This window comes from Ricinus communis, chromosome 8 (assembly GCF_019578655.1).
Source record: "Ricinus communis isolate WT05 ecotype wild-type chromosome 8, ASM1957865v1, whole genome shotgun sequence".
In the NCBI taxonomy this organism is placed as follows: Eukaryota; Viridiplantae; Streptophyta; class Magnoliopsida; order Malpighiales; family Euphorbiaceae; genus Ricinus; species Ricinus communis.
In genome coordinates, this window is record NC_063263.1 from 12,301,897 (window position 1) to 12,580,742 (window position 278,846).

Here is a 278,846-nt window from a genome sequence, read left to right on the forward strand (position 1 = left end):
TAGTTGAGCTTTGGTAGCTTTACCAACAATGATGCAGGAAGTTTTGCACCATTTTCAGCCAAAGGTAGGCTTTCCATCAGTTTCGATGAATAGGTTGAATTTTACACTACATAGTTTACTTTGAACAATAGGTGATGATCAAATCAGATCGAATTTAGACCAGATCAATCAAGCTTGGTCAATTTGGCAATCGCCTTTTCCAATAAGAATGAATCACCTTAGGTTCTGGATGGTCGTTCAAGACTTTAAGATTAATGTGGCATTATATTATGGTCCCTTCAAAACTCTTAAAACCGCTGAACCAAAGCTTATTGGTTATTAAGAACAAACCAGGTAGAATCCTCGCTGCTAACTTCCATTTCATACTGGTCTCTTTCATCCTTTAAATCATGTCTTAATAGCTGATACACTTGGTGGTCGTTATATATGCAATGCAACGATCAAGTCTCATTCGGCAGCTTGGAGTAAATTGAAAGCATTTATCTGATAGTAAAATATGGAAGCTCACATTCAAGATTTACATTGAAAATAACAACACTGTAGAATGCTGTGTATTTGTGTTTGGGGAATTTGGGGCAGGAACGCTGTTGAATTAAATTTTGCACAGACCATATGCAATAGAACTTGACAACTGAACAACAAGAATGAAAACAGAAATTACAACACCCCTCAAATCTCAAGGCAGTTTAAACTTTAGAAGCAGCATTCATCCAGCACACAACAGCAACAAAGTGCAGCCAAACTGCAAATACAAAATATAGAACCGTCAGTTTGATAGTTAGAAAAAACAGAATCAACAATCTATTCATCTATTCCAAGCATTTTTTAGATTTTTCCCTCAAGGACAGTCTAGTAGTTGAAGCTTTCAGTAAGGAGAAAGCAATGGAAGGGAAAGTCCATAGCCTTTAACATTATAATCCAGCAAATTAGAAAAATAACCTTATTCTGTTACTTTAGTAGTGCCTGCTGAGCATATAACTCGAATTCTAAATGTAGAACCAATATCTCTTAAAAAAGGGAGTTAACATCTTCAATGTTAGATGCTAAGAACTATGAGACTGAAAGAGTATAATGTTCACAGATTCAGGGAAGCTTGAAAACTAAATGCTTGTTAAATGAAAGAATATCTGGTAAGTGCCAAGTGCTAAGTGCTATTAAATCTATTAGTTCTAATAAGGATGTTATAAGTATGGGATTGCTTCTGCACTTAAATTCTGAGTGTTGCTATTCTCTCATCGACCATGCGCCCCACAATTTTGGTAAAACAAGCTGCACTTGTGCTCTGATTTATGCAAAGGGTCTTGACATTAATGATTCACCATAGTCAATCAAAGGACATGCTGCATTGTTCAACAGGCCTAGGCATTTGGGTTCCATAAATGACAAGATTAGAGCAAATTACTTCTCAATATTATTACTGAAAATCTAAGCCTGGTTTCAACAATTCAATCTCATTTTCCATTCCCGAATTTACAAGTTCTTTCCATTTTGTAGTATTATTATTTTCTGTATATCTCATATGCAAGCACACACATAACAAAGGTAAAAATATATCTTTAAGGAATTTGGAAAACAAAAATCTGACCTATTCACTGCAACATCCTAAAAAGCTATTTACTGAAGAACTAGTTGTCTAATCGCATGCATTGGTCATACCCATTGACTGCCATGTTCACATCTAGTACCAGTCCAGCATTGCCTAAATTACAAAAATATATTCAATATTCATAATCTCAAAGATTGAGACTGCACAGGGAGGAAGAAAACAATTAAAAAAAAACTAAGTTTCTAATCAAATGTTGTTAGTGCATCTTAGGCACATGGCACATATCTCAAAGTTCATGGAATTCTTATGTGACCCCATGCATATACAAGTTGCATTCAGAAAACTGCAGCAGGCATAATTTGCTGAAGTTAAGTCCCTATCATTGCTAACATGCTTGAATAGATTTCTAAGCACAAGAAAATAGTATAAATTGTTAAGTTACCCCACACATACATAAAGTTGCATTCAGAGAACTGCAGTAAACTGTAATTTTCATAAGGTACACAACTGAACATCACACTGAAAATCAATAGCCAAGAAACACGTTCATTTTCATAAGATTTAATGACAAATTCTACTTAGGCAGCTGGTCATGGCATAAGCAAATTGCTCAAACAAGAGTTACGAAGGGGTTAACTAGAGTTAGAAAGAGTAAAGTATACCTTAATTATCACAAAGGTAATCTACTTTTTTTATATAAATACGATCAAACACTCTAAACACAAAGCAATCAATCACTATGCAGCAATACACAAAAATCATTAATATAAAACCATAAAGTTGACGTACCATCCTTGGAAAAACGAGGTACAGCCACCAGTGTTGTCTTGGTAATGGTGGTGCTCATAGTGATATTGATGATGATATTGGGGCGGACCAGGACGAGGTGGAGGTGGTGGGTACCCTTCAGCGAAATAGCCTTGATACCCTTCGTATTGCTGACGTGGTCCAGGTGGTGGTGGGTAACCTGGAGGCGGGTATCCTTCATAAGGCTGTGGAGGCGGTGGTGGTGCCGATGGTGTATATCCTGGTGGTGGATATGATGGTGCGTACCCTAACATCAGAAAATTCAACAAATACCCAAATTAGATTTTGAAACCCAAAATTCAAAATTTATCCCAATAATAACTAAAACTTGGAAAAAGAAGTTTAGGGTTTTCACCTGGAGGAGGGTAATGCTCATGAGGAGGCTTCTGATAACTCATTTTCGTAAAGCTGAGATTGAGAAATTTCTTTCTTGCCTGTAGAGATGACAAGGGATGTTTCTTATTTGTTTTGGTGTTCCGATACTGTAGGAGAAGCCTCATGGCTAGGATGATAAAATTCGTCTCCTAGCCGTTGGATCTATCGAAACATTTCTTATAGCCGTTATCGAAGTTGCTAATGTGAGAGCTCACAGTAACTTGTAGTAGACCGCTTCCGTAAGAGCACTGCGCTTCCAGCGGATATAATATCCGTAAGGAATAAGGTTAAATATGCCCCCCTGAACTTTGCAATGAAACTCAATTTTGCCATTTTTGACTTGTTTGATCAATTTAGCTCAGAACTTTTTTTTTTCTCAAATTGCCCCATTTCATTGAGAGGGTAACCCACTCTCCATAAAAGACGGCGAGTTTCTTAAGAATAAAAAATTAATAATTCTAACTAATTCATTGAAAAATAAAAAATCTAGTATGTATCTAAAATCTATTTTAATTATTAAGTTGAATCATAAAATATTTTAGTTTTTTTGTTTATGTATTTAAATTTTTTAAAACTTTGAAATGGTCTTTTTAAGAAAAGTTGAAAAATTAATTTTTTATTTTATCCTTAAAATTAATTTTTTTTAAACTCTCCCATTTAAGAGCTAATTTGATTTAGAATAATAAAGTTTTGGACTAAAATTGCCTAAAAGGTCAGAAAAGGCCAGATTGAATCTGATCATAAAATTTGGGGCTAAACTGAACTTTATTCCTATTTGTAATAGAGTATTTCATTTTCATGGCCAGGCTGTGCAATTCGGCTCTGCCACATCATTGTGACTATTTCCCTATATCGCCACTCTTTTGCTGTTAGCGTTCCTTCAAAATGGATTGCAAAGTTGATGTTGTTTTTTGAAAAATCAAGAGGATTCTTAAAGGGTGTACTCACTAAATAGATATATCAAATCATTTAGTAAGATCAACACGAGCGATTTATAACTGATTTAATTGTTTTTTTTTTAAATAATATTTATTTTTATTAATATTTATTATAATAATTTAATTTAATTTAGTTTTATGATAATTGATTTTATGATTTATAATAAATAATTATTATTTTAAAATTATATTTAATAGTTAAATAGTTATGATATTTATAATTATGACATTTCATATTAAATAACCTTTTATTAAAATCTGTTAATCCCTAATTTTAATATAACTCTTATAAATATTTTTAATAATGAGTTAAATAAAATTAAATATAACATTTTTAATTATTATATAAGTTGCTGTTATTAATTTGTACCATTAAAAATAATATAATAGAATAAAATCTATTTAAAATTAAATCATATACCGTTGACAATTATTTAATATATTAACAATAATTACTAATAAAATTTTATTTAATAGTTTAATTTATTAGCTATTATATATCATCTATCAGCTATCAACTACTAACTGTATTGATCAACCGCATCAAACTATTATAAAACATAAATTCCTCTCTATTCTTATTTTTTTACTTATTTTTTTTTTACTCTTATCTTTTTTTTTAGTATACTCAATTACTTCTAATAGATAAAATATTTATAAATTTTTTTCAAACATTAAAATAATCAAAAAATATGACGCGCATCTAACAATGTAATATAATATATGCTAGTATATTTAGCTCAAAAAATCAATTTTTATTTTATGTTCTTTTAAACCACCAAAGTAGTAGGTTCAAAAGGTTTAGCATCTAATTTCAATATTTTTTTTACCATATTTATTAAAAATTTTACTAAAATTCTTGAATCCAATCAAAACAAATAAATTAAAGAAAATATTAGATTCGGTTATATGATTCCATAAAATACATCTTAAACACGGTACCATAACTTCCCATACCTCAAAAAAGTTTTATATCCAAAGAGTAAGAATATTAATCAAGTAAATGAAAGTCAAACACAAGCTTTATTGAATTTGCATTTTCAATCATCTCTCTCAACTGAATTTAAAGCTCACTAATTACAGTCCTTTTCTTCTTCTTTTTTTCTTTTCCTCTTTCTCTATATTGAATAAAATTTTCCCAGATTAATTTAGTACTGGTTCGTCTTGAGGGAAAGGGGTTGAATAAGTAAAGATACAACACGTTCCTTAGTATGGCGATTCTGAGCACCAAACCCATCTCCATTCTCATACATACAATGAGACATCCTCCCTAGATTCTTTGCTAATCTCATGAATGTTTGTGAGAAGACACTATTTCCAAAATGTTCTTCGTTTATCTTCTTCCATGTTTCCCTGATCAAAGATTCTATATGCTCCCGAGCTACTTCCTCTGAAACTCCGGTTTCATGCATGTAGCACTGCATCGCTTTAGGGACATCACCTCTCTTCGATTCATGCTGTTCAAACCAAAAGTCCTCCCCCCCCCCCAAAAAAAAAAAGAAATTTAATGAATTGAAAAAGTGAAAGATAAACAAAGCAGTGCCAAATTAAATGAAAATATAAAGATATATACCGAGGCAGTGCCCAGATCATCTGTGAGTCGTGAAATCGTGCCTGACAATCGGATGATATTAGGATAGTCTTTTAAGCAATCCATGCCCTCACTCGTAATTTCATTTGTGATGGTAAAATATGCATGCACTAATAGCAGTGGTCCAGCTATTGAAATCCAAGCATTCTCCAAGTATTCTTCCAGAGTTGGTGTATATCCACTGTAATACCACTTCGCTTCTAACAAATATGATTTACACAGATCTACCCACTGAAAATTTCCAGAATTGAAGGAATCTGTGAACAACTTATATAAATGTAATGCTTAAGAAAAAAATTTAGAAAACATTTACCGCCTTCTTTAGATAAGGAATGATGTGAAGGTCCTGATTCTTAAGAACATCCAAAGCCATTTCATTGATGGAGTTGTGCAAAGCAAGAAAACATAGTTTCATATAATCAGGAAGTTGATCCATGGCATTGATATCCCATCTGGAGAAAAGACATCACAGTTAAAGAAACACAGAATTGGTTTGTCAGAAAGGCTGGTGAAAAGTACGAAGTACACGAACAAACCTTTCAACAGCATCAGTAAGTAGCTGAAGCTCATCCAAGGTGCCATAGATATCATAAACATCATCAATTACTGTTATAAGTGAACCAACTCTTGCTAGTGTTCTTCTTGAATACCCAAATGGAAGCTCATACATCCCTCCAACTGTCCACAAGAAAATTTCCATTGGCCTGCTCCTCACGAAGCCCAATTTCTCACCTAGATTTGTGTTCTTCCACCAACTATATTTTATTGTACATGCATAAATATTAAATACTTATCAGATTTTAAAAATAAAAAGAATGTAAGAAGAAGAAGAAGAAGAAGAAATCAATCAAATTTGATATTTGCAGCCGCCCTCCAACAATATGGGCCCTTTATACTTAATGTGAGTGTATATATTTTTTCGGTAAAATACGTAAAATAATTTGGCAAATGGGATGATTTTATATATTTTTACCTGGTAGAATGTTTCAAATCCTCCTGATGAACAGCTTGAATCATGTTGAAATTCAATTTGGCAAGCTCAAGGAAAATAGGCCTCATATCTCGGCTTTTCTCATAGACATGAATAAACCAGTTGGCCTCCAACCATTGCATCCTCCAATCCAATGGAAGCTCCAGTGCATGGCTTACTATCATGGAAAAATACTCACCATTATTCTTACTTACATATTTCCTAAGATTATTAGTGGCAAACTCCCTTGCATCTTCCAGTATACTCTCTCCTTTTACTGAAAGAAATGAAGCTTCATACAGATTGAGCAGTCCCTTTATATCACCACAAAGGTTCGCCTTGAAGTTTCCTTGCTCATCCTTGAAACTATTGAAGACTTCTGCAGATATTACAAGACGAGTATTTTAGATTCAAATAATTTGTTGACAGATATGCATGCACACTGTGAACTGTAAAGACCAGATAGGTATATAACACAAATATGTTCATCCAAGTATTAACAGTTTCTTGTAATTACTTGGCTTTTTCTTTTTTTACCTTGATGTGCATTATAGCCTTGCTGTCTTAGGAGTCTAAATTCAAGTGCGGTGGAATACAGGTCCTTTCTCAGCTGCGAATTATTGCTAACATATATGATCTTCAGTATTGTTTCTATCTCATCCTCAAAATGGTAAGCTATTCCAAGTCTTTGCAAAGCATCAATCATTTCCAATTGATCCAATATATTGTTACTTGTTTGTGTAAGCATCAGTTTCACCATCTCCTTCAATTCCTCCATTCTCGTGGAGTATGGCTCTCCCTACATGATATTCAACACATCAATGATAGCTAAAGTAAATAAATAAATGCTATAATAATCAAAAGAGAAAGATAAACATTTTCTTCTATTAAATGTTGTGAAAAGAACAGGTTTAGTTCATTGCAGGCCGCAGCTTTTAATAGTTATAAGTGAATACGAACACTACAAGACAAGAGAGATACTTGTTAGGGATTTCAGGGTGCATTATAAAATGAATAAGCATGGAAAACTACTTGATTAGCGATAAGGGAAGAAAAAAAAAAAGAATAAGAAAGAAAAGCAGCAGAACAGAACGATTAATACCAGATATTGACTTGTCAAGGATTGAACAAACTTATAGTCGAAAGAAGAAGGCTTCCAGTTGCCAGATCTTCGGACAATGGTTTCATTAGGAACAATGGTGGCAGTCATGCATTGAACAAGACAGGGAAGGGAATGTGGGTTCTTGCTGCCTACTGATAACCCAAGCAAAGTGGCAGTACTTGTTCTAAGTTGCAGATTTCTGTTGGAAGTGCATAAAGGATACGAAGCCAACTGAGAAAGAGCCATTGACAATGAAAGAAATAAAATGGGAAGAGAAGCTAAGCAATTAAATTGTTCTGCGTTGAGCTGAGAACTTGATCCAAATGCAACCTCCATTGAACGTATTTATACATAGATAGATAGAGGGAACTCGCGCGCAATTTCTTATTCTATTATCATTATTGTTAGTATAATATAGTTTCTCTAACTAATGCCCCCACTGTCTCAATTCAGAAGTGAAGAAAATAAGAACACTATCCAACCTGTTACTAATTATAATTAAATTATTAGAAAATATAAAATTAAGGGACTATAGACGTAGTTTATCCAAAAAAAAAATAAAAATATAGTAATAAATTACATATTCTATTCGATACGAATAGGAGAAGACCCGACTCGATATTTTTAAAAAATAGAGAAATCAGAACTAAGTCAAGATGATACCGATTAACCCCTTCTTCTTGAGTTAAAAATCTTACCATTTTCTAATGAATATAATTAAGAGATATAAGTCGGAAGATAACTAAATCTTATCTTTAATTTAAACTTTAATTAAGTATAATATTTATTATAATAAGATGGAGGTGTAATTGAATTCAATGGACAAATTATGGGGCCTAACTCCACTCAAGATTTAATTCTACTCAATAAACTTTCATCTTTTTTTTTTTTTTTCCTTATTCTCAAAATAACACTCCAACTTAACTCAAACTTAATCATTAAGATACTTAAATAAATGAAAAATCCTCAAATTAAAACTAATATTTATAGATTCAAACTCGAATTGATATTTTTATCATATATATTTACTCTCTAACTGTTGGATAAAAATTGAATCACATTAACTTGGACAGGTATACATGATAACTTTTGTTTCTTCTTCTAATTCATTTGGAAACATAGATTTTCATTAAAAGAAAAAACCAAAACTTAAAAGTATTTTCATTTTACAGTTTGAAGATATTTTTAAATTTTATTAATTATTTAATCTCTATAAAGAATGAATAAGAAAAAAAGAAAGTGACTTGAGGAGTCAACAATTTGCTTTGCATGGAATTATAAGTGATTTTGTGTAGGATGCAGAGAGGTCCTGCGAGGCGGTTTCAACCCTTCATCAAACGTTCTTCGCGGTTTGAATAATCTGGAGAGGATATGGAATTTCAATAATTAAAGAAAATTATCAAAGAGAATGAAAAATGTGATAAGCGTTGTAGTGATCAGCCGGATCATGAAATTGTAAATCGTTTTAGAGTTTAGATTTAGTTTTACTATTTCAATCTAATTATGAACACTTAAATTATTAAATACCATGACTTCAGTTAAAAATAATTGTTCTAAAATACTTAAAAACTCTCTCTAACTCAATTAAGTATGTTAAGATTAAAATTTAACTTATTTTCATAATTAAGAAGTTAATCAAAACTCATTAAGCTCCTTAACAATTATTTTACATCTGAAGAGCTCGCCTACTCTCGTAGTCAAGTGATATAATTTTTATAAGTCTTAAGCTAATAAGTTTTTCTAACTCTCGTTGGTTAACTTACTCATAAACATGTAAATAAGCACAACTCATAATTAACTAAAGATCAAATAAGCATTGCTCCTATCCTAAACTCTAAAAGAAGTTTAGCCACATATAATTATGGCAATAAACATAAACATAACTAAAGAATTAAAGATAAAACTCTTGCAATTGTATGATTTTTCATTCGATTTTCGTTTAGGACTTGTTATCTCATCTGGCCAATCTTCTTAGAATGATTCTTTATGTCCCTTTATACAAGAAAGGTTTCAATAAAATTTATTTGCTCTTAAATCCCAAAATCTATTTTTGAATACAAAATCTTTTGTCTTATGAAACATGGCCTTAGCATGGCCATGCTTCCGAAATCTCTTCTTCTAATGGATGACACGGGTACTAGCATGTCCATATCACGACCATGTCACGACTATATCATTCTAATCCATGATGGTTTAGAATTTTTAAATAAAAATACCTACAAAAAAGAAAACACTAATAAATACTTAAACAAAACTCTTAATTAGATAAAATTGAACTAGAAATAATAAAAACTCTAAACTAAATTGTTCTAATTAAATTAATATTTTAATTAACTAATAATATTTATTTAGCCAAAATTCATTAAAAATTAACTCAAATATACGTAATAATTACATACATCAATAAAATACTCTAATAATTTAATTAAAATTTTAAAATTAAACTTTAAATATGTAATTACATTAAAAAAATTTAAATATTCCCAAAAATTTATTTCCAATATGCTTTAAATTAGTGAAACTAATTTTAAATATTATATAAGATAATAATAACTAAAGAAAATTATCATGATAAGCAAAGGAGTTATCAGAGCATCAGATTCCATTTCAAAGGCCGCTGGAACCAAGTTAGATAAGTTGTTCCTCATTTGCTGAAAGAGTCAAGAAACCATTAATGATATCTATCATTTTATGGGGAATTGATAATTCTAAACCCTTGGTATAAGAATAACACTAAATTTCTATTACCATTATTGAGTGGATGAACTAAGACTCTTACATATTTTATACCCTTTAAAAGATGTAAGAAACCAGCCTATTAGATTAATCTTTTTTCATAATTAATTAGATTATCTAAACTTTGAAAAAGCAAACCTTCATTCTCATGGCCAAAAAATGAGCATTATCAAACAATTCACCATTTCCTGCAAGACTATGAGCAAATGTTGCTACTTGGGTTAGAAAAAGTAGCTAGACAAGAGCCAAATTACCACCATAGCCAACTTTACCTAAACTCCTGCCAAATCTTATCGACATTTTCAGAAATTTATTTTAAACCCAACAAATAGAATTAAGCTTGAATCTAATTAATACCCAAATGACTAGAACTAGCTACTTGATTAGTTTGACTTTATTTTTTTATTTTAAATAATTGTATTTCTTATTCATTAGTGATGTACAATTTATAATAAATATATATTAATTAATTAATCTTGTAATTGTGGAGTTGTTTAATTATTAAGAAACCGACTTTCTCTTATTATTATCATATTTCAGGGTCCAATTTTACCATATTGTCAGATTGTTCATTTTAAAGATTACCATATTCTAGATATGATGATAAAGATTACCAGAATGGAATTGAATATCTTATGACCATATCAAATCAAATATGAATAGTATTAATAATTTTTGTAAACTTTTGTATTTGAAATCATGAGAAACTTCCTTTGATAATTGAATTATTTATTAGGGTTGTTTTTGAAGATGACACTTCTCCTTTTCCAGATGAAAATTATAAATCATTAATATCTTTTTATGGCTAAATATATATTTCAACATTTGAAAAATTTATCAACTTGGTTATTTTAACACTATAATTTTGATATAATTTAATAGACTCGTAAATTTATTTATCTTTATAATATTTTAATATATAATTTTATTTAATACATCCATGTGTCTACTCATAAGTATTTAGATGTTACAAAAAATAAAATTCAAGTATCTGTTAAATTAAATTAAAAATTAAACGTGTTTAAGTGTTAAAAAAATAGGATAAAATTATAAAACTGAAAGAATAATAAAAGAGAAAGTAACAAAATCGAAGACACATAATACATAAGATTTTATAGTGGTTTAATGGTAATTTTACCTAAATTAATTCACTCACTAAATTTCACTTGAGATTTTTTCAATAATCCTGTATAATTACAAATTTATAATCTAATCTTATCCATTTTTGGGCTTAACCCAATTATTTTATCAATGGCACACTTAAAACATTCTATACATGAATTCTAAAATTATGATATATAACTTTGAACTTTCTAAACTCTCATAAATGTATTGAAAGAAATACAATAAACTTTCAACAATATAATTTATGATTCAATCAAAGAATCTTACAAATAAAAAGGATTCTAAGAGAAACAAACTTTGAATTTTAACTTCATATATAAATCCTTATAAATTATCCACATTAACTTTGAAATTGGTGAGTTTGGGTTTATATTATTGTTCAATAATTGAGTATTAATTTCATTGATGAATTGGCATTGACTTCATTTAAGATATAATAACTTAACGATGTCTTTGCTGTTATCTTCCTTGACCATTTCACTATTTTCAATTGAAAATCAAGCCTTGTCAATGTATAGCACTGTTTGGTCAAATATGGAAGAAAAGAGAAAGAAATAATTTAAAGAGAAAAGAAATTATATAAATCAAAATTTTCTTTTCAATTATTTGGATGTATTATTGAAAAAAAAGGAAATTAAATATATTTTTTACTATTATATAATTAAATGAAGGTAGAGGTAGAAAGGTGTTATTGACCTGAACTCTATGCCCTTTTACAGTAAAAGCAGCACTTTGCTCCCTCTCACATAAATACTCTTCATACAGTCATAATACTAATAAATAGACATTAGGCTTATCCATTGAGTGGGCTGGGCAAAAAATCAAATCATGCCCAAACTAGTGGCCCAGGCTCGCTCAAACTGCATCATGCATGGAACCTGGGAATGTGTCCAAGTCTAGATCACGATGAATCGTACGGAAAACTATGTAGCTTCTGCAGTTGCCCAAATCTAGAAGAGCTGGACTGTAATGGGTGAGTGGTATTTCCAAGAAACATCGTAGACATGAGACACAAGCAAGCAAACCGAGTTCCTAAGAATTGTATGTTAAGAATGGTCAGCATGTTCTGCTTTCACATGCCTGCATCTTATTTCTTAACAACGAAGAGATCAGACCATACTCGCAGTCCACACGTTTTTAACAAAAATCAATTAATTAATTAATTACTTAACAGTCTAATATATATAAGCGATGCCGGTCCTTTCCAAATGTTCATCATCCATTTGTATCCGTAAAAGTAAAACAATCACCCTTTTCTTCTGATATCTTGATCAAAATGAACAGCACCACTAAGGATCAACCCAAGCAGCCTCTTTACCCCTCTATCTCCTCTCCCACAGTACAAGATGAAAACCCTTTTTACCAAGCAATGCCGCCGCCGCCGGCGTCCTCATCATCATTGCATCAAGAAGCAGAGCATCATCAATCCTCTGGAACATCATCGTCCTCCACTCAGCAGCCACCCAGCGATGAGAAATATTGGGGGACTCATGTAATGGGGATACCTGCTGTTCCTACATGCCATCCGGATAACAAGAAAGCCGCTTTGTTTGGTGGTAGCGGTGGTGATGGTGATGATGATCAAGCTCAGTACAGCCATCATCCCTACCTCCAATACAGCCCAGTTGATAAACCCAGTAGCAGCCCTGTGGAATCCATTCTCAATACGTTTAATACCTGGAGCAAGAAGACTGAGACCATGGCTCATAATATCTGGCACAACCGTAAGTTTCCACATATGTTGCTTTATATTTATGCAACTTGCTATTGTCTTGGTTTCTTTTGGTCAACTATCCTAAAACGCAGCTCAAATTGTTAACTAATTTCTCTTTGCATCTTTCTTATTACCCAAAAGAAAAAAAATAAAAGAAAAAGCTTCTTCTCATTTTGCTCAGTAATCCACATATTCTGAGATCTAAACATTGGGAAGTATATTTTCTTAACAAGTGAATCCTTCCTAAAAGGTAGATGATAATTCTGAATTTTTTTTTTGATTTGACATTTTAAAAATTCTTAAAAGTAATGGAATTACAAAAGCTTTAACTACGCAACTACTAAATCATTATTAACACGAATGTTTGTTTTTAACAGTCAGGACTAACTCATCAGTCTCGGAAGCTGCATGGGGAAAGATGAACCTCACAGCAAAAGCAATTACAGGAGGAGGATTCGAGTCTCTATACAAGCAGACATTTACAACCTATCCAAATGAGAAGCTGAAGAAGAGATTTGCATGCTATTTATCTACATCAACAGGACCAGTTTCAGGAACCCTTTATCTTTCTGATATTCATGCAGCATTTTGCAGCGATCGTCCCTTATCTTTCACAGCACCATCTGGCCAGTTAACTTGGAGCTACTACAAGATTATGATACCATTGAGCAAGATCGGTGCGATCAATCCTGTCGTCATGAGGGATAATGCATCAGAGAAATATATTCAGATTGTTACAGTAGATGGACATGATTTCTGGTTCATGGGTTTTGTTAATTATGAGAAAGCTTCTCTCCATCTAACTGAAAGTCTCTCAAATTTTGTATCTCCAGGAATAGCAGTTCACCCAGTCGTTACATAGCTTGAATGATATGCAGATTTTTATGATTTCTGGCATGGGGGATTAGTTAATTTGCATATTTGTTTCCAATCTTTTTCTGTTAATGTAGTAGCATATATCTTTGTACTTTGCACGCATGAGTTTATGTTAATAAAGTGCTCTATTTCTAGTTTTCCTTTGGGGAAAAATATTAATCACTAGTGAGATGGATGATACTTGAAATGTATACTTGCTTCCTTTAGCAAAAAGCAGACATGTAACTTTTAGTAAGTTAACCAAATAGAGCCCAAGTTCCACTTGTTTCCTCATTACCTGTCTTCTTACACTGTCTATACCAGATTTTTTAAAAATAGGTCCAACATTAGCATACATGGCTGTGATTATGAGATGTGGATAAAATCTGAAATGTGTAACTATATGCAAAAGGAAGAAATAATAGGAGATGACTACAGCAATCCAATATAAGTAATCTATGTGAATGATCAGTAAAATATTGGATATTTATGCATCATAAAATTTCCGACACATATAGGATTTTTGGCATCAGTACTGGGTCCTTGCTAGAAATTACAGTTTTAGCTTGTACTGTATCTCTGTAAATTTTACAATCATAATGTAGATGTTTCTATCCAAAACAGGTTCTCAAAATTCTCAAATTTAACAGTTTTTAGTAGTTAAAATAAGAATTTGGTCATGCCTCCCCAGTAGCATCATCATACTTTGCTACTTATTTCTTGATTCTGGTAGGTATCTTACCCGTAATATGAGCACTTATGTTACTGATGAGGGCACACTGTACCTCAATTTCAATGGTTAAATACAGGGAATTCTGCAGCAGGAAACTCTGCCATTTGGTTATTGTTATTCATCAACTGACAAATGATTGAAAACTGTGAATTTGAGACGAAAATTCCTTGCTCTTTTCGTCTTTGTATGGCTAATGCTCTCATAAGTCCTTGCCATGAGATCTCAGACTCTGCCAAGAAATCTTTTGCTCGAAGAACTCTTCCAAATCTGATTTGTTCTGTTGAGATATTTTGGTTACTGTATGGGAAAACTATGACGAAGATTTGATCTTCCTTCCTGTCCTTTATAGTATTGCACTTGGTAGATTACACTCAGTTGTGAATGACAAATATTGAATTAATGAATCCCCTGTACAGCCCTACCAATTTTCACAATGCTGAGCAATTCTTGTGAAAGCTGTTTATATTATATTATATTACATTATATTATTTATTTATTTATTCATACTTTATAAGATTAGAATGTAACGACAATGTCACAGAAGGAATTACTTGACAGAATAACGAATTGGGGAAACAAGAGTTCCTAATGAATTGTATATTGAAAATGGTCAACTAGTTTCGCTTTAACCAAATCAGTTAACCAGAATCTGATATATATAGGCAACAACGGTCTTTTTCATCCTATGAAATTCTAATATATTCATATCCATAAAACAAATCACAATTTCTTCTTCATTCTGATATCTTCATTAAGATGAACAGCACAACTCACCCTTTTACCTCCTCTTCCACAATAACAAATGAAAGCCCACCAAGCAGTGATGCTGCCGCCGCCGCCGTCATTATCACGGCTTCAAGAAACAGAAGATCATCAATATCATCATGATCCTCGTCTCAGCAGCCACCTGAGTGATGAGAAATATTGGGAGACTCAAGTAACGGGGATACTTGCTATTCCTGCAGGCCACCCAGATAACAAGAAGGCAGCTTTGTTTAGTGGTGGTAATGATCAAGCTCAGTACCACTATCAGCCCTACCTCCATGACAGCCCAGTTGATTAACCAAGTAGCAGGCGTATGGGATTCAATCCATATACCTTGAGCAAGAAGACTGAGACCATGGCTCTCATTATCTGTCACAACCGTAACATTCCACATTAAGTTGCTTCAAATTTCTGCAACTTACAATTATATTCCTTCTTTATATATATCTGGGTTAGTTTTTTTTTTTTTTCAACTGTACTAAAAGTATGCTCATGAATTGATCAATAATCATGCTTGTCATTTTCTTAATTAGATTACAGTTTCGAAGTCCAATTAATCATTACAAAATGTTTCTTTTTGTGAGCCCTTAAATGCTTTTGACCATTTTTTTTTTAATTTCATTTATTTCACATTATGGAACTATAAAGAATTTAACTCCTGGCCTTCTCAACTATGAAGCAGGCACTAGAGTACTAAACCAGTAACTCGGTGCCTCTGATCAAATCGAAACATTTACATAATATACTTACATTTGGATTAATATCTGACATGGTACAAATTATACCCATAATTTCTTCTCTCAGAGTTTCACAGAAAAAATTATCATTGGGTTGTTAAAATAATAACCTGAGCTTTTGTTTTAAACAGTCATTAGTGTCGGAAGCTATGGCCTCCTCCGACTAGGGTTCATAATTTATTTGTATTTGTTGGAGTGGATTCAATTAAGATTTTTAAAGATTTTGATAGAGTTTAAAAGTTAAAATATTTTGTATAAATAATGAAATTTTCAATATAAACTTTTAAAAGGTCTTTAAAAATTAGGAGGTATTCAATTACAATTTCTATAAAATATTTAAAAGTAAGTTATTATTTAAAAAGTCATTAACTTTTATAGGCATAAACTTTCATATATTTTTAATGCTTTTTATGCATTGTTATAAATTAAAATTCTCAAGATTTTTTTTTCACTTTTCATCAAGATTTCAATAAATATTTTATATAAAATTAAATAAATTAATAAAATTTATAATTAATAATTTTTATATTATTTTTATACTAATTTATATTATTTATTAATTTTGAAAAAACATGGCTAAAAAAATATATATTTTGTTAGCTATTTTGAAACATAATACTTTCTGATTAAAAACTTAAATTTTATATTCCAAAGTTATTTCTAGTGGTTAATTATCATATATTTTCTGCTATTTTTTAGTTATTTAAAGTTGAATTGTTTTTTGATAAAAATTCAAGTAAAAACTCAACAAATAGAGCCATCTAAACCGGATCAATAGATCCACCCAAGGAAGCAACGTTAAGTGAAAAAATCTGGAAAGATATACTATTGATCGAAGAGAACATTACAAGAGGTTAAGAAAAAGCAGTCCAAGGTCCAAATATGGGACATGAACGAACACATATACAGGAAAAACTGGAAATATGATCAGCAAAGATACAGCAAATTGCACTAAGAGGACCGAATTCAACTAAAAGCAAGTAGTTGCTACTTAATTAACGATTTTAAATGAATCCGTATTAAATGCAAATAATACTACTACTAATAGTATATGAATTTTAAAATTAAATTTTTAAATAAGAATAGAACGAGATTGAATAATTATATTTTAAATTTGAATACCCTTTAACGGTGGATATCCCATCTGTCGCCATTTTTCGATGCTTGTAAAACTTGACTAAAACATGGCTAGATTCACTTGTAACAAAGGGAATACTTTAGTTTAATTATCAAATCTACAAGTCAGATTCGGGATTGTTTCTTTTATCTGAGTGCCAATATCTATGTGCTGCATGTATATCTAATCCTTTTTGGTTCCCATGTATTAATAGAAAAGAAGAAGAAGCAAAATTGAATAATACAGCGGATTGAGAAGCGAGATTTTAAGTCAATGATATCCTGAAAAATCCCTTTGACATCAGCCACATTACAAATGCCTGAATTAACCATGCTGATGATTCCCTGGAGACAACATATTCTCCTTCCAGAATATGACACACTGGGAACTTTTGGAGCTGCTTTTCTACCCCAATTAATAAAACGACAAGTTCCTTTAGTCACTGCCAGTAAATTTATTTCTTTAATAAAATAATTTAAAGGCCAAATTATTATTAAATTTCACAATTTAGGATTTATGATTGAAGGAATAAAACAGTAGTAGGAACTGAAGTATTTTAAATAACGAAACTAAGGGGTTATTTGTATAGTTTTCTTAAACAAATAAAATCATGCATCAATTTCCTACCAAGTACTTATTTTGTACGTCGACTATGAGATTTTGTAATACTGTTTAAATGCATCTAAGCCATACAACAAATTATATCATAGACTTTAGTTTATCAGTCATCTAATATTTTTAGACCGTCCCATTAAGGGGTTATTGTCAATTTTTACACGTTTTCACATTTTTATATATCCCTTGTACGTGCCAAATTCTAGCATCTTGGTCTATCTTTTCAAGTATTAAGCACTAAATACACTAATTATTACCCAATCATAAATACTCACAGAATCCCTTCGCATCTGCAGCCCTACTTTTAAAACATTGCAAGTACACAATTGGATATTCTTATTAATTTACCTTTTCATGATTTAGGTATGTTTTGAAAACTCAAAATACAATATTGAATTCAGTAATAGTAATGTAATACAATAATCTAAACCTACAAATGGGCTTTGCATCGTTTAGTCTTCTAGTTTTTCAATCTTAAAAATACTGTGAGTTCTTAATTACACATTTACATATGGTTTAGATTGGATAATCACAACACAAGTGCTTCTTATTAATTAACTTTGCTTATGAAATCTCTTATGCTCTTGCTGTATAGGTCCTGTAAATATGTGTTGCAGCTGAAAAAGGAAAACGATACATGCACTCTACATTGGAAAATTACAATACTTTTTCATAGAATAAAAAAAATGTATCCATCATGCTATTGGAACAAACAAGTCAAAACCCATAAAAGCTTTGAGATATTGTTTTGTTTTAAGGCATTGACCTAGAACACTGTTTATATATATGAGTCAAATATATAATTTAAATTAGAGAATCTAGTTTCTAAATAGGATTACCTTTTTATAGATCACGCAATATGAAATTTTAAGTTGTGTGTTATTTAAATTGTGAATCACATTTTTTAAAACCGCAGAATCGCCTTTTTATAACAATTTCTTCCTTTCACATAAATATGAAATCTCGTTTTCGAATACAAACATTTCTTTTATTTTAAGTAAAGTCTATAAAGTAACTCCTCAGTCACAATAAATGCCAGCAACCAAGATTTGAAAGCATTCAGAAGTTCTGCAACAAACCGAATACGATATTGAACGAGAAGGTAGTGCTCAAATGTGAAAAGACAAAGCACTAAAAAAAGGTGTTCATGAATATTTTGGACAAAGAAAGATACTATTGTATAAAAAGAGCCTATTTAGAATTGAAAGAATTTTGTGATGAATACCCATCTCCATGTCGGTTTTACTGCTTAATATATATATATATGTATATATATTACACATATATTTTTTCTTTTTATCACTTGTCACTTTGGGTGTTTGTATATATATGGGGAGAGTCCAATAGCTTTTGGGTAGCTTCAAATTAGATGTAAGTTTTTCTTCCTCTTTCTTCGATATTGAATAATAAGAAACCTGTTATACGAAGAACAAAAAAAAAGAAGAAACTATTTATGGGATTTCTTCTTTAGATTTTAACTATTGCTGATAACATGTTTATTTAGTTATTTCATATATTAATTTTAATATTCGCCCATTGACAGTGCCCACTGCCATTATTTCTATGTAGATGGAGTTCTAAAAGAAGAAAATGACTTAGACTACTCCTAATTATTATAATAACAGTTGGATGAGTAACATAGTTTATATTTTAAAATTATATTACTTATCCAACAACATAATATAAATAGAGATAACTTCCAAATGCGAACAATTTTATATGAAACTCGAAATTTAGTCTCATAAAAGTATTGTATATAATCATAATATTATAAAATACATCTTTACTTTACCTCGCACGTAGTAGAAAGATCGTCCATTTTTCTCATGATATTTAAGGATCAAATTCCTATCATTTTCTTTTGTGTTGATTAATCTTGTTGTTTTGATTAAGTGAAAAAAGCCCTATGATTATAATCTTCTTTTAGTTCACATGTCTAGAAACTCCTTGATCATATTGATACAAAAAAAATTAAAGATTCTAATTATTAATATGAATTTTAATTATTATACTCAATCATTCAACAAAAAAAGTAAAAGCTCAACTCGGTTGAATCAAGTGGTGAGATATATATTAACAGATTCACTTAAATAAATGGCGGAAAGTAAAATTGTGATAATTATATAAACCTTTATATGTAATAAAATGTTGATGATATTATGTCTAACCGTTTGATTGATTTTAGCCAAAATATGAAGCGTTTTGGGTTAAGAGGGAGCCTTTTAGTCCAAATAGTAGGGTAGACTGATTCTAAATGTACACATAATACTTAATTACAGAGGGACAGTCCTCATTAATATGGCCTGCACATTTACATATCATTTAGCTAAATGCTTGCCTTAATAGCTAGCGAAGCAAAGCTGTATATTAAGGCAGACATGTCTGTTTACCAGATTTTATAAACAAAGAAGGTCTTCTTCATGCATGAACCGAGTAAATTTCTTTCGGTCGATTGTATGAAATCTTAAATCCAAATGTTAGAAATTGAATAACAAGGGATTATATAAATATTTGGAACACACTTTAACATATACAACATTGCACCCCGAACCAATATATATCTTTATACTATAAAGATAATCTCATCAGGATAATCTAGTTGACAGATGAGTGTGCTCCTATGTTATTAACCATTTTTTTTTTTTTTTTTGCGACTTGTAATAACAATATAACATTACACGACACTAGTGTCTATATATGTCCACCTGAAAGACAAACCCCAACACAGAACTTCTTTTAAAAAAAAAAAAAAAAAAAGAAAGCGGACAAGAAGAGCTAGCTTGAGAGCAGACATGGATTATCATTATTCTGATAGAGGATGGATGAATCAGCCGATATAATAGACTTGACAATTACAGATAGGGCAAAAAGAAACCATTTCAGGACAAAGGAAGTAGACGAGAGGGCCACAACAGGAAGCAGCTATAAGGAAGGGAGGGTCTTGATCGTATTGATTCTCAAGGGCAAAGGGGTAGTGGTAGCTGCAGTATCGGCCAGTGAGATCATGCCACATATTGCTAAAGTGAAATAGGCCGCCACCAAGATTAACTCTGCTCCTCAGATCAATCACCATTGATCCATTCATTAAGTTCTTGTAAAACAGCACTTCAGTCTGCAAAACCATAGATAAAAAGAAATCCCACAAAATGAATAAGATGAATATAAAAAAGATAGAGAGAGAGAGAGAGAGAGAGCAAACCCTAATATCAAAGCAGCGCTCCCATGGGTAAGGAACAGCAGTTTCTGGGGTGTTTCGAAGGAAAACCCATAAAGACTGAACCATTCTATTGCAGCAAAAATGATAAGAAGAAGAAGAAGAAGAAGAAGAAGAGAGAGTGAGAAATGAGGAGGAGGTGGGGCTTATTTATAGCTAAAATCTGAGGGGTTACTACATGTCTGGGTTTACACTAATCCGAGTTTGTTAGGCATTAAGTAACTTTGGGTAAAACTTTCTTTTTCTTTTTTCATTTTGTTTATTTATTTGAACAAAGCAACATAAATCAAATTTAAGTAGTACTAATATTATCTCCATTTTTTAAAGATTGTATCCTAATTAAAGCTTAACTAGTAAGCATAAATCTATATATCTTTGGTTAATTACACTCTTATTGAATGTTAGAACATTTTTTTCTTTTATAAGAGTACGTTAATCAAGGTCAAATAAAGATTAAGAAATTTGATTTTTTTGTGTAATTAACAACTTATACAATATATTAAATCTATTTTTATGGTACGAAATCATATTTTTTGTTTTCATTATTACTTTATTAAGAAAAATGGAAGGTTGGTAGGTCATTTTGCGTAACTGTAGATAACTTTTTTATTTATATGGTATGCTATATAACTCATAATATTATAATATTATATACATATATATGGTACTAACTGTCAGATTATTCATATATAATGACAAGATGAAAGAGTCTGTTTCTGCACGCAAAAAGCGGAAAAAAGTAACAATTCAAAAAAGAAAAAGAATATGAGGATTTTGTTAAAGCTAATAAGTTTGTCAAATCAGCCTTAACAAGGCAGGATTCAGCTCGGCAAACAAGAAGCTTACAACTGCCGAGGGCGATTTATTACAATCAAATTTTGTCAATGTTAACTGTCGTTAGATTAAACAAGAATTTAATAAATTTAATTATAAGAAAAACTACTTAAATAAGATTTTCTTGTATTTAAAAGAGAAACTTTTAATATAAAATGGAGAGAGTACGAAATAACACCTATGAATATATCGAGAACTAAAAAAAGGTCTCCAATTACTAAAATCCATGGCAAAGAGGATAATAACCTGTGCAATGTTTGTGATGGGAATTCATGCGTGGTCAATGCATGAACTGAAACCCTAACATCAAAGCCGACTGAAAAGGAATGCAGAGAGATAGATCCTCAAAGCATACCAGCCATTGATCAATATTTTTGTCAATTTTCTCCATTTCTCTTTGCCTCTTTCTTCTGTTTTCAGGATCGAATCCAAGGACAAAAATTATCGGTTGTAACTAATTGAAGTATCAAATTGAACAAGTTATAATATACCCACAAAAATAAGGTCAAATTTAGACAACCAAAAGTTGAGTTACTGTGTGTAAATTATGTCTAAAACAAGATTCTCCTTATAAATTACTTGCCATTTTTGTAGCTATTGTAACAAGGTATTAATATGGTATGCAGATATTCAAGGGAAAGAAAAAGAAATATTGTAGTTTTTATTTTTTGAGCCAACATTTCAGTTAATACGGATTATATATCAAACTTCTCGTTTTTAAACCTAAAAGTAGTCGAGAAATTTGATATGCAGACATTGTTGTTCATGCCTATTTAAATCAAAAGAATAAATTTAATATGTTTATAATGTTTTAGAAAAGAAAATATATATATATATATATATATATATATATATATATATATATATATATTTAAAATTTAACTTTTCTAGATTTCAATCTAATTGAACCAAATTAAATTGAAATCAAAATCAAAACTAGATTTAAGCTAAAATTTAACCAAGATTCAGTTAACTGTTAGTTAGTTGTACTATGAACGGACTAGTAATAATTCATATCCAACTAGGACCAAAAATCAAAGGTTTCAAGCCGGTTAATATCGGTCGAAGCAAGGGCTAGGTATACCAAACAGTGTTTTGCTAGTAATTAAAGAATTTTAATTATAGATAATAAAGAATTTTCAATATAATATAATAATTTGTCATATTATAAAAATAATAATAATGTAAAGTACTTTTAGTATCTTTCTTAATAAATTTTTTGAAGATTTTAAGATTTAGTTAATATAATAAATATTATTGATTGATTTATTAATTATATATTGAGTATAAAAATTATAAAATTATTAATGTATTTATATATTAAAATTAAAATTATTTATATTAATATTTAATTAAATTTTATAAGTATGTTAGTAAACAATAGAAATTTATTATTATTTTTAAAACTATATTAATTTTTTTATAACAAAAATCATATAATACATTCTTCCACAAAAATCTGTATTTATTATTTACTAAAATAAATAAAATTGATAAATATATATATTTATCAATTTTATTTTTTAAATTGAATTTAGAGGAAAGATTTAATAATATCATTTGATTGCATTAATAAGCTCCCATAGTAATTATTTCTACTAATTTTTTTTTTGAAACCTCACCATTTATTTTTATTATTAATATTTTTTGGTTTCCACATATATATATAGATTGAAGTAATTCCTTATTTTATTAGACAAATAAATTCTCCAAATATATCATAAACTTTTTTAATAGTCTCTATGATCCCAAGTTAGAATTCTTATTATTATTATTATTATTATTATTATTATTATTATTATTATTATTATTATTATTATTTCAACATATATAAATAAAAATACATATCCTATTTGGAAAGATAATAAGGCAGCTCAATAATTACCATGCTTATTATAATCTATGCTTTTTTAAGAAAATAACAATCATATTTTTGAATAATCATCAATTGTTTACCATATTCAAATATTTAAGATAACATTTAGTTCTTTTATATAAATATAAGGATTATTGTTCTTCATGGTATCCAGAAGTGTAAATAATTAGAGTAGTAATAGGCGCTTGCACAACTTATTAACTTTACTATTCTTTAAGTCATATTTAGTAATTGTTCCCCTCTTATTGTTAGGCACTATATCCTTCATCTTTTGGGCATCAAAACTATGATCTTAATGAAAAATAAATATGCATAATATCTTAATTATATTTTTACTTTTATTAAACTACAATTGAATTTGATTCTAATATTATTAATTCTACAATTTAAAATTAAATATTTTAGTATCAAATACTATTTTTATTTAACTTCCATGGAATATTTTTAGAAATAAATTACGGGAATATAGATGAATGTCAATGGCATTCAACATTTTTCTTTTCTTTTTTTTTCTTCTTATTCTTTTGCTGAATCAGTACTACAACATTATTTCTTACTTTTCTTAGTGAATTATTAGACCATTTTATTATCTTTTATAAGAGTAATTTAATCAAGGTCAAATAAAGATTGATATATAGTGTAATTAACAAATTTATATGCAAGATATTAGATTCATTTTCTGGATATGAAACTCTTTCTTTATTTCTAATTTTTGGTATTTGAATGAAAAACTTGGAAGGTTGGTAGGAATTTAGCATAAAGACAAACAATTATATGTATATAAATGCAACGTTGACTGCCATTATTCCCAATTTGCACAGGGGCATGCAAGTGAAGCAGCAAAGCCTCATGTGTGAAAAAACTTTAGTGTTGGGCAAAAAAAACAAAAAAAAAGTCATGCAATACGCCATCGTTTTCTTGAATGCTAATAATTCAATTTGCTAAAATCGATCAAACTACAAAGTAATTCAATTTGCTAAAATCACGTACAATATTAAATGATTAATTTAACCTGAAAGATGAAAGAATTTATTTCTACACGCAACACAAAAAGAAAAAAAAAAAAAACAGAAATAAACAAAAAGAATACGACGTACAAAGAAAAAAGAAAGAATATGAGGATTTTTTTCTTTTTCAGGACACTGAGTTTGTAAAATCAGCCAGAACAAGATTACAATTGTCACAGACAATTTATTACAATAGAATTCTTTCGACTGTGTATACAAAAATGACACCCACGGGTGTATAAGACGCCCAGACAAGAACCTCTGATTATTAAAAATCCACGGCGGCGGGAATAACTTTTGTGGTGGGAATTCAAGAATGGTCGTCATATCATAGAAATGGATTTGTGTTTTGTGATTGAATGACCAGTGTTGCACAGGTGTTATACTAAATTTAAGCCTTTTTCATTAAAAGGTGCCCCAGAAGTACTGATTACTTAACTTAAGCCTTTTCTTAGCAGAGTGGAAAAGAATATTGGTGTTGATATTCAAGTCTTTATACGGCATAAAAGAAATCACTTTTACATTATATTTTTTTAAAAGAAAACTTGTTTGATTCATTTTTTCGAGCGAGGAATAATTGTAAATAATTATTGTTTATGAGAATAAAGTAAAGTTATGCTAATTAAAGTCAGATTCATTAGCTGGTTAATTACGTAGAAACGAGCTTTTATTAAGGTTTTTTTGCGCTTTGTAGTTATTAACAAGAAAGTTATTAGCTATTCATAGCTTAATTAGTATTTGAATGCATGATTTTCTTTTCGTAGACATACATAAAGAGGGTCTCAAACTGTATAGCATATATATATATATACATATTGTTTTCATGTTTGTAAAAAATAAAATTCAGGAATAGAGGAGAAGCGCAAATTCGACTGCTTTCATTTATTTATTGTCGTCTGTCGTTACTACTTTTTATTTTTCATTGGAAAGGTGTAAACTATTGGCTTGTAAGATAGACACTCGTTGACGTTTTCATATTAAGACTCGGTCTTTACTTAAATCCCATTTAATTTTCTTGAACTTATTCGGGATAAAATGGTGACTTTATGTCAAAACTTGTAATTTTTGACATTTGCTTAAGAAGACACTTCGCCTTCTTTTGTTATTTAATTTAATATCATGGAGCTTATGCTAAAGCACTCGACTCTTTCAACGGGTCATGTAATTAACTTATAAATCAAGCATTTTTTCTTTCTTTCAGCAGCGTGAAAAATGATTTTCCCTGTTCTTAACAGTAGAAGATCAGGCCATACATAATCCAAAATGAAACTTGACGACGATGTCCAAGGCCAGAGACTAATACTGAAACCAAAAGAAATGGACAAAAGCAGTCGGTAATCTAAAAATGTACAAAGCCAAATATGACAAAAATTTAGTCTTTACCGTAAGCAATAGGAATCCGTTGATTCGGTATTGCACTTGCTCTTTCAACTACCATGTAAAGTAAAAAAAACTGTTGCGACTTCGAGCGGAAAAAAAAGGAACATTTAACTAGCAACTGCGTTAAGCTAACGCCTTTTCTTGCTTCCTTTTGCAGCACTGGACTTGGAGGGGGATGCAACCAAGTAAACGAACAAAACCACAATGGATATGACAGAAATTAGAGATCCATATTTTGCCAACAGCCTCTGCAAACAACAAAAATGAAACATAAGAACACGTGAGAAACAAAGAAAAGCACTTCATGTATCGTGATAAAAGTTTGATGTCTGGATAGTTTTCTGCTTTTATATCAGACTTTGGATCAGCCCGAGTTCCAGGATTCCTTATTAACAACTGACATAAATCAAAACTGAGAGAATGAAAAGAAGATTTCATACCTTAGCCTGCAAATATTTGGCCCAAGCACAAGGTAGTTCCATAGAACAAGACAGAAAAAGAGAAAAGCATCAGCCAACAGGAAAAAAGGCCAATCCAGCACACTTAGCAGATGTATGGCACTTGATAATTGAATGAGAAACTTACCCATTCAAACTTCTTTTCTGGAGGTCTCTCAGCAAGGACATCTAGAGGTAGTATGGGAGTTGAGAATGCCTCCTATATAAGCAACAATTATAAATTAAAAACTCAGTACCTAAAGTAGTATAACAGAGAAATATAGATATATAACTGCATGGATGTAAACCTGTAGAGCTGCCTTGGTTGGGATGCGGAAAGTAACGACTGCTGGAGAACCATAAAACAGGCCTTTCACTTTGCCCTCCAATTCAAAAGTGTGCGACAGGATACCACCGCTGTAAAATGTAGCATTGAAAATATTACACCAACCCAAAAAAATAAGCAGCAGCAGAAAAACTAATCAGAATTGCTGAAAATTAACACTCACACATCAAGTCTTTCCCATGACTGTGAAGTGTTGCCACTGATGACATCAAATATATCTTGAGGCCAGTGATCATCAAGAAGACTTACATCATATGCAGTCCTAAACAATATTAACAAAAAGAAAAATAAATAAATAAATAAAGAAACAAAAACACTGCATAGAAGTGTAATACAGTACATGCTCACCTTACACAAATAATATGAATAGGCTGAATACAAAAATTTACCCCTATGTTTAGTGGAAAAATTTCGGGCGGTGGCACGCTAAGCGTTTATTTGAATTCATCACAGATTCAACTTGTATTCTCAAGGTCAGTTTAAACACAACACTTTAAAGGGGCAAGTGTTTAAATGTTATGAAATATAATTGAAGTGTGTGAGGGGTTCAAACAAAGTTTAGGGTGCCGCTACACTATTTTCCATAAAGCACGGGCAAATTTATTTATTTGACTACATAAACTCATTAGCTGTCAGCAGTGAACATTTAAATGGAAATACAACAAATTAAATAGAGGTCGAAAAAGGCAAATACAACTTTGGTAATCTACTAAGATCACTACTTTACACCTTCTGGGATTCAAAGAAATCTCATCTAGCTTCTAGTCAACCAGGATCATTCAGTCAGCACCATCCCATTCTATGCAATAGAAGTATATTCTACATAGTTACATGATTGAAAGATACAAACACTGATCTGCAGACTAGAAGAAGACATAGAGGTTCTGACATGCTCATTAGAAGCTAATCATTACGTTCTATTAGCTTTAGTTTATCTTCTGCCATGAACCAACCTTGTTAACCAGAGTACTTTATGGCATACTCTAGCTTCATGTGCAACAGCCATAAAAAATTAGCCATAATATGGATCATTGATAAAATAACAGCTGTCCTGCATGCAATTTTTCTTTCGACAGACCAAACTTTGAACATGCCTACAATAGTACTTTGAAGTTTGAACCTAGTAGATTTTTGATGCCATCTTTCCCCATGATCCTTAGATGCACTGATTTGGCTCCTCAGAACAATCATTCAAATAGACACATCAAATGAAATAATAAAAATAATTTCACTTTCAATTGTAAAGACTGCCATAGTTAAGAAGAGCAAACTTGGGTGCATAAAATTGGGAGTCAGTTTTATGCAAGTGAAACACCTTTTAATCGTAAAGAGAAATCCATCAGAACAAAGAGATGCTTAAGCAAATAGAACGGGCCTCTTTACTACCAGCACAAAAGGCAAAACTTTTCATTCTCAGTTAAACTTCATAATGTTACAACATTTCTACTAATAATAAACATCCTCTCAAAAAATGAGCGTTAATTGTAAATACTGAATTAAGTCAACTTGTACAATAATTTATTTGAATATGGCGACCTTTGAATAATTTTACAATGATCTAAACCATTCAGTGTATAATAAACTCACTAGTCTCTGTGTATTTCAGTTTCTCAGCAATAAAGTGCAGTGTACAGGTAGATCCCACAAGATTCTTGCAATTAACTCCTCAATCTTCAAATTCCCCTTTTCTTATCATCTAGTACTAGTACTAGTGTTATTATTATATCTTTGAAGGGCTTGAAGCTCTACAAGCAGCATCATCAGATACTCCTATGCTTCACATACTCATCACGGAGCAACAGGTAACTTCTACCTCAATTTTGTTCCCTAAGCATGCAATATCTCTAGGAATCAAATCGAAACTAATCCACTGAAAGACATCCTTAGCCTATGTTAACTCCAAATCTGTTTTAAATTTATTTTGCATCAATCCAAGGCTCTCTAAAAACACGTAAAAAGTTTTAGCTTACATATGAACGGCTGAGTAATTATCATAATGCCAATTGGCTCCTACATTAATTTTTCTTCTCCTTAATTCTTTGCATACTCCAGTTGACTAAAACCTTAGGATTGCCTCGCAAGAATCAAATAAAAACTTACTCCAAACATAATCAGTTTATATATTTCATTCCTGAAAATCTAACAGCTTGACTAACATTTCCTCCAAGCTTACTCAGATCTAAACAAATCCTGAATTATTATTCAGGTTACAATAAAAAGAAAAGCACAAAAACGCAAGGCAATGGATTCAAATTCAATATTTCTATATTGCATAACAAATAATAAAGAAACATTTAAAAAAAAAAACACGAAATTCAATCAGATCTATAAAGAAAAAATAAAAATCAGATGATATAAGCTTTAGATCTGATTAAAAATAAAAGAAAAAAGAAACTCACGAAGATCCTTGGTTATAGATATCAATGGAGACAGAGACGCGTTCCGCACCAGATTTGAGGCGATTGAGAGTGGCCTTTTTGTGAGCGACAATGAAAGGAACATCAGAGCTAGCTGACGTTGATGAAATCAAGAAGAGAGCTACCAGTAGTAGGCAGGTTATCGTTTTTGCCATTTTGATATGATGAGCTGGTGGATTTCGCTTCAGATTTGTCGACCAAGTCGAGGAGAGGTGGTGGTGCGCTTCTAAAACAACGACTTACAAGTATAAACGACTAGGGTGCGTAAACGAAATTGTATTGTGTCTGTCAAATAACAGATTTTTCTTTTTCTTTTTTCTTTTTCTTTTAATTTTGCCACTCTAAGAAAGATATGATGTCGATACGGCGTCGTGTTTTTCCTTATGATGGCCTCATGGTTGGCATGGTCGCGCTAATGACAAAAATATTATCTGTTAGAAAAACATTTAAAAAATAATTAGAGAAATTCTTTAATAAATATTTTTGACATTTCATAAACCTACTAAAGTTTGAATTTCCGAATGTTCTTACTTTGCCTATACCTTCTTTTCAAGGTTTTGGATTTGTTTAGTATAATGGTTTTTTTATTTATAATCTTTTTTTTCCTCAATTTGTTACATCAGATGAATAAAAATAATATATGCTATTCTCTACTCAAGCATTGTTCAGATTTTATTATTTTTAAATATATTCTTATCTAACAAATAATTATATTTTATATAAATTAATTTCTAGTTATTATCATTGTCATATACAATTATTGATTCTCAAGAAGTACATTGATTTTAATTTTAATATTAATGATGAAAACATAATTATTATACTAATTAATGAATTACTAAAACAATTTCATCATATTCAATAATCATTAGAGGCTTTATAGTAATTCTTCGACAAATGTGGCTATCATTTTCCTATTCATATTTTTATAAATATATTATGCGTGTGTACATAATGTATAGTTAAAAAACATACTATTGACATCAATAATTTTTTATAATAAAATAAATTTATATAATTCGATTCGGCCAGCTTAAAATAAAAAAGTTAAATGTATTTTTATGTTTTAAATTTCTATTAATTACAACTTAATATTTTAACTTTTAATTTAATTTAACAGACATTTGAATTTCTCTTTCTTTTAATATTTAAAATCTTTTAACTTTTAATTAAACTTATATGTGAACATTATCTTTTGGTATTATATAAATACATTTGTGCAATAATGTGTACGTATTGAATAAAAACAAATAATAAAAAGTGTTAAAATATCACAAAAAATTAACTTCGGATTTGTTAAATTAACTCAAAAATTCAAATATTATACTGACCAAATGACCAAAGTTCAAGGCATAAATAGGCATTTAGCCAAAAATAAATAAATAAAATGATAATCATAACATAGCCAAACTTAAAAGCCCTTTGGCTACCGAGGGAGAATGAGTTCTATGTCATGTATAATTTAGCCTCGAAGGCGGATAAAGCTACTGCCAATTCTCTTATAGAACCAAATCAGATTTATTCAGATGAAGATCTTATTAGGGACCTCTTTGATCCTGTTGAGGCTGACTTAATCCTTAATATCCCACTAAGTCACAGGAGTATAGAAGACATTTGGTTCTAGTCTCGGATCCAAAGGGTAGCTACTCTGTTCATAGTGGTTATCATTGTCTAATTCAGACTCAACCTATTGTCCAAGAGTTAGGGGAAGGGTTTTGAAAGATGTTTCAAGCAATTAAAGCTCATCCAAAAGTGAAAGTAGTGGTTTGGAAAGCATATATGCATAGTATTCCAACTCTCTCCGATCTATACAACAAGCGAGTGAATGTGGTGAATATCTGCCCATTTTGTCAAGGTAGTAAGGAAACAAGCCTTCACTTATTTGTTGACTGTCCGATTGCTAGAGATTGTTGGTCTTGCTCGCTAGTCGGCTATTCAAGGTATGTCAGCTTCTCTTTATGTGCTTGCCTTTCAGATTTACTATTCAAATGCTCTAAGAAGGATCGTATTGTGGTGCTTGCAATCGTTTGGAATTTGTGAGCTAGTAAGAATGCTCTTATTTGGAAGGATCAACGCAAGTCCCCTAGTCATATTGTTGAAGGGGCTTTGATCTTTATTCATCAATGGTCCTAAGCCAGATTCATCCATAATAAGGAAATGGTGTGCCCTAAGCTTGATCTAGTACATCTTAGACTCGGCTTCCTATTAGGTAGCTTAAGTGCAATGTCGATGCAACTATTTTTCAACAGACTGGCTATAGAGGCTCGGGTTAGGTGATTCGTGATTAGGTAGGAACCTTCTTGTTTGCCTACGTTCCTAGGCCGATCCATCTCGATATTCAACCTCGACTTGCTGAAGGTATCAGCCTCAAAGAAGTTCTCAATTGGATTAAAAGGTCAAGACTATAATATTTTTGTAAAAGTGGAAACCAATTGCTCAAGTATTATGGAAGCTGTGAACCATTCCTCCTTTTATTTATCGCCTTTATGCATAGTTATTCAAGACTATAAGACTCTTTTGTCAGAGATTGATAATTGTAAAATCTCTCATGTTAGTAGATTAGCGAATCAAGTTGCCTATATATTGACAAAGGCAGCTGCTTCTTTGTCTGGTCCATAGAGTACCGTGTCCCCCCTTCTTTATTTATTGACGTTCTTTCTTTTGATAATCATCAATATCTTTCATTGAGTTAAAAAAAAAAACATATCCAAAGTTAAAAAAATCTTCGTCTGCATAAATATTAGGCCCATAATGCAGTATTCACAAATGTAGTGAGCAAAGCTTTAAATTCTATCTAGCAATTTTTTAAAAAATATCTAAAATTAACAAAAATACTATTTTTATTGTGATTTTTTTAAGAATATAATTTTAATTTAAAAAAAAAATATAGTTTGATTGTTTTTCAATTGTCAAAATACAATTAAATCCGTATTTTCAAAAAAAATTAAAAAAATATATTTTTAATATTTTAATATAATACAAAAATTAACACCTTAAATTTAATAAATAAAGTATAAATATTTTTAATATTTGTCCTCCCCTGTCCACATGTGGATCGAACCAACAGTTCGGCAGCAGCCTGAAGGCCCATAACTAACCTACAACCCTATTCGCTCTATAACCTATTAGGGCCACCGTCTCCTTAAGGAAAAAGAAAAAGAAAAAAACAATATTTTTATTATTTTTATAACTGCTTTTGAAATCCAAATTTTTAACTGAAAAAAGTAAACTAGATATTTTTAGAAAACGGTTTAAAATGTCCATAGCAATGTAAAACTATTTATAGAAATAAATTAAATCAAAATCTGTAAGAAAAATAAATAGTGAAATATATCGATTAATATTATAGTAAGAATTTCAATTCTAATGTAATTGATATTTGTAATATAAAAATGTCAAATAATATTTAATTAGTGTTTAATATAACTAATAATTAACAAAGATATTTTACCCTTAAAAAAATCAAAGATATTTTGATTATTATTTAGATTTATAGTATTATAGCGTAGTGTGGGTGTAAGCAACCCAGCAAAATAAGGTCAAAAACGACAACGACATAATAAGGTAAATATCTAGTGTGAATGACCGAAAGTGCACTTTATCGCCAGCTCAATACGAATCCATGTCAACATTTATTACATGTGGATCCCCAAGCCTGCCAACCCCTATCTCCTATATCATATCCTTTCTTTCTTTCTTTCTTTCTTTCTTCTTCTTCTTCTTCTTCTTCTGATTCTGATTTACATTTACGTCTTCGAATACGATCAATCATCTCTCTGCCCATGCTCTGCCTCCATGACTCACATGTCCTCTCTTCCCTTGCTGTAATTAGTTAGTTTTTTCTTTTAAATCTTCACCTCATATTAAACATTTCTGCTGGTTCGTACTTCCTACAAACTTGTAGTTCTTATTTTCTTCTCCAAATTCAAGAATTTTGCTGTTGTTGTTCTTGGGTTTGTGCATAATGGAGGAGTATTCAGATTCTGCACCAAGGAACAGTTTGTTTGTACGACTATGCGATTTTTGCAACTCTGAAGCTGCTATTTTGTATTGCAGAGCTGACTCTGCTAAGCTTTGTTTGTTCTGTGACCAACAAGTTCATTCTGCAAATGCTTTGTCTCTCAATCATTTCAGGTCACTTAACTGTGACAAGTGTGGTGCTGAACCAGCTTCAGTCCAGTGCTCAGTCATTAATGATAATAATAACAATGATCTTGTTCTTTGTCAAGATTGTGATTTTGACTGTTCTGTTTCGTTGTCCCTTCTTAAACGAGCTCATATTAATGGGTTCATGGGCTGTCCTAATGCAGTTGAGCTTGGTGAGATTCTAGGGTTTGATTTGAAAAAGACAAAGCTTTTTGCTAGTTCAGATTCTGGGTCTGATTTGTACGATCAAGAAATGGATAATATGCAAGACTTGCTGGTTCCAAGTGGGAATTCCTCTAGAAATTGTAGACAAGAAATGTATAAGCAATTATTAGAGTTGGGTAAGAGGGAGAGAGTGAAAGTGAATGGAGATGGAGATGGAGAAGAACTGAGGCCTGAGACACCGCCAAGTAGATGTGGGCAGCAAGGGAATTTGGTGAATCTTCAAATGGAGAACGGAAATGAGGAAGAGTTTCATCACCAAGAAAGGCCATTTGCTTCTATGCTTATGTTGCCAAATCTTGAAGATGTGAGAGAAAGTGACGGTGCTGCTGATGGAGTTCTTTTGTGGGACTGTAATCCTACATATCAGGCTGCACAGGTTTATACCAAAAAATTTCTTGATTTTGCAGTCTTTTGTTTGGCAATCAATTCTACATGGGATAAGTTTCATTTTTACCTCCTTTCTGTTAGTTATATTAGTACTTGTAAATTTAACCACTAGTTCCGTTAGATAAATCTGGTTCAAGTTGCATTTTGGATTCATACTGAGAGTGTATTGGACTTTGGACAGTCTAAAGATGCAACGATTTTGTTCAATTAAAGTATATTTAGTTAAATTTCATGTTTGGAAAGCTACACCCGCAACTGCTAGATTTCAGTTCTTTCAACCTAAAAAGACAAGGCATTTTGGATGAAACAAAACCATGCAAAGATAGGCATTATTTTAAAGAAGAGTTTAATTTGACTGTACTCTTGCATATGACTGCTTCCAAATAAGGCCATTAAGAAAGAGATTTTTTTTTCTTTCTTTTACCTGGCTTAACTGCCTAGTAGGTGTCATTCACGTCCTCGTGGAAGTTTATTGTCAATTGGTATTTGCAATAATGCAAATCTGTATGTAGACGATATGGAACTGTAAATGATTCAGCTGGGAGGCTTTTATGGGGCAAGTATGGACTAGGATTTGATGAATGCCTGAAAATTCACCCACCAAAAGCTTTTTGATTTGCCGGTTAAATATGCTTAATTGCTTATAATATCAGTTCCCTTTTCTTGGTACGTCATAAATCTTCAAATAGGGACAAAGGGTTTGGGGTTTAAATCCCAATCTCATACGCTATAAGCACTTGAACATAGGGCTAATAGCTCAGTGGCATCTTAATACCATCTACAATTAGTTCTCAACTTTATAACACCTCTTCTTCATGCATGTGTATCTGGCACCAACTCCTCATTCCCTACTTTGAATGCTGTCCTTGCACGTAAAATTCAATAACTGGATGTGAGAATTAAAATTACTAGGTTCAATCAATAAGCACATACATGGATTTATCTTTTTCAATAGAAAATTTGAACTGCTGTTGATGTTCTTTTCGGTCTTTTTAGGTATGGGATCTTGATCTTGGAAAAACAAGAGATTGTGCAGAACCTGGTGAGGAGGAGGCAAATTATGATGCAACTGATCCTGGTTTCACATTTAACAATCATCGCATAAGTAAAGATTCTGCCTTCAATATAATAAAAGTGTTGGATGATGTGCATTCCATGAGCTGCTCTACACCAAATGAGGATATGCTGCCAAGAAATGTAAGCCATTCTGTTGCTGCTAAACTCAGTCATTGCATGTCATACTGCCTTAGAACGGTAATAACATCCAAACTATTCTGGAACTGCTTGGGAAAGAATTAAAGTCCTTTCACTATATATAATGAGGAACACATACTTGTGAATCATGAAGAGAGGAATGGAATATAGAGAAGGCCTTGAAGGCAACTTTCTGCCTCCTTGAAAATTGAGGGATGGAGCTTCATTCTTCATGGATATAATGATGTTTACTTCCTGTTTCCTTGAAGATGAGGGAAATAATGATCCACTTGCAAGGCTATATATGTGAATGTCTTCCTTGTTATCAATTTCTTTTTCTACTTGTTGAAAATCAAGATAGATTCTGTTTGAGCAGTAACTGAGGAGCTAAGGTTTCCCGTGATAATGTCTATTTGTTATATCGGCAATAATATACTCATGTATTTTAGATTATTATCCTTCTTGTACTAATCATATCCTTATCGATTGCAGAGTTGCTCCAAACAACAAGTGTCACAGAGCACAATGGAAACAGGAGGAGGGAAAGACACTTTACTAGTAGAACAATCGTCAGACTCCCTACTAGCTGAGGCCAAATCAAACAATAGCCCCAGACATGTTGAGGTGGTGGAGAAGTCTCATCTAGCTTGGGTTGGAACTGATGATATGGAGACATCAAAGGCCGATGTGGAACTGTTTGCGCAGAACAGAGGCAATGCAATGTTACGCTACATGGAGAAGAAAAAAACTCGAAGGTATAACACCTTCTCACTGCCGAATTCTTTAATGTTTATATGTATTTATCTTAGTTTCTTTAGCATTACAAAATACAAATTTAGCAACTTCATGTTTACATTTGAATGATGTAATAATAACTATTATTAACAGATATGATAAGCACATCCGGTATGAATCAAGGAAGGCTAGAGCTGATACGAGGGAGCGAGTGAAAGGCCGCTTTGTGAAGGCAAGTGAAAATTGTTGATCATCATCATATGATATTAAGTTTCCCCTACTCACTGTGTATATAGGTTTTAGCTCTTGGCAACAGAACATGTTATGTTAACCGAGGATTAATTTCCTTGGATTACGTACATATATAATGTATCTAGTTTCTGTATTAAGAAACAAGTATCAGTATGATGGCATTTGGTTTCATGGTTCCAATGTTTCATGAATTCTATGGACAGCCTAAAGGAGGTGGTGCTAACAAAACTACTTATTAAGTCACCGGCATAGGAGGAGAAAGCTCACAGACCGTATTTACAGGGACAATTCATTAAATTGTACCTACAATGGTAGGTTAGCTCATTCTGTCATCCATATTACATTATAGAAGAAAAGCTAAACTATGTGAAAGCTTTAGCGTTATATGGATTTTCTAAGGAGGTTGCTCCTCTTACAACAACTATGCAATCTGAGTTGTCCATTTTTGGTGAGCTCGTGTGGGCCCATTGCGATGGACGGCTTAGATTGCAAAATTCGCAAGAAGAGCGAGCATTGGTGATCACTGAGTAGTAAGTAAAAAGCTCCCTATACTTCCCTAGCTTGTGGGATATTAAAGAAGAATGGAAAACAAGAAAAAAAGAAAAAAGAGAAAACGAAAAATTCCAATCAATGGGGTTATTGATTGAATGGAATAATTACTCTCGCGGTGCTATTTTTTAAAGATTTGATTTTTATTATAATTTAGTGTTTATAAATTTACATTACGAATATCCAAATACTTTTAACTGATTAATACTGACATTGATATATTTAAAATTCATATAATAATGATGCAAATGTAGTTTTTTTTTTTTTTGGTTTTTTTATAGCAATTTGGTTTGTTTTTTGATATTCGCTTTTGCCCTAATTGTTAATTTTTTGCAAGAAATTTTCTTTCTTCCATGCTATCAAACATGTTATGTACAATACAGATGACATAAACATCAACAACATAAGAGTGAGATTTAGCATAAGATACTTGTTTGTCCCTCATTACATTCGAAATAGCATTCCGAACAAGGAAAACTTTAACCAAAATCCAATTAAGAAAGCATAAGGTAACCCTAACTTCTACACCTCCGATGGTTACCCCACCAGCCAAAATCCCTCTCTAGTATCACTATCATATCATTACTGTAGCTACCACTACTACCACCATTTTAAATAACACCCAATATCCACAAAATTGCCTATGCCTACTCATTTTCCCCTTCTTCTATTTCTCTACCCATCAGCATCTGCAATTTTTTATCCTCCTCAAATGAATCAGATATTATTTGTTTTGCTCTATCACTAATTGGTCCACCAATCCATCGCACATAAATCTCGCTCGCATGATATCAATTTTCTAGTTCGATTATGATATACCTGTGAGATTCTCATAATGCATTTGATTCTCATAACCGTTAAATTCAACAAGGAAGAAAATGGAAATTAGATGAAGAAATAGAAGAAGGAAAATGAGTCAAAAATCCTAAATCTCTATTTCTTTAGATGAAGAATTAGGAGTGCTAATGTCTTTTTATTTCATAATCCAACTCAACTAGTTCTTTTAATTATTTTATTCCATGTTGGCATCTAATTTCAAGATAGTTGGACTTAAACTGCTAAAAATGCTGTAATATTTGCAATATATAGATTCATACACCAAATCGTGATACAAAAAACAGAGAAATCTCCATAAAAGTTTGACCTTAGGGATTTGACTAGAATGCATCTTTCACACTTATCTTCCAGATTTTGCAGTGTAAATGCAGGATGGAGAAAGAATAGATGTATTATCACCTACCCAAGTGAGTGAACTTTAATTCAAATGGAAGTTGAGTGTCATTCTTAGAGAGGCACATGCACCTAATCTAGTTGGAGACTGGTTTCTTAAAACATCCATACATAATCCTGATCCTGCATCTACACGTGCACACAGATCACAATTAAAGGATTAGGTTTAATATCCTAGTAAAATAAAAAATGACTTTTATAGTCCCTAAAGTTAGGCTAATAACCTTTTCATGTTTATCTATTCTAATTTGTTTCCTTTATAATAGTCGAACAGCAAGCAACAGGCGAGGAACCCATTATCTATGGCATAATGATCTCATCAATTCCGACTTGTCCATTTTTACAGATTTACCTTTATATGAAAGTTCAAGATGGCCAGACCTTGTCCAACTGTATAGTATGATTAATTCCCATAGCAGTAGTTTATTCAAGCTGTCATCACGATTTAGATTTCACACTCGAATTATCAATTAATTAGCAGGGAGGAAGTGGGGTTACTCTCTTGTCCAAAATGTTTCCAAATCCCAGAATAGATGACAGTTCAAGTGGTATAATTGTCTGAATTGGAGTAATGGAAGAACATGAATACTGAACTGATTGCCATGAACCAGGCTGTCTTGCGCATCCAGGAAGCTGGTAAATTCATATTATTATTTTCTTGGTACTATAATGCAGGCAGTAGGCTGGCAAAATTTATTACAAGCTTTGCGTGATTGGTGGCAGATCCATGGACAACCATTGCCTCTCGTCAATTTAAATATTATTTGACTCTTTTTAACTAGTAGCAGTAAGAAAAGTAATAAAAATATAACTTTATTATTATCAATGTGCTCCCGAATTTGAATTTTTTAAGTCGTATTTCATTCAAAGAATTTTAACTTATTGTACCTTCACCTTAATAAAATATTCTATATGTTTAGTTGAAATTTACAAAAAAAATAATATTTTATTTTAGAAAAATATTATAAAAAATAAAATAAAAATAATATAATTGAAAGATATTTTAATATTATATAATAAATTAAGAAATTAATATAAAATTCATTTAAAAATTTTATTTATTTTACAAGAATTTAGTTTGAATTTACAAATTATATAAAATTTTAAATTAATTTCACTTCATTCATGCTACCTAAATTTTAAATTTTATAAATAAATTCTATGAATTTAACCAATACAATATAAATAAAAATAAAAGAAAATTTTATTATTTACACGTGCCATTTACTAGTATTCCAGTCGTGAATAAAGTTTACGAGTTTAGTTCCCACCCGTTAACTTCTCGTTAAGAAATTCCCGAAGTATGAAAAAGTAGATCAACAACCACGCTGAGTAGTATTCTTGAATTATTGTTTTGAATTTTGATGCTTTTGCATATGCAGATGTTTTTGAATCAATAGAAACCAAGAAAATTTCATCTGTTGAAGTCAGGTATCTGTTTAGGTTTGGTGATGAGAATCAGTGAAATGGCACATGCAGTTCACACCCATGACTGTGGAAGTGCTTTGGTTTTGACTTATCAGTGAGTGGACCACAAACCTGAGGTTGCATGCAGTCCATCTCAGAATCAACATTCACTGTATTTCCAAGATGAGAGTGAAAGGGTTCAGCTGATTGAACACAAAATGGTTTAGCTGTGGTGAGTAATGGGGTTGACCGGTTGTCAACCGGAATATGTTTTGCCTTTTTACTTGAAATGTTTCTTTAGCTGCAAGAGAGGAGCAATGGCTTTCTTTAAGATCATTTGCGCCTATCTCGAGGTTAAATCTATAAATAATATTTCTGAGTACATGTCAAGCTTTGAATCTTGATGTGAATATTCTATTTTTCCCCTAATCAAGAATGAAGATCTTGTTCAACAATTGAATTTGCGTTAAATTGAGCAGTTACTGGTTAAAAATAAAATCATTCGGTCCAAGAATTTAAGCTGCTAGATTAGGTTTCGAAAATAATTTTGTTTCCTTAACACATTTTTGCATGCAATGACTTAAAACATGAATAAGTATAGACCCATTTTTCCTTATAAGTATTGTAATTAATGACATTCTAAGCAATGATTAGTTTATATCTCTATCTAATTTTTGCCATCTAAGAGCAATCTCATTTCCTTGAATCCACATACCACAGCCATGTGCTACTTTCTAAAATCAAAACCACAAGGAATAATAAAATAGTGCCAAAACAATGCATTAGTTATTTCTTAATTAGCGTTTGAGGTTAATGCTAAACTTTAACTAACCCATCATTATAAGAAATCTAACTTGGATTAAAGAAATGGTTTGGGGAAATTTTTCAAAGAAGACCTCCTTTAACTACGCAGAGACTTCTACTACTACTCCATGTGAGCCATGTCTCGGTCACTGAGCTTCCTGTTCTCAGATTCTTCTCTCTTTCTGATATTGAAATATTTCACTACTTTGTAAAATATGCAATCCTGGAAGCTTCATTTTCTATCTCACTTCTCCTCTCTTTTCTCTGCTGCTTCCTGTAAGTCTTGTCAGTTCTTTGCTTATATAATATTAAAACTGTTTATTAAAAACCATGAATCTTCTTTCTGTTGTTCTTTAATTGCAGCAAGTTTAATGGCTTCTAATCCTTTTCACTATTTAACTCATTCTAACCTCCCCATTAATGCTCCTATTATCTCCCATTATTTTATTTGAAATGTTTTTCTCTAGTTTCCGTTCTCTTTAATGCTTTTTATCTTCTACAGCTATATGTTGTCACTGATCACTGTATTAGTTCAACTGTTATCTTTAGAATGAAACTGATGAGTAGAGAGTTTACTTGATATATATTGTGTAGGATGTTAAGTTGGAGAGGAATTGCTGTAAAAAAGAATGGGGTGCACTGCTTCTATATATGCGGTTGGGAGGAGGAAGAAGAAGGCGTGTATACCAGAGGTAGTAGTGTATTATCCTTCAATGCGAGTACCAGCACAATCTGATCTCCAAAGAGCCCTTAAAGGGCTAATTCCTCAAGATCTTGTTGATAGATTGGCCTGCCTTCGCAATCAGATTACTTTGGTGGCAGAGGACACTGGTCTGGCCTCATAATCCTTAATGTTCATTGGTTCTTTTTCTTTCTTTCTTTGTTCTGTTAGCTCGATGATTCTATGTATAAATCTATGCTGATTTTGGTTATTGCAGATGGGTCTGCTATAACCGAATTAAGGCGAGCATTGGAGGAGTATTTGTCTCTTCTTATTGGACTCACTAAGAAAGGTAAAGAATAGGTTTACGAATTCATATTATAAGATGTTTATCTGGCTTTATCTATAATGGATTGTGTGTGTATCTTGTAGAGAATGGTCTTGAAGATTCTATAGAATTCAAGTGGAAAAATTTAGAAGATGGACAGCATGTAAGACTGTCAAAAGTGATTTTATTTTTGTTACTACTGCAATACCTTTAAATTATCCCAAACTGCTTGGTAATTGGAACTGAAATGTGACTGAGCAGGAAAGTTCTGTGGCAAACTCCTGGTTTGAATTACTTTCTGTTGTTCATATGATGGCAATCCTGACTTTATCAGAGGCCAACTCATCGATGATCCCCCAGGATCGTTCTGGTTCTGGGATAAGAACTTTATCTTCAGGTTTATTCTTACCCTTGACGCTATTAAGTGTCTCACCTTGAATTCTTTTATGGAGATGACTAAAAAGGCTTAGTTTGATGAACTCTTGGTTGATCATGACTGTACACTTACATGCCTCAGATTGTAAGAGAGATGCTGTTGATTTACTGCTTAAGGCAGCAGGGTACTTGGAATTATGTGTACGGGAAGTACTGGTTCGCATTCCACCAGATATGAAGTATGTAAAGAGCTTTAATTTCAGGGTTTTTTCTTGGCAATTTGATCATCGATGTTAACCTTTGTTGCTGACTGTGTTTCCTAGAAAAAGATTTTCAAAAGATTTGCAAGATGGTGTACTGGAGGCTATATCCATTCAAGCACTAGGCCAGGTATTTTTTACTCCACGACTTCAGTGATACTGATATGTCAATTGGGAATATACTGATACCCTAGAAAGCAAAATTCCAGGAAAATGGAGAATCTTACTGACCTTCTGTACTCTTTAACCCTCGTTTTAGAGTAGGAAACTGATGTTCTGAAAAAAATGCAGGGAACTGAAATTCAGCTTGGTTTAGCTGTTGAAAGTCAGAAAGCTACTTTATCTGTAAAGAGGAGGTTGGCATGTGAGCAGCTGATCTACTTCAGTCAGGTATGCAAATTTGAATTCCTCGCAATTGAGATTTGAACTTGAACTCCTAACGTTATACAATAATGTTCTGTTTCTCATTGTTTAATGTCCTTCCTGTATTCTTTGGCAGGCTTATCATTGCCTGTCAGGATGTGACATGAATAATGAAAATGGAAAGAAGCGTCTCTTGTTCATTAAGTGGAAGTTTCTCGAATCAAAGGTTCATCCATCAATCTCAAATATAAAACTCAAATTGCTGCAATTTCTAAATTTTGCAGCACTTAATTCTGGTTCCATATGGTATAATTAGGCAGCGGCTTACTACTACCATGGCCTGATCCTTGACAAGGGGAATGAACCCGCCTGTCACATTAGTGCTGTGTGTTGTTTCCTTGCTGCAGAAGGACTTCTGCAAGAGAGCAAGAAGGCCTGCTTAAGCTTTTGCCTTGCAGCTCCTGTTACCAGGTTTGCATTAACTTATCAACATTATTTTGTTAAGCAGGACATGCAGAATTGATTCGATTGTCATATCGTAAAGTTTACGTGTATACTAATTTGTTGAAACTTTTTTTTTTTCTGGAAAGATCTCCTCCACCATGGGGTGCCATGAAGCAGTTGCATCAGAAAATTCCTGAAGTTGTAGCAAGGAAATCTCAGATGTATGGTTACCTCTTAGAAGAAGAGAAGTAAGCGCAGCTTTTCTACTTCATCTCTTTTTTCCACAATCATGAACTTAGAAATTTAGAATGAAAATCCTATAATGATAATATGTTGCAGGGCTCTGCAAGCATTGCCTGACCTCCCAGATTTCCAACTGTCTTTAAGACCGGACGACTATGTATTGCCGGAAGTGGACGAGGCATGGGATAGAGAAAGGTGGCAAATCCAGAGCCAGTCTTTAAAGGAACACCTTAACGACAGTGAAGATGAGATTGAAACTGAATGACACCATTGTATTACGTCTTCTTTTGTGTAGTTGGATACAATATCCTTTCGTTTTCATTTCCTCTTTCTCTTGGTACTGTGAACTTCACCAGCTAATGCATATAATTATTACAGATAATTAACAAAAGATACTCATCCTGAATTTTCCTTTGTTAAAATGGTAATGTGATTTGAGGTGTGTACGTAATTATTAGTACTGAAATAAAAGTTAATTATAAGTTTAGGACTGGCAGTTGCACATTCTGGCAGTTTATTCTAGTTAATTGTCAACGGATTTTCAAAGCAAGGTAAACAAAGGCAATGCTTAAACTTTTTAGCCCTTCAACTTTACTATTTTTTTGCTATTGAGCCCTCCAAGTTTAACATTTTTCTTATTTTCTATTTTTTTTTTAATTTGAATAAAGGGTAAGCCTATTGCCACAGTATAAAATCCTAAAGCCATAATATTTTCCTTACCTAAAAAATTATTTACAAGTAAAGAAAGGTAAAAAAGACTGTGTCCCTAGCACTTTATGTTGCCAAATAGCATTTACCTTAGTAAATGACATAATAATTAAAATAGAAGAATGTATGTACTTTCCAATACATTATATGAATTCATCACAATTATCTTTTAATAATTGTATTACTTTAAGAATAATTTTTTGATTTTATATTAAAGTGGTCGTGAGGCAGGGCAGCACCAAAGTTCATATACTGTAATCAATTATTAATGGTGGACCATAATCACTTGATAGTAAGATTTTTATTTCCCTTCTTCATTATGGAAACGGTACTCAAAACGATAAAAGGAATAATATATAGTGAAAAGCATCACCAATTACTGGGTAAGTTCCAAATCATAGATGTCTATAATATTCTTGCCACTATCATCATCATTCATACTTGAAAACCATATCCAGTATCTCACAAGAATCACCTTACCTACTAATAATTTAACCTAAACAAGAAACACACACACATATATATAAATATATGAAATATAATGTCCTGAACTATATGGCATGAAACTGGTTTTGGGCCTTAAACTCGTCTGTCTGCTGTAGTTTGTAGTCTAGCTACCTGAACTTCCTGTTGTTGTTTTTTTCTTTCTCTGTGTCACTCATTCTGTCTAATAGCAGCAGTGCTGCTGCTGTGGTTGAGTTTATGGGCAGCCAGAGTAGTGAGTGCAACATAGCAGAAGAGAGCAAGGTAAGCTAGGACAATGGATACCAATGCTTGGTTACAAAATTTGCCCACAAAATCGCACACTGCTGTCCAAGTTATCTCCTTTTCTCCATAGCGACCCACGTATCCAATTGCTGTGGCTGCTGAACATCCAGATACCATCATTACCATCATCACCTGCAATACAGTTTTATGATATTCCTCCAATAATGTGTGCTGCTGCTGCTAAACCGGAAGCTAATCCAAACCAGTTAAATTAGAGGGATCACATACAAATTTTTCCCTAAACTTTGGATTTAGTTTTGTTTTAGTTTTGTTTTACTCACAGAAATGTTAATTAGCTTTATTTCAATCATTCAATTCTAATTGTGTTTTAATTTAGTCACTTATAAATAAAAAATTGACACGTCACCGTAAGAATTAATTAAAAAAGGAACTAAGAGAGATAAATACAACGTGTCAATTTTTTATTTATAAACATAACTAGATCATAATTAAAATTAAAATTAAATTATTAAAATAAATTTTTTTAATTAAATAATAACTATTTATTTCATTTATCTTTATCTTTAGATCGGAATTTGGTTTATGTGCATGCTATATTTTTATAAAAATTACTGAAAAATAAAATTGAATGACTCAATTATAAATTATGAGACTAACATGTTTAAACTATTATAATAATATTATTCTCGCACAATTTGAATGCATGTATTACATCCAGTTACTAAATATTCGACACATGTAAATTAGTAATATAAATATAAAATTCTTGAAGTTATTCTAAGCTTCTCAAGAAAGTGATGGAGAATTTATAGATAAATAATGGAAGAGAAATTAATGAAAATTTAAGGATTTTGGTTTGCTGGTGAGTCAGTTAGGAAATAATAAAAGATATTTGGCCGGTAGAGACTCGTTTTCAAGACATTGCAAGTTTGAGTTTAGTATTATTATTTTATTTCTGTCCGCACACTTTTGTTTGAAAGATAGAAAGTGCATTAATTTAACAATGATGTGTTGTTTTCTAATATAAAAATAAATTCTTTTGCCACGTGGAATGACAAGTGGACAAGATTTTCATGAAGTTTCCTTTTCAATAATATGATGTTAAAAGCTTAAAATTCAGAAATTTGTTAAGCTTTTAAATAATAATTCTATATTAAAAAAAAAAAAAAAACACCCCAAACCCACTAAGAAACACGACTGTAGAAAATAATAAAAAATAAAATTTGGAGATGGAGTAACCAATAATAAAAATACAGTTGGAAGGGGGACTCACTGACAAAAAATAAATTTAAATACATATATAGCAGGAGGCCAGGGCCACCACTCAATAAATTTTCACCAACAAGTGAGATGACAACTTCGAACCCTAAGGTTGCGCCCTGTTTGGTTTATCTCAATGAAGAGTCGATTAACAGAATTTTACCTTCTAAAAATACTATTATTATACCTACTAAAACTATTAGGTTCATTATCTAAATGGAAAGAGTCGAGCTACAAGAACTGCTATGGCGGCAACATATATTAGAGCCGAAAGAGGAGTATGTGATAACTATATATAGGAACCTAACTGTACCGAAAAATATTAGAAAAGCGAAATAAAATAAAAATACAAAAAATGCACTAGTTGACCCTTATACTCTTTTTAAGGCATCTCGACAAGATCTTTACCAAAAGTTAATAATTTATTTTATGGCAAATTAAGTTTTATTTTTTTGTTCTCTTCTGTTAAGTTGGTTGGTAAAAAGTTTATTTAATGAGAACGTAGTTAGGTGACAAAATTAATATTGTGCCTCATGCGAGTTTAATTAATGGAAAAGAGAGAAAACCTAATAGAAAACAAGCTAAGACTTACCATATCGTGCAGGAACAGATAATAATTCTTCTCAAGGATTGCTTCTGACCGACGGCTCATGAGGCAAACAAAGATTAGTGACAATACGGAGAAGCCACATACTACCGCATTTGCACCAACTAAGAACCTGCAATTATTAATTTAACTTAGCCCTTTCCCTTCAGATGAAACCACTGAAAACCATCGTACTAATAGTTCCATTTCATGGCCCAGTAGTACAATACCATCACCGTCAGGACCTCATAAGCGAAGAGAGTTTACCTGAAGGCGGAAGAGTAGCTGTAACGAGCGGCAGTGTCCATCCCGAAAACTATGACGTTTTGGTCGCTGGTAACCATGGCAGAGATAGAAGCAACTGCGAAAGCGATGGCTAGAATCCTGAAAATAACTTGAGCCATGAAGAATATTCTTTTGGGTTGACTTGGGTATGGGATGAACCCTAGAGATTTGACTTCGAAAGCACCGGCAGTGGTAGTAGCAATACTAGTGATCATTTCTTTAGCAGTTGTAGGGGCAGCAGCAGTAGTTGTTGTTGCTGCTGATGCTGCTGTTGCTACTGCTGCCATTGAAATATATAGAACCCTTTCTCTCTCTCTCTCTCTCTCTTTTCTTTTTTCCTGTTGAAGTATACAGAAAAGAATTGCAATATGGAAGGTGGAATTGCAGTATTGGATATGGAAGAATTTATGAAGAGAAATGGATGGAAGGCACTTGTCAAGAAACTAAGTAGAAAATCTGGCTTACTTATGTTGAGGACTCAGGAGAGGAGAGGACAGTAATAAAGAAGAAGGCCACCTAATTTACTCACACGTAGAAAATGGAATTAAATGATCCTTTCAGAGACCAAACCAGTGCCTGTCTTTTTAAACAGGATTGTCCTACCTCTTTTTCCTTTGTGTCTCAAATCCCAAAATTAGGCCATTTTCTGGTTACTTTCGTCAGCTCGAATCTAATATATTAAGGCCCAGTTTGGCTTCTCCCGAAACAAAATTACTAATCATGATTTTAGTTATACCTAAAATAAATATCTCAATTCAATTGATTAAGGTTGAAATTTGTTGAGAAATAAAGCTAATAATAAACAAACAATCAAGAAAAATAAAAACACAACAATTTAACGAGGTTCAGTCGGAAGCGATGAGCGGCTGTATTATTTAATTAATTCTCTAACTAAATTATAAATACAAAAGATATATATAACTCTTGGCACAACTATAAAAATATTTTGTATCGTACCTAACTACGAAACTTTCCCATTGGACAGATACTGTCGCTTAAACTGGTATATGAGTCATACCTAATAAAATTTTTGATAATTTAAGGATAAAAGTGACATCAGTTCAAGATCGCCATTAAGTAGAAAACTGAAAAAGGTAAAATTTCAATATCAGCACTAATTCTTATTCTTAAATAGAATCATTTTTTCACTTTCAAATTGATGCATATTCATTGTCAGCTGTTTGTTTGATGTTATTTTGAAAAATACTGCTCCCTATTTTTGGGAAAAGTAATTGCAAGAGAAAAAACACTGACTTGATTTTCTAACTAAGATTTTGGTTATGTGGTCAAGTGTATCTGTGGGTGGGAATGCTTTTTATAGAACCCTAATTAAGCCTCCTTTCCAATTGGCTACGTAAAATAAATAGCTTATATTAGAAATATTCCTAAATCCCACGCAATTTCCAACTTAATTTTGCTCAAATGAAAATGGAAATGCTAATACAACAGAAAGAAAGAGATCCACTTCGATTACCTAATTCAAAATTCATTCTAACGTCTTTTATGTGAACCTTTTTTTTTAATAAATTAAAAAGGAATAAAGTCCAATTTAGCCACTAATCTTATTGCTCAAATTTAATTTAGTTATTTTCTAAATTTTTGGATATTTTAACTTAAATTTTTACATATTTAACTCAAATTAGTCTTATTTTTTACAAAAATGAAAAAGTAGATAGAATGAAAAATAAAAAAGATATTAATTTCTTATAGTATGTTATTTAAATTAAAAAATATATATTGATATTTAAATAAAACATAATAAAAAGATAAATATTGCTACAATGTTTTTATTGTTTTTTTCTTAATAATGACAGTGAATGAAATAGTTATAGTAGTAGCGGCATCAAAGATAGTGGGGGTGAGAGCAGTTTCAACAAAAATAATAATGGTAATAGCTATTTATTTTTTAATTGTATTAAGATAATAAAATAATTTTTAAATAATAATATAATTTTTTTATTATTTTTTATTTTCAAGAGAGAATGGCTCTACTCGCTCATTGTTTTTTAAAATAGGGTTAATTTAAATCAAATATATAAATATTTGAACTAAAAAATTCATAAATTTTTTAAAAAAAAAAGATAAAATTGAGCTTGTATAATAAGATTAGTAGCCAAATTGCATAGGAAAAGAAATTGCGACAAAGAAAAAATTTATATTACAATTTTATTAATTAATTTTAAATAATAAATATATTTAATTTAAGGTGATTTGATGATAAACTTCCAGGATCATATTTTGCTGATATTTATATAAAAATGCTAAGTGTGTGTTTTTTTATCAATATTTATATATACTACCAAAAGAAAAAAGTAAAATAGTGACATATATTACAAACCTGTCGCAAAATACTGACGAACTAATAACAGCTTAGTGACTTTTTTTTTTTTTTAGTAAAAGGAAAAACTAATAAAAATATAGAGAAAATGTTCAAATTTGCTTAACCATCGGTACATATTGGTTCTTCAAATTTTTTTTATTTTTTATTAGCTAATTGTATATAATATCTCTTTAGAACGGAGTTGAAGAACATAAGAGACTTCCATTGACCCTAAATCTAACTCAACCTTTCAACAGCAAGATTCTAGTCAAAATTCTAAAACATACCCAGTATGTCCTCACTACTCAATACCACTCCACCGTCAACACCAGGCAAATTCAAACGGAAAAGTCTGCCGCCGCCGCTTATCTCCACCACCCTCAACACCGGTTTCTCCGCTTACAGAAACTCACTTTTTATTCCTTTCTTTTCCTTATTCTCTTCCTTTTCTTCTTCGTCCTCTCCCCATCTCCCCTTTCCTCTTCCAAGCCTCCTTTCTCTGGGCGTGAATTGGGTGACCCACTTTGGGAAAAAAAGTAGCTAAATCAGCTCGTCCTAAGTCACGCTCTGGCTTAACAGTCTTAGTCATTGGTGCTGCTGGTTCAGAGAATAAATGTCCCTCACGTGTTTGCTAAAGTGCTTGAGCTTCCCTTCAACTCAAACACTGACGTTTCTGTCGAAGAAACCCAAGATTCTTTCCTTTTTATCGCCGACAGTGCAAGCAGCGACGATGGTGAGGAAACCGCAGCCAACGACTTCCGGGCTCACGTGATCAAGATTCTACCGGGAGCGACAATTTTAGTACTAAAAGTTGCACACAGTGGTAATGTCGGTTCTTGCGAGGATGAGGAGGTTAATATAGACACGTGGCGATTCCGGCTTCCCTCGACTGCGTGTGCGGAGAGGACAAGTGCGATGTGTATTGGTGGGCAGTTGGTTGTTACAGTTCCTAAATGAATGGTTTTATGAACCTTGGGGAAGGCCTGACATGGCATATTTCTGTTTCACGAAGGACATTTTGAAGGGGAAGGAGATTGGTATCTTTCAAACAGCTGATGGAAGGAGTGTAGCAAGGGATTTTACTTACATTAGGATTAATTGAAATCAATTAGTTAATTTATGATTTCTTATTTTTTATAAAAAAGAAAGTGACTGAAGAAGAGGAGAGATAGTGACGAAGAGTTTACTATTTACCACAGTTGTATTTAACGGAAATTTCTTTTATTCTTCGACTCCATTCTAGAGAGAGCTTAGGAACTCGACGAAATATTGTTTTGCAACTAATTAAAAAAAAAAATTAGAGGCCAACATGTATCAGTGATTATAAATTAGAGGCAAATTTGAATTTTTTTTCAAAAATATATAACACTAAAAAATTCTGCGACGGCATAAATCCACCGAAAATGCATACTGAAGTTACTGATAAAATAATAATTGATGACGACTTTTGCCGTCACTAACTGTTACAACGACACTGCTTTCTTCTATGTACTTAACTAATTGCAGCTTGGAAGGCTCCTTTTATACAACCCTTTGTCAATTGCTTACATGCATGGCGATAGTGCAGCAAAATTTATAATTATTGTGCATTTCTTTTTTCTGTACGTTTTTATTTTATTTTTAATAATGAGACCAAATTCCATTAGCATCAGCTGTTTTTCACACTTCTTTTTCCTAACATATATTACAATTAATTTTCTACAAATGTGTTGTGGGTGCTAAGTAAATGTCAGCATATGCACTCTTGATCTTCCATCGCTTTTAATGAATGTTCTTATAAAATCAACTCCTTCATAAGTAAGGTTAACTAAGGACTTCATCCTAATTTTTTCAAATTTTATTTAAGCAAATAGGTTTCTTTTATTTCATATGTGATCCCTCTTTTATAGGCTATGCCCATAAAAGACTTTGACTTTGATTAAAATTAAAATAATTGAATAAAAATTAATTTTGAGTTTTGCATCGATACCGAAATTGAAATATGAAAGAAAAACCTGCAAAATTGATGGTGGAAAGTTCTAATTAGAATTAGTAATTTGTATTGTGTTATGTTGTGTTTAATCGTATTGTGTCGAAATTTATTTAATTAATTATGCTAAAAAATTAAAATTAAATACGATTATTAATTAGATTAAATGGATTGACCCGTATAATTCTTTTACTAAGTTTAATTGTTAAGAATATATTTTTTAAATAAAAACTAACTATAGTAATTTTAAAAAATAAATTTATTTAATTACAAAATAATTTAAATTTAAAAATATAATTATTTACATAAGTATAAAAAAGAATGTGTTCAAACATATTTATATATGTCTTTCATTTTGCAAAGTTGTCCATTTTGCAATACTTTTCTTTTTTCTCTTTTCTGCCATAGATAATAATGTCCCTTTTGCATTAAAACAAGGAAAAACCGTGCTCGCATCAACAGGCCAGCCGTAAAGTGACAATGACACGGGACCATACAATCCCATCACTCGCTAAAAGGCCCAATACACTGACACAATCAAATTTATATATAATCTTATAAAATAAAGAAATCGCACGATTTTAAATATATATATATATATATATATATATATATATATATATATATATATAAATAAAAATTATAAATTATAATAAAAAATATTTTAAAAATTTTAATTAATTATTATTATTTCAATCGACTATCATTATAATTTTATTAGTGTTTGATAATATTAATTTAGAACTTAAACTTTTAAATTTTATTATTTAAAAATTACAGTTTAAAAAATTATTAGTCTGAATAATAAAATTAAGAGATATTATATAAGGTAACATAATAAATAATAATTAATCAAAATAAAAATAATTAAATTTTTATAAAATTATTATTATTATTATTTCTTAAATAATAATTAATATCTCTTAAGAATATAATAATAAATGGATGAGATTTAACAAGGAAAAAAGTCAGTAAGATATTAATAGTATAATGCTCACCATGTTAGCCGGCCACTTAATTTTTATATTATCAACATATGATGTCAAATTTAAACGAAAAAAATGATGAGTTATTAAGTGAAATATGAATTGCATATAATTTATTTAGTATCTAAATTTAGAATTAATTATATTAAATTATTAAATTAATTTATTATTAATATATTAAGTTTTCGGATTAGAATATATATTTAAAAATATAATTTATTAATGAATAAAAATTATATATAAATATACATATTAAAATTAAAATATTATATATATGAAGTAAAATTTTACTGTTAAAGAAAAGGAACACATATTAAAGATTTTAAATTATAAAATTAATATATATATAAATTTTTAATATATATATATATAAATTTTTAAAAATATAATATTGGGTGATATAAATTACGAAAAAAAAATTAAAAAGAAAAAAAGAGTAGAAGTTTATGTTTGTAAAGATAAACTAATGAATTAAGAGTTTTGTTTAAGAAATTAATGGATTAAAATGACAGTAAATATTTTAGTAGTATACTGATACTTAATTATTCTAAAATGGTGATTAGTATTTAAGACAAACAGCCTTTTAAAATCCTTCAATACCGCCATCCTATATCCAGACAAAAAGACAGATCATCGCCCATCAATAAAAATACTTATCATGGCAGCGGCCACCGGAGCATGTTTTCCCGCAACCATATTTACATCGTCGCCGGTGGTCCGTTCATGCCTACCATCATCATCGTCTTCTTCTTCGTACGCAAAACAGAAAATGAATCGGCGATTTGCAGTTAGTACCGAGCAAATATCAACATCATCTACGGGGACGAGTAGTTTAGCTGAGAATGGGAGATTGGAGATGAAGAAGCAGTTAAAAGGAGAAGAAAGTGAAAGAGAGGAAATAGTAAAAGAGAAAATAAATCCGTATCTTCTGGAGTTAGCAGAACCGGAAATAGTGAAATATAGCAACGGCTGGAAGGATTTTTTTGAACAGTCTAAAGATTTTATTAGGTCGGAGGACGGTGGTGGTGGTGGTCCGCCACGGTGGTTTTCTCCGTTGGAGTGTGGTTCGCGATTGGAGAATTCTCCTCTGCTTCTTTATTTACCTGGTAATTTTTTTTTCGTTGAATTAAATTTCGTCATTAATTTAGTAAACTTTTAATATCTTATTGCATATTACTTTATTCAGTGCGAATAATTGGATATTGAAAGGAGAAAAGGTGGTAATCACCAATCAGTAATTGGAAAGTATAATGATATAATATCTTCCGGTTTGGCTTACTAGCTAGCGAACAAGCATCGGACCCAGCTCCTTGGTCCTCTCTCTTTATGCCTCCTGCTCTCAATTATTGGAGAAAATTACATTTTTACACCAATAATTTTTTATTATGTCAACACTTTACCTATTGTTTTAAAATCAAATTTAATCATTACAAAGTTTTGAGTCCGTCTAAGCTAAAGTCAGACCATTAGATTCTTTTAGATAATCAAGTAAATTAAAAATTCAATTTGATTCTTAAATTCAATATTAATTATCAAACATAAAAATATATTTTTATTATCAAGGTAAAATAACTTTTTGAATTTAATTTAATCTTAATATCTAACAAAATATAATTAAAATATACTTACCTGTTAAAATAGAAATTTTATTATTCAATTCATAATGATATTTTTATAATCTTAAAATATTTATAAATTCAATATATCTAATTTTCTGTTTTATTTTATAAAATATGAAAATCTCATATAATTATTAATTTATGATTTATGCTTTTCATTTTCTATTGATTTATTATATTTATTTTAATTTCTTAGAAAAGAATATTAGAAATGAATAAGCTTTTTTATTTTAGATATATGATTTTATTAATTTGAAATAGAATTGATATTAAAAATAATTATTGGCTGATATTTTCAAATACTATGATTAAATTGTGCTAAATGAAAATTAGAATAACTAAAAAATACTAAGGTAATATTTCTTTGTTAAAAACTAAAATTAGAAATTTTTCTGTAATTAGATAATAATATTTATCTATATTGAATTTGATAATTTCTATTAAATTTAAGGATCAAATTAGATTTTTTCTTATTATAAATCGTTTGACTGGATTGACCCATGGAATCAGAACTCAGCGGCCATTAAATTTAATTTTCAAAGAAGAAGTGTAAAAGTGTTAATATGATCAAACTCGGTGATGTAAATGTAATTTGCTCCAATTATTATTATCTTTAAATTTTTTCCTCTGTTTTAATTAATTCAATAATTGCAATGTGTTACCGAATTTATTGAAGAAAAAGAACTAAATATTCTATTAGAGCGCACTTTTTATATATGTTAAACCCTTTATTTTAAAGAGTTATATCATAAAATTATACTCCAATATACTTTTTATTTTTTAAATATAAAATAGAGAGTCAATTTGGCTCTTTAAAGAACCAAACTTCACTCTCTATTTTATATTTAATAAATGAACTACAAGTTTCTATGTATTTAATTTAATTGATATTTGTAATTTTTGTTTTTCTACGATAAAAACTAAAAGAAAAGGAAAGAAAAATTAAAATTATTAATACTTATAGCAATAAAAATAAGATAAAGAATAAAATTTAAAAAGTCTATTGGACTTAAATAAAATATTTTTCTCTTTATATTTCAATATTTCTTAATACTCTTTGTTATATAAATTATGCTCTTTAAAATAAGAGCATCGTTAGGATCCTCTTATAAAAGAAAGAAAAAAAAAATGAAGTAAACATTAAATATACATGTTTCCAAGGCATTTGACCACTAAAACAAAAACATATATTGTGCAGTGAACTTCTTTTGCAGATAATGGGTAATGATATTTGGGACTTGGGAGGATACTAAATAGTGCAACCAGCTAATCTGACCTACACTTTATGGTAGAAATGACTTTGGTTAATAACTAACTTTTAGACATTAGTTAGCTTTGACTTGGAAAAGTAAGAAATAGAGAAGATTTTATGTTACAGTTCCTGCATGCTTACTGACCTATTTTATTTGTTCAGAGGGGAAGGAATATCAATTATGGGTCTTATTTTTCACATAATTAACCAATAAATTTTATATGTCGTAAAGTATATAATTTCTATAAAACATTTTGTTTTGTTTTTCTCATTTTGTCTAAATATCAATACATAAAACTTTACTTTGAGCACAGGCTCTAGCTCGCTTAAGCTTGTTCCATATTTTAATAAGCTAAGTTTATATCTTGAGCATGTCATCAAGTCTAGCTGAAGCATGAAAGTAAAATCGTCTGAAATTTAGACTTTATAGACTTGAGTTGTAGTGTACTCAGCTCAGATGCACCACTATTCGTTAACTATATCAAATTCTGCACCATGTTGATTAAAATGTTTTCTCACAAAGACTCTGAATTTTGCAGGGATTGATGGTGTTGGGTTAGGACTTGTTACACAACATTATAGTCTTGGAAAGTAAGTACGCCCCCTAGTCTGTGTTATGTACGCAAATGAATAATGAGAGTATTCTTCTGGTTTATGTAAATCTTGTAATCCAGATTATATCATTGCCCAATGCTTGATGGCATTACGTCTGTCCAAGATTGATGGTTATGCGCTCTAATAGACATATATATGTTTCTTTTTTTTGTCTTCTTGAAACTAGGATTTTCGACATATGGTGCTTGCATTTGCCAGTCAAGGATAGAACACCATTTATAGGTTCTTTGCAATCTCCCTGTTACTCTTATCATTCTTTTCCTTTTCCCTTTTTCATATTAATTGTGATAAAGATGGATAATAAGATTCTAATATCTTTATGCTTTTCTTCTTTTCTCTTTCCCTATTATTTTATGTTTTCAGGCTTAGTGAAGCTGATTGAAGAAACAGTTAGATCAGAGAACAGCCGTTCACCTAATAGACCAATATATCTTGTTGGGGAATCTCTGGGAGCATGCCTAGCACTAGCTATTGCAGCTCGTAACCCTGATGTTGATCTTGCATTACTCTTGGCTAATCCAGGTGATAAATTACATCCTTATTAACCATCCATGAAAGTTGAACTTTCTGCATTGTCCCTATATTTATGGATTCTCTATGGACAGTTAAATACATATATAACCAAATTGCTTTGAATTGCTCTCATCTCTTATAGATAAAGGGAAAAATGCATAGGTTTATTCGACATCAACCTAAGATCTCAGCTAAAGGTCGTCATTGGTAATGCTTTATTGACTCCATCTAATTTTTAGTTGGTGCTTTTATCTCAGGAACGTCTTTTAATAAGTCGCAGTTGGAATCTCTAATACCTTTGTTGGATATTATACCGGATCAACTCCTGCTTGGTCTTCCTTATCTGCTGAATTTGATGACAGGTTCTTCTTTTCAATTATAGTTTCATATTCTGGTTTTGTTGGTTGCTTTTAGATAATTTCTTTGCATGGAGCTAAAAACATAGCATGTTAAGTCTGGTTGGATACTTGGGTTAATTCATGCACTACCCTCAACCTGCTTTCTTTTAGTGAGTATATAATATTGAGTGTCTAATGATTTTTGCTTAGAATAACATTTCAAATTTCTATAAGTCGTTCTATATGATGCAATAGGCTTCAGAGCCATGCTTTCACTTGCATAACATAACCTTGGGAAGCTGCAAGGTAAACATCTGATATAGCTTCCCATTAGTTCTTTTAAATATTAGATTGTCATTGAGCTTTTTATATCTTTGTCTAATTGCATATTCTGAGTTTACCTCCTTAGATGATCCTTGTGCTATTAATGACCATTGAGGCACAAGTTACTTGTTTCTTTCGTGATTGAGAGTGGGAGATTAGCCACGTGCCCCGATGATCATAGGCTTAACTGGAAGCAAGATGAGTAGTTTGATTTGCGCATTTTTTAAGCTTTAAACATGCTCCTTCATGCAAAAACCACTGGCCTTAAAACATGCACACATTGAGGACCATCTGCACTTCATACTGAAATAATTAGCAATACCAAGACCCAGGGTTGAACTTTAATATTTTGGTTTAAGAGACACCATATTGGAAAATCATCCAACTTAAAAGTTTAAGCTGCAAGACATCTCTAACAACTTTTAGGTGTCCATAACCAATATGCTTCTTTCTTTGAGAATTAGAGCTTGAGCTTGTATTTGAACTTTTTTGCTGCCAGTTTTGAAGTTGGAAGCAGAAGGGAATCTGGATGAACTTGCTAATGCTACTAGGAACTGATTATAGTAAACTTAATTATTTTGTATCTTTATTTTTCTAGTGAAATTGTAAGCACAGTACAAAAGATTACAATTAAGTGCTGTTTTATTTCTTCTTCCAATTGATTTCAGAAGTTGGTGCTACATGCATTTAGGTGATCCTTTGAAGGTGGTGATGGCTAATGTGACAAAGCCTGTTCCTCTACAACAGACAATTGGAGGGCTATCCCATGATGTCACTATACTGTCATCTTACCTCTCAGTAAGGCTTCACTATAAGATATGATTACAATGAGATAACAAAAAATTTAGTTTGCATGATTGGATAATTGAATATATTAGTTTACATGTGTTAAATTTTGGTGAAGTATATTCTGCTCAACCATAGAAGATATTTTCAGTCAACATGTCAGGAAATATGTCATCAGCAGTGCTTGTTCTGTCTTATTGTTAAAAGAGAAACATAGCAGTTCATCTTGAGTGATTATATCATCTCTAGTGTTTACTTTTTCATGTTGATGCTTACAAAATGTCATGTGTTCTCAGTCCTGAGAAAGAAGTTTATGGCTTATGTCTCAGGTTCTTGGTGATGTCTTACCTAGAGAAACACTTCTTTGGAAGTTACAGTTGCTTAAATCCGCCTCAGCATATGCAAATTCTCGCCTCCATGCTGTAAAGGCTCAAACTCTTATACTTTGCAGGTCCATCTCTTTGGCATGATCTATTACTCAAAAAGTATAAATCTTATTGTAATAGAATTTCTTTTGAGAAACTTGACTCAATACCGAAAGAGCAACTAAAGCAAAATATTTAAATAGCTCTTTTTAGTTATTTCTTAAAGAAGATCTTCATATATGAAATTGTTAATTTTTATATCTATATTTGTCAGAAAACAGATGTAGAAATAGTAGCAATTGTTGATGGGACTAAATTAGGTTATACTTCAATGCTAGGTAGATGTTTCAATCATGTCCCTCAACAGCATATGGCAGAAATAAAACATTGGCATTCTGGCATTTTAATGTGAATTACATTAATGGAAATACTACAAACATCTTCTTCTAGAATTCTTTCTTGCACTTCTCGAACTAGGTTTCTTTAATTTTTAAGTGTGAGTCTGTCAAAACTGATCAGGCCTGCATTCTTGTGTTGTATTTTTCAGTGGCAAAGATCAGCTGCTACCAAGTCAAGAGGAAGGTCAGAGACTTCATAATGCACTGCCTAACTCTCAGAATCGTTGGTTCCAGGATAGCAGCCATTTCCTCTTCTTGGTAGGATAAATAATCCCTCAATCCTTCCCTCTCTCTTCCCCTGCTCCCTATCATTTATATTCTTTAAAAAATTGTTAAAATTGTAGGTTTGAGTTCTCTTTTGATGTATGTTACAGTCATGAACATGTTGCAGGAAAATGAAGTTGATTTAGTGACTATCATAAAGGGTACTAGTTTCTATCGCCGAGGTGCACGCCACGACTATATTTCCGATTACATACAACCTTCCCCTCCTGAATTCAAAAGGATATATGATTCAAACAGGTATCCTATTTTGCTATCTTACAGATAGAAAATCTTATTTCTGTTACTAGGACCAGAACAAAGTTCTGGTACCTTGGCCACTTTTTCTGTAACATACATGGTATAGCAATAATTTGCTTATTTCTAATTCATCTCAAGCATAATACTTGGAAAATAAACTTCTTGCTAGAGATTTTTGTCATTACTTTAGCAGAAAAATAGTTACAACACATTTGAAAATTACTTTGGCCATGTTTAGGAGTTCCCCATAACAAACTGAGTTGTTATTTTGATTAATATCTTTTTCCAAATTGATGTTTAGGTTCATTGTGCATGCTACAAGCCCTGTGATGCTCTCAACTTTAGAAGATGGGAAGATAGTCAGGGGTCTTGCAGGAGTTCCTTCAGAAGGACCTGTCTTATATGTTGGCTATCACATGCTACTTGGATTTGAATTAACTCCAATGGTTACCCAATTTTTACTGGAAAGAAATATTCTTTTGAGAGGAATAGCACATCCATCCATGTTTAGGAGATTGAAAGAAGGGTTGCTTCCTTCTATGTCAGAGTTTGACACATTCAGAATAATGGGTGCAGTTCCTGTTTCAGGATCCATTTTCTACAAACTTCTATCCTCAAAGGCTCATGTGCTGTTGTACCCAGGAGGAGTGCGTGAAGCCTGTCATCGGAAGGTAATGCCTTAGTATTTTCTTGTTATTCTACACTAACAAAGTTCAATTTTCGTGTTGTTCTCGAGTGGGATTGTAGTTCTAGTGATTACAAGTCTGTAATATAATGAGAAATCACTTTCCCAGTACCCTACTTGCCTTACAGAAGAAAACTGCTTAAAGGAATAAGTAAAAAGTGACAAGATGTGCAGTTTCTTATCCCATACATGCTAGAAAAATCATGGGATCATCAGTAATAACTGTGGTCTAAACAAATGTAAAGTCCAAATGAAGAGTTTAAGATATTCTTCAAGCATAATAAGTTATGGAAGGGCAAAAAAGAAAGGGTTCCTAGCTATAGTTATTCATAAGGCATAACCTCTTCTGGAGCAATTGACGCTGTTAATCTTGAAGTAAGCATGCCAACAACTTTCAGGATGTTCTTTTTGAAGGGATAATGATTTTCTTTTTTCTCTTCCTTGATTTAAAGTTTTCAAGGAAATTTTTCCTTCTGTTTATCTTTTTATGGCTTATATTTAACAGATTAATATGAATGAGTTCCATTATACGTAAATTCTGGTTTAGCATTAACTTATTTTGAGAATAAATTGTTGTTTTGTTTTTATTATTTGGCTACGATGATGAGATTATGCTGAATGTTTATATAGTCTTGCAAGACTCAAGTCTACATACCTTTCAGGGTGAAGAATACAAGTTATTTTGGCCAGAACAGTCAGAGTTTGTCAGGATGGCAGCTAGGTTCGGAGCCAAAATTGTGCCATTTGGTGTTGTTGGAGAAGATGATTTTTTTGAAGTAAGGCCTGAAGATTTCCTTTTTATCTTGCATAGGGCACTGTTGCACTGGTTTTTAATCTAATCCAATCCCATTAGGTAAACGCACCATGCTGAATATGCTTTCACTCTTCCTAGTTCCTAGTCTCTCAAAATCTTGACAAAGGCAATATATTGCTCTTTCTCTCTAAAGTAAGCTTTCCACGATATGGAGTAACTTGTAGCAAGGAGCATAGATGCTTGTGATCTCCAAGTAGGACAGTAAGATATTTGGGCATGCTTGCCTTGCTGTGGATAAATTGATCATGATAGATATGACATATTAGGTTCCTGGCATGAAGTATACCTTGCTGATTTTAAATACACACTCACCAACGCTGATTTGGAGCTTATCGAGTATCAATTGGATAAATTGATAATATGTTGATTATTGCAGGTTTTTTTCGACTATGATGACCAAATGAAGGTTCCTTTCCTTAGGGATTACATAAAGGAAATAGCAGAGCAATCTAAGAGTGTGAGGTATGCTCACTTTGTCTCGTATTGGTTTATACAAAATTTTGTATTTGTTCTAATCCATTTCACTTTGTTTTCTCTGCCTGGCCTTCCATCATGATAGAACTGAATCAAATGGGGAGGTGAATAACCAAGATATGCACCTTCCAGGTGTCCTACCAAAATTTCCAGGCAGATTTTATTATTATTTTGGGAAACCAATTCAAACAGAAGGTATGCTGACAACACAACATTTACGAAAATCTACTTGGCGTTAAATTAATTAACAGTCATCTACTTGGCACAAACCAATAAGCATTGAAGTGTGTCCGAGTAAAAATTGTCATCATAAATGTTGCATTTTGAGAGATTTTTGCTGGTAGTGCATATTATTGGGTATTGATTAATCATCTTTGCTTCCATCTTCGACATACACACCCAGATACAATTAGTTTGATTGGACTCAATTGAAGGTCTCAGTTGGTGGTTGGAAATGGCCTGGAGAATAACTGGATATTTGTTGAACTAACCAGTTTAATTCCATACTTCTGCGAGATGTTTTCTCCTCAGCAAGATATTGGAAGACATAAATTTACACCCTTTCTTTTTTCCTCTTCATCGACTCCATGCTGTGAAATGAACACGTTTCAGTGTTGACATCAATTTTTTTGGCAACGAATTTGAGAAGTACATTATCACATGTAGTTCAGACGACTTAATCTAGATATGAGAAATAGCATTATTAGTATCTATGTAAGGTTTAGCATCCAATTCGTGCAAGAAGATTGACTTGAATTTATAAATTATATTCTGAAGGCAGGAAGGAGTTAAGAGACAGGGAGAAAGCCCAGGAATTATATTTGCAAGTGAAGTCCGAGGTGGAGAATTGCCTTGCTTTTTTGAAGGAGAAAAGAGAAAATGATCCTTACAGGAACCTGTTCACTCGACTAGCTTACCAGGCTACGCATGGCTTAACTGCTGAAGTTCCAACTTTTGAACTTTGATTCTTCTGCAGAATGAAGGTTGGCTGATTTCATCGGAATGTTCAAATAAGGTCAAAATTCTTTCTGCACATTGATGTCCCTTTGCAGCAGCCTCGCAGCTTATTGAACTGTGGATCCTCCGCCTTCAATGGATAAAGGACCCAGAAACTCTGGTTCTCAATTAGACGATAGATCAAGTCATCTGTAATATTTAGGGCTTCACCAACATTTAGTCAATTCATATGAATAAGAACTGTATAAAGTTATGTGATTTTAATATCCATGTCACCACCAGGATTCATTTTCATTGCTTTGTTAATAAAAATTGTATCATAGAAAATGTCTATTCTAATATTCCATATCTTATTTTTTAGTATTCCTTATGCAAGCTTGTTTGGTTTTATGCTGCATAAAAAACAAAGGTTTAGTTTTTGTTTCAACCCGGTTCTTTTCTAACCCCTAGCTTTTTTGGTGCATTATAAAATGTCATGTCAGCAGGGAAATTTTGAGTTAGAAAAATATGCAAGGTTTTAAATGATTAAATATATAATAGTCTTAAAATGGTACGTTATCATTGCGTCCTAAATTTTGTTTCTTTTGCAATGAGTCGTTTTCGTATAAGTGATATCTGTTATTCAATGAGAAATTCAATTCGATAATAATCGGACTTGTTAAACGATATTTATAAAATCAACATAATTGATACTTGTTATGAATAAACTTTTTTATATATATTTCTTGATGTTTTATGTTTATTTTTATTTTTTATATCAAAATGTAATTGTTAATTTTCGTTAATAAATTTTTTATATTTTTTCTATAAAAAATAATAATTTTGTTAGACAACCATTTCCTTTAACACTCCAATTACCATACTTCAAAAATTACAAATTCTCTTTTACACTTTTTTTTTTCACTCCAATTTGATTAATTTTAAATTATAGAAAAAAAATCAAAATCGCAAAAAAAAAAAAGAAAAAAAAAAAGAAAAAAAGAAATTTTCAACCAACAAACCAATAGGAACTTTGGTTAGGTAGAGAAAGCAACGGTGTCTTATACTATTTTAGTAGGACGGATTTAAAATATATATAAATGAATTTTGGTGAATTCAAGTTTAATTTTTAGCATATGGTGAATTTAGGTAAATTCTTACTCATTTAATATTTATGTTCCGTGACGAACATTGTAACAATTACCATTTAATGCTTGAATTTCAATTTCAATATTCATTGTTTTGATTTAAGAACCTCGTTTCTTAGTTTAATGCTTACTTTTTATTTACTTTATTATATTCATTTAACTCTTTTTTTTAATTAATATTTATTAAATACATAAAATTCAATAAATAAATATTTAGTCCGTATTTCGGATCCATTGATATAAACAGAGCAACTATGATCAAATATCTAGTAAGAAATACATATATTTATATGTATAAAAATAGAAGATTTTCTTGAGTACTGTGAAAATTGTATTTGAGACAGATATCGAATTCAGATATTTAAAATCTTAAATGGGTTGGAATTGGGATACCTCTAATGATGAGTGGGTTTCCAATCCTTGAATGAATAGCAACCAATGCCATGGAAGAAAAAGTTAAGTCATCATACTGTCATTAAGCAAATATGTATATTATTCCTAGAGATCAAACCCACAACTTTTAACATATTATTAGATGCCAAAACTTATACCAGAAGCATTGCTGTGCTCTACTATAACAATTAACTTTCTAAATTTGAATTAATAGCATTTTATTGGCTAAAAGAACTTGCTCATGATTTACATCATAACATGGAGCAAACTAAATATTCCTATCCTTGATTCAAAAGTTTCAGCTGATTTAATGCCCGGACTTTTATGTAAGATCTCTTTGAGGTTTTTCTTTTTCTTTTTTCCTAACAAAACATCTATAATCTGATTCACTGTGGAAAATTTGCCAAAGATTAAAGTTATTGCTGCCCACAGTAGGGGGGCCACAGATTCAAACCAGCTCTAAATTGCGAACAGCCCAGGAAGCAGCAGTGCGAATTACACAAGTGAAATCGCAGCCGTCCCATGTGATGACTTTAGGGCAAAACTTTTTTGGGATTAAGAAACTTCACTGTAAACGTTTCAGTCCTCTAAAATGAAGGAATGTTTTAGATTCCAGCAAGCTACGAGCGGAATCTACCAACAACAAAACAAAACCATTTACTGAAATGATCATGCTCCAGTTAGGTTTACGCCATACATATATATATATGTATGTGTAATGCTTAATTATTTGTTAGGAATCCCACAAATGGCTAGCATTGTTTAATTCAAAAGGGTAATAAAATGGCTGTTCCTATCAGAAATGAACCAGGAAAAAAAAATGAGAGAGAACAGTTTGCAAGCTAAGAGAGACATGACTGATCGGACTATATAGTACTAAACAAAAGTACTCACCTGCACATTCCATGGCCAGTCCGGTGACCAGAAGGGCATTTTGGAGGGGATCAAATCAAACAATATCACATCAGTACGTACAGTTACGTATAGAGAGAGAAGATAATTAAGAAGCATGAACAGAGATCATTGGATATCAATTAATTTATAATCGGTTCATCGAGGAGTACAAACATATGATGATCTCACTAAAACAAGTAAAACCCGGCTTTCAAAAACTGCTTTTAAAAGTAGTTAAAAAGTTAAAACCCTAACATATATAAATATAGTATCTAATAGCTAAAACCCACCTCATTAGTCACTAGGTACCATTAAAAAAAAACCCATTAAAACATAAGAATCACTTCACTTACAAGAACCGAGAAAAAAAATCACAAATGAAGAGTGAGGTCGAGATTAACAGGGTCAGCATTAAGATCAGCAACGGGAGATAGAGAATCATCAATAGCATTAAGAGCACTAGAAGCAGTAGACCCACCACAGAACCCAACTTGAGGAGGTGATGGAAACTGGTAGTCGGTCATGGTTTGTTTTGGTTCGAGGCAGTAGTAGTGGTGGTGATCGTCAAGAAATGGGGCAGCATCAGGGTGGTTCATCATGTATGGGTCTGGAGGGAAGTAGTGAGCAGAGATATTGGGTGGTGACTGGAGAGATAAGTTTCTGTGAGCCGCAGCACGTTCGCGCTTGTGAGCATTCTGGTGGCCACCGAGAGCTTGAGAAGTGTAGAATTTACGAGGACAGTAAAGGCATTGAAAGAGACGAGAAGAGGAAGTTGGTGGTTGTTGTGGTATTGGGTTCTTTCTTGATGGTCTTGATGAAGGAAAGGGAAGTTGTTCTTGTTGTTGTTGCTGCTGCTGCTGCTGTGGTTGGTTTTGTTGCTGGTTAAAGAAGTTGTAGATTGATGGGTCTGCCATCTTTTTCTTTTTCTTTTTCTACTAAAGAGAAAAAGAGTGAAAGAGAAGAGAAGGTGGCTATGGAGATGAATGGGCGAGTGAGTGAAGAGGGAGGAGGTTTATATGGGGTTTAAGGTTTTGTTTTTACATGAAGGTGCAAGGATATAATTGGTTGTGGCTTGATAGACAATAGTACCCTTAGTTTGTTGGATATAACATGCATACACACACAGAGTGAAAGGGTTGTCGAATACATATATACACACACATCTGGATTAGTTCTCTTTAATTGCAACTGGTATATATAATCATGGTCATTTGATTAGTTAAATTGGTATAGTTACAAAGTAACTAGGTCCAACAATTTTCCCAAGAAGGAAAACCATATTATTAAATATAATAATTCATGATCTTTAAGTACCAATTTCTATTTCATTTTTGGAAAGAAGTTATGGATAACACAAAACATGGAAAAACACAAGATAGCTTCAACATTGAGTATTAGGCTAAGCCTAGCAAATGAATGGAGATCCATATTCATAGGTTATATTATTATAATGTTATTTAAATATTGAAAAGAATGTTTTATAGGTTAGAATAGTACTGAACCGAAGCAGTACTGCTACTGCGTACTTAGATAACTACTTTGCCTTGTCGATTGGAGTTGTGGGTATGGACTTGTTTATTTTATTTTTTATTTTATGGTTTCCATACAGGCAACACGATTTAACACGTGTACGGCCTACATTGTTCTTGATTCACATAGGAAGACCTGTTTATCCAATCAACAAATATAAAAATAATAACTAATACAAAAATATGATAATTATTTTACAGTAGTAGCTAGCTGCTAGAGTATGGCATGGAGGCCCATAAGAGAAACAATAAAAAAAAGAAAAGAAAGAGAGAGATTGCAGCAAGTAGTTTTGTGGCAGTTAGTACTAAGAGAAAGAGAAGTAGTGAGATAGAAAGAAAAGGGGTAGAAGGGGAAGATTTTGATTTTAATTGGAAAATGGTGATAATACGGTGTAGGAGAGGAAAGGACAAGAAGTGGCAACACTTACCTCCTTTCTTGAGGGCTGTGAGTGTGTCAAGTGTCAGTAAAGTGCAGCCAAAATCAGCAATTTTTCAGCTCTCTCTCTCTCTTTTCTGTTACTACTGCACTCTTTTCTCTCTTCCAAATCTCTAGATTAGAATCAGCAGAGAGAGAGAGACCCATAAAGCAAAGGACACGTTTTGTGATAGACATGGTGGTAGAAACTGCATAACCTAATCATCAAACATACACTAAATGGCAACGCACACATGCAGACAGAGTGAGAGTGAGAGTGAGAGATTCTCCCTTTGCTGTGCGTATGAGGGTATAAAATGAAGGGCCATGTCAAGTAGACCTGCACTCAGACATTTGATCATATATTATGTCATGTGTGCATATATATGTATGTGACATATAATGATAGTTGCAGCCTGGTGTGCCCTGCAGAGCATTCTTTTAGAGACTCAAGAACTTGGGTTAATAGTTCTTAAAAGTTCTTGTATTGTGTAGGGTTTTTATGGGTTTCCTTTTTCCTTTAATGGGTTTGTTCTAGGTTAGCCTGTACATTTTGCAGATCTTTAAAGGTTTACCATTTGCAATGTTTTCACTTAATAAGCTCAATTTCATCTTTCTCTGGTGATGATGTGGGTATCACTCTTTTTCTATTATTGAGTCTGGTTTTTTTTCTTTTCTTTTTCCGTTTCTTGCCAAGCATCTTGTTAAACTTAGCTGGACTACATGAGAAGAAGACAAAAGTTGATAAGCACTCATTTCTAAAGATATGGCAAGATAGAGAGAGATAAGATATACTTAATTTTTCCCTCAATCACACTGACTAATGGGCTTTTAAGCTTTTTGATCCCTATTTATTTGTTTTTCATTTAGGTTGTCAAAGTATTAACATAACAGCTGCCACAGCAAATATAGAAATTTTGTTAAAGCGTTTTGGAGATTGTTTATCTCAGCAATAAATTTGGTCTGCCTTTGCCTCTATTCTGGGCTGCCTTTTTGTGTTACATTGCCTATTAGTGCCTGTCTAATGTGCACATCCAATTCAAAGAGAGACAGTGAAACTATCTGTCGACTGAACGTCTGTGATGTGACATTATGATTGCATAGAACATGGGGTTCCCACTTCCTAGAAAATTTTGCAACCTTAAATGCAAAGCCAACCTATTCATTTTCATAAAAACAAATTTCATTGGTCTTCTTTCTATCAAAAGATAACATTTTCCATTGACGTATTGGGCCAATAATTCAGATGAGACCGAGCTCCACCCTAGGCTAAAAAGCTCCTACTCAAACCTGCACATTAAAAGGTTTCCCACAGCCAGACTAGATTGAAAATGAACAAGGGAATTATATAGGAGCAGAACAGAACAAGAACAGCCACAGGAACGCAGGCTGCACCGTTTAAGCATTAGGTGGGATCTTGGAAAGATGCTAATACCCGCGTCTCACGTACTAGTAGTTCATTACTATGACTCGGGTAATCGAGAAAGCAGGCAGAGACTTAACCCATCAAATATTATTAAATGCAAGTATTTACAAGTTGAAGGATTAGTGCCATTTCAAGATGACATGACGAATAAACATGGAATGAATATGTACAGTGTCGGCAAAGAAGCCACAGCTCTCTACCGAGGTGAATTAAGAATCTCAGTTGCTGATATCGAAATATCTTGGATCCTCTGGGAAATGATATTCCACGTTCAACTGCCAAAAGAAAGCAACAGCCCTTATCAGACTACCAGATAAGCTTCAAGATAAAGAAAAGTAAACATGACTTATAGTCAGCTCGTTTACAGGTTTTCAACTGCTAGGGAAGTCTCACTTGGAAAACTTGCTCTAGAGGTTAGTTCCATTGTTTATCTAATTCCCTACAAGCATGAACAGGAGGCCAGTCCCTTGAGACTGAGGTCTTATAACCAACAAAGAGTCCTTGATCCAGAAAACTCGATGAGAAGAAATATATAATGGAGAAGCTGAATGATGTAGGAAGTACTGATATATGCATTCCTTTGAAACAGCAAAATTGATCACATAGGCCATCTTTCACTTTCATTTTAATTCTGTCTTATTCTCACAACAAGGTAGGACTGGCTCACAATAAAAGATTCCAAACTTGCTTTTTTTTTTTCTTTTTTTTATTATAAAAAGAACAGTATATAAGCAATTCATAGACATGCAATGAAGAAGAAAAGACGTAAAAATTTGAAAGCAAATTAATGGCCACAAAACTCTAATGCTCCAAAATTTTTACAGTATAATCAATCAGTTCACAAGCAACAATCTAGAATTCCTGAACTTGCATACAAAATAAAGTATAAAGCATGCTAATGTGAAGTGATGATAGTAACTCAAAATTACGCACCTTGCCTTCATCAGCATCTGAATGTCGTTGAGGGAACACAACCCTCAGGTCATTGTATAAATAGAACCTGCGATCCCCTTCCACATCTAAATGTTTCTTTTGCGGTACAGATGTAGGATCAGATTTACATCTTTGGACTGACCTAGCAGACTTTTTAGGTGAAGGGCATACAAAACGGAGATGGAGTGCGTAACGTAAAGCACCATGCTGGACAGTCTCGTTGACCTTTAAACAACCATGAGCTGATCGCCTATCAATTCCAATGCACGTATCCACCCCAGTGCACTCCTCTCTAGTCCCATGGCAATTACCATTACCACAGTCATTCCCAAGCATAAAAGAATCAACACCCGCTTTTTCCATATTCTGTGATTGCTTAGGCAAGTTCTCTGTGTCTGAAACTACTAGTTCACAGTAATCAATTCCCTTGACTTCACTATTTTCATTCATAGCAGTAACTGAATTGACTGTATGGTTAGAAGCCACCTTGTCTTTCATTTTTGTGTCCAAACCTGTTTGCCCATGTTTCATTTGCCGATGTTTCAATTCTGAGGAAGTTGTTCCAGAGGTATCTAAAGTGACCTTTTGGCGCAAGAACGTCTGATTTGAATTCAACAGAAAACAGGAAAAAGGAAACATAATTAACCAAATAGCATTATGAGTTTCAAGAATGTACAACACAGTAGATTTTTAGCCGGCAGTTTCTCCTAATAAATTGCTCACAATACATCATCCCACATTAAAATAAGTATGAAAACAGAGTCCTACCCACCAATGCCCACTTCCAAACTGATACAGAATTCAAAACTCCCTGTATTCACATTTAACATGACCTAAGCTGAGCATCTAGACGAAGATGAAATTTAAGTTTGTGAAATTAATTTACAACCAGGGGAGGAAGATAAATAAATGCTGCTTGTTGATTCTTAGACATGTGACAACCAAAAGCCTAACATTCCACTAAAAGGTCAAAAAGAATAATGTTTTATCCTTCACTTACTTTGACTTGAACCATTTCTAATTTTTAACATTCTGAAATCTCTGCCACCGGATTGTTACTAACATGGGTTAAGGGAAATGGTTTTGATGGTAATAAAAGCCAATTCATACATCAATCACCTGCAAATTATGACTTCAATCCATAAACAATAGTATCTACAGAATGCCGAGTGCCAACTACTAATTGCCATGTAATCTTAATTTTGCTACTGGAAAAAAGCCCAAGAAAGTTATACATCCAAAATTTGAGCTCAATCAACTAAACAACAATGAAATTGCTATTCCATCTTACTTTAGTACCAGCAGGCATGTCACTCAAATCATAGTTGCAAAGAAAGGTGTGGAGAGGCGTCTTTTCTGGATTGCTGAGAACCTGCAGATATCAAATTATTTTCATACATCAATCACCTGCAAATTATAACTTCAAATCATGTGACACTGTGGCAGTAACTCCCCCTGACAGTCAATTACAATAACTAATGACCACCTGATCCTTCTGATCCTTCACTAGTGAACACAGTACTGAAAAATGGACTAGCTTGCTTATTGCAGAACAAAATAGCAGGAGAATTTAGCAACTCTTTTTCCGAATTGCCAAAAAAAGAAATCAATGTGATGAGTGGACAATTGGAAAGAAGGAGAAGCCCCTGAGGTCTCTTCTAATGGACATGACTAAGGTGATGAGTGGTAGGCCACCAAAAATTTGTGAGAGAACAGACCACGGCAAAAAAAATAGAATATATGGTATAAGATCTCCAAAACTGAAATGAAAAGCTCAAACTAGTTCAGTGAATGTACTCAAAACCACCAATTACTATGTAGAGAAGAAATTACCAGTTGCACACGCCCTTTCATAGGAATACGAAAGCGGCTCCTAATAGTTTGTGAATCATCATTACTTGGACCTCTTTTTGATTTTTGCCCTCTATGCTTGTTTGATAAATTTCCTGCAAGATCTATGGATGCATAATAAAGTAAATAACAATCTCCATCCACACTTGTCACTGAAAAAGGAAGCTTCTGTGACTGTGGTGAAAAGTTTCCTCCTGTAATACTTAACACGGCTAGGAAACCATCTATTCTCTGCAAATGCAACATGCCAACAAAAAGCAGTAAGAAATAGATGTCTGCTAAGAATAATTGCAAGATTCAATTTAACAGCCAAAATCAGAACCAATGCAACATCACATTATTACAGACCTGGGTGAATTTTCCAGAAAAGAACCTCCCAGACAAGAGTGATTCCTCAAATGAACCAACCAAGGACCTACGAACAGGAAGGCCACTCAAACTTCTAAGAAATCTTGCACTTTGGGAAGGAGCTGATTCTTGAAACAGCGACCAGCTGTCAGTAGCACCTTCGAGGGAAGATGGACGAAACTCCCTGTGAAAGATATCAATATCCTCAAATGATCTACTCGTGATTGTAAAATCTGCTTCTCCAGGAGCAAAGACAATGTTTGAGTCATGTTTGTCAAGTGACTGTTTTATTTCCTCCAGATTTGAACAACGATCCTCCAAGTGAGTCTTGAGATCCTTGTGTTCACGCATTTTTATTCTTTCAGATAACTTAGGACCCAGAGGAGACAATGACAGAGGAGATGAAATTGCCTTTTTAGGGGATAGCGATATCGTCCTGCTTGGGGTTCTCCCTTCACTTGATTCTGTGAAATGCCCAAAAGAGTACAAACAATTCTTATGAGTATGTTGGTGCTCGTTTTCCAGTAGAGGGCCATCAGTAAGGAAAAGAGAAGCTCTCGTACTATTGTCAAATGACAAATCCCTTTTATCTAAACAACTGGACAAGGACCAGGATGATGTAGGGAAATTTAATTGGTTACCAACATTTGCTTTCTTATAATCATGTGCTGCAGAAACATATAAATTAGTAGTCAAAGAAGTGGGATTCGTCTGAAAAGCATGACATCCAATATCCAGAAGATCACCATTAAATTGTTCTGCAGAAAGCATGCTACTTAGAGGTGACAATAACCTTTTCCTGACAAGTGACCCACTCAGCTCAGTTCCATTCAGTGTCATAGATGAAGAATGAATAAGATCAGCAGAAAAATCCTCAAATCCATCCTTTGGACTACTTATTCCCCGTGATTCAAAACCAACGATCCTAGAAGCAGGATTTTGGATATTCCTTCCATTTCTGGGAGTAATTAAACCAACTTTGCCCATAGAACCAGTTATCAACCCATGAATATTGGAAGTAACCTCTGCTGACCCTTCCAAACTCGGTGAATTCTGTGGAAAGTTTGAAAGCTGCAAGGAGGTCTTCCTCTGAAAATCCCCCAAGGAGGAACTGATAGTAACTCCTAATGTTCGGCTTAAATTTCCTCTGTGCAATCCATCTAAATCACAGGCGCTCGTGCCAGCAATTTGTGGTGGGCTTCTCAAGTATGAGCCCGATGATGCTGCAGTATCTCCATTAATATCATCAGTAGAAGAAACTTGTGGTAAGCCCATCGTTCAAATTTGTAGAAACAAATATCTTCTTACCCTGCCAAGGCTAATAAATCATGTGCTCCTCTTCTTTTCATTCTAAGAGAATCTGTTCAACTTTTCATTTTTTGTAACATTAAATTTTTCCAGCATGATGCCCATAAAAGAAGTAGCACAGCTCTATATCTTCCAAATTCTAGTAATGTGATTGAATCAAAGTGAAAAACTAATAGGCTCCACCATTGAAGCTAAATCAGAATGTAAGCTAATCCCACAAAAGCGATTTCATAATCTACAGAGAAGCCAGCACTATGTATCCACCAATGGAGTCCACAATTCAACTACAAGTCCTTTGTAGGATTGCAAAGAGAAAGTTGAACACATACTAATTACCCAGCAACAATGTGTAGCACAAATTTTCTGACCTCCAAACCAGCAAACAGTGAAGCATCTAGAACTCATGGTAGCGAGCAGAATGGACGCGGTTACCTGATATAATCAAAATCAAAAAGGAAAGAAATAAAATAACACAATAATTAGTTGTGCAAGCTTGAGAAAGTCAATTTGTAAAGCAATACAATCTTCAAACATTTTCGGATCAACAACTTGATTAAACTCCATTTACTTCCAATCCTTGAGGCACAATTACGAAAAGAGTGTAAATTGATTAATATGAATCAACATGAGCTTCAATCATGATCCAAAGTGCACATACGGGTAGTTGCACTATATATGGATGCAGAATCCAAAGATGGCTGTTCAAATACAAACATCGTTTAAATACTTCTAAAAACTCTCATCCCTCATTCTAACACTGAACCAGAAACAGCATATTGTTCAGAAACATCATAACGTAGCATAGTAGAATCACCTCAAAATCAAATGAAACTCTAATCTACCATTTATTAGGAGCAAAAATTTCAACTACCAAGAAAATATTTTAAAGATCAAAGTAGAAGCAACAAGGCACATAGATGAAAAACTGTGAAGTATTCTAACAGATTCCTTCAGTCGATCAAAAACAATAAACAAAAAGCGTAACAAGTTCAAAAGGTTTGCTTGTACGGCGCACATTCACCATAAGCAACGTTTAAATAATCTTAGCAACCCAAACCCCCCCCCCCCCCCACCCCCCCCCCCAAAAAAAAAAAAAAAAACCGCAATCAAGCTTCAGGTTTCTTTCAAATATTATAGAAGGTATGAAAAAGCAATATTCAATCTGATAAATGGACGCACCGATAAAGCATATGATGACGAAGAAGAAGGAATCTTGAAGACAAGACATTTCAAATGTAATCTGCCATGTAATTAATGAATACCCAGATCATAAAAATTACTACAAGAACGATTATGCTATCAAATCTTTGAAAGAGCAAGATAAATTAAAAGGGTCCTTTTCTTAATTCCTTAAGAAAAAAAGAAAAAGTAAAAGATTAGATTTCTTAATTCTTTTATTCTATTAATATTACTGTTCCTTCTCTGCCTGTTTCTTGATTTGGGTATGGTTAGAAATGAAGAAGGAGAAGGTGGGTATGGTGGTGAGTTTGGAGAAGTTAAGAGAGGAGAAGAGAAAGCCATGTCTAAGTTCATTCTTCTCTGTTTATAATCCCAAAATACCATCCTCATCATCATCCCCCCACCTCTTTTTTGGTACCTTTTTTAGTTTTTTCTTTTTTTCTTTGCTGTAATTTTTCTTTTCTTAATTAAAACCCTCCCTCTCTCTCTTTACCTTTTCCTTTCTTGTATAAATTCTTCATTATTTCTCTGTTTTTCTTTTTAAAAATATAAAATCTGACCCTTTTATTTCTGTGAGAAAATGTATTATGAACTGGGTCACGTCTACTTTACCCGCCTTAATGTGTCTCTCAGACTATTGACGTTGTAATCGAACTTTTGCATATAAATAATTTGTTTTCTCTAAGATAAATTTAGTAAATTAGTGGATATTAATTTTTTCTTAAATATTAAGGACTATCGAAATTTCACTAATAAATCGTTGCAATTGCATTCTAAATTAACATTTTTAATAATTTTATTTAATTATTTTAAAATGTAAAAGTAAATACCTAATTTTATGTCATTATAAAATATTTTTAAACTAAATCAAATGTATAAATATCCATTCTTAAGTTTTAAGAGGATTAAACAAAATTATTAGAAAAATATAGAGCTCAAAATTAAATCAATAATTAATAAATTAGTCATGTGAGCATTATTTATTTTTAAAAGAATTAATAAAGGATATATATAACAAATAGAGGCAGATGAAAATCATAGAATGGCTATCATCAATATCTGGAGCAAGCGTCTTTTGACACATTCCGTACCCAACCCACCATTATTAGATTATTTAATTTAAATTTCTGCCATTTTTCATTTATTTTTTTTCCTTTTTTTTTTCTTTTAATATATAAAAACCTCTTTTCTCAAAATAGTGCATAGGGTTGATGCTTAGGGCCATTTGATAGATCACAATCATGAATGCAAAGACCGGCTTACTAGTTACTATTCAGAGAGGTTAATAGTTTACCTGTTGATTTTCACCAAATTGGTGCTTATTTAGGTAGAAAATTCAATGCCCAATCCATCATGTCAGATTCATTTTGCTTATGTCTGAAACTTTCTTTCACCGGTGCAATGGAAAAGACCAAAAGTTTTGACCCTCTTTTTATCCTTTTAATACAAGTTATAAAAATAATAGTAATTTTGAGACAAGGGTTGCCTCGTTTCTAGATTGAAGTAAAGAAATGATGACGACGAAGAGGATATAAAACTGAGAAAAGCAACCACGTTGCCTTCAACTGTTTAATTAGGTAATATGTGGAAACAAAGGATTCTCACATCTGTCCATTAAGCCATCCACTTCTTGCAAATCTATGGATTGGGTGAAAGGGTTTGGCACGTGGAGTCACGTGACGTGGCAGCAGCCGGAAGCTAAAAATCACAGGTACCTGTACGTGCCAAAACCATTTCTCCTTTCACATGCAATTGTGTTTGTGTATATATACATGCTAAAATTCCAAAATTCTTAAATGCATAAACTAAAAATGACTGCAAACACATCATCAAGATTGATACATTTTCGTTTGCAATTTATGCTGGTGTGTGTGTGTGTGTGTGTGTGTGTGTGTGTGTGTGTGTGTGTGTAGACACATTATGCACAAGTTGACAGGATATCATCTTTGAAGCATAAACAGATAGTCATGTGTGGTGAAAGAGAAGATATGGTAGTTAATGGATGACACAATTATCATAAAACTTCTGAATGTGATTTTAGGTTTTGGGAATATAAAAAGAAAATCTCAAGTTGATAAGTTGAACAACCTTGGCACGCAGGCATGCTAAGTTGGAATTTTTCATGAATACTATACTCACTTCATCCATCTTTCTTCTTACCAAATTGGAGATTTAAAGAGAGGAAATATGGAATCTATTTAAGTGGAATTCTAAGTGAAAGAAAGTAGAAGTGTCCGTGTTTTGTTTAATTCAGTTTACAGAATGAAATCAATGTAGCGGCTTTATGGAATGACCTGCAGGTAATCTTGTGCCATGAATGCTGAAACTATTTTAACGCATGGAGAGATGATGATCAAGAGGGTTAGCTTTCTCTTTTAGATTGCATGACGATTACAGTATATGTTTTATGGTATGTGTTTCCGGGGAAACAGAATCATTACCCTAAGATGGGCGTAAGCTCAGCTCATGAACAACACTTCCAGAAAAGTCTGGGACTTGGAGACAGTTGACATCTGAAGATTTGTTGCAATATAGAAATGGTTTTCTAAAAGGGTCTCGCAGCTTCTTCCAACATCTTCTTTAGTCTTGTCAGTTTCTCTATCTCCTTGAGAACCTGAAAATTCCAAATACAGCACAAAGATCCCCATTCTGAGTCTACCAAACTAGTTATAATTTAAGGAAAAGAACTTACCTACACCGGCTGTGTACATCCACTCTCACGTATGTACGACCCACCTCATGTGAGTGGTGGTGCATGTGCGTCCGGTGTAGGTAAGCACTCCCCCCTTAGGTAAGAATATTAGGATTGAGACGTGTGGCATAGTGAGACGTCTTTTCCACTATCATACGGAGTGTTCTTGTGGGAAAATCCCCACTATGCATCCTTTCCGTCTAAATCACTTCTTATTTCTTTACCTCCAATGTCATATCCTCTGCGGTTACTGAATCCAGTGCGTCATAACCTAAATTAACAGCTACTTCTGCTTGAAGCAAGAAATGATCAGGAATAAAAACAAGAACACAACTAATCCATGACAAATTAGATAAATCACGGGGATATACTTTGCAGCGAAATTGTAGCATCAGCAGTAGCATAACCTCCTCTCATTGCTTCGAATGTAGCAATTAGCTCAGTTAATTCCTGGTTATTGTTCATCATATTAGTTCGAATCCCGAGGGCTCAACATAGCAAACCAGGTTATTTCATTTAATAATAAACAGTTTCCTAAGAACAGAAAGGGAATGGCAGAGTAAATAATTAACAATTTGACAAGGGAAAATACCTCTGAATCAGCTCCAGAAAGTTGATCACTCTCTTCACTCATGGCCTGGGCAACCATGTCCAAGGGCACATCAATCCATAGTGAGATTCCATGTCTCAGGAGTGCCCTATAAGATTACAAGGAAGCCAGTGGTCAAGCAAAAAGAATTAATGACTATCGATATTATCCATGATAAATGGAGGTAGAGAATCACACACTAGGGCAATCAATGTTCATATTCGTACAGGTTAGTAGAACTCTGAACGGCACCATCTCCTGCACATACCACCAGCCGACCCATTGATGACAATTGCTTCAATACTTCTGTCTGTAGCAAAAATACAGCTTCAAGTAATAAATCAGTAAAAGGAAAAAGTCCTGGAAATATTTGAGGTCCATATTAGTCTCAAGGAAAACTCCACCATAAATTGAAATTCATTCATTTTCAAGAACTGCCCCTAACATATAATGGTCCTAAAGCAGATGAAATACACTAATCTCAAATATTTAACAATAGAGCTGGCAGCCAAAAGCAAAAACAAAGCAATACCAGACTAGCTATGAAAGAATTTACCTCAGACTCACGAAATCCCTTCTCATCAGTCTCCTTAAAAGATTTGGCAGCGGATGCACCGCTGGCTACTTCCTCTACCAAACTATCACTGGAAGCAAATGACTCGTATGAATAAAAACTTGCAAGCCGTTCAAGCTTATAACAACTTTTGCAACTAATATACACAGTTATTTACCTGTCAAAATAATAATATCGTAAGCTATCTGCTAGAAGTTTGCCCAAACTTGTTTTCATGGAACTTCTCATTCCTATTTCACATAGAGAGAAAAAGTCGCCACAAAAGTACTATCCGTCCGAACACATTAAATTCATCATTGGATTTGAACTCACCAAAAAGCATTGATAAATCTACGTTAAGTAACCAAAATGCAATGCTTACCCACAAGAAATATTGAAGTCCCTTTTAGTTCTGGGGATATATCAGCTGCTCTTTTCTGAATTAAAAATTAAAGCAGTTCGAGATAAAACCTTCCAATTATAATCGCCAAAGTAAAGAAGAAGAAGATAAAACAATGAAGTCCAGAATTACATTTTCTTAAAAATAATTAAAAAATAAAACTTACCTTTAATGCAAGAGACGAGTCAAGAACAGTAACCTCTGTAGCTGTACACACACAAAAAAGGCACAATACTTTCATATAGTAAAGAACTAAAAAACCCCAATTACGAAATAACAGACGCCACCAGCCGTATTAATTAATTTAAATAAATCCCACTAAAGAAACAATGTAAAGAACTCACTTGAAGTAGTAGTTTCATCGGAAAGTGAGCAAGTAGTAGAAAGTGAAGGTCTATAAAATTGAGACTTGTGTTTGATAAGAGTAGAAAAGGAGTGTGAAGACTGGGCGCGGATATGAAGTAAACAACTGGGTAATCGGAGAGTTGAGTAAATTGTGGGTGGTCGTGGTGAGGGTGATGGTGGTCGGAGTGGTGGTGCTACGGTTGCTGTCACTATCTCCATTGATGAGTGGGTTTATCTGTTTTTCCTTCGAAGCAATGCAGCTTTTGTAATAATATCCATTTTAGATAACATTTTGGGCTTTGTTTGTTTAATAACACATGGCTTCGGCCTTTTCAAGTTACCACACCTAGCCACTGGGTGGTGGTTAATTTAGCTGTTATTAGATAAGACTAATTATCAATAAAATCTTAAATTTAATATTTTTAATAATTTATTTAAATTATTTTAAAATTTTAAAATAAATATTTAGACTTTAAATTCATTCTTTTAATTTTTTATAGCAATTTAAAAAATTTATTTTGAAAGAAACGATGTTAATTATATTTATTAAAAAAATTAATAAATCAATAAAAGATATTACATTTAGATAAAAGATGCGAAATATATATATATATATATATATATATATATATATATGAAAAATTTTTATAGTTATATTATTAAGTTTATAATAAATTATGTTTGTTAATTCACTATTATTTTTTAAATAAGTATAATCAATTTTTCATGTTATTTTTTATTATAAAATTTTAAAAATTATTTTTAAAATTTTAAAACAGTTACACAAAATTATTAGGAAAATATAAAATTTATAATTTAATTACTAAGCCTAATAAAATATAGTTCATCGCTTTATATTTTATGAAACTTTTTTCTTGAGGATATATGAAACTTGTTTACACTATAATTGAGTAAAATCTGCCTAATGAGAATTTAAAGATCCTATTAAATAGCTAATAAAGTGCGAGTCCGTTGACAAAAGAAAATTACCAATTATCCATTATTGATGATTGATTATTAATTAATTTTTTAAAATAAATTTTTAATATATATATAAAAAATTTATTAAAAATATTTTAAATGTAGAGAATCAAATAATTTTTATTTAATATTTAAAGAATAAAGAATCTATTAAAGTTCTATTTTATTATATAAAGAATGTATTAGAAATATTCTATATATAAAGAGCTAAATTAAACTTTTTACTTTATATTTAAAAAATAAAAAATGCATTCGAGTATTATTTATAAAATAATTTTTTTTTTATGATAGTTATGTGAGAAAAAGAAATACCCACTAATCCGGAATGAATACTTAAGAGGATGATGTCTCTCTAATAAGCTAGAATAACCGAACAATTACAAGAAATATGATATATGAAAATCAGTAATTTATTGATAATCTCTGCAAAGTCTCCATAATCATTGAATTTGCTCCATCAATCTTCTCAATTAACCATTAAGAGTAGTAATTCTATCTGGGTTTTGAATAAAATCAAAAGGTTGATGGCAAACAATCTCACAATTGCAGGATCGGGTTTTAGGTCCCAAAGATTGACAGCGGCAGTTCCTTGGCATACTGCTTGCTCCATACTTTCCCAAAAAGTCAAGTAAACATTGATAACTCCCATTATTTCCACAGTCTTCCCCAGCGAATTTGTCCTTCTTTGGACACCATTTTATATCCTCTGCACACATGAGAAACAATTATATGCCCATCATTTCCTTTACATATACTAGTTATTATTGTTCAGATTGGGTCGTGGACCTATATTTATTCACATTTTCATTGATGAAACCCAATATAGATTAGGAAAGTTTAATATGATTTAATTTGAATAGAGAAGAAGTACCTTGAGCAGAAGTGTCTTGAGCTTGAGCAAGGAATGATAGATTCATTAGAGCAACAGAGACACAAAAAATTAAGAAAAAAGTGGTTGTTCTTGTCTTCAACATTTTCTTTTCCTCTCTCACTTGTTTTTTGTCTCAATTCTAACTTGTGTTCCTTGCACAGGTAGACAAACACAAACTTATAGGCAACTAAACAACCATTTTAGCTGTAAAAAGGACACTGTTTTGGGAGGGGTTTTTAACCTGATTTAGAACTTTGATATCTTCACATGTGATCTCTGTAATCTATTATTCCTTGCCCTTTTTGTTCTTTATTAATCTTAAATTGGCTCTTTATATTAAAACCTTTAAGCTTACTGGTTAAGAAAGAGTAAAACACTGAAACTGCAATTATGAATTACCTATATTTATATATTCAAGTGTAGATTTGAATTAAAGTCACTCGCAGATAGTAAGTCTATCAAAATTCTGATTATCAAATATAGTAAATGATGTTTCATAACGGTGGAAAGTAACTGAGAGTAGTTTAAATAATCCAAAGGGTTAAGTTAACCAACAAGTTCACCTTATTCATTGGTTAGGGTTCAAGTTTTAGATCAGACCATAAATAAATAGTACCTTATCCAGAAGTGATATATATATATATATATATATATATATATATATATATATATATATATATATATATATGGATTCATTTGAGAGTGTCAAAGGAGTAATTAGAATTAATAGTGGTTGTACATTTGCATCCATTGATTTCAAAGGAATTAATTAGCAGAAGATGCACTGACGAATGCCAGCATGTGTATCTCGAACAATGCGCATTATTATTATGCTTATGATATGAAGGGTAGGTAAGAGAAAATTTGTTGTATGTTTTGGTGAAAGTGCACTTCAATATGTTTGCATTTTATCCCTAAACAATCTCTCTTTTCTAATTAGACAGAAAATAACGTCAAAATACACTCTATAATTTCATCAACCAACTACTAGACTCACTCCAAAACTCGACTCCAAATTGAGCCTTTCTTTTTTCTGTTTTCTTCTCAACTCCAACTGTTTCTCAATACTATATTCAATACAAATTACAGTGAGTTAGATATTATCTCAAAGGATAATAAGGTGAAAATATTAAAGGAAAGAAAAAGAAGAAGAAATACGTTTATCCTAGCAGTCCTAAGTAACATAAAATAATTGCTGATTGGCGATTATATTATGGGGAATATTTAACCAGAAAAGAAAGAAAAAAAAAAAAAAAAGTAGAACCAAAAACAAAATTTCTTAATTGATGATATACAAGATGTGTAATAATGCACAATTATGTGGAGCTTAGTTCTCATCATGATGATAAATCACAGGATGAACAAAAATTGGGATGAGAAACTAAAGAGAGCATAAAACATTCTATTTACACCATGAGACCCAGAAAAAGAAACAACAAATAACGTTAAGCAGTTTCAGAGAAAACCAAAAAAAGAAAAGAAAATCCGAGATTTCATCTGCTCAAGAATATTATCAGCTCCCACCTGCATTCAGTTAAGATGTTTGCAATCAGAAACAAAAATTTATTATAAACCATAAATACATAATCTAGTATGATAATCTGATGAAATTCATAGCCTTTTTCTTTTCATATACCATACATGTTACATGCCAATCTAACATTTCTTTTGTTGAAATACGAGGTCAAGTATTTTCAGGAGTAAATCTTATTATATCAAGACTGAATGATTTATGAAATAGACGCATGTTGGTGCTGGTAAGAAATACAGATTCATGCTTCATAGTTCAGACAAACACAATGCCTCTCAACTAACAAGTGGGTAGCCCCAGCAGTCGATGATATCTGCAACTGGGGATATTGATCAATGGACCTCGTCAAGCATTATTCATGCAGGGTGGCTTTTGAATTTGGACAGTTGAATGAGTAGGAAAAGATATCATTAGTTCAAAAGTGGAAAACAATAAGTCTCTTTTCTCTTGCAACCTATTAATAAGACTTGCAAGTAATCAAATGATTTTTAATAGGAATGTAAAGTCAACATAAAAACAATGACGCCAGCCTGACTCTCGCCTGCAAAAGCAATGATGATAGTTTGATGTAAGAATAGCAAAAAAACTATGAGATCCAGTTACCTCTAATTTGACCGGAATGAGGAATAATTTCAGATATGGTAGATGCTGTTTTGAGGTTTGCAAGGGAGATAGGTGTCAATGGTGGAGAATCAACTTCTTCAGTCTTGTCTGGCATTTGCAAAGACTCTACAGACTTGGATACATGTATCGTCATTGCTCTTTGGCTGCTGGAGGGTATAGAGAAACTCCGAGGGACAATCAAAGGTGGAATTGGAAGAGGTGATGCCAAATTTGTTACTCCAGAAGATACCCTGATTGTTCCAGAATGTTCAGGATTTCTGACCAATGGAGCTGAGTGACCAACTGGTGCTGATGATTTTGCTGGCTTAGTGACAAAATTACCCGGTGGCCTTGGGAGCTCATGAAGCTCACTTATTCTAGGTGAAGATGCAAGGGGAGGTGAAGCAGTTGGGGATACTTTAGGAGATGTATTCTGAGGAATTGTCACACGAGAAGGCACTCCGGAAACTTGTTGGGGAAGTTCATTGGAGAAGATGGGACCACTGGCAGATAAAGCAGGCTTTGTTGACCATGGCTTACTAGTTATAGGACCGGAGAAAGATTGCCGTTTAATTTTTTTGTTGTCAGATGCATTGTACATATCGAGATGTGGAAGTGAAATTCCTTCCACTAAAGGAGGAGGTAAGAGCGTGGAGGTGCTGTTAATGCTGCTGTCTTTATGTGCTGAACGTGTTTTTAAGGCAGTTAATTCTGACAAGTGATAGTCACCAGGATCTTTCTCGTGCTTCTTCTGTTCCAATGGAGAAGAATGCCATAAATTGTGGGTGCGTCCACTGAAGTCTGAGGGCCTTGTGTTGGCAACTGAACCACTTGTTCTTGAAGAGATTGGACTCTTTGCATCAATAGGTGTGGGCAGCACATACGTGTTAGACTTCCTTGCTGATGATTGCATCAGTCTTATCCTTTCAATTGGATCAGACTTTCTTTCTGGAAATATTGGTGCAGAATGGCTGCCTGGTCGGGGTTCTCTAAGCGATGCCTGGAGACCTCCTTGGCTTTTGTCTGGATTTAACTGCACATGGATGCAAAAATTCAGTTGCCAAATAACTTACACATCTAACCTCAAAGACAAATTATTAGAAGAAATTATTGTAAAGGTCAATATCCAATATTCTACTCGAAGCATTTCTAAAGTGAGCCCAAAATTCTCAAATCCTCATTCAAAAGAGCTGCAAATTATTAGTAAAGTTAAATGAGGAGAAGTTTATATCAGTGTCCAGAGTTTACTTAAACTATTCCCGGTAAAATCAGTAGGTTCAAATCTAGTAACCAAGAGAAAAGCAAAAATGCTGTACCTCTGCATTCTCTGTGAAAGAAGCTTGGGGAAAAGAAAGGTCTTCATCATCCACCTGCATATTTTGCAACCATGTCAAGATACAAAAACAGGTTGATAGAGATTAAGAAATAAATTGAAATATTAAAAAATGCCAGCTTCATTACTAATTAGACAGTTTAAATATGAAGACTGACTTCTAGAATAAAAATCCTCGGCAGTGGACATAATCTCAAGAAAGACAAACTTTCTTTCACGCTACTTCCATAAACATTATGAGAATAGTCACTCTTTCCAAAAGGAGTCCACCCTCTCATACGCTTCTGTAAAATGAATCCATCATCACTATGACAAGACTAATCTCTTCTCTAAAATAAGTCCATTTTTTCATCCAAAATAGAATACCTCCATAACAATTTACAGCACAAGATCTATATCATTGATTCCTATTATCACAGGGACTTTCTTCAAGCAAACTACCAAACTGCTGATCTTAGAACCAGAAAAATAGGCTTACTCCTCGATTGAATCAAAATTCAAATCCGAATTTGATTTAAACCTAGATTAATGTTTTGTTCAAAAAATCCGAAAATCAAATTTGAGTATCGTGTCGTAAGAAAAAAAATGAGTTGGGTAAGAAGAAATTTTTTTTATTGAATGTTTTTATTCAGTTTGACTACTTTATACTTGATTATATTATCATCATAGTTTATCTATGCTATTGTACTCTACTCAACCAAGCCTAAATCTCAAACTACTAAAAGCAGTAAATTAGATTAATCACTATGGAAAGGAAAGAGTCAAAATTAGTAAATAGAAGTCTAAGAACAATACAATACCAAAAGAATGCTACAGCAGATAACAAAATTAGGACAATTCCTACAGACAAATGTTATTCCTCAACCTCCACAATCATTTGAAGTGAAAGGTCCAGAATTCCTTAAAGTATATTGATCACTTGCTGTAGGTGATCAACCCAGTATTGCCCCTAGCAAATCCCAACCTCAACTCAACTCCAACAAATGACTTGAAAATGCATCAAGTAATGCAAGGTTCTAGAACACTGTTGATCACTGTTGATGCATGGATTGTGAAATCAAGAGTGAATTCGTCAATCTTATTTAATTCAATAACATGATACAGCATGAATCAAGGGAATATCTGGAGTATTAATTTGCATAGCTTTCATACTTAAAATGGGACAACAATGAACTGGTACAATGTAAGTTTTTCCAACAAAGCACATAATTCTCCCAGGAAAAACATTAGTCTGATCTAATTGATACTCGGGCATGGTATGACAACAAGAATAATCACAATGGAATGCAGAGAGAGAAAAAAAAAAGAAACAGATAATTTCTGTATATTAATGTAGTAAGGAAACAATGTCACTGGCTTGGTACAAACTCAGAGACAATGTCTTCACAACCATGCACGAATAACAAAGCATGCATGACATATGCAGTTGCTATGTTTTCTATCAAAATCAACCTCACCTCCATTGAATTCCTTGATGCAGAAATAACATCATGCCCCTGCTTGTTTTCTCTGTAGTCAAAACTCAGTTCCCTCCCTTCATTTGCATCGCCAATGTCATCATCATCTTCACCATCTTCCCTGCCATCATCTTCAAGTCCACTGAATTGGTAATCTATATGTTGCTGTTCTGCAACAATTTTTACATGATCATCAACTGCTTCAAGTGATTTGAGTCCCTTTCGGAAGAAATTCAACTGCAATTAAATCATAACTATCATTATCCAAGTTATCAGAAAAACAAGATAACTGCACTTCAAAACCTGCAAGGAACATGAAGAAACCTGAGCTGCATGGTGACGGGCTGCTTGTGTAAGAAGACTCCGGGACTGCCCTTGTTTCAAGGATTTCAAACGAAAAACGCACAGGGTTGCCTCTTCATCATATTCATCATGAGCTGTTCGCAGTTCCTGCAATGTAAAACTTTCACCTTTCCCACTCTTTGACTTCCCTTTTTCTTTCTGTTGTGCCACCATGTATTCATAGACATTTCTGAACATTGCATATCAGATTCAGAAATAACTTACTTTCTATCAAATAAAAGCAGAAGTATATAAAAAGGACTGACCTTTTTTCATCGCATTGTCGCTTCATATCCTGCCAAATGAGCAAAGGAGTACATTGAGTAAAATCCTTAGCAAAATGATTTGATGCACTGTCAATGCATATAAGTGATGTGAAACCTTCTCCAGCAATGCAACAAGTGTCAATTCTCCAATGAAGAGAAAAGGAGATGGCTTTTTATGAATGAACTTATAAGGCCTAAGCCATGCTTGGGAGGGATTTTATTTCACCATCAATGTCTAACAGATTGACATGTAGCACATATCATTTACTGTTGCAACGTTAATAAGAGCCAATGTAGCACTACTATAGAAACCACTTGTCACAGAAGCTTTATAGCTGCCTTTACAAGTAGTAATAAAAACTGCTCTGTAGCAATTTAGCATTCTCGTGATCAAAACATGCTGAAAAGAAGAAAATATAACACCTTAAAATAATTTTTTGATTGTTTTTAATCAAAATATCTAAAAGGCATAGTTTCTCAACAATAGTTGTAACAAGGACGCTTAACAGACAGTAAATACACGAATGGTATTTTGGGATGAAAAATGATAAATATAAAACTTTTACAAGCAAAGAAATTTCAAAACGCAAAAACCCATTTGAGTACTTGAGAATTACACTCTCTGTTGCTATCAGGTGCACCTAGCTTATCAGCTATAACCAATGTACATAAATGACTGGATGAAAATGATTTATGTAAATGTAGGTTCAAAAGCTGGTGCGAGAAAAAATTGCTAATGCACCAAACCTAGAACCAAGATTCCTACAAAGTTGCAGAAGCACCATTGTGGAAAAGGGTGTCTTAGTGCATTAAGCTTACAGTATTTTGCACTCCGAGGAGGATCAGAGGCATAGAGCTTCTTCGGGTTACAAAGAAACAGTTCCCATGGTTCAAACTCATGACTTCAAATCATAACATCAGATCGAATTGCATAAAGACAGGTTTCTACAAGTTATACTTTTCGTTATTAATTTGTGGAAATCCCCACTGTACCAAGGCTCTTCCTCCAAAATATCATCAGGGCATTGTAAATAGAGACTTATGGGTGCAGGACAGATTGGGCACCCAGCATATTAAATGCTTTTATCATGGGTGAAGTTCAAGCCATAGAAGAGATTTACAATTTAACAAGATGGAATTAAGGGTAAGGTTTGAATTAAAGATGATTAGAGTCAGAAAATAAAAGAAACTGCCAGCTGTTTTTACAGTGACTGTTCAAGCTATTGTAGCAACAAAGGAAAAGAAAGAGAGAAAAAGAAAGGAAAATAATAGCTAGGAACACATATCTCCCAAATTAGTAAATATTCACAATTCCATTACCAAAAACCTAAGCAAATAACTAAGATGCATATGTATTATTAGAGAATTCATAACTACAACTAGTCCTATTGGGATTCACTATCAGTAATTTGGGAAGTTATAAAGCAATGCTAAATAGAAAGTAAAATTCCAAAGATAACCCGTAATGAAAAAGAAAAGAATCCTAAATACTGCTATAAAAAAAAATTCCAAAATAGGTGTACAAGAAAAATCTAAAATTTTTGTTGTTAAGAAAGAAATCAAAATAATTCATAAATCTGAACTTCTCTGACTACATTTAGTATATCAGTCAACTGCAACAAGATGGATCTGCATGTTTTCTCCTGATATCGAACTCCAAAATTGGAACCGACTATTTAGAAGTTCATATGCACGCATGCATGTGTCATCACCTCATTGGTCGGAGGTAGTTTCTTATGTAGCAACCACTGCTCATGACTGTACCACTACGAAATGAATGCTTTGGTTGCAACCAAGGGTACGATAATATCTCCCAAATTCTACCATTTGGCATACACTAATATAGGAACATCAACACCTTCAGAAATGCATTGTGCTTGTGTAATAAAGAATATTCCAAATGATACGCAACAATTTCGCAGAATCATGGCAGCGATTGCACAATGATGAAACATAGAGCATACAACAAAGCACAGCTGAAAGAGCAGTCAAGGATGCCTTATTAATATATATCTCACATATGAAAACAAAGAATAGAGATATTAGTAGGGCCGAACCTCAACTGTACGAAGTTCATTGAGAAGAGACTCCGATGGATTTGTAATTGTTAAGAATATATGAGAGCGCTGAATTACCAGAAGAAGTAAGTTAGAACTGCATTGAATTGCAGACAGTTCTCTGATCAAGGATGTCAAAATGCACGCTACAAGTATAATGAAACAGCTAGCACTCACATAGCTATCAACAAGTTTTTGAAGTTCGAACTGCACTTTTCCCAACATTAGCAAAACTCGGCCTGCAGAAAAATGGAAACAATAATAGCAACTCAGAAGTAGTTTATATCATATTCATAATATAATTATGACAATATGCTTAGTTACAGATAAAATTTGCACCTTCTCCCCCTCTCCCTCTCTCTGTCCGTCACTCAAAAGATAATACACAAACATATGCACATTTTATCCAAAATTTCAAGTGACTGCTTTAAATTCAGTTATCTGCTGAGTACATTCAAATATATTTAAAGCCCCATCGCAAGTAAGATTAATCACTAAATTCAGGAACTGGAACATAAATTTACAAAACTAGAAACCAAGGCAGGAGAAAATAAAAATCAACTGACAGACGGTTACATTACATGTCACTTCCTGATTCACATATCTCATTATTGAAACTTAATCCATGAAAAGTACATTTAAGCAAATTATAATATCCATCAGTTAAATTGAATTCCTGGTCTACCATGGAATGTGAAAATTAAGTAGCAGATCCCCTAATTCTGGCAACACAAGCTTCCAATAGGAAGAGAAAAAGTATATAACTCATAAAACTAATCAGGGTGCACCGGTCCAGGTACTTAATGGATTAACTGAATATTTTAACTTCAACAGCAAGTACTACTAGGGGAATGTGGACCAATCTCCTTTGTAGCAAAAGAAAAAATCTAAAAGATAAAATTTGTTGACAACAACTGCAAGAAGGAGAAGGAAAGAGAGAAAGACAGCAAATATCAAATATTGATAAATAGAACATAATTTTATGAGCTCAACACTTCCAAGCTCAAGAATATATATCTATGTCAAACAATGGCCAGAATAGAAAAGCAACTTGGCCAATTTAATGATCAACTGATAATTAGAAACTTCAAGGAAGTATTTAGAGGGGACCTAACTTCTATAATGCTAAGATCTATTTCAAACAATTGGTAGAACAAAGCAACAATAGGACCATTTTATAGTTCACTTACCACTTTGTTCATCATCGTGTAGTGCAGTTTTCTCCAGTAGACAAGAACCCATTTCCTGCAGTGACTCCGAGAATTCTGCAAATGGAGATGGGAGTTAAAGGGAAGCATTTTATATAGCAACACTTGAAAGATTTTGACAAGCCGTCTGGGGAATGACATAAGCAATAAATTATATATGACATCAAAATGCACGTATCAGTGGTTGTAATTATCCCAGCTGCATCAGTTACAGACTGGAATCACATAAAAATTATGCAGTTGACAACACAAACAAACATAATGGTCACAGCCAGTTAAATCTGATAAGTTCGAACTTTCAGTCGCCTACCAATCATAAAATTACTATAAATAGAGCATGCCTAAATACATGAAACCTATTACAAGCTTTGAGGAGGGCTAACTATATGCACCCTCCTCTTTCATTTGCGAGGAGGTTGTTTCCCTAGTTAGAGCAATGGTTCATAGTTATAATGTCTTAATAGGGACACCCTGGCTGTGTATGACCAAAAATTTCATTTCAGAAAATAATAGTAACAATAATAAAAGTCATTACAATAATTAAAGAAAAACTATTGTCAAGGCCAAAATACATTAACCAAAAATAATTTTTCATCCCGTAAATTGTAGTATTGGTTATTTATTGAAAAGCTACCACCCTAAAGGAAAGAGAAACAAATCAACAAGAAAAAATCAGGAAAGCAGAGAAGGCCAAATTCCACTTGACAAAAGCTGAATATAAGGTCAGCGATACTCAACATGTAAAATTAAAAACATAAAGGAAAAATAAAAGGAAGGAAAGTAAGGAGGGAAGTTCATTTACCATATGCACTGTTTGCTGTAGCAGCAGCAGCAGAAAGTAAGCTGTCGTAGCAATTTCTCATGTCTTGCATGTCCTGTGGAAAGGAAAGAATCAGATAATTACAGAGCAATGACCCTTAAACAACAAAATTTCAGGAAAAGATAAACAAAAGTACAAACCACAAAGTTCTCAAAAATTCATTAAGACCTTGTTTTAGAAAGTCTACAAATGCAAGAATTAAAATCATTTAAATTCTATTTACTCAATTCTCGTGTTTGGAAACTCAATAATTGCTAGAATTCAATTCTTTCAACTTATAAAAGGAAAACAAACAAGGGCACTTTGAAGGAAAAGAAATCATGCCAAAAGTGGCATGATTTTGAAAGAATTCAATTCAAATCAATTTCACTCTTCCTCATGATTTGTTCCAAACAAGGCTAATCTGAGTTGAAGAAGTCATAAGCCTAATTACAGAAAGCAAAGAATGTAATGCTACAATTTCCAGAACTTCCAAAGAGTGTAAATCTGTATCAATCTCAATCAAAATTTGTACATCCACACGATCTACATAAAAATGGTACATTAAATTTTCTTGATTGCCAAATCCATGAGCTGATTTGCTTTCCTTGGCACATCAACTTCCGAACAATTTAATCACGGGAACGCACGAGTGCGCACTACAGAACAAAAAAAAAAATCTAAAATCTAATTGCAGCTCTAAACTGTAATCCACAACTTAATCAACCTATCAATACACATCATAACATCGATCCAAAGCTCCAATTGGTAAATTAAGTGGAACTTAACAAAATTAGTAAATCATTTATTCTTCAATGAATTCGAAGCATATTGGGAATTTTTCTTTTTTCAGAAAAGAAAGTAGATAGAGAAAGAAACACAATTAAGCTACGAAATTAAAATAATAAATAAAAAAGAAGAAGAAAATACCTCAGCAGCTTGAGCGAGCTCATCCAACTGAGCAGAAGGTAAAAGGTCCCTTTTGTCCTTAGTGTCGCTCTTATGAAGCTTAAATCCTCTTAACTTACCAAGCGGAGATTTCATTTCTCCAAAACCCTAAGGCAATGAAAACAATCAGAATAACACCACACCACGAGAGAATCAAACCTCTGTTTTTTCGTTTTTTATTTCTTTTTTCTTTTTCTTTTACTTTTCGTTTGTTTGCTTGCTTCTCTCTCGGCTTGGCGTGGAACCCAAATTCTTAGAAAATCTTGTTTATGGAGTGTGAAATTAGGGAAAAGGAGTGGAATTTCAATTCTATAGTTTCAACGACATTAAAAAGGCAATAGAAGAAACGAATAGCTTTCTTTGGGTCAAAATCGACTCGTAACAGTTGAAAGAGAAAATCAGCAAAATTATTAGAAAATTTAAATAAATAAATAACTTACAAATATAAAAACAAGAAATGAAATGACAAGCGATCAGAGCAAAACCAAAGAGTGGGAGATAAAACTAAAGTGTGAAACGTTCTTTGCTAAGCGAAGAGGGAGGAGTCTATTCTAAGCTGACACGTGGTACTAAGTAAGGGTGAAGAGGGAAATTAGAAGGGGTTAAGGGCAGTATGACTTGGCAAAGGACAGTGGGTTAAAAGATAGTGACACGCGGGATGTTGAGAGTGTACAGTTGGCAAAGAAGAGAGAAGGGGCAGTCAAAGTCAGATATTGGGATGACAAGGAAAGGTTGCTCTAGAATTAGAAACCAAAAATATTGATAATTATAATAAAACTATCTGCTTTGACCCGATTATGAGTTTTTTTTTTTTTTGGTGGGTCAGCTCTTTTTTTCTTTATTTCTCAATTCTGCCCCCACAATTTTCTTCAAATTACTCAAATGCCATGCTTCGAAGATTTCCTTGGATTATTGTTATCTTCTTTTTCCTTCCTCTGTTATGATTTCGTGATTCTTTTATTGCATCATTTAATAAAAATTATATTTAAAATGTTGCATAACCTTTTTGCCTTTTCTATGATTGATTTCCTCTTTAATTAGAGAATTAATTCATCAAACATGGATCAAAAAATCTTTTTTTAATCAATTAATTATTTTCTCTAACTAAATAAATTTATTTACCTAATATATAATTTTAACTTGATATAAATGTTTAACCCTCTTCTGATTAATATGTATATCATGTTAAATAGATGCTACTAATTAATATGATTCTAAATATATGAAGTTTCTAATAGTATATGTATTAAAGAATAAATTGATATTATGCATTTCTCGTCTTCTCTTAGTTGGGTATGATTGTTATTAGTGCAAATAATAATAAAATTTAGAAATTTTTAAATGGATGAATAGTTAGGAAAAGGAATAGAGGAAGTCATTGGGGGTGACAAAGTGAGAGTATTTAGTTCACTTGTTCAAGCATGACAAGTTGGGCCAGGCCAGCATTTACTAACTTAGAAGATTTCTTTCCTTTCTAGTGATTGTAGCTGTGATGTAATGCCTACCAGTAGCTTAAACCTTGGGTAAGCATCCCCCATTCATTTCTTTCACATGACAAATTTGACCCAAAAACTGAAAAAAAAATTAAAAAATCCTTTTTATAATATAATTAATATATATATATAATAAATTCATTATTTCATGAGATTTACCTCATTGTGTTGGAGAGTGGTTGCACAGGTGATCTCAATGGATATGGATATAATGTAGAATTTGTGACAATTTATTTATGTTTTAGATTTGTTTTGTTAACTTACTTTATATTATTTCTAAAATCAAACTAATGATACACTACTAAAAAAAGTAAATAGTGGAGAAGATATATCTTTAAATGGGGACAGAGTTAAGGGACAAAATAGTACGAATAAGAACTTCAAGGGGCGAGGAGGGTAAATGCCACCGGAACTTGATTATCTGCAAAGCTTCCAAAGGAAAATGTAATTAGGTGTACAATATTCTCTCCCAAGATTGAGGGAGTGCCCCTGTTTGAGAAAGCATGTAAGATTTAGGACAAGTTTTTTTTTTTTTTTTTTCTGGTTCTATGACTTGAAAGAGATGCTCCATTTGTATAACGTATGGTTCAACCGTCTATAGGAAAATCATGAGTGATTATGATTGAAAAAATAAATAAAAATAAGCAAAGAAAATAAAAGGAGAAACAAATGGTGAATTCTTTTATGTTCCCATAGGAGACTTAACATGTCATGAGTTGTCAGCTATATCATATAAATAATCTTTTTCCTATAAAGAGTGAGTCTATCCCATGATTAATTAAATTCACAATTGTTATTAGTTTTAAATAAATAAAATTTTCAATGTAGAGAAAAGTTAATCCCCAAACAATTAAAATGAGGGAACAATATGGCATATTTAATATAAAAATAAGAATAGTTTTTATTATATGCTTAGAATAGGAGAGTAATATATATGGATGAATGTTTTTTTATTTTCGAATCGAATAATTAATATATATTTAATTATTAAAATTAATAAATATATGTAAATCAATTATTACTTTAGTATATATGTGGAAACATACATCCAGACTAATTAAAAAAAATTAACAAAATAAAAATAATGAATTCATATTAATAATAAGGAACCATAGCAGAAAGGTTTAAATTAAAAAATCTCTCTAATTATCATAAATAATAATATTATTCACACCATTCCTTGACCAGCCTTATCCCAAATTTATTAATTTAATTTTAATACAATATATAACTTTATTAAAATGGCCCATTTCCATATATAGAAATAAATAAATATATGGAAGGTTAGAGTCTTTTGAATGTATTAATTTATTAGGTCAAAAAAAAGCGCGTTGCTTGAAGCATTAAGGGAGTGACTTGAACAAAAGATGACGATGATGATGATAGATAGATAGATAATGAAGAATGGCATTTCATTTTTTCAAAATCAAAGCCGCCTTTTGAAATGCAAAGGGATTGATTCTGATATGGGACACATACACACATACATTGCTTAATTTTATCCAACAAAAAGAAACAAGTCCTCAATTTTATTTCAGTTTAATAATCAACATCATGCTTATACTTTTTTCCTTTTTTACGAATTACCCATTTCATTGCTTGAGTTCTTTCTTGAGGGGCTAATTTAGAGGAGTTTCCATGTCATATGTCATGCAATTTCATAGATAGATTTTCGTTTTTAAAGTAAAAGTTAGATAACGGTATCCGGTTAATTTCATATGCATCTCAATTTATTTATTTTTTTTATAATGAATTTAAAGATATATATATTTGGTTTACATATTCAAAATTATATTTTTGATTGTTGATTATAAAGCAGAGACTGGAGACTAATAATTTTGTGTTTTGAGTTTGGGAGAGAATATTTCCAGGACTTCGTCCACAAAAAAGTATTTGGGAAGAGTAGTTACCTCTTCTTGGCAAATATTAGTATATTAGTGTCACACACAGCCTAGGTGTCCATGTGTTAAGCTCCCCATCCCCCAATTGTGCTGGACTATCATGGCCTGGAACTTGTGCTATATAGATATTGGTTTACTGGGTTCTTAGTCCTTCTTGGAACCGAACAAGAAAAAAAAAAAAAAGTTGGAGCATTAGCAGTTAAAATTAATCAGGAAGTCTTTATACCCCTTAGCAGTTAAAATTAATCAGGAAGCCTTTATACCCCTTTCCGTATAATATGATACTAATATAATTGATCTTATCTACGAATGATGTAATATATTAAATTTACTTATATTTTTTTTTATAATACTAATATATGAAAAGATTGTTGTATCAAACATGATAAATACTAAAAACATGTGTATTTTATTTTTCTCAAGCATACAATTGACATAAGGAGTATACATTATAGTGCAATTGTGTTTTCTGGGGATGGGAATAAAAGGATAGGGAAAGACCAAGGGTTCATAATAGCTTAAATAATAATAATAATAATAATAATAATAATAATATAATAAGCTTAGGCTGAGTTTCTGAAAATTATATTTTGCAAAGAGGGTTACTCTTGCATTGCAAAATCATATACAGTACAGAGGGAAAACTGAGCACAAACGCATATAATACACTGCTGACAATGACATAGACACCATAATACCCCTATCTACATAAAAATTGAAGAAATGAATACTCTTCAACAAACAAAGAACGACATAAAGGTAATTTGTTAGTTTTTCTTTCCATTTTCTTTTTTCAGGGTTAACAAAAAGAGGGGAAAGCTCCAAGGAATGAAAAGATTATTGCGTCCTGGTTAATTACCCTTATGGAGATAAATAAGATGATTATCGGACAGCTTATGCAATTAATTTACTTGTATCCTCATTAGAAGGTGTAGAATTGTGACTCCTGCTCAAGCCACTCGTTACATTGTTTTTCCTTCCTACTGCTGGTCCTCCCCTTTGCACAAAGACACTCCTAAGTCCAAGTGCTGATCCACCCATGTGCATTGCATTCCTTATTCCTCTTACCCTCCGTCCTCTTTTTGCCGTCGGCAGTATATCCGATCCCTACTTTAAAAAGAAATAAATTATTTCACCAAGTATCATATTATAATTTAAAATTAATTGTTCAAAACAAAGTTTAAATTAAAATTAAAGTAAAGATATAACAGTGCCAAACAAATATCATTTTTGCACCATAGATCATTCTCTTTTAGCATGTTATATTACTAACTGTAAAATAGTATTTATGTTCTTTATTAAAAGATCACCAAGAGAGTATTCATAAATTTAGTCTGACGATAAATGTATTTCAACTTGAGCAACATTTTAAGCTTGAATTCATTTCTCCTCATTTGTAATTATAATAAGAAAAAGAATGTTATATTAGAAGGATAAACACAATTATTAGATTGCTTATGTTAAAAACGATTTGTAACATTATTAGGTTAAAGCATTAACGCCTACGCTGGAGTACTATAAAGAAATGAATGTCATAAAGGATATTATGATAAGTGTTAAAAGTTAAGAGCATAGATTTCATATATAGTAGTACTTTTTATATTACCTTTTGGGTTTCCTTTGTCAATTTGATCTCTTCCCTATCATCATCAACATTATCTGCGAAATCAATAGTCAATTAAATAATTAAATATGGAAATAAGCCCAAAATGCAATTGATTTTAAAAATACCACTAAGTTTAATTGTAGATTTTGTCACCATTCACTAATATTGGTGGGAGCTTATCATCTTTCTGCTGAGTATAGCAAGATAGCTATTCCATATTGTGTGGCACTGGCACGCGAGCCACTGGTCTCTAATGAATAATAATAAAATTCTTGCAAATGGAAAAATAAGCAATAAAAAAGACTTCACCTTCTTCATAGGTTCTAGCGATAAAGTCATTATGAGCACAATACACCCTGAAACTGGGAGAACCTGGGCCAAACAATATGCTAGCCTCTACATTACTTGGCCTTGCCCTAATAATCATTCCCTCTTTATCATCAATGGATTCCTGTTTCTCCATCTCTTTATTATTAATAACCATGCTTTCTTTTGTAGTTTCTTTATCCATTGTTTCTACATGGGGTTGCTTAATCAAACTGAAGGCATTATTATTATTATTATTATTATAGTCCATTCCTGGAGAAGAAGAAGAAATGCTTTTCAGGCCAACATTGTCGTTGGAATCTAATATTACATCTCTCTCCGTCCCTCTTTCCTTCTCAAGAGAACCAAGAACCCTTCTCAAGAACCCACCTTCACTTGCCAATGAAGAGACACTCTTCCGTTGGCGACTCGTGAAAGAATTGGAATCATCTTCTTTTTCCTCAGTATTTCTTCGACGAAGGGATCTTATGTGATAGCCTTGCCCTCTCTCTTCCAGCTCTGACTTAGATATGCCACAGCCCATGAAGAAAGCAAGGCAATGATATATCAAAATGAAAGGAATGAGAGGTCAAGGAAATGCATGGGAAGGATGAGAACAATGAAATTAGATTTTTAGGGTTAATTAACCCTAGCTTAAGGGAAAGCTTTAATTTCCTGTTAAAATGAAGATATAAGAATAGCTTCTTTTCTTTTTAATTTGCTATCTTTTTTTTTTTTTTTTGAAAAGAAAAAAGAGAATGAGAGATCCAACGAGGGTTACGGGGTTTAGTTATGATTGAACTAAAGAAATGATGGGTTTAATTCCATTCAGGTGATGAGTTGGTTACAGTTAAAGCCGTTACTAAATCTTGTTTTTCGTGGTTCGTCTCCTCTTTGTCCACTTGTCTCTCTTCCATTACATTTTGTTTGATTTTCTTTTTCGTGTATTCTTCTATACAATCACGTTTAGTTTGGATTCAATTGATGTCAATAAATTGTCCCTTATACTACTATAATGTAGTGCATATAAATTATAGAGAAAAGGCTCAAATTTGCCCTTAAAGTATAACCTCAGGTGCAGATTGGCCTTCTATATTTTTTTTAGCCAGTTGCACATAATATCTTGCCAAACAAAGTTCTTAAGCCCTTCTTTTGACCTGTTAATGACGGAGCTGAAGAACGGAAAAAACTTGCGTTAAATATAACTGAGGTATTCGATTGTCAGTGAGTTATTTCCACTGTCTCTCCACTCCCTTTCTTTGTCTGTCTTTTTATTTTTCTTGAGAAAAAAAAAAAAAGAAAACAGGAGGAAAAAAAACCAGAGACAATCGAACCTGTGCAACTGTCTTCTTCTGTCCGTCGTTCCCGGCGTAAACATAAAACCACGACAGCTCGTCGTCTAAAGGCACTTGAGCTAGAACAATCACAATTCTCGCACAAAGTCCAAACTAAAATAGAAAAATCTCTTAAATCACTTTCAAAATCTCTCACTAATTGGCTTAATTTCCTCCTCCAAAACCCAAGATCCTATGGCTGTGATTTAACCGTAATTGATGATCAAGATGGAAGCTTTCCAGAGAAGTTAGTGGGGAGGAGACAAAGGAATGCTCAATGGCGGAGTCCGAAGAGGCTGAGAGGCAGTGATTTTATGGAGATTAATAGAGTTGACGGGTTTTCAAGTTCAAAGAACTATGAATTGTTAAGGAAATCGTTGAAAGATGTGTGTAATTTAGATGATTTGAAGCACATAATGAGGCTTCATTTGAATTATTAAAGCCAAAACTATGAATTATTAAAGTCAAAACTCATTTAGGACTTTCAACAAACATCTTAACTATCCCTTCTTCTCCTTTGCCTTCTCCGCTAAATCCTATTTCAAGACCTGCAAATAATCACAACCCATTTTCTACAAAGTCTTCCAAGGCATAATATTCCACTAAATAAAAATTTTAATCAGGAATTGTATCAAACACTTCTAAGGCATAAAACGAAGCACAAGATTCATCTTACCGGTAAAGTAAAGAATTAGTAACAACAATATCAGAGTTAAATAAAGTTGTTTTAATCAAATGGGCATGAATAACTTTTGTCTTTTCAACAGTATGATGTGCAGATTTTGTGTAGTTAGTGAACAAGGGAATGATAAGAAAAAAAGGTGGTTCTTCTTGTTCATATTTGATGGGTTGCAGAATATGGATAGTGAAGATATAAGTTGGAAAAATAAGATTGGAATTATCTTGGTCACAAGTAACATTGGATCAACATGTTCTTAGAAAAGAACTTAAGATGTAGCCTTTATTTGACATGCAATTTTTAATGGAGAAACATAACAAAGTTGTTGGTCGAATAATTAGTTCTATATATGCAGAGGTGAGTTTAAGAAAGAGTATTTATGGTTAAAGTGTGTTCAAGAAAGAGAATTTTCTTTAGTAAAGAAGAGTATTTGTTTTGCTCAACCAAAAAGAAAAGAATATTTGTTTTGAAAAGAAATGTGCATATTGAGAGAAAAATTAGAGTATTATAGAGAAAGAAGTGGAAGAAGAAGAAGAAGTGCGGCGACGTGTACTGTAAAGAGTCCCAAATTTAAAAGAAGTTTGACGCAACTTTCGCTCTTCAACACCGTCATTAACAGGTCAAAAGAGGGGCTTAAGAACTTCGTTTGGCAAAATATTATGTGCAACTAGCTAAAAGAAAACATAGAAGGTCAATCTGTACCTGAGGTTATATTTTAAGAGCAAATTTGAGCATTTTCCCTAATATAATCAAAATGTTTCGCTAAAAACTGCCTTGCCTTGGTGTAATAAGCCAGAATAACTATATCAGGTTCAGGGTCATTATCTAAGGATTATTGTCTAAAAATTCGAAATCCCATTCATTTCGACTCCAACTATTGCGTCTCCAGAAGTACACGCTGGACTCTAGAGGGTAATATCCGCAAACTTGAGTCCCTGCTCCTAAGCCTCGGGACAATCATTTTACAGTGTAACAGTCCACTTGGCTGAGGTTGGAGGTTTAGCAATCGCTGGAAATGCTTGCATTGGCTGCATACAACTATATGACGGGAGAAATTCCGATTTGCCTAGCAAACTTTTCGCTGTGAACTGCAGAATATAATTTAGTGTGGAAAACTCTGGAGGACTTGATCATTGACGAGTTTTTTTTTTGAAACCAAATCAGCATACGTATATTAAATAAGCATGATGACAAATTCTTAATCTCTTTTTTACACATTAATATCCAAGAAAGACGACTTCTTGCTTGAATTAATTTCAGGAGAACAACCCTTCTTGAAGGATCAAATAATCAAATATGTTTCAGCTCTTCTAGAGCGTTTTAAAGAATGCAATTCTGAGTCTAAGAGCGCATCCCATGTTCGATCTCTGCATCCTGAAATTACCTCTTAGATACTGACTGAGAAAACTGAAGAAACCGAAAAATTTAGATTTGACATGTTTATCCACTTTCTTGTTTGTTTCTGGCTTTAAGCTACTGTTAATGATAATTTACCCTTTTTTCTTCTGGTACAAAATTATGTTTTCTACTTGATACTAATTAAATAATAGCTTCTTTAATTTGTAAGATGCTAGTTAAAGACTAAAGAATATCAGTTATTGTGAATAAGCATATTATTGGGGACTTGAGAGTGAAAGCCTGACAAGGTTCCCTATCAGAAACAAATTGCAATAATGTTTTAGGATGGATGATATTGAATTTACACATTGCGTTATTGCATATTAAATCTTTAGCGGTTGGATCAATTTTCTTTCATGAGAATTTGACCTGAGAAAATTGAGGTGATGATAAGATTTATACCTGATAAAAAAAATGATATGATTTTGCTTTTCAATTAAGACAAAACAAATATAAAGTAGACTCGATTTCCACAAGCAGAAAATTCAAAAACTGGGGACTACCACAGCTGTTTAGTATTAATTATCTTAAAGTTAACAGCCATCAGCAACTCAATTTTTCCTGCCTTTATAGCCAGCTAACCTGTCCTGCCTCTTCTAAGCCAAAATGGAGTTTCACAACCACAGGTCACCTCTTCTTGTTTATCTTCAATTAGTTATTTTCTTCTTTATCAATGTCCCCTGGCTGCAAGCTAACGCTTCAGGAAATGAGACTGATCGGCTTGCTTTATTGAAATTCAAGCAAGGGATAAGCAGTGATCCTCATGGAATCTTCAATTCCTGGAATGATTCTTTACACTTTTGCAAGTGGTATGGAATCACATGCGGTCGCCGCCATCAAAGAGTCACATCCTTGGATTTAAAAGGGCAGAATTTGATTGGATCCATATCACCACACATTGGCAATTTGAGTTTTCTCAGGACTCTTGATCTTGAAAACAACAGTTTTCATGATCATATTCCGCAAGAAGTTGGTAAGCTCTTCAGACTGCAGTATTTTCTTCTCAACAACAACACACTACAAGGGGAAGTTCCGAGCAACTTAAGTCGCTGCTCCCAGCTCAGGATAATTGATTTACTGTTTAATGAAGTTGAGGGAAAAATCCCTGCAGAGCTTGGCAATTTGGCAAACCTAGAAATGCTTCTTCTTGGTGTAAACAAGATTAGAGGGGAAATTCCAACATCACTTTGCAACCTTTCATCTCTCACCAGATTTTCTGTTACTAGAAATAATTTGGTGGGAACTATTCCAGTTGATATGGGAAGATTAACAAGCTTAACATTTTTCACAGTTGCAGCCAACCATCTATCTGGTATTATCCCTGCATCTCTTTTTAATATCTCTTCAATCATTTTCTTTTCAGCAGCAGCAAACCGACTGAATGGAAGTATACCAGATAATATAGGCCAAACCCTCCCAAATCTTCAACAATTTCACATTGGTGGAAATGAATTCTCTGGTTCGGTCCCAAATTCTTTTTCCAATGCTTCTAATTTGGTAAAGTTTTCTATTTCTATAAACAGATTTGAGGGACAAGTTCCAAGGTTTGGAAATCATCAAAATCTTTTGTGGCTAGAGGTTTCCCAGAATAATTTAGGGAACAACTCAGCAAATGACTTGGAATTTCTTACATCTTTAAAAAACTGTAGCAATTTGGAAATCTTGGATGTTGGTTATAATAATTTTGGAGGCTTTTTACCAAATTCTATAGCCAATTTATCAGTTCAGCTTAATGGTTTGTATTTTGGCGGTAATCAAATCACTGGAATTATTCCAGAAGCATTAGAAAGTCTTATCAACTTAATGGATTTAGGCATGGAGGATAACTTTTTTACTGGTGTCATTCCATCATATTTTGGCAAGTTTCAAAAGCTTCAACGATTGCTTTTATGGCACAACAGATTGTCAGGTCGAATTCCATCTTCCTTCGGCAACCTCACCCAATTGTCTGTACTTATTTTGTCACAGAACAACTTTGATGGAAGCATTCCTTTAAGCATTGGAAACTGCAGGAGTTTGAATGTCCTAAACCTTGCGCGAAATAACCTCAACGGGGCAATACCTCAAGAGCTTACAGGCATTTCTTCCTTGTCAATATTACTAAATTTAGCGCATAACTCCTTTACAGGCAATCTACCAGTAGAAGTAGGGAAACTTGGAAATGTAAATACTCTGGATGTTGCAGAAAACAAACTTTCAGGTGAAATACCTACAACCATTGGAGATTGTTTGGGCCTGGAATATCTTTATATGGCAGGAAATTCGTTTCAAGGTACCATCCCTTCATCTTTAGCTTCTTTGAGAGGCCTTCAAGAATTAGACCTTTCGCGGAACAATTTGAGAGGAGAAATTCCAAAAGACTTGCAGAATCTTCGTTTTCTGCTATATTTGAATTTATCTTTCAACAATCTTGAGGGTCAGGTTCCAACAAAAGGCGTCTTCACAAATGCAAGTGCATTGTCACTCATTGGTAATACTAACCTTTGCGGTGGTGTGCCGGAACTTAGTCTACCAAAATGCCCTGTGAAGAAGAAAGGAAATCCTCATCATGCTTTAAAACTAGGGGTCATAATTTCCTTCTTGGTTCTGTTTGTTCTGTTGGTGTTAGTCTTTCTTTTTGCTTACCGACACAGAAAATCTAAAAAAAGCACTTCTTCTACACCCTTAATGACGGATCAGAACATAAGGGTCTCCTACCACGATCTTCATCTGGCAACAAATGGATTCTCTTCCGTCAATTTAATTGGATCTGGAAGCTTTGGTTCTGTATACAAAGGATTTATCAATCAAATGGAAAGTCCAGTAGCCATCAAGGTGCTAAAACTTCAACAAAAAGGTGCTTCCAAGAGCTTCATGGCAGAATGCAACGCATTAAGGAATGTACGGCATCGAAATCTTGTCAAGCTATTAACATATTGCTCCAGCTTGGATTACAAACAAAATGAATTCAAAGCTCTAATTTTTGAATTCATGGAAAATGGAAGTCTAGAGAATTGGTTGCATCACAACAATAACGACAGCAACAGTCAGCCCAAAAATTACTTGAATTTCATCCAAAGATTGAATATTGCAGTTGATGTGGCGTCAGTATTGCATTATCTTCATGACCTGTGTGAAAGTCCCATCATTCATTGTGACTTAAAGCCGAGCAATGTTCTTCTGGATGAAGACATGATCGCTCATGTCAGCGATTTTGGTTTGGCTAGGCTGTTCTTGACCACCGCCGCCGGTGATTTATCTCAGGGTCAAAGCAGCTCAACAACTGGAATAAAAGGGACTTTTGGATATGCTCCTCCCGGTAACAACTCTTTACTCTTGAACTCTGATGGGAGTTCGTAATATTAACCTCAGTATGTCGTAGACGACTCTACTGGCGCTTATTTCATTCGAAAAATTTGCACTCGTTATTAAGCGAACTGAATGAAACTATAAATTGATAGTCCTTCTTAATACATTAACTAAAAGTATATTGTCAAAAACAAAATGCAGAATATGCAATGGGTAGTGCAGCATCAAAAGAGGGAGATGTGTACAGCTACGGGATCCTTCTGCTAGAGATGTTTTCAGGAAAGAGGCCAACCGATAAAATGTTTGAAGACGGTTTGAATCTCCACAACTTTGTGAAGAATGCATTACCAAAAGGAGTGGAGCAGATCATGGACCAATCCCTTCTGCCGACTGATATTGAAGGAACATCAGGAGATGAAAAGGAAGACAACAGCAAGGGAAATTTCAGACAAACGAGAGCTAACGATCAGCTGCAGAAAGGGTTGCTTTCAGTATTCGAAGTTGGAATAGCTTGTTCAAGAGAATCACCAAAAGAAAGAACGAATATGAGAGATGTCTCTAAAGAATTACATTTGATGAAAAGTGCTTTTGTTGGAGTCCGGATTTATGGATAGAGAATTTACTAGAATAGCGCAAATTGATTGGCAAATACAGGTACAGTAATTTTAATGGAGGTTCTTGAAGGAATCAGATATCCATTAGCGTAAGGCTTTAAGCTTGTTATGTACAAATAATAATAGCGAAAGATATAAACAGTAAATATGTCAGAATAAGACAAATAAGGCATGGTAACGAGATTTTGCAATGTCTGGTACTCATATTATTCTACTTCGGAAACAAATTTAATCTGCGGAAAGTTGAGCAAGTTAATTTTTAAGGAAAGGTTGTTTATATACTTTTCAGACTTGATTTTTAAAAAGATTAATTACTAATTAGATTTTTAATTTTATATTCTTAATAATCTTATTTAATTATTTCAGAATTTTAAAATAAATATTCATATTTTAATTTATTCTTAAAAATTATAATTTGATGATAATTTTTAAAATTTAACATTAAAAGAAATGATTCGGAAAGTCGATTATACTTATAAAAAAATAATAATTATGAATCAATAAAATTGAATTGTCCTTAACTTAATATTATGAGTATTAAAAGTCTCATATATGTGTATTATTTCATGCATCTTAAGTCTAAATATAATAAATTTATTGTTAAATTACTATCTTTTTTTAAGTAGAATTGATTTATTATATTATTTTTCTCGTTGTAAAATTTTAAAAATTATTATTAAGAGATATTTTTAAAAATAAATTAAAAATATGAATATCTAATTCAAATTAAAATAATTAGATAAAATTATTAAAATATAAAATTTAAGATTTAATCAATAGTTAAATCTTTTTAAAAATAATATTTTATTTTTAAAATATTAGATGCAAGTCAACAAAAAAAAAAGAACTATTTCAAAAATCTCTTGTATTGTATAAATATTCCTTTAAAAGATATTATTTTTAATTTTTGTTAAAAATATAATGCCGTTGTTTTTTTATTTTTATTTAATTATTTTACTAAAAAATTTATAAAAATAATCAAAACTATAGTCCTTTTCGTACTCTTAATATTTTTATATAGTAAAATGAAAAAAATTATCCTGTTATAAAAATTTTAAAAAATAACATTTTTGTTATTTTTTCAATAAAAAAAGGCTAAACACAACGACGCCGCATGGAAGAAGGCCCAAAACATTTGCTCCTTTCGTTTCGGCATCCAAGCGCCCCTTGGTGAAGGTGCAGACATAACAATCACATAGCGGAAGCGGCTCCATACTCCATAGCTGAAGAGTAGCAGCAGCAAAGATAAAAGGAGAGATGTTAGGGGCATTTTGGGGAACAAGGGTAATGGAGATAGTGAAGAAGCATGATTCTGGAGGCTTAGTATGGAAAAGAATAAAACTCACTACTACCCGTAAAGCCAATGCTAAGAAGCGTCTCCTCAGAGTTTGGCAGGTCTCTTTCTCTTTCTAAATCAAATTTTATCGCTTCTTATGTATACCCTTTTTGTTATTTTTACAATTTATGTGTTAAAAGATTGAATCTTTACTGATCTTATGCTAGGGTTCGATTTCGACGGGTATTGGTTTGTTTTGAAAAGCTCAATTGAAGAGCTTCGATTAAAATCTACTTATTTATTACAATTTGAGATAGTAATGTTAACCTTCAATTGCTGGAAATCGTTTCTTTCTTTAACAATTTATTTCATGGAAAATTATTTTTAGCTACTGAGACAAAAAGAATTTGGTTGATGAAGCTTCTGCATCTTTTCAAATTTTTATACTTCGTTAGAAAAATTATGTTTGAAGGGAAATGTTCCTCTAGAAGGGTATCTTGTCTTCTTTTTGGCAAACCTTGGTGAAGCTTCGATTAGCAATTATATTAGTTCTCCTGAAGGGGGAGGGTGCTGCAATGTGGATTTTGTTGTCAAGTTAAATGTATTTCTCTGTATATTCTGATTTATGGTGTAAAATGGTGATGGTTAGTCATAAATTAGAGATTCAGAACATTGTTGAATTGATATCCAGCTTTTTAGGCATGGGGAGCATAGATGGAGTTTGTTTTTGAGATCCCATTTTAGGAGAAGCCTTGTAGGTTCTGAAAGATTTTCCTTTTCCTTCCTAGCATGGCTAAATATGTAGTAAAATTGCTTGATGAAAGTTCTAGTTTTACGTTCATGTCTGCTTAGTGGATATTTTTCCCATCTTTTGTCGCTCATTTCTCTTCATTTCTTATATCCGGAAAAACTGAATTATAGATGCTTAAGAAAAAAATTAGGTGGTGACTTGAGAGAGAATGTTGACTATTCATATTCACCAGTTCGTGCTTTTGACAATGGTTACTCAATTGCGGGTTTGCCTAGGAAGTTGCATGTTCGATTAAGAAGAAGTTGCGGGCTAGGGGTTATACAAGCTGATAAAGATAAATAGTAATTCTTCAAGTAGTCGCTATATTTTGGCTGTTGAAGAGATAGAAGGAGAAGGGTTTAGGGGCTAAAACCTTCATCTGTCCTTATATCTTGATGGATGTAGAAGAGGTAAATTTTTGGATGCTTACACTGTTTCTTTTACTTCTTGGACTCCTTGAACTTTGTCTTAGCTGTTTGGTTCACAAGTTTCACCAATCTTGGTGCTCGTTAATGAATTATATTTACTAAAAAAGGGTTATTTGTGAAGGAATAGAGTTTCAAAAGGGACCCTGTGTACAAGGTATTGGTTCTGCTTTCTTATTTTCACATTTTATGTGTCTTGATAATGTTTATCAATGAAAATGAAAAAGCCATATACCCATGGAGTAGAAGAGCCAAAATCTTCAAGCAATTAAAATGTGGCTAACTGCAAGTTTTTCATAACTAAGTTGAGTGTATTATAGAAAAGTGGATAAGAAGCTATATTGAAATGCTTTATTATTCTAATCTCGAAATAAAATATTGCTGATGTTGCTTCTGTGTCCTCAAAATTTAGAAGTATGACTCCCTTATTTAGCTATGTGTCTTTAATTATCTTCCTTTCATGAATTTTTTTTCCTCAAACTCAAGGTTTATTAGTTTTGTTAATGTTTTGCTTATTTCCAAGTATAGGTATAAAAGATTGATTCCTGACCTTTTCAAGAACCTTTTTGTTTTCAACTGTTGTAGCTCTGCATTATTTTGGATAGACAAAATCAGCAGCATCACACTTAAATTAACATACTTAATTTAAATGTTTATGGGTGTTTATTAATCTTTCTATTATTTTTTGGAAGTGTTATTTCATATCTTGTCTTCATTCTTCTATAACTCTTACAGAATGAAGCTGTCTTGAAGGCCTGTGCTGAACCACCACCCTCAAAAACTTCTGCATTGTCTGATGCTACTGGAGTTGCTGAAAAAGATGGCCTTAGCACCCAAACTTAACTTGCAAAATTAGCTGAGAACAAGTCTGAAGGATGTCTTATTTTTGCAACATGAAACCAGATTTGTGCCCGTGTTTGTCCAGGACTATTCAGTTTAGGCTCTATTTTAAGTTGTCTCTCACTCAAGTAGAAAAGGGTTCATACATTCAATACAAATCGATATTAGTCTTTGCATATTGGTGTTCAGGAGATTAGCTTTATGCTGTTTGATTACTCAGTATTTCTTTTAGAGCATTTTTCATTTTTCTTTAAATCAAAACAAAGCTGTTCAGGAGATTATGTAATCATGAGTTTGTAGAAGTAGTTGAAAGAAAGGGCACGCTGTGTTTTCTTGTTTATTGTCCAAAATTGACAATAATATGAAATGGCATTACTTTGTAGTCATAATGCTCGAGGAATATGGCATGAATAAAATGGGGAACATCATACGGCTTCTAATCTGTAAATGTGAACTCCCCTATTCTATAGATGATTCCAAGATAGTTTTCCTGACTCTCACAACGACACTTTCCTTTAAAAAAAAGCTGGTAACGACAACATTTTCCGTATATATCTTGAGATTGTTGGTTGTAGATTGGATATTGCATAATAAATAAATAAATAAATAAAAGCTGCGACTAGACGTAGCTGTTATATTCAAATTTTAGTGATAATTATTCCCTGTCTGAGCTGTGGTGGGCCAGGCATGCAAATGCAAGTTTAGCAGGGTTTCAGGTATATTTTTCTTTCATTAATTTGTTCCTAGTTATAATAAGGTTGTAAAACTGCCCCGCTGGTTATACCGTTTCATTTGCAGCATAAGAATCATTTTAGACCCACAAACATGCCTTAAGTCATTTGAGCTTGGAACTCTTGACTTTCGTTTCATAATTCATACTATTTAGAGTCCTCTTTCATCATCCTTTCACAGGATATGAAATTAACAATTTTATGATTTGCAAGGACATAATCCCATTGTGTCATAACAAAAACCAATTCTATTTTTCGGATGCTACAGTAAGATTTCTTGCAATGATTGATCAGATAAGGAGAAAAAATAATAGCTACAAATAATTATTCTCATACATGAATTAGTTATGGCCTACCACAGATGACTATTGCCCCACTTGATTGACAAAAAAGACTTTATACAGAGCTATTAAAGTCAGCAATGTACACTGCAATATACCCATTTTGTATTTCCTCTTTCTTTTTTTAAATTAAAAAAAAAAAAGGAAAAAGAAAGAAAACCTGTGTTTGTTTCTAAATATACAAGTAACGTGAAGAATTTTGATTGCTTTGATAAGCAGATGATTCTAAAACCTCAATTACAAGTAACCTTTGGTCGGCAGTTTCCTACTCTTACTTCCGCCAATTCCAATTCCACCACAAACAGACCCTGTTGCTGCTGCCTACTGACTTTTGATGTTCACTCAGCTTACTGAAATTCCCTGACAAAATCATACCATGGAAACATTGATTCTACTTTACAAAAAAAATGAGACCTACTTTATGATACTTTAGGTGCAGAATCATATCTACTACTACTACATTTACACTAAAGTTGATATTCTGCTAGATTTGATTTTTCATGATTACAAATTTATCAATTTTTAGCAGCATTTCAACTTCTTTCTTTTTCCTGTGGAAAAAAAATACAGTTATTTTTCATTTTCTTTGTGTAGGTTATCTATCACTTCATGAATGTATGATGATGCTCCTTTCAGCACCAAATTTTGGTGGCAATTTTCTTAGAGGTTTGAAAAGATTGATTATTCTTATCAATAATTTTGATCAATTCAATAATTGAAACTGCTATAATTAGTCATATAATTCCTTCAGATTATCTTAATTTGCATTCTTGTGAGTGTACATTACATGTGGGTACACATGTGAAGTGTCTTTGACACCCCCCAAAACTTTATTTTAGGGTCCCAAATTCCACCAACAAATTAGATGCTCTCTTTTGGAGATCATACGCCTGTTATAATCTAATCAAATGTTCTTCTTTCTTTCAATATTTAACTAGTTTGATCCCATATTCTCCCTACTCGTACAAGGGCTGTTCTCCTCCAGTGAATTTTTTTTTTCTTTGTTTGTTTTTACTTTCCCATGTTCTCTTGTATGAAAGGGTACATGGGCAAGCATGAAATGAGGTTGGGAAGAATTGTGTGCATTGATTTTGCTCATAGAAATGGAAATTAATGTTCTAAAGGAAACTAGAATAGTATAAGATGCCTTTGTCCTTTGTCTTTTATTGGTTGACACAAAGAATCTTATTCTCATCAACCCATGAGAGGCTGCAGCATCCAAGCCTTAATTTATATAGAAAACTCTCTCCTGTCTTGTTCCCTTTTTAAGCATAAACAAGTTCCATTCTTTATCAGGAGAAGTGTTAGTATTAATTATGTTGGAATCATTTTCAATAAAAATTGGAAAACATGAAGCATTAATTGAAAGAATCCTTTTGGTTTGTTTTTCAAAAAAAAAAAAAAAAACAAAAAAGGAAAATCTTATGGGGTTTAGTGTTGAGAAAAATAATTAAGAAAGAGCTAAAGTCATAAAGATTCCAGTAATGAAATTCTCAAGGAGAGGATATAGTATTAAGTTCTTTCTAATGTTTGCAATATGGACAGGAAAGAAGCCCCATGTGCTGATGTGCAGATGCCCTTTTTCTCACCATAATTTGTTGTTCAAGTAAATATATACATATATATGTGTTTGTGCACAAGGGATCTGCTTTCTCTACAAAGTAGTGGATAGATAATGTACATTTTCTCCCCTTCTTTCCTTGGATGCCTCTCTTTAAAAATGTATTTATTTACACATGTATATCTACTTTGCAGTATCTTTTGCCTCAAAAATCATTTGCCTTTTAATTGGTAACAATAAACTAAAATTTTGTTTATTGAGCAACAATGGGTGCCAACCCGATCTATTCCTTTCCACTGTATCCATGATTGGCTAAGAATATGGTATATTATTTTCTTAAAGAAAGTAGGTAGCACTATATTCATTTCCATGACTTTATTTGCAATTCAACACCAAGATTTCCTAAACCCTTGAAAAAGAATTAAACTGGTTTCAATTTTTTCATTGATATTCGCATATTGTTGCAAGATTAGCTGAATAATATATTTGATACCAATTTTCCTTGCAAGAAATTGAGGTGTTTGTTTCAAGTACTCTTCCTCTTACAAGAATGAAAAGAAAAACTAATGGAGGAACTAGTTTCTTCTTGATCTAACCCATTGGAAGAGACCTCAGTGATGCCACTAGAACATGGCGATGAAGGTTGAGGACCAACATCTGAGCACTCTACCATCGTAAATTCCATGAAACTAGAACTCATCACCTCACTGCAGGTGCTTGAGGACTTGGAAATTGTCCCTTGTTTTTTAGATCTCCTTTTCTTCTGAAATACGCGGTAGACTACCCAATCTCCTAAGTTCAACTTAAATACCTGCACATATTCCAAAGTTTCAAGATCAAATCCATTAGGTCTTGAAGTAAAAATAATTAATCACTTTGATTATTGTTTATACTACATAAGATTAACTGTTTTATATTATACCTGGGATGTGTTGAGGAGCGTTCCTGAGCCAACAAGGCGATATTCATGCATGATCCATTGAGTTTTAGACTCATTAGGATTTTTCCCTTCACAGAAAAGGAAAGTTTTTCTCAATCCAACTATATGATTGCCAAAAGAAGCTATGATTGGCCTGCCTTTGCCTGTAGGTTTCCAGTAACCAGAACCAGCAGCTCTTCTGTTTCTGTTTTCACTTTCATTTCCAAGTTTTCTACTAAAGAAATACCTCTTTTCCTTCAAATCACCTAGAACAGCAAAAGAGTATATGACATCACAAGATTACGATATGAATTGAAAAGCTTGTAGTAGATATAATGTGACTAGCTAGGTGTACCGTATCATGTGTTTATACTTGTATGTATATATATTCTTTTTTATTGAACGAAGCTAATAGTAGGAGAAACCCTAACAAATAATGAAGAGATTCAAGAAAGCAACAGGTTGTGGGATAAACCTGGCAAGTTCCAAGGATCAGTTTGGAATACATCAAGCTCCGGAATAACAGAAGCAGGCAATGGAAAGCCAAAGACTTTACGTCTCAAGTAATGAACAACGAGCTCTTCATCAGTAGGATGAAACCTATACCCAATAGGCAATTTCATCCCTCCATTGGCTACAAGATTTGACTTCTCCATTTTCTTTTCTCCTGCACCTTATGATTAACTAATGATGAGCTCTGAAAGAATCAAGTTCTGAGTTATATATAAAAGAAATAGCTTCTGAACCTTGTTAAACTTAACAAGGTTGAGCTCAATGGAGAAGAAACTAAAAACCCATGTAGTAGGAAAGGAAACAAAAATAAATTGGACGAGAAGTGAACCCAAAAAGAAAGCAAAGGAAGAGCGGAGAGCTGTATTTGTTGGGTTTGAGAGAGGAAGGAAAGACAAAAGTTAGTGTATATATATAGAGATAGAAAGCTGAGAAATTCCAAAGTTGTTTCCTTGTTTGACTTGAAAAAACCCATTGCTTTGCTTTGGTTTGACGGGTCATCTGCATTATTTAATTAGAAACAAACGTGTATAATTAAATTAGATATCATCAGGACTCCTAAAAGAAAACCAGAGAGGTTTTTACATTGGAAGGAGAAGGATGAAGTATGAAGGACCACACATTCCTGTACTTTCGGTCAATTGGCACGCGCTTTTTTACTGTGTTTAAACCCCACGTGTATTGCTTGCCGATATTGGAACATGAAACCTCAAAGCAATTGTCTTTGCAATATTAGTTTTGTCTTCTTTAATTATATTTATTGATCAAATAAATCTATCTATTTTTTGGACAAAAACAAATATTTATCTCATTCCAACTTTAACTTTTAGGATAAAACTCGCTGCTCCAATTTCATAGGAATACATATTTTGTTTCTTTGAGTTGGATGAAGTCTCTACCTTAACTTAAATTTCTCTTTTATTAACTTAAATTTCAAGATTGGGATGACTAAATTATGAGTAAATTAAAAACGATTCTCACTAATGAGTCGGATTATGAATTGTTGTTGAGTGTTTAAATATTTAATTTTTTAATTTTTTATAAATTACTTTTTTATAATATTTTAATGTGTTTAAATATTAAAAGGAACATACATATAAATAAAGGTATGAAGATGTCAATAGATTTTAATTTCATTTTCATAAAGTAAATAGAAAAATTTGTATATTAGTAAGAAGGAAGAAGTTGTGTTAAGTGTTAACTAATCAGCAATCACTTTCACATTGCTGTGCCGTCTATAAATTGTGCTTTAAAATGTTTCAGTCCGCACTCGATTCATTATAAAACCAAAGATGAAAACACAAGCAACCGAACACAAAATGACCCTGTATGTTAATTATTTAAAAATTACCAGAAAACAAAAAAGATTAAAGAAGAAGCATTCAAATTGGAAAGAAAAAAAAAAGGATAAGGACTTGATAATAGTATAGGTAATTAAACATGAGTCGGCTAACAAAATTAATGATTAATTTCACCCTTACCAAGACACAATCAATTTTTCTTCAACTCTTTTGCCTCCCACTATATTTTCTTTATGTTGGTATCACCAGGATCCCAACTTGCTATGCCAAAGTTACTTTCTCTAATTATTATTATTATAAACTTTACATTACAATGTCCACATTTATTTATTTGATGAAGTAATGTTTATGATGATCAGTACTCATTTTTTCATTTATTTTTCATTCAATTAATCGAATATGCCAAGTTAATTGTGCCAAGGATTAGCTTGGAAAGATATCCTGTAAATAACCCAATGCAGTCAGTGAGCTACAGGGTTTTGGTCCCCGATAATGCTCTGACAGTTAAATTAAAACTCTGTGATGATTTACGCAAAATAACAGTAAGGTAAAACTAAAATAATCAATTGTGCAGTAATTGAAGGGTTTTACACCTTACCATTAAGGTGGTGACTTGAAAAGGAACTAAATAAATTTTCAACTCAGTAATTCTGTTATAATTTTCTATTTATTAAATATATATAACTATTTTAGAGTCTGATGACATCATAATAGGAATTTGAGTAGAGACTTTTGAAATAAAATCTCGATATTTTGATTTTATTCTATCTTTGTTCTATTGTTTGTCATTTTTGAATATCATGATCTTTGAATATAGTAATATAAAGTCTTAATATGTGAGCAAGATATTTATAAATTTAAAAATTTTAAATGGTTATATATTAGCCTTAATTTTTTTTAAATCTCTACGAGTTTATAAGATATTTTACAGTTTAATTCACTTATACTATTGAGTCATTCGTTCGTAAACTCATAATTAATTTATATATGATTATTATTTGATTTTTCACTTTAAATTTGATATTATTAATGAAATCTATTTTCTTGAAATTATTCTATTTTGAAACATATATAGAATATACGTATATTTTCTTTGCAATTTTCTAGGAAGACATTCTAAGGTTATTTACTCACCATTTGATTAATAAAGACCAAACTAACGGTCAAAAATTTATAGCACTGCTCGCATGGAAAAAAGAATAAATTGAAAGAAAAATCAATTGTTAAGACCTTATGACAGAGTTTCTTCATCGTTGTCTCCTTGATTTGGGTTTGCCAATGACAGAGACTAAACTCCTCTTTCTTTGTCTTTGTCTTTATCTTTTTCTTTTATTTTAAATGTCTGTAATAATATTCATAAAAACTTGTAAATGAAGGTATTGCCGACAGCATGTTTATTTTCAAAGACTTATTTTTGGTGGTAAATTCGCATTCGAATGCTATATATTCAGATATCAAAAGGGAAATTCAATAATGTTAATAAAATACAATTTAAATATAAAAAAAAATATTATAGGACCATCGAAAAGTTAGTCAATTCCAGAATTTAAATATCATCAATCTCAAAAAAAAAAAGTCAATTATTTCAGTTTAAATTAAGATTTTGGATTCAATTGGTTTTTTAGTTAATTAACCAAAAGAGTGTAATTTCATTTCTAAAACAAGTCTATAATATAAAATTCTATGTTTATTTTGTAATTTAATGCTATAACATAGAGTTGGTATTGAAGTGTTTGAAGGGTTATACATATATAACAGAAAGGAAAAAAGACTTAATTAAACCATTTGTAAAATAGTCTTCTTTGATTCCATTGATTTTGTATCTATAATACTAACTAGACAAACTGTCTACTCTTTTTTAAAATTATAATTTCAGTTCAATAATAAGTCTTTGAACAAGAACTATATATATATATATATATATATGATTGAACCCTAAAACTTGTCTTATGGTTTACGCTTTAATTTTGGAATTTAAGTGGCTAATGATTTAGTTAAATCATCCTCACAATTTGACCTTTATTAACTTCAATTAAACATATGTCTTCATAACTACCCGTCCATTACTTTTGATCTTGACATATGTAATATTGCACTATTTTAGATGGGTGAGGTTTAAAACTTAACTCATATGGGTTAATTAATTTATAAACAATTTGTGTTTGCCAAAATGACACCATAAATTAGATTTCCTTTTCCTTAGGAAAAGAAAGAAGGAAAGAAGAATATATGGGCACTTTTTTTCCCACCAAATTAAACATGTATTTTGAATATTTAAGTTGGTATTTTCTTATTAAATCAAAAGGAAAGATAAATTATTGTACCAGTTGGAAATTTGTTGGACATTCACTGATTTGACACATTTAATTTTCTTTGTTTTAGTATCCTAATTGGCTGACACATGTCTAAATTTCAAAAGTAATTAACTTTCATCCTAAAAGTATGAGTCAAGAAAAATGAAATGAAAAGTAGTGGTCATATATATAAATATATGCACACACATACAGCCCCTCAAAGCTCATTTGCAAGTCGACAATGACAATGATATCCATGATTATTACATAGAAACTCTATACAAGAAAAACAGATTAATTAACATAAAATTGCATCTTCATGCACTTAAGCTTTTTGGCAATTACAAAATTAGTTGATTAACAAATGTTTACTTCCAATATCATTGACTAAAAATGTTGTAATTGAATAAGTAGTTTCCTTTATTAATTAACAGTTATATGTTGTAAATTTGGAACTTACATATAATTGAAGATCCAAACATAAAACTGTAAAGAGATATCATATTAGGAATAAGTGCTACGGTTTAAATTTAATTCACCTCAAACAAAACGCTAATATTAATATGAATAGCTGCAGTCTTAATTTTTAGCGTTTATTTGTATTTTTCCTTTATAGAAGATTATGAATTTTATTTATTTATTTAAAAAAAGAATACAACTTGGGCAATGATAAAAATAAAAATAAGTACTTAAATTGTAAAAACTTATACTTATATTAAATCAGCGATCAATGTGATTCATGAAGTGGTTATTTTAACCCACAAATTGACTTTTTAATTACTATATGAATTCAGTTATAAAAAAATTAATTTGCAGATTTTTATTATTAACATTTCATATCTATTAAATTCAATGAATGTTTTTATATAAGAATATTTAGTATCTATCACCTCATTAGAAAAGTCCAAAAAAAAAAAACAGCTCTACGGAAGAAGCCTCAAAAGTGAATAAAAAAACACAAAATCTAAAAAATATATTTATTAAATTAAGATAACTTAACATAAACTCAAGAAGAAAAAGAGACCATTGTCAATCTAAAAAAGAATTATTTACCTAAAAGATTTGGTAAAAGACAATAAGAAAAAGAGAGAGAGAGAGAGAGAGAGAGAGAGAGAGAGAAGAGGTTAGAATTTTGTTTATGATGAATATAATTCACTTGTAATTTTGAATTACTGGACTTCCAAACACCACTCTAACCATTGGAAAGTCATCACAAGTTCTAATGCTAATTATCCATCTAATTAAGTCCTTAACTATCCAATGTAATAAGACGACCCACCTGAAATTAAACAAGTAACTTAAGAATTTAACTCATATTAGCAAGTGATTCAAGTTCAAACCAAACCACACAAGAAACATATATTTCCTTTTCTGTTAATTTAAATCTCTGAATTAGCTTTTCTATACATTATTGATTTCAATTATATAAAGAGAGATAAAATATATATGAACATGTAAAATTCAACTTATCAGGCAATTTCAGGAGAACAAACTCACTTGTTAATATAAACTCTACTAGTTCAAGGATGTAGTGGGAGTTTCTATAGCCCTAACCATCATTATAATAATAATAATAATAATAATAATAATAATAAGTTTTCTTCACTTTGAAGAGTGTGGAACTTTTGAAGAACACAAAAGCTTTTGGTGGGTGTGTGTCTGAAAACAATTTCTTTTAAGTGTTGAAGTTATAAATCTGCAGGATATATGCATACATATATTATATAGCCGTTAAATAAAATAAATTTAAATATATGGGATGTAAGGTTGCGTTGTCCTTGAAGTTGACAAATGCATCACGAGATTCGTTATAATGGAGGGCCACGATTCAAATTTTATTATATTATCATTATATCATCTTATCTTTTTGTACATTCATTTCAATATTCCATTTATTTTGTCCTTCTTGCACATAATTAATCTCTTTGATTTAATTCTATGATAATGTGTAGGATGGATGTTCTGCTTTTTAAGCTTTTTCTTGGGAGGACAAACTTTGGTTCTATTCACTTGGGAAGTGAATGCCTCATTTCAATGGAATAATATTTATTACTGCATCAATAGTCAACTATATATAACTACTTAGCTAAACTTAGGGTTTTGTTAACAATCATCAAAAGCTGATTGTTAATAAGCTTTATGTTTTGGTTAATTTGTTCCTTGTTGAGATTGGCAAGAAGGGAAGGTGGGTTTGAGGTGCAAACCTTCCCGCCCATCAAGTGATAGCTTTTGCTCCATTGATGGATATGAACTGCCATGTAAGCCATAGAATTCTAAAAGGATAGATGCATAATTTGTAAGCAACCCAATTTAAATATAATTTCTTTTGATGTTAAATATTTTATTAATATTTATTCCAATTCTTATTTCTTGACATGACATATAATACCTTTAAAAAAAGCTGTTTTTTTAACTTTTTTTAATTAAAATATTAAAATTTCAACATTGTATCAGATGAATAAAAATTAAAATGAATATTAATGGGTTTTTTTTCTTATAATATTAAAAGTCCATTTTTCCTAAAAGAAAAGGGGCAATTGCCCCCTTCTTTTATGAGTGGCTTTGCCCCCAAGCGGTGGCTATGACAATTAAACTTGAACACTTAAAAACGAGAAAAAGAGAAAGTCCCTTAATCATTTGGATTCTGACCTTTAAAGTTGAGTCTTCCCACTATAAGGAAAACACTATTTTATTATTGACCAAAAATTACCAATCCAATCGGATTAGATATCAGCATTTAATTTTATTACTTCAAATATCATCATCATAATCATATGCATAAAGCAAATAAAGTCAGTAAAATAATGAAATAACATCTTCTTAAGGTCATAAATTTGATATAAATAAATAATAATTTTCATGTGAAGCACAATAGTATTATTAATCTATGATTCATAAATGGAGAAAGATGTTATGGTAAATATAATCTATTCAATAATCTAATTAAAAAAATAGTTTATTAATTGTAGTTATTCTCCAGAAAATAGAAAAGATATAAAAGAATTTTTATTTTAAAAAATGAATAATTTTAAAGTAGAAGAACAATGCAGCTCTGTACATATTTATATGTTGTTGACAGAGACAATAAACAAGATTAACAAATGAATAATAAAACTTATATTTTAAGTAATGAATTTCTTCTGTGTATTGATCAAATTTTGAGATTTTCATATATCTAAAACACATTGATATTTTCAATTGCTACTAAAATAATCTCTAAGACTGCAAGGTCTCAAGAAAAAAGAAAAAAAGAAAAAAACAATTTATTAGGACAGTATACTTAACTGCATTTTTGTCAAATATGTCAATTGGACGTTAAGGCTACACTGGTGCAGTTTGTTTCGATACTTGGGCTAATTTTTCATTGCAGAGGACTGGCTGTATCCAGAGGACCTGTTTGGTGCTGTTGGGAAGCCGAAGTTTTTAGCTTCAGCCCACTCAACAACTTCTATCAGCTTCAGGGAGGGGCTTTTGCAAGCTGAGACCATTACTGGGCCTAAAGAATTTCAGATCACCATCACTAGTCCAGTGCAAGTACTTCTATTAGGACTGAGCATGAATCTTGGTGATTCCTGCCCGAATCGAATAACAGTACTAAAAAATACCAGAATTTAAATAATCGAAAGTTTTTATAACCGAATTGAACTGATCCGAATTTTTTTTACTATTACGGTATGACACTAGTTTTTTAGTAAAAACCGTACCATAACCATACTAGAACCGATCCGTCTTGTATTGATCTGGACCAAACCGTATAACTGAATTTTTTATATATATTTATTAATAATTATTTATATTATATAAATAATACATATTAAAAACAACTATAATATTATAAATTACTTTATACTCTATAAAAAAAATATTTTATATTTATCATTTATATAATTCAAGCAATTGTTATCGAAATAAAAAAAAATGATACATATTAAAAATAACTATAATATTATAATATTCTTTATACTCTATAAAAAATATAAGTTATATATATTAATATGTCACATAGTATACTGATACTAGTAATCTAGTATACATACTATAATACTAGATTTAAAGTACTTGAAAACTAAGTATACCATTTATCATGGTGAAGATGAGGCAAGAAATTTGAAAAAAATGGTGAAAACAACTTTAGAGTTGATGGTGGATGAATACAAGATAATTAAGGATCAATTATATATGGGTGAGGTTATAGGGAGCTCACAGAAATCTGCATATGATAGTGGGCCAAGTGATACGGAAACAAAAGAAGAAATTGATGAGTTCTTTTTAGAAGAAGAAGCGCAACAAAATTTGTCTAAGATATCTGAGTTAGATAGGTACTTCGAAGAATTTACAGAAAAATTCACCATTGATTTCGATATTTTAGCGTGGTGGAAGGTGAATTCAGTAAGGTACCCTATCTTGTCCAAGGTTGTACGCTATGTATTGGCTATCTAAGCTTTAACAGTAGCCTCTGAATCTGCATTTAGTACTGGAGGACAAACTCTAGATCAATATAGAAGTTCTTTACTTCCTACAATAGCGGAGGTCCTTATTTGCTGTCAAGATTGGCTTAGAAGTTCAAATAAATTTATCTAACTAGAATAATCAATAGAGGATATTGAAAGCATAGAGTCAGATAACATTTCTTTACGTCTTACATATGTTTGTTTATTGTTGATGTTGTTAAGTTTTATTGATGTAATTTTTTACTTTTATTATAGAAATTATTCAAGATCCTGAGATTTGAGAGTCCCTTATGCCAAGATTAAATGTGGAGTGCTAATTTTGAGGGGAGGTAATAACATTCCTTTGCTAATTTTGGACATGTATTTTAGTGCTACATGTAGTTTGTAAATTTATTTATTTTAATGATTGTCATCTGCAAAATATTTTTATGCTAGCAGGTAACATATGTTTTAATGGTTTGTATTTGAATATTGAATAAATTATTATAATTACAACTGACTGAATTGCAAAACAGGTTGTTCAAGAATGTGATTGCAATTCTAATTCAGATTTTCATGCTACTTTTTTTAGGTTGGTAATCATATTTTTTCTAAATGTATTTGATTAAAGATGATATTAAAGTTGTGTTTTTAAAATTTTTTAGAACCGAAAATAACACCGAACCGAACTGTATTTAACTGTAAAATTGGTACAATACGGTATTGGATCCTTTTATGTTTAGTACGGTACTGGTACCTTCAATTTTAAAATAACCGAGGTTTGGTATGGTACTGGTGATTTATAAATAACCAAATTGGACCGATCCGTGTTCAGCCCTAACTCCTACTGCTAGTTGTTTCTTTTCCTTTTTTTTTTTTTTAGGTTTCAATTCATTATTCTTAGAGCAACATTAATTTAACTTCAATTTGTCATTGTTGTATGAATGTCTCCTCAATTAAAACTTTCTATTTTTATTACAAGTGCATACTTGAAAACCATATTGAAGGTTCTAATTTCATATAGATAATACTGTGTATTGAGCAAAGGAAAAGGAAAAGGTTTCTTTGAGAAATAATTAGTACGGCCAGGGATGGTTACTGTATGCAAAATTACGCAAGAACCATCTCTTTTGGATATTTACTGTAGCCATAATAACATTCCGGTAGCTCATTCAGTAGCTAGAAAAGCCGTTCAATGTGACACTCTTGAATTTAAAATTGTTTCAAGAGAAAGCACCGAAACTATCATTAATCTCGATTTGATACTACAGACATGCTGACTCTTTCTTTTGCCTTCGTGCGACATATGTATGCCCGGTCCCCACCAAGGGATTACAATATATACAAGATAAGCCACAACAGAGAAGGGGGCCAAAAAGAATTGAGGAACTTTAGCAAACAAACATGTTCTTTTGTATCATCACTCCTGTATCAGTTGTGGAATAAGCTTCAAAAGAAACGAGAGCTCCTTCTGGGAGAACTGGGGAATTGACTTCATTTCCATCTCACTGTCCTTTTCAGCTAAGTTGCTCTCCTCGTCGTCCACCTTAGCTGGCTTTATCATATCAGATACAGCCTCCGTAATCTCTTTAACTAGATCAACTATCACTCCGTCTATACCCATCAAATGTTGCATGTACACAGCTTCGGACACATTACTGCATAATAAATTGAGTTTCAGATTACATAAAAAAACATTAAGTGCTCAATATTTCGGGGGGGAGGGGGTGGCTTTTGAACATACTAATGCTATTTCACACAAACATTTGAATTCATGAACTGTTTGCATTTAAAATCGCATGAGATACAGAGATAACTCATGATGATGTTTACAAACTTACTTCAATTTCCCATATGTCAGAAGAGAAAGCTTGGCCTCCTTAATTTTAGCCACTGCCCCGGGATTCCTGAAAATCCCTTTGACCTCAGATACAATCCCATGCAAACCACCCTCCAAGCACACCTTTATAGCCTCCTCTAAAGAATTCCTCCTTGTGTCATAGAAAATCTCAGTTCCCCCATTCGTCAAAAAGTAAACCTGTACAACAACCAAACAACAACCATCAATTTCTTTTTTTTATATAAGAAAATTTAAACAAAAAGTCCAGCAGCAACGTTAAATAACATGAAATTCCTGTTTTTTGAAAAAGAATATTTTTAACAACTAAGGCTGTTCTTGTGTGCCAAACAAGAGCATGGAAATATATTCCAGGAATTGCAATCCGTTTCCATCAATTTCAAGACCAAACAAACATGGCCTAATGCAGTATCATGAAATGTTTAATTAGGAAATTAGACTTACAGGGTAGGTACACTGCAGTTGTCTAACGAGCAGTGCTGCATCAGGTTGGAAAGATGAGAAGATAATGGGTCTATCAAGACCATACTCAAACACCACCTGGACCACAGAAATTAAAAAGACAAATCCTCAATATAACTTGACCCATATCCACTAAGCATAAAAACAAAGGCTTATTAATAGATATAATATACCTGCAAGATGGCTTGAAGAACATAGTTGAGATAATCCTGTTGGTAAACAATATGATCATCAAATTTTAATTCTACATTGAAGCCCAAAGAAGGGTCCACTTGTTGAAAAGCATCTTTCAAAGTGCAAACACAGTCATCTTTCTCTACATTCCAATTCACAATTTTCCCATCTTTTGTTTTCCTTAGCAAGGATTTCCCCATCTGCCCTGCTTCTTTTTGGGGACCATAGCAGAGAAACTCAGATAAGCATAGCTCTGTAACTCTCTTCTCAAAAATAGTGCCCTGCAAAATTACCAAGCAATTAGCATCCACATGTCAATGAATATGTTCAGAATTTACTAATTGTATTTGACTGAATTGTGAAACTTACATTATCTTCCGAGAGTATGAAGTTGTCATGGAAAATGATAGGGCAGCCATCTTTGGTCACCTACAAAAAACGACACTTCGTTTTTTCACTCTTTCTTGTCTTTGTTTTTTTTGTCTCATTCAGCTCCATTCTTTTATTTCTATATATATGTTTTCCCAATAGAAAAAAGAAATAACCCATAAGTCCCCAACCAAAACACAAACACAATCAGTTCAACGTCTTCCCACATAAACTAACTGATTTCTTACACAACAGAGAAAAGAAAAGGAAAAAAAAAACTTAGTGCAAGCACAATTATTTCTTAACTGGTCCTATTTTTTTCTCTAAATGCTTTTTAATATTTAAAAAGTCAAACATTGTGGAACTAAGATTTTACTTCATATAAAATGTGAGGAATTAAAATATGAGTTTATTTTGAAAGAGAATGATTTAAAATATAATGGAAGAATTAGAGTCTTTATATTTTCAAAAGTTAAGAATTCATTCAATTTTTTTAATGAAAGGGACAAAAAAATAAGTAAGTTAAGACTTAGGGAGGAAATCGTAATTTGCTTTTGCTCTTTAGATTTTACCCTGAAATTCAGGTTATTTTTAGAAATGATTTTAGGCTTCCAGGGTTTAATTAAGGAACCACTAAAAAATGGCAACTTTTTTCTTTTTCTTTTTATTTTTTCAGAAAAAAAAATTAACAAAGAGATTATTCAAATAAATTTTTCTAAAAAGTCGTAATACGGTCAAAAGAAAACAACCGCACGCGGCGACCGACGCCGATCTAAAACGTAAACAATTGCAATACAAGACTGTTGACGACTTGTTTGACGCCAAATATTTTGAGAGAGAGATGAATACCTGAACATCGAATTCGATGAAATCAATAGGGAAAGTAGCAGCAGAATTGAAAGACAAAATAGAGTTTTCTTTAATTGCTTTCATTCTCTGATCATTTGAAGTCAATATATTCATTCCGCTTCCTCTGTGTCCAACAACCATAAACTCGGATGCCTTACACGGCACCGTTTTAACTGAAAATTTCGAAAACCGTCAAGAATCATTAACTATTTTAAATAAAACGACAAAAATGATATATATATATATAGTACCTTTGGAGGAGCAGCGGGTGGTGGAAGAGTAAAGAGAAAGAGAGGCATTATCAGGAACATGATCAAGATTAGGAACATCGGAAACATGAACAGCTTTAAGAGCCATTTTTTGTCGGTTATTGAAGAATAGTGAGACTTTAGAGAATAATGATGGTGTGGGTGGTGAGGTTTTGGAGGAGGAAGAGATGGGTTTATATGGAAAATGACGAGAATGGAGGATTGAAGAAGAAAAGGAGGGATGACGAAGATTCATAACTATAGCCAACCTAAACTACAAGATGGAATCTCCGCGTAAAAGAATATTCGGTCACCTCCATTGTCATATCCTTTTGGATATTCCCTCTCTCTCTCCCTCTTCTCTGTTCCCTTGCGTGATTAACAATTATTAGTATGTGATAATGAGCTTTTGCTTTTCTGTTTATATTCTTCATTTCTCCGTTATTAACGTCCTCTGTGTATGGCGTTTTCCTTAACGATTCCTACCATGTATCCCGCTCTTTCTAAATCCCCAACACCTTACAAATTTTTCTTTTTGATAGAAGCACCCCACAAGTTTTCTTTTTGATGATGTAATTGAAAAATAAAATCAAAATTAATATTAAAATATATCATTAATATTAAAAAAACTTATATACTAAATAAAAAAATAAAATTTATTTAATAATTAAATCAAATTAGAATATATTTTTTAGACATTCAAATTTTAATTATTTTATTTTTAATATAATATAATAAGTATTATAATTTTTCATGCGATATTTGACATACAATCTATTTTATTTTTATATCTCTATTTTGATATTCATAGATCTCGAACATCTTTTAACTCTATTTTTTTTATAATATTCATATATCTTTTTATAAAAAAACATTAACACATTAAAAATGACTAAATACAATTTACTATTATTTATAAAATTGGAATCAAAAGTCACATCCTCATGTAGTGGACAAGGAAATTAAAGTAGAAGAATTTTCAAATCCCTTTTCCATTGGAAAAAGAAAAGAAGGAAAGTGGGAATATCCGAGAGAATATGTTAGATGCCCCCAAATTTTAACTTCTAGATTTCTTTCTTACAACAACTCGTTCATTTCATAACGTGCAGATGCAATTTGTACTCCAGAATTTACGCCAAAAATTAGTTGGCTACGTCAGGGTCTAACGGACGTTACTCTTTTCTTTTTCTTTTTCCTTTTCCTAATTTTTTTTTCTTGGGATAAAATAAAAAATAGAATTAATTTAATTTTAATGAGTGTTGACCGTACAATGACATGGAGCCAGCATGTAATGGATAAGAAATGGGTTTATTATTATTATCGTTGGAACAAATGATGGGGTAGCCACCGTGGCTTTACTCGTCTAAATCTTCCCCATTTTGACCCACAGATACAAATTAATTCTGACAGACAGGTGGCTCCAAGTTTTCATTAAATTATCTCTTTTTCTTTAGAAAAATTTATTTCTCGTATTTTAAGCACATGCATCTTTTCCCTCACCATTCTTATATATATATATATATATATATATATATACACATTAATTAATTAGATGAAGTATTGTTTTTGTCTTTGTGGTCCATGTTCATATGTGCTTTTCTTTTATTTTTACAAAGATGATAACTTATTTAATGTAAAAATAAAAAAAAAAAACTTAATCCAGAATAAAAGAAATATTGTTTATTTTTTATGGTGATAAAGAATCTTGGGTTGAATACATATTTCACATTTTGTATATTAACTGACTTTGTTAGATTCTTTCATGGTCTACTAGCTGAAACAATTTTAACCGAATATAAATTAAGCAATTTTGAATGAGTATAGGTAGCAAAATGTCATTGTTACATCCCAAGTTGTAGCCTACAAATAACTTGTGTTTCAGAAGAAGAAGTTAAACTGTCCCCCTAGTTTTTTATTCTTTAGCATTAAACAATCTACATCACAAAATATGTCGGTGTTTGATGAATTTGTCTTTAGAGTAAAAGTGTTGTCGTTTTGCATAGCTTGGACTGGTTTCACACTGCTGTGATTGAAGTATGTTTGTCAAAACTATATGACAACAAGAATATTAAAAAAGAAATTTATGAAAAGTTTCACCCACTCCTCCATGAAATTCATCATTCTTCACATCTCGCATTCTAAACTCACTAAAATAATTTTTATACTTATATTTATGAAATCAAATACTTTTAATAAAAATTTAGATTCAAAATTTTTATTTTTAATTTAATACTTAATTTTATAAATAAAATAATAGCAATTAAAGATAAATTATATTAATATCTTATTATATTATATAATTAAAATTAGTGAGACAAAATATAATACAGTAATATCATAATATATATTTTTCAAAATTATATATAAATATTATTATATAGATGAATTTTTGTTACCTTTAAGTATGTTTTTTTTTTGCAATAATTTGTTGTTTTTTATTTTTTTTTCTATATGTATGTTTGATTCTTCTTTTATTTTTTTATAACAAATCAACATTTTTATTTTAAAGTGTTCATATTTTGGTTTATGTTATAATTTACATTCAATTATATTGTTTTTAGTTTATTTTGACAATAAATTCACAATTTTTGTTTATTTTCAGTATGTTGATTTTTGGTTTAGCTTTTTTTTTTTTTTTTTTTTATAACATATCAACAATATTTTTGGATTTGCATTTTACCTTTCATTTAAGATTTGATCCTTTGAGATGAACTCGAATTGGTTAATTATGTTCGAAGATTTCTTTTAAGATTTGATCATTTGAGATCAACTTGAATTGGTTAATTATCTTTGAAGCTTTTGTAAATGTGTCGATTCCATTGTTGGTTAGAAATTGACCAAAATAAATAAAAATTTAAAGAAAAATAAAACAATTTAGTGAGATTTATAATTTATTTTAAAAACTCAAAAATAATTTTTTTTTCTAATTTTTTTGAATATAGTTATCAATTTTGGCTTTAAAATTGATTGTGAAAGTAAAGTTTCATCAATATATTTATTTCTTATCTGATTTAGTAAATTTGTATTAATTTATTCTTTATTTTTTAGATTTTATGTTCTTTTAAGGAATCAAGTATTTTTTTTATTAGTTTCAAAAATCTAGATATTTTTAATATTATCTTTAAAATTCTATTATTTTTATAATAAATTTTGGGACAATATTTTTAATAAAAAATACCCTATTTCCCTTATTTATGTAATTTTCCCCTTTCTTTTAGTTACGTCTTCCTTACCTCAGTTGTTTTATAAGGCGATATTGTGTGAAGTAAAACTGAGAATTCACCTTTTTTTTTTTCCCGGGGGATATTCAAGAATGTGTTATACAAAAACAGGAGGGATAAATGGTGAAATACCTCCTAATTTACAGGTAATGGTCAAATAAATTTAATTTTAATTATTTTAATAAATAAATTTATAACTTCTATTTAAGAGCTAAATAGATATAAATTCTAAAAAAAATTATAAACATATCTACCATACTTATTATTTAAATTAGTTAAATAAAATAAAATATAAATAAATATTGCTTTGTAATATTCAAAATAAAATAAGATTTAAATTTTTAAAATTTTATATATTAAAATTTTATAGATTTTATTAAAAAAAATCAAAATTGATAGTTATTGTCACTGTCAACTTTGTCGGATCATCATTAACACTATTACCATCAATTTTATTAATTTTAATCAAAGTCTAAATCTATTTGACTTTTAAATATAAATTTTGAGTCTATTTATTAAAATAATTAAAATTAAACTTATTTGGCCCTAGACTATAAGTTCAGACAGATATTTCATTCTTTGTCTAAACCAAAAGTAATAATTTTTAACTGGTGATATAATGTTGTAGCCTTCTGAGATAATTTTATTTTTGACATATATTTTTATTTTTATATCAAATTAAATTGATAAATAATTAATATATATTTATTATTTTAAACAACAAAATATCTATCAATCGTCAAATTCAAAATCTCAAAATATATATGTGCTATTTTTTTATTAATTGTAATTAGCGTTAGCTCTTAATAAAGCAAACAACTAACAGCAAAGGCCCACTGAACTTTAATGGTCCATTTTCTTTAAGCTTTGGTCTCTTTCACTGAACCAACTATGCTTATGGCCGCGCTTTATCACTTTCCTTTCTTCTTCGATCTTCATTAAAGTTTTGGGACTCACATTTAAATGTCGATTCCAAAAATAGTCCTTCTATTAGTTTAAAAATATATAAAATTGATTAAGTAGCTGATAGATTCAACTTAAAGATTAAATAATCATACGTTAAGCTATAAAATACTATTTTCTTTCTCTTCTTTATCATTTAATATTTCACTAATAAATAGATACAACCCTATAGGTAAAAGATAAAAATATTAACTTAAGAGCTCGTGGATGAGATAGTAAAGATCTTTTTTAGTTTAACTAAAATTTCAAATTCAAACTTTAAGTATGCAGTTGTGTTGAAACTCTTGAGAGAGTGTTTTACTATCCATAAAAGTCTTACTTGACATACTTTAGATTAACTCTCTCTATATATATTTAAAAAAAAAGATGAAAATATTATATTTGAAAAAGTAGGGATCAAAGTGCTTAATAGAATTATTCTTTTAGGAAGTATTTATAATTGTTTTATAATTTTATACGAAAATTCAAATAGTATTTTATTTGCTGGGTTTTAAATTTATAATCTCGTGCATATACTATTTAATTTCTACCATGGTCCAAATATATAACATTAAATTAATCTTCTGTAGCATTGAATTACGATTGAAACATCAACCTTGAAAATTGATAAAGAAATATTACGAAAGTTAAATTTATAATTGAAATTAAAAAAGTTAGTTGAAATTTGATTTTCATTTGTTATTTTTTACGTATTATACATTCATAAAAATATCCAAGTAATTTAACTAAGATATTGTTCGTACTAAACTAAGAGATTGATAATAATATACAAAGTTAAAATCCAAATTTAATATGAAGTGATAACAACATTAGAATCATATATAACTAAAAGGTTAGTTATTACTCTGTTTCTAATTGCTTCAATATACACTCTCATTTACATTATTTGCTGTGTTTGTTTATTCGCTTATCTGGATTTTGTTCATAATTTACAAACAAATTTGAAGAAAATAGAAATGATGAATTTATTGATTTTATGATTCTGATCTTTTATAATTGATTGTGTTGATATATATACATGTATATGTCCAACGGTAGCCTATTCTACTCGGTTGCCTTGGTATTTTTGTCCAACGTCCCTTTCTTTTTCTGGGAAAGGTTGGAGCGGCCTTTTCCTACCACAGGGATGGTTGCTCCCTTTCTCAGGGCCTGTGATGACTTGCCCTGCACAGGCTTTTCTGCCTGTGCAGTGTCTGAGGCCATGCTTTCTTTATTTCCTCTTTCAATACTTCCCCTCAAGTTGGGTTCATAGAGGTTGATCGAACCCATCTTGCTTAAAATTGAGTGATGCGTCTGTTTATCGAGTGTCTTTGTAAGGATGTCAGCTATTTGGTCCTGGCTCTTGATATACGGAGTTTCAATTTCTCCTTTTTGAATCTTTTCCCTGATGAAGTGACAATCCACTTCAATATGTTTAGTTCGTTCATGAAACACAGGGTTAGATGCAATGTGACGGGCGGCTTGGTTATCACAATGCATCGTCATAGGTCCGTTGATTTCAATCTTCATATCTTTGAGGACTTGCTTGATCCAAATGAGTTCGCTAGCTGTAGATGCCATTGCACGGTACTCAGCTTCTGCGCTGGATCTAGCAACAACGTTTTGCTTCTTGCTTTTCCATGTTACTAAGTTTCCTCCCACAAAGACACAAAAACCAGTGGTTGACTTCCTGTCACTGCTTCCTGCCCAATCTGCATCAGAGAATCCAACTATAGAGTTAGAATTGTTATTTTTCATCCATATTCCCTGTCCTGGGGTTCCCTTTAGGTATTTGAGAATCCTATCTATAGCTTCTAGGTGACAAGTGCGAGGGGCATGCATAAATTGGCTTACCATACTTACTGCGAATGATATGTCAGGTCTAGTGACAGTGAGGTATATTAACTTTCCTACCAAACGTTGATAATGTCCTATGTTGGCTAGAGGTTTTCCATCTTCAAGATTGAGTTTGACTTTAGTTTCCATAGGGGTGTAGGCTGGTTTAGCCCCTAATTTTTCGGTTTCTTTCAATAGATCAAGAGTGTATTTCCTTTGACATAGGAATAAACCTTTAATGGACTTTGCCATTTCTATGCCTAGGAAATATGAGAGCTGCCCAAGATCCTTAATATCAAACTCTTTCTTTAGACTTTGCTTGACATCCTTAATACCTTGGTCATCGTTTTCTATTATTATGATATCGTCAACATATACAAGAATAATGACTGTGTGTGTGAGATTGTGTTTAACAAACATAGAGGAGTCAGAATTGCATTTAGTAAAATCAATTTTTAATAGAAAGAGGCTTAGTTTGGCGTACCATGCTCTCAGAGATTGTTTAAGTCCATAAATGGCCTTTTTTAGCTTACATACCAGGGAAGCATCTGTGGCTGATTTGTGACCTAGGGGGAGAGTCATATAAACTTCTTCTTCTAGGTTTCCTTGTAAAAAGGCGTTCTTCACTTCCATTTGGAATAGGCTCCACCCTTGATTAGTTGCAACTGAGAGAAGGATTCTGACAGTGTTCATCTTGGCGACTGGAGCAAACGTCTCTTGGTAATCAACTCCATAAGTTTGAGTGAAGCCTCTGGCGACGAGTCTGGCCTTGTATCTCTCAATGGTCCCATCACTATTATACTTTATTTTGTATATCCATTTGCATCCAACTGGTTTCTTATTTGTAGGAAGAGGAATAATATCCCAAGTGTCATTCTTTTCTAGCGCTTGAAGTTCATCTTTCATAGCCTTACACTATTTTGGACTGGTGTTGGCTTCGTAGAAGTTGGTTGGCTCAGGATGGGATGAGATCTGGCTTAAGTAGCTACGATATTGACTTGCTATGGTATCATAGGAAATAAAACTTTGGATACGATACCGAATGAGATACATAATCTCTTAATTTCAGGGGGGCGAGTTTGACGAGTGGACCTTCTCAAGGCGATTGCTTCCTCCTGAGGTTGAGATTGGCTGTCAGAGATTTGAGATTGGCTTTCAGAGGTTGTATCTCCAATTGTATTGTCTCCCCCTGAAGGAATTGACCTTGAGACAATGGTCGGCTCCCCCTGTAGAAAATCCTGAGTAGCGCTGCTAAGAGAAAAATCAGAGTTAGGCGGAAATACTAGCGGACAAGGCCCATGAGGATTATCATGAGTTTGGGTGGTGTAATAGGGGACTGTCTCAAGAAATGAGACATCACGAGAGATGTAGGTTTTATGAGTATAGGGGTCATAACATTTATATCCCTTTTTAGTGGAGGAATATCCCAAAAATAGGGTCTTGACAGAGCTCTTGTCGAGTTTGTGTTGGCAGTTTATGTGAACATAACAAACACAACCAAAGACCTGGAGATGACTCAAATCAATTTTCCTACCTTTGAGAACCTTTAGGGGACTCAAATGCTTTAAAACGGCAGTGGGGAGTCTATTGATCAGGTAAGCAGCAGTTAAAAGGGCATCAGACCAAAAAATCGATGGAACATTATTTTGAAAAAGGAGAGTCCGAACGACATTGAGAAAATGTCTATTTTTTCGTTTAGAAATACTATTTTGTTCAGGAGTATTGATACAAGTGGTTTGATGAACAATCCATTTTTGTTTAAAGAATGTAGAAAAGTTTTGGTTTATGTATTCTGTGCCATTGTCAGAGCGAAATTTTTTTAAAGTAGCATTATATTGGTTTTGTATGAAATTATAGAATTCCTCGAAACAAGAAAAGACTTCATTTTTTCCTTTTAGTAAATACACCCAGGTAGTACGAGAATAATCGTCAATGAAAGTGACAAAATATTTAAAGTGATTATTAGAAGTAACAGGGGCAGGTCCCCAAACATCAGAGTAAATTAAGTCAAAAGCTTTTTCAGATACACTGGAGGATAAGGAGAAAGGTAATCGAGTGTGTTTAGAAAATTTACACACATCGCAATTGTTGAAACTTAAGTTATAATGAAATAATTTATTCAAAACATTGTCGGATGGATGCCCTAACTGCTGATGCATTAATATGCCTTGGTTAGGATTTGTGGACAAAAAAACATTTATTGGGAGGAGCATAAAGGTAGTAGAGGCCATTTTCTAGTTTTCCCTCACCAATCGTCTTCCCGGAGATTCGATCCTGAAAAATGACTGAAGTAGGTGAGAAAATAACATTGCAGTTTAAATCACAAGTAATTTTACCTACAGATAATAGATTGGATTTAAATGCAGGCAAATATAAAATATTTTCAATATGTGAGTTAAATAAATTTGAAGTGCCATATCCTTGAATTTTGAATTTTTCTCCATTGGCAACAGTCACATGGTGAGAAGGAGAAACCAAATTGAGGTTGGTTAGGTTTTTTGGATCCCAGGTCATGTGATATGTTGCCCCTGAGTCAATAATCCAGAAATTTTGACAAGATTCTGAAGAATTTTGTAAGGAATTTAAAGCAGTGTGAACCGAACCTGACCCGTCGGGTTGAGTTAACCCAAACCCGTTGGGTTGGAGAACCAAGGCCTGCAATTGGGCCTACATTTCGGCCATTTGGGCCTGATGCTTCTGCTGGGCTTGTAGTGCCTGGTGAGCTCTTTGGGTTGGGACCGGAAGGCTGTTGAGCTTCTTGGGCACAGTGGCTCGGGGCCGGAGAAGTCGGGTCGGGTCCAAGGTTGGCCCGGGTCGAGTTGTTGTAAACCTAGGGAATCGGGTCGGGGCGTCATATAACTATCTGCATATGACGCCCAACCCCTGAATTCCATTTTCTCCTTAGGGTTTGCTTCGGGTCTTCTTCTTCTTTCTCTTCGCACCCTTTCGCCGTTTCCCCCTTCCCAACCTCGGGTTGGCTTGAGCTTGGGGTGTAGGTGCCAGCAACGAGCGCGGCTGTGACCCTACTTCTTGTAGTGGTCGCACCGCTCGCTCGTGCTCGCCTCTCCCCCTGTTCTGTTTCTTGCGGTGAGATCGGGGCGACGCGATGCAAAGGCTTGGTTTTCCGCGAGTTCAGTAGAGGCCGAGGGATTCATAAGATTCCTTCGTGTCTCCTCGCTACTGACCGGTGTCGTAGTTCGGGGACAGGAGGATTTGAGATCTCAAGCTCTCGTAGCTTGAGTCCAATCCTCCCAGGTAAGTGAATACTAGATCATTGTCGGCTCGTTTTTGAATTTTTGTTGTATCTGTTGAAGGAGGTAAGTAAGTCTGGAGTTCTTCCCATCTTGTCAGTATTTCTGTGGCATATTGTGAGTTTGATTTTGTGCCTTGTGTGATTCTGGCCAATTCCTGTTTAAGATTAAATATGTGAGTAAAATTTTGTTGATGGCCATATAAGCCTTTTACCTTATCCCATATTGCTTTTGACGATTCCAGCAACATATAGAGCTTGGAAATTTGGGGCTCCATAGTGCTGGTAAGCAGTGACATGACCAAGTGGTCTGTCGTCTGCCATTCTTCAATTTTTTCTGCCTCTTCTTCTGTCGGGTCTTTTGGTCTAGTAGGTTTGGGTTTAGGTTTAGTCCCAGTGATGAACCCCAATTTCCTTCTACCATTAAGCCCTATGTAGACAGCTTTTGACCACTCGAAGTAATTTTGATTACCTCTGAGGATTATATTGGTCAATCTGTTATCGGTTTGAGACATGATGAATTTCGAAAGGAATTCTGAGAATTTGGTTTTTGTTTGCTTGATTGCTATCTCACAGGTTTGAATCCTACTCTGATACCACGAAGAAAATAAAAATAATGAATTTATTGATTTTATGATTCTGATATTTTACAATTGATTGTGTTGATATATATACATGTATATGTCCAACGGTAGCCTATTCTACTCGGTTGCCTTGGTATTTCTGTCCAACGTCCCTTTCTTTTTCTGGGAAAGGTTGGAACGGCATTTTCTTGCCACATAGATGGTTGCTCCCTTTCTCAGGGGCTTTTCTGCCTGTGCAGTGTCTGAGGCCATGCTTTCTTTATTTCCTCTTTCAACAAAATTGAATTCAACTCCAATTTGATTCGGAAGTGGGGGAAATATGTACGTACGAGGCACCTGATAATTGGCACATTTCTTGGTACTTGACATTTAGATAACCCAGATTTGCCCAATTGCTAAACATGGCCAACTCAATGAGTCGGATCTGCAAATAGTCCTTCTCCTTCCGAAAGAACTTAATGAAATGCTTCCCCCCAGAAGTTTCTATTCCTGATAATTGTGTTGGAAATGAACCCAATATCAGGCGTAGAGTCAATAAGAGCTTGTGGCGCATAGTCTCCTGTCAGGATCAAGCCTCTCAGGAATAGTCACAGCAGTATGCTTGGCTAGTTTATAATTATCGACATCTACTCCCCCTTTTTCGTCTGACGTAACCAAATTCAGCAGCCGCTTGATGACATATCTGTATATCACATTAATATTGTCAAACGTCGTGTACGATATTGGTACAACTTTGTTCATCATTTGGGACATTGATAGAAAGAACGAGAACCTCCTCTTATGTTGGGTTGGTTTCGCATCAGGATCAGTAGGCTCCGGGACTTTTATCTGTCCAAATCGAACTCAAGTATAGCATCCAAATGTCCTGCCAGAGGGTAGAAACTCCAAGCCCAACGGGCAACCTCTGTAAGTACATCTGAGGGTACATGGCTACGGATTTCACCATCATCTCAAGAATAATGATTCTCATGAATTAAACCAGTACCAAATATGCAGAATGGGAAAGGATTACGTAGCATTGAAACACTAAGTTTAACCTTCAAATCATTTGTCAATGGAAGGAAAAAGAAAACAGAAATGATTCAACCGCAACGCCATTTTTGCACTGCATTGGATTTTATGAAGATGCGAAAGAAAGGTAGGCACATGCAATAAGGACTAAAGATATGCAAAATGTAGCAGACCATTCTCACCACCTGCAAAAGAATCATGCATTTCATGTTCATAATTTCCAAATCAGTTTGGAGCCATCTTACCATCGATCTTGGACGTCACATACACATTAATTGGTTCCTGAATTCAGCAAAGTTTTTATTACTAGCAAAGGTATTATTGTACCTACCCACATGGATGATCAGAGTGAGAGGATGCCCATGCTGCTGACTGGTGGTGCTTCCATGTTAAGTCCCAACAGATTCAACAGAAGAATTGAACACCACCAAATTTTTCTTGCTATAATGTGTTTAACCAATTGTAAACATGAACATAAAATAAGTGTTTTATATTTTGCATTTACCACATACTTATATATTAAAAATTAATAGAAACATATCAATTATCTATTAACTTAGGATATAAATAACATAGACTGTAATTTTAAACTACGCCAATGAAGGGATGAATGCGGTAAAGCATCTCCAAAGTCATCCCTATAATTGTAACTCTTTTTATTTCATGTTAATAGAAAAATAAAAATTAAAACAAAAAATAATTAAAATCACTTATTTTATTTATATTTTGTAACTAATATGTATTTTATATTTATAGAATAAAGAGATATTTAAACTCTTATTTTATAAAATATTGTAAAATAAAGTTTGACATATATAAAAAAAAAAAAACTGATAATAGTCTAATATAGTAAAATTGATAAGTCGGAAATAACGATTAAAGAGTTTGGGAAGCCAATATATACATTTAGGATAGTAAACATGAGTTTTTAAATACTCTCTAAATATTACACGATCCAATAATTAGATGAAATATTTTTAAAAAATTATGATACAAATTATTTTATTATTAACCTAAATATAAAACATGTAGAATATACTCATCTATTAATTTGATATCATACATTTAGAGTAGCTATATAATTTCTAACAAATTAGAATAAGTTACTAAAACCTCTTTTATTTTTGATATAATTTACACTTAAACTCTCTTTTATTTAAAATTGAATAGAATCGTGATTCACTTTTTACTTTCAAAGTAATATATAGGATTTCAATCTCAAATACTTCTTGAGTTTTTTTTGTTTAATTATTAACTATACAATTTATTTAAAATATAATATGATAGACTAAAATATGAACCTTTTTTTTTTTTTTTGAAGTGAAGAACTATAATGCAAAATATGAGAGTTAACTAGTTTGTTTATTTTCTTTAGAATGTTAAGCACAATTTCATTTAGTTTTGCAACAACCCCAATTCTTCAACATAATTTCTACTTAAACCTTATTTGAAATTCAAGAAAATCAACATTTATTTTTTAAAAACTTTTAATATTTATTTTAAGAAGATAAAATAAATTCTTAATGATTATTTTTAATTATTAAATTATTGTTGGTTGACAATACAATACTATAATAAGTGAAATATTTGAGTAATGAAAAGTGCAATATAAAATAAGTCGTTGATGAAAATAAAATAAAATACATAAGCTAGCTTCTTTTAGTTGTGTTGGATAATTACCCATTTTTACCAATTTATCCTTTTTTTTGGTCTCCGAATTACCCATTTTAGCCGCCCTAAATCGTAACGGCTAGTTTTGCTTTGACCATAAAACATTTGAAAAAAATCTTTCGTAGAGGGTTATAATAAAATAAACAGGAAAGCAAAGAGAGAACCACATAAAATATGTATAAATCGAGAAAAAGTAAAAGGAGAGGGAAGAGGAGAGCAAAGCATTAATGGAGAAGACAAGACTAATAAATTTGGGTCTGAAAGTATAGAAGGGGTAAATTAATTGCTTGCGCTTATCGCTGCAATTGTCTGTTCGTCCTCTCTCAGACTCTCTGCCTTCATTGCTACCCCTATCTGCCCCTCTCCCTCTCTTTCCTTCTTATCTCCTGCAACCCACTTCCCCAGATCCCATTTAATGCTCTCTTTCTCTCTCACTCCCCCTTCCTTTGTAGTGCAGTAAATGCATGGGAGAAGACGGACGTTGTCAAAATTTATAATTATCTATAACTAAACTAGCAGTACAAAAATATAACCATTGAGCCAATAAAGACCAAAACCATGGTTTTCTTTCTTCTTCCTTCTTTTTTTCTTTTCTTTTTCTTGCTGGAGCTAAAAAAGGAAGTAATTAAGTGATAACCCATTAAGCGAAACTTGCTAGAAATTGCTAATTTATCGATGTAAAGTTTGCTTCTTCTTTTTTTCAGTATCATAATTGTAACTTCTTGTTGAACTCGGAAGAACTCAGTTGAGTTGGATGTGATGATGGCTCTGTTGTTGTTGTTGTCTTGTTGACCATTGATGATGACATTGATACCTCTGCTGCTGCTCCTGCTCCTGCTCCTGCTTGTGTGGACTTTGCAGTTATTGTAGTAGTAGAAGATGATGGCGCTGGTGCTGGTGCTGGTCTAACTGCTGCTGGTGGTGCCGCACAAACTGGAATGACTGACCTAATTTGAACTGCTGGTGCAATTCTATGTGGGTATAACATTCCACTGTAAAAAGGACTATTACTACACATATGAATGCTTGAAGGTGTACTTTTGATGGATGTTGATGATGGCCCAAAAATTCTATTACCGATGTGGCTTGTTGATTCTTGATGGGGAAATTGCCTGTATAAAGAACTCGAACCGTAAACACTACTACTTGAACTTTCCTTTTCAATGGATTTCTTGATAGCACCCGGCCATTCTTCCTCATCCTTCTGATGTTCTTCTATCTCTTTCGTTTGTTGTTTTCCCTTAACTTGTATCTGATGAGGATTACACCTGCTTGATGGATAAGAATATGGATTGTCTATAGGTGAGGTTGGTGGCAGAATTTTTGAAGTTGTTCTAGGCGGAGGAGGAGGAAGTAAAGACACAAACGAGCTTTGTTTTTGAGTTGAACTATCGAGAGCAGAATCCAACAACAGATCCAATAGCTTCCGATGTTGATAGTGTAGAGAGTTACTGGAGGTAGAGGAAGACGATGATGACGCAGAGCTATAGTCTCTATAACCCTTTACCAGTCTTCTTCTTGCTTGGCTACAATCCTTCTTTCTTGCTTGCTTATTATATTCATCTTTGGATCTAAAATTTGAGAGAACTCTTGCTACAACTGCTTGATCTTGCTCTTCACGACTCTCCACCACTTCTTTGTTTGTCAAGTAATCAAGACTAGGCACTGCACAAGAATGTACATCAATCACGGAAGAATTATACACACACAAGTACCTTAATAACGTAAGAACAGGTCCAAAAATGGAAAGGAAAAAAGAAATTTACTTCTTTTCAAAGCAGACCAAGCTGCTATTGCAGCATTCTTCTCAGCTTGTTTCTTTGTCTTTGCTGGTTCCCCAGTGAAATTCATACCCGCCAGCTCCACAGTACAAGTAAATGTTGGGACATGGCCAGGACCTGACCTTATAGTAGTATATACAGGTAGATTAAGCCCTGCTCTATGAGCAGTTTCTTGAAGAAGGTTCTTGTAGATTCCAGTCTCATCCTTGATTTGGTTTAGCAAAAAATGAGAATAAGATTGCAGTCGTGACAGTGAAGACAAATGGGATTGCTTTAATTACCTAAAAATAGATAAGAAAAACTAACTAATAACTAAACACTTACAAGAACTCTTGCAGTTAGAGACCTTGAAGGACCTCTTGAAGAAAGGACATTGAGCGCAACTTCAGCAGCTGCATGCTCTGCTTGTCTTAATGTAGTGCAGTAACTTGGGCTTTCAAAGATCTCACCATTGAAGTTAACAGAAGCTTTGAATCTTGGCGCATGATCAGGTCCTTCTCTAACACAGGCATAAGAAGGAAGATTGAAACAGCTCCTTTGTGCAAGTTCTTGAAGCTGGTTCTTAAACATATCTGCCATTGGAAAAGAAACAAAGAGCAACACATCAATCAAATTAACATGTATGGATTGATATCATTCCTGTCAAACCAAAAAGTGGTTGGCAACAAACAGTCATACTGTAGAAAGGAGACAATATGGAGAAACAACCCATCATCTAAAAGGTCCAAAAATGACATGGATACCTATATGAAAAGCATCAAAATAAGAATAGAAATGAACTAAAGATAAAAAGAGCAAGAAACTCACCTACTTCAACTAAGATTACTCACTTCTTCTACATTGGCAAAGGAGCTTCCTTTTCTCTATACAGAAGCATCTGGCAGTAATGTCTTATGTGAAGAAACAGAGGAAGAAAATGTGACTTGATAACAGTGAACCCAGAAAGAAATAAAAAGTCAATGGGACTTTGAGCTATAGTTTTCTCTCTCTCTTCTTTTAAATATAGGAACAGAAAATAGCATTCCATTGACAGTTTATTTAACTTGTAATAATAAATTCTGCACAAATTTCTACTATCATGAAGAGGGATTAAATGTGGACATATGATATAGGTATGTAGCATGGATACTGTCAAATTACAAGACACTCCTTTGGTTTTTATTTTGTATAACAATGACAGCGTTTGAGGTTTATTGTGCAATAAAAAAATCTTGTCCAGTGTTTATGTTGACTGGACAGTTACCTCATTAGTCCCTACCTTTGACTATCAGTTAAATTTTTATTCTAATTTTTTTTTTATCATCGAATCACATGTTCATGTGAGCCTGAGGAAACATCATAACTTGTTTCTTTTTAGTTATTACCAAAAAATACTTCAAAAAAATTATTTTTTTTTACTTTGATCTGTTTTACCAAAAGCACAGTGATGGATTCATCTTAACCCATTATCATTTAATGCGAATTGTTGGAGTCCATTATGTCACAGCATCAACATTTTGGTTAAATATGTAATTGTATCTGTATATTGTATCCACTGTCAAAAAGGTCAATAATGTCAAAAGTATATTAAATAGCATATTGCCGCCCATCAAAAGGAGGAAAAAAAAAACTAAGAATATAAATTGAAGGTATAGAACATATATCATTACCAACTAGATTTCTGATTAGAGCATTTGAAAGAGCTTTTGAAATCACAAGACCATGAACGCTTAGCTATTGGCACAAAGAAGACCTCAGAACTAAACCACAGTTAGAAGAACTAGAAAGAAAAATTACAAGACCTTCTTCACCTGGGGAGTACCATTCCAGCCCAGCAGCTCTCAAGAGGTCAGTCTGTAGCATGATTTTGAGGAAAAGAGAATTCAGGTACATATAAGAAAAAGCAAATGATGGCATGTCCAAGTTCTGCATCGCATTCATTAATCGCCCTAATCAACTAAGATGGAGTCAGAAAGGTGGCAAGACCAAATATCAGTCCCCAATTTGAGAGAGAGAGAGAGAGAGAGAGCCAAAACAACAGTTTCTGGTTACTCAAGTAAAATGAAATTAAATTAGATGCTAACTAATTTCACAATGACAAAACCAAAACCGAAAAAAAAAAACAGCTCACTCATACAGCAGTACACCATTCCATCACACCCCCCCCTAAACGAACAATGGACAAACCAACGCTTTAAAAAAAACCACCAAAAAGGTCCTCCCTAGCATGGACGTCAAAGATGAAGCATGGACTCGATGATCCCACCCTGTACTCAACATATCAAATCCACTTCCATCTCCTAAACATTTTGCGAGAAAAACCTCTGGCTATGATTGTCTATTCTCAGTTGTCACACTAACACTACTGCTCCCACCCACACGGTTCGGTTCTCCCACTCTGGCTGCCATAGCAAGAACTTCAGGAGACATCTCCCAGCTTCCACTTTTTCTTCCCCAACTAGATCGTCTTGGATGTATTCCATTGCGGTCCCCTTCCTCCACTGCAGTCCTTATCTCTGGAGATACTTCACCTAATTCACCATCCTTTATGTTCAAGCGATCATTGTTTGCAAGTTGCCCATCACCATGATCAGCTATAACCCCCATATCTCCCCAGACTGTTTTCCTCCCCATTTCTATGTCATCCACAGCTTTTCCCATATTAGGACTCATGAAACCTCCGCCAATTGGTCGCGTTGGTAAGGCAGGTTCTCTTGGCACCTTTGCCCTGAAATTGTTCTTGGACAGAGGAATACTGGAGCAAAAGATCTCTTTAAAGTTTTCAACCACACCTTTATAATAGGGATTTACTCTCCGATCATATCGATATCTGAAGTTCTCATAAGTAGTCTGAAAATGGAAGGCAACATAACCGTCAACTTATATCAGCAGTTACACCAAAGACTTGAATTTGAATGCATGAAGTTTTTCTAAAAGAAAAAGAAAAAGAAAATGCTAGTGGACCAAGTAAGTTTATTACCTGATTTGTACTGATGAGATATAAATGGAAGGCAGTAAGGCCTCCAACAAACCACATTGATATGAAAGTGTAAACTATTAGAACAATGGATGCAGGAGTTTTGATCATTGCTTTCCAAATTGATGTGTTCTCTGATCCCATGATCCTCCTAATGTAGACCCAGCAGAATGCGAAAACATATATACAGAGAAGGGTCGTTGAGAAGACAAACATGAAGAAGAATCGATAATTTCTCTGCACCAACAAAATTTGCATTCAGACATTTATCAATAAAATATATCCAAAAAGACCACAGGAGATTAACTGTAAGAATTATCAATGCCAGCATTTCAAACAATATCGACTCCTGAGACATCTGATAACATAAAGGACGTCTTACAAACAATGTTCTTAGTAGTTAATCAAGTTTTAACAGTTCCTATGAAATAAATCTGTGTGAAGTCACAGCTTGTGGAGAAATAGATCAAGAAAGTGTGCCATTGTAATTATTACCTTTTGCCGTAATAGAGAGAGTAATTTCATGAGAAAAGATGCACAATAGAAATGAGGCCAATGCATATCAATATATCACATCCTGAGGATGATAATTTTTTTGTTTCACAAAATTATTTAAAGTAACAAGACTTTAAATAATGGAACACTTACCAAACCAATACATTGCCCAACCCAAGGACAATGGTGGTCAAAACGTTCTACGCAATTATTGCAAATTGAACAATGTGAACAGCGAGGAGGCCTGTAAAGCATGCAAGTATCGCAATATTTAATCTTCACAACTGCTCCATTGACTTCTACCTCCTTAATGCGTGGTAAACGCAACTGTGGAGTTTGACCAGCACCAACATCTGCAGTCCCATCAAAGCCTTCAGGTTCTGGAGGATGAGCATTACGTGGAATAATTCCAGGATCTCTTCCAGATGTTAGCAGGAGAAGAACTAAAACCTGAGAACCACAGATGTCCAAGTTCAGAATTACAGGAACTCTACATACCTTATCTGGCCCATGAAACACACACTGCAGAGGTTCAGACTATATTTGATGATTTCACTTGTGGAACAAGATAACCATCTTCAAAACATTTCTTATTGCAAACTTAATCTTATAAGTGTCACACAAAAGTGGCCCAGGCATCTATGGCAAAACATTGTGCTGCACAGCAGCTCCGAACATCATAAACACAGAGATAAATGCTGTTTGCAAGGTGAGAGACTTAAAAACTGAATCAGAATAACCAAGAGGAGAAAGGCCCAAAACTGTCTACTCCAAAAGGAAGGCACCACAAATGAGTATGGCACTGATATAATACTTTGGCAGTTGGCATGCAACCACATATATTTACATTCCCATATCTAAAGGAACTCTAATCTACAAAGTAATTCTAGCATCAGCCCACCTCACAAAGTTTTGGATGGTGTATGCTATTGTGCATGTCTATTTAACCAACTATACGTAATACACGCAATCATTTTATGTCAGCCCTTTCTTCTTCTGTTCTGTCTTCTAGCGAGATTGGATACAGGCCAGAACATGAATGCCACCAATTAGAGAAAAATATACTTGCAAAAAGATGGCCATCATCTAAATTCCATGATACGCAGAACAACTAGAAAAGCCTCTGAATATATCAGCAGTCAGCGCCACCAAGGTAGCAACTCACAGTGGTAGACAAAAAAGACTAAGCTCATATTTTTAATATATAGAGGTTTAGCGAAGTGATATAAATCCTTCTTTAAAGTAGTATCCACAGCCTAAAGAAGTCAGACATATATTTTGGGTAATGGCACAAATCCCTTGCAATAACTCTTGCAAAAATTCATATCCTCTAGGCCACCTATCAATCTACTCATCCCCAAAGAACCTGTATCTTCCTGCCTCCTTGGGCCAGATGCATAAGAATGATAGAATATGTAACTGGTTTTCAGTTGGTAGGCTTTAGCTAAAATCTGGAGCAGTGGACTAATGCAACAACTTTCATGTTGAGTACAATAAGGATCTCATCCTAGAATCAGGGAACGAGTGGATAATTTTTAATTCATACAAATCCATTTAAAGGAAATCTCATTTAGGAACAGTGCATGCTTTAATACCTTAAATGATGCCAACATCACTGGGTAGCAAAATACAAGGAAGAAGGTGGAGGAAAGTAGACATTCCTCAAAGCTACTAATTTTATGTGAAGGAAAATCACAGGACAATTCAAATTGAAGACATTAATTGCATAACTTGGGGGAGAGAGAGCTTACATAAATGGTAAATACGACAGCAACTGCCATTATTGATATTCCCAAGTGATCAGAAAAATCTTTCATCAGTTTTCTGGCAACAAAGATGCAGAAAACGGCAACTGGAGCAACAATCAGGAATATAGTCAGCGCAAGTGATCTTACATCTGGTCCAAATATAAACCTCCCTTGAAGAAAAAATATCTGCAGAAAAGCATATAAAACCATTAAGTTACAACGAAAAACCATCATAAGAACCTACCTTATCATCCAAGTAATATTAAGTCATGCCCCATGCCTTGGATAACCTTAATTTCAACTGAAAATCTCAATTGAGCACTTCACTTGCTGAATTATATAATTTGGGAGAGACTGCAGGTTCTTTAATTTCCATCGTGGTGATAAACCATCACGAAGTACTATCAGACAACAACTAAAATACGACAATACCGTAATCATTTATGCAGTGTAAAACATAGTTCAGCCAGTTTGAAGCTCTCACATAGTGTAAATCTCAGAACATTCAATTCTAAGTCAGCTACTAAAACTTCATTAAGCAATTAAACCAAAAATAATAACAATAATAATTAAAAAGAAAAAAGTAATTTTTTGCCTCAAATTTCTGCCAAGTTAAAGGAGCTGTTACAGTATATGGTTGGTGGACAATGACAGAAGTGCCTGAAATGGAATTTCCTCAACTTAGATATCAAAAGTTTTCAAAGAGACAAATTCCAATTTCAAGTGACAAGCATAAAATGAAAAAGAAACAAATGTGAAATAAACACAAAGAAAATGACATCATATTCGTTCCACTGCATGATCTCATGGTAACAAGACTTGTAATTTACGAAACGGCTAATCAGTAGTCACCAAATCACCACTCCATCAACCTTGAAACTAAAAAGCTGCGGATTTTACAAGAAAAAGAAAAGAAGAAGAAAGATTCATAACATATTCATGAAACTTTCCATCAATCCATTATCTAACTGCTAACTTGTCTTGTCCACAAAAGCATGAACCACACCTGATTCGGATAAAAATTCCTCGCCCATTTTTGGCTTCAAAACAGATTTTGGACCCATTCATTCACGGTACCTTAATACTTTAGTATACAAGTGACGCCGGTAGTTAAATTTAATTCAACTAATAACTATAGAACTGAATTGAATACCCATATCTTTGGCACTCTCACTCTTTCACCAAACAACAAAAGAAGTTAAAAAAAAAAAAGAAAGTAGCATCAAGTTCTGGATTTGGACATTTTAATATTATAGTAACAAAAACTAATAGTTACATTATAAAGTTAACATAAAGAACAAAAAGCTCCAAGCTTTAAATAAAAGTAACGTGAAGAATACTTACATTACTGCCTTTCCAAGTTTGATAAACCCGTAAATCACCCGAACCGCCGCCAGCGGATCCTGGATCGGATCGCTGAGGTGGCGGAACCACGTACATTCTCACTATATAACAAAGGAGATCCCGTTAAAACCCTAAAAGAAGATTTTATTTCTTAAAGAAAGTAATTGGAGAGCGTGATGAGCTCTCTCGGTAACTGTTTTTATTTTTAGAGTTTCATGAGTTTCCGACAAACTAAGAGTGCAAAGTGAGGAATGGCGGCGGCGGCGGCGGTCCACAGTGGTGGTGGAGGGAATGGGGAGGTTGGGATTTATTTGCTTTGCTTTATTTGGTTTAACGGACAAGAGAGAGAGAGAGAGAGAGAGTAGGATTGGGTGTATCTATGTGGCTTTACAGGAATGGACAAATAGCGATGTGGCAAATTCTTATTGGTCAAATTCCGGTTTGCGTGGACCGGGTTTGGTTGGTTTTTAACCCGACACAGAAACAGAGAAATGTGATTTATTTATGAAAAAGAAATAATGCATCTTTAGTCCTTTAGTAAAAAGAATTTGCCGTTAATAGTTTCAGTGTTAAAGACTGTTATTCAGTACTTTGTACATCACACCTGAATCCTGCATTCTGTCCTTTCTGATTCATATATATTATTACCATAACCCTAAACCATCACATTTTAAAATTAAATTTTGGTATTCAAATCTTAAAGTTTGACTTAATAAAAAATTTGATTTGTTTAACAAATAAGTTTAGATCAAACTACACAAAAATCAGCTCTTTAGAATTGTTAATTAACTTAAAAATTACAGTATTTATGATTTTAAATTTCAAAAACAAATCTAATTATATATATTATTGTCTATAATAGTTATACAAGTAGCTGACTTAAACTCATTTGTTATAATAAAATTATAAATTTTATGAATTAATATTATACTTTTTTTAGTAAATATTTGTTAGTGAATTGATGAATTATTTAAATTCTAATTCCTAGTCATTAAACTCATTTACACTATTAGCTTGAATTTATAATAAACGAGTCAAGGTCAAAATAACTAAAACTCTGACTTTTTTCGGTTGAATTTACACTACTAGATTTTTCCATAATTTTTCTTCTAGAAATACTGTATTAGACTAGTTTTGGTCTTTTTTATTTTATTTTATTTTTATATATATCTCATATATAACTAATAAAGTAAACCCATCTTTTTTCTGAGAATATGAATAAACCCATTGGATAAACATAAAATAAACAAAAAGGGGAAATAATGATGTGGTTTTATTGGAAGAACACAATGCTAATTGCTATATTACAATCTCAATCTCTATGGTAAAATTAGTTTTAAGTTGGAAAAATTAAATGCATATTAAAAAAGGGTAAAACTTGGGATAATCTTTTAGACTCTTACAATGATGACACCCATCTCATGGTATTCACTGCCATAATGCAGTCACTTGGAAAAGCAACATTTTTTTTTTTTTTTTTTTTGTAAAGAAAGGAAATTAGCATTGGAATTGGCAAATTCAGCTGGGTTTGTAGCTTTTCTATACAGCAAATTAGATCAACTCTAACCTAATTCAATAATTAATACAAATCCTTTCACTAAAAAATTATAGTTACCTTAATTTAATAATTATAAATTGATGCAAGCAGGTCCCCTCCTGGATTAAATTGTAATCAAAGTTCAGAACTAATGGCCCCAAATGAACCGACCATCACACAACCGGCTGTTATCATTATAAAGGTGTTTTAGCTTTTCAAACAAATAAATCAAATGGGTCTCTCTCTCTCTCTCTCTCTCCTTTTTCTTTTTCTTTTTCTTTTTCATGTTCATCCATTTCGTTAAAATTCATCCCAAGGCTCTGTTTGTTTCATAAAACATAATAATTTTATTGTTTGAAAATAAATTGGAAAAGTTAAACTTATTTTCTGCTATTAAATATAAACAAAAATCATAAGAATTGTTTTTGTTTACACTCATCATGTTTTGACAGTATTATTTTATATTCTAATTATATTTTAATATGGCAGTAATTATTGAATTACATTCATTTTGAATATTTTTATCCTAAAGAATAATATCCATTATAGGTTTTGTGATTACTTTATATGTATTACGTATGTAATAGTACATTTGAGATAGCCACGAAAACAACCTTCAAATATTAGTTCATAATTTGGTTAACCTTTTCATTTCTTATGCTATAGAAATTAAAATTAGCAGACTATTGCAATGTGGTTCTATGGTGTAGTGGTTAGCACTCTGGACTTTGAATCCAGCGACCTGGGTTCGACTCCCGGTAGGACCTGCTTTTTAAATTCACTTAAACAAAGTTTTTCTTTTTTCTTCTTTCATATTTTCATTGTTGAAACATTTATGGATATTCTCTTTTTATTTTTTTCATTGTTGAAACATTTATGGATATTCTCTTTTTATTTTCACATTCTGAAATAAGAAACATAAATCCAGCTGTTAAATTTAATCTTTCTTTCATTTCATATATATATATATATATATATATATATATATAGAGAGAGAGAGAGAGATAAATTTGAGTGAATAAAAATTAGTATAGCTTACTAGGATACCTCATCTAACAAATGAAACAAATTCAAATTTTAAAAAATTAATTTCTTAGATTTATGAGCTAACTCATAAATTAAAGTATTAAATCTGAATATAAAATGCTGAGATGAAGGGTGGCACTGAATTTTAAAATGTTGTACAATTTCTATTTTTTTAATATATATTTAGAATTAATTTAAAATATATATAGAATCTTATCGGTAATAAATCATTATTTTTATTTAATTGATAATTATATAATTTCTACGGGACCTTGCCATCTATTATTTGTGGCACAATATTTTTTTCTTCTCCATTATACATATGCGAGATTAATGTACTAACAGTGCTCTCACAAATTCACTGCATTTTGTAAACAGTAAATACACTTATTTATTAAAGAAATTATAAACATACTTGAAAAAGGCGTAAACCGCAGGCTCGTTTTCTTTTTTTAATAGTTTCCTCTGCGAAAAAGAAGCAGACACGACTAAAGATGACAAGGGACTATAAAGGATCAACAGAGACTTTGAAACATAAGAGGGCCATGTACAGCTAGTTTCTGCACTTATACAACACGACATTAAAACCTTAACTGCCATCCTACCAAATTATTAGGGAATGGGCCAGTTCTTAAATCCCATTACCATGTATATATGTCACCGTAGTTTTAGCCACGTATATATATGTATGACCATGTGTGTTTGTTCCTTGTCTTCACTCATTACCTTCTACTTCCTGTGACAATAATTGGTTATCTAACCTGAAACTGTTCCAAGCTAAAACTGAAAGTGTTTCGAACTCTGGAAAAAAGCATACTGATTTTTTGTTCATCTCAGAATCCAACAGAATTTCTTACTGTATGAAATGAGTCAAAACTTTGTTCGGCTCGGCTCGTTCAGTCATACAAATATTATAAATATCACAATGAAAAATAAAAAAATAGTTATCGACCATATGCATCAATTTAGAAAACCAAGGCATTATGTTTAATTCATGGCTCCAGTTGGAGTTCAAATTCTAGACCTTAGCACGCTCCATTGGTATAGCTTAGTGGTAAAAATGATGCCAGTTATATAGGAGTAGAAAAAAGTATGATAGATAATTCGAGTTCATTGCAATGTGTATTATGATTGGAGAAGTGGATCCTACACATTTTCCCATATGAAGATTTCATATCCTAATGAAGGAAGCTGATACAGATTAAAAAAAGTAGATGTCTAAAGGACTATCAGAATTGGATAATCATAAGCTTAACCAAGTCTGAATTCCATATTAGTTGGAATCATCATCAGAGTTCCTGTTCCTCCAACTTTATTTCCAGAATAAACATTCTGATAAATTAATCAAAAAGGAAATCAAGTATCATAATAAACTAGCTACAGTATTTAACAGCAGGCAGCATATTCTATTCAATTCTTTTGCATCATTTTGTAAGACTATTGTTCGTACACTAAATCTACTGATATTTGGAGGGAAATAGAATGATTGAGGAAAGGGTATTGAACTCATAAAACAAGTCTAAAAATATTCTCAATTTTCATTGCAGGAAAATTTTGTTTATCTTGTGAAGGTTCATTAGCATTATGCAATCGGTTGTTGATACCTGCTGCTAGCACTAGACATACTTTGAGGACTTTGTCTTCTCTTTTCTCGCCAACTCTCACCCCACATCTTAGCCTCTGCCACTGCACGGTCTCGATCCAAATCCTTTTCTAAGATCACTGCCTTTACACTTGGTGGGAAATCAATCTCAGGCCAATTGACACTAACCTTCTTAGCATCCTTCGGCTCATATTTATGTGAAACCAAATAATCCATGGCAATCATCAAGTCACTTGTTGAAGGTCGTAAGTTCGCATTTTCGTTGAGACAGATTGATGCTACCTCTATAGCCTTGTTGAAGACAGACAATGAGAACTGACGTTTCAGTTTTGGATCTGCTAACTTTAAGTAATTGCATCTGTCTTTCATCAAGGGAAGAGCCTGTGCCCAAAAAAAGAAAAAACTCATTACTGGAAGTACCAACTTATTAACATGAAATCATGGTTATCATTTTACAAAAAGTGAAATCAAGAATTCCAAGAAACATTATACCCAATGAATGAGATGCATATGGCGGCCATTAATATCGTCAATTGCTCTATGTCCAGTAATCAGCTCTAACAATACAACTCCAAAGCTGTAAATGTCAGTCTTCATAGTCAATCTTCCAGTTGAGGCATACTCCGGAGCACAGTAACCATAAGTACCCATGACCCTAGTGGAGACATGGGAATTATCTCCAGTGGGACCGAATTTTGCGAGACCGAAATCTGACAATTTCGGGTGGAATCCTTCATCCAACAGTATGTTTGATGCTTTTAAATCCCTGTATATAACAGGAGGATTTGCATTATGCAAGTAGTCCAATCCTTTGGCTGCCCCAGCCGCTATCTTCATCCTTGTATTCCAATCAAGAGGTTCCATATCAGGTGGAACGTCTACAGCAATAAAACAGTTTAGTTTCTACTGGTAAAAGTGTTTCTGATAACCAAACCAAACTGGAGCATGTACAGCCATAGTTATAAGGTAAAAAATAAAAAACATACAAAAACAAAAACTCTGAAGCAGAACTTGCATCATCCTACAAACTAACATTGTCATCTTATTCTGTAAGAATCAAAGAGATTGAAGATAGTACCGAAAAGGTGATCTTCCAATGATCCCATAGGCAAGTATTCATAGATAAGAAGGCGTTGTTCGCCTTCCGCGCAGAAACCAATCAAATTGACAAGGTTAGGATGATGCATAAGAGTGAGCATTAGAACTTCCACCAGAAACTCCTTTTCTCCTTGAATACCTGATAAATCTAGCTGCTTAACAGCTACAACCTGCTGATCACCATGTAAGAGGGCTGAATTTATCATTATCCACATAAACAGTAGAACAACATATAAGTTTTAGTGCCAAATTGTTATTGTTATTTACCTGACCAGTGCTTTCTAATTTCCCTTTATAAACAGCGCCAAATCCACCTCTACCAATTAAAGATGTTGGACTGAAGTTATTTGTTGCAATTGCAAGCTCTTCATAGGTGAATGTTGGAGCCACATTAGAAGATGCATTTGATCTATGTCTCGGAACAGGTGGTTCCGGTCTCAAATCTGCAGTGACTTTTGATACTGAACTTGACTTTGATCTTGATGCCGAACTGGGTTTTGATTTCGATCCTGATCCTGCTCTTGATTCTGTATTTTATTTTTCAGTAGAAAGGAGCATTAGATTCTACAAAGTTTAATGCAACAACATGCTGAAGTGACAGAGAAAAAATTATAACTGAATGCCTACATCTATAATTTAGTGTTTCTCAAAAGACGAACTCCTGAAACAATAACTTACAACAGAACTTGTTATTGGATCTCTCATTTCTATTACATTTCTGAGAACCAATAAAGATGCACGACTCAAAGACCACAATATTTTGAAATGATTATGCTAGAAGTAATAAGATCTTAATGCTTTTTTTTTTTTCCTGAACTGAAGAGGAAACTTAAGCCCGATTGGGCATCAAAAAGAATCAAGTTACAAAGAGGCTGGGGGGACAACGAACTGTAGCCCTAGGCACCCGATCCGCTACCCCGTTTGGACTACGATGAACAAAAAGTTTACTGACTGAATCCCATTTGCAGCACTAACAATAGACCTAACATCCCAAGAAACGTCCCCTATCCAAAATCAACAGCACTTGACTTTCATATGATAAAGGGAAATTAATAAATGATAGTCTATTCAGCTACTATTGGTGATTAAAAGAGACTAGAGACTGAAGACTTCGTCAGGACTGAAATGTTGATTAAGAGTACACATTTCTTGTTTCTTAAAGAAAAAAAGGGTGTCTGGTGATTTGACCATACATCAAGATTGCTATCAAATGTCAGAAACAAAATCTTAGGACAAGTGAAAGACTCCATTGAATAAAATTGATAATGCATGAAAAGTTTATTAACATTGCATTAAATAAAAGATATCGATTGAATCAAAAAATGTATCACCATATGAATCAGAATTGATCTTGACAATCGTACAAACGAATCAACAACTCTGAACAAAAGGAAGAAGGATATCAATGGCAAGTAAAATCTAAATGATAGCTATTTTAACCTTTGAAAACAAAACTTTCTTGAAGTTGCACCAAACAATACCCCAAAAAAGCCATTGAAATAAAAGAAAAGTGAAAGAAGATAGATACACAATTTATCTATCTAAATTATATCATATGCCATGGAACCAAAAAAAAAGAGCTTTTTAAACAAATGAAAAACTTACCATAAGATGGTTCTTTATTGATAATGTCATGCTTTAGCTTCTTCCTATTCAACATGCCAAAACAAGGGCAATGACCCATCTCCGAAATAACAACGAAACCAAAATTGGATGTGTATATGTGATTTTCTTTCGATGATCAGAAAAGAAAAACAAAAGAAAATTTGGCAAAAAAAGAAAAAGAAAGAAAAGAAAACCTTATTAATCACACACACTGCACTAGATAACTAATAACAAAAAGAAGGTATTTAATTTAATGGAGTTACGTTGAGAAATGGAAATATAAATGTTGAAAGGAAAGATGAGAAAGAAGGAAAGAGTTTTTAGGAAGAGGGTTTTCAGTTGGGTTGTTTAACCCTCTCCTTAATACAAGTTTCATGAAGATGTTAATTTTGCACGCTTTTTCTCAAGAAACAAACAAACAAAATTCATATAATGGATAATTCCGTACACGGTTTTCCCTATACAAAATCTAGCGTGCCTTTATCTATATATGATGATACCATAATTTAGACTTCGAGATATATTTTATTTTTGCTTTTTATTTGGGTAATTAATATTGTATTAGTAATAGATTAATAGCCGTCGGATAAATGTTTAAATTCATCCACCGGCACCCACATTCGAATAGAATCGTATTTATGATTTTATTTCTAATTATATGTATCTATATATTGTATTATCCATAATGTTATTCGTTTTTAATTACAGCTATTTTAAATTTCTATGTTTAGGATATAGAGATCGTGGAAATCCATTAAAAATAGTGGTTTATAAATTTATAATTTTTTTTTTAAAAAATAAATATCTTTAAGGTTTCGAATTTTATATTTAATATTATTTTTGATTTTTTTTCTTTAAAAATATTTTATTTATTTATTAGATGGCCAGCAGGCCATGAAAAATACAATAGTACAGTCATATATCTTACACTTGCTATAATGGTAAAAATTTATCTAATGCGAAGAAGATAACTCATTTCACTTTATAAAACAAACTCTTACCACTTAAGTTAAATTTCAATTAGCCGAACGATAGATATTTATCATTTAACAACAGATCATAAATAAAATAGTTTCGAAAGTTAAGTTTAAAAGGATGCATATCTATGAATAAAAATAAAAGTGTTATGAATATGAATAGTGATAATTTACGGTCTCGCCCATTGGCTTGTAAACTTATAACATAAGATAATATTAATTATTTGAAATATAAAGGCATCACAGTAGATATTATCATAAAAGATATTGTATATAGTGTGTTTTCTTGAAAGTTATATGATTCCTTCTTTGTGGGGTAACGAGTTTCTCCTTTACGAAAGTCATATATTTTTCCTTCTAGCAGTGATATTGAGCTCTCTTTTTATAAGAATATGTAAAAAAATAAAATGATTGAATTTGATATTTAAATACATGGACTTAGTGCTACTGAATAGAATATATTTTTTTTATAAAATTGCTATTTACTATTAATAATTGTTAATATATATTTTTATATGTGTTTATTAGTTCTTATTAGTAAAATATGTATTTTTATTTATATATTTTTTAAAGAAATCACAATAATTATATGTGAATGGATAAGTATTTTGAGCTGTCAAAATGAATAAAGAGGTGAGCATAGATGGAAGGTTATTATGGTTGGAAGTTTATGCGGCTTGCAATAAAGTAAAAGAGAAATGGCATGCAATTTTATTTGAGAGGAAGAAGATAAACTTTTCCTTTCGGCTACTGAATTAAGTGACGAACATGCCCTAAACAATTGGATTCCTACCGTCTCATATTATTCACTCTATCAATGGTGACGGCCCATAAAACTAATCAATATAATAACAGTTTAATTATACATTGAGAAAAGAGGTCCGATTTAAATTAGTCAAATTAATATATAGACAATATTATATTAAGTATTTATGATATTCCTAAATTTTGCTAAAGAATATGAATATGAATTTGAGATTCAATAATTAAAACTGTATGTTTTTTACTGGTAATTACTTTTTACCCTCTTTTTTTTTAACGTTCTCATGTTATATTTACCATGCATTATAAAACAAAAGAAGGCGAAACAAAAATATTACAAAATTCTATAGTATGTTACAATAATCGAATATCGATGTTATACTAATGACAAATTCCAGAACTGAAATGCAAAAATATTTGATCTTAGTTATCTTTTAATCACTTTCTTCTCAATGTCGAGCACATCAATCGTCTTGAGGTCTCTGTATTCTCTCCCTGGTGTCCCAGGATGTTCAGTCATCTTGATTTTCTCCTGAATGCTATTCAGTTTTCTCCTCAGTAGAGAAAAGTGCAACTCCAGGAATTTATTTTCATATTACCATAATAGTTTTTACTGTACCTTTCTTTGAATTGCAGAAAGATCGAAGATGATCCTCATCAACTGTTCCTAACCCGGATAGTTTGATGCCAAATGCTGCTAGCCTATGAACGTCCCGAGGAATTGGGGATTGCCAAAGACCATCCCACCAAGCTGGGGGGAGAAGTGGTGTGAAAGCACATTGATCGGACTGGTTATGACAACTCAAAGGACCAGCAAATCTATTCCAAACATGTCCCCACCCAATCTGCAACCTTAAACCATCTGTTAACAAATTACTTTGGAAGCTGCTCAAGAATGAAAAACTCGAACCAGTAGAGTTTTCCCCTGCAAAGAGAGAGAGATAGAGAGAGAGCTGTTAGCTGCTGTTGCAGTGTTTCACCAAAGAAAAGCTCAAATGAATATGAATGGAAAATTTTCAAAGAAGGGAGGCAAAAGTACTTAGGTGGTTTGCAGCGGCCAGTGCTGCAATTAATTGTGCATAGGTAGTTCCAACCCGTCGGTGAGCACCAGAAACAACAGCATGTTTTGCAAGCGATGCAAGAAAGAAGTCCACAAATGCAACCCATCTGGGTGCAGGGCCCCAATCCTTCACTCTAAAATCTAAACTGTGTGATGAGTTAACATTTCGAGAAACATTTCCTTGGAAATGTTTGTAATCAAAATGAAGAACCTGGAAAAGGTAAATGAGTTAGAATCCAATGAGCAACGCTAAGATCTTGAATTTGAAAATTGACTCGAAACTTGAATTCAAATTTAAAATAAGATTAAGTCAACCAGCAGCAGTAGGAAGAAAAGCACTAATATTAAATCAAAGATTAGGTTAACAGAATGGATTATAAATTATGAAGGTTTAGTTGAATGCTAAGTTTCTCAAGGCACGAGTAAAGCATTACTGTTAACAGCACCATTCAGTACAGCAAGTAAATTACCTCGGCAAATTCACTAATGTTTGGAAGAATGCTGTTTACAAATGATGGGGTATCTGATACTAAAACCACCCTAGGTCTTGGCATTTGGTGTAGATTTTGCATGGCTTTGTTGACGCAGTTAATTGCAGCCCGTGTAGCTCGTACTGGCCTGAAATGTAGGAGAGCAAGAACCATAATCAGTAACCATTCCAAATTATACTCTCTATAATTTTCAGACATCTTTTTGGCATCTCAGGTATTATCTTTCTATGTGTGACTGCGTGTCTGTGAGCACATTTCTGTGTGCCTCACTTGGTGTTGCAAGTGTTCATGCCTTCTTTCGAGGATAAATTGCTGACTTCATAAGCTGAAGTGACAAACAGCATTTTACTTTAAATTATTTAGCTCCAATATCTTTTATCTAGTTCAGCTTTTCCACTTTCTTTTCTTTTTTTGTTTTCCCCTTGAGATGCATAAATTTGTTTCTTTACCTATTTACTTTTGCTCAGCTGATGACAACAAGGGAGACATCTTTGCTTTATCCCACAGTATATAAAGCTTATAACTATTCTAGGGACTTGATAAAAATAAGAATAGCATCAAGAAAAAAAAAGATGACATCTAATTTGATCCTAATGGATGAATGAATTGGCACAATGACCAGTAACCACTTTGCTCAAATAGCAGAGGACGCTTATATCTTTTTTTAAGCTCTCAAAAGCTACAGAGAAGATGAAAAGTTGATACTAGTATGGAACTTGCTAAATATTTTAATAATGCTACCTGTTCATAAGCATCCGCATGTGCAATGATATATCAGGATCTGCGCCATCTCCAAGAACCAAGTTAACTGCTGATACAACATCTTTGGAAGGGGATATAAGAATTTTCATCAGCTCCCCAAAAACATTAGGCCTAGATTGGAGAAGGTCTGGCTGTCCGAATAGATTAGAAGCAGCATCCCTCATTTCTGGATGCACATTCTTCAGGAAAAATTGACTGGCCACAGCATCTGTTGTATTCTGAAACCTGTAGCCCTAAAGTTAAGTACAAGTGATTATGCAAAGAATGAGTAACTTAAATATCAGCAGTCTTCACACTTTACCATATAATAGGTTGCTCCCATTTCCCCCAATTGCTACAGAGGACATCAGTTTTTGCTGGCTTCTCAAAATCATCAATCCTCATAACCAGATGCCTTCCATACGTCTTTAGGCAGCCATTTCGTCGCCATAGATGCTTGACTTCATTCAAGGTGAATGAATCATTGGAATAAGAAATAAAATCTCCAAAAGGATACTTACCCCTGACATGTAGAAGTGAAGTAATCATCAGTACTAAAAAAATAATCTGGAAGTTGGTAATCCTATTACAAGCTCATTTCTGGCCCCAAATATTACCATCTTGGAGGAACATAAAAATGGATTGCTTCTAAGGCCTTTTAAATGTTTACATAAACATCAAGTTTGTACTTAATATTCCGCCTATGTGGTGTAACTTTTAAACCCAACAATACAGTTCAGCTCATCTAGGGAGTAATGATAACAACATAAAATGCAAAGGCTATGAAGGAAAGCTAACAGCCAGAAAACAACAGAAAATGATAGTATTTGCTGAAAGCTTTAATTGTAAATTAAATACGAAACAGAATAGAAAGGCTTGAGAAAGAACCAATATGCCTGGTCTGGCCAATGATCAGGGACCGGTTCAACATTATACTCAAAGCTGCAGCATTCAAGATCTTGTACATCTCATTTCCAAAGCCTGCTTCTGATGCTTTCCCCAAAACAAAACCATGTCTGCAGAACTGATCTGGAGGAAGATCTCGGACTCTAGAAGCCCCTGAAACATAACCAAACACATAACTACCATAAGCATGTCTATAAAGTATTAATAGAACTTTCATGTACCCCTAAGAAAGCACATGGCTTTTACAAATGCGAGACGAAAATATATTTCTGACTCATAAAGTAGGTATTATATTGAAGTTTTCCTTTCCTATTTAAACTGGAATATAAACAATTTATGAAATGAAAATGAAAATATAAATCCTTCAATTACACGAGCAATACAGAGATCACCACGATTTTGACCCCACCCCACCCCAGCTATCTCTTTTTCAGCGGTAAAAGATATTCTCCATAAGTCCATAGGTTTAAAAAAAAAAAAAAAAAAAACTTCATCACATGCTTTTAAACTTACCATTGTGCGTAAGCACAAACTGGCTACCAAAGGATATTGCTAATATATCTTTGAAACAGATAAGAAAATTAAAAAACAACAGATTCTTCCTCGGGGTTGAGATTCTAAGAAGGCATCAGCTAAAAACAGCAGTTGCAGGCATAACCATAGCGATTAATATTCTTATTTTAGCAAAAGCAAACTAAAAATGTAATATTTCACCAATTTGTTAATTCCAATGTATCTTGCAGGCATAACCATAGCGATTAATATTCTTATTTCAATGCACAATTTTTCAGTAGATTGCTACATCCTTGTCCAAATGTGTTTAAAAAATCACAAATATGAAATTAACTACGTCGATTTTCCTCAAATTTTTTGTTATAAAAGAAAAAAAGAGTACCGTTAACAAGGAAGTGATGGTGGATAATTGTTCTGACACGCAGACTCTGCTTCCAGACATCACCTCCTTTGAAACTCTCTCCCATTTCTTCAACCGTAGCGCATGTTTTTGAAGAAGAATTTACGTTTTCCTTGTTCCTTTCTATCGAAACGCTGCCGCTTAAATCAACATCAACAACACCTACGTTAATCTCGTCGTCGTCGTCTAGCTGCAGCTGGAGCTCCTTCGGCCGAAGAAAAACGGTGTCGTTTGCAGGAGGATCAACGGATCTAAGCGTAAGTAATAATAATCCAATGCCCGAAAATACTGCAACCGCTATTATGAATGAGTGTATCGGTACTCTTCTCCTTCTCCATCTATAGTATAACCTCGTCATCCTCCTTCTTCCCTTTCTCCCTCTATCTATCTGCGTCTCTGTACGCCTTGTTTGGCTACTGATAAAGCTTCTTTATCAACAAAGAGTTTACATTATATAATAATAAACCAATAAAGACAGATCTCTGGAGAAGCTTTTCTCGTCGGTGGAAAATGAAATTTTTTGTTTTATACCTTACTATTATTGATGGCCTTGGACATGGAGACAGCAAGTTGGTGACGTGTTTTATTTGGATAATAAAAATTAACCGAAAATAAATTTTGGAAACTTTAAAACACATTTTATGTAACAATATCAGTAAATGACTTGCAATAAACTTTCCTCAAACACTAACATTAATTAGCTAACCTTTTTATATAAACATTTTTTTTTCTTTTCAGAGAAATTAAATAATCAAAATTATGTTCAGAAAATTCTATAACTATCCTAATATATAAAATTGAAGTTCTTATTATCGTGAAATTATTAAATTCTATTAATCTTTTTACTTCATAATATTATTTTCTATTCATTTAAAAATCAGTTGTATTTTCATCATTCATTTTATATTTTTATAATTTTTAAATCACTTATTTATATTGTGTATTATATATTTCAATATAATGTTCATGAAAACTTTTAATTAAATGAAATAACTATACTAAACTAAAATAAAAATTTATATTTTAAATGTGTGTAAAATAATTAAATTACTAATTAATAACTAGACTATTATTTTTATATTAAATTTGTATTTATTGTAAATAAAGTAAATTTTTTTATTTTATCGTATTTAAAATTACAATTAATTTTATTGTAGTTAGATAATACTTTACTTCTGAAAATATATTAACTTAATCTTTTTAGTTATGTACTATTTTTTTTTCTAAAAATTGCGTGTATTTTATTTTTCAAAGCAGAAAGGCTCTTTAATATTCTAAAACTTATAGTAAAGCTGATATTTTCAAGATTTTCGGAAGTGACTGAACAAGCTATATAGTTATAAATAAATGATAAAAATATCTATTTTTAAAAATATTGAATAATAATAATTTAATATATCATTCTTTTTGAATTTTTTTGCACTTCATTATTTATATATACATATATATATTATCTTTAGGTATTTTTATTTTTCAATATAAATATTTTATTAGAACCATTATTTTAATGTAAAAATGAGTAGATTTTTATCAAAAAAGTTTTATATTTTAATTTTTTATATATGTAGATATAGAAGTATCTTAATAAAATGCTTATTTTATTATAAAATTACATTTTATAACTTTTAAATAGTTAAAGATGTTATAATTTACTTTATAAGAATATATATATATATATATATATATATATATATATATATATATTAAATTTCAGAAAACAGAAATTAAAAATAGAAGAAACGCAAATAATAACTTAATTAAGTCCTTTCCGATTGCTTAAAATGAAAAAAGAACCAAAAAAAAAAAAATAGCGCAAAACTTTGTCGTTTGATGGTCTTAGGGTAGTATTGGAAGTTAGGAGTTAAAAAAACACAAAATTGATACAGAATTCAATTCCAACCCAACCCATCTCAGCTCCTCCTTTTGTCGCCTGAAAACTGCGGAAGCTGAAAGCCCAAACTTAAAAACTATAATAATATAACAACAACGACGATAACAATATTATAGCACAAGCAGCCTCCCACTGCTAAACTAAAAGGTCCGATTGCAAAAAGGAAAAGTACGGTTCGCGCTATTGTTTTTTTTTTTTTTTTCTTTCTGAGTTAAACAAAGTTCCTTAATTCTCTGTTCAAGTCCTCAATCCATGACAAATTGGAGCAGGAGCACCGCTATCTTTAAACGCCGTTAAACCCCTCTCTATCTCTTCCCGCATTCTCTGTTAGCAGGTTCTCTTTTTACTTGTCTTTTTCTTTTCTTTTTTTTTTTAAATATTTCATTCCTTAAAATTATATTCTTCTCCTTTTCTTAGTCTTGTTATTTGGTGTAATTTTGTTATTCTTTAGTCTTTCTTTGCTATTATGTTGTTCTTTGTTAGTTTGAGACTTATTTGTTTCAAGTAGTATTAGCTAATAAATAACTAATAATTAAAGAAAAATAAGAACATAGATAGAGAGTTGTAGGGTTTTCAACAAAGTTTGGTCTTCTCCCACTGTGTCTGTTTATCATTTGAAGTAATTTCAAATTCTCAAGATTACTGTTAAGATGGGTTGCATTCTCAAAATCAGATTAAATGTCCCCTTAAGGCTTGAGTTCAAATTTATAAAATCAAATTAAAACATAAAGTATCTGCTATATATATGTGTGTGAATGAAGTTGTGGGTCTTGTTATCATTCTGACAAAATTGCCATTTTCTTTTTCTTTGTATGATTTTATATATTTGAGGAGCTTAGTTTGCCATTCAGTATTTGGAATTTGTTTCTCTTAGTTCTTCCTTGTTATAAGTCGCATATCCATGAGCAATTGATCGTTCAATTAAAGTCCCATGTAAGCACTTGATTAGCTATAATGATGGAGCTTAGTAAATAGTAGGTATGGTCATATTTGAATAAAAGCAAAATCATCAGTCTCTCTTCTGCTCTATTGTGTTCACATATTTTTTATTGCTTGCTTTCATGTAATATCCCTGAATGCCCACGGGCAACATTAAAGAGAAAAATAAGATCAACTTTAAATGCATAAAACATGTTTCCTTGTAATTATCTAAAACTAATGTTCTGTAAATTGCCGTGTCCTTGATATTTAGCCTTGTTTGGTTCAGTTCAGATGTCAACCACTGAACAGAGTGTTTGGTGAATCTTTTTGAAGGGTAGCGGTCAGCAATTCAATGCTTATGGTTGAAAATATAATTACGTTCTTGTGTTTCTTCAAATGCTAAATTCTAATATTTGAGCCAAAAAGAGGATTTTAATATAGAAGGGATCTCAAGTTGATATAATTGCAAAAGAAAAAAAAAAAAAAAAACTTAACCATACTTGCACAAAATGATACTCTATATAAATATTTGTGGTTTATTTATCAATGTGTACACGAAAAAAGCAGTTTCAACATCTAAGTTACCAAATACTTGATAATCAATTGCATTAGCTGGCTCAATAGCTAAATGCTGCCCCTTAGCTACTAACGGCTAAGCACTGACCGCTATCAGACAACAATTGAGCGCTAGCTTGCCAAAAACACACTGCCATTAAATAGGTCCTTAAATGTTTCTTCTTTTCTGGGAAAATTAGCAATGACCTCTCGTCTATTCCATTTACGAAATTGGTATTGGAGCATGATTTTAAATAATGGTAGAGTGAGCTGTACTGGTATTGGAAACTGGGTCGGACTGAATCAAGCTGTATCAGATTGAAACGGCTTTCACTATTGTGAATTTTCAAATTATCCTTCTCCTTTTCCTTTGTGGGAAATTCCCATTCAAGTGGATAAGTTTAGAGTTATATTGGCTAATGAGAAGGGATGGGGCTAGGAGACGATGGTAGAGTTTGAAAAACAAATGATATTGAGCTGTTCATAATGTATCAGTAAATAACATAATTGGAGGCTAGAATCCTGTTGCAAAACGGACAATTGGTAACGTATCATCCGGTTTTAAAACCCAATTTGGAGCCATCATAAAGCAATTAATGAATGCCTAGAAATGCGTCATTTCTGATTAAATAGAGCTTGCGGTTTCCTGTCAGATTATTTAACGTATCCCAAGCTGGATAGATTCTTTTTGTTGTCTTTGAAGGTGATAACATATAAATTTTCGTAAATGAAGTCTAAATCGAAAAGGACATCTGAATGTTCTACTGTTGCAGTTATAATTTGGGATGAAGTACAATGATCGATATCAAGTGTGCTAAATAGGAATGTGCTTTTTGATTAATTTCTTTTTTGCATGTTAGAAAGAAAATGATGTGCTTTACTTGAAGCTACTTTGCTAGTTTTGGTTTTAGCTGATGGTATGTTTAGATGCATAGTTATCTTCACACATTGCATTTTGAATCATGCTGCAGACTCTTAATCCGAGATTAACTTGTTCCTTGCTCTCTTTTCTTTATTTTTGTTTTTTTCCTTTTATCAAGGTTTTGTCAGTTTTAAGGATCTGCTTTGTGCATCATTTATTGAGAGAATCAATGGGCAGTTCATTTAATCCTCAGATTTTAATGGAAAAGCTTGCCAAGCTCAACCATTCACAGGCAAGCATAGAAAGTATCCTTTTGATATGGATACTCAATGATGCTTCTCTTCCTATTGATATTGCTATTTTGTTTAAAATCATTTTTTCAGCAGCTTTCGCTTTCATAAATAGGTAGCTGTCTATGTTCAAAGTCTGATTAGTGACAGCATTTGAAAGTTGCTTACTGGTTTTTAGTATGATGCATTAACATCTTATTAGAAATGGATGATGCACAGTTATTGAGACGTAGCAAAGCATTCATCTATTGGGTGCTACCTCATGTTTCCTAGTTGGTTTATCTTTCACTGATATATGGTCACGATTAATTTACTATATGAGATATGTATTAGCCTTCTGTATCTATATCCTGAAACCTTCAATAGACTGCTTCTTCTTTTTTTCCTAATTTGCGATCCTTAATGTGCTAAGCTTTATCACACTGGTGTATTTTTCATATGAATAAAGCAAAGCAAGTTGTTGAAACATGGGACAGACAGTTTCATTGTTCCCCACGTGAGCAGAGATTGGCTTTTCTGTATCTTGCAAATGACATTTTGCAGAATAGCCGTCGAAAGGGTTCAGAGTTTGTTGGTGAATTTTGGAAGGTTCTTCCAGAAGCTCTTCGTGACGTAATTGAAAATGGGGATGAGGTCGGAAGAAATGCCGCACTAAGACTGGTACTTAATGCTGCTTTTACTATATCTTCATTGAATGAGGTTTATTATAACTAATGCTTTATGCCTTTTTGCCATGTAAACAGCTGTCCCATGAAATTGTAAATTTCAAGGGTTTAGATCACTATATGTTTGTTTGTAAATAAAAGCAAGAGTGAACAGGATATGGGGATTGGTAAAAGAATGAGAGAGTTTTCTTTGTAGGTCATTTTACTTTATTATTTTTGGTTATCTTTTATGTGATTATCGTATTACGGTTTCTGTTTTGCTTGATACTCGGAGAGAAAAATATTTTCGAACTTCAATGTCACTTGCTTGTGACATAGAGGTATTGTATAAATCGTGAGAGCATTGTGGCTATGCTTAAATATGACTGCAAAGAAGGTGATGAAAAATATGGTCATTTCTCCTGTGGGAATAATAATGATGATTCCCACTGCCATACATGACAGTGTGAATCGACTGACTGGATGTGTGTCAATACTTTTGTGCTATAAGAAATTGTTCCCTGGTGCTACACTTTTGTTTCCTTAAACTTGCTAAGTAGCCCACAGCAGATCTTCCTGTTCCTCATGGTCAGTCTGCTTGATTATTGATATAAGTTCAGGTACATAACTGCATATTAAAGTATCATCATTATCATATCGTAAGCACTAAAAACATGAGTGTCACATAGACATAGCCAATGAAGATGTGTAGATGTGTTGATGGTTCTTTATGGATTTTAGTTGTTTAACTAGATGGTTCATATGTATTGATTTTTGAAACACGCACGATTTACAATTGGACTAGTACGTTGATTTCTGTATATCAATGCTACATAACTCATGTTTCTTTCTTTTCAAAGCTTATTTTGCTTGTCAATACTTTATGTGATTAAATATATTATTTGAAATTGCCAAGAATTCTCAACCTCAATTTTCTGGGAGCTAGTTACAAGTGTCCTTTGTTCCATCTCATCTTACAAAGCCAATGATGAGATACATGGAATTCCTAGTTATCATCTAATCTCATAGAAAGAGTGTCCATTAAATTCTTCAATTCAGTACTATATGTTAGCAACAATTGATTAGTGATTGCTAATAGCTGGAAGAGATGTAGAGATAAGGCAGGGCATGAACCACCACTGTATTCTATTTCAGTTTCAATCATTTTAAATCGTTTACTAAGACAAGGTTTCTGCTGCATTGATGCTTATGTTGTTTGAGTTTCTGAATCTTGGTGCTTTTAAAATTTTATACGTAGGAGTTTGGCACTGGGCTTGCATCTGAAATTGCTAGGAATGTGGTATCAAGTTTTGCAAAATGCAGACACATGTGCGCTTTTCTAATTGTATGCTTGATTATGATTGTTAACTTCTTTAATAAATTATGTTTATGATTAATTCACACAGATTAGCATATGGGAAGACAGAAAAGTTTTTGGTTCCCGCGGGCAAATACTCAAGGAAGAACTTGTGGGCAAGCACTCAGAAAACAGTAATAGAAATGGGAAGCATTTGGGCCTCAAACTGGTAAATTGAGTTCTAATGATAGAAATTTTTCATGGCAGTTATACTTTTATATACATATTTTAGAGGACTATAAACCTCTCATTTTCTTTCCTTAAACAGAAGCAGCCTGCTGGAAGTACATTGGACAAGATAATTTCAGGTTATCAAGTTCTTCAGGGTGGACATGTGGATGAAGAAGTTACAATAAGCAAATGTAGGAGTGCTATTAGCTGTCTTGAAAAAGCTGAGAAGGAAATTGGTGGCAGTACTGATTTGGGTAATTTATACCTTGATCTATGAAATTTTTTCGATGTGAATTTTGTCTGTCTGTCTTTTATTATACATTTGACATGGTTTTTGCAATACCTTTTGCAATATTGTATAATCCTCTCATTTTCTGTTCTTTTGCAAAATCTTTTAGATTTGGCCTTGCATCACATTTTATTGTGTGATGTTCTGCATGTAAGGCTATTGAATGATCAAGCAGCTCGATGTTACTGCAATAGATCTGATGTGGACTCTAAATTGAGCAAATCAATTATATATCCTCATTTCTCCTGGAAATTTGAACATGTTCTGTTTTACTTTTACTTTTATTTTTTCCATGTCAGTTTTTTAATGAGCTATCCTTTTTGTTGAACAGGAAAATTCCATGGAACTCCATTTGTGGAAGAGCTGCAAGGGCAGCATACTATTTTGAGAGACAGCATTGAGCAATTAACAGCAATTGAATCATCAAGAGCAAGTCTTGTTTCTCATCTGAGAGAGGCTCTCCACGAGCAGGTTGGTTAGGCTAACTATATTAGATGTATATTGTTCACCGCTGTAATCAAAAGAACTTGACATGATAGCATACTAAACCTGAATTGTTTTTGTAACAGGAATCCAAGCTGGAACAAGTTCGTAATCAACTTCAGGTTTGACATCTGCTTAAGTTGGCTATTAATATTTCTTATACCCATAACTGGAAATGGCTCTCTTTGGATATAAACATGGGATGCCCACAAATGCTTGAAATTTCCTAGAAACTAGGTAGAAAATGTATGCATGATTGTAAAGTCCTGGTGACTCGTTGGCTCTGCTTTTGCAAAATAATTTTTAGCTTGCTTTAGGACTTTTTGCTGTGATATTTCTTAATTGAGTGTTCTAGTCGTACATGCTTCATATATGCTGGTTTAAGCTTCTAAGTGTATAACTTACAGTGTTAAGGCTACCTTAAACCTACTTCCCAATTAAAGTTTAAAGTTGTACTTTGTATGAAAAACATGAATGTCTTTAATTTCAACGAATGTAAACTTCTTCTGATGTGTTCATCAGTAATTTGGCAATCTTTTATTTCAACTTTTAGTTTGTCAGAATAATTTTTTCTTTTGACTTGGGCTTCTAGGTCAATTTTTTATATGGTCTACCTTCAATTAATAATTTATTAACTCTGATAAGTATCTACTTCAGCTCCCATATATGTTTAATATATGCAAAATGCTTTACAGGTTCATTACCTGTCTGTTAGCAATCTTGATAACTAGGAGTATGGCATTTATATTTATACTGACTTTTAAGCATATTTCTGTTCTATCTTCCATTTGTATTATATCTTGTAGGCAGCACAATCCCAGTCAGAACATGCTGGTAATGTCTTCCAGCAATTTCTGCATTCCAATAATGTGCAGTTAGTAGCTCAGGAAAGTTCAAAGGAAGCGAATGCTTCCAGTGCACCTCAGAGCTTCATACCTGGAAATAGAGAACAATCAGCTCCAGCAATGTACATACGCCAGGTTTCTTTCCCTGAAAAAACTGGTCACGTTCAGGAAGATCCCCGGAAGTCTGCAGCTGCTGCAGTGGCAGCAAAATTAACTGCATCAACATCCTCTGCCCAGATGCTTTCATATGTGCTCTCTTCTCTTGCATCTGAAGGTGTCATTGGTAATCCGATAAAAGAACCAGCCAGTGAATACCCCTCCGAAAAGAGGGCTAAGCACGAGAATGACCAGCCTTACATTCCAACCCAGAATCCCCTGCAGCAACCACTTCCTCCTTTCCAACATCCTGAATCTTTCCAAGTTGCGACAACTAGTCAGCAATTAACCTCAAATGATCCACCACCTCCTCCATCTTCGCCTCCACCGCTGCCCCCACTACCACCTATGCCACCATATTCAATTTCCCAGTACATGCAGACTACTGGATCGATAAATGCTGTGCCATACAGCTACAGCATGTCCCAGCAACAACCGCATTCCTTGCCTGGCTATCCAGGAGTTGGCACTCAAATGACAGGTATCGCTTCCTTCACAATGCCTCCAACAAATTCGTACCAAAGTTATCAAGGTTCAGATGGTACTTTATACAGCCAACCGTCGTCCATGCCGATGGCACCAATTTCCCGGCAATAAATTTTTTGAAGGCTGTTTGCAGTGGAGAAGGTTTTGCTGAGGAATCGTAAGATATTTCAGAAACTAATGTAGCTTTTTTGATACCCATGTTCCTTTAATCATACACTTAAATTAGGTTTGCACATTTGTAAATGTTTGTAACTTTATGTTTAACTGTTGGGGTTAAAATGATTTCTTTGGGTATTTCCATTGAGAAATAGATTTCAATTGATTTATCTAGGCTTTTGATTAATGACTTGCTGATTAAAGCTGAGTTTCTGCTGATCGTGCCACTCTTCTTGGGATTTTTATTGGTGCTTAGGATGTTATAAAATACATACCGTGACAGAGAAGGGTGGCATGTATTGTTGTCTGGTAAAAACCCATGTGGATTTTTCAATTGCCTTTTTAACCTTAGAGATGAGGCTGATATGGAAAAATGTTCGTCATTTTTATTGGATAAGTCTTTTGATAACGCAGTGGGTCGGGACCATGTTATAACTTCTTCATATGGATGTTGTATTATTACCCAGATAGCCTATTCTTTACTTGCATTTTACAACTAATTTCTTAGCTATTCTTTACAAGCATTTTACAACTAATTCCTCAACTCCTATATTGTAAGATTGTTTCTCGGCAGTTGAACTATAACTTGTCCCGGCCACCGAGTTATTACTTGTCTGATATATAAAACCAAAAAAATAAAAATCTACCCACTAAGTTCACTCCTGTGCAAATAGTCCATCGTTGAATTGAAGCCATACGCCCCTGATCTTAATTTCACCGCAAATGCTGTTTATTTGCCAAATTCACTTGGCTCGACGTTTCTTCCATCATCAGAATTAGTAGGGTTTGTTCTGGAGCTGTTGTACAAAATTTTGGCAAAAACGAACTCTCTATCTTGCCCGTTTCAACTCTGTTATTTATATATTTTGAAAATAAATTACTTTTTGGTCAAAAATTTCCATCAGTAAATAAAGACAATGAAAACAATAAATTCCAGCAAAATATATATTTATGGACTCGTAAAAAAAATCTACAATATTAAAATCCTTCTACAATAATCATTTTCTCAATTGTTGTGAAGAATACTATTTCCCCCTCTCCCTCGATGAAGCCAAAACAACAAATATATATGACCACCCTTCTATCATACTACATCATATATCTATCAAACAGTATACCTATACAATACCTATATACAGTACAGATACTGTATCTCGTAACACCCCCCTCAAGTTGGAGTGTGCAAATCTCGGACGCCCAACTTAGCCAACAAAAATTCAAACTGTGACTTTCCCAAGGCTTTCGTGAATATGTCCGCTAACTGAACCTTCATAGAAACATATGATGGATCAATCAAGCCCTCTAAAATTGCATCTCTAACAAAGTGGCAATCGGTTTCTATGTGTTTAGTGCGCTCATAAAAAACTGGATTGTGAGCAATATACAAAGCCGATTGACTGTCACAATAGAGTCTCATTCCCTTCTTATGTTGCACTCCTAAATCTCCTAGCAGTTGCTTTAACCATTTTAATTCACACGTAATAGACGCCATTGAACGATACTCTGCCTCTGCCGATGATCGAGACACAGTATGCTGCTTTTTGGTTTTCCAGGAGATTGGTGAATGGCCGAGCAACACAAACCATCCATTCAGCGATCTGCGGGACACCGGGCAACTAGCCCAATTAGAGTCACACCATCCTTCCAAACTCAGCTCACTATCTGCCCTTAGTAACACACCTTGCCCCGGGTTCTTCAAATAACGGACAACTCTCAAAGCAGCTTCCCAATGTTCTTCCCGTGGATCATGCAGAAACTGAGATAAAATGTGTACAGAGTACGCTAAATCCGGCCTATTCACGCCGAGATAAATAAGTCGACCCACCAACCGCCTGTATCGCTTTGCATTTTCGAGCAGTTTCCCACTGGCTAAAGACAATCTGTGATTAAATTCCATAGAAAATTTTGCTGGCTTTGACCCCAACAGACCCGACTCAGATATAATATCCAATGCATACTTCCGTTGACACATGAAAATACCTTCCTTATTCCTTGCTATTTCCAACCCTAGAAAATATCTCAAAGGTCCTAAATCCTTCATTTTAAAGCACTTTCCAAGATAATCCTTGAATACCGCTAATGCCACTTTATTATTTCCTGCAATTATCATATCATCCACATACACGAGAACATTGATCTGGATTTTACCCTTAGTCATCGTAAACAAAGAGTAATCTGAATATGACTGTTTAAAGCCATAACTCTTTAGAGCCAATGCTAGTTTAGCAAACCAACATCTAGGTGCCTGTTTTAATCCATACAACGACTTCTTCATTCTACACACTACATTCTTGTTGTCACTTTTTTCAAATCCCGAAGGTATCCTCATGTAAACTTCCTCTTTCAGATCACCATGTAGAAAGGCGTTGTGAACATCCATCTGATGTACTTCCCAATTCTTAATTGCTGCAACTGCCAGAAATGTTCGTACAGTCACCATTTTGGCCACAGGGGCAAATGTCTCGGTATAGTCAATACCCTCTACCTGATGGTTTCCGAAAACCACAAGCCTTGCCTTTACTCTTACTAAATTTCCATCTGTATCTCGTTTCTCTGTATATATCCATTGACTACCTAGAGCTTTCTTCCCAGGAGGTAACTCTTACAGCACCCATGTTTCTTGATCTTCTAATGCTCTAATTTCTCTGTCATAGCTTGTCTCCAACCTTCATGTTTCACTGCTTCTCTAAATGTTTTAGGTGGTGTGCCTGCACTCACAGCTGCTACAAATTTTTTGTAATTATTTGAAAACCGTTCACAAGATACATAATGAGAAATAGGATAAGGAGTACCTGAGGTAGTCGACAAAGGGAGCGATCGTTCAGACGGACTTTTCTTTTTCACAATTATATGTGTAACGAAACCTTGGTAGCGAGAATTTAGAATCTTAACTCACTTCCCTTTTCCCATATCCGTCTCTATACTAACTTCATCTGTACATACCAGCATCGCCTCAAGACCAGTACTGTCACTGCCAGAATCCAGTAGAACACTAACCTCATCTGCTTTGCCTCCCGTTACACCACCTCCTGCTGTTCCCATCTCCGCACTGCTGCCAGCAGGGTCATCATGAACTGCCCCACCAATACTCACGTTATCCTCACAGTCCACTGCTTCATCAAGCTTATCACATTGCAGGCTCGCATCACTCCTTACAGTATGAGAATCCTGGGCTACATTGCTCCCAGCCAAAGGAAAGATATGTTCATAGAAATCAACATCACGTGAAATAAGTAACTCTTTTTTTCTAAATCATACAACAACCATCCCTTTTTAGCAAATGGGTAACCTAGAAAGATGCATCTACGACTCCTACTCTCAAATTTGTCCCCTTTCGATTTTTGGTTATGAGCATAACACAAGCATCCCATTACTCGTAATGCAATTAAATCAGGTTTCTTTCCAAACAAACATTCATAAGGAGTTTTAAAATCCAATACACTGGAAGGTGTACGATTAATTAAATGACATGCTGCCATCACACATTCCTCCCAAAATTTCATCGACAAGTGTCTGGAAACGTAAAGCACGTGCTACACTCAAGATATGTTTCTGTTTACGTTCTACCCGGCCATTCTGTTGCGGGGTACCTACACATGACGTCTCAAAAATTATGCCATTCTTCACAAAGTAATTTTTCAGACGGTTAAACTCGGTTCCATCATCACTACGAACTCGTTTGATTTTTCGATCACACTGTCGTTCTACCAAGACCATAAAATTCATAAATGATAATTCAACTTCTAATTTATTAAACAACAAATAAACCCAAACTGCTCTCGAACAGTCATCAACAATAGTAAAAAAATAATATGCCCCACAAGTGGACGGAGTTCTATATGGTCCCCATAAATCACAATGTACGAGTTCAAAAATTCTACCAGCTTTACTGTTACTAATTGAAAAATTCTTTCTAGGTTGTTTTGCACGATAACAGACATCACAACTATCTTTATTCAACCTACTAGATAGACTCACATTAGGAACCTTCTTAAGCACAATTTCTGACGGATGTCCAAACCGCTGGTGCCACAACTCCATTGAGCTTCCACAACGAAGAGCTAGAGTCCGAGCTTGAGGCACACCTCGAAAAAAGAAAAGTCCATCTTCGCGTTCACCCACTCCAATCAACCGCCTCGAGGTTCGGTCCTGTATAACGCACAATGTGTTAGTTATTTGAACAGTACAATTCTTTTGATCCAGCAACTGTGTAACCGAAATTAGATTACAATCAAATTTGGAAACAAACAACACATTGTCAATTTTGAGAATCCCTGGCAACACCATACTCCCTTCATGAGTAGCTTGTGAACTACTACCATTTGGCAAGCTTACAGGGCAACAGCTAATTTTTTGCACATCGATCATCCAATCTAATCACCCTGTTATATGGTGTGTTGCCCCCGTATCAAAAATCCAAGAATACTCACCAGAGAGTCGATCCTTGGGTGTCGGTAGATTGAAAAGATCAATAATGTTTTGCCATTGTTCCGGAGTTGTGTTCGACAATCCAGCCTGCTCTACGGTGTTAGACGGGTGTCCCTGGGTCTGTTGCGGTTGTGTCGAGGTGCTAGCAGTGGCTTTGTTTGCCCTGACAGCCATGCCTCCTCGCCCTCTCCCCGCCATGACACCATGTCCTCCTCTGCCACCACGACCAAGCCCACGGCCACCACGAGGGCGATCCCCCCCACCAATCCGGAAATCCATGAATTTAAAAACACGTGCTTTCATCATGTCCATCACGATTGCAATTAGCATAAAATTTTTCAAAATGAGCAGTAAGTTTTGGTTTACCTCTGGGGTCAGATTGAACCCTAAAAGCCATGACCGTCTCACGATCATCCTTGTGACCACCACGCATACGCTCTTCTTGAGCCACAATTTGGTACGCACGGTCCACAGAAGGCAGAGGATCATGATTCAAGATTTGAGACCGTACCGAAGCATATGCACCATCTAAACCAACAAGGAACCACTTAAGTTGATCCTCCTGCAAAAGGGTCTGGTATTGAGTGGTCAGACGACACCTGCAGCCGCCATAAGTGCATCCACTGCATGTACATCGGGGCAACGCCACATACAACAACAACTCGTTAAAGATCTTACTCAGCCGCCCAAAATACGAAGCCACCGATTTCGTTTTGCCTTGCTTGCACTCAGCCAGAGATGTCTTCAGTTGACAAATACGGGTGCCATTAACGACACAGAATCGCCTCTCTAAAGCAACCCACAACTCACGAGCATCTTCATAGAACGAAAGCGTCGTCCGAATCGAAGGCTCGATCGTATTCATAACCCAAGCCACTAGCATCGAGTGCACAGTATACTAGTCATCCAGTTTGACATCGTGGTCTGCTGGCTTTTCGATGCTACCATCCAAGAACCCGAACTTGCGCTTCGCTCGCAAAGCTGTGCGTACAGCCCTTGCCCATTCGTCGTAGTTGTCTCCATTCAACTGAATCGGAGTAATGAGATTACCCGGATTATCCGAGAACCCTAAGAAGAAGACATCGATCTTCCTATCACTGCCAATGGCACGACTGGAGGAAGATTTGTCGCCGCCGTCGGCCATGTCCCCAAAAACGCAGAAAAGAAAGAGGAAAGAAAAAAAAACTTAGGGTTTGGAGAGAGCTACGCGTCCTACTCTGAATACACTGTATTTCCTTTGGATCAATCCCTTGACCTGTGGATTAAGCGTCCACCACGCTTCCGTTTGCGCTGCTCACCTCGCTCTGATACCATGTTGAGAAGAATACTATTTCCCCCTCTCCCTTAATGAAGCCAAAACAACAAATATATATGACCACCCTTCTACCATACTACACCGTATATCTATCAAACATTATACCTATACAATACCTATATACAGTATAGATACTGTATCTGGTAACATCAATTGTGGGGTGGATTTATACTTTTTATTATGATGATTTGATTAAGGAGTATATTTCAATTTCAGACATTAATAATTATTTTTCTTCTCTTTCTTAGTGAGCTTGAATACCTCTATTAAGATGCATGAATTACTGACCTAACAACTAGAGATGGAATGGGGTCTAACTACATACCTCAAAAATTAACTCCTAGATATTAGTAGTAATTTATTTAGATTATATTATTTTTTTAATATGAAACATAATGTTATATTTCCATAGAAATTAGAACATTGATATTATAGTAAGCCAACTACTCTTTCTAAATTTTCGTATTCAGTGATTTGCACAATGTATAACTTATGTATACATAAACATTGTACGCACATATTAAAAAGGCAAAAAACAAGAAAATAAATGGAAGAAGATCAAAGTGATCTCGATCAAGCTCTTGACCCAAATGACTGTCAACTTTCAAGCACAAAGAAATGGTAAGTTTGGGGGGAAGACAAAAGGACGGTGGTGATGAAACAATCACGTGTTAATGACATGTAAAAAGGAACTTTTATATATATATATATATACAGACACATGAAGCCATGAACATGTTTGCCTTTAAGTTGGACATTTGAGGAAAAAAGAAAGAGTGTTATTTTAAGTAATAAGAAATTGGAGAGTTGGGTTCAGTCACAAGTTAAAGCTTTTGTCGAGTGTCTTTGCCCAAATAGCAGCAATGCCATGATAACTCTTTGACCATTTTTATGGTAAAAAAAAAAAGAAATGCTTAAAAGAGTGAGTTCCCATGGTCTTGGGATTGTAAACTAAGTTTATGAGAGGAGTTTACTTAGGACTAAATTTTAAACTAAGAAAGAAAAGTAGTTAGGTTTCTGGGACCAACTTCAAATCCTTGTTCCACAGACACCCTTTGTCTTGCTACACTTTCTTCAACTATATATATATATATAATATATAATTATTACCCTCAACCGACATTTTATTTTTCTTTTTTTATTTGTCGAATTTTGAATGTGGTTCAAATTCATAACTTTATAGCTCTCAACAAGATTATGTAACTTTGAATTAAAATTTATTCAAATTATGTAATTTCTACTACCTATAATATGATGAATTAGAAGAAGAAAATAAATAAATGAATTTATATTAGTGAAAACTTTTTTTTTTTTTCATTTAAAGCAATTCCCATATGGTACTATTTAAGTTGGAAAGACCCTATGTAATAATTACCCTATGTAGTAATTGAAATTTCAATATATTTGAGGGGAAAAAAATAAGTGCGTTAATCAATTTTTCACTTTTCTTCACAATATTATTGGTGAAATAAATTTATTTTTTAAAACAAAATATTAAATTCAATTAAATTTATGAAATTCGAATTTGAATTTACAATCATAAAGTCCTGAAAATCTTTAGTGTTGTCAAACCTAGGCTTATACAACTTTAATACCATTACTATCACACTATATTAACTGAATGATCCTTGATGGTTGGTAAAATTAGATATCTATATCATTTATAGAAATATTGTTTATTTAAATCAAAGTAGTTACTAAAATAAATTAAATTATGAATATTATTTGAATTGACATGGAGTTGATGGTTTAAAAGTTTTCCTTAAATGTCAGTTACATAAATCGAAATTTAAAGCGATAAATTTACTCAAAATATTATTAAAGGAATTTTAATAATATTTTAAGTAAATTTTAGAGAAACTTTTTAATAGATTTAGTCTATCTTATCATTTATATATCATATTAAATATACAGTTATATGCAGTATTTTTCTTTTAAGTGTTATTATTTACATTAATTGATTCATTTATTACTATTAATTATTATAATTAAAAATCAACTTATATAAACACAACACTTGATAAAGAATACCAAATATCATTATACATTGCAATCCGAATGATATTAGAAATGGCAAATAATTAGCCACCGGCAAATGCTGTTGTGGAGTGGAAGTGACATATTAAGTTCATGCATGTATTGCAGTATTTGTATAGTTAATTATCAGTCTAAAAACAATTACGGCAACAATAGATAATTAACAATAATACAATTCATAAATAAAAATGGATTTAATATGGAAGACCGGTGTATTATTTAAAACTAAACATTATTAGCAAGTAATTAATATAATTTAGAAAAATTAATGAACAAAAAGAGGGACAGACAGACATTCCCTTATGACAATGTGCAAACACTATGTCAGACAAACCCACCGTCACATCCCAATACCGATACACCAAACACTGTCTCTCCTGCTGCACACATACTTTTTATTTTTATTTTTTTAATTTGCTTTTGTTTAAGAAATTACAAAGAAAAAGAATTCAAATTCCTAAAAAAAAGAATTCCATGTTTGGCTTTGATCCTGAAGCCAATAAGAACTTTTATGAATCAAAGTTTTTACTTCCTCTTTTTTATCTCTTTTCAATAAATAATAGATTCTGTTAGAAGCATAATGCTTTATTCCAAAATCAATCCATTTTATTACTATTTCCTATTTTTGATATATATTATTAAATCTATATATAACAGCCAATAAATATTTTAACATCCAAAATCATAAATATAGATAGTAACAATATAGTAATTGCATATGTTCTATCACAAATTAAATTTTGCATATTGTTTTTTATATTCTCATAATGATTTAGAGAGGTGGAAAATAAATTTAAATAATATTATAAAATTTACTCAATAAATACGCAGAGTTGTGTCAAAACGAGAGGTTTATAATGCACGGATATTTTTTTTTTTTTAAAAGCCAAAGAGAAATAGAAAGTAAAAACAGCAGTCAACGTTGGGCTAAAATAAGCCGAGTTTATAAGAAAATGCGAGTGACAAAAGGCTAGAAAAGACTGTCGTGTCGATTGCTTCAAAAATATATATTTATATATTTCTCCCCCTAAGTTTTGAAATAAATCATATTTTCATTCTCCTTGTTTGACAACCGGATGAAACCATCCTTCACATTTTACTTTTCATACACTTTAACCCCTTTATTCAAATGAAATATATTTTAATCCCTAATGCTGCAAATGTTTAGTTAAAATTTATTTCATTGGAAAAAAATATATGAAAGAGAAAGTATAATAAAAAATAATAAAATTAAAAAGATATATTTTAATATTATGAAATACATTGATAAATTAATGTAGATATTTAAATTTTTTATCTACTTTCTTTTAAATCTAATTTAGCTATAATTAATTTTACAAAAATTAATATTATGTAAAATTTTGAAATATATAAATTTAAATTTATAATATCAAATATAATATAATATTTCAAGTTAGAAAGTATCAAACATTTAGGCCTTCAAAGGTGGACAAAAGTAAAATTAAATGTTGTTTTTTATTTATTTTACATGTAGATGGCTAAAATAGAATGCAATCATTAGAGTGTTTTTTTTTTTTTCTTTCAAAAATTGGAAATGATTTTATTCAATTTTCTATAATTATAATTAATCTTAGTAATATTTCTCTCTCCAATTTCTCGCTTCGCACACTTCTTTACGAAACAAAGGGTAAAAGAAAAAGTTTCTTTCATTTATAAATTTTCCCTGCTAAGGTACAGACGAGAATTGCCACGTCGGTTTCGGCCCATCAACTGGCTGGCGTGTGGATTCCAGAGTTCGTGTCTCTCAAAAATTACAGAATTTGGCACTGTCCTTCCGCGACATTGATTGGACAATGGGACTAAACCAAAGGTTAATTGATAGTTTTATTTTAAAGGAAATTTAGCATCCATATCTTTCTCAACCCAATTCTTTACTTATCCTAAACGTAAAAAAGAAATCCAATTTCAAAGATTGAGAGTTAAAAATGAGTAATCTTTTTGTTATGTAATTCACAGTTAAAGAAATGGGATTAAATTAATAAATCACAATGTAGCCCATTATGCTTAATTTTGAAGAGAAAAGCAATGATTCAATAAGTATCTCCTTAGGTGATAGGAGACAAGTAGTAATTGTAATTACCAATGCCAATAGAAAAATCTTGGTCTCCCCATCAAACAAAAAATATGGTCTGCCATTACCAAGTATGAATGTCGTGATCCAATTTTATATTTTCCTCTAAACCTGGACTATTAATTCTTTAATCCAATTTTCTTTTATTTTAGAAAGATGAAAAAAGAAAAGGGATTAAAGAAATACTAATAAAAAGGAAAGTACAACCAAAGCAACGCATTGGGCTATAATTTTTAACGGTTATCGTGAGCACACTCTGGCTACAAAGTTACTGCCCCTCACCGGCCTTTTGCGGCGACATGTTTCTATTTTGCCTTTACCTTCTCCAACACCATTATCACCCCTCTCTCCTTCTTCTTCTTATTATTATTATATATTTTGCCTGCCTACATCTGCAATCTTTTTGTCTATTTTTATACCTCTTCACGTGCCTCCTCCTTCCTTAGCCATTTTTCTATTTTTATTCTAATAATTATATTCATTTAAAGAGTTTAATAAAAGAAAAATAAGTTACACTTTATATTTTAAAAAGAATTGAAGACATAGCATTAATCCAAATCTGTGTGGAGGGGGAGGAGTCAAAGGCATGATGAGGATCCACGAACTGCCACATGTCAGTTCCCCTGCTTATCCAATATAAATATATCTCTAATCCGAGAGCTTACCTCATACAGGCAACTGCATTTGAGTGGCATATGCTATTTATGTGTCTCCCTGTTTCGCCATAAAAGGCTTTAAAAGAAAAGGAAGAAATACAGAGACAGTGACAAAAGTATAAAATTGGACATACAAAAGTTTTCCTGTGCATCCCTATAATAATCCTTTCCTTCCTTACCAAGAACATCCATAGAGATAGACAGTACATTCCCTTCTGATCTCGCCCTCTGATAACAATCCAACGGCTCTTGATCATTGACTGATCACTTTGTTTTTCTTTGACCCAGCTGGCCCCCTAGCGAGTAGGGATGACAAACCCTCGAGATAGAGAGGTAGCAGGGCTACAGTTGTGTACTTGTGTTATGTGCATGTTGGAGCTTTGCTGCCTGCTTCCTTTATATATACTGCTTGTTCTTATTATCCAGTCTGTTAATAGTCCAGGCACCTCCCTTCTTTTCCCTTCCAATTCCACCTCCTCCTCCTCCTCCTCCTCCTCCTCCTATTAGAGCATTTTTAATAATGCTTTTCTATATATTTTATTATCAAATTATTTTTTTATTTTAATTTATTTTGAAATGTGTCTGTATTCTAATAACATTTTTATTTACTCTCTAATTATTATTTTTTATAACAGAAAAAATATAATTTAAAAATTTATCAGAATGCTATTATATAGTATTAAGTAAACCTATGGTTTATTATAATTAATGGATGAAGGATTGGAAAGGGAAGCCGACAAGCATAATCGAGTAATATCATTTTCTTTTTTCTTCACCACATCTTTCACATTCAAAAACATACCCTTTCTCTTGCAAAAGGCTAATCCATACCATAGCCTTTTAAAACACTGAAAGGAGCAACTTTGTTTTTTTCCTTGTAATGAAGAAACAGTCGTACGGACTTCCTCTACTTTCTTTGACCTTACAGCTTGTTTTCCATATCTTCCCTCTCTATTTTAATTACCTTATTTATTTAGTTAAATTAAATTAAATAAATGATATAGCAAAAGGCAGTGTTCGTTTTGATGGACATGTTTAGGCATGCGTGGTGCAAGCCATGGGAGCCAACCATGTGCCTCACACTTCCATCCTAAACTTTATATGTAATTCTTTTTTTAAAGGATAACTCTATTCACTCAGTTGCCCTTAAAACAATAATGTTCAAAGTTTTATTTAATAGGTAACTATTTTAGCAGGATGACTTATTTTCAGTCCAACAAGTATCCCATGACGTCAAAACTCAATCGTCACTAATAATTTACGTTGAGATGCATGCATGTAAAATTATCTCATTCATTTTTCCTTTTTTGCTTAGGCTATGACTACAAATGTCTGTATTTGATTCTATTTTTGTTCTTCTTTTTTGGCTTTTTACTCTTCTGTGTCGAAAGAAAATTAAAAATTGTAAATGTGTTTTACATGTAAAATGATTACTCTATTTTTTGGTTAGAATTTTAAATAAGCATCACTACACTTGGTAGGAATATTTCTTTAACTATTTTATTATGGAATCACATCCGAGGGTTTCATTTTCCTATATTTAATTTACACTGTTTGCTCATGAAAATGTATCATAATATTAAAAGAAAAAGAAAAGGGTCGAGGTGAGTTAAAAGCATAGATGAGGAATATTTAGCACTTTCTTCCTAACGATTTTGTTCCAAAGGTAATAAGTAAGAAAGTTATATTAAATAATAAAATACTATATATAGATATATCTCAAGGAATTTGTTCTGTAATACCCATCCAAAAATATTATATATTATTAGTTAGGGTTGTTGTATACACCACAACTACACGTATATATAAATGTTTTACACTTTAGTCATATATTTCATCATTTAAAACTAATTAATATAGATACTCTAAACATTTTTTTTTAAGAGTTTTAAGAGAAAACTACAAAACAACCCTCAGAAAATGCTTATGCTTTCAATTCAACTCTTAACTAAAATAATCTTACAATGTCAACCCTAACCTTTAAGAACCAATACGATTTCAGACTTTACGTTGACACACTGCGATACCATGCAACATAGTTACACAAGAGATGATGGCAGAAAAAATAAAATACCCCAAATGATTAATCAAGAGAATTACAGTGAGAGTGAGATGATACATTAATGTGGATCGTTAGATGCTAATAGTGTGCTTGCCAAAGACTCGATTGAACTTTTACTTCTAAGGTATACTTTTGTATAAAAAAAAAAAAAAATCCTTTATACACCTATTTTATTTAATGAAGTATATATTTAGGTCAAAAAAGAAATGACAATAGAAATGAAAGTGAAGGAGTCGAAATATTTATTTGATTTGAGAGACTATTCAATCTTACTTGATATGAGGTACATAAATTTTGTATTTGAATGTAGAATGTAGCTCAATTATAGTCAAGTCATCCTCAGGGTTAGGATCGAATTCTAATTGGGGTCAATTATTTAAGAATGATAAAAGTTATTATATAGTCTTGATGTATGTCTCTATTTATACACTAAATTGATAAATTATTAAAATATATTTATTAATTTTAAATAATGAAATATGTGTCAATTATCTAATACTAAAATATAAAATATTCATATATACGTGTTTTTTTAATGAAATATACATGAAGTTTAAATTTTTTTTTCGAATGATAAGTTTGAGGATAAAGAATGAATTGCAAAAAAGATGGTATAGGTGGATTATTATTATTATTATTATTATTATTATTATTATTATTATTATTATTATTATTTTGTATATTATAAATAAATTATGAATGAATTTCTTTTATAACTTATAGCCAACCTCTAATTGGCAAGTCTATTATTCTTGAGAATAACAACAATAAACATGACAAGTCTAAACAGAATCCTCGTGTCATCAGAGTAGCTATAGGTGGGAGATGACATTGCAAAAGAAGATAATTAGAGTTTAAATTGAAAGCTTAGCTATAAATATGGGGATTTATTTTGTAATTACCTCGAATCTAATATATATATATATATATATATATATTAATTTCTGTCATTTAATTTTTTGACATATATATTTAATTTTTAATACATAAAATTTTTATTTTGGTATATATACTTATTTTTAACTCGTAAGATTCAAACTGACATTAACTAATAAATAGTTTCATAATCAAATAACAATATTAATTTTTATTCTATAAAATAGCCTATTTATTATATTACAATATTATATTAACTAATAAATTAATTTTTTAAATTGATAATAATTTTAATTTTAAAAGAATAACATCTTAAATTATATTTTTAATATTACATTGAATAATAGTTAATTTTTTTAATTATATGAGAATTTATAATTCTAAAAATAATAATATCAATTATATTAATAGTATTAATTCATATAATAATAAAATTAATTAATAAATATTTTTTATTTTATTGTATTAATAAAATTTTAAAAGATTAAAACAATAAAAGATATTAGTTTGCTATTATTTTTAAAATATTATTAATTAATATTAAAAATTAAATTTTTTATTAAATATATATATATCAATTTAATTTTATATTTAAAACAATAATAATGGCTAAAATTATCTATGACGAGGAAATGACGATAATTGGGCATCTTTCAAGTAAAACTACTTGCCTCATTGGGACGGATGAATATAGTTTGTCCTGCACAATATTGCGTTTTATTCTAAAGGGATAATATAAGATAATAGGATCCCCCAGCCCACATGTAATAAAGAAAATATTCATAGATTGAGAAATATTCTTTATTTTATATATATATTGCTATGCATATTAAATAAAGATTTGTTTCATATCATAGGAAAAAGAAACCGTCCAAATCCAAAAAATAAACACGCCATGAGTCGAACCAAAGACCATAAGAATATTCATCCATCCATTGCTGATTGCAAGCCCACATGTCCAAGAATATGTCACCCCATCCAAAATTCGACCTAATCTCCTATAATGTGATACATTATTATTATTAATGATATTGCATGATAGATTTTATATGCTATATTAACTTTAATTCGATTAAAAATAATAAAATCTCAATTGACAATTTGGTCTTGTGTTAAAACAAGAGGCAAAACCATTGAGAAAGTGATGTAACATCCGCCCACAGTTGTCTCTCTCTATAAAAATCCAACCATCACGAAAATGAGCTAAATCGCAGCGTTGAAATAAATGGTATATTTTTGGAATTTTATTTTATTTTCAATAATTAAAGAATGAGAACAGATTTGTACTTGAAGAAATAAATAAAAGAAAAAGATTGAATTTAGAAGGCTCATTTGACCTTAAGATGAAAACAAAAAACACTGTGATGCGAAAACTAGACCCAGGCCAAATAGGAAAGGCCTAAATTAGAATTTAAATTAAAATAATAATAATTAAAAAAAAAAAGCGTATGAAGGTCCCGTCAATAAAAGGAACAAACCTCTGTGATAGCCATGTTCCTCTGCTACTTCTTTTCTTTCTTTTTTCTAAGAGTCCAAACATAAAATAATATAAGTAGGGCCGACAAGAAGGACTGAACCAGCCGTCTATTAACCAGTAACTCCCTTCTGATAAAGCCTGATCCTCATGTCTCTCTTTACTATTACTACTTCACATTTTTCTTATTTTTTTTAATAACCAATTATCAGAAATATAAATGTTAAAATTATATATTAATAATGTTTTCTTTTTATTAATTTCAAGAGAAAAAGAAAAAAGAGTTTTCATTGTTTCCTGTAATTTTGGGTGGAAACTGGAAAGTGAGTGTTGAAGTGCAAGATGACAAAGATCATAAAGCTTATAAAGAAAAGCTTTCCTTAACAAAAATCTCTCTCTTTCTTTCTTTAGCATGCGTTGAGTGGCTGACGCCTACATGACAGTCCATCTTTCTTTATTCCAAAACTATCCCTTCCATTCACTGAATATTATTATTACTATATTTCTTAATAGCCCAGCCTCATACCACCCTTCTATAAATACCGCCACTTCTCTAATAATCCTTTCCTACCAAAACATTAACTTTCATCACGAACAGCATCAACTTCACATTTCTTGGCATTCAGCCCTTTTTTAAAACAGTTTTAAGGATGTATCAAACGCAGTCATCATGGGGGTCATATATGCCTGCTGCTGCACCGCCAAGAAACATGGACGGTGACTCGCTGGAAAGAATAGAGAGGCTAGCATCAGAGAATGCAGTGGTGATATTTAGCATAAGTACATGCTGCATGTGCCATGCTATAAAGAGGTTATTTTGTGGAATGGGAGTCAACCCGACTGTGCATGAGCTTGACGAAGACCCCAGAGGGAAAGAAATGGAAAAGGCTCTCATGAGGCTTCTCGGTACTTCTTCTCCTGTTCCTGTTGTTTTTATTGGCGGTAAACTTGTTGGTGCTATGGATAGAGTTATGGCTTCTCATATTAATGGCTCTCTTGTTCCTCTTCTCAAAGAGGCCGGTGCTCTTTGGCTCTGATATATCGTCACTCTACCTATTATATATTACTCCTGTTTCTTTCATCTTGAAATGATAGAGGCAAAAACTTCTTCAAAAAAAAGGAAAGAAGAAAGACTTTATATAGCAAAAGAAAGCTGCAGAGGAAGAGGAGTGGGCGTTTTTGTGAGTCTACGGAGATCTCCTCCATTTTGAATACAATTACTAATGACTGATGTTTTAATCTTTTTCTGTTTCTTGTTGGGTTTTTTTTCTTTTATTTTCTTCTGGGACCTATTTTTCCAAATATGGGTCTTTTGGTTTGCATTGTGTAATTGCTCCCTCCTCTGTATAGAAAGAAAGAAGAAAAAATATCTACGTATTTAAAACTTGCAGTGCTTTCATTTCTTAGCCTAGTTGGTGGGTTTTGGCTTCAAAGTTTTTACAGTGTTTATTTGTCTAAATAGGTTAACATAGCTCGGGAGATTGGCCGGAAAAGTCGCCGGATTAAAGCCCATCTTTTAGCGATGCAAAAGCTTTTATTATTGTTATTATTATTTCCTGATTAATTTATGGGATGATGGAGGTCCGGTGATCCTGCTTCTGAAAACATCGTACCAGTTTACTACATTTTTAAATTACCGACCGTTCTAGATGAGAGTAGGTCCCATGTTGTCCCTACATTGATGTGGTGGGCTCCGTTTTGGAATTGACGGTACATGATTTAACTTGACAGAAGAGGGCAGTCCTGAAGCTTTTTTCTTTAATCTTCCATGGTGGAGTTGATGTATTCTCGGGGTCGGATTGGAAGACAAAAGTGTGCAACAAAATGAAGCCTTTTGTCGAAAAAATTTCAGTTTTTTAATGAACTGATGCTTCGTCCGTACAACTGAAAAAGGGTTTTAGTACATGGTGGACCATAATCCATATTTGAATATCTCCACTTTCACTTGCCTCTTCCCTTTTCCTTGGCTTTGACATGCAATGTTTGAAATTCGCAAAATACTCCTTGCTAGTGTATGAATAAAAAATCTTTTGTCTACTCCAACCGAATCACCACCAAATTCATATTCCATTAATATATTTTTATTAATTTTAGATTTATTTTAATATTAAAATATAAAATATTTATATGTAATGCCCGTCAATATTTTGTAGATAGACTAAATACAAAAGGTTATGAGGTTTTAGAAAATGTATTTATGCTAATTTGCAAATAAGACAAGTATGCTCCCATTACAATTTTTGTTTTGAATTCTCTCTGTCCAAACGCGTCTTTATAGTGAAATTGTATGCTCAATATAATCGAATCGAATATCGACAGTTTATGTATGTTTTGATTCTCCGCATTATAAAAGGGATGTCTACTAAGCCCATAAAATCTGTTTTCTATTGGTCTGTCATAGAAGCCTCTTAATATGGCCCAGGCAAAAGTGGTGAAATTTCAGAAAGTCCATGCGTGATGTGTTAAAAGGCCATAGACACTTTGTTTTCCATTTTCTTTTTAAATTATGGAATTTTATTTTATTTAATATTTTGAAACCTGTTTTAACTGTGACAAATTACACTTATTTTCTAGGAAATTATTCTCGAGAAAAAATGGAGAGTTGGAAATTAGTCTTTTCAATTTCTCTGTTTTTGATATTTAACATTGTTTTTCACGTTGGGAACCAAGTGAGAGACACGTTTCTTTGCTTCATTGACTTCTTCTCTTACGTTCAATTCCCACTCGTTACACTTTTTTTCTTTTTTTTCCTTTGATTGCATATATTTTGATGATCTGTGAAATTGAGATTTATACCAATCAAGCTTATTTTTTTTTATAGAAAGAAAGTTATTTTTTTCTTGAGAAAAAGAATTATTATTACATTTAATTAAATGCATCGCTTAACTTTTTCATTCCAGAAAATAAAACTTTAAACTTAATTTAAGCTAAAAAAAAAAAATTACTTTTAAGAGTGAAAAATTTTAAATTTAAATTTTATTATTTTTATGATAAGTATACGAAAATTGAGAATCGTAGTCAGCCGAGTAATTCTGAGTATCCTATCCAACTGAATTCTAATATAATTAATACATACAATTATAAATAAATTTTTAGAATTAAAATTTAATACACGTGTCAGTTTGGATTAGATTTAGATTTGAACATTCGGATATCCGCTACATGTTATATGAATCTGATTATTTAAATGAATATGGTTATATGATACCCAATACTCATTTAAATGATATATATAATGTGTATGAAAAAAATTAAATTATAAGATTTTATTTTAAAACTACATATAGATTTTATAATTTGTGTTAATATATTTTAAAATTTAATTATTATAAATGTAGCCATCCGTTTAATTACCTGAATATTTTTTAAGGGGATATTTAACGGGTAGGGTGCTCGTTATCTATTTAAATATTTATAAAATTTTATTTAATAAATATATATATTAAATAGTTTTTATTTGATTTTAATAGTATATGGGCACTTTTAATCGGATTTGGACATTCGGATAATAAAAATAAATTTTTAAACGAATTTAAGACCGACTCAAATATATATTTTAATTGGATTTGGTATTTTAAATAAACGAATACCTTAACGGTTGCTATTTCTAAAGAGAACACCGCTCTTTATTACGTGATTTTACTTAAGAATAAAAGAGAGATTTTTATATATATATATTTTTATATTATTTTTATAATTTATATACATTTCATGTGAATTATAATAAAAATATAATTTTTGTTAGTAATTTAACTTTTAGAATTAGACTTATAGTAAATGAACTATTAATTAAAAATATAACTAAATTAATTTAATTAATTAAAAACTTAATAAAACTTTACAAATAAATTTATTATTTCTAATTTTATACTTTTATATATGGGTTATTTGTTAGAATATTACTATAAAAAATATTTTACTCAATATGATGGGACTGAAATTGTTATTGTTTAAAAAAAAGGTAAGGCGACTGCGGATATTGTAAAGGTCATTTCACTAGTTAAAAAATAATCAAGTTATAATTATAGTCCTGACCGCGTATCGCCGCTCCGTCCGCGTCAATTAATCCTTTCAAAAGTTTTTATTTTTATTTTTTTGTATTTTCTTATCAATAGTTACATGTCAGTGCCAAACACGCACACTGCTCGGAAGCCAGTAGGAAGTCGACACGTGATGATCCGATAATGAAATAAAAGCTAATTCCCCGCTATTTCATGGTTAAAACCATGAGCTGCAACACAGGAACAGAACTTTTGGCACTCCAAAGCTTTCGAAAAAAGAAAAGAAAAAAAGAGAGAGGGGCAAATTCAACATCTCTTTGACCAGTTACCACTGGGAAAATTTACTGACAGATTCTTGAAATTAATTTAAAAAGAAAAGAAAAAAAGAAAGTGAAGTCTCTCTTTCTTTCATGCTTTCTTTAGTTTGTGGAATTGTGAAAGCAGAGTAGAAAATTGAAAAGCCAACAAGAAATGAAGCATTAATAAGCAGCTGTTGGAAACCAAAACAAAAAAAGAAAAGGAATTATAAAGCGTCGAGATCGGGGTCTGTTCTTAGGGTTTCTCTCTTTTTTTTTTTTTTTTTAAGCTCTCATAAACCCTAGACAAAACAACCTGCAACCCCTTGCTTCAGGTAATTGTTAATTTTGTTCTTTTGATTACTTTGATGTTTGATGATTATTGTGTTTTAGCTCTTAAAAGCGTTTCTTTTTGGGTGGAAAAATCAAATTGTAATCGAGTACTGAAGTGGAGAGTTGATTTTCAATTTTTGTTTGTTTGTTTGAATTTGTGTGTAGGAGAGTGGCGATTGGGTATAAAAAAATTATTGAGGTGGATCAGTTGAAGCGGTCGTTGAGAATTTTGTGTTAACAAAAAAGAAAAAGAAAAAGAAAAGGAAGTTGGAAATGCCGGAGGAAGAGGTTGTCGAGTTGAAGTTTAGATTGTATGATGGAACAGATATAGGTCCGTTTAGGTATTCGCCGGCGTCTACTGTGGGTATGCTTAAGGAGAGAATTGTTACTGAGTGGCCTAAAGGTTTGGATTCTCGTTCTCTCTTTTTTCTGTTTACTGGAATTTGTTATCTGATATACTGAGTGTTGTTTAATTAGAGTCGTGAATTTCATATATTTTTTTGCATTAATTGATTTGGAAAAGGGACAGTTTCTTTTTGGAAGCCTTCGAGTGATATATTTGCTTAGTTGTTTGAATTGGACGGACTGGGTCTATAATAGTTCCAACGATACTAGAATATATGCGTTGGGCATGTACCTTGTGTCTGGACATGGTATTGAAGCTATAGATTACTGCCTGACATCTTTGTGAATTCTTGATGTTCCTTCCGCCTGGACATGGTATTGAAGCTATAGGATTACTTCCTCACATCTTTGTAAATTCTTGATGAAATCGGTATAGGTTTGCTAGGGTGGTCAATGTTGAAAATATGGAATTCTCAAATGATGATGCGTTGCTGACATTTCAGACATGTCAGGAGATGCTATCTGTTTTACTCTTCAACTCTCTTGTTACCTTTTCTCCTGTTAATTCGTTTTTAACTATGTTTTCCTATTATCCTGATTTCCGATTCTTTATCACCACCGTCATCATTGTACTTGGGCTTTGCCTGTCAATTTTCTCTGAAACTAGATGGTATTACTGCAGATTGGCTAATCTCTAGTTAATATGGCCTCATTCTTTTGCTTTTATATTGGTTGGTTTATACTGCTAACAAATGTGTTGGCAAAATTATTTGGGGTTTATAAATGGATGGATTTTGAATATACATACATCATATAAATGGGAAACCCATAAATGTTGTGAAGTTGCATTTGCTGTTGGAAATATTTTTACTATTAAATTTACTGTTTTATGCATACCATGGAGCATAAACTTTTTCCCAATGTTCTCCCCAATGCAACAATGCTTTCTCTCATGCATATAGTAGGTTTTCCAAACATTAGCTGTTATAAATTATCTTCAGTAGTTTTGTATCTTCATCCCCACTTGGCCATCTTTTCTGTCTACTTGCTTATCCCTTTCTGCAGGCTGTTTTATTCCCCAAGTATATGTGAGAAGTTTCCATTTTGATATCTCTTTCCACCTGTTATTTTCAAACATTCCTTTCCTCTTCCTTATTATCAGCTTGGAATCCTAGATCAGGATAGCTCCTGAGAATAGATTGGTAGATAATGGGATAACCGCTGCTTTATCTCTTTTAATGTATTAAAACTATAGTTGGAAATTTTGAATGATGAATGTATCTTCTGGAATGGGTAGCTTTTTTATTTTCGGTTTTCCTTTTTCTTTCTCAAGTATAAAGGACAAGTTCTGTAGAAAGAGACAATGCTACCTTTGTTTGCCACAAGTTGAGATTTGCAGACCACTTTAGATTCTTTCCATCAACAATATTTTATCAATTTGTCTTTCATTTATGGATTGGATTTTAAATAACATTCAGTAGCATGGACCCTCATCTAAATAATATGAGAATAATCAAGATTTCTTCTATGCTCTCAGTTTCAATTCTGTTTTCCACTCAAGTTATTATAATTTTTAAGTATTAGAGCTCTCGTTTGAAATTTAAGAAATTGTTAAATGCCTAATGTTAGTTCTGGAGCACATTTATTTGGTGTTCACTTTGCTTATCATCCACATTTATATGTTTGTCTAAATAATTTCTGGCAGACAAGCTTCTTTTCGATAGCTTCAATCTGAAATATTCAAAATATGCTTTATTCTGTGTGCTTTTGTACATGAACAAAATTTTCCTGTAAATCTTTTATTTGCAAATGAACTTTACTCTCTCCTAAAATGATGGTTTTAATCATGACTAAAAGTTCAAGTGAAAGGTGGTTCTTTGTTCCCTCTTGAGACTATTGTTATTCTAGTGGGCAAGGCTCTTGCATCAAGAAAGCATGAGAGGCATATCAGCATGGGCTCCCTGCAGTTATGCTGATGTCATGGGTTTGGGAAAAGGTGAGGGTACTTGTACAGTTTTGCCAAATTTTTTCCTGCAAATATACCCATCACAAATCCTAGTAAATACCAAAAAACTTGGCATCTGTCACATGTTTGGGTTGTGTATGATTCAACTTTTTTCCTGTACCCAGATTCCCATGGTGTTGGTAATTGAAGAAGATGAATCCTTCTAGTTCATAGTTTGGATTATAATGGCTCTGCAATGGATGTTATTTGAGTTGTTAAGGTGATAAACCTAAAAGCTGCCAAGGTTTGTGAGCACCGGTTGGTACGATTTTTTATATCTCCATGCCCAAGTATTCAACCTTTTTGGGAAAAAAAGGTTGGAGAGTCGTCAAAAGGGTGTTGTATATGGTATAAGAGAAGAGCCCTCCTTCCCCAGCACAGACACACACCTCCACCACCATGGTTCATTGTTTATGTGCATTTGGGAAAGGGAATCTAGAATCTTGTCTTTGGTGGAGGGAATATATTGTTTCAGCAATGTAAATGATAAAGGACATAATTTTATGCGGTGTTAGCAGTATGCCTAACAGACTTGCTATACCTTTTTTTATTACAGTAATCGTATGGTTTTGACAAGGGGATTGGGGGTGTGGGGTGGGGCAGGGAGGAGCAGATGGAGGGGAACGTCAACTGTGGGTTTTCATTCAATGCTCAAAACATGGTTTGATTGTCTTGCTAATTTTAATCTTAACCTTACCTCTACATGTTTGATTACATATGTAAACGTTTTTGTGGTAAGAAGGCAATGTCTAGCCATGTGTGACATTGTCTTCAAATATCCATGGGAACATAACTAGAACTCTAAGGGCCAGTTTGACATTGCCTTCAAATGTGTGACAATTTTTTATAATTTTTTTTTATTGTTTCTGTTTCTGGAACCTGTATTTAGGGAAAGCATGGTTAAAACTAAGTTGGATTCCGAAAAGCAATTAGAGATAAAATATGAAAATAAGAAAGAAATAAAAAAAACCAAAAGTAGGGAGAAAAAGTAATGCCAAGCTGGCCCTAGGCATAGTTCTTATTGCCAATGGGTAGGAGAATAGACATTTGATTTTGCTAATGATGTGAAATTGAAAGGCTTGCTTTCTTCCTTCATTTGCTTTTTCCTTTATTGGGCTAGGATATTCCGAAATTTGGATTTGTCCTCAAGTTAAATGCTGCTGCTTTTCTTTTCTTGCATGATATGATTTTGGTGTTGGTGGGCTTTTACATTTCCGGAACATTTTTTGGAAGTTTTTATGACTCTTTTTATCTTTCTTAACTGGACTCATTTTCAATTTCCTTTTTCTTCTATTTGGCTTTTAGATAATCATGTTTCTGAGATGATAAAAGTTGTAGCAACACTGTTATCTGCTTTGGATTCTATATTCTATTTGCTAATAGGAAATTGAAACTTTTTCAGATAAGAGAATTGCTCCCAAGGCAGCAAATGACATTAAACTTATAAATGCTGGGAAAATTTTAGAAAACAACAAGACTGTTGGTCAGTGTAGGGTTCCTTTTGGGGAGCTTCCAAAAGGGGTTATCACTATGCATGTCGTTGTGCAGCCAACTTTAGCAAAAGCAAAAACAGGTATCTTTTTATACGCATTTTGCAGTAGCATATGCCCATTTTGTGCCTTTGTTCATAATGCTTCTTATTTTGACAATTGTGAAGCTCATGTAGTCATGCTGCTTTACCATAGACTATATTAAAGAGTGATCTTATAATATTGTTCGCATCCATATCCAATCAACATTCTCTCGAACACTTATAATTGAAATCTCAGCCTGCACTAGATGAAAGCTCCAATTTGCAACAAGACTCGACCCTGTAAATATGTTTTGATTTCAATTGAAGGGACTTGTTTTATTTGTTGAAACAGAGAAAAAAGTGGACGAGGTGCCAAGGAAAAAGTTCTGTTCGTGTTCCATATTGTAAGAGAAGTTGTCGATTCAGGTTGAAGCTTGCGAGGTTGCATTGATGCTGCTAGGATCTCATGGCCATGTATTTTGGCTGCTGCTGGAAACGATAATAATTTGTGAAATGGTGCCATCTCTCAGTGGCCACGTGTTAGTCTGAGGGCATTCCTCTGTTAACAATGTCCTGGTAATGATGTATTTGTGTTCTATAAAATGCGTGTTCCTGTATTTCTATAGCTGCAGTCTTGTTTTATAATAATTTATATCAATTATTATTATTAATATTATTCTCTTAATTATACAAGGCTTTGGTTGGACATTTGGGCATATCATTACTGGACAACATATTATAACTGCCATCGTCGTGATTACCAACAGGAAATACTTGATCTTTGAAATAGATTTGCTCTAATTGATCAACATGTAATATATTTAAGCCCCATTTCCTATAGCAGTTATGATCTAAATGAACAAGACTCTACCTAGCAGCAGGTGTGTGGTGTTGCTTGCTTGGATGTATGATCTGAAAGGAAATAAAAGAGTAGTAATTGTTTATCTGACCAGTGACCGCAAACTCATCTTGAGAAGCTGACAGTTTAAGTCGGAAGTTAATCTTTGTAAAGCTGGATCCTGTACGCAATAGCTCAATTACTTTACCCGATAATTCAAAGAAAAAGCTAGCTAGTAAATAAATAAATTAATTCTGGCATCATTTTTCTACAAAAGCAAACAGGCCCATCATCTTCCTTCGCCCCTACTTGCCTTTCTTGGCACTTGTATTGTTTTTCTTGTACGGTTATCAACGACAGGAATTTTTTGAAAGAAAAAAAAAACGATAAACGAACAAAAGAGGCCCCCAAGAATCTAACATACACGTAACAATTAAGGAAAGAAAAAAGAAAAAGAAAGGGAAATTAGAAGATTATCATCATCAGCATCGCCATGCAGAAGCAGCAAGTATCGCTCTATCTTGCCACCCTAAAAGCAAGCAACCTTTATCTTCTGTCAATCTGTACCCATCACAAGAATACAAACCCAACAGTATCTTAGATTGAGTCACTGCATTTGCACTCAATGGCACCCCTTTAAACCCTTTTCCTTCCATTAACTTCCTCCATTTCTCCAGCCTTTCATGCCTCTCTGTTCTCTCTGGCCCTTCACACGCCACTATGTTCCTTATCTCTGGAGCAAATATGTACTGCTCCACTTTCGCTCTCTGTGTAGAATCTGGTGGAAAAGTTGCATCTAGTGAGTCAAAAATTGCTGAATAATAGTGCAATGCCTCAAGAAATCTACCCAAGAAGTATGGCCCATTGTGACTTGCTTCTTTTTCAACTATTGTCACTATGTTTGGTGCTTGGTCACGAATCATGGCTAAGAGATTCGGTAGGCAGTTTCCAGGCACATGATGGAGCCTGTTAACGGAGTTTACAGCTAGAGCCTCACCGACTCTTCTGTTGAACATGTGGGGTTTTAGGTCTTCAAGTTCTTCAGCTACTGGATGAAACTCGAAAGGAACATGAAGAGAATGAGCTAATTCTGTTAAGCACCGGCCGGTCTCTCTTACACTTTCTATGCAGGATCCTACTCCGGTTATCCGCAGAAATGGAGCTCCACCAGGTCTAGCTGCTAGGGCTTGCATGAAAGCTGGCCATTGATAGCCTTGGAGGATGTCTAGATCAATAACATGAACACGTTCTTCTGCTTCAAAAGCCTCGAAAATGGCTTGATTAGCAGTGAAATGAGCGAATTTTATATACGGGCAAGCTTGGTAAACAATTTGGTAGATTTTGAGAATTTCCATGGAGTTTGAAGGGTAAGAAGAGTAGGGTTTTGGAGCGGTGTTACTCGGTTGTGTTGTAAGTGTTGCAGCTAGCCTAGCACTTAGAGCTTCAGTGAAGCAGGATGCTACTCGTTGCATAGAGTCGCCAAGAGGTGTTACCACTCGATTGAGGTGGTGGAGATATTTTCGTGCTAACATGTAGTCCTCTTTGGCTACGGCTTCAGCACAAGCAAGAAGGAGGTGCACTAGTTGAAGTCCACTATCTTGTTCCTATTAAAACATATACATGAATTTAAGATTAATTATGCTTAACAGATAACCATGATAAAAGATTAAGGAAAAACATAATATTAATTGTATTGAAAGATAACTATGTTGCTATACCGACCAGGGCTGAAAGCCTGGTCAGAGTTCAGGCTTCTTGTACCAAACAAGTTGGAAATATGCTTATTAAATCATCAGATTTATGTCATAGGAGATCAGGTCCAAATCCTGATGTACTAAAGGAACAAAAGAATTTATGCATATTAAACCAGACAGGTAGGTAGAAGTTTTTACCTGCTCAGGACCAATAGGGAGAGGTACCATCAAGCTAGGGTTAAGATTCTGCTGTTGTCGCTCCGGAGGTGTTGTTGCTACCGGTGGAGGAGGAGGTGGAGTTGTTGATGGTGGTGGTTGCCGTTGGTTCTCCTGCTGTTCTTGTTGAAGTTGTTGTGATAATGGCGGTGCATTTCTCAGAGATTCCATATGATAAATATCTCTATCCTGTGCAAGTTGAGAGCCACTTGGTGATGTTTCACTCACCGATCCACCAAACACGGACGAACTTGGCATAGACAAGCAATCCAACAATGGAGGACCTGCTGCTGTTTGCATATCAAACAGTTCCGATGATGCTGAATTTCCAGTACCAGAAGACAACCTAGTTGGTTGGTAACCTCCAACAAGTCCGTCTCTTTGATAATCATCCAAAAAATCCTCAATACCAGGCAAAGAAGAAAGGCTCTCAATTTGCATATATTGGTTATTTGGAGAGTTAAATACTCTGTGGAGTGGACTCTGTCCTTTCCCTTTATGGCTGCTACTAAAAGAACCAAGCTGATACAAATGACGAGGAGGAGAACAACCTGAAAAACTCTGTCCTTGCATCGCATGCACATGGTTGTAATTGCAGGTTGAAGTTTGTGGTGATGGCAAGTTCCTTACAGGAGATAATATCATGAAATCTGAATCCGAATGATCAGAGAAAAATGTCTCCCATAATGAACTATCCGGTGACTGGACTTCAACATCTCCATCCAGCTCAAATTTCACAGCAGGAAAGCTAAGGCTTGGTGGGGTTAAGCTAGTGTGTTCCAAGTCAGAAGATAAAGTAGTTCTCTTGGATTCAAAAACTGATGATGACCCATTAGCAGAAGTAGGTTGATGAGTCTTGGTGCATGACGAATTACTCATACTCTTGACAGATCCCATGCAACCAGAAAGAGAATTAATCATTCCTTTTCTAAGTACCCTTATATTGTTTTCTCAAGAGCAAGCAAACCAAGTGGTGCAAGTGTGCTTTAGTAATGCTTTAACATCTGAGAAATGTGTTATTAGTGTTGGGAAAAGAACTACTATAGAGAGAAGTTAATTAGAGACTTGAAGGGACTTGTCTTTTTGTCCAGTTTGTCTTTGAAAAAGAAATAGAAAGAGACAAAATGTAGATCTGATAGTACTTGATTGGTATGTTGTGATTAAACACCTCCAATTTATCACCATTGCAAAGTTGCTAATCAAGGTTTAGCTGTTTCCTAGAGGATTAATTTTGTCATTTTGGGTAAACATGTTTTAACCCTATTTGTAACTATACTTGGGAAAAGCTTGTGCTTCCATTAAATGACAAATTCCTGACAGGCCCCACTTTCCTTGGGCCGGCCCAGTTGATAACAAGGAAATTGTGAAGCTTGGGAAATGGAGGTTTTGTTAATGGGAAACTTGCATAAAGGGCATTAAAATATATCAAATAATAAGACAAGGAGTTCAACAATGCATGAGGTTGTGAAAAGGACTTGAAGAATTTTGATATACAAGGACAAAATGGATCAGAACTTGTCATTTTGCACTAACAAGGAGTTTTGCAGTTTTGATGCTCTTTCCTTTTCACCTTTGTGCTCATTTACTAATGTAAGGGATAAATATTTCAACTTCTGGCACTCAACTCCTTTTTAGAAAAGTACCCAATGAAAGAAAAATCATAATCCTAGTATATTGGTTTTGTACTACTTCTTGTCAATGGTGAAAATAAAAATGGTATTAGTTAATCCAATGGGTTTCATATTGCATCAACTATTTTTAGCAGTTTGTTTATTATCAATGTAAAATAAGAGAAATTATACAGTAAAATTATCACTCCGTATCAAGAAATGACAAATCAATTGCATATGAATTGTGATATAGGAGGGTCTTTTGTTTTTATTTATTAATGCATGTAAGTTTATAATTGATCTGATATCTCACAGTGCAAAATCACAATATAATCTTTCATAAAGTAGGGCATCATTGTTTTTGCTCATCAAAGAAGAAAGCATATTTACATGATTACGTTAAAAAATAATGAAAAAATGGTTACTACCAATTAGTAATGTTTTAATGTGGATTCATTTGATTAAATAAAAAGGGCAATTAAGTTAATATTCACAAGTGAAGTCCAGTGTAACAAGAGAGAGAGGCGAAAAAAGAAGACAAAAAAGGAGACATAGGCAAGGTCGTCGGATTTGGCGTCGGTGGCGCCGCCTACACCTTGGATTTGCCAAAGGAATGAAGTGCTTGTCCGTAACCCAGTTTTCTCCTAGGCGGCATCTCTTTCAATACGTAATACGTACCCCCTTAATCATTTCTGTCATCTCTTACATTACATATATATGAAACGCTGTATCTTCTTCATACCAAGAAATATTATACCTAATTCCCATGTGCCATCATCCTAGCTATTGAGCCTACAATCGCATCATGCCCCAGCCATGGAAACATCTTCATTTCAGGACAACCATATCTGGTCAAGCAGAATCATCTATAGTTTCCCTTTTCTCTTTCTCTCTCTCTCTCTCTTCTTTTAGAAAAATTCTTACTTCAACCTCCGACTATAAATCCTGATAAACAATATATTATATCATGAAACTAATAAATATATTTCGATAATGAATTTTGTATATAAATTCCATTACCAAATAAGAGTTTTTTCTTGTCTTATTTGCCACCACCTATCTTTACTGAATTCAAAGGAAATCTCTCTCCTCTGTCTCCACTATGCAGATATCATTCAATTGCTTAATCTTTAATTCAAAGCAAGATTTTGAATACTTTTTTTACGTAAGCAGATCTTGACCAGGCAAAACGCTAGAATTATTCAAGAAACATAATAACTAGTTAAGCTATATCTTTTTTTTTTTTTTTTGTTTCTTGAAATAACCGTATACTATAATCTCATTGAAGTTGGCAATGGGGTTGGATGAGGGGCAAAAGACTTCCCTTAAGCTTTCCTGCTCACTCCTCCTCTCCCGGTTTCACTGTTACATTAGGAACAACAAAATTCACTAACACAGGACTGTGTCAGTTGATATCATCCTAAGAGAACGACAATGAAGTTGTTTTATGATTTGTTTGCAAGGGAGAGAACAAATTAAGCATTAGTTATTTTCCTGTGTAGATCCGAGAGAACAAGTGAATTATAATAAGCCATCTTTGAAACAGTAAACTGTGAGTATATTATTATATGTTTCTGGGAGGGACTGTTTGTTATTCATGGCCAAGTCAAGGCTTTCTAAAACTACTTACTTACATTCTCTATATTTCGAGACTCATATATGCTTTCTAGATTCTTATTCTGAGCCAGAGGTGACTAAACTTTATATTTAGTTATTAAAATTTATCTTATTTTTAATTTTTTTTAACTATTGAATTTCTAATTTAGTCACATCTACTCGAGTTGAATGAACCTGTGTCATTTGCAGCTCTGCACATGCCAATAATCTCCCAATGCACAAAAGGAAAATGGGAGAAGAAATTGGGTTTGTTATTAACATAACACTTGTTAGTCTTACAGAAAGGAGAAATCTCTCTCTAAATCCCTAACACAAATCAGCATGCTCATCTGAAAGTCATTGTTATTCTTATAATTCAAAGCATTTAATTATAGACACGATTAAAAATGAGAGAATAAAGATTCTACAGAAAAGAAAGGGGAAAACAAAAGAACGAAGAAGAAGAAGAAGAAGAAGAAAGGGCCAATGGGTTATAGGCTGTCTGACTCGAATCAATTGATTGCTTGGGCTTAGGAAGAATGATTTTCAGAACCTAGTAGTCGTTTATAGCCCATTTGTAAAATCAACTGAAATCCATAATAAATTATGAGTATGATTTCAATTAAACTGAATTCCTGCAAAACTATGTTACTTTCTTTCAAAATGCCCTCCAGCTGTGATTCTTCTGAATAATATATAGAATTGACTGAACAGAATTCAATTGAATTAAATTTCCTGCCCAACTCAGAGGATAGCTGCAACTGCCATTATGATTATTATTATTATTATTATTATCATTCCTTCTTTCAATCCTAAAGTACTGTTACCTCCAAGTAAAATTTGTTAACCCAATGTACCTCAATGGAAATAGGAAGAATATTTACAAAATATTAACCAAGGCCCATTGGGCCTCCTATTAGGGAAAAGAAATTGATAGTCAAGGTTACACATTTCTACTGCCTTTTTCAACTTCTACAACAAATCATAAAAGGGGTCAGTTGCCATAACATCCCATTTCATTTCATTATGGTTTGGTTAGTACAAGGGAGAAGGAATAGAACATTTATCTGTATCCTTAATTTTTTTTTCTTTCCACAAGCTCTACCAACCAGTGCTTCTCAATACCTGGAAGGAAGAGCAAAAGCTAAAACTACAAAGAGAAGCAAGGTAAGTTTATAAACTGCATAATATCCTCTTCTCTTCTTTCAATGTATTTGATTTTGTATGTAGTTCAAATTGTGCACAAACCCATTGGTATACCCTTTATTTAGTACAGTGAAATTACTCTTTCATGGCAACTCTTCTGATGCTTTTCCTGCCTGCCATTTAAAGAGCTCACATGAACACCATGAACAGTCCATATCCAGCAAGTTAATAGCCCTCATCTTCTTCACTGCCTTATCTTCGACTATTTACTCCCACACCATGTGCAATAAATTCAAAGAATGAATCTTTTTGGTTAAAATTTAACAGCACTTTACATTTAAACATCACATAATGAGTATTAATTCGGCCTTTAATTTGCAATCTATGGTTGCAAGGAGGTTTAAGTCAAGAAACAAAGGTCTAATCTCCCTTTCATGTAATCTTTTTCCTCTCTCTCCTATTTTAACCTCCAATTCAGGACTCTATAAAAGCCTAACACTTCCCTTCTGAGCCAACAAGCCCCACGTCAGAAAATCCTGAAAAAAGAAGATACTCTTCCCCACCTAAGAGCTTTCTCTCTCTTTCTCTTTCCTACACATCTAACTTCACATAAGCCAAATGACATTCACATGTCTTTGTTTCTTTTGTAGAAGATAAATTTCTTCAGCTTTTGTTTACAGTTGGATCTCCACCAACTCTCATGCTACTTATCCTCTACAACAATAACTCATCTTCAACTATATGATAATTCTTTGATTGGTATTCACTAAAATCCAACTGTTCATAGAGTTGCCTATCTGAAGCTCTTTTTCCCCTTTCTCTCAAACTTTTGCTGCCATGAATCCGCTAATTCTCTTCATTCTCTCATCTTTATTCATCAAAACAATATCTTTAAAAGTCGAGCCGGCTAAAACAAATGCCCATATCACTGTAATGGGTTTTGTCTATTGTGACATCTGCTCCAACAACAGCTTCACCAGACACAGCTACTTCTTACCAGGTCCAACAATTCACAAATTGTTTCAAGATTTTATTAGGTATTTTCAGGGGAGCTTTGCATAAAATACTTGTGTGTATCTAATGTGTATAAAATCTTCAAGCAGGTGCAGGAGTTAAAATAGACTGCAAGTTCAAAGCCAGCTCACCAAAAGTCAAAGAACAAGTATCTTTCTCAGTAAACAGAACAACAAATAGGTATGGAGTTTACAAGTTGGAAATACCGTCTGTTGATGGGATTGCATGTGCAGAAGCAGCAATTGAATCATCCTGTGAGGCAACCTTAATGTGGAGTTCATCTAAATCATGCAATGTTCCTGGATACAAATCCACATCAGATCAGATATCAATCAAAGCCAGACGAGCTAATCTCTGCATCTATAGCCTTAATGCAATGAATTACAGACCATCCAAGACCGACCTTGCGCTATGCGGAAACTAAGAAGAAGAGTTCTCAAGTTTTCTCCACCTTATATCACTTATATATGGCTTTCTTTTGTCTAAATAAAATGTCCACCTTTCTCTTTAGTTGCCCTTCCGTTCCTTCAATACGATCCCTCGAAATAAGTAAACTTCCCATTGCCCAACTCAATCACAGTTTTCACCATTTCCTACCCTGCACACAATCCGAGGCATGCAGTACACCTCGGGAGCTAGTTATTAGTTTCCTTCTATTCATTATGTTGGCTTGTTCAAGCTTATACTAAAGATTTGTGAACTTTAAAGTTCAGGTCAGCTAGGTTTATGCCACTGTGTGTGTATAATAGTGTATGTCTCCTCTTTGTAAAAAATGTAATTTAGATAAAAAGTATGCTAGCACTTAAAAGCATTGCCTACAGTGACGAAGTTTTGATCATTTTGAGAATCATATAAATCCAAAAGCGACACGTTATGTTAGTCTGTAGGAGAATCATGAGAAACACCTACTGTCTACTAAAACTAACACTTGAGTTCATGTTGCTAAAGATATGCACTTGAAGTCCTTACCGTAATACTGCTGCATACCATTACAAAATTTGAAACTTTTGACAGACTTTAAAAGATTTGAAGCAGAGGGACTAAAATGTGAATTTTGGAGAACAGAAATGCAAAGAAATTTTAGTAGTTAGTCGACTGAACCTTAATCCTAAACTAATTGGGCCGACCGATAAGCTTTCTTTTGCTCCATTCCACCTGGGTTAGGACCATCTCTTAGAAAAAAATCTAAAGCTGCTATTAACTTTTCATTATTTCTTCTTATGTCATTCAAGTCCATCCATCACTTCCCTGTTTCCTGTAACTTTAATATGTTCAACTTTTTGTACTGGTGAACTTTCTGGCAAGGATGCAAATGCGCATGGCATCTCAGTCTCCCTTCTCTCAACTCATCTCAGCTGCTGACTCTGAGATGTGGATCATCCAAGGCATATTAGTGTGGCACACTTCTCTTGTGAGCTCATATTTGAGCAAATCTATCTTAGCATTATCATTTGCTACTTCAACTGTTAAAGAGTAGCGTAATGATATGCTACCTTAACCATCACTTCAGCTTCTCTGGTAACTTTAATATGCTGAACTTTTCGTGCATTAGTGCCCAGATCATCTCAATCTCCCTTCTCTAAACTTGTCCTCGGTGGCTCCACCCTCATATGTCCGCCAATACATCTTAGAATTGTCATTTCTGCCACTGTAATAGGTCAGATGCAAGTCATGTGACTTTTCCTGTAATAACAAACAAACTATGGTTTGCACGTTGGATGAAGTTGATGATTTGCAGTATACTATTCCTTGCTTTTAAAAGTTAAAAAAAATGCAGAGGAGGAGTTAACATCTAAGAAAAGAACTAACAGAGTAAGGGGAGAAATTATGTCTCCCAGCTTCCAATTTGGTAGATATCACCTCAAATCAGCAATCTAAACAAACAGATGCATTAGTCAGAGTTGAAAGAAGTCAAGTTGACATGCTCATAATTACTTCTATCAAATTATCATCAGTAAGCAATGTGATTCTTCTCCCCAAAATGACTATTCATTGGTCTTTTTTCATGTGAGGAGTTAATGTATTCATAGCTACATTATCTTCTATATCCATGATCAAAAACATCGGAAAATGAATAATTACAGCAAGATAGTGTTTTTTACATGGATTCATAGGGATTTTAGTTTGTGATCACATGGAGAGTACTTGATAAAAGAAATTGCAACTACTCTAGAAATTTCCTCTAGGTTTATGATAATCCAAATAATAATTCTACATCGATAAAGTTATTTTATTCTCAATTTGGAGAATCAAAGTCATTTATGAGAAATTTTTGAGTGAAGCCCACAAAAAAAGAAAATCACAGCTTTCAAGGAGTCCAAGTTGATTACAGCCAAATTGATCACTCCCATTAATGCAAAGACTAAGATAACTCCTAACCCTAACACACATACACATACAGAAAAAAGAAAAGCGAAAGCAAAAACCAGTAAAGATCAAGTTCAAAGCTTGAAAAAAACACTCCGAGTACATGAAATCTTGAAATAAAGATTCAAGCTTTGAACAAAAGATTCCAATGATTTTAGTTTAAGTAGGTAATGTATTTAAGATCAAAGACAGACCCAACAAATGAAAGAACTAATAACGCAAATCCCACAAATGTAATTGCTGATTAATTATAATCTAATAATGACTAATTGATGCAATCGACACTTATAGCCATAACATGTAACAAAAAATGCAAGCATACTGGGTAAATGCTGACCCGAGCAAAAACTAACTTTACTCTTGCCCTTTTTCTTTGTTTTCATTCTCTCTCTCCAGCAGAGTTGACGAGGTCAACAGGTAAATAGATGAAAAACGGCAGCGTTTTTAGTAGTATGTATATCGCCATGCATTTTCTCAAAGCTAACTAGATGGCTTTGCCGAACAACTTTTTTCAGGCTTCAGAGTGAAAAAGAAGAAGAAAGAGACAGTTAATTTTGATAAAATTAGTCTAATTATATAATTTTGGGATAACTCTAATTATTAGCCTACTAAAATCAAAATTAAATAATATTGCATATAATATAGCATCAACATATGCTACCATATAATTTAATTTTGACCAAACTTTATAAAATCGGGTAATTTCACTCAAAAAATAATTTAAATTGTTAAAAAAGGCAAATAATTTATTTATTTATTTTTTTCCTTTTAGGCCTTTTTTATATGAACAGTTTCCATTTTCATATCCTAATATCTTAGTGTTGTTTTAGTCAGTGTAGGAGTTACTAACAATAATTTAAAAAAAAAAATGACTTCAGAATCAGTTAACTTTATGAAAATAGGAGCAGCTACAAATAAAATTGTAACATAATGTTTTCAACAAACATGACTTTACAAATGAAGTGGATAAATTTATTTTTAAAATAATAATTATGTTTAATCAGACCATAAATAAAATTTAGAACAAACACAATGAGATAAAACCACCATTGACAAGCATTAAAGCAAACATTAAAAGGAAATGTCAAATTCTTGTTTCTCAAATCTTCATCAGTTCTTGGAAGATCTTCATGGCAGAAGCAGGCAAACCCAGAAGCACATTTATGTTTCTTCTCTCTTTACCGTGTGACAAGAACAATATCACTTCTTTCTCTGGCAATGCAACTGGCCCTGATAGAATTGGATCGCCCCACCCAAAATCTGTAATGTGGAATGATAATCTAGACCATGTTGTTATTAACAGAGTTGAAGCTAACGATGGCCTAGCTCTTGTCACTTCAAAATAATCCATAGCTGATCTCATGTAAGAATCTGTTACCATTTTAATTGCATCCTGAACTAGTCCAACTCCATATGACAATGGCTTTCCTAGTAGTTCACCTGCTTCACATATAGAATTTGTTAACACAATTCCATTGCCAAAGTACCCTTTTGGCAATGGTGGATTGAATTTAGGCCTTCCGTCAACCGCAAATAGAAGCTTTGTTTGTTGTTCAGGTAGCATCTTTAGTGCCTTGGTTCTAGCTCTCCATACAAATGCTGAAAGGCTCTCAAAAGTTGTGCACTTATCAAGAACCCCATCTTCCAATGCTTTTGTTTTGATGTTCTCAAGCATTTCAGGATCGAAACAGAAGGAACTGTAGATCATTTCATCTTCTTTGTAAAGCTTATTGGTGTCAGACCTGTCTTCTATCTCAGCAAATTCTTGATGAAGATACTCTATCTTTGGTGGGTTCCTGGCTTTGAGTAGGCTTCTGTCTACAAATGGAGGAACAGAAAGTGGTAAGCCTCTAGCTGTTTCTCCCCAGGAGTTCACAAATTCCATAGCACCAATTCCATCAAACATGCAATGATTCATGCACAATCCAAGTGCAAATCCTCCACATTTGAAGTTGGTCACCTACAAAAAGAAGTTGGCACTTAAAGAGCATACTCAAGTTTCAGACGAGCTTTACCTCAATGATACTGGTCGCGGCCCGAGTTATGAGTTTCGAACTTTAATACTAAAAAGAAAGGGCATACTGAAGTTGATATCACAATGAAAGATCAGGTAAAAGAAAACAATCTGTAACTTGAAAAGAATTTTCGGACAGGGTTGAAAACCTGAGCCACAAGAGGAGGCATCTGCAGAATGTTCTTTGCATCAGGAATGTCGTAAACGAGCTTTCCAAGGGTGTGAGGATCGGGTTTTGTTATGTCCCCAATCTCTTCCAATGCACAGTTAGCCTCAGCCTCAACGAAAACAGCACCTTCTCCAGTGCAATTTATAATAAGCTTTCCTTCAGAACTTATAGTCAGTCGGCCAGCAAGAGGGTAGTAGTGAACAAGAACCTTTTTCAAGGCATTCTTGATAACTTCTACAGAGTTTTCATTCCCTTTCTCATCTGATTTGAAGCAGTAGACAGTACGGACGATCACTGCAATGTTTTGATCAAGATTTGAGAGAAAGTAGAGACCTTTCTCTGTATCTTTCTCTGGAGCAGCAAGAGTAGGCTCCCGTTGTTTAACAACTAGTTGAAACACATTGCTGTCAGAGTTTTCCATTGTTGTATAGTTTTCAGGAATCTTTGGAAGCTCCACCACCTGAAAAGAAAAAAAGAAGAAACAGAAATTAAAGAAAATATGCATGTAAGAACATAGCTTGTACATGTATAGATTTGAAGTGAAAATGCAAAATTTATTGATTGAAAAGAGACAGCAAACCATGTGATCAACAAATGAAGTAACTGAACGAATCCCCAAAAAACTTCAGAAACAGAGAAATTCGTGTACTTAGGAACCTGAGAAAGAGTCACAGGTTTTTAATTGGCAATGGCATGATCAGTAACCAATGGTGTGTTATATATGGAAAGAGGTTGACCCAACACGAAAGGAGCTGAATTACTTAAAGAAAGAAGTAAGAACATTGTGAAAGGACACATGTCTATGTTTGATTTAAGAGATTCTGCCTTACAGAGATTATTTTGTTAAATTATTTGGAGACTTAAAACATGTTTCAAAAGATTTTGCTTCTTTTGGTCTTCTGTATTTTATTTTTAACAATTTTCTTTTCAGTTGGTCTGTTATATGGGTGAGAGTAGGCCACTGATCAATGGGACCAACCAGCCATATTAGACTAGTTTTACTTTTTAGTATAAGTTTTGTTTGGTAAAGTTGGCATCCTATATTTGCTTCCTTCATTCTTAATCTCCCATATTTCAAAGTTGAAAGCTAAGGGTTACCCTTATTTTATTTCTACTGAATTTTTTTAATTTTCAAGAACCTAAATTAAAATTCAACTGTTGAATTAAAAGGAATAGATATGATAAATGAAACAAAATCTATTGAATTACTAGTATTTTATAAAATTAATGAGATAGATTTTATTAATATTCTTGAACTTCTTTCCTTTAATTATATATATATAAAAAAAAAAGTTAGCATTTTTTTGTTAGTAATTTAAAGTTTTTCATTAGGAAAAGGAAGGCCGATAATTGAACTCCTAAATTATATGGGCAATTCTATTGAAGGCTAGTGCTCCATTGACTTACATTGTTATTCCTTAAGAGTTTTTAAATCTTAATAAATTTAATCTAATTACTTATTAGCTGCCCCAGTAACTCTTAAATTACCTCTAATTTCTAAATAAGTTTAATATTCATCTCTATTAATTGTCATATGAACCCATAAATTTATGCTTTAAGTATTACATAATCTCTATGGATTGCGTCCAGCTTGTTTATCAATAGAGAGCATAAATAAGTAACCAGGAGATGACTTTGTTTGTTTACCAAATTCGTTGAGATATTGAAATCAATTGTTGCTTTCTTTAGTGATTTGAAATCGCAATTAGATCAACGATTAAAACACCAATTCATTTCAGTAGGACATTGGAAACTTGTAATTTGGTGATTTTTTGGACATAGATTTTGAATTTACAATCGGAAATAATTGTAAACTTATTTATGGATAATCACATTGAAGTCATTATTTGAGAAAGTTTAGCATCTGGACACTTATTATAAGGGAAATTTTATTTGTAGTCACTGACTTGAAGCATATTTTCCGTTACTATCTTTAAATTAATTTATATAAAAAAAATTCCTCATATTTTAATTTCAATACTGCTTTTATCTTTTTAGTTTGATTTTAAGAAAAATTTCTATTAGTCTATGAATTGATATTATATTACTATGAACTTTTTAAATTCATAAAAAAAAAAAAAATTAAAATTTATGTTAAAATTCTTGTCCAAAACTTTAGTGTTACCAAAAATTTTAGAACTCGGTTTTTTCTTTTTGGATCAAATTGAACTCAAAGTTTGAAGGATCTGAAATTTACAACTTCTACAAGTTTCAACTCATAGTTCAATACTCGCAGGATCTAGCAAGCAAGCAATTATTTTGAGGCAAAATACCTTTTCAAACATCAGTTTATTTTCCCGGTCAGGTGAACAGAAGGAAGATGTTCAGGTAGAAAATACAGTTTCAATAAGTAGTAAAATTGAAAAAAGATTAACATTTTCTTTAAGCAACATTTATACCGTGTGCAATGAATTAGGACACCACCACGAAGCTGTTTCGGGTAGTTACCAATGTCTTTGCTTCTTGAGCTATCAACTTCTCAGGTATACACGAGGCAGCATGATATTTATCCAGGCTGAAACACCAGTCTTTTTAAGCAGCTCAGATACCCCTTGTCATTTATATGTATGTGCGTAGACATCTTTTGTCAACAATATTACGTTCACAAGCAAGTGAAAATATATTATGCCTAACCACACCTGTTCAGACAAGCAATTCCTTCTTCTAGATAATCCTCTCTGCTAATCCAGAACTCTGGTGCGTCCTGCAAAAACAGATGTTATTCATGAATTAATGATAAAAATAGAAGTGTCGATAAAGTTAACTGGTCGCTTTGCCTTTCTCTATTTTACACAGAGAGCAAGGAGAGGGAGACAATTACCTTCATAATTCCAGCAAGAACTGCACCTCCAAGGTAGACCATATGCTTTCTTCGTGGTGGATCTTCAATTCGCAACCGCAGCTTCTGTTCATCATGGACATATCATAAGAAAACAACACAAAAGTAGGCTCAGCTCACAAGTAGAAAATCATGCCCATGTTTCCTCATAAACCCCCTTCTATATTCAATCTGAAAGAGCAATATTTGTCCTGGACATGATTATCGCTTATGGAATATTTGGGGCACCTAGAAGTTTTGAAAGTTCAAAGCTTGAGAACTTGTACCAAAAAATCATAAGCAACCTACATCAGCAAATGTGAATTTATTAAAAAATTTGTCTCAGTGATGTTCCTTTTTTTGCCTTTCAAATATGTAGTTACAGTTTCCAATCAGAAATGAAGCATGTTTTATCTGTTTCCAAATTGTAAGTCAACGAATAGCAAAGAATCTCCTTTGCAAATACAGGTAGAATAGAACCACATAAAAATAGAACTACATAACTAATTTGATTGGCAATTATTTGTCTTTCTAAGGGGATTTGGAACTTACCTTCAGCCCATCTTTATTTCCCTTTAGAACAACTTCAAGATAGCGATCGAGTATTTCTTTCTCCAGGCTGAACCAACACATAAAATATTCAATGTTCTAGTTGCCAATATTGCATGGATTGAACAAGCAAACAAAAGATGTATAAATCCTTAAGCCTTAAGTCTCTTATGTAACTTAGAAAAACCAGAACAATGTTATCAATAATCTTCAATTATTTTTGTTGCATTGCGCTCCATTTAGTTATCTGTAGTTTAGTCAAGAATGTTAGACAGAGACCTAGCAAAATGGTCCCACCAATGCTCAGCCATAAGTGCATCAAAATTTAATGATGCATAGCATATCCAAAGTGAAATGAGTATAATATTCCAAGTCATCAAATTCATACAAATCAAACCCCATGTAAATCATAAATATAACATGATGAAAATTATTTAAGAAAAAAGCCAACCAGAAGACAAAAATTGCATCAGAGATATTACCGACTAGGTAATCCAGGATACATTGTGCTCCCTCCACTTAATACTATATGCTGGTACAGCTGCAGAGTGTAAAGAAAATTGGCATTGAGAATTTCATATCAGGGAGTCTAGACGCACAAAATAAATAAATAGGATGGCAAGAGTGAGGCCCAACAGTTTTCTCCAACTCCCTCTGGCGCTACAACTTATTCAAATTTAATCTAAATTCTAACAAGAATTCATGTCTCCATTATGGCAACTATAGAAAGAGCTCTCAACCTTAGTCCTAATCACTTAGATTGTCGATTTATTATAATTAACCAATGAGAATTTACGACATAGTTAACAGATGCCAAAACATATATAAGAGGTGCAGTAAATGAAGGTCAAGAATGCATGCATAAAAAATTTGAAATCCCGATCACTGTAGTTACTATGCTCAAGTGAAAAAGAACCACAAACAATTATGACACGAGACAAGATCCTTCGAATAATCCCAAACTTGCAGGAAAACTAAAAACCAATTTGCTGGTTGCATTCTCTACAATTTGACATATGCATCGATTAAGAACAAGTTCTGAAATTGAAAATAATAAAAGAAGGTACTGAAATACAGAAATCTTATCTTTATCTTTTGCAAGAAAAAGAGAGGATATTTTATATATCAAAAAATCTGCCTGTTAAAGTAACAGTTTCAACAAATTTAAACAAAAAAGAAAAACTGTCCATCCTTGCCAAAGAGAAAAAAAAGAACTTTAAATGAATGACTATGCATAATGGAAGTACGGTATTAATGAACAGTCCAAGTACCATCATCCGGTTGTCAATATCCATTTCCTGGATGCAGCGGAAGACCATATCAGCCATTCCATCACCTTCAATATCTATAAGTTCCTGCAAAAAGGAAATGCCCAAAAGTTTCAGAATCTCCAACCTACCAATATAGTCTTTAATTGCTGGCCTCCAGCATGATGGTCTAGAAAAACTTTAAAAAAAAAATTAGAGCTCTGTTTATTATGTAAATGTAATGAGCTGCACCTCAAGTCATATCAACAGCCAAATTTATCAAAACCCAATTTTGCATAGCAGACATTTTGACTACCTGAGCTGCTACTCAGGTTCTGTGCAAGAACAAAATGGTTTTCCTTGGAGAAAAATAGATCTACTAATTGGTTTTCTCACACTAATTCACATAACCTATCATGACCATGTCGAGTACATGAAAGAAATGAAAATAAATTGCCAATAAATGCCTAGATGGATGCTGTAACATCTCACAACTAGACGGCCACTTTATGGTTATGTGCAGCATGCCAATCACATTGAAAAGCTTTGTATGGAATTGAACATGACTACAAATCAGAAAATAAGACTTACTGGTGTAAATAGAGCCTCAGGTGCCTGGAACCTCTCGGTGCCTACTTTTATCACCCTTCCATCTGGCAGCTGATTGATACAACACTTGTGAGTATATTGTCAATAATCGAGTATCTAAGCTGTTTCCAAAAACAAACAAGCTAAACAGTACCAAACAATAACCTGAAGTACCATATAACTACAAGCTTCTATGACATTCAACGTAATAAATGAAGTAGAGCTGGAACAGCAGATGGTTGGACTCTAAGCATATACTCAGAGGTCCCAGGTTCAACTTGCCCAAGCAGTAGATGCACGTGATGTAAATGATTGATATGTTCAATTAAAGGAAAAGGGAAGGGAGAAACAACAAGGTAGATGATGATGACACATGAAAGGTACAATATAAAAGCCCATGAATGTTGAATAATGCTTCTTTAGATCCCAAATATAACAAATAAGCAAAACTAAAAAAGAAGGTTGCAAATTACTAAAAAAGAAATCAACATACAGTATAATTCTTAACAAGGATTGTGGTCTCAAGGCCCAATTGATACTCCCTCTTGTAATCATAACTGGAGGGAAATAGAATTAGTATCCAAATAACATATTTTAATGATTCTCATACCATAATAGTACTGCATAACATTGTCGATTCACCTTATATAGCAGAGCTTTTCTTTAATTTCCCTAACAGCCTCGAAATCAGCAGTCCTATTCATGGCATACCTACAGTAAACAGTCTTGCTCAGTTAAAAGGAACTCCCATCTAAAGAATAGAATTAGTGTTGACCACATTTATCATACCAAAGTTAGCCCTCACCCTCTCCTTGAAAGTAAATCAACAAGATAGGAGGTAATGTGCCGACCAGCTACGTTCATTCGCTTAGTCAAATGTGGAAATGAGTAGCCATCAACAACAGGAACCTGGAGAGAAAGGTGCAGAATTTGAGTTTAAGGAATTTCACAAATTTCATCTTACCAAAAAAGCTAGTTAACCCGAAAAAGATGACATGGGAACATGTAGGGGAACCAAAAAAGGCAGAAATGCATAGCTTTAATCCTGAAACAGTTTAAAGAAGGTTCCTGAGTAGCTTACCACATGAGTCACACCATCACCAGAGTCAATGACTAATCCTGTCAGTAAACCTGTGAGGATTTAAAGAAACGCTGAAGCATATGTAGAAAGAGAAGGACTAATAAACAACGAAAGTAGTAGCTAAGCAATAGCAAATAACCACAAATAGACCAGCTTCAACCGGAAAAGAATACATTAGTATCAATATTTTACAGGATTCAGAAGGCAGATCTCCAAGTCATCACATTATGAAAGACAATATGTCAATTAATAACTTTAAACCTTCAATCATCTCCACAAGCACCTTGAGCATACAAAGTTAAAACAGCTTGGATCTGAATGAAGACACCAGCAAAGTTGTACTTCTCGAACATGGTCTCAACCTGTATTATCAAGTCAAAATCAAACATGAGAAATGAGATTATGAAATAAATGAGAACAACACTGATGATACATAATCAATTACCCAACATCACTACTGGACCAATACCATTTTTTCACGATTTTTCGAGGGATTAAGAGGTGGATCAGTGAGTAAAATTTTACATTCTGTAGGGTCTATCTGTTGAAAGAGAACGAGGGACAATGTTATATACAATATAATGAAATTATACTACTTCAATATAGAAAAAAGAAAGCACAAGATATTTACTTTAAGTTCATTGAAAAACGCATGATCCCACACATGACCCATGTCATCCCAATTCTGAACTATTCCATTGTTAACAGGATAAGATATATCCAGCTGATGCCTCAAGTCAGCACAAGCTTCTCCAACAACAGCATCCTAATTGAATAAAGCAAAAAAAAAAAAAGCACATAAGAACTAAGTGTACTCTGAGATTGGGAAATCACATGAACAGAATATAAATGAGGCTAATAAACAACATAAATCATCACCTTCAACTGTTCTTCCATGAGTGATTCTTCGTATCTTAGCATGGGCCTTCCTACCACGCAAGGGAATACAGAGGTGGGAAAATTCTCTCCAGCAAATCCACACTTGACGTACTGCGTTGAATAAAGTCAAGTTAGAATTGTCCGTAAATCATAAAAATGCCACAATTTAATTCTATTTCTCGAATTTATTCTATTCGGAAAGCTCATAGTTGCTAAAATTCAATTCTCTCGTAGAAAAACAATACATCTTTATAATAAATGAAATCATATTTAAAAAAAAAAGACATGATCGTGCAATAATTAAACTCAATTGAATTATTTAAGCATTGTTTGGAAGAAATCATGTCCAGGAATGGAATTCTTGCAAAATTATGTCAATTTTGTTAAACAATGTCTATGTTACAGAAAAGTGAAGAAATCAACAAATGAATTGAAAAAGAAGCTATCATAACGCAAGAAAAGAGTTAAAGAGGAAAAAGCACTAAAGAGCAGATAGAAAATTGATCTAATCATAAAAGACTGATTTTGGTTAAGTAAGCAAATGAAAAAAATTTGAAAATTGATTTTTGCAGGTATGAGTGGATCGGGGATCGGCGATTGAAGAAGTTGGAGTTAAATTAGAGGATGCATATAGAAGATACCCCAGTGCCATTGTCGCAAACGATGACGTTTCTGTTGTCCATTGTATGCTTTGCTTCAACGTTGGAGCTTGGAGCTCGAAGTGCTCAGGTTCAATGGCTTTCTGGTGACAAGTCACTTTTATTTAGTTGGAATGAGAACGCCAACGACGTCGTGTGCTCTTTTTCTCTTTTCTTTTTCCTTTTCTAATTGTATCAAATAATGAAGCTAAAATTTGCGGATTTTAATTAATTATTGTGTTTGGTGTGTTTTTAAACAATTACTTGTTTTCTTTGAGCAGTAATTTTAAGTAATTATTAAAATGACAGGACTGTAATCTTTTGTCTAATTAATTATTGATTTTGATGGGAATTTATGATTAGACAAATTTAATATTTTTTAAAACTCAATTCCCGTATCTAATACTAAAGAAAAGAAAAGGAAAAACATATATATATATATATATATATATATATATATATATATATATATATATAAGTATTCATCAATAACAATTAAACATATTATAATAATGTATTTTCATTTTGCTAATAGAATATATACTGACTCATTAAGAAAATAAGTTGAAAATAATCAAACCATAACCATTTGATTTTGTATCTTCTCCTTTGTTATATTAAAAGTAATAAAGTTATTATTAAATCTAAACTGCCAAAAGGGTAAAAGTGAAGTGAGAAAAGAGAAAAGCAAGATTGGAGATGTGTAATTACAGTGAAACTAAACTAAATCTATTGTGCATAGACGATATATTTTACATTCATAAATTCTCTAGTTTTAGTGTGGACAACCGAAAAGATGAAACATAATACTGTCCATCCTGGTATTTTTGAACAATTGTAGGAAAATAGCAATGAAGTGATGTCTGTCTAGTACTAGAAATAGACATGGATTTAACACGACATTAAATCCTGTGAGATCTAAAATCATGTGATACACTGCGAGAATATAGGAATTTTGTTGTTGAAAAAAAAAAAAAGAAAAAAGGAAGAAACAACCATGTCAACCTGGAAGCAGCAAGTTTTGCCAATTTAAGGGAAATCCCAAATCCCAAATTCAACAAATGTCATGATATTATTCGGTTACTGTCCAGGAGGGTAGTTAACTAGGAATCAACTAATATTTCCACTAATTTGGGTTGGCTGTTAATACGAACAATTTTTTTTTTTTTTTCCTTTAAAGGTTTTAGCACCAGCTTCTTCTATTATTATTGTTATTATTATTATTATTTTCCCATTCTATCTGTTCTAAATTTTGATAATTTTGTTCACAATTTTCCCTGTCCAGTGAGCTAAATAATCATTGGTATTGCGGTGGTGGTGGGATCATCAATCATTAGCCATGGGTTCCGTTATTATGGAACCAGAAGACATTGCAATATTTGCAAATCATTTGGATGGAAGCAAGAATATCACCACAATTTGCACAAATTTAGCAAAGATATCTTCAGGGGGTATATTTCAGCAATCGGATCCTTTGGCCTATTGGGTCCCTCTTCTTCTCTTGCAAATGAGTCTAGCCTGTGGAACCTTTCTTCTCATTTCTAAACTTCTCAAGCCTCTTGGTTCACCTATTGTGGTCAGGCAACTCCTTGTAAGCTTCTACTCACAATTCTCTCCTTATTGTTGCTGTCTATTTTCATTCTTAGAAATCTTTGTTTCAAATTCAAAGAAATGGGTACAAGCATGCATGTTCTTTCTTTTTTCTTCTTTTTCTTGTTTCTAAATCTGATATTTCATTCTCTCTTGGTATTTGATGGGTTCATGGTTTCCCAGGCAGGCATAATATTAGGTCCATCACTTCTATGCAGGAGTCAAGTCCTTGCAAATGCATTTTTTCCTGTGAGAGGATTCATAATGCTGGATATAGTAGCTTCCTTCGGCTTCATACTTTACTTCTTCCTTGTAGGAGTACAAATGGATCCATGGATATTTAAACATCTTGACAGAAAGGCTGTTGGTCTTGGACTCTTTGGGGTCGCCGTGCCTATGGTACTAAGCAATGCCTCGAGCTTATTCATATTGTCCCATGTCAATGTAGACCCCAGCATTGCTAGATCACTTCCTTCGGTTGCTCAATCTGAGTCTGTGTTTGCTTTCCCAGTTATTGCTCACTTCTTGGCAGAGCTCAAGATTATCAATTCTGAATTTGGAAGAGTAGCATTATCTTCTTCCTTTGTAGCAGGCTTATGCAGTTTCGCTGTGATAACATCTAGTGTCCTGTTGCAACAATCCGGAGACTATTACGGAGCACTTCAAATCCTAACTAATGCAGCTGTTCTTCTTATTATTATCATTTTCATCATACGCCCTGCAATCATGCGGATGACAAAGCATAATCCGGAGGGAGAGCTGCTGAAAGAGAGCTATGTGATCTGGCTACTTTTAGCAGTCTTTCTGACCGGTTTCCTCAGTCATGCACTTGGTTTGCACCTTTACTTTGGACCTCTTGTTTTTGGGATAACTATACCAGCAGGGCCACCAATAGGCTCTACCCTAGTACACAAGCTTGATCTTCTCACCAATTGGATATTTATGCCACTCTACCTGGTAAAAAATGGACTGACAACTAATATATTCAGCATCAAATTTAAGAACTATCTGATAGTGCAATTCATTGCCATCACCAGTTCGTTTGGAAAGTTCTTTGGGACATTTATAGTTTCCCGTTTCAGCAACATACCGACCAAGGATGCTGCATCACTAGGCCTTGTAGTGAACGCCCAGGGCGTGCTTGAGCTTGGAATGTTTAGAATGATGAAGAGAAACATGGTACGTTTAAAGTTTATAATTCTCATCGCAATGCAGGGTATTTGACCACTGCATTAATGTATTTATTATGACTATAAGCAATTGTGAACAATGTTAATGGCTATCACCAGTATATTCATATTAAAATGAATGAATAATACCCCAACTAACATGATGAATTGGCTTTCTGATGATATTGCAGGCAATAGACAATGAGGCTTTTGTGATAATGTGCATATCCATGATGCTCGTAACAGGAGCTATCACACCCCTCATAAAACGCCTGTATGATCCTGCAAGGAGGTATGCCGTTTACAGGAAAAGAACCGTTATGAATTTAAAACCCAATTTTGAACTCAGGGTGCTAGTTTGTGTCCATGAAAACGAAAATGTTCCTGCAGCCATCAACCTCCTTGAGGCCTTAAATCCCACAAAAAGAAGCCCTTTATATGTTTATATTCTCCACCTTGTTGAGCTTGTTGGCCGTGCAAACCCCCTGCTCATCCCACACAGATTGAGCACTAGCACCTCTAAGAAGGTAAAAAACTCGGAGCCTGTGATTAATGCCTTCAGAAGATTTGAGCATAGCAACCCTGGTCGCGTCACCATTTATCCTTTTACTGCAATTAGTCCATCTAAAACAATGCATGACGATGTTTGCACAATGGCTCTAGACAGAAGGATTTCCCTTGTCATAGTTCCTTTCCACAAAATTTTTCAAGCCAGTGGTGGAATGGATTCCAGCAGAAAGGCCATTAAAATCACAAACATGAATGTCCTTGAAAAAGCACCTTGCTCTACTGCAATCCTTGTTGGCCGTGGGCTTCTGAATGCTTCAAAGCCTATCATGAACAGCCATTCTAATTATCGCGTTGCTGTTCTCTTCTTGAGCGGACCTGATGATAGAGAGGCACTGGCCATAGGTGCACGAATGGCTGGGAATCAGAACATTAACCTGACAATAATACGGCTCCTTGCGAATGGAAGTATTTCCAGTGACGGTGCAAGTGACAGGAAGCTTGACAATGAAGTGGTGAGTGAGTTTAGAACTGCTACAGCGGGAAATTACCGAGTGATGTATATAGAGGAAGTGGTGATGGATGGGACAGGAACTATTTCAGTGATTAGATCAATGGAAGACCAATATGACCTTGTCATAATGGGTAGGCATCATGAGAAAAGATCGCAACTTTTATCAGGACTCACAGATTGGAATGACCACAAGGAGTTGGGAATAATTGGAGATTTTTGTGCTTCAGCACAGTTAATGAGAAACACCACAATTTTGGTGGTGCAACAACACACCAATATTGCAAAGGAAGGTGCTCGAAATGCTAGAAGAAAAATTAGTGACAGAACTATGAGAGATGGGGAAGCAGAACATCTTCCAATTTATAATAGAATTGTGTAGTATTCCTCCAAAAGCCAGACCACTTGTGATCTGCATATGGTAGTTAGACACTTTGAAAAATGAAAATTCTCAGATTGGATTTCGTAAAGTCTGACGTTTGCTACCTTCTGCCTCCTGATGATTGATTTTGTGATATTTTACCTTAAGCCATTTAAAGGACCAGTTGGGAAGAAAGTCAAGAAACAAATTAATGGTTAAATTCCTAAATGTACTGCCACTTCCCAGTTTGGAGAGCCAAATTTCACTCCTCAAGCTTAGCTACCATCAATTGTATGATATGTTGCAGACATGCTTCCAGGGTTCATCATTGGACTCTATACATTTGTCAGAAATTGCTTCAAGCAAGAATAAAATAGATTCTGATTTTGAAGAAGAGGAAAGCAAGGCCGAAAGTTCAGAAGATATGACTTGCAACATGAGAGATGATGCTTCTCGAATCTGCTTGATATGTTCAACAGCAATGCTCATCTCTTCTGCATCAGCTAAACACTTCAGCAAAACAACATGGGAATCTGAATGGCCTATGTCATGAGCGGGGCCACAGAGCAACTTGGAAGCTGCGAGAAATTGACCTATATGGCCATGTGTACATCAGTAAACAAAGAATATGTAAAGCCCTTAACAACCCAGAAAAAGTGATTGAGAAGTAATAAGAACAGTGACATCACTTAAGAAAGCGAATCAATTTATAGAAACACAAACACACATGGTTATATTTATGAAAAGCACACCTTTTTTGCACAGGTTTATAATGAATGTGCTCAATAACCTTTGTGCCAGCTTGGAATCCTGATTAATTGATTTACTAAAGATCTCAATAGCAGCATCAAACTTGCTTTCTTGACAGAGCCCTTTGAGAATGGATGTGTAAGTTGTAGCATTGGGTGCTATCCCTTTCTCCAACATGTGATGAAAGAGCCTCATAGCCTCTTCAACTTCAGCAATTTCTGAGAATTTTCCAATAAGAATATTATAAGTTTTTATATTCACTCCACATCCGACTACAAACATCTCATCCCAAAGCTTCTTAGCAGGACGCAATAGATCTTCTCTACAGCATGCTTCCATTAAACAGTTGTACATTGAGATATCTGTGCCAAGCCCTTTCTTTTTCATCTCCTGAAGAACCCCATAAGCCTCTCTTATTTTCCCAGCCTTGCATAAGAACGAGAACATCACATTATAACCCTCCAGATCAGAGAAATAATCTTTAGAAGACAAGACATTGTATACCTCTAGCATTTCGTCAATCTTTCCATGCCTAGATAGATTTCTGCTCAAATTGCTTAAAGTTAAAAGAGTTGGTAACATCCCTTTTCCAATAATGTAATGGAAAAACAACATCGCAGTATTAGGATCAATGCTTGATACAGATCCTATCAATGCATTCAAAACATCAACTTCAATAGGAAAATCACCATGCACAATAACTTCACCTATTTCTTTCGCTTCAAGTACCAATCTCTTCGCAATCAAACTCAAAATAAAATCCCTATAATCATTACTCCTCGGTGCCACCCCTAACTTTCTCTTCATCTTTAACACCTTATTAATATCAGCTGAACTCCCTGATAATCTAAAAGCTTCAGCCACAATCCTATATGCCATAAAATCTGGTTTACAGTTCCTAATCCTCAATTCATTCAATACCCACAAAGCCTCATTTACTCTTGAAGCCTGACAAAGTCCATGAACAACCAAAACAGCAATAACCGACCCGTTGATCACTGAATTACCTTCCTTAACTTGATCTAACAGATTCAAAACTTTACTCAAATTAGCATCTCTACAGAACCTCCAAATAAACACACCAAATCCAACAGTATTAAAAGCAACACCTCTCAGAAGCATTTCATCAAACACTTTTAAACCCTTATCGAAGTACCCATCAGAACCCAAAACAGCTAAAAGAGAGTTACATATTTCAGGCCCAATATCTAAAGTCCGTGATTTTGCCTCACTAAAAACCAAATAAGCATCCTGGGTCTTTCTCCCTCTGATCAAAGAACTAATGACAAAACGCTGCGTTGAAGAATCGAGAGTTAAATTCTGGTTTTTGACTTGTTTTAAGACATACTCAATAGCATTAAATTGACGAGAAAGAGAGAGAGATTTGAGAATTGAGTCATAAGTAAGTGAATTGTGAGTGAACCCAGGTTGTTGTGATGCCCAATTAAAAAAACCGAGTGCGAGTGAATGGTGAGTCAAGAGACAAGGGTCGATTACTTGAGCAACGAGTGATGGACTCAGTGAGTCACGGGAGACGATTCTGTGTAGAACTGACTCCAGTGAAGGTGTCCATGGGCGAGTTTGAGTTGGGCTTCGGCTATTTGATGCAGAGATTAGAGCTTGGCTTATCCGAGTGGCCAACTCGGTTGCGGGTCTCATCATTTGAAATGGATGAACTGAGGGATTGACAGTCATCCGAACCCGCCATTCTCTTAACAAGTTCAAAACTTCCGTTAAAAACGCACCGTTTCAACCAACAACTTAAAATCCACATAGATATATACTTTTCTCTTATACTTTACCAACCAATAATAATTATTTGCAAAATAAAATTTTACTTCTTTATGAAAGGAAATAAAAATTACTCTTAGAACAAATAAATTCAGAAATATTTCCCCCTGTTAGATAGGCCTTCATCAATTCATCAGAAAATAAATGACATTTATGTTACTAAAATTTAAACATCATTAAGATACAAACCTCTATAAATAACATTAACACTAACGTTTTCTTTTTGTTTCATTGGGCTGAATTATGTGTACAAACAAATGGGTTTTGGGACAACCCATGTGCAATTTGAATATACATATATAAAGAACCACCTTAGCATTTACAGATATGTAGTGGTTCTCAGGCTAAATCTGTACAAGTGTCTGTCTCGTGATACTAATATTAATCCCTTTGATGCAGAGCCTATGTTGGTGCCTGCCTCTTGATACTTATATTTTCTTCTGCTGACTTCATACATCATCTATATCTGTACAATATATACACTGGTGAGAATTTAACGCAAACAGATTACGAGTAGGATCTGATCAACTTAAAATTCTGAAACGTTCGAGCTTTGAACAGGGTCCCCAATAGATATCCCATTGTAGTTTCTTGTGCTGGCTTTGGTGAAAGAGTCAAGTTCTGTTTCACCTGTAACCTAGTTTGTCCGATCTGTCTGCAAATTGAATCAACAATCTTGGGGTCAACTGGGCTACCTGTTACGTCTGTGACATAGAATGTGTCTTTGGCTATACCGCCTTTTGTTGAAATTTCTGCTCTCTTGATGCATAAACTGTTTTCTCGGAATGTTCTGGTAATGTCTGAAAGAAGTCCAACACGGTCCTCTGTGCATAATTCTAGCTCAAGTCCCTGTATGATCAAGTATTATATCTGAATAGCAAGTGAACAAGTCTCATGGGTGAATTACAAGTTTTATGTATAGTTCATACCTCAGATGCTCGCCTTTCAATAGCAGCTTCAAGACATTGTATGACACGTTCTCTCTCAGCATCTGAGCTTATAGGGAGTCCATCGACATGTCGGATATAGAATTCCTACAAGCAAATGGAATATTGCTGTTTAACTATTGACCCGCAATAATATTTAAGTTAGTCCAAAGACTTAAAAAGTGCATTTAGACTTGATTGTTACCTGATAAGCTTCCTCCTTCCTTCCTGCATTGACCATTCCATGAAAAACTACATACTCCATGTCCGTTAAAGTGCAAACAATGTCAAACAAAAGTTTAGGGCGATCCTTTGACCTCATAGTAATCACAGAGTAATCTTTCTCGATGTTCAACACGGTAACATGAGGTCTTGAGCTCTTATCCTCGAGCCTTCCTAGTCCAACCCTATCGACCCTTTCATAGTCCCTATCGGCAAACATGATCTGATGCAATCTTCTCTCTCTACTTGTTATCCCAGGAGGTGAAAGAGTCATTTTTGCTGCTTTTAAATCATTGTTACCTTTGAGAACATTGCACAGCAATTCCTTTATTGTCGAGAGTCTCTTTGGATCTTTAACCGCACACCCTGTGGAATCATCTGTGACATGAACCACAGCAGCAGCCCTGGCATTATGGGTCCATATCTCAGCATTTACCACATTGCAGCGAAGATCCGCCAGAACTGCACATACTTCAGACAATAATCCAGGCCTGTCATTACCGCTGAGTTCAATTGATGTATGGTCTTCAGAAGGCATCACACCAACAGACCCTCTCAATGAAGGAGCAAAGCTTGCATTACTTTCAAGTCTCTGCAGAACCCAATATTAACATGGAAAATCAGTAAAAGAATGAATAGTATTTGACATTTCAATTCAAGAGAAAAATTATACCACAGAGTGCAGCACTGGAATTTTTTATTTCTAGATGAACATTACTTGAAAATGAAGGAAGAGAGTTTAAAAAATGTAAAGGAAAAAATGTAGGTTTTCAGTTCAATCCAACATACAGCGATTTAACTTGCCTTGACAGTTTATAAGCTCCCCAAGGATATACTTGAAACGTATTAGAATTGACATAGTAATAACGACATCATAGATCATGCTCAGGGCAACAAAAGATTGTAATGCAATAACCAAGTCATCACCAATTTATTCTTCGCATTTTTTGCTATGAAAAGTTGATGTAACTATACTGCTAAACTGAAAATCATTTCACTCTTGCAAAACAGTGCAAAGAAGCTGAAACCTGTTTCTGTTTCTTTACTCCCATTTATCAGAAATCAAATGATAACGCGAAAAGCATGTCACAAAAATACCAAAAGCAACAGCAATAAATAAGTCCTTACTCTTTGTATATAACCAATCACTTCCTTATCTCTGATTTTGTTGCCATCTTGGTCTATCACATTAAACACTGAGAAAAAATAAAAGAAAAGATATGAATAATAAGACCAGGACTTTTCAAACTGTTGATTTAATTACAATCTAAGCGATTGAAGAAGAAACCTCACCATCCATAAACCATCCTCCATCAGATGATATATATGCTTTTTTTATTACAAGGTTCATATCAGTAAGCACTTGTACGACTTGGAGTAGTATTCCATGCTTGTTGACACTGTCAACCTACAAAGGAAATCAATTGTCAGTATAACTGAAAATAATCAGAGAATTAAACAAATAGTCGATAAATAATGACCTTAAGACATATCCATATGCTAATTCGACCAAATAATAGGTAGTCTTAATTTGCCAATTAACTTGCATGCCTATATTAGAGGAACTTATTTAACACCTGTATATGTCTGCATATAAATATTTGCTAGTTCAATCTAATTACAGTAAACCAAAATCAAAATTATGAGAAAATCATGAGGTTTACCTGAATAACAGTGGCGTCCTCACAAACATCGTTGTCAATCACAACTCTGCAAGCAAGAAGCAATTAAATTAGAATTTATATACCATGAACACAACTGAGAAGGAAAAAAAGAAAAGAAACAGGCAAGTCAAACCCTCTCGATCTTTTGATTCATTAAAGAATTTAAAAAATTGCTTATGTTGAGAAGAATTTAGTAAGTTTGACTAAGAGATAGAAGTCCTGAGTCTCTATTGGGGTTGCCAAGAAAATTCAGAAAAATTAAAGTTTTAAGAATAATAAAAAAAGAAGTAATTGAAGTTGCATAATTTCATAAGTAACTAAAAATTGACTTTTCTTTTTCTTTTCTTTTCATCCATCTTTCCCTTGATCTCTCAGCAACAGAACAGCATGGGAAAAAAAAGAAAAAAAGAAAAAGAATAACTTGCAAAGAGCGGAAAGAGCAAACTTTTTTCTTCAAAATTCATCTTCAAGATGTAAGAGAGAGAATTTCAAAGTTCCGTACACCCTCCAAAATCATACAAAAACATCATCAAAACAAAAAAAAAAGAATACAACCTTACACCCAGCATCTGCAACTAAACTTAGATACCCAAAAACAAAATCTAAAGAAGAATACAAAGAAACAGGTAGCACCTTGGCGGGTTCATCCTCCTGATAAGCTTAGCATATTCATCATCCATGTCTTGTTGAAATTTCCCTCAACCGAAACGAAGAAAACAAAAACAAACCAAAACCCTCTAAAAGATAAAGAATTTTGAGAAAGACCCAAGAAACAGAATTTACAAGAGAATCAAATTATGCGACCTCCAAAATCCGAGGAAAATAGGAAACCAAAACAAGACGAGAGAGAAGGAGAAGTACTAAAAAAAGTAAAGCAGGGAACTTTTAGGAAACACATGATAATTAATTAAGTAAGGAAGTAACAACTCTTCCTTTTAAATCGTGGCCGTTAAAAACGTGTTGAGAGATTATTGGACGGAGTAGCGGTTAAGACGATGTGGATGGCTGACGGGTTCTGAGTGGTAAGTGAAGTGAAAGTGTGCCGTTTGTTTTTATAGTTACTGAAGAGAGTGGGGAAAAGTGACGTGGCAAATGTGCACGTGCCATGTAGATTGTGTTCGTAACGGCTGCTGTTGCCGGTGTTTTTGGCGGCAATTCTAGTGACGACTGGGACCGGTTTCCTTTCTGCTGCCCACGTCATTGAAATGGCTTTGTAATTTATCTGTGTCGGTTCCTTTCTGGGCCTGGTAAATAATTAGCACCACAAAATCTAGAAAAAGAATTTTTGGAAACGCCAAGTATAAATTCAATAAAAAATTTAAAAAAATAGGTTTGATTTTTTATTTTTGTTTAGTTTTACTATATGTTTATGCTTTAGGTAAATTTATAGGATAAGTGAGAATGAAGTTAAATTATATATTTTAAAAATTTGCTCTCATCCTCTCTAACCTTCTTCCTACTGTTCCTAGGGTTTAGGTCTGCGTTTGGGGCGGCTTCTGGTGGCTTTGCCACCGGCAGGCAACCCTCAGTTTCGTCTCACCTTGCTTTCTAGTTTTCCTTTGTTTATATCTAATTAAAGTGTATCTAGTGATGTTGTTGTCTTGTGCTGGGTTAGTTGCTAGCTTGTTTTTGTTCTTTTGGTGCAGGTTTTGGTCGATCTTGGCCCCGACCTAGCCAGTTGGTGCGGCGACGTCCGCCTCCTTAGCCTACCGCTGTCCTATGGGTGTTTGTCTTGTGACAGATGTAGGCGATGGAGAGGAAGAGTTGCTGGTTTTCTGGGTTTTGATCGGTGGAAGAAGGAAGCTCCTTTTGGGTCTTGTCTTCCTGCCGATCTACTCCCCAACCACCGTCGGCAGCTTTAAGACATATCTTGTGGGTTTACTGGTGCTGCCGATAGCGTCTGGTGGATGAGCGTTTAGTTGAGAATCCTTGATCTCTTGATCTCATGGCTAATGGTCTGGCGGTGCGAGAGTGGCCATGTGAGGGTTTTACAAGGCCTATTCTGCATTTTTCCATTTATTGTTGGCCGTGGAGCAGTTTCATCTATGGGTTTTCAGCCCACTCTTATGGGTTTAAAGGGCTTTGAGCCCTATTATTGAACCTCCTTTATTTGTAATGATGTCTGGGACTTATCAGTTAGTCCTTCAGCTCCTCTTGTACTCTCTTAATAGGAATATAATTTTTAAATATTTTTCATCATTTTAGTAATGTGTTGCACAATTCTACAAGTAAGGTTTCCTGTCATTTTTTCTTGCTTTTCTTTCTCTATATATCTATTTTATATGTCTTTTTCTTTTTCTTCTCTTTTTTTTTTTTCTTGTGTTCATCCTTTTATATAATATTTAGTAAATTAGTAAATTTCTACTGACTTCATTCCAAATGGGGCATTTATGAATTTTTCTTTAAAAAACTATAATAATATAATTTTATAAAATTCATAATATAAAATAAGCTTTACCCAAATGAAATGTGGATAAAACAAATTTGAAAAATATCCCACTTGAAGATATACTAACTAATAATATGTTCAAGAGAAATATTTTTAGATTTTATATAAAAAAATTATTAATAATAGCCAGATGAAATGTGGATATGACAAATTTAAAGAGGCTACATATCCATCCCTGTCATAAGGAATCCACCGGATAACATATGATCCTATTATGTATTGGAAGATCAGACAAGAGTGATATAAAAGCTATAAACGTGGGTTCCTTTATGTTCTTACGATTTACATACAAAAATATACATAGCTATCAACCATTTGAAAAGTGCACCATAAACTGCCAGTTAACCTATCCTCCTCCTTCTTGCTACCAAACTCCCAACCATACTTTTCTTCATTATTTAATAGGGTTGGCTTTTGTTTCTTTTGTATGCAACAATTTTCCACCTTCCAAACATAAACTCAACTTCTTACAAGTGTCTCATATAATACAATTATCCAAAAGGTGTGTTTATAATTTCCCAACGGCTAATTTACCATTAAATAATTGTATCTAAATTATTCAAAAATAAATAAATAAAATGCACGATAAAAAGTCACCATTTTTTAATATAAATTTCCATATAAATGAAAGAATGGACTTTAGTTCAAAATCTACATGCTTTATTCAAATTAAAGAGTGTTTTACTAGTATTTTCATTTTATGAGAATAAAATATGTTTATAGTTTGGATTTCTTCGTTTATTAAGTAGTAGTATTACATAGATCAGTGCTCATTGATATTTATTAAATAGAAATTAAATGCTTGATCGATGATTAAATATGTATTTTATGAGGTCATCCAATACATTTGAATTGACCCTTCTAGTGAAGGATACCTCCATCTTTCAAAACCCTACCACCCTGCCATTATGCACCTAAACATGTTATCCATCCATCAGGAGAAGACAAATGGCTAATTAGCAAGAAGCAAGAATCATCCAGATAGATTTGGAGGCAAGCAACAAATATGAGGATCAAAATAAAAGGGAGGGGAGGTTGGCTCTTCGGAATGGTGGGAATAAAAGGGAAAGCTTTATAGGAAAAAAAGAAAGAGAAGAGCCGCCTAAGAGGGGATGACAGGGCCCCTCCTGCCCCTGTAATAATGGATAGGGATGAGCATAGTAGATTAACAATAAGTCGAAACAAAAATTGTAGGGTCCATCCCATTTCGAATAATCAATTTGAGGATCCAAGTGTCCAATTTGAAAAGTTCACTGCGAAGACTGAATCAATCAATTCATTGCTGTGACTTGCGTCATGCACTTCTATCTCCTTTTTCCTTTCTTTTTGGGTAGATATTTTTGTAGGGTTATTCCTCTTTGTTCTAAACTCCTTCCGAACATAAAGGAAGTTTCATTCGATGAGTTCGCACACATGTTGAGTAGGACGCTATTTCATTAGAGATCAAAAATAGAAAATATCATTAATTTATAAAAATTAAGCTGTAATTAACTAAATAATTAATTTTAACTATTTTGATATTTGATTGAATTCAAATTTTATATTAAAATATTCTAATTTAGCCTAATCCGTCATCCTACTATTTTTCCTCAGCTAAATAAATAAAAAAATAAAGCCATTATTCACCATATGCTTTTGAAGAATTCGTGAGTAAGTCTTTTCCCAAATCCCCACCTTTTAGTAAATATACATATTCATATATAAACATAATCCAAGAGATAAATTATCTGTGATAGAGATTCATCTCTTCTGTTTGGAGCTGTTCATACATCAATGGTGGTTTAAAAGGAGCACTGCACCATTGCCTCTTGTGCAGACTCATCGAACTCTCTTCCCTTAGTTGCAAAGGCGACAACCCTTTCACTTATTGGGGCGATGGACCTTTGGTGGTATAAATTTTAGGTGCTTAAAAGTTCTGAGTGCCTTTTAAAATTTGTAGATTCCAGTTTTGTGGTCATCTTCTTCCTCTTGAGAAGTGGTAGGAATCCTTGGTTTTCTAGCCTTGACTTTTAGGCATCATTTGGATTGAGGTATTTTAAAATCTATGAATTTAAAATATATATAATTATCTTTCGAAAAAATTTAATAATAAAACTAATATTTATTATTTTGCATGTGATATATGATTAAAGAAATTCTTCATTATATAGCAATATTATAATTATGCGTCAAGAAACTCAACGCTATGGATAAGTTTAGGTTGACTATAAAAGTATAGTGCTAACTACAACTTGCCAATATATATTTAGAAGAATCATTCCTGATTTTCATGCCACTAATTGTCGAAAGGAATAAAATTCAATTTGGCCATTTGACATTCTTGTCTTGCTAAATTTATAACGTTTCAACCTAAAATTTTGATAAGAATAAGAGTTATTCTCTTTTGATAAATAAAAATAATTTTAATAATTTTTTAATAATCATTTATTAATTTTAATATAATTAAAATAATAAGTTGCTTTGATCCATGTTCAATGTAGCCATCCTTATTTCACCACTCCATTGCCCTCACCACCATCACCTCTCACCATTGTTATAAAAAGAAACAAAAACTATAAGAACGCATATAAATAATAATCTTTTGATTGTTTTTATTTAAAATATTAATATTAATTCTTAAGTTTAAATAATATAGTCTAATATAATTTTTTATTTTTTATTTTTTATTTTTTATTTTTTATTGTATCATTCTCCTTTAATATAGTGCATAACTCACTCTCTTAATTTATTAAAAAAATCTAAATAAATCAATTGTGCAAACATTTGAGCCAAAATACTCATAAATTCTAAAGGGACTAAATTAAGCCCGTGATAAAGTCTATTGCCAAATTAGATTTTATTGTCATTTGTGAAAAAGTGGATAAATGACTATGTTATGGTGGTGTCAACATGAAGTAATCACACACATGTGTATAATGTTAAGTAAAAGATAGGGGTGGAAATAATTGGATATGGAGTGACATATGTTATGGCAAAAGAAGTCTTCCATTATGGTCTGATGAGTGTAACCAAGTGGGTGGGGAGGAGTTGAAGAGGAAAGACTGGCACACCACAGAATCCTACTTTCCTCCTCTTCTAGTGGGATTTTAGGCTGAACTCAACTTTAGATAGTGTGTGATTAGGCTTTTCTTCCCATTTTCAGTAGTGCAAGTCTTGCTCAAACTTCCAAGTAAATTAAAAAGAAAAGAAAGATTTGATCAGATTCTTACTGCTGTTTAGTATTTGATTCTTTTGGGTTCAAGAAACTTAAAGAGTAAGAGAACAAGTTCGACCCAATTTTTGTTTCAAAAAAAAAAGAAAAGAAAAAAGAAAGAGAACTTACCAGGATAAAACCCATTGCAAGCCCATATTAAAGTGATTAGATTGTCTTTTGTCTATTTTCATTACATAACGACCCACTATCAAAACTCCATTCCCAATGTGACAAACTTTAGTCTCATTGTTTATTTCTTTTGCTGCATTTAAAGGAGGAGTCCTAAAGTTGAATTACAATTCTCGTATACTATGCACTTACATTTTAGATTACTAGCCTAATGACATCATTGATTTTGTATTTCTTTTTTAAGGAACAAAGTGATGAGGATATCTATATTGGTGTTTACATCAGTTTAATCATTACTATGTCATGAAATTATTTTAATCACATGGTTGATAGAGCACAACACACATCTCTCAAATTCTGTCAAAAAGAAAACAGACATCTCTCAAAAGTAAATCATTTATATTCTCGTATAATTCTAACCATTTCCGGATGGTGAAAAGCTCAAGAAAGAAGCAATGGAATCTGTTAGAAATTTTCGAAAGTAGATTTTGAAAGGGAAAACTTAAAATCCACATTGGAACTTTTTTTTGTTAGCTTTGCAACTATTTAAATAGGTGGACCAAACTTTTTGAAGGTTGAAAACTTGAAATATATAATGGGGCAAAAAGCTTGGGATCCAGGGAATCTAAGATAACTGATAACTGATAAAATTAACGCAAGAAATTTCACGTTCAGATTTAATAATGGAGGATCTCTATCTCTCTCCTTTTCTCTCTCACTACTCATGCTGTAGTGTGCTTGCATTAATTGGCCTTTGCCTTGTCCACTCTGCAATAAATTCATGTCCTGAAAGTGCTACAGACAATGTCAAGTGTCAGTTTATTCCTCCATAAATTTGTCTCCCTGGAAATCAGTTCACTTTCCGTGAGAATCCTAGGATTGGGAGGAACCCAAATCAATAACAGTACCAGTACCACCAAGAATTAACAGAACTTTAATAAAAGAAGAAAAGGGTATATCTTGACAGAAATAATGGCCCAGCGTTGCATATTATCTAATCTGAGATTTACTTTTCCTGTGAATAAATTTACACTAGGCATCATCTGTTAGATGACCAAAGTTCTGAACTTTCGAGGAAAAAGCAAAGTCCGGAGTAATACAGGGAGTGTCGCATGACCTGATTATGTTGCCAGGATCCTATTTACTTCAGAAACAAAATCTATGCATAGTTGTGATTAAAATGTACCGCCATTCCCGCCAATTCTCAAAATTGATAGTGTTTCCAAAGTTAAAAATATTAATTTTCGTACATCTTTATTAAGAAAAAGATATGGGTATTAATACCGAAAGAGAACCAAGAGGAGCAGAAGGGACCCCATAAGCAAGAATACATGACCAGAATTTATCGCCAATCTCAGCAGGAGTAATTAAAAATACAATGTCAAAAATGAATGTTATTTTGTGCCTTTAACATCAGTTGAAGATAATTCAAATCTCAGAACACGTAAACCCCTCAGTTCTGTAACCTACTCAAATGAGCAAGCTTCAAAAAAGTATCAATCTGATGGACAATACTGTTTATGATACATTTTGATAAATATATTATTTGTACGGTTCCATGATCATTTGTTCTTTCTCAATTCTCGATGTTTTGCTCTACAAAATCTTTTTATAGTCCCTCTGAAACAAGCTTTGTCTGAATTCATCACTTGTTCTTAGGAAGGTGAATGATTTTGACAAATAGACACCCCAGTCACTATTGATACTACGCCTTTCTTTCTATGTTACTGTAAATATACACACTAGGAAACTACAAAGAGAACAAAATTTAGAGGTTCAAAAAGAGGCGAATGGAAATATATATGAATTTGCAAAGGACCCCTAGATCATCTGTCCTGCCCTTATAAATCAGCAATACCCATATTTTTTAGATATAGGGAAGCGCACACATAAATCTTAGTATATTCTGGTTCCAAAACAAATATGGAGAAGGCACAGTGATGAATTAGTCATAAAACTACTAATGGAACACTCGATGATAAAGCAATGGTTGTTTGAAGATCAAATATAATCACAAGCATAAGCTATCTTATTGTTGACTATTCCAGTCTCAATTGTTGACACATAATAATGCTCTAGCTAACTTGCTGAAGACAGTCCATAGTCCAAAAGCTATGGAGAATGCTGTTTCCACTTGATACACCCTGTCAAGATGTTATTCTTCAAATACAGGATACAATCACCAAGCACTACTACTGCACGTATGATTCAGGGAACTCTACACCTAAATGCACTTCATACAAGCCCCTGGCCATGTACCAAGGCAGCATCTTAAGAATTGAAACACCAATATCCACTCAAATTAACAATGTATATTAAAATGAGTTTTCAAAATCAGAGGTTTGAGGACAAGATGTTAATAAGCTTTAGCCGAAAGAAATGTCCAATAGTGTTGAGTAACGTATTCACTGAATGTCTACTTCAAATCTCTGTCTAAAAAATTTTACTTCATATTAACTGAGATATGCATCCGCGAGGAAAGAGATAATTTATTTAGGCTAGTCGTGTAGCAAGATAATGTAATTAGAAGTACAGATTTATGATAGTTCTTGGAAGCTTAAATGTGTGTGACCGATGCTTTTCATTAAGGATTTCACTTTTGTTCAGACTGAGGGAGAAGTGAATTATATTTTTTCTTCTTCGCTGTATGGTTACCCAAAAAAGAAAAAAAAAAAAGAAGAGAAAATAAAGGTAAGCAACTGACATTCTATTGAAAGATTCAACTCGGGTAGAAATAACAACTCGCCAACTCTAGATATTGTAGGAAGACCTATGACTTTGAGCTATGGTAGATGAAAACTGTATCAAAAATACTGTTGTAAGAAAAGAACTAACTGGCAATCTTCCAAATGGAAGACTGCAGAAATATTTAATCTGGCACGAATAAGAACTTACAGCCATATCAAACATTAAGGGAAGAGCTACATTTTAAACAATTCCAATCACAGAAAGGAACGAAAGTGCATAATATGACCAGAAGGCGTGGAATTTTAGGTAGCAAACAACCTAATAGCAAATTTAGTTAATCCTCTAGATATGAAACTCTCTTTTGGTTGAAAATCCCCTAGATATGAATTTAGCCACTGTATTCCTGAAATGAACATTCTCTGATAGAAGCAAAAATTGAGAAATATAGAGAGAAAAAGATGGGCCCTAGAACAAACGTACACAGGAAAGCAGTTAAATTTATTTGAAGGATTATAAGGTGATGACTAGAGACACTGGACACAAGATGAAAGTAAAATGCTTGTAGCAGACACCCAAATGTGAGAACTAGTTGCCCTTTCTTTACAGAAGATATTCTTCTACCAGAGAAGTAAGAAGCTTTCTAGATGGAAATAGGAAATTGGACAACTATATGTATAACTATTTAATCTCACAAACAACTGAAGATCACTGCATCCAGGGAAAGGGAAGAACAAAATAATTAAAGATGCCTTACACCATAATCAACACACCTTTTGAACTAGATAAGAAGTTAAGCCCAAACTCAAACTATTTGGCCGTGCACAATTCCACCTGCATATTTCCACACACAAAAAAAAAATAAAAAAAATTACATTACAACCTCAATAATTTCAAACCAAAAACTAAAATCAGAACCTGAAAAAAATAACTCAAAAGCACCTGTCTATGGAGATATGAATGATGAAGTGTAGAGTAAAAGGCAATCCAAAACCAGTTCCTATTCAATTTTCTAAGTATCTCTTCTTTTTTTTTTTCTTTTTCCTCTCTCGCGTCTTTTGCTTTTGCCAATTATACAATAAAAAAACCATCATAAAAATCACTCAGCTTCTCTCAACATCAAGAATGTCTACCACTATTAATACTATTACTGTCCTGACCCTTGAGAATCATCCTTAGCAGGATTTTGCTGGTGCTGGTGCTGGTGCTGGTGCTGCACTCTGGCCTGCCCCATCTGCTGATAAATCTGACTAAAAGCTTGTGAATTCAAAACCCCAATATGACCATCTTGTGACAACCCAAGCTCCAAACCAGGTATCTGCTGGTTGCTAGTCCCACCCAAGATTGAGGTAAAACTCATAGGTCCCATATTATTCCCTGGCAAATCAAACCCAGGAAACCCAATTTTTTGCAAATAACTAGAACTTTCATTTCCCAAATTTGATGTTACTGGACCAGTAGTAGTAGATGATGACTGGAATCCAAAACCACCAACTGGGGGCCATAACCCTGTTGTTGCCACATGATGGGGTCTCCCTAAATTGCCACCTACCATTGCCCAACTTGTCCTACTATTACTACTAGTAATACTACTGGACCCACCTAAATCATCAATCTTTTGGTGTAATCCAGCTGATAGAGAAGTCCCTTGCTGTGAAACTGATCCACCAGCAGCTACCAAAGCTGATGCTGGTATCGTTCCTGTCCCAGTTGCAGCAATTATAGATGGTTCAGCTTGTTGTAATAACCACTGTATTGTTTCCCCATCAGATTTATGACCCAATTCTCTTGTCAATTGAAAGATTCTTGCTGCACAAAGTGCTGGCATCCTTATCCTCCTCCCTCTTCCTTCAACTTTCGTATGTCTGTCTTTGTTTGAGCTTCTTTTTGGTGCTAACTGTTTCTTCTGCTCTTCTTTATCTGCAATAACAATCTGGAAATCTTTGATTTCTGCTGGTTTATTCTCTCCCATGTTTGTCTGTTGTTTCTGGTTTTGATGTTGTTGTTCTTGTTGTGGTTGTTGTTGTTGCTGTAGGGCTGGTTGAGGAGGGTGAGTCAAGAAGTTAGGTAATTCATGTGGGTTCTTTGAGTTTGAGCTCTTGGGATCCATGAACAGGAGAAAAAAATAAAAGAACTAAGCTTTAAAAAATAATACCAAAAAAACAAAAGATGGGTCCTCTGTGATTGAAGAAGGGGACCTGAAAAGTCCTAAACTTTCATGAGTTTTCACTGTTTTTAGCAAGAAAAGGACTCAGATGAGATGACAAACAAAACCAATTATATTATTGAAATCCCAATGTACTCCAAAATATCAAAATAAAATAAAACTAAAATCTTTTTGTTTTTCTCCCTCTGTCCTTCTTGATTTACCTATTTCTCTCACCTTTCTCTCTCTCTATCTTTCTTTCAGCATAAGTACTTTTCTTACCACTTTTTTCACTGTAGGTGGGGTTGTTTTTGAGTTTTGACTCAAAATATTTCTTTTTCTTGTTTTTGAGATTTTGGCAAAACTTTGAACTACTTACCCATTTCACCATTTCAGACAAGCACATGAAAAGATGTAAAGATGTAAAACAACACTACTACTCTGTTCATTCCTATACATTCCATATGGAATTGATTATACTATCCTTTAGTCTTTCATTAGTTCTTCTCTTCTCTTCCTTTCATGCCTTGATGCCATCTCTTGCAAGGAACTCAAACTGCCCATGTGGATGCTTCAGCTCTTGACACTTGGATGCATTTGAGTATATTTGTGGGGTTTGCTTCTAATCCACTCTTTGGCCCATCCTTGAGAGGATTATTACTAGTTTTATTTTTTCTCAGAGTGACTATAATTGAAGTGAGAAAATTAAAGCAAGGATCAGCACACCAAGCTATAAAAGAAAATATTGTGCATGTTGCAATCTTATAATAAAGGGAAGGTATGGATTATTGCATCAATTTTGATATTGTTTCATGTTTGTTTAAAGATAGTGTCTTGGTGGGTCCAAATCCATTTCTTAAAAGGGTTTCTAGCTATTTTTTATTGATCTTAGAAAACATTCCATTGCCTCACAACTTTAGCTTTTAAGATGTAAATATAAGTACAGTATTCAATATGCAATTCCATTTTGCAATTAAATAATACACATTCCATTAAATTTTTAAAATTGTAACAGTACTTTTATGTTTAGAGAGAAAAAAAATCAGAAATAACATTGTGATTTCTATTATTAATTTTTAAAATGTACCCTTTTCAAAGCAATTAAATCCAATTAGTTTGAGTGGATGGTTATTAAGAGCTCAAAGAAAAGGACAACAAATCCCTTGAATTTCTCCCATGACAAAGATGCCCCAATTTTCAATCCAAACTCGAAAGTGATCTCTTATGTCTAAATCTCCAATTAATTATATAGTAATCTAATATTTTATGCAAATCTAACAGAAGAGAAAAGAAATAGAGAATGGCTGAGGTAACTACATGTGTGCTTGTGATTTAGATTATCAATAATTTGCAGGATGAAAGAAAACAAAAACTACCTAACAAAAGAAATCTCAACTACATGTATTAATTTACACCAAATTAATTGGTTAAAACACTTTAAAGAAATCTCCGCCTAAGTAACCCATTTTGGTGAAACAATCAACCTACTGATTTCCCTTTTCTCTATGTCAATGCTTTAACAAGTTACCAAGTTATATTGTATACTTATATATGTTTTGGCCACCAAAATATTCATGCAAGAGTACATTATTTTACCAACCAATGTGCTTGTCAAATTAAGGCAACTCATCATCATCAACAACAACAAACTAATTAAGGGTATTGCTCTAATAATATAGTATATGCAATATTCATTAACATTTGCCAACCTTTTAATTTAATTTAATTTTCTTTTCTTTTTTTGTGTGTTAAAAAATGTCTTTTTGGAGCAATCATTGAGAATTTATATATCACAGTCACTCTATTTGGGATGACTCAAATCAGTAATTTGAAATACGAAAATAACTTAATATCATATATTCAAAATTTTGGGGCAAACATCAATGATGACTAAGGCAATAGGGTAAGAAAAGAATAGAATTTGAAAATTCGAATGGCTGCTGTTCCCTTAATTATGGAGGAGACTTTTTCTTTTTTTTTTGAAAGAGAAAATTACCCATCACATACTGTCTGAAAAGAAAAGATGCACTAGCTATGGGTCAATTTACTGATGTAATTTTGCATGTATATGCATGATACTCTAGGCGAAAACCACATACCAACAACTATATATACAGGGAAGGGAAGGAACTCAAGAAATGAAAATTTGTATAAGCCTAATATGAGAATACTAGTTCAATATAACCCTTTTTTTTAATTTCATATATATAACCAAACTAATTAAAATTTACAAGGATTTCATATATGAACATATATTAATATTGCAAGACTATATATTTCTTTTGATATAAATATTAATTATGAATTAAAATAATATTAAAATTTAATTTACATAGTATTTTAAACAAAATTAATCAGATTTCTAACAACTTTTATGATACACTTAATGCATGTGAAATATAATATCCCCTAGAATATTAATATCACATTAAAGTGAATAACTTTGCATTATTACTTTGTATTAGGGAATAAATTTCTTCTTATCTAGATAATGGAGTACACCAAATTTATGTACCCTCTAATATCACTCCAAGTGTCGCACAATTCACGCAATTGACTTCCATTATTGCATGAAAATTATATGAAGTTGTTGGTCATCATAGTGGGGGATATCCAACAAATTTCCATTAAAGATTTATCCTTTTTTCTTTTTTTATCATTTGTTTTCCAACTTGAAAACCAAGTAATTAACTTTAAGAGTTATGGTAATATGTACAGTGATACAAGGAATGGGAAAAAGACTTTTTCTTTTTTCAAAATCTTCTTCCATTCTAAGTTCATAACTTTGCTTTGATGTGGAGAAGACCAGATGATGATAATTATGATGGAAGGTGAATATGTGTGTGCTGGTGATTGTTTTGGTAGTCATATGTGTTTCCCATCATGGAGACAAAGGAGGCCCCTTTTTTCAAAGCTACTTGTTGAAATCCCATACCCATTATCCCATGAATTCAAAGCTTCAAATGGGAAAATTCTCTTGCTTTTTTATATGGGTTTTGTTTTTGAAAACTTTGTCTTCTCATAATTAGAGATAAGCTTAGATCTAAACTGAACATATAACCATTTCTGAAGGGGAATGCATGCAACGTCATTGTGACTTTGTGGTTCAATCCATAGTTTAATAAACGAAGTTTCTGTCATTTCTCTTCTTTATCTTGTGGAATAAATGCCTGAAGATTGAGCCTTTTTATGCTGTCTATTTTCCTCAAAGAAATATAAAGAAATAACATTCTATTTAGCCCTTAAACTTATACTCTTTATAAAAAGAGAGTTAATAGATAGAAAATTAAAAAAATGAGACTCTTTCAGCTGATATTTATAAAAAATATATATTTAAATTATAAAATGGTTTTTAAAAGATTTTAGATTATTTTTTATTTTATTTCAGAAAAAATATTTTCTTTTTATTTCTTAATGGAAAGCTCTCATCCGATAAATTATTTGAGCTAAATTGGTAAAAAATGTCAAAACAGGCGAATTAAACTTACACAATAAGTTCAGGGCTGAATTCAACCTTATTACATATTGTCCCTTCCGATTTACCTCGTTTGCCATCCCAAAATATATGAATAAATTTAATCATTTGGTTTATTAAATTATTACGAAATAATAATGTAATTCTTAATAATATTTAACAATTTCATTGTTGTTTTATACTATAAACAGTTTCAATTAATTTCATTTTAAAATCTGATAAATTGTCATGTAAATTAAGATTATTAATTTATACAAATATGGACCGGATTGTGCCAAATTTAATAATATAAATATAATCTGACATGAGACCATTTTTGTATTGAGTGGCTGTCTGGTCAAATAGGGAAGTTTTATCAGGTGACTCAAGAATCAAAGAATTGACAGAGTTTATCAAATAACAAAATAGGCAAATTATAATAAATGTTGCATTGTAAAGAGAGAATATCAAGACTATATTAATTTGAATTTATTTAATTTCCTCACTTTTAAAAAATAAATGTTATTAGTATGAAAGCTTAAATTTGATATATATATCCAGAGAAGATAAAGTGTGTGTGCAACACTTTCCAGAGTAAATCAATGCTATCACCTAAATGTTATTGAATAATTTAATTGTTCTTTGATAATGTAATGAAAAATGAATTTATTTGTTTGACCAATAATAATAATAAGGGACAAGATTGTTCTGGTTGAGAGATGCACTTTGGGGAAACAAAAGTCAGCAAATTCATAATTGAGGGAGTAAAAAGGAAAGGAGAATTTGGAGATGAATGAAGCATTTGCTTTTAAAACCTTCTTCTCATTTCACATTCAATTAATCTCTATGCATTACAGACTATTGATGTGATTCCTTGACCAACATTTCACCTATATATGCCCTCTCTTTTTTCCCCTTTTCCTCCTTTTTTTTTTATTTGTTATTTTTTCAACATAGTTTTAGTACTAGTTCATTGAAAGTAGATTTTATTTCTTAATTGATCCAAAAATTGAAAGAAAAAATAAAAATGATTCTAACGAATAATATTTTATTTATACAGAACAAAAATAAACAACAGAAGCTTTCTAATTATTTATTTTTATATTATGAAATTTTTCAAATTAAAATTAAAACCAAACTCTTATAGTTTTCATTAAAATAACCCTATAATCGATCCACTGCAAAATTAAAAGAAAAAGAAAAATTAAAACCTCCAAGTTCACCCCTTGCAAGACAAATGACAATTGTGTGGAATGTGGGGTTGCCTGGCAGATACTCCAAGTTAATGGGGGGGAAAATAACATCAACCAACAGTAAGGGCTTAAAACAGTAATTTTCATTTTGCTGCATCATCTCAATTCTCCGCTAGGTAGTAGATATAGAATGTACCCGCATCCATACAAACATGATGCAGTCGCGTCCAATTTGGACCACAAAGACCCCCAAAAATAAAAATAAAAATCTCACAATTGGGTTACTGTAGAGATTAGAAGGAATGAAAATGGTAGTTAGCATCCCATCAACACTCAATTCAATTCAATTCAATAGGACCCCACATCCCACCACAGACAAATGCCAGAATCTAATAATGGAAATTACATTGTTCATTTTTATTTATTTTAAATTTATTATTATCTAAGATTTTATAAAAATATTATATATCAAAAATTAAAATAAATAAAATTGAAATATTTAACAATTTATTTATAAGATATGGACGGATCTCACCATTATTATACTTCTGTCACATCTACATCTATGTATGAGCTATCCCTTTCTTTCTCTTGTTTCCTTTTAAATAAATAAATAAATTTCACTTATTTATATTTTTCCTTTTATTTTAATTTGTTGTTCTATCCCTATTTGCCTGTCATCCAAAATCTTGGATCTAAAATCATATTTTATACATTGAAAATCTATTCTTTTATTTTGATAATTTTCTAAGTAAAGAAGTGCAATTTGCTTTTGCATAAATAATTCTTACAACCAACGAAGACCAATGATTTATGGGTTTTATAAGATATAATCTCATTAGTGGTTTGATTTATTTATATGATTCTATTATGCTTAAGAAATCACATTTGAGGCCAATAGCATTTGGGAAATATGTTGTAATAATTAAAGATAAACAGGGAAAAATGGTTGGTTTAGATTGCTCAGTGGATCAAGTTCTTGGATGGATAGAATCCATTAGAGGTTATTGCTTATACTTGGAACCATTATGAAGTCACAATCTCTGCCATGTGCTTGATCGATGTGCAAACATATAGGGAATTGGATTTCCCTTTCTTACAGAGAATCTAAAATATTTAGTAGCATGGAATTATTAGATTTTTAGTTACTTCAGAACGCAAATAAGTTGTACTTGTCTTCTGTCTTCTTGCCCTTTTTCTCCCTGTATTGCACAATCAAAACCTTAATCTAGGATCTTCATCGCTCCTTATTTGTCCCCCCCTAATTTGCTTCCCTTACAAGGAAAAGAAATCGTCATTATGGAATTTTCTTTTACAATGATTATGCGACGGGTCGTTCAACTTTACATTTATTTTTACTTTAATTATAAGATTTTAATTTAATATATTCGAATTATTAAATTTCAATTGTATTTTTAATTTAAGTTATGTGATGTTTGAAAATTTTATATTATCATAAAAATTAGCTAATTAGAAAAGAGCGATTAAAAAGAAATATTTTAATATCTAATGACGAGATAACTAAATTGAAATGTAAAAACCGAGGATAATCGTTGATATAATTATATTTAAGCATATAATTTAGTTGCAATAGATAATGACTTAGAGAGACCATTTCTCTCAAAATGCATCTATTGCTAAGTGAAAAAAAAAAAAAAATGAAGAAAATATTCAGGCAGATAAGACTTAATTTATTGAATTGACTAGTAGCTCAATAATTGAGCACTAGCTTTATTTGTTATGCAGGCATGTAGTATTCAATCCTTCAAACTTAAGATTCCCTTCACCCTCATAGATTAAAAAAGGAGCTGTGATTCCTCAAACTTAATTTAGCAAATAGAAAAAGGGTGCAGTTTGAACACATAATTATGAATGATAATGTATTAATCCTGGTGAAGCACTCAAGCAAGTAGTCTAAAAGAGCTTTATGAAAGCAGTTTTCTATTGCTTTTGGAATGCTTTTATTGCTTTCTTGTTGTGTTCATAGAATTTGATTTCACACTTCCAGTCTCAATCATTCCAAACAAGTGGCTAAATCACTTTCAGGAATTGGCTCCTTGGCGTGCAGTAAGAGCAAAACCAAGTCTCTTTACATTTGAAATGGATTCCATGTGGGAAAGAACAGAGAACATAATAGAATACCCCAAAAGATATGCTAATTGTAATTGAATTCTTTCTGTTAACTTGAAGCCATAAGTTGATTTATGAGTGGAAGAGTCGACTAGTTAAACTCAATAATTGTGCATAATAATGTATGGCTATGAAGCATTCAAGCAAGAAGTAGCCTGAAAAGTTCAAAATAGCTTTGAGGAGAAAGCAGTTTCTGTTACTTTTGAAATGCTTTATCGCTTTCACGAATTCGTTCCTAAGTGTGTGATAAGTGCAAAACCATCTTCCTCTGCATGTAATGAGGCACAACAATAACATAACAATTAATATGATGATAATGGAAGCTTTAGTCTCGTGTCAAAATACAGGACAGGAGACTACTGCTCCCAGGATTCTGCTGTTGAATCTCAACACTTCTCGGTCTTGTAACAGGAAGTGATGAGAGTTTTATATACACTTCACTTCTCTTTTCTTTTTTCCTCATTCCAGTCCATGGTCGATATATAAATAATCAAAACCCACAAACACATTTACAGAATTCAATGAATAGTACACTTCAAATGACATGACATGTATTTACAAGAGAGACAGCATTTACCCTGCTGCTCAGCTACTCAATGAAGGACCAAAGTACATGCAAATTGGTGGATTGATCCTGAAAATGGAGAGAACTGCAGATGGTATTGTCCAGATTCCGTCGCCACATATTAAACCTGATGCAACTGCTCCAGCATAATCTTCTGCATCCTTCCGATTTATTCTCTCCCAGATGTACAATACCACTGTCCCAACAAACATGTCAATTGCAAAGTAAGCTCCGATATAAAACGGGACTGCCATAGCCATTGGAATAGGGATATATTGTGAGATCCTCTTAGGTATCACATCCCTCAAAAGATTTATAACCAAAGCGGCTATAAAGAATCCGCAACACATAGCCAGGCAATGTTTGGGCAGCTCAGAGAAACCTTCAATACCTAATATGGCCATCTCCCTAAATATTACAGCATATGGAGCTTTATATGGACCATCAGGTGCTCCAATATCGAAGGCAGTCCAATACATCCAAAATGTTAGTGGGGCTATAACACAGCCCATAGCTGTGCCTACCAACTGGCTCACAAACATTGACTTGGCTGATGATAGAGTAAGGTAACCAGTCTTGAAATCCTGCATGAGATCAGCTGCAGTGGATACAATTGACATCATCACCCCACAAGCTGCTAATCCAGCTACAACCCCACCATCAGTTCCAACCAATGAGGCAATGATGAAAAGACCAATTTTTCCGTAGGTTGATGACAGACTCCAGTCCGTTAGCCCGGTTCCATAGGAGTTGCAGAAGGCAAGGGCAGGAGCAATAATGTATGAAGTGAGAACCAAATACCACTTGAGGGGTGGAAAAATGATAGGAATTGTTGCTGTTGATATGGCAGCCAGTCCCACATATCCAGAAGCTGCAACCCAGGAGGGTATCCTGTCTTTCAGAAATACATGGTCTCGTTTTTTCTGTTCCAGTAGCAATTTGGAAGTCTCATCGTCTGCTGAGGCACCATTAGCACAATTAACTTAAAGCAAAACCAGTGCTCTTTTGAAGCAAGAAACAGGTAAAATTGTATATGCATCCAGCAGTGCTCAACAAACTAAAAGATTAACAGCTACAGGTAAAAGATCAGTACTATCAGATTACTGAAATTAACAACCTCCTAATCTGTACAAACTAACAACCTAATTGAAGGCACTAATTACAACTACAATCACCCTTAGTTTGAGGATCTGATTCATTCTTGAAACTATTACCTCCTGACTAAAGATGTTCAAAACAAACTTCACATATCAAGCTGACACAAATGGTGACAATTGTTAACAATTTTTGTTGGTGCAATACGCAGGACTGAATTTTTAAATAGTTCCAGGAAAAAAAAAAAAAGAACCTTTATTTAGACTAAAATTTCTTTTCTTGAACTACAGCTGAGTTATCGGTTTGCTACATTAGAAATGATTTGTACACAATTTCAGATCAAAACAACAGTTCAAGTCAACGAGTGCCTGACAATATATTAACAGTTTAAGAATTATGTAGAAGATACATAACTGCATATAGCATATGAAATAACCATAGCAAACAGATCATGTGCCCAAGTTATCCAGAGAAAGGCCATATCTCACCTTCAATCTCTCTCACAGTAGGCAGGTGGTTCTCTTTGGTGCTTTTGTTGCACATTTCCTTAAAAGTTATGGCTATAATCTTGATCAAATTGTAAAGCCCATCTCCAAGAATAAGGGAAATGGCTATAAATACCTGTGGAAAAATGAAACGGTTCAGGAGGAAAATGCTCAGAGCAAAGATGTTAAAAGAGAATTGAACCAAGGCACAAGCATACAAGTGATGGTAAAATGCACTATTTCACTTCAGTGCCAATGAAGAGGCAGGTTATTAAGAAGTGTGAGATTTGCGAGGCAAAAATCAAATTGAAATTTTTTCTTATCCATTTTATTTCACATATCAATATGTAAAGCCACGAAAGTTCAAAATTTAGTAAGCTTCCATAAAGAGCAATGCTATATCATACCTTGTATCCATAAAGACCCTTAAAATCATTACTACCCAAGTCAGCTGGATACCAGTCCCCAGCATGTTGGGAGATGAAGGGCCACAGAAAACCCCATGATATGATAGCCCCAAGAAGAACAGAGCAATTCACTATGTGAGGGCAAATAAGACCACATCCGACATATGTTGGACTAAAGTCAAAATAAAACCTGCAAGGAGATTGGGACTGGTTTGAGCAGCTAATAATATGATAAGCTACATATTGTTGAGAATTCAAAAAACAAGTTCTGTATGACCTGGTGCAAAGTTTCAAATAAAATGAAAAGAGAAAAAAAAAAAAAAAAAACAGACAATAAACACACCATTAAAAAAAAGTATAAAAGTCAATACTGGTGAATATCTAATTCCTCACAAAACTTTAATATTAATCTACCAACATGAAAAGCATCAAATAATGCACAAAGGCATACCAAATAAGACGTATTTCCTAGCTAATAATGTTAGCACAAAGGCATGCTAATAATAAGATAGACTTCCTTGCTAATAATGTTAAAATCTACCAACATGGAAAGCATGGAATAAAATGCAGTTTGTAAATAGAGTTGGTTGAGAAACCATATGCAATAGAAGCTTACGTATTTTTGAAAAGTGTCAAACCAAAGCTGGGAAAATTATCAAATCCGCATGAATCCCCAATACCACTGAAGAACCACTTAAAGCAGCTCCAAATTAAACTTATGCTTAAGTACTTGCCAAGACAGGAGACTTGTTTCCTGTAAAGATTTCACAAACAGATGGCAATTATAAACATTTTATTTCTTTGCTACTTGTATCAATAATAATTCTTACTGCAAAACTGTAAAACAATTGGCAACAACAAAAAAGGGCTTAATTTTTCTTTACAAAACAATGATCCATCGCAATACTCCTCATTTTCATGATGCTTTCTAGTAAGATTCTCTACTGATTAAAAAGTTTTAAGAGGACCGAGTTTAATAAATCCAACACATTACCCTGCAAGCTCAGCTCCTGTGTTAGTGTGAAAGCTATTAATCAACATTGCAGTGGCAGTTCCACTAGGATATGTAAGCTTATAATCCATCACCATAACCTATCAAAACCCCAATAAGTAGTGAAAATATATTTGCAAAGCAAGCCTAAAAGTTTACCAAAAGCAACGTCACTAAAAATAAAGAAATTTACCTTGCGAAGAGGAACGAGGCTAAAAAGTCCCAAGAAACTGACAACAAACATAAAGCCAATCATCCAAGACAATTCAGGATTCTTAACATCTTCAATCCTGTTACCAGGATAGTCAGATCCAATCAATTCATATGTATTGTTATCCATTGCAAGCAAATAAGATCCAAATCCACCTGTCAACAACAACTCAACAAGATTAAAAAAAAGATCAAATTTTCACTTTAATTTTTTATTAATCCAAATAAACAGATAATTCAAAACTGAAGCGCATACGTACCGCTAAAAGCAAGGCCATAACAAGCAACAACACATGTCTGTATAACAGTATTCTCCTGCTTGGTAAAGGGTGCAATAGCAAAACCCAATTTGGATAAGAAACCAACCCACGACTTCACAAAAAAGAACCCAAGCAAACCAGCAGCTACATTCAAAGAGGGGATGATACCGACAGTGAGATTGAGCTTGTGGGTTATGATACAAAAAAGGGTACCCAATAGAGCGCTCACTAGGAGCCCTCTAATTGTGATCTGATCCTTCCATTCAGGAATATGTTCTGTATCTGTATCAACGACATCGCTTTTGCTGCTGGAATCTGGGGGAAGAAGCAAAGGCTCCGATATCTCGGTACCCATGGGAAGTGTTTGAATTGGATTGGATTAGGAGGGGAATTTTATGGAAAAGGAAAGGAAAAGAAAGGTTAAAGAGTTGAAATTGAAAGTTGGTTGAAAAGAACAAAGGATAGGAGAGTGATGATTGGTAATTGGTAGTTATGTAGGTGTAATAAGGAATTGCCAACTTGTGTATTTCTTGGGTAATGTAATGGAGCGGGCGGGCGGTCGGGCAGGTGGGTGGGGCTTTGCGGTTTAATAGTGAGTCATAGTCTGACAGAAAATTACATAAGAGAATTTTGTAGGTTTGTATGGTTGGGTGGTGGCTTTAATTGTTGCCTCGGTTTCCAGAATTGGTGATGAATTTTAGGTTTGGTTTGTTGTATTTTTTTTAGGAATCTTGTCTACTTGGGTAAATTTGTTTACGTCAAGCAGACATCACTATTTCAACCCGATTTAATCTTGAATTGAGATATATATTTTTCAAGAAAGAGAATAATAAAAAGGAAAATAATTATTATTATTATATTTTGTTTTCTTTTTATTTTAGAAGACAAAATATAATATAATGATAAAAAGGTTTTAATATCTAAATAAAAAGAAAAAACTAAAACTTATTTTCCTTGTATAAAAGAATTGTCAAACATAAGCTTAATAGCCCCTCTACGCTGGTGGATAGAAATGAAATATTTTTATTATGTTTTATTCTAAATATCATTTTTGAAAAGAATTAAATGAATTAATCATCCGAGAATTACTTCTACCCAATTAAAGCTTATGGTTCTTTTCTATAAATCTTTTTGGTTGATTAATTACCATGACGTTGTTAATGTTTGTAAGAATAATGACAAGTCCTTCTCTTTAAATTTCATCTTCATTACCCTTGTCCCTAAAAAGTTAGAAATCCTGAAACCTCTATAGATTTTAATTGGACCTATATAATATTGTTAATAAATTTAAACTACTGTTTTTTTCTTAACAGAATGATTGCTTGTCTTTAGCTTTTGAAATTTTCAGTGTGCGTTGGAGAAGGGGAGTGTTTTCATGTTTAAGCTCAATTGTATGAAATGTAAAACAGTGCAATAAAATGTTGAATTCTAAACACAGAAAAGTACTAAGGTTGCCATTGATTACCAGTTCTTCTTCTAGACTCTTTTGAGTAATCAGAGATGAAAGTTTGTCTAATGTGCCCATTCTGCAGCAAGTCAGGTCCAATAGAGCCTCAAAGTTAAAAGGTGAGATCAGCCTAATCTCAAAGAGGTGCAGAATTAAACATTATTAAAACATTTCAATAATCACAAATCACCCAGCATTCTCAGAAAATTGGTAGATTTCAAAGTATGACAGACTTCTTTGAACGCACAATCCTCCAGGTCAACAAAAGAAAGCAAAGCAGTTCCCAGATACAGATCAACAAAAACAGGTCCTAGTGCAAAAGCAGTTCTACTTCAGGTGCAATTTTTTTATTGAGCGATGTAGAGAAGAAACTCAAAGGAACTTCCTGTACGGCCTGCCTGCATCTTCATCTTGCATGTTCTGTCAACGCATATGTAATCAGAACATCAACATATTTAACAAGTTTACAAAGAAAAATAATTACCATTATAAAGCAAGAATAACTTCTCAACAATGCGAAATATCAAAATAAACTGAAATATAGCAATCAACCAAGACCAAGACCATTAGCCTGCACTTCTCTATATCCAAAATAGATCAACTGTACATTGTAGGAAAAGAAGTAGCAATTTCCAAGGAATTCGAAACTAGAGGGGTGAAGTCCTCTTTCTATGCTCGTAAGTATTAAGAGTCGAAACCATATTATTGTGTATTTTACAGAGAAGATGCCATAAAAATGGGAAACTAACGTAGTGAAAGGTGTAAAATGGAATGCTGATGTCGAAATTCAAATTGAAAAGGCCATAGTTCTAATATATTCCAGTATGCTATATGTATTTGGGATTGTTGTTGGGTGTTAAAAAAGCAAGTTTAAAATTTCTTTGATTATAAATATTGATTCTTTTATAAACTGCTCTTGTTATACATGCTTTTAGAAAAACATCAATTTACTTGCTTTTTTACAAAAGAAGTTCTCAAAACTCAAAACTCAAAAGACCAAAAACCTCTTCTTCTTTTCTTTTTTCTTTTTTCTGGAAAAGTGCTTTCGGCCACTGCAATCCGAAACTGGGCTTAAGCAACAAAATAGCTTCTTTTTCGAAAAACAAATTGATAAAAGAATTGGAATCTAACACTAGAATCAAAGTAAATAAGCAAATACGGTATTGAACCAGGTCAGCTACTCGAACCAATAATGCAAATCATGCCCATGTCAAAGGAACATACTTATTCATATATGCAGATACTGATGCATAATAGCCCCAGCCAAACAATTAAGGAAAGCACAGAAAACAAAAGAGCAACAAAATTATCTTCAACTGCTGAAGAACTCTAAGTTTTGCCAAGTCTAGTATAATTTTGTTCCATCATGCTTTAAAAAATGCATGCATTTCACATCCATTCAAGCACTCAATCATCTCCCAGAAAAAAAATTAAATAGGAAAAGAGTGCCTCATATGATTTTGTAAATAAGAAATGATGGTTTCAAATAACCATTCACTAACTTTGATTCAGCCAAACCATTGTGAGTGAGAAACTTCAGCATCCTATTTCCCTGCACTTTCGCGAGAAAATTGATACAGCAGGCAGGTTTAATTAAGATCTATACTTCTTCCATATTCTTACAAAACTTGGACAGAAAAATTAAGCTACATAGCCAATTGCAAGAACAATAAAAGTTACACTCTTAGAACATAAAATCTAGTTATCAACCCACCCCACACATCCCAGAAAAGAATAAATAAATAAGGAATGACCTAATAGTCACCAATGCATCTTTCAGTATATTACTCCAAACTAGTGAGAACTTTTTACACCCTAGGCAAAAGCACCCATCAAAGCATTGACCATTAAGGCATGTCCTCAAAATAACTAAAGAGCCAGCTTGTCCAGTATCAAATAGAAATTCATTCTTCGATTTCTGAATATCAAACAATTCAACTCACGGTCGCTACACAATGGCTGAGGTCATTTCTTATACGTATTCTCCATTTCCAAAGTTGTAGCCTTTATAGTAGCTTAATGAAAAATTACCTATCAAATCAAAGGTTGTTTAAGAAGATTATATTTTAAATCTCCAATTCAGAAAAGATCAAATTACACACTAGAGTTGTTTCTGCTAAGCTAATCGATTTCCCCAAAGGTCTAGTTTAAATCAACATTGTGCATGAGCACTCGTTCAAAAATAGAAATTTTGGGACTACGAGAGTTATTGACCAGTCAACTCCTCTGTTCTTGATTTGGATTTAGTTTATTCATTTTTCTTTATTTACATATTCATATTTAGCTTCTAGTTTCATCCTCATATTGAATAAGAGCTTTCACACTATTAAAACTGCATGCAACCAAATACTTAAGGCTAATGAGCATATTATTTCAATTTTTTACCTTGCGGGAAATCAAGTTATGGGTTCTTTCAAGAACTTTGCGGACTTATCAACACACGTGCTAGAGACTTATCGCTCATGTGCCTCCTTTCTTTTGTGTTCTTTATTTACCCTTGTGTTTAAATCAATTCGATTTGATTCTTGCGCTTAGCCGTATAAAAGATAACAAAGAACTTTTTATTTCTTTCCTTTTTTCATTTCTTTGTACCCCTTTTTCTAGTATGATGGTTTGGTTTTATTTGGGGAGCATAAACAGGAGTGTTGAGTTATAATTCATTAGTGTCACAAGGGACAGGAAGGGAAATCACCAGAACAATGAAACTCAAACACACTACATAATCACTTTTCTTCAAATTTATGATATTTTCAGTGTCAAGACATATCAAGTTCAACCAACAATAGAAAAGAGTAACAAGAAGAAAAGTATGCAGAAGAAATATAAGAAAACACAACTGCTACCATCAACACTATCCTCATTATTGTTTTGCACAAAACTCATTATTTCCATGTTGCATCAAAGTTGTGCAAATTACTGTAAACACCTCATACTTGTCCTACTGGAAGAAGAAGAAAAAAAAAGTACAAGCTGCCACCCATTAACAAACTTCCTCTTGTTACCAAAACAAGAAACCCCATCCCCATTTTCCCTTTGCATCAAAGTCATTGTTTCTCTATTGTATCAACACTAGCCAATTCAATAGGATTCCATCAAAAGTATGTAAAAGAAGTAGAAAAGAGCAGATTTATAAGTCTCAATCTTTGAACTGGTGAGATGATGGTACAGGAAACTTTGCAAGGAATTAGATTAAAGTTTTGCAGGTTACAATTCAAAGTACATAGCCCAATACTTTTCAGATCATAGTTCAGCTGGGATGAGCTGAACAAAACCTTTTAGGTCACTCTGCATTTTGCATTTTAATCAGCCTAGTAATCAATTAAAGAAGCGTCTTACATCTCACTTAAGAGTCCAAATAGTTTGAGCAACAAATGTTCAAGCTAATAATGCAATATTCATCTGTTTATTAAGAAAATTGCTATGAATACACTACTTTTAGTTAGTTTGATCTAATTCTAACCCTGAAACTCAAAGGGCTTCTTAACAGGAATCTGTCAGTGGTGCAATGTTAGTAACTCTTAGTTTGCTGTTTAATTTTCTTTGGTATTGAGGTTTACGAGTTAAGAAAGGCCTACCCTTTATCACTGAGCCCTATTTACTTTAGTTTTACAAAACCCAGACTCTAATCTCAGTTAATCAACTTGCTCCTCTTGACGTGCTGCATCGCATATATACAAAATGCTTATCCTAGGCCTGAAATTACAGAATAAGACGCTAAAGTACGTACAAATAGAAAAGTACAGACTTTTTTTTCTATTGAAGTAATTTAATCATAATAAACAGAAAATTCTAAACCCCAAGATAACAGATCAAGAACATGGAGCATCCAAGTCAATCAAACACATATCCTATTATATTCTAACCTAACTGATAACCACAAAACAGTCAACCAACAATATGCAATTAAAAGTTGGATCTGCATCCAAAATAACAAGTTATGTTTAAAAATGATTGGAAGAGAGAGAGCAAGGAAATTACAAATTCACGGACGATGCTCTTGTAGACCAAGAGAGGAAGTGCGATGCCGAAGATGCCAACAAGTGCAAAATTGCGGCGAGTCCAACGGAAATTGTGTTCAAGATTCTCTCTTGCTGAACCCCAATCCTCTATGAATCTATTCTTGTTTGCTTCCATTCCTCCTCCCATTTTCCTTTTGCTCTTCTCTTGTCGCTTCTCGCTTCTTTGTTTTTCCTCTTCGATTCTTGATGCTTAGCCTTAGAGAGTCTGAATATGAATAAGCAGGCCGTTTGGCTACAAGGATTAGCGTGCGCCTGACCTGAATTTTTATTGCGCTGTTGCTTAAGTAGCATCTATTTTGATTTTTTGCCCTTTTAGTTTTTTTCTTCTTTTTATTGGTTTAGACTTGCAAGGAATACAAAGTTATAATTATTTATTTTTTATTTTTATATAAAGTTGCTTAAATATGAGTAGAAGAAAAGAGCAACATATGATGATTTTATTGAAAATCAAATTGCATATATTAGTTGAACATTTAAGTTATTTATTAATATTTGTCATCTTTGTGTTAATTCTTTAAATTAATTATGGAAGCATTGGCCTACTTTTTGCATCGCAGGCAATCATTAAGGCTTAATATTTTTGCAATATTATGATAACACAGATAGAATGGAATTGTGTAACACTGCCATTTGCCAAGCAGAACTTGGGCTCTATAATGGGCTTTGTTAAATTGCGTTTTGCGACAGGCCAGTTCTCAAGTGGGCCGATTAAGTTATAAGCCTTTTCTTACATAATTTCTTTTATTAGGATCCGAAATATCGTATCTTGCCAATATTTATCACAATGCCATGGGATTAATATCACGAGTGAATTTACCAATTTATTGGAATATTTGAACCTGAGGGCACCAAGTAAATTTTCAGGATGGATCAACACATTTTATGAAAAAACATAATGCATCTCCATACTTCATTCAAAGCGATTTAAACTTTAAGTTTATAAATAAATTTCATAAATTTATAAATTTCAATTAAAGATAACAATTCAAGCACTAAATTTGAAGTCATGTTTATAGAATTTGATACGAGTCTGTTTCTTTTTATAATTCGTTCCATAAATGTTAAGAGAAACTAATGTTGAATTCACGCTTATGCAATCCTTAGATGGGAAACTTCCAGATATATACTTTCCTTTCGTTCTTTCTCTTTGTTATATGTTGAAGAGAAAATGCTATTTAGATACTATCCTTCTGGTTATTTCTATTTAGCAAGTACTACGTCATTGAATAATAGCAACAAATCTTGCCTGTTGAATCCTGATTCAATTTGTAACCATTTCCAGCAAGGAACGAACACACTTGGTTGCTTGCTAAAACCTGTTGAATCCAATGCATGTTCTCAAATGACAGAGTCACATCTAATCTTTGAAGGGTCTAGTGATAGACAAGAGGTTGCATCAGGCTGTGTCTAAAACTCTGAACAACTTGTTTTCTTGTACCCACAACTGTTGTAACCAGGATGAATACCCAACCCACCTCCCACAAACAACATAGTTCAGTATATCTATTTATATATATATATATATAGGATTTAATAGACAAGAATCACTGTTCTGTTACTATTAGGACTGGCGGTTTTTCAATCCAGCCAATACTGTTGTTATAATGGATATACGTGTTTGTATAGCATAAGAAAGGGGCTCATGATGGAACCATATACCCTTTATTAGGTGTCCTTTGATGCGATTGCCAATAGGAACAAGTGTTCTATTACTTTAGTGATATGTACTCGTGTGCCAATAAGAAATTAGATGAACCATACCCATTTTAACAAAGTTGCACGTGGAATTCACATGGTCGCTATCTAATCATATAGATAAGGAAAAAAATATATATATAAAAAAAAAAATATATATATATATATATATTTCTACTAGTTTCATCCATACCGACTCGCAAAATTTGAGAGGTTAGTGTTTGTTTCTGTTTGTTTAAAGGTAATAAAGAACAGTGGATTGCTTACGAGCCATCCAGAAGTGGCAAATCATTTTGTTTTCTAGTTGCTCGTTGGATAGCTAAAAATGAGGATCCTCCAACATCCAACTAACCATCTACTGTTAGGGTTTTATTAGATTTGGGCAAGCTCGCCTCAACTATGTCAAGGTTAGTAAAGGTATGGGACAAGCACACCTGGCAAAAGTATGTCATTGGTCGGTATTATTTCTGAGTTCTACCTATTGTACACCTATTGCTTAGTACTTCCTTTCACTGGACTGCCCTATAGAATATAGCTTAAGATTTCAACTTGATCTAAATTTTATGAAGATAGAAATGGAAGACTTGATAGGAGGTAAGAGGGGTTTGAGCTTGAATCATTTGAGATATGCATCTATCTACAGTGATTGACGTACTAATAGAAACTTTATATGAAGCAATTAACCAGAAGAAACAAGGTGTTAAAGACTGCCCAATAGAATATACCGTTGTCCCATAATTCACCACCTGGGTTCACTGCACATGCATAAAGCAATATAATGTACAGCACTAGAGTGTAACATGACGGTACAACACTTGGCAAAAGAGATGGGTATATCATTCTTCATCATCATTTCAAACACTTCATAACTCGACGTGCTTTTTGGAAAAGTAATATAATGTAATTCATTTCATAAGAAGTGAGTAATTCAAGAGATAATTTAAATACTAATTCCAAGGTCTTACAAATTTGATTATGCTGCTACATCAAAATTACCTTGCAAAGCACAAAATGGCATGCAGCACCGGTGCATCTGTTACTGTCATCCTGTTCAATTAAGCACATCAGTCAAGGTTTGTTACTATAATCCACAGTGGATTTATATTAGCCCTTTTCAATGTTATACTCACTGCCAAGTCCATAATTGAAGATCACCTCATGGCTTTGTCAACAGACTTTCAGCATGGCTTACTGTGAATGATATGTTTGTAGGGTATTCTAAACATATCAGAGCCAACAACTATGATCACGTGGGCTCCATAATAATATTTGAGAAGAAAAAGGAAATCAAGGCAATTTGAGATGTCGAACTGAAGTCATCAATGATGTCACAATCATGCCTAAATCAAGTTTTTGGTTCCATGACACGTACCACGAACAGCTCAATGACTGTGTTACATTGCAAAAGCAGACTCATTTTGGGTAAAATGCAGGTTTTCTTTAAATAGAAAGAAAAGGAGATCAAGTATTACTCCTCTCCTTGGTCCTTACAGAAACTGGAAATCATTAACTTTTAGCCTCATCCTGCATGGAAGCAATATAGGTCATAAGACTAATGTTACAACTTGATCAGATAACAAGAGTCTTTACCTATTAACAAAACAGACTTATCACATCTCTTCTTATATGAAATTCGTCGAAAATGGCAATATGACAAAGGACACAGAGAACATTAATTTCACAGAAGAGTGGCAATTGATGACAACAATGTTAACAACAATAACAGTAAAAGGATATCATGATCAAAACATGAAATGGCCCAGCCTAACCATTCCATGATAGTACCAGAGATATTTCATGTGGCAAGCACAGTGTATTAGATTAGGATCATGCATTTAGAAGCATCTTTCCTGAAGCATTTGTTAAGAAAATCAGAGAATTCATCCTTTCACTTTGGGGCCATGGTGAGTATAACTTGTAACTTAAATCACTTTTGACCCACAACATTATAATGTAATCACTTTTTGACCCACAAAATTGTTCTTGGTCCTACTAGCAATGTATCCCTTCTCCATTATAAAACTACCTCGTAAAATGGACATGGTCAATAGTTTCTTCAAGGAAAACTAACCTGTATGGAATGATCATGTCGATATGCCCATCCTCACACAAGTTAATGCGTCCATTAGCAAATGTATGTTTATGCACATCTTGATGAACATGTTATTTGATGTAGGGCCAATGATACATGCATTTCTGACAAGTTGCACGTATTTTTACCAATTGCTAATGTGCATAATATACCCGAAGAAACATTTCAAGCATGCATGATACATGTTGCACCCCCAACTTGGGGGTCTCCTAACTGCTCCCTTATTCTTCTAGTTGATTTGATCTTGACAAAGAACAGCCAACAAAAATCTTGTTTCTATCTGAATGTTTCTCTCTATCTCCATCCATGTCAGACCCTTCTAGCACCAACTGAATTCCAACTCATTGAGCAATAATAATAACAAGATCCTCATTCGTTGGTGCTTGATCCTAATCTCTTCTTTAAAAATCCCACTTCCCTTGCATATCTAAATCTCTCTCTATATCTAACCCCTTAAGGCAACTAAAGCAATCTAACATCAACGCCTTCAAAGAAAGATCAAAATGAGGGTAAGTCCATACTCTACCAAATTTTTAATAGCAGAGATATTAATGATTGTCCAATTTCATCTGTGGGTTCATTTTTGCAGATACTAGGTTGGATGCACAATAAATTACGGCACACTAGCATCGAGCCATTCAAGGATTTTACAATTGGTATTCCCACCATATCATTCTTCTTCATCTTCTTTTAATTGATAATATACAGATACAAAAACACATACTTCCTAGAAATGCATCAATTACATGGATAGGACCACGCTGGTAAGAAAAAAGAGAAGTTCTAACCATCAAAAATTGATAGTTTCAGAAAGAAAATTGCCTGTGCAGAAACCCTTCAATTTTAAGGACTTACCGATACTGGCTGAGACCACTGATGTCATGTGGCCACAGGACCTACTGTCTCTGTTGTTATAATGCGACCAGAATTCTCTCTGCAATGAAATAGGTGGTCAGTAGAATAGAACATATATAATTGTAATCACAGTACTGCCACATCATTGCAAGAATTAATAATCCTTTAACGTATCATGTGCTCTCATTTGAGGATAACTTAGCCACTAGCATAATATGCATTCTCATTTTAAATGCAAAAATCAAGTGATATGCAACAATAATATCTTCTGCTTATAACTCCAAATATATGTTTCATCCCATGCCCTAATTCTTCTCAACTCACGATCTCCAGGGACCTATTGTGCCTGCCTTTCAGCAACAACATCCCGTGATGAGAAAATCTCCCATACAAGGCCAAGGTTTGACTCCAGATATGAGAAATATGAAAATACTCTATCTGAAGTTGAAGCAAAGAGAGTGGAGGAGAATTATGAAGATGAAACATCTGCAGTCATGTATGAGCCATTTCATGGTTTTCTTGCAATTGGAACTCTTGGTTCAAAACAAATCACCAGTGAGGCAGTAACACCAACACTTCCAGTGTCTTTTGAGAATATTGAAGATGAAAAGACAGAGGTGACGGAGAATGAATTGAAGCTCCTTAATGATGAACTAGAAAAGTTTCTTGAGGCTGAAGCTGAAGAAGAAGGTTGCAATGAATCATTGGCAAGGAGCAGTTATGTGAGCACTATTACGCTTAGCGGCATACAAACAGAGGAAGCTAGTGCTGAAGATAATGGAATAACTGCATTTTGTCCCCTTCAAGGATATCTATTTGGGTCATCAATAGACCTGCCAGAATTAAGAGTTGAATCAAAGAAGGAAAAAGCATCACTTGCGGAGATGTTTCATAGGACAAAGATAACAGAGGAAATTTCTCTAGAAGTTGAAGAAAAAGGGGAGATGCACGCCAAGCAAGCACATAAACCTGTGAGACACCTCATCAAAAAGATATTACAGAAGTTTTATGCTTCATCAAAAAATCCTATCCTGTCTTCCAGTCATGACGCGGACACTTCTGTTTCAACCAAGAAAAGGCTTAACAAGGTGTGTCTTCCAGCTCTAGATTTCCTAAGAAACAAGATAACATAAAAGATCCAGCATCTCCATCCGTGATCCTATGACCAACATTGCTATAACCTGATGACCTAAGGTCAAGTATGCTAAATTCCAATTTGAGTCTTTTATTCTGCTGCCAGAATATCTGGAGAACTGGTTGTCAAGGACAAGAATGGGATGGTGCGATATTTTATAAAGTTGACTCTTAACCAAAGGGATCATTACAAGAGAAAACCATTGATGGGTGAATAAACAGTGGCCAGACTGAGAATAACAATCAATGCTATCTTGTCTAGATCTTAAATTACAAGTTAGTCATTCATAGGTGCTTTCTGAATCATAAATTCAGATTGTATGATAACCTGTATTCACAACCACACATTATAGCTTACAATAGGTGTTTTGCCTAGACAAAATATCCAACATCACCATAATATTATCGAAGATCCAATGGACCTTTGAGTAGCAACCTTCAATATTACACAAAATTAATTAAATAATATATTTTACATGAGTTCTGATTTTCTTCAACTTTGGCATGCAGGTCCTAAGAATGTTCCACAGAAAAGTTCATCCCGAAAACCCTATAGCTGAGAAAGTGTTCGCCGAGTCAAATGCAAAGATTAAGAAGAATCTGCATCATAATGTAGACATGGTGTACCAGGATCAGGACAGCATAAGGTTTCTTCCAGGATCAAAGTCAATGGAAAGGGTACGATGCTATAAGAACAACTTGAGTGGCAGTAACTCGAGTAGAAATAGGGAATACTGGATTAAAACAGATGCAGACTGTAAGTACCTACACCCTCTTCACTTTTCAAATAACATAGAGATAAGTTTACTTTTATTTTGGATTGCTGAGTGCCGCACTGTTTTGATCATTCATCACACTAAGGTAAAGATGCATAAAATAAGAATACATCTGTTATGTTCATAGATATGATGAGATTAAGAAACACAAATGCATTAATTGTGGGCCATTATTGATGTAAAGCATTAAGGAACACTTGTCAATAATATTCTGAAGGCTGCTATAACCAGGAGCAATATGTCTACTTAATAGCTATACAAAGAACTTTATCAAAAGCATGGAATATGCTAAGTACAAAGATGCACAATTAGCTTGCAGAAAATACATACTGACAGTAAACATTCATGTAGTGGAAAAGTTAAAAAAATGAACTTTATGGTTTGGCATTTTCAAACTCAAGAGGTTTAGTAATTAAACTGGTTATTGAGGCCAAATATCAAAGATATCTTGCACAGTAAATTCCATGTATGCAATTGCATTACTGCCTGCTAAGGAAGAGGTTCTTTTTGTCTTTTTCCTTTTAAGAAAATATGCTCTGTTAAACAAATTGTTATCCTCAAGATGCAGCTTAAGATTATGGATGCATGTATCTGAAACGTTTCTACTGTTTGCTCTGTAGACTTGGTGCTGGAGCTGTAGCAAAGAAGTAAAAACACATGCTGAATGTGATATTCGATGATATCAACTATTTTCTTGTGTATTTGTGAGATTTTATTAGTGATAAACTTAAGAAGATGGAAGGAGTAAGATGGAAGGAGTATGAGGTACCCATCTTATTTTCCTGTGTAATAAAAAGTTGTGAGTGCTAAATGTCATGTAAACTTCCTAATTTGTAGACATGATTTGGATTATCATGTATCATGTGCAAGTGTCATTTGCATTCTAAGAAATTATTCAGTCTCCATGGATAAGTAATTGATCCAGGGTTTATTATGGGAGGATCTAGCAAACACATTTGGTCCGAATTCAAATCTCAGCCAAAGTGACTGCTGGTAAAAGGTTTCAGAAGCATGGTGTTAACCAACAATGAATCTTGAGGCTGCTGAAAGCAAATCACCACAAATGAAGCCAAATCATTATATACATAGTTCACTACATTTTATTTGTTGATTTGGTGGGGTGAGAGAATTGCAGCTTAAAGAAGCTCCTTCAGTACTCATATCGTTTAATACATGCATCATATACCCTTAAGAGGATAGAACAGCTAGTCAAAGCCTGTTATGGCCTTGATTCATGGGTCATAACTAGAGATAGTGAACGGCAGACATAGCAGAACTTTAAGAAGACAAAGAGGGCCATTAAGAAGATGTGACAAAGGATACAAGACAGCAGGTTAGAGGCATAAGAGAAGGAAAAGTAGAGAAATTGAAAGAAGAATCTGGAAACTGTATTAATTTGCAAATTACCCGACCTGCCTTTTCAATTTCTCTATTTTATAGAAATTCAAAACAGTTATAACAATCAGTTTATCTACTAAACTAAGCTAAACTGCAAGCACCAGCTAACCAAGGTCTAAGCAACAGTTAATCCACATGAGCATACCAGATGGGATAAGTAAGATGCAGCTCAGTAATTCCCAATGTTTCTGGTTCTCTTGATTCTCTTGGGTCAGTACAAAGCTAAAGCCACCGCCCCCATCATGTGAAAAGGTCCCTTATATCACCACCATTCCCCATCATGTGAAAAGGTCCCTTATATCACCACCATTCTTTTTTATTTTTCTACTGCCAGGCACCCCAAATACGTGCAAAAAGTCAACCCATTTAATTCAATTAATTAAAAACTGTTAAATCTATGTTTAAATCAAAATCTGTAATGATGATCAGATGGGTTGAAACTGGTGTATCTACACCTAGTACTCATGCCAATCTGTAAGCATTGTGAGGAATGAAGATTCTATTAGCCAGACAAGTAAATTTGTTCTGAGTCTCTTCCATGGACCTCAAATTCCAACAGATCCCATTTTTCAAAGAGTAAATAACTCAAAAGCATTAGATTCATTAGAATTGAACCTCATACCATCAAATGTTGATAGGATGTCAATAGTAGGGTCTCATGTTATTCTGGAAGTTGCTCTTCCTTTAGAAATCCACCCATTTCCATCCTCCAAGAATGATCAACTAGAGCTGCTAACTCCCTAGAAGAGACACCAGTAGTTCCATGAGAAAAAGGAGCACCATTCGCATTTATTAAAGAGGAAAAGAAAATAAGCAAATGCATACTGTAGTGCCATCAGACAGAACTCATGAATGAAAGTTGTTTTTGGATTCAGGAAATCAAGTTCAAGCATAGATAATAAAATCCAGATACACTGGATTGAGCAAGCCATCATACCAGATTCGTCCCACAAACTTCCAAAAAATCAATGTTGTAGAAGCTACAACCTCATATAGTTAGGTTAATTAGTATATTGATAAACAAGCCTTCAAAAATATAAAATAATATAGACAACTGTATCAGAAACTTGAAAATTCTTATTGTGTTTCCAATAATTACACTACCGAAAGGCAGAACAATTATTGCGAATATCACTTTCTCTCCAAGAAAGGCTCGAGTCATGACTAGAACTCAGGCTACGCCTATAGGGAGGTATATAAATTGCATCATTGATCCTTTCTTCTTTCCTGATGTTTTTGGAAGAGAAGTGGCATATCAGTTTCTACTGGTGTTAATATAGATCTAAATAGTTCCCCAAACTACTAGAACTTGTAGTTTTAAAAAATAAGGCATTAGAGGTTGATAATATAGCCTCGATTTTGTAAAAGAGGCATCACGCTTTGATACAATTGGCATGATTCTAAAAGCTTTGATACAGATGTAGTTTCCCAATAATTATTGTGCCAAAATATATTAAGCCCAAGTCTTCTTGCTTTTACTAAACCCTACAGAGCTACCAGTTTCTTCTGAATTTTATTATGTAAGATTTTTCTTAACACATGAAAATCCAACAAAGTAAATATGCGTCTCTGTAAAGAAGACAAAAGGACATGAAAAAATCTGTAAAATTTTAGTGAGTTACTACAAATGTTTATAGATTGTGGAAACTACTCAGATTACCATTCAATTTCTGTTGGGATATTCATACATCTTTAACGAACCTATGCCTTTTTTCTGAAATATAGGAATTAGAAATACAGTAATAAGTTTCATCAGTAACTATACATTAAATTGCAAAAACAGCATACTGATAACAGCATCAAGAAGAAGAAGAAGAAGAAGGTTAAAAGGAATGGAAATAACTTGAACTTTTTATGCTTACTTGAGGTCATGGCTAACAATAAGTACAGTTAATTCTTTCTTTAGCTGCTTCAAAAGCTTTACAACATCTGCTCGTGCTCTCCAATCTGGTCTTCAAAGCAGCATTTACAATAAATAAAACACAAATATTGCTACACTTGAGAAAAGATGATGCCAAATGAATAAGCTAAGCAATGTAATAAAACCTAAAGAAGCATAAGTGCTAATATAGCCAATTCTTAAAAACTCAAGAAAAAAAATCAATTTCCAGTATAACTATTGCTTCTACTATATACCGGCTCAATTAAACCCCAAGTATTTCGAGCAAAAGTAACTCAACCAGCCTTGCTATCGAGTGCTGCCTCTCCCCCTTTTCAGGGGTTGATCAAGGGTTGCAGCTGCGCAGCTCCATATTGCTGTTTACTAATGACCATCTAAACCGTCCTTGAAGTTTGGGACTAATATCATCACTGACTTTAATTTTCAGTTTGTTATGTAAAGCTGTCTGAATTCTGATTTTGGTATCATAACAGTCCTTCATACCATTTTTCAAGTGGTGGTGCTTGAGCTTCAGTTGGTTTATTTGGATCTTTGTTTAGCCTTGTCATTCTCTCTAGCACTTTTTCCAAAATTCCTTTCTTTCTCTCTCTAAAAGTTATACCAAAAAATATGATCCATCAATCATTCAAATCAAGAAATGAGGCAGAAGAAGGGGAAAAAAGGCAAAGCTGCAGAATATTGCAGGCATTATGCTTGATTATTGATTAGCTTCTAATAAATTTTTGTGTTAAAAAACCATTAAGTAAAGAAGAAGGAAGACAAAAACGAAAAAGAAACCAAAAGGGTGATGAGGCTCATACCAAGCCCTGCAAGAGGTTCATCCAATATCAACAGATCAGGGACTTGAACCTGAACATCAAAAATCAAAATATGTCGTAAATAACAACACATACAACTATCAAATATTAAGAGTCAAATTGAAGCATGTGAATTGAAGTATTAATTAATATAAGGCACATACTAATTGGATTGCCAAAGCAAGCCTACGTTTATAGCCACCACTAAGGGAGTGAGGATCTTTTCCCAGAGAAATCCCATTTAGTCCAACCTGACATCGATTCAAATAACACATAACAAATGACAGAGAATAGGAAATTGTGTCAACATTAGACCTCAAGAATGCATGAGAAGACATAACATGTAAGAGGAGGAGGAAGAGAAGAGAAGAATTGGTGAGGCATTGCTTAAACAAAGAACAGTGCCTTTACCCAAGTAATAGCTTTCTGAAGATTCAAAGCAAGATGCTCCTTCAATTGAAGGCTGCCCTTTTGCCTTGGCCACCCAAATATGACTTCATCAAGTATAGTATCTGCCACAAAATACCTAGCTTGAAAAAAAAAAATCTTAGAAGCTTAATTACACAAAAGCTTGAGAAAATAAAACATGGTTTCATACATTAGGCTACAAGATCAAATTCATCAAAGACATGAATATTGAACCCTATCGCACAAAGAGAATATTGTGTTAACTAACTAATAAATGGGAGCAACATAATGGATAAAACATTACTTGGTCTAACCTGCATTAACATATAAAAAATGACAAGAACTGGGAGGAATACTGCTATGAAATGGATACTGATACAGTAAGGAAAACTTATGAGCAGGAATCTTTCTCAATGTCCAATAAAATGAAAAATAATAGTTACAACACATACAAAAACTTTTTCTATTAACGAGAAATTGACAAGAACTCCCCCAGCATATATACTTCAATATTACAAGTACAAAATCAGCTAAACATAAAGAAATGACAACAAGTATGAGTTTCGAATTACAATAACATACCTCTCAGGAAACTGAAAGACAATACCAACTCTTTCATGAGATAACGGTTTAGGAGACTGACATGGATTGCCGTCATTCCCATATTTCTGAATGCAAATAGAACCTGAAGTTGGTTCACTTAGCCCTGCAAGAAGCTGCCAGCAAAAACAAAACCAAATCAAAAAATTCCAAAGTTCATACAAGTAACAATGATTTCCATAAAATAGAAAGCACAAAAACAAAACCTGCAAGAGAGTAGTTTTTCCACTCCCACTTTGTCCAAATATCAATCCAAAACTGAAAAGGCAATAAAAGAATTAGAATTTAATTCTATCAACGTTAAAACAATAAATAAATTCTTATCATAAAAATCAAGTACCTTTTCTCTGGAAGAGAAAAACTAACTCCATTTAAGAGATTGAGTTGTGTTCCAGGAGGCCTATAGCTAACATCCCTAACCTTATATTAACAGATAATATGACATAAATACTTGCATAATCATACTTCAATTATTTAGTTGATTAATCATAAGCTTCTAACTGCAATAGAAAATTGAAAACATGGAACTTACTTCAAAGCAAGAGTAATTGCAGGAGATTGTTGGAAATTCATCAAGTCTCCTAAATCTGAATTTCGTGTTAACGAAAGGCAAAAATATTATCAAATAATTAATTTTTTTTTAAGAAAAAAAAAAAAAAAGCGATAGTACTTATAGTGTATATTAGGTCAGAGAGTTGTTTGCCTGTGGCGCGATTTAGGTGAAAATGATACTAAAGATTGAAGCGGTCTTCGGAAAATTAAGGAAGAGGTTGAAATGGAGGTCGCCATTACGACAGCTGGGGTCTTACCTGCGATAATTGGCAAGTAATGGTATTGGAACTAAAGTCTAAATTTCAAAAAGAAGAAAAAATTATTTTAAAAAATAGGCAGAAGGAGTATTTTGTCACCTAAACTTTAATCATTTAGTCAATTTTAATAGACTAACTTTCATTTTAAACTTATAAACACTTGACTTCTGTTTTTATAACTAGGGATGGAATTAGGTACGCTACCCACCCATTTAATAATGTCCGAACGCGAACCTGTTTAAACAATACATACCCGAACCCGTCCCAAATCCGTTTAAGAAGTTGTCCTTGTTACCCGAACCTGTTCCAAATCCTAATAGGAAGACCCGCATACTACCTGAACCCGATTAAAACCCGTTTAAATTAAATGATTATTAAATAAATTTTATGGTTATTTAAATGGGTAGCGGGTACCCTACCCGTTAAAAACCTGTTTATATGAACATATAAAGGAAATTAAATAGGTACCCGTTTACCGAACCCGTCTACAATAATTCAAATTAATGGGAAAAAAAATTATAAAACATAAACTAAAAAAGAAGTATTCAACGTAAAATGTTTGAAATATTAATACGACCCAAGCATAAATTCAATAAAATTTAAAATAATATTGTAAATAATAAAAACTAAACAAAATGCAATATTTATTACAATTTGTACATCAACCAACTCCATATTCAAGAGTGCTAGTCTAAACATTTGAAAAAAAAAACACAATTAGCATATTAAATAATCATGCGACAGAAATTTCCATATTCAAGAGTGCTAATCTACACATTTGAAAAAAAAAACACAGTTAGGATATTAAATAGTCCTGCGACAGAAATTTGCACTTCATATATCAAACATTCAACTAGGATAGACTAATCAGAAGATAAGTGGAAATTTACAAAGAAGAACACAGAAGATGTAAACACTACAAACTCAAAGTTGAAACAAAATGCAAAAAGATCAAGAAAATACATAAGAAGTAGAAGCTTCAGCAGGCACGGACAAGAACCCAGCTTCACATGATTGGAGGGCAAGAGAAAATTCGATCACTCTGACAAGGATGAGTTACAATGCATCTATAACCAACTTTGGATAATCCTATGTTCTATTGGCTCTCTGACCAGCACAAATTTTTCGCTCACGCATTTGCAGTAACCAATGAATAGACACGTTTATGAAAATGAAAATCACACTATCTCACCTTTAGTCATATCCTCAACTTAAACATCTGAATATTATCTTGTCAGAAGCGAAAAGATCAAATAATTTAGTCGGCATACACAAAGCAAACAGACTCTGCACTTCGTATACCAACAACAAGAAGGGCGACAGAAATTTACCTTAAGGCGACAGCAGCAAAGGGACAGCAGCAGCCGATGAAGAATGCAGCAGCGGGTGGAGGCGACACAACGAGTAGACAGCAGCAGCCAGCAACAAAGGGACAGCAGCAGCCGATGAAGAATGCAGCAGCGGGTGGAGGCGACACCACGAGGAGACAGCAACAAGGTTTTGCAAGGGTGGAGACTTGATTGAATTAGGGATTAATGTTGGGTATATTTGTTTAGTTTGTTATATCAAAATTATGCAGTGTAGTTTTATTTAAAAATTATATAAATTATCTTAAACCTATGTAGTAGTTTTTGTCAAAATTATATAGTTTTAAGCCAGTCCTATGGAATTGGGCCGTAGAAGGATATATCCTGCCTTGCAATTCCCGCAGCTTTTTTTGTAATGTGTTAACAACAACAACAGTCTTGGACTCTTTTCGTATGTCAAAGGAGAGCTGAACTAAGTTTAACATTATTTATGTTTTTAGATGCTAAATGTAGTTATCCATAAGATATATATATATATATATATATATATATATATATATATATGTATTTCTTCTCCGAGTAAATGTATAATCTTAATTATTTAATTACTTCAACACCTTAACTTTAAATATAGTCTAATCAATTATTTAATTTATATTTTTATAATATTTAAATAATTTATAATATGTATCTTTTATTCAGCATGAAATTAACTTAAAAATTAAAAAATTAAAAAGATTAAAAAATAAAATAGCAGTCGGATGAGTATTTTCGAATATTCAACGAGACCGAACTCTAATAGGATGAAAGCTATTTTATTTATGTACATATAAATATAAAAATACATTATAATCATGTAAAGATTATTAAATATTATATATATATATATATAATGACTAAACTCAATATTTATATGAAAAGTAGAATATTATATATAAATTTAAATATTTTATTAATAAATTAAAAAATCAATCCAATTTTCGTGATGCAAAAAAAAAAAAAAACAAAGTGTGTAATGTTTGTATGAGCCTTTGGGAACAATGGCTTTTTTCTTTTTTTTTTTTTGAAAATGGAAAAATGGCTCTTAACTTATACATTTTGAAGTAATTATACTTTATATTACATTCAAACCTGATAAGCTTTAATAATCATGCAAAATATTAATTTATACTTTCTTCGACCAATAATTTTTAATATCTTAATTATTAACAAAATAAAATTATTTTAAAAACGGATGCTGCAGATCTAGTTAAAAAAAAAATCTCTTTATTTTTCTTTTCTCCGAACTATCATAATATTATATTATAATATAATGATCACTCACTACAGCTGGCTCTCTCAAAATTAAATTTGACTTTTGCTTCCACAAGAGCTAGCAAGCACCATGATGATGATGATGATGATGATGATGATGATGGTGTTGAAGGATTCGTTATCCACCTAGCTTTACATGGAGGAACCCACAAATATTAATCTCTTGAGGTAATGTCTTTAGTTGCTTACTATTTTATTGCATCCCAAACTCATATTTCTAACAAAATGGGTGTTATTTTCCCTTTGTCTTTGATCTTGTATGGAAGCACATATTCATATTGATTAAAATATTATACAGAGGATTTTTATCAAGAATATCGAAACCATTTTATCTTTAGTTCTTCTTTGTTCCTCCAATGTATTATGCTCTAAAGCTTAACTCGATGCCAATTAAAAATCTACAAAGTGGGCTGCCCTCTTTTTTATTAAGAGAGAGGAAAACCGGGTTGGGTACAATCATTAGTAGTCTAGTCTAGTGCACTTTTTGAAGTGAAATAAAATGTCTCAAATTCCTGATGGAGAATAGAGAGCAATCTTTCCGTCCTTTTCGTCAGAAACTTGCTATTTGAGATGATTCTGACTCCGACTGAAGGGTATACGACCCTGTTCAACAGGAGCTGGGTGGTAGAAAAACTGTAGTAAATGGAGAATGTCACCTAAGGTCAACAGATCAGTAACATGAATCCTTGACCTATACGTTCTATTCATATTGGCAATGATCGTTGAAGCTGTAGAACTGCTGTTTGCAGACTAATATAGGGTTTTGGTGTCAACAAAAGTGGCTGTCCGATGATTTTTTCTTAAACAACAAAAGTGGTCGCATTAACTTCTTGTTTAGTTAGCATCCAATAAGTTGGAAATGATAATAAACTGATGTTTAATCTCTCTCCTCGTCGCTATCCTTCATGTACTCTTTTCAGAGAACTCCTTCAGTCCCATTACGCCACAACATAACAACTATGTCAAAAAGTAAATTCTTGAGGTAGAGAACTCCAGTTGAACTGACCACCAAGGAACATTATCCGCAGATCCTCGTATGAGTTAAAAATTATTTAAAGTTAAGGTGTTGAAGTAATTAAATAATTAAGATTATACATTTAAATAATTTTATTTTGTTAATAATTAAGATATTAAAAATTATTGGTCGAAGAAAGTATAAATTAATATTTTGCATGATTATTAAAGCTTATCAGGTTTGAATGTAATATAAAGTATAATTACTTCAAAATGTATAAGTTAAGAGCCATTTTTCCATTTTCAAAAAAAAAAGAAAAAAGCCATTGTTCCCAAAGGCTCATACAAACATTACACACTTTGTTTTTTTTTTTTTGCATCACGAAAATTGGATTGATTTTTTAATTTATTAATAAAATATTTAAATTTATATATAATATTCTACTTTTCATATAAATATTGAGTTTAGTCATTATATATATATATATATATATATAATATTTAATAATCTTTACATGATTATAATGTATTTTTATATTTATATGTACATAAATAAAATAGCTTTCATCCTATTAGAGTTCGGTCTCGTTGAATATTCGAAAATACTCATCCGACTGCTATTTTATTTTTAATCTTTTAATTTTTAATTTTTAAGTTAATTTCATGCTGAATAAAAGATACATATTATAAATTATTTAAATATTATAAAAATATAAATTAAATAATTGATTAGACTATATTTAAAGTTAAGGTGTTGAAGTAATTAAATAATTAAGATTATACATTTACTCGGAGAAGAAATACATATATATATATATATATATATATCTTATGGATAACTACATTTAGCATCTAAAAACATAAATAATGTTAAACTTAGTTCAGCTCTCCTCTGACATACGAAAAGAGTCCAAGACTGTTGTTGCTGTTAACACATTACAAAAAAAGCTGCGGGAATTGCAAGGCAGGATATATCCTTCTACGGCCCAATTCCATAGGACTGGCTCGGCCCAACCCAGTTTCCCTGATGCAAAAAAATAAAAGAAAAAAACCAAGTGTGTAGAGTTTGTATGAACCTTTGGGAACAATGGCTTTTTTCTTTTTTTTTTTGAGAATGGAAAAATGGCTCTTAACTTATGCATTTTGAAGTAATTATACTTTATATTATATTCAAACCTGATAAGCTTCAATAATTATATAAAATATTAATTTATACTTTTTTCGACCAATGATTTTTAATATCTTAATTATTAACAAAAAAAAATTATTATAAATGTATAATCTTAATTATTTAATTACTTCAACACCTTAACTTTAAAGGTGCCAAATTCTATTACTATCTTTTGATGGAAGAAAACAGCCCAGCTCATTAGAGGTGTCAAAACCGTCATCTCCTTTTCCTGTATGATGTCTCAAAATCTTGGAGCTGCACCAGAAGCATACAAGTGAGTCAGAAAAATCCTTAGGAGCCGATCTCAGAACAAAGTGATAATCATAAAAGTAAACAAATGACTGGAGAAAAGGTGCAAATGATCCTCGTAATTTTGCATATATAACAGTGGCTTTGTCCTATATCAGCCAGATTTATCTTTGTAAAGATCAGGCCAGTTGAATCTGCCCATTCTTATCACACCAAGACTATAGATCGTGCTTTTCAAATGAAGCTTACCTCCACCCATTGTTGCTTCAGGCAACCGCTCAATTGAGTATTTGTGTTGTGTAATGTACATGATTGGCACACCAGGGACCTGGAAGAAACAAGGAATTTTGTCACAGCGCAATTACATTCGAATATATTGAAACTATCTTATTTCTTTAAGGTACCTTGCGTATCCTCCGCTTCAAATCTCGGTCACATGTAGCAACTATATAACATTTATGCTGTTGCACACAAAAATTGTTCAAGTCAAGCCAAGCCTATATTAATTAATCACAGAGTAATAATCTGATAATTATGAACGATGATACTATGGCAACTAATAAAAGGAGAAAAATCTCCACACAATACCTAAATAAAATATTAATACAATGCAAGAAATAAATTTTGCAAAAAGCAACAAAGCCATGGCAATGGTAGATAATACTACTTGTCTTATTAAAGTCGTAAATCATAAACAATAACACTTAAATAGAAACTTCAATTAACTATAAAATGACATGTGCAAGATTTTAGCAAAACAACCATACCTGAGTAACTCTGTCAACAATGCAGTCATCAGCATAAGTCCCTTTATGAATACAGGGAAGTCTCTCAAAGCGTGGATCCTTAGCAATCCTGTTAAAACAAAATGCAATAATTTCATGTCAGAGATAAAAAAAAATTTACAATCAAAATTCTAACAAAATGGAGTAATGATGTCAATTGCACATGAACCAGTTGTTGGTCCATAAAATGCATAGGACAGGCGATGGAGATATAGGATAGCTAAAACTTGCCATAATAAGTATAGCAGATATCACAAGTACATAAGGAGTCTTCTATATTTTTGTTTTCAAAAATCAATCATACTAATTATAAGCAGATATTATCCACCCCCGCAGACACCTTCCAAACACATAAATCAAATAACTTCAAACCATGACGCAAAGAAAACAAAATGATAATATCAGCAAGTTTTTGCAGTACTTAAGTTACGGAGAAAAGTACCTGAGAGCTACACGGTATTTCTGACCTAACTTCTCAAGTTCTGCCATCACACAATCTGTGATACAAGGTGTACCTTTAAATTGCAAAGGAGGAACACATCAATAAAATTAGAGCAGAAATAGCTAAGATTTACCTCATTATTTGATTATTTACTAAGACAATCAATGTATAATTCTTTCCAAAGCCGATAATAAATTAGCAACAGGAGTACAAAAATGACCACTATGGCAATTTAAGGCATCAAACATCAACAGAGATAGAGACCAACCCGCACAGCCAAAGTACAAGATAAAAATATGACCCTAGACGAAACTCACATTTTGCATACAAACAATCCATCATCGCCTTCTCCAAATCCAACTGCAATCCAATAGGGAGAAAAGAGGGAATTGTAAGTGCTAAATAAAAGAGTAAAATTCTGAGTAATACTACTAAACAATAAATGCAAAAAACTATTATGATCATCTAAATTTTGAAAGTAACATAAATTAACATCAAATTACTATAATTTTCAATTGCATTTTGACCTTCAAAGATTTCTCTCCTATTGTTAAATATTTAAGCTTTTACACCTATTTACCAAAGCAATCACAATAAATTGAGAACACAAAAAAAGCGCTCACTTTATTTTGAATGGAGAAATTGATAAAGTTGGTATCAACCAACACCCTGTAGGGTGGCCCCAACGCGGTGTTGTATTTGAAGTAAAGCGCAGAAGAAACTTGTGGCCTAATTTGCAGTAAAACATCAAAATTAAAGAAAAATGATAAACCTTTAGATGAAAAATAGACTAGCCACAACAAGGACCAAAAAATATAAAAAGAGGCTTACACATTTCTGGGGAGCTTGTCCTTGGAGAGGTCCTTTTTCTTAGGATTCAAAACCTCTTCTTTGTAACTTAATATAGAATTAAACAACACAGTGAACATAAATAAACAGAAAAACAAATAAAGCTGATATATAACACATGTAGAGCATAAAACAAATTATTATAATAATATTAATAATTTAAAAAGAAGAACTCACTGTTTAATTGCTTTTGAGGTGATTATCTTCTTCATTGCTGCAAATTTAGGTCCTTTTTTTGCTCTCCCCATTGTGTACACTTCAAATTATAATAAAACCTAAAAACCATTCAACCAAATAGTATTATATCATCTTATATCCGTAGAAATTATGAATCTAAATCATGCCATAAGTCTCCAATCTCAAGTTAACTATCATGTTTTACAAAATCTGGAGTCGAAATTTAACTGAATTTACCAGAAGAGCTGTAGTAACGAAACCGATGGAGAAGATGAAGGAGGTTAGAGGCGGTGCGGTAGCTTCGGCGATACACAAAGCAAACAGACTGTGCACTTCGTATACCAACAACAAGAAGGGCGACAGAAATTTACCTTAAGGCGACAGCAGCCGATGAAGAATGCAGCAGCCGATGAAGAATGCAGCAGCGGGTGGAGGCGACACCACGAGGAGACAGCAGCAAGGGAGGCGACGGCAGCAAGGTTTTGCGAGGGTGGAGGCTTGATTGAATTAGGGATTAATGTTGGGTATATTTGTTTAGTTTGTTATATCAAAATTATGCAGTGTAGTTTTATTTAAAAATTATATAAATTATCTTAAAACTATGCAGTAGTTTTTGTCAAAATTATAAAGTTTTATTTAAAATTATATAATTTTTTTAATTTATTAATAAAATATTTAAATTTATATATAATAGTCTATTTTTTATATAAATATTGAATTTATACATTATAAATATATATATATATATAAAATATATTTTTATATTTATATGTACATAAATAAAATAACTTTTGTCCTATTATAATTCAATCTCGTTGAATATTCAAAAATATTCATCCGGTTGTTATTTTATTTTATAATTTTTATAATTTTTAAATTAATCTCATACTGAATAAAAAATACATGTTATAAATTATTTAAATATTATAAAAATATAAATTAAATGATTGATTAGATTATATTTAAAGTTAAAGTGCTGAAGTAATTAAATAATTAAGATTATACATTTACTCAGAAAAGAAATATATATATATATTTTATGGATAACTACATTTAGCACATGAAACCATAAATAATGTTAAATTTAGTTCAGTTGTTACCATATTACAAAAAAAGCTGTGGGAATTACAAGGCAGGATATATCCAAAATGGACGGAGAAAATTTAGAGGAAGGATACATGAATCTGAACGGTTCTCAAATTGATGTTTCAATTAAAAACTTAACGTGTTGTCACAAAAAAAAAATTAAAAAAAAAAAAAAAAAAAATCCATAGATTCGACAAGATACCTCCACGCCTGCACTGCACCGAATCCAATATAGAGCTAACATAGGTACTAAGATGTTAACTTTCTGCTTCTTCTCCTACTTACAGAAGTCTTCTTTTGTGTCTATTATTCATACTTAAGCATCTGAAATAACGTTATTGTTTTAGACAAAAAGAAATGGAAAAAGTTTCAAAAATTGAATCTTTTGATTCTACAAAATCACGAGAATGAGAGTTTGTTAAGTTATTGTTGATAATTAATAATTAGTAGCTAATAGTTAATAATTAATTAATAGTACATAGTTCATAATGGCATCAGATAAAATTATTTATAACTCTTGTTGTTGCTATATATTTATTTGCGCAGCAACTGCAAACTCAGATAAGGCAGGTTTTGAGCATATCTGCCCCTCCAAAAATGTCTCTACAGGCAGTGGCTAACCCCCATAGTTTGGGAATCCTCCTTCTGGGAACCTCCAAAATTAATCTGGTCCCTAACCCCATAGAAGTAAGCAGGTTTGAGGGTTGCTCAGTATCAAAATAATTGGCCACGGGTAAACAAAATTAAGGAAAATAGATTCCTTAATCATTTTAGCACAGTTATAATTCTTGGCATTAGAGATAAAATCATGTCTGGCTTTCCAAATTGACCAGATAATAAAACCAATGTAAATAGACGCATTTGCTTCACCCTTTTCTAATTTTTAAGCATAGATAACCCGGACTTTTAGGGAATGCCCCTCCTAGTAACCAATAAATGATAAGTACTCTTTTTGTATGGATCCTATTTTAACCACAACTTACCAAGTCAAGCCATTAATCTAAATGACTATTATGGCGAGTGGTTGGACTTGGAAATGACTATGATAAATATTTTATTTAACAAAATTAGATTATTATATTTACATTTTAAGTGCTTTTTGTAATTTTAAAAATGTCATTTTGGAATATCAACTACTAATTTTTTTAATTCTATTCTTTTTAAAAATAAAATATCATTTAATTGAAATAATTTAATTATTTTTTATTAGAATGTAATATAATTAATAATCTTTTTATTTGTATTATATAAGATTAAAAAAAGAAAAAGAAAAAGGTGAGATTAAAAGAAATGGAGGGAGTAAGAGGTTGCGGCTTGTTTTGGACACAATAATTATAGGCTGACATAAATTCCGCATAATTGGTGGGGCCCAAACTTGGAAAATCAAAGCGTGAATTTGATGAGTTGCTTTCGTTAGCTTTTTTTCTTTTTCTTTTTCTTTTTTTACTTGGAAATATGCACAGAGTCTTCCATTAAAAAAGAAAAAAAAAACAAACAAACAAAATACGATTCACTTCAGGCCCAAATTCAAGCTTGTTTGGGCCCTCAAAAAACAAAGAAAAAGGTTGCAAATTTGTGGTGAGACCCACTCGCCTGACCTTACCACCAGGAAAATGTGTTTTTGCAGTACAGCCATAAATTATTAGTTGAAGATGAACCCCCTTAACCACCCTCTTCTTGTATTTTAGTGGTCAATTGGTGTTGCACATCATTGAATCATCTTCTTTACTTTTAAAAAGAAAAATAAAATTTCGGCACTGATATTGCTTGCTAACACTCAGAAAATCTTGAACTCAAAACACCCATGTGGTTATCTAAAAACTCAGTTATATGATCAATCGAACGAATCCTAAATTCAGAACTATCGTCTCTTCTTTAGGTTGGAGTATGTAATAAGAAAGGACAGTTTTTTGTTCCTACAGAGCAGCATGACTCTGTGAGAGGTAAACAAGAGCTGTCTATCATATATATTTTCCTGAACTCAGTTCCTGTAAAGCCAGCTGGGGTGGTTTCTTGTGAAAATCATATATATTCCATGCACGTTTGCTTTCTGGATGTCTCTAAGAATTTGAACCAAAGTAATTTAAACGGGATTCATGAATGAGATGACTTTCTTTCATTTTCACCCCCAACAAATTAATAATAATGCGGATAAGAATTCTACAGAATATCATCATTGGTGTACTGTGAACTGAAAGAAATAAGAAAACTTTGTTTTTGAAACTTTGGTGAGCACCCATGTGGCAGACATGTAAAGTAAATTCCAGGTTTTCTTTTTTCTTTTTTCTTTTTTTAAATAAAAAAGGCTTGAGAAGAACTTAGACATTTGATTTTGAAATTGATCAAGACTTGATAGGTAATATGGATTTGGTAATAGTCTGACTTTTATTTAAATTCATTGTATGCTTCAGTTTCTAGCTTTCATACACTTGACCATTTTTAAAGACTTCAATTTAATAGTTTCAATCATCTCATTGCAAAACATCTGAAAATTAAATATCAAAAGAAAGAAAAGGGAGGCAAAATGTGTTAAAATAAAAATTATGAAACATTATAATCGGCCGAAATTTTGATAAGTATCTAACTTAATTTATTGTTAATGTTCCATAACATTGGTTTCCTTGTTTATAGGAAAATTTAATCTTATAACATTGAAAATCCTATTAAATCCTTTTCATCAAGAAAAATCTGAGTTGTTTCATGTATTATGAGTACCTATTTTCAATGTTGTTGGTGAAAACTAAAAGGAAAGCCTGCTGTTCTCTGCTGTATACCCACAAAGTTTGGGGGATATAGGGAACAATGTATATGTCTCAAAAGTGTAAGATATTATACAGCTGCTAAAATACCTAAACGGGAGAATTTTTACATGTAAATTGGTATCAGACGTCAGGTTATTGAGTCCTGAAAGGATAGGAAAAACAATGTTTTGATGCATGCATAAATAGTGAAATGTGGTTCGAGCATATGCTACATTTGACCATTGCTTTTTGGCTGTTTTATATAAGCTAGATTCCACTTATCTACTTTTCTTTCTTTCTTTCTTTCATTTTATCTTACATAGTATCCAATGAGAGCTTTTGCTTAATACATAAATAGCATCTGTGATGGTGGAAAGGAATGCCCTTTTTGTAATGTATCAAGTTAGGATACTAATTTTTGGCTTCTTATATAATTTCACGCCTAAATTTGACTTGACTAAATCTCTCGTATTCTTTAATTTTATATTATTTTAATCAATAACCCTTTCTTTAATTTTTATTATGATATGCTTCATTTTAAAGCACGCGGGTATTATTCATAAAATCTTTTAATTGCACCAATAAATTATGACCTTAATAGATAATATATAAAAGTTGAGATGAGATGTATCGTGAGTTAAATTATAGTTGAGAGATATTAGAGACTAATTTAGTAAAGTTCAAGAATGAAACTATCTATTAATTCATAAGTTTCCATTTCAGATTAAATATTGATAAAAAAATAAAAGAAAAAGAATATGATTATGATGTAGCTCCTTTTTAACTTTAATTATTTGGGTTTCTTTAGGCCGCATTATTTTACTGCACAACAATCTTTTAAAATTCATATTTCAGTAAATAAAAATTAATATTATTTTTAAGAAATTTATAAAATATAACTTAAATAGTCTTATAAAAGACATAAAGTAACTTGAGCAATTTATAAACTAATATATTATAAAAATATAAGACATTTTGCTGATATAAAGAAAATCAAATATACTAATTAAGAATAACGATCACATATTTAAAATTAAAAATCACAAAATCATGCATGTGTTTCTTTTTACTTTTCCCTTTTAAGTATAATATTTAGACCCCAAAAGAGTTGGGTGGGCGATCATTGCTTTATGATTTTTCTCAATCAGAAAAGCTTAGGCTAATCATTAGAGTTATATAATTCCATCACCAGTGAGACGAATGCAGTCTCAGATTTATAATTCTTCAACAAAATGGCTACGTTTACAGGACTACTTGACACTTGGAATTAAGCAACAGGCTCTTCTCTTCTAATGACGTATGGAACTGTGTACTTTTCTTTATCATATTGCAACTTTTATTAGAGCCATAGCTAAGCTTGAGTCAGTAACAGTTAAATAGTCTTATAAAAGGCATAAGTAATTAGAGAACCGTCTGTCATAAGATTCAGCCAAGTCCCTATGGCCATTTCAACTTGCCATATTACCTCGAACTAGAGGGTTGGAAATTAAATTTATGAGAGGCAGCTAGTGAATGTAATTTTAATTGTTTTTTCATTATACATTAGTTTATGAGGAAGAAAGTTTTTATAATTTTGAACAGAGTTTTGAGTTCTTTTCATTGTTAACAAAGTACAAAACATATGATGTCAACGTGTTATTTACTTCTACACTTGGAACTTTAAATACATGGAAATCATGCATTGCACTAATTATATACAGCAGCAGCAGCAGCTTCTTACATATATATATATATATATATATATATATATATATTGTTGGTGTTAGGTTTGAGAGATGATGATCACATATGAGTTTTTAGAAATATAATTGTATTAATTGCACTGTGCATATGAAACATAGTTCCATGTTTTTAATATATTTTCATATTCATTTTATTCTATTTTATACTAAAATATTTAATTAATATGATGAGATTGATCGGATATATGCACTCTAAATTTTTCGATCATATATAGAAATTCTGGTATCGTGTTAAAGAATGTTCAATTTAAAAATTTCAATAATTATTGAAACTTTAAGCATAATTTTATATTTTTAACAATAATTGTAAATTTTTTCTTGTGAAAAATCTCTAAATATGGATTTTGAATTTTTCTTCTATAAGAGTTTTATAATCATCCATTACAGGAGTGTTGAGTTCTCTCTTTATAATACCGGTGAAAAAAAAATCAGATTTCATATTTAAACAATCAAACTCGTCAAAAACATCTATATAGTCAATATATGTGGCTTACTACCACTGAATGGAACATTTTTCCTGCAGAATTACAATTTATTACTCCGTCAACACAGTTAATGATTATTATAAATAGATTTTTTTATTTGTATTTTTTGATATTTGATGTTTAATTTTATTTTTTATATCAATTATATTTATTAATAGAATATTCTTTTTTTTTTTTAAGGAAAAAGAAATTAATATTGTAGAAAGTCTCGAGGCTAATTAATGATAAGCAGTAGACACCAACATCTCTGTGAGTGTGGTTTTCTGTTGTTGTGCTGTGCAAAATTGACTTTTGCAATTAGATTTTTTGTGTTTTAATATAGAGAGAGCTATTTAAAGTTGAAACATTACACATCGGAGCGCAACACAATATTGAATCACTGCTTTTACATTAGACATGTATTCTAAGTGTATCAGTCATTCTTGTTCGTATTTACACTTTATTATTTTCACGAATAAAATGATTTTTTAGATTCTGAATTTCGTTCGTGATTAAAATTTTGAGTTTGAATTTCAATTTTTTTAAAAATTATTATCAGGATTATTAAAAACAATTAAAGGCAGCCTCAAAAATATCATAGTACCATTCCAGATGTGTGCACAGAAATATGGTACCAAATATTTAAGATATTGGGAGTAAGGAAGTATCCTCGAAGAAAAGAAAACGCATAGTTGAAGGAAATAATGCAATGAAATCTAAGAAAGATGGAGCAATAAATATATTAGGAGTGTAGCATAGGTTTCTTCTGGATATTTGTGTTAGCCCCATGCATTCCAAGTAAGATTTTCTAGTTGATTGGCATCAAGACTCCCATATTCTGTAGCCTCAAAAGAAACCCAAAAAGAAAAGAAAAAGAAATCACAGAGAGGGGGTGCATTAAATAAGAAAATAAGGAAGCCCATAGCATTCTTCTGTATATGATTACAAATGATAGTTGCATGTGGAATGGCTCATCATCAGACACAACACTCTCCAATGCCACCAACTTCTCTCTCTCTCTCTCTCTCTCTCTATATATATATATATATCTCTCCAAACACAAAATATAAAATAAATAAATAAATAAAAAGGGAAATTGATTATTAGTAGTCCAGAGAGTAAAGAGGGGGCCTGCAAGAACTAGGATTCTGCATACATCGGATCTGCTGCAATCTTTCATTGCCTCAATGCCTCCTTTACCCATCCCACTTATACAAATTATTAAAGAATAAAATAATCTCTCCCTTCTATTATTGTTTTGCATTTATCCATCTTAGATAAGACTGGACCATCTTTATTAGTCTATACTTCAATCTCAATAATATTGGGTCACTCAAAAATACTGTAATCCTCCTTTTTCCTTAACCAAAAAAATAATTTTATTTTTTATCATCAGCTAAATTTTACTCTAATATTATTTACTAGAATAATCAGTAAAATCTCAAATTCGAACCCCAACTATAAAAGTTTTAAATCTTTTATTGACATATTACCTGCCTCAGATATTGGCGTTAGAATAGCCGCATTGCCTAATTATATTTTTTATTGGTAGGAATATAATACCCACAAGTATAGTAAGCCAAGTAACTTCACCTATGAAATCTAATTGGACCATATTGGCAGCACAAAACACACCTAAGCAAAAGTTTCTTCCTTTTAGGTCCCATCCTTTATATTTGTCGTGTGAATGGAGAATCTTTTCCAATTTGCAATTTTTAATTTTTATGGTGTACATTTATGTATGTAATCTCCCCCATCCAAAATAAGGATAGAATTAAAAAATAAATAAAAAAAATATAAATCAATTCAAAAGCACATAATGAAATGATAAGAGTCTCTTTTAACTTAACTAGTATCTCGAGTTTGAACCTGAATATACAGCTGGATTAAAACTTTTGAAGTAATACTTTATTACCCGTAAAGATCCTACTGGACAAATACTCTAAATTAATTTTAAGTATATATTTACCAAAAAAAGTGAAAAATTACAATTTGAATATATGTATTGGTACAAAAATTATACCACTTATATTTAAATAATATTATTTTTTTAATTAATTTTTTTAGTACTATATTTATTGTTTCTATTTCAATGGATGTTAATAATTGAGATTTCACTGATTTTTTTACCAATATGACAACTGAAAATTCACCTTAAATATGATACTAATTAACATATCACTCACTAATTGGATCTTTTGGTGAGATTTACTTTACTGATCAAGCTTAGAGTCCGGTCTACGAATGATGTGTTAATTAGTGTCATACTTAAGTGGTCTTTTGATTGCCATGTCAACAAAAAAAATTAAAATTTTAATAAGTACTATTAATTAAAATAAAATTAATAAGTGTGATATTAAGAAAAAAAATTAAAAAATTAATACCATTTACCAATAGAGCAATCTTACCCATTTTTTAGATTAATGGCAAAAACTTTGAGTTGTACTTTGGGGCATAAATAAAAAGAGTGATGTTATTTAACACAACCCTTCTTTCTGCACTAATTTATTATACTATTTGGTACTAGGATATAATATTAATAGATGTTTTTCCTATAATGAAATAATATATTTTTAAAAAGAGATGGTGACTAATAAAATAATGCCACATCAGTTGGTGTAAAAATGTTGAGTTAAATAATATTTCCTAAAAAAAGCCCTACATATAAAACTGATCTTTTTTTTTTTCTTCTTTAGATTAAATGAAAAGGAAAGAAAGACAATAAAGAATTATGGGCAACATAAGGGCAGTTTTCTGTTGATAAACACCACATAGATAGTGATAGAAGAAATGAGAAAGAGAAAGGTTTTTTATAGGCCCCATTTGCCTTTAGTTGTGGTATAAGGTCATGTGTAAGTGTATATGCAACTAAGAAATAGAGAGAGTTAGTAATAAAGTAGAGAGGAGATGGAGAGGGAGAAAAGGGCCCATGAGAGGGGTGATAATGGAAGTTGCCTTCATCCTCTCTGGAATTGTTCCCACCAAAGCCAAATTATATCTTCTAACCCTTTACCTTCCATTGCTTCAAGCATCATATGCCTACTTAAATACGCAAGTAAACAAGTTTGATCAATACTATATAGTATTATTTTGGTAATTATTAACATTTGCAGGCAGAGGAATATGTTAAATTATTCTTAATAAATACCATTTGAATATAAAGTATAAATACAGTACCATGTGAAGACATAAATCCACTGATTAAGGTTTGTGTATTGTATCAAATACAAAACAAACAAAAAAAGAGAAAGAAAATGTTAATAATGTAACATCATCTCATTACTATGGAAGAAACATGTTTAATATGTAAAAGCACTTTATTTTCTAGGATTGATCCATGCACGTATGATGCCTAATCACTATTATCAACCATAAATTACTACGAATTAGTGTAGCTATAAACAGGATTATGTTTCATGTCATTTCACCGATGGATTCTTCGTTTACTTGTCGTTACAGCGATTTGAATTCTCTGAAAATGATTGTTTAACCTAATAAACAATTCTGGCATTGCCATTGGTTACCTGATGCAATGATATTTCTTTCTGTCGGTTGTTTTCAGTTCTTTTTCAGCATTGTAGTTTAGTTTTTTTTTTTAATTTTTCTGTAAAATTAAAGAGATTTTGGGTTTTTCTTTTTCTTTTTACATAATATTGCATTAATTTTCAGGTATAATTGAGCTAATCTATATTGACTTGGGTAACGCATTTCATAATATTATTATTTTTTTACATTTCTTTTTCATATGATTTTTTTAAAGACGTCCTATTTATTTTATTTTTTTATTCACAGTAATTGATCTATTTAGAGTAAAATTTCAACTATAATGATCATGGTCGGAATAGACTATAAATTAAAATATAAAAATATGTTTATAAATACGAGTGAAGTTCTAGAATAGATAGCTCATAATCCGTTAATTTAATAGGATTTGGTTTTAATTTATATGTTTGACGATTTTGTTAATCCAATACATCAATCACTTTCCAAGTGTTAACCCTAGAATGTAGAGCTCTTGCTTACACATTTATATATTCAGCTTACGACAGACTTCCTCCTCATTCGAACCAATAGCAATAAGAGCCAATGATAAGCAACGGGAGGCCATGTTTGCACCCTTGATTTGTTTTCTTTTTATTTTCTTTTATTTATAATAATTATAAATTGTTAAAAAGTGCTGACAATAAATATGCAGTAAATCATGTCATGATACTGTTTAATGGCATTATTACGAAAAAGAAAATAAGAAAAACAATATGAATTTCATTTCATACTCTTTGCTTATTGCGTTATGCACTCTTTCATTATATTTTATATTTGGGTTATCACAATAAGCACTTATTTTTTTACAATTTAGTATTTTTGGAAGCGGAATAAATAAAATTATAGCTGATTTTGTGATGTCAATTATTGTAAAATTTAAAATTATTTGTCGGTTAAGTTTTTAAATTTTTTTATAATTTTTTTTTAAATTTCATCCAATTTGAACTCGATTATTATTTTTTTAAATTATGAAGATTGCAACTAACTCAAATATAAAATTACTGTTATATAATACATCCTAGAATGACTGTAATGGAAAATATCGTTATCAGATATAAGCTTAAGAATTTTTAATTTTTTAGGAAATTGATATTTTAAAATGTTTTAATTTCCACTAGATAAAATGATATAGTAACATGCAATTCCAATCAACCTACATAGATCAAAAGGATTTTAAATGAGACATTAACTAATCAATAATTGTCCAAAAGAATATAAATGAAGCAACTATATTATTAGTTACTACTAATTAGTAATCAATTTAGCAAAAGCATACTCCTCCTCGTACTAACTTTCATTTTTTAATAGTTCATTTGAATTAAAAAAAGTATTTAATAAGTTTAATTATATAAAAAAATAACTAAATTAGACTAAATTATCCTTTAATGAATATTAAAAAATTTATTACACTTATTCCAATATAAGAATATAATAAGAAAGAAAAATTAATGTTATATAGAAATAACCATGATTTTTCATGGTATAATGTATAATTAGACACATAAATTTTGATCACTTAGTCACTTTAACACTTTAATTTATAATTTAGTATGATAAACATCTAAACTATATTTTTATAGCCCATGAAATACTTTTAATTTCAATTTAATTTAATAGATACTTTAATTTTATTTTATGATAACTTTAAAACACTTATATATCATTATATAGACGTGTTAAATGAAATAATGTGTCAAGAAATATTTAAATATTACAAAATATAAATTAAAATATTATTAAATTATATTAAAAATTAAAAAATTTAAATTTAAATGTTTGAATATGCATTTAATTCTTTTTATTTGAAAATGAGAGAATTACTATAAAATGGAAAATGCTAATTAAAACAAAAGTCGGATATGCAACGACAAGGTCCCATTTTAGGAACGGAGATTTGAGACCTCCGTAACGTAATGCCTGCATAATTTTACACCACTTAATCTCATCCATTTTTATGATCCGTACCCTACACGTGCTTCTAATCCAGGAAGACTCTCCAACCAATAACTAAAATCGGTTAACTACACGCGCAATAATAAAGCGTGGGAGTTGAAACCTTCTGACTTGTCATCTACCAATTAGAAATATATTACCCGGTTTGCACACGTCAGCTTCCTGACTTGTCAGGCTCGTTCCCACTATTGCCACGTGTAAGCGTGCATGTGGGTTGGTACGTAACAAGGGCCGAGTTTCCCGCCATTCTTCAGGGGCCCAAATAAACCCAAAAAGAAACACAACAATGCTGTGCAAGATCATTTGTACACTTCACGAATAGTTGAGCTTTAATACTTTAATTTTAACATAGCGTATATTAATTAATTAAGAAATTTAATTAGTTTATTATATAGTAACTCGTTATTAATCAATAACTAATATTACTTCATGCTTTTATCTACTTTTTGTAATCTATAATATATAACAGTTATCAAATTCACTTCTATATATAACTTAAATGTTTTCTATATAAATTAATTAACAGTTATATCGCTAATTAAACTAATAAATTAGTTTTTATGTCAATTGATTTTTTTATAATCAATAAAATAAGTTTATGATGGTAGCATGTCAGAATGATTCTCTATAAAATTTATATTCTAATTATATAATAACAATAATAATAATAATAATTTTTATCATTCATTGATAACTATACTTCAATCATTTGTTATATGGATAAAGGAAACCGATCACTTTTTATATAAAGAAAAATAAAGAAAATATGTTAAATTTGTTTCTAATTCTTTTTAAAATTTAATTATAATTTTAAAAATATAAAAATTGTAAGTCCTCCCATCTGAATACTGGAAATTTCATATCTGTTGGATAGTTGCCAAATAATGAAACACCCTCGCAGCAGAAGCACAGAATTCAGAGGAAAAAGGCCACATCATTACTAGATGAGATACAACCAGAAGTTAACAATATGATCACCGCAACAAAAAAGCCAGTAAAATTCTATTTTTTAATTTTATTTGATTTTTTTTTAAAAGACTGATATAATTTTCTATAAGTAAACATATTCTTAAGTTTGATATCTTAAAAATAATATATATTTTTTTAGTACGATATATTTTGTGTATACACTACAATTAATAAGAGAGTTATATTTATATATATATATATATATATATATATATAACTATTTTATGCTCTGATATTAGATAATTGACACCTATTCTATTATATAAAATTAATAAATATATGTTAATTATTTATTAATTTTTAATATATAGATGAAATATAAATCAAGTTAGGATAAAAAAATTATTTTTAAAATATAAAAATTATATATTATTTTAGCTATTTAATTATATAAAATTTTGAGTTAATAGTATTCCGTTGAATGAATTTTTGAGTTGGAGGTCTTATTTATCTAAAACGGACAGAGACAAAAATTAAAGAATATACTACTGGAACAGTAGGGAAGCACCCAACCCCCTCAAAACCCTAAAACGCCGTTTTTTTTCTTTCACAGTGGGGGGTTTGGACACGCCCACGTGGCGGTCATGTCAGTAGGACCCACTGCCCACGGCCTCTGGTTATGGATACATTCGATGGCTCTCTGCCCCATTTGTTAGCCTTCTCTCACTCACTCATAATAATTCCCGGCCAGTTGTTGTCAGATTCCGGCCACCCCATTTATATATACCCCACCTCCCTTCTCTCTTCCTTTACCATCCTCCTCCTCTTCCCATCACATTTTCTCTCTCTCTCTCTCTCTCTTTGAGCTACTATTACTTGAAAGAAATTCAAGAATTTAAAGAAAAATTATACAAATAAGGAATCATCTGTTTTTCTTTAAGGACCTTCGGAGAATTTCTTTGAAGACAAACACGTAGGCACATTACATGTATGTTTCTTTTCTTCTATCTAATGTACATGGCCATATCAACAACAGTAGTTTCTTTGTACTTGTTTCTTGACTGACTCGTGTCATTACTATACACTGTTGATTGAATAGAAACAGAAAGAGGTTCCAAACCTATTATACATACTCAATATATATATATATGTATATACACCCACCCCCTCCCTGCGTACTTTAGCAGCAACCCACTATCTCTACTGCCTAGGTTACCTTGGCTATAGTATATAGCCCGCCCGGTATCTTTCTCTTTTTGTGTTCTTTCTACGGGTTATTTTTTTGGGTAATTTCTTTTTGAAGATGAATAGAGCATTGTTGCCGGAGATGTTGCACTGCACGGACTTGACAGTTCTTGAAAGACAAAGGGCTCGTTTGAAATGGCAACAAGAACAGCAACATCTTCAACTAGAACAACATCAGCATCAGCATCAGCATCAGCATCATCAAGGGGAGAATTATTTTCTTGGTGATTTAAGTGGGGTGTTTCAATTGCAGCAGCAGCAGCAACAGCAACAAGGTTTTCAGGGTGATCTTGGTGAGGTTGTGATCCGCTCTGTGAAGCCTGACCCTGGTTTCTTAGATAATGGATGCTGGAGTAATACTTCTAGTACTGATCTGGTTGGCTATGGTCCTTGCGGGTTTGGGAATATGAACTTTGCTATTTCTAGGACTTCTAGCTGCCCGCCCACCGTGGCAGATGCTGGGCCGGTTTTAGTCAAAGGCAGAGAGTCTGTTGTTTCAGAGAAATTGACTTGTGGAGTTGGTAGTGAGAGTACCAAGAAAAGAAAGGTTGATAAGGTCCAGAATAATACAAAGGTGAGTTTTCTATGTAAAAAATTCTTGATTTCTTCTGTGTCAATTTCTTTGATTTTCTTTTCTCTGTTTCAGTTGAGGCACTTAATTAATTGTTCTTCAAAACAAAATTAAACAAGTGAATTGTCAAATTAAATAGCACAGCATTATTGTTGGGCAGTTTTTTGTTTTATTAATCAAAGATCCTTTTTGGGTACGGTTTAGGTTGTTGCAGAAGATGACAACTGCAGGGACAAAAGGATCAAAGTAT

At 32.9% G+C, this 278,846-nt stretch overlaps 41 protein-coding genes and 1 non-coding gene across 78 annotated transcripts in view; 15 read left to right on the forward strand and 27 right to left on the reverse strand.

Annotated features, from left to right (window-relative positions):
• Positions 1-459: 459 nt before the first annotated feature.
• On the reverse strand, positions 460-2,869 carry LOC8285277 (protein CYSTEINE-RICH TRANSMEMBRANE MODULE 10). The gene is made up of 3 exons (XM_002512821.4): positions 2,709-2,869; positions 2,336-2,600; positions 460-742 (listed from the first exon to the last, which is right to left on the reverse strand). The coding sequence occupies exons 1-3, from the start codon at positions 2,851-2,853 to the stop codon at positions 694-696; spliced, it is 459 nt and encodes a 152-aa protein (XP_002512867.2). The 5' UTR covers positions 2,854-2,869; the 3' UTR covers positions 460-693.
• A 1,912-nt stretch (positions 2,870-4,781) lies between these two features.
• LOC8285278 (terpene synthase 10-like) lies at positions 4,782-8,438 on the reverse strand. Its single transcript, XM_002512822.3, has 7 exons — positions 7,330-8,438; positions 6,765-7,026; positions 6,231-6,606; positions 5,794-6,012; positions 5,571-5,709; positions 5,240-5,488; positions 4,782-5,123 (listed from the first exon to the last, which is right to left on the reverse strand). The coding sequence occupies exons 1-7, from the start codon at positions 7,663-7,665 to the stop codon at positions 4,815-4,817; spliced, it is 1,890 nt and encodes a 629-aa protein (XP_002512868.3). The 5' UTR covers positions 7,666-8,438; the 3' UTR covers positions 4,782-4,814.
• Positions 8,439-12,383: 3,945 nt separating this feature from the next.
• LOC8285279 (GEM-like protein 5) lies at positions 12,384-13,939 on the forward strand. Its single transcript, XM_002512823.4, has 2 exons — positions 12,384-12,914; positions 13,282-13,939. Exons 1-2 carry the CDS (start codon positions 12,467-12,469, stop codon positions 13,764-13,766), a joined length of 933 nt encoding a protein of 310 aa, XP_002512869.1. The 5' UTR covers positions 12,384-12,466; the 3' UTR covers positions 13,767-13,939.
• Positions 13,940-20,506: 6,567 nt separating this feature from the next.
• LOC8285281 lies at positions 20,507-21,361 on the reverse strand. The gene is made up of 2 exons (XM_002512825.3): positions 20,926-21,361; positions 20,507-20,838 (listed from the first exon to the last, which is right to left on the reverse strand). The coding sequence occupies exons 1-2, from the start codon at positions 21,007-21,009 to the stop codon at positions 20,554-20,556; spliced, it is 369 nt and encodes a 122-aa protein (XP_002512871.1). The 5' UTR covers positions 21,010-21,361; the 3' UTR covers positions 20,507-20,553.
• Positions 21,362-25,822: 4,461 nt separating this feature from the next.
• Positions 25,823-29,518, reverse strand: LOC8285282 (translocon-associated protein subunit beta). Of its 2 annotated transcripts, XR_001534798.3 has the most exons (7): positions 29,220-29,518; positions 26,984-27,082; positions 26,783-26,891; positions 26,623-26,694; positions 26,478-26,483; positions 26,041-26,285; positions 25,823-25,959 (listed from the first exon to the last, which is right to left on the reverse strand). XR_001534798.3 is itself a non-coding variant. In XM_015715457.3 (6 exons), exons 1-6 carry the CDS (start codon positions 29,390-29,392, stop codon positions 26,166-26,168), a joined length of 579 nt encoding a protein of 192 aa, XP_015570943.1. In that variant the 5' UTR covers positions 29,393-29,518; the 3' UTR covers positions 25,823-26,165. The 2 variants fall into 2 exon arrangements, 1 of the variants encoding a protein (XP_015570943.1); XM_015715457.3 differs by having other exon boundaries at positions 25,823-26,285.
• A 3,372-nt stretch (positions 29,519-32,890) lies between these two features.
• On the forward strand, positions 32,891-36,347 carry LOC8285284 (zinc finger protein CONSTANS-LIKE 14). Its single transcript, XM_015715456.3, has 4 exons — positions 32,891-33,984; positions 34,992-35,192; positions 35,682-35,944; positions 36,078-36,347. The coding sequence occupies exons 1-4, from the start codon at positions 33,202-33,204 to the stop codon at positions 36,172-36,174; spliced, it is 1,344 nt and encodes a 447-aa protein (XP_015570942.2). The 5' UTR covers positions 32,891-33,201; the 3' UTR covers positions 36,175-36,347.
• Positions 36,348-39,070: 2,723 nt separating this feature from the next.
• Positions 39,071-43,327, forward strand: LOC8285285 (BRO1 domain-containing protein BROX homolog). Of its 3 annotated transcripts, none has more exons than XM_048377687.1 (12): positions 39,071-39,594; positions 40,761-40,997; positions 41,105-41,179; positions 41,260-41,318; positions 41,417-41,552; positions 41,673-41,769; positions 41,854-41,920; positions 42,082-42,180; positions 42,290-42,379; positions 42,470-42,624; positions 42,744-42,845; positions 42,937-43,327. In XM_048377687.1, the coding sequence occupies exons 2-12, from the start codon at positions 40,796-40,798 to the stop codon at positions 43,103-43,105; spliced, it is 1,251 nt and encodes a 416-aa protein (XP_048233644.1). In that variant the 5' UTR covers positions 39,071-39,594; positions 40,761-40,795; the 3' UTR covers positions 43,106-43,327. The 3 variants fall into 3 exon arrangements, with proteins under 3 accessions (XP_048233644.1, XP_048233645.1, XP_002512875.1); XM_048377688.1 differs by lacking the exon at positions 39,071-39,594 and adding an exon at positions 40,171-40,296; XM_002512829.3 differs by lacking the exon at positions 39,071-39,594 and adding an exon at positions 40,303-40,442.
• A 605-nt stretch (positions 43,328-43,932) lies between these two features.
• Positions 43,933-46,977, reverse strand: LOC8285286 (CASP-like protein 1F2). The gene is made up of 3 exons (XM_002512830.4): positions 46,391-46,977; positions 46,130-46,256; positions 43,933-44,448 (listed from the first exon to the last, which is right to left on the reverse strand). Exons 1-3 carry the CDS (start codon positions 46,693-46,695, stop codon positions 44,203-44,205), a joined length of 678 nt encoding a protein of 225 aa, XP_002512876.2. The 5' UTR covers positions 46,696-46,977; the 3' UTR covers positions 43,933-44,202.
• On the forward strand, positions 46,777-49,685 carry LOC125370915. The gene is made up of 2 exons (XM_048378366.1): positions 46,777-46,836; positions 49,335-49,685. Exons 1-2 carry the CDS (start codon positions 46,777-46,779, stop codon positions 49,683-49,685), a joined length of 411 nt encoding a protein of 136 aa, XP_048234323.1.
• A 2,546-nt stretch (positions 49,686-52,231) lies between these two features.
• LOC8285287 (phytyl ester synthase 2, chloroplastic) lies at positions 52,232-61,686 on the forward strand. 2 transcript variants are annotated; one of them, XM_002512831.4, is made up of 14 exons: positions 52,243-52,789; positions 55,094-55,145; positions 55,336-55,391; positions 55,533-55,691; positions 55,940-56,044; positions 57,036-57,142; positions 57,460-57,581; positions 58,043-58,151; positions 58,285-58,415; positions 58,717-59,086; positions 59,763-59,876; positions 60,291-60,376; positions 60,474-60,583; positions 61,166-61,686. In XM_002512831.4, the coding sequence occupies exons 1-14, from the start codon at positions 52,342-52,344 to the stop codon at positions 61,351-61,353; spliced, it is 2,157 nt and encodes a 718-aa protein (XP_002512877.2). In that variant the 5' UTR covers positions 52,243-52,341; the 3' UTR covers positions 61,354-61,686. The 2 variants fall into 2 exon arrangements, with proteins under 2 accessions (XP_048234412.1, XP_002512877.2); XM_048378455.1 differs by lacking the exons at positions 60,474-60,583; positions 61,166-61,686 and having other exon boundaries at positions 52,232-52,789; positions 59,763-59,878; positions 60,292-60,337.
• A 1,996-nt stretch (positions 61,687-63,682) lies between these two features.
• Positions 63,683-64,873, reverse strand: LOC8285288 (zinc finger protein GIS2). The gene has a single exon (XM_002512832.2). The coding sequence runs from the start codon at positions 64,671-64,673 to the stop codon at positions 64,131-64,133; it is 543 nt and encodes a 180-aa protein (XP_002512878.1). The 5' UTR covers positions 64,674-64,873; the 3' UTR covers positions 63,683-64,130.
• A 2,323-nt stretch (positions 64,874-67,196) lies between these two features.
• Positions 67,197-73,376, reverse strand: LOC8285289. Of its 2 annotated transcripts, XM_015715397.3 has the most exons (6): positions 72,749-73,376; positions 70,262-72,001; positions 69,896-70,144; positions 69,354-69,434; positions 68,063-68,662; positions 67,197-67,404 (listed from the first exon to the last, which is right to left on the reverse strand). In XM_015715397.3, exons 2-6 carry the CDS (start codon positions 71,534-71,536, stop codon positions 67,348-67,350), a joined length of 2,262 nt encoding a protein of 753 aa, XP_015570883.2. In that variant the 5' UTR covers positions 71,537-72,001; positions 72,749-73,376; the 3' UTR covers positions 67,197-67,347. The 2 variants fall into 2 exon arrangements, with proteins under 2 accessions (XP_015570883.2, XP_002512879.2); XM_002512833.4 differs by lacking the exon at positions 72,749-73,376 and having other exon boundaries at positions 70,262-72,553.
• A 1,719-nt stretch (positions 73,377-75,095) lies between these two features.
• On the reverse strand, positions 75,096-77,630 carry LOC8285290 (probable inactive shikimate kinase like 1, chloroplastic). Its single transcript, XM_002512834.4, has 10 exons — positions 77,327-77,630; positions 77,149-77,189; positions 76,965-77,019; positions 76,761-76,833; positions 76,586-76,673; positions 76,257-76,339; positions 76,033-76,138; positions 75,812-75,890; positions 75,665-75,729; positions 75,096-75,362 (listed from the first exon to the last, which is right to left on the reverse strand). Exons 1-10 carry the CDS (start codon positions 77,544-77,546, stop codon positions 75,294-75,296), a joined length of 879 nt encoding a protein of 292 aa, XP_002512880.2. The 5' UTR covers positions 77,547-77,630; the 3' UTR covers positions 75,096-75,293.
• A 2,807-nt stretch (positions 77,631-80,437) lies between these two features.
• On the reverse strand, positions 80,438-90,148 carry LOC8285292 (uncharacterized protein At2g33490). Its single transcript, XM_002512836.4, has 11 exons — positions 89,706-90,148; positions 88,779-88,851; positions 87,959-88,033; positions 86,946-87,007; positions 86,769-86,837; positions 84,712-84,740; positions 84,428-84,635; positions 84,104-84,340; positions 82,630-82,683; positions 81,314-82,346; positions 80,438-80,703 (listed from the first exon to the last, which is right to left on the reverse strand). The coding sequence occupies exons 1-11, from the start codon at positions 89,817-89,819 to the stop codon at positions 80,693-80,695; spliced, it is 1,965 nt and encodes a 654-aa protein (XP_002512882.2). The 5' UTR covers positions 89,820-90,148; the 3' UTR covers positions 80,438-80,692.
• Positions 90,149-93,646: 3,498 nt separating this feature from the next.
• LOC8285293 lies at positions 93,647-96,014 on the reverse strand. Its single transcript, XM_015715331.3, has 3 exons — positions 95,033-96,014; positions 94,724-94,776; positions 93,647-94,224 (listed from the first exon to the last, which is right to left on the reverse strand). Exons 1-3 carry the CDS (start codon positions 95,571-95,573, stop codon positions 94,012-94,014), a joined length of 807 nt encoding a protein of 268 aa, XP_015570817.1. The 5' UTR covers positions 95,574-96,014; the 3' UTR covers positions 93,647-94,011.
• Positions 96,015-99,000: 2,986 nt separating this feature from the next.
• Positions 99,001-102,533, forward strand: LOC8285294 (probable LRR receptor-like serine/threonine-protein kinase At3g47570). Its single transcript, XM_015715313.3, has 2 exons — positions 99,001-101,738; positions 101,930-102,533. Exons 1-2 carry the CDS (start codon positions 99,047-99,049, stop codon positions 102,340-102,342), a joined length of 3,105 nt encoding a protein of 1,034 aa, XP_015570799.2. The 5' UTR covers positions 99,001-99,046; the 3' UTR covers positions 102,343-102,533.
• Positions 102,534-103,439: 906 nt separating this feature from the next.
• LOC8285295 lies at positions 103,440-106,059 on the forward strand. Its single transcript, XM_002512839.4, has 2 exons — positions 103,440-103,737; positions 105,569-106,059. Exons 1-2 carry the CDS (start codon positions 103,600-103,602, stop codon positions 105,674-105,676), a joined length of 246 nt encoding a protein of 81 aa, XP_002512885.1. The 5' UTR covers positions 103,440-103,599; the 3' UTR covers positions 105,677-106,059.
• Positions 106,060-108,723: 2,664 nt separating this feature from the next.
• Positions 108,724-110,128, reverse strand: LOC8285296 (NAC domain-containing protein 83). Its single transcript, XM_002512840.4, has 3 exons — positions 109,701-110,128; positions 109,229-109,491; positions 108,724-109,117 (listed from the first exon to the last, which is right to left on the reverse strand). The coding sequence occupies exons 1-3, from the start codon at positions 109,879-109,881 to the stop codon at positions 108,833-108,835; spliced, it is 729 nt and encodes a 242-aa protein (XP_002512886.1). The 5' UTR covers positions 109,882-110,128; the 3' UTR covers positions 108,724-108,832.
• An 8,830-nt stretch (positions 110,129-118,958) lies between these two features.
• On the reverse strand, positions 118,959-122,104 carry LOC8285297 (glycerophosphodiester phosphodiesterase GDPD1, chloroplastic). Its single transcript, XM_002512841.4, has 7 exons — positions 121,724-122,104; positions 121,473-121,645; positions 120,624-120,683; positions 120,254-120,535; positions 120,063-120,158; positions 119,602-119,798; positions 118,959-119,418 (listed from the first exon to the last, which is right to left on the reverse strand). The coding sequence occupies exons 1-7, from the start codon at positions 121,974-121,976 to the stop codon at positions 119,181-119,183; spliced, it is 1,299 nt and encodes a 432-aa protein (XP_002512887.2). The 5' UTR covers positions 121,977-122,104; the 3' UTR covers positions 118,959-119,180.
• Positions 122,105-134,389: 12,285 nt separating this feature from the next.
• On the reverse strand, positions 134,390-137,052 carry LOC8285300 (double-stranded RNA-binding protein 3). Of its 4 annotated transcripts, XM_015715310.3 has the most exons (5): positions 136,847-137,021; positions 136,695-136,759; positions 136,341-136,588; positions 136,002-136,221; positions 134,390-135,900 (listed from the first exon to the last, which is right to left on the reverse strand). In XM_015715310.3, exons 2-5 carry the CDS (start codon positions 136,729-136,731, stop codon positions 134,942-134,944), a joined length of 1,464 nt encoding a protein of 487 aa, XP_015570796.1. In that variant the 5' UTR covers positions 136,732-136,759; positions 136,847-137,021; the 3' UTR covers positions 134,390-134,941. The 4 variants fall into 4 exon arrangements, with proteins under 4 accessions (XP_015570796.1, XP_002512890.2, XP_025011977.1 ...); XM_002512844.4 differs by lacking the exon at positions 136,695-136,759 and having other exon boundaries at positions 136,824-137,052; XM_025156209.2 differs by lacking the exon at positions 136,695-136,759.
• An 835-nt stretch (positions 137,053-137,887) lies between these two features.
• LOC8285301 (probable protein S-acyltransferase 7) lies at positions 137,888-142,909 on the reverse strand. The gene is made up of 5 exons (XM_002512845.4): positions 142,560-142,909; positions 141,219-141,401; positions 139,621-139,917; positions 138,976-139,209; positions 137,888-138,845 (listed from the first exon to the last, which is right to left on the reverse strand). Exons 1-5 carry the CDS (start codon positions 142,653-142,655, stop codon positions 138,324-138,326), a joined length of 1,332 nt encoding a protein of 443 aa, XP_002512891.1. The 5' UTR covers positions 142,656-142,909; the 3' UTR covers positions 137,888-138,323.
• A 1,882-nt stretch (positions 142,910-144,791) lies between these two features.
• On the forward strand, positions 144,792-144,863 carry TRNAQ-UUG. Its single transcript has one exon. It is a non-coding gene; the product is annotated as a tRNA-Gln (tRNA).
• A 1,622-nt stretch (positions 144,864-146,485) lies between these two features.
• Positions 146,486-149,913, reverse strand: LOC8260762 (probable serine/threonine-protein kinase PBL7). Of its 2 annotated transcripts, none has more exons than XM_015715200.3 (5): positions 149,429-149,913; positions 148,091-148,350; positions 147,804-147,996; positions 147,218-147,603; positions 146,486-147,106 (listed from the first exon to the last, which is right to left on the reverse strand). In XM_015715200.3, the coding sequence occupies exons 1-5, from the start codon at positions 149,505-149,507 to the stop codon at positions 146,705-146,707; spliced, it is 1,320 nt and encodes a 439-aa protein (XP_015570686.1). In that variant the 5' UTR covers positions 149,508-149,913; the 3' UTR covers positions 146,486-146,704. The 2 variants fall into 2 exon arrangements, with proteins under 2 accessions (XP_015570686.1, XP_002512892.1); XM_002512846.4 differs by having other exon boundaries at positions 147,804-147,993; positions 149,429-149,911.
• Positions 149,914-151,483: 1,570 nt separating this feature from the next.
• Positions 151,484-155,796, reverse strand: LOC8285303. The gene is made up of 7 exons (XM_015715501.3): positions 155,261-155,796; positions 154,356-154,518; positions 153,782-153,982; positions 153,460-153,705; positions 152,698-152,845; positions 152,207-152,438; positions 151,484-152,092 (listed from the first exon to the last, which is right to left on the reverse strand). Exons 1-7 carry the CDS (start codon positions 155,634-155,636, stop codon positions 151,758-151,760), a joined length of 1,701 nt encoding a protein of 566 aa, XP_015570987.1. The 5' UTR covers positions 155,637-155,796; the 3' UTR covers positions 151,484-151,757.
• Positions 155,797-157,059: 1,263 nt separating this feature from the next.
• On the forward strand, positions 157,060-164,558 carry LOC8285304 (UPF0400 protein C337.03). 7 transcript variants are annotated; one of them, XM_015715453.3, is made up of 9 exons: positions 157,060-157,337; positions 157,439-157,503; positions 159,686-159,812; positions 160,210-160,457; positions 161,848-161,967; positions 162,067-162,223; positions 162,590-162,729; positions 162,828-162,863; positions 163,548-164,558. In XM_015715453.3, the coding sequence occupies exons 3-9, from the start codon at positions 159,737-159,739 to the stop codon at positions 164,337-164,339; spliced, it is 1,569 nt and encodes a 522-aa protein (XP_015570939.1). In that variant the 5' UTR covers positions 157,060-157,337; positions 157,439-157,503; positions 159,686-159,736; the 3' UTR covers positions 164,340-164,558. The 7 variants fall into 7 exon arrangements, with proteins under 7 accessions (XP_015570939.1, XP_048234028.1, XP_002512894.1 ...); XM_048378071.1 differs by lacking the exon at positions 159,686-159,812 and adding an exon at positions 161,700-161,770 and having other exon boundaries at positions 160,246-160,457; XM_002512848.4 differs by having other exon boundaries at positions 157,060-157,503.
• A 4,537-nt stretch (positions 164,559-169,095) lies between these two features.
• Positions 169,096-169,695, reverse strand: LOC125370916. The gene has a single exon (XM_048378368.1). It carries the CDS (start codon positions 169,693-169,695, stop codon positions 169,096-169,098), a length of 600 nt encoding a protein of 199 aa, XP_048234325.1.
• Positions 169,696-179,818: 10,123 nt separating this feature from the next.
• Positions 179,819-180,710, forward strand: LOC125370823 (glutaredoxin-C1-like). Its single transcript, XM_048377677.1, has one exon. The coding sequence runs from the start codon at positions 179,975-179,977 to the stop codon at positions 180,359-180,361; it is 387 nt and encodes a 128-aa protein (XP_048233634.1). The 5' UTR covers positions 179,819-179,974; the 3' UTR covers positions 180,362-180,710.
• Positions 180,711-183,543: 2,833 nt separating this feature from the next.
• On the forward strand, positions 183,544-188,510 carry LOC8285305 (membrane-anchored ubiquitin-fold protein 4). The gene is made up of 4 exons (XM_002512849.4): positions 183,544-183,956; positions 184,120-184,357; positions 187,707-187,877; positions 188,170-188,510. Exons 2-4 carry the CDS (start codon positions 184,228-184,230, stop codon positions 188,223-188,225), a joined length of 357 nt encoding a protein of 118 aa, XP_002512895.1. The 5' UTR covers positions 183,544-183,956; positions 184,120-184,227; the 3' UTR covers positions 188,226-188,510.
• Positions 188,511-188,915: 405 nt separating this feature from the next.
• Positions 188,916-191,613, reverse strand: LOC8285306 (GRAS family protein RAM1). The gene is made up of 2 exons (XM_002512850.4): positions 190,548-191,613; positions 188,916-190,259 (listed from the first exon to the last, which is right to left on the reverse strand). Exons 1-2 carry the CDS (start codon positions 191,484-191,486, stop codon positions 189,138-189,140), a joined length of 2,061 nt encoding a protein of 686 aa, XP_002512896.1. The 5' UTR covers positions 191,487-191,613; the 3' UTR covers positions 188,916-189,137.
• Positions 191,614-194,977: 3,364 nt separating this feature from the next.
• Positions 194,978-196,810, forward strand: LOC8285307 (major pollen allergen Ole e 1). The gene is made up of 2 exons (XM_002512851.4): positions 194,978-195,917; positions 196,021-196,810. Exons 1-2 carry the CDS (start codon positions 195,755-195,757, stop codon positions 196,353-196,355), a joined length of 498 nt encoding a protein of 165 aa, XP_002512897.1. The 5' UTR covers positions 194,978-195,754; the 3' UTR covers positions 196,356-196,810.
• A 2,438-nt stretch (positions 196,811-199,248) lies between these two features.
• Positions 199,249-201,286, reverse strand: LOC8285308 (omega-hydroxypalmitate O-feruloyl transferase). Its single transcript, XM_002512852.4, has 3 exons — positions 201,062-201,286; positions 200,462-200,941; positions 199,249-200,258 (listed from the first exon to the last, which is right to left on the reverse strand). Exons 1-3 carry the CDS (start codon positions 201,062-201,064, stop codon positions 199,398-199,400), a joined length of 1,344 nt encoding a protein of 447 aa, XP_002512898.3. The 5' UTR covers positions 201,065-201,286; the 3' UTR covers positions 199,249-199,397.
• A 1,435-nt stretch (positions 201,287-202,721) lies between these two features.
• LOC8285309 (actin-related protein 2) lies at positions 202,722-208,442 on the reverse strand. Of its 2 annotated transcripts, XM_002512853.4 has the most exons (15): positions 208,285-208,442; positions 207,644-207,754; positions 207,396-207,530; positions 207,234-207,305; positions 207,048-207,126; positions 206,765-206,814; positions 206,489-206,592; positions 206,326-206,394; positions 206,177-206,240; positions 205,687-205,755; positions 205,120-205,203; positions 204,331-204,389; positions 203,852-203,918; positions 203,303-203,386; positions 202,722-203,185 (listed from the first exon to the last, which is right to left on the reverse strand). In XM_002512853.4, the coding sequence occupies exons 1-15, from the start codon at positions 208,324-208,326 to the stop codon at positions 203,111-203,113; spliced, it is 1,164 nt and encodes a 387-aa protein (XP_002512899.1). In that variant the 5' UTR covers positions 208,327-208,442; the 3' UTR covers positions 202,722-203,110. The 2 variants fall into 2 exon arrangements, with proteins under 2 accessions (XP_002512899.1, XP_025012053.1); XM_025156285.2 differs by lacking the exons at positions 202,722-203,185; positions 203,303-203,386 and adding an exon at positions 203,404-203,604.
• A 468-nt stretch (positions 208,443-208,910) lies between these two features.
• On the forward strand, positions 208,911-212,440 carry LOC8285310 (cation/H(+) antiporter 15). Of its 2 annotated transcripts, XM_048377778.1 has the most exons (3): positions 208,911-209,872; positions 210,188-211,050; positions 211,232-212,440. In XM_048377778.1, exons 2-3 carry the CDS (start codon positions 210,196-210,198, stop codon positions 212,438-212,440), a joined length of 2,064 nt encoding a protein of 687 aa, XP_048233735.1. In that variant the 5' UTR covers positions 208,911-209,872; positions 210,188-210,195. The 2 variants fall into 2 exon arrangements, with proteins under 2 accessions (XP_048233735.1, XP_025011987.2); XM_025156219.2 differs by having other exon boundaries at positions 208,911-211,050.
• Positions 212,398-214,984, reverse strand: LOC8285311 (pentatricopeptide repeat-containing protein At5g14080). 2 transcript variants are annotated; one of them, XM_025156220.2, is made up of 3 exons: positions 213,674-214,984; positions 213,172-213,595; positions 212,398-213,012 (listed from the first exon to the last, which is right to left on the reverse strand). In XM_025156220.2, the coding sequence occupies exons 1-3, from the start codon at positions 214,862-214,864 to the stop codon at positions 212,705-212,707; spliced, it is 1,923 nt and encodes a 640-aa protein (XP_025011988.2). In that variant the 5' UTR covers positions 214,865-214,984; the 3' UTR covers positions 212,398-212,704. The 2 variants fall into 2 exon arrangements, with proteins under 2 accessions (XP_025011988.2, XP_002512901.2); XM_002512855.4 differs by having other exon boundaries at positions 213,172-214,977.
• Positions 214,985-215,136: 152 nt separating this feature from the next.
• On the reverse strand, positions 215,137-220,004 carry LOC8285312 (ACT domain-containing protein ACR6). Its single transcript, XM_002512856.4, has 7 exons — positions 218,406-220,004; positions 217,773-217,818; positions 217,402-217,516; positions 217,237-217,304; positions 216,092-216,700; positions 215,890-215,994; positions 215,137-215,809 (listed from the first exon to the last, which is right to left on the reverse strand). Exons 1-7 carry the CDS (start codon positions 218,450-218,452, stop codon positions 215,468-215,470), a joined length of 1,332 nt encoding a protein of 443 aa, XP_002512902.1. The 5' UTR covers positions 218,453-220,004; the 3' UTR covers positions 215,137-215,467.
• A 5,518-nt stretch (positions 220,005-225,522) lies between these two features.
• Positions 225,523-228,557, reverse strand: LOC8285315 (transcription factor TCP20). Of its 3 annotated transcripts, none has more exons than XM_025156272.2 (3): positions 227,171-228,557; positions 227,002-227,062; positions 225,523-225,687 (listed from the first exon to the last, which is right to left on the reverse strand). In XM_025156272.2, exon 1 carries the CDS (start codon positions 228,336-228,338, stop codon positions 227,376-227,378), a length of 963 nt encoding a protein of 320 aa, XP_025012040.1. In that variant the 5' UTR covers positions 228,339-228,557; the 3' UTR covers positions 225,523-225,687; positions 227,002-227,062; positions 227,171-227,375. The 3 variants fall into 3 exon arrangements, with proteins under 3 accessions (XP_025012040.1, XP_015570982.1, XP_015570980.1); XM_015715496.3 differs by having other exon boundaries at positions 225,523-225,790; XM_015715494.3 differs by lacking the exon at positions 225,523-225,687 and having other exon boundaries at positions 226,709-227,062.
• A 6,902-nt stretch (positions 228,558-235,459) lies between these two features.
• On the reverse strand, positions 235,460-239,680 carry LOC8285317 (probable metal-nicotianamine transporter YSL6). 2 transcript variants are annotated; one of them, XM_015715467.3, is made up of 7 exons: positions 239,165-239,680; positions 238,888-239,060; positions 238,698-238,795; positions 238,320-238,457; positions 237,704-237,893; positions 237,300-237,432; positions 235,460-236,674 (listed from the first exon to the last, which is right to left on the reverse strand). In XM_015715467.3, the coding sequence occupies exons 1-7, from the start codon at positions 239,517-239,519 to the stop codon at positions 235,737-235,739; spliced, it is 2,025 nt and encodes a 674-aa protein (XP_015570953.1). In that variant the 5' UTR covers positions 239,520-239,680; the 3' UTR covers positions 235,460-235,736. The 2 variants fall into 2 exon arrangements, with proteins under 2 accessions (XP_015570953.1, XP_002512907.2); XM_002512861.4 differs by having other exon boundaries at positions 235,460-236,671; positions 239,165-239,676.
• Positions 239,681-240,742: 1,062 nt separating this feature from the next.
• LOC8285318 lies at positions 240,743-244,912 on the reverse strand. Its single transcript, XM_015715506.3, has 2 exons — positions 244,590-244,912; positions 240,743-241,031 (listed from the first exon to the last, which is right to left on the reverse strand). Exons 1-2 carry the CDS (start codon positions 244,755-244,757, stop codon positions 240,984-240,986), a joined length of 216 nt encoding a protein of 71 aa, XP_015570992.1. The 5' UTR covers positions 244,758-244,912; the 3' UTR covers positions 240,743-240,983.
• A 2,292-nt stretch (positions 244,913-247,204) lies between these two features.
• LOC8285320 (ABC transporter I family member 11, chloroplastic) lies at positions 247,205-258,864 on the reverse strand. Of its 13 annotated transcripts, none has more exons than XR_007217009.1 (14): positions 258,426-258,861; positions 256,989-257,094; positions 256,818-256,872; positions 256,626-256,705; positions 256,492-256,543; positions 256,268-256,401; positions 255,689-255,803; positions 255,442-255,528; positions 255,281-255,329; positions 254,443-254,527; positions 254,241-254,294; positions 253,203-253,320; positions 249,273-249,351; positions 247,205-247,849 (listed from the first exon to the last, which is right to left on the reverse strand). XR_007217009.1 is itself a non-coding variant. In XM_015715424.2 (12 exons), the coding sequence occupies exons 2-11, from the start codon at positions 257,072-257,074 to the stop codon at positions 253,242-253,244; spliced, it is 822 nt and encodes a 273-aa protein (XP_015570910.1). In that variant the 5' UTR covers positions 257,075-257,094; positions 258,426-258,860; the 3' UTR covers positions 250,699-251,140; positions 253,203-253,241. The 13 variants fall into 13 exon arrangements, 4 of the variants coding, with proteins under 4 accessions (XP_015570910.1, XP_025012017.1, XP_048233958.1 ...); XR_007217004.1 differs by lacking the exon at positions 254,241-254,294 and adding an exon at positions 249,826-250,105 and having other exon boundaries at positions 258,426-258,860; XR_007217006.1 differs by lacking the exon at positions 254,241-254,294 and adding an exon at positions 252,726-252,904 and having other exon boundaries at positions 258,426-258,860.
• LOC8285319 (protein LAZY 1) lies at positions 247,849-252,087 on the forward strand. Its single transcript, XM_002512863.4, has 5 exons — positions 247,849-248,926; positions 249,007-249,073; positions 249,606-250,360; positions 250,917-251,163; positions 251,803-252,087. Exons 1-5 carry the CDS (start codon positions 248,921-248,923, stop codon positions 251,820-251,822), a joined length of 1,095 nt encoding a protein of 364 aa, XP_002512909.1. The 5' UTR covers positions 247,849-248,920; the 3' UTR covers positions 251,823-252,087.
• A 2,998-nt stretch (positions 258,865-261,862) lies between the features above and the next one.
• On the reverse strand, positions 261,863-264,884 carry LOC8285321 (rRNA-processing protein FCF1 homolog). Of its 4 annotated transcripts, XM_015715289.3 has the most exons (11): positions 264,714-264,884; positions 264,580-264,587; positions 264,343-264,440; positions 264,148-264,213; positions 263,940-264,045; positions 263,634-263,676; positions 263,317-263,389; positions 262,857-262,944; positions 262,494-262,550; positions 262,339-262,417; positions 261,863-262,095 (listed from the first exon to the last, which is right to left on the reverse strand). In XM_015715289.3, the coding sequence occupies exons 3-11, from the start codon at positions 264,411-264,413 to the stop codon at positions 262,082-262,084; spliced, it is 597 nt and encodes a 198-aa protein (XP_015570775.1). In that variant the 5' UTR covers positions 264,414-264,440; positions 264,580-264,587; positions 264,714-264,884; the 3' UTR covers positions 261,863-262,081. The 4 variants fall into 4 exon arrangements, with proteins under 4 accessions (XP_015570775.1, XP_025012063.1, XP_015570776.1 ...); XM_025156295.2 differs by having other exon boundaries at positions 264,580-264,884; XM_015715290.3 differs by having other exon boundaries at positions 264,571-264,884.
• A 12,624-nt stretch (positions 264,885-277,508) lies between these two features.
• The window catches only part of LOC8285322 (transcription factor bHLH63), a 3,328-nt gene continuing 1,990 nt past the window's right edge, over positions 277,509-278,846 (forward strand). The window contains exons 1-2 of the mRNA XM_002512866.4: positions 277,509-278,599; positions 278,801-278,846. The exon at positions 278,801-278,846 is cut by the window's right edge and continues 200 nt beyond it. Coding sequence (XP_002512912.2) covers positions 278,084-278,599; positions 278,801-278,846 — 562 coding nt within the window. The 5' untranslated portion in view covers positions 277,509-278,083. The remainder of the gene's footprint in view (positions 278,600-278,800) is intronic.

Bases quoted from the DNA above. Each gene is read 5' to 3' on its own strand.
- LOC8285277 (XM_002512821.4), bottom strand. From the start codon at position 2,853: ATGAGGCTTCTCCTACAGTATCGGAACACCAAAACAAATAAGAAACAT. The intron at 2,601-2,708 runs GTGAAAACCCTA...TTCTGATGTTAG, and splicing joins TGAGCATTACCCTCCTCCAG to GGTACGCACCATCATATCCA. The intron at 743-2,335 runs GTACGTCAACTT...TTGTATTTGCAG, and splicing joins ACCTCGTTTTTCCAAGGATG to TTTGGCTGCACTTTGTTGCT.
- LOC8285278 (XM_002512822.3), bottom strand. From the start codon at position 7,665: ATGGAGGTTGCATTTGGATCAAGTTCTCAGCTCAACGCAGAACAATTT. The intron at 6,607-6,764 runs GTAAAAAAAGAA...TAATATCTGCAG, and splicing joins AGGCTATAATGCACATCAAG to AAGTCTTCAATAGTTTCAAG. The intron at 5,489-5,570 runs GTAAATGTTTTC...GGAAATTTTCAG, and splicing joins TTCCTTATCTAAAGAAGGCG to TGGGTAGATCTGTGTAAATC.
- LOC8285279 (XM_002512823.4), top strand. From the start codon at position 12,467: ATGAACAGCACCACTAAGGATCAACCCAAGCAGCCTCTTTACCCCTCT. The intron at 12,915-13,281 runs GTAAGTTTCCAC...TGTTTTTAACAG, and splicing joins TCATAATATCTGGCACAACC to TCAGGACTAACTCATCAGTC.
- LOC8285281 (XM_002512825.3), bottom strand. From the start codon at position 21,009: ATGGTTCAGTCTTTATGGGTTTTCCTTCGAAACACCCCAGAAACTGCT. The intron at 20,839-20,925 runs GTTTGCTCTCTC...ATGGTTTTGCAG, and splicing joins AGCGCTGCTTTGATATTAGG to ACTGAAGTGCTGTTTTACAA.
- LOC8285282 (XM_015715457.3), bottom strand. From the start codon at position 29,392: ATGGCAAAAACGATAACCTGCCTACTACTGGTAGCTCTCTTCTTGATT. The intron at 27,083-29,219 runs GTGAGTTTCTTT...AATATTGTTTAG, and splicing joins ATCTATAACCAAGGATCTTC to GACTGCATATGATGTAAGTC. The intron at 26,695-26,782 runs GTTTACATCCAT...TTGCTTATATAG, and splicing joins CAACCAAGGCAGCTCTACAG to GAGGCATTCTCAACTCCCAT.
- LOC8285284 (XM_015715456.3), top strand. From the start codon at position 33,202: ATGGAGGAGTATTCAGATTCTGCACCAAGGAACAGTTTGTTTGTACGA. The intron at 33,985-34,991 runs GTTTATACCAAA...CGGTCTTTTTAG, and splicing joins CTACATATCAGGCTGCACAG to GTATGGGATCTTGATCTTGG. The intron at 35,945-36,077 runs GTATAACACCTT...TATTATTAACAG, and splicing joins GAGAAGAAAAAAACTCGAAG to ATATGATAAGCACATCCGGT.
- LOC8285285 (XM_048377687.1), top strand. From the start codon at position 40,796: ATGGGGTGCACTGCTTCTATATATGCGGTTGGGAGGAGGAAGAAGAAG. The intron at 41,770-41,853 runs GTATGTAAAGAG...TGTGTTTCCTAG, and splicing joins CGCATTCCACCAGATATGAA to AAAAAGATTTTCAAAAGATT. The intron at 42,625-42,743 runs GTTTGCATTAAC...TTTTCTGGAAAG, and splicing joins CTTGCAGCTCCTGTTACCAG to ATCTCCTCCACCATGGGGTG.
- LOC8285286 (XM_002512830.4), bottom strand. From the start codon at position 46,695: ATGGCAGCAGTAGCAACAGCAGCATCAGCAGCAACAACAACTACTGCT. The intron at 46,257-46,390 runs GTAAACTCTCTT...TAATAATTGCAG, and splicing joins AGCTACTCTTCCGCCTTCAG to GTTCTTAGTTGGTGCAAATG. The intron at 44,449-46,129 runs GTAAGTCTTAGC...ACTGTATTGCAG, and splicing joins ATCTGTTCCTGCACGATATG to GTGATGATGGTAATGATGGT.
- LOC125370915 (XM_048378366.1), top strand. From the start codon at position 46,777: ATGGAAGGTGGAATTGCAGTATTGGATATGGAAGAATTTATGAAGAGA. The intron at 46,837-49,334 runs GCACTTGTCAAG...CTGCTGGTTCAG, and splicing joins TGAAGAGAAATGGATGGAAG to AGAATAAATGTCCCTCACGT.
- LOC8285287 (XM_002512831.4), top strand. From the start codon at position 52,342: ATGGCAGCGGCCACCGGAGCATGTTTTCCCGCAACCATATTTACATCG. The intron at 55,392-55,532 runs GTTCTTTGCAAT...TTATGTTTTCAG, and splicing joins GGATAGAACACCATTTATAG to GCTTAGTGAAGCTGATTGAA. The intron at 58,152-58,284 runs GTAGGATAAATA...AACATGTTGCAG, and splicing joins GCAGCCATTTCCTCTTCTTG to GAAAATGAAGTTGATTTAGT.
- LOC8285288 (XM_002512832.2), bottom strand. From the start codon at position 64,673: ATGGCAGACCCATCAATCTACAACTTCTTTAACCAGCAACAAAACCAA.
- LOC8285289 (XM_015715397.3), bottom strand. From the start codon at position 71,536: ATGGGCTTACCACAAGTTTCTTCTACTGATGATATTAATGGAGATACT. The intron at 70,145-70,261 runs GTCTGTAATAAT...TTGCATTTGCAG, and splicing joins TTTCTGGAAAATTCACCCAG to AGAATAGATGGTTTCCTAGC. The intron at 68,663-69,353 runs GTAAGATGGAAT...AATTCAAATCAG, and splicing joins ACATGCCTGCTGGTACTAAA to ACGTTCTTGCGCCAAAAGGT.
- LOC8285290 (XM_002512834.4), bottom strand. From the start codon at position 77,546: ATGGAGATAGTGACAGCAACCGTAGCACCACCACTCCGACCACCATCA. The intron at 76,834-76,964 runs GTAAGCATTGCA...TATGTGAAATAG, and splicing joins GACTTCAATATTTCTTGTGG to GAATGAGAAGTTCCATGAAA. The intron at 75,891-76,032 runs GTATTTTCCCTT...AACAATAACCAG, and splicing joins TTTCTGGAGCTGATTCAGAG to GAATTAACTGAGCTAATTGC.
- LOC8285292 (XM_002512836.4), bottom strand. From the start codon at position 89,819: ATGAAATCTCCGCTTGGTAAGTTAAGAGGATTTAAGCTTCATAAGAGC. The intron at 88,034-88,778 runs GTAAATGAACTT...CTCCATTTGCAG, and splicing joins TACAGCAAACAGTGCATATG to AATTCTCGGAGTCACTGCAG. The intron at 87,008-87,958 runs GTAAGTGAACTA...ATTTTTCTGCAG, and splicing joins ACACGATGATGAACAAAGTG to GCCGAGTTTTGCTAATGTTG.
- LOC8285293 (XM_015715331.3), bottom strand. From the start codon at position 95,573: ATGGGCTGTGGCATATCTAAGTCAGAGCTGGAAGAGAGAGGGCAAGGC. The intron at 94,777-95,032 runs GTGAAGTCTTTT...TTGATTTCGCAG, and splicing joins CGCTAGAACCTATGAAGAAG to ATAATGTTGATGATGATAGG. The intron at 94,225-94,723 runs GTAATATAAAAA...TTTTTAAAGTAG, and splicing joins TGACAAAGGAAACCCAAAAG to GGATCGGATATACTGCCGAC.
- LOC8285294 (XM_015715313.3), top strand. From the start codon at position 99,047: ATGGAGTTTCACAACCACAGGTCACCTCTTCTTGTTTATCTTCAATTA. The intron at 101,739-101,929 runs GTAACAACTCTT...AACAAAATGCAG, and splicing joins TTTTGGATATGCTCCTCCCG to AATATGCAATGGGTAGTGCA.
- LOC8285295 (XM_002512839.4), top strand. From the start codon at position 103,600: ATGTTAGGGGCATTTTGGGGAACAAGGGTAATGGAGATAGTGAAGAAG. The intron at 103,738-105,568 runs GTCTCTTTCTCT...TAACTCTTACAG, and splicing joins GTCTCCTCAGAGTTTGGCAG to AATGAAGCTGTCTTGAAGGC.
- LOC8285296 (XM_002512840.4), bottom strand. From the start codon at position 109,881: ATGGAGAAGTCAAATCTTGTAGCCAATGGAGGGATGAAATTGCCTATT. The intron at 109,492-109,700 runs GTTTATCCCACA...TTGCTGTTCTAG, and splicing joins TGATCCTTGGAACTTGCCAG to GTGATTTGAAGGAAAAGAGG. The intron at 109,118-109,228 runs GTATAATATAAA...GAATATGTGCAG, and splicing joins CGCTCCTCAACACATCCCAG to GTATTTAAGTTGAACTTAGG.
- LOC8285297 (XM_002512841.4), bottom strand. From the start codon at position 121,976: ATGAATCTTCGTCATCCCTCCTTTTCTTCTTCAATCCTCCATTCTCGT. The intron at 120,684-121,472 runs GTATTCATCTCT...CGTTTTTTGTAG, and splicing joins TCATCGAATTCGATGTTCAG to GTGACCAAAGATGGCTGCCC. The intron at 119,799-120,062 runs GTAAGTCTAATT...GTTGTTGTACAG, and splicing joins AACTGCAGTGTACCTACCCT to GTTTACTTTTTGACGAATGG.
- LOC8285300 (XM_015715310.3), bottom strand. From the start codon at position 136,731: ATGATGGGTTGTTTCTCCATATTGTCTCCTTTCTACA. The intron at 136,222-136,340 runs GTAAGTGTTTAG...AACCAAATCAAG, and splicing joins CTCTAACTGCAAGAGTTCTT to GATGAGACTGGAATCTACAA. The intron at 135,901-136,001 runs GTAAATTTCTTT...ATTCTTGTGCAG, and splicing joins TTGGTCTGCTTTGAAAAGAA to TGCCTAGTCTTGATTACTTG.
- LOC8285301 (XM_002512845.4), bottom strand. From the start codon at position 142,655: ATGTACGTGGTTCCGCCACCTCAGCGATCCGATCCAGGATCCGCTGGC. The intron at 141,402-142,559 runs GTAAGTATTCTT...GCTTTTCTGCAG, and splicing joins AAACTTGGAAAGGCAGTAAT to ATATTTTTTCTTCAAGGGAG. The intron at 138,846-138,975 runs GTAATAAACTTA...TTCCATTTTCAG, and splicing joins ATCTCATCAGTACAAATCAG to ACTACTTATGAGAACTTCAG.
- LOC8260762 (XM_015715200.3), bottom strand. From the start codon at position 149,507: ATGGGTCATTGCCCTTGTTTTGGCATGTTGAATAGGAAGAAGCTAAAG. The intron at 147,604-147,803 runs GTACTATCTTCA...TTATTGCTGTAG, and splicing joins ATTGGAAGATCACCTTTTCG to ACGTTCCACCTGATATGGAA. The intron at 147,107-147,217 runs GTATAATGTTTC...TTTTGGGCACAG, and splicing joins ATATGCATCTCATTCATTGG to GCTCTTCCCTTGATGAAAGA.
- LOC8285303 (XM_015715501.3), bottom strand. From the start codon at position 155,636: ATGACGAGGTTATACTATAGATGGAGAAGGAGAAGAGTACCGATACAC. The intron at 153,983-154,355 runs GCATATTGGTTC...TCTACATGTCAG, and splicing joins CTGATCATTGGCCAGACCAG to GGGTAAGTATCCTTTTGGAG. The intron at 153,706-153,781 runs GTAAAGTGTGAA...TTAGGGCTACAG, and splicing joins TGGGAGCAACCTATTATATG to GTTTCAGAATACAACAGATG.
- LOC8285304 (XM_015715452.3), top strand. The intron at 161,968-162,066 runs GTAAATTGAGTT...TTCCTTAAACAG, and splicing joins AGCATTTGGGCCTCAAACTG to AAGCAGCCTGCTGGAAGTAC. The intron at 162,224-162,589 runs GTAATTTATACC...TTTGTTGAACAG, and splicing joins TGGTGGCAGTACTGATTTGG to GAAAATTCCATGGAACTCCA.
- LOC125370916 (XM_048378368.1), bottom strand. From the start codon at position 169,695: ATGCTAGTGGCTTGGGTTATGAATACGATCGAGCCTTCGATTCGGACG.
- LOC125370823 (XM_048377677.1), top strand. From the start codon at position 179,975: ATGTATCAAACGCAGTCATCATGGGGGTCATATATGCCTGCTGCTGCA.
- LOC8285305 (XM_002512849.4), top strand. From the start codon at position 184,228: ATGCCGGAGGAAGAGGTTGTCGAGTTGAAGTTTAGATTGTATGATGGA. The intron at 184,358-187,706 runs GTTTGGATTCTC...AAACTTTTTCAG, and splicing joins TGTTACTGAGTGGCCTAAAG to ATAAGAGAATTGCTCCCAAG. The intron at 187,878-188,169 runs GTATCTTTTTAT...TTGTTGAAACAG, and splicing joins TTTAGCAAAAGCAAAAACAG to AGAAAAAAGTGGACGAGGTG.
- LOC8285306 (XM_002512850.4), bottom strand. From the start codon at position 191,486: ATGATTAATTCTCTTTCTGGTTGCATGGGATCTGTCAAGAGTATGAGT. The intron at 190,260-190,547 runs GTAAAAACTTCT...ATGTTTTAATAG, and splicing joins TCCCTATTGGTCCTGAGCAG to GAACAAGATAGTGGACTTCA.
- LOC8285307 (XM_002512851.4), top strand. From the start codon at position 195,755: ATGAATCCGCTAATTCTCTTCATTCTCTCATCTTTATTCATCAAAACA. The intron at 195,918-196,020 runs GTCCAACAATTC...ATCTTCAAGCAG, and splicing joins ACACAGCTACTTCTTACCAG to GTGCAGGAGTTAAAATAGAC.
- LOC8285308 (XM_002512852.4), bottom strand. The intron at 200,259-200,461 runs GTTTTCAACCCT...TTCTTTTTGTAG, and splicing joins TGCCTCCTCTTGTGGCTCAG to GTGACCAACTTCAAATGTGG.
- LOC8285309 (XM_002512853.4), bottom strand. From the start codon at position 208,326: ATGGACAACAGAAACGTCATCGTTTGCGACAATGGCACTGGG. The intron at 206,815-207,047 runs GTGCTTGTGGAG...AAATCCTCACAG, and splicing joins TTTAACTTTGTATGCTCAAG to GTTTACTGACAGGATTAGTC. The intron at 206,395-206,488 runs GTGAGGGCTAAC...TGTTTACTGTAG, and splicing joins GATTTACTTTCAAGGAGAGG to GTATGCCATGAATAGGACTG.
- LOC8285310 (XM_025156219.2), top strand. From the start codon at position 209,953: ATGGGTACAAGCATGCATGTTCTTTCTTTTTTCTTCTTTTTCTTGTTT. The intron at 211,051-211,231 runs GTACGTTTAAAG...ATGATATTGCAG, and splicing joins GAATGATGAAGAGAAACATG to GCAATAGACAATGAGGCTTT.
- LOC8285311 (XM_002512855.4), bottom strand. From the start codon at position 214,864: ATGACTGTCAATCCCTCAGTTCATCCATTTCAAATGATGAGACCCGCA. The intron at 213,013-213,171 runs GTGTGCTTTTCA...ATGGCCATATAG, and splicing joins TATAAACCTGTGCAAAAAAG to GTCAATTTCTCGCAGCTTCC.
- LOC8285312 (XM_002512856.4), bottom strand. From the start codon at position 218,452: ATGGATGATGAATATGCTAAGCTTATCAGGAGGATGAACCCGCCAAG. The intron at 217,517-217,772 runs GTAAACCTCATG...TTTCCTTTGTAG, and splicing joins AGGACGCCACTGTTATTCAG to GTTGACAGTGTCAACAAGCA. The intron at 216,701-217,236 runs GTAAGGACTTAT...TGGGTTCTGCAG, and splicing joins TGATTGGTTATATACAAAGA to AGACTTGAAAGTAATGCAAG.
- LOC8285315 (XM_025156272.2), bottom strand. From the start codon at position 228,338: ATGGATCCCAAGAGCTCAAACTCAAAGAACCCACATGAATTACCTAAC.
- LOC8285317 (XM_015715467.3), bottom strand. From the start codon at position 239,519: ATGGGTACCGAGATATCGGAGCCTTTGCTTCTTCCCCCAGATTCCAGC. The intron at 239,061-239,164 runs GTACGTATGCGC...TGTTGTTGACAG, and splicing joins TTATGGCCTTGCTTTTAGCG to GTGGATTTGGATCTTATTTG. The intron at 237,894-238,319 runs GTAAGCTTCTAT...ATCTCCTTGCAG, and splicing joins TTGACACTTTTCAAAAATAC to GTTTTATTTTGACTTTAGTC.
- LOC8285318 (XM_015715506.3), bottom strand. From the start codon at position 244,757: ATGGGAGGAGGAATGGAAGCAAACAAGAATAGATTCATAGAGGATTGG. The intron at 241,032-244,589 runs GTAATTTCCTTG...ATGCGTTGACAG, and splicing joins AGAGCATCGTCCGTGAATTT to AACATGCAAGATGAAGATGC.
- LOC8285319 (XM_002512863.4), top strand. The intron at 250,361-250,916 runs GTGTGTCTTCCA...TTTGGCATGCAG, and splicing joins CCAAGAAAAGGCTTAACAAG to GTCCTAAGAATGTTCCACAG. The intron at 251,164-251,802 runs GTAAGTACCTAC...TTTGCTCTGTAG, and splicing joins GATTAAAACAGATGCAGACT to ACTTGGTGCTGGAGCTGTAG.
- LOC8285320 (XM_015715424.2), bottom strand. From the start codon at position 257,074: ATGGCGACCTCCATTTCAACCTCTTCCTTAATTTTCCGAAGACCGCTT. The intron at 255,804-256,267 runs GTATGTTATTGT...TTTTCAAGCTAG, and splicing joins GTCTTTCAGTTTCCTGAGAG to GTATTTTGTGGCAGATACTA. The intron at 254,528-255,280 runs GTATGAGCCTCA...TTTGAAGACCAG, and splicing joins TGAACCTCTTGCAGGGCTTG to ATTGGAGAGCACGAGCAGAT.
- LOC8285321 (XM_015715289.3), bottom strand. From the start codon at position 264,413: ATGGGGAGAGCAAAAAAAGGACCTAAATTTGCAGCAATGAAGAAGATA. The intron at 262,945-263,316 runs GTACTTTTCTCC...TTGTTTTAACAG, and splicing joins AAATACCGTGTAGCTCTCAG to GATTGCTAAGGATCCACGCT. The intron at 262,551-262,856 runs GTATGGTTGTTT...TGTGTGCAACAG, and splicing joins TTGTTGACAGAGTTACTCAG to CATAAATGTTATATAGTTGC.